The sequence below is a fragment of the Salvelinus alpinus genome, chromosome 15 (assembly GCF_045679555.1).
Source record: "Salvelinus alpinus chromosome 15, SLU_Salpinus.1, whole genome shotgun sequence".
NCBI classification, from domain to species: Eukaryota; Metazoa; Chordata; class Actinopteri; order Salmoniformes; family Salmonidae; genus Salvelinus; species Salvelinus alpinus.
In genome coordinates this window covers 26,733,705-27,022,062 of record NC_092100.1, presented here as the reverse complement: position 1 = coordinate 27,022,062, position 288,358 = coordinate 26,733,705, and the positions used below count along the sequence as shown (strand labels likewise).

The 288,358-nt window shown below is 42.8% G+C and overlaps 3 protein-coding genes, 2 long non-coding RNA genes and 1 pseudogene across 5 annotated transcripts; 2 read left to right on the top strand and 4 right to left on the bottom strand.

Annotated features, from left to right (window-relative positions):
* Positions 1-233: 233 nt before the first annotated feature.
* Positions 234-7,251, bottom strand: LOC139539269 (uncharacterized). Its single transcript, XR_011667904.1, has 3 exons — positions 7,175-7,251; positions 2,486-2,588; positions 234-991 (listed from the first exon to the last, which is right to left on the bottom strand). It is a non-coding gene; the product is annotated as an uncharacterized lncRNA (long non-coding RNA).
* An 18,571-nt stretch (positions 7,252-25,822) lies between these two features.
* Positions 25,823-26,221, bottom strand: LOC139539844 (uncharacterized). The gene is made up of 2 exons (XR_011668021.1): positions 26,097-26,221; positions 25,823-25,991 (listed from the first exon to the last, which is right to left on the bottom strand). It is a non-coding gene; the product is annotated as an uncharacterized lncRNA (long non-coding RNA).
* Positions 26,222-46,722: 20,501 nt separating this feature from the next.
* Positions 46,723-61,574, bottom strand: LOC139539843 (malonyl-CoA decarboxylase, mitochondrial-like). The gene is made up of 5 exons (XM_071343181.1): positions 60,878-61,574; positions 55,057-55,169; positions 54,812-54,968; positions 54,499-54,651; positions 46,723-47,658 (listed from the first exon to the last, which is right to left on the bottom strand). The coding sequence occupies exons 1-5, from the start codon at positions 61,424-61,426 to the stop codon at positions 47,116-47,118; spliced, it is 1,515 nt and encodes a 504-aa protein (XP_071199282.1). The 5' UTR covers positions 61,427-61,574; the 3' UTR covers positions 46,723-47,115.
* A 35,710-nt stretch (positions 61,575-97,284) lies between these two features.
* Positions 97,285-155,422, top strand: LOC139539304 (DNA topoisomerase 1-like; annotated as a pseudogene).
* A 397-nt stretch (positions 155,423-155,819) lies between these two features.
* LOC139539842 (heat shock factor-binding protein 1-like) lies at positions 155,820-170,686 on the bottom strand. The gene is made up of 4 exons (XM_071343180.1): positions 170,315-170,686; positions 169,169-169,235; positions 168,576-168,702; positions 155,820-156,135 (listed from the first exon to the last, which is right to left on the bottom strand). The coding sequence occupies exons 1-3, from the start codon at positions 170,357-170,359 to the stop codon at positions 168,578-168,580; spliced, it is 237 nt and encodes a 78-aa protein (XP_071199281.1). The 5' UTR covers positions 170,360-170,686; the 3' UTR covers positions 155,820-156,135; positions 168,576-168,577.
* A 637-nt stretch (positions 170,687-171,323) lies between these two features.
* On the top strand, positions 171,324-279,067 carry LOC139539841 (solute carrier family 66 member 2-like). The gene is made up of 5 exons (XM_071343179.1): positions 171,324-171,402; positions 174,271-174,566; positions 174,868-175,001; positions 200,284-200,500; positions 275,988-279,067. Exons 2-5 carry the CDS (start codon positions 174,358-174,360, stop codon positions 276,160-276,162), a joined length of 735 nt encoding a protein of 244 aa, XP_071199280.1. The 5' UTR covers positions 171,324-171,402; positions 174,271-174,357; the 3' UTR covers positions 276,163-279,067.
* The last annotated feature ends 9,291 nt before the right edge of the window (positions 279,068-288,358 follow it).

Below are 288,358 nucleotides of genomic sequence, written 5' to 3'. Positions count from 1 at the left end.
ATGGCCTAATATAAGAACAAGGCAGAGTATGCTATTCTGTTCTTCTGAAATGGACTACATTGTCTTCATATCATATTTCTTTAGACCTATCTAAAATAAAATAAAGGATTTATTGTGATGGTGTAGGCTATATTACATGAATTTATTAGAATCTTTTAAATGTAGATGTCTGCATCAGTAGCTTATTGTAACGGCAGATTTGTGTAGCAGGGATCGGAACAAAACGCAGCGTGTTAAGTGTCCATGTTTTAATAGAATCAACGGAACATGAAACAATACAAAATAACAAAGTGAATCTAACCGAAAACAGTCCCGTGTGGCACAAACACTGACACAGGAAACAAACACCCACAAACCAACAGTGAAAACAGGCTACCTAAATATGGTTCCCAATCAGAGACAATGAAAAACACCTGCCTCTGATTTAGAACCTTATCAGGCCAAATGACAAAAGACAAAACAAAGGAAAATAAAGGAAATAAGGTCAGAAACGTGACACTTATAGGCTATGCGTGGAAGACAGGACATTCTAAATGTGTTTATGTTAATTAACGCTCAATTACCGTGAGAACTGCAGTTATTTGCTTGACAATCACCGGCTGGCAAAAATGTATGACCGCCACAGCCCTAGGTTTGCCCAATATAACTGATGTTTCCATGTGGGTTTAAGAGGCTAAAAGCCCAGATAATCCACAGATAATTAACTTCCAACAGAACCCAGCTAAACCTCAGTCTGATAAAGAGAGACTCAGTCTTTCACTGCTCTCACTCCTCATCTGATCACCTGACAGAGACGTGTCTGTATATAAATCACTCAGATCAATCCACTGTTGTGCACACACACACTTCCCTGGATTACATCTTCATTAGGCCAAGGTAGATGCTCAATCCTTCTGGGTACTTCATCTTCATTGAGTTCTGTCCACCACATACCACAAGACAACCTGTGGTATGAGTCAGTATCTAGACACCTGTTGACTCAGTAGTCAGTCTGACAGAGTGAGAGAAAGAAAGAGTCAGACTGTCAACATCTAACAGATTTATAGATTATTCACCACTCTCACTGCATATGCAGCAATGGTATAGATCAGTGGAGCCTGGTGGGAGGAGCTATAGGAGGACGGGCTCATTGTAATGGCTGGAATGGAATAAATGGAACAGAGTTAAATGCGGTTTCCATATGTTTGATACCTTTCCATTAATTCCATTCCAGCCATTACAATGAGCCCATCCTCCTATAGCTCCTCCCACCAGCCTCCTCTGGTATAAATAGATCACTTTCAATGTGTAATATGCTAAATAGCATCACTCCCTAAAACAAGACTATCAGAGGTGCTGTGATGTAACGTTATAGGACACAGAATCGTAATCTCATAATGTATTATCTCTGTAGAGTGGACATTGTTGATAACACTATGGTGCAAAGCTCTGTAAAGGACAGAAACCTTTGGCAGGTAAATAATAACGGAAACAGAATCACCTCCCCGCTGCTGATTGTTAAATATTCAGGAGCGTTTGTTTCCTTGTCACATCAGTGTCAGAGAATGAATTCTAGATGAGGCCTTGGAGAGGAGAGGTTGATGTGGCAGGCAGAGCAACGAGAGAGAGCTGAGACAATGGAAAGGCAAAAGCGCCAGGGCCTTCTACTACAAAGATTGGTCTCACTGGGGCTCTGCCCTCTTATTTTAAAGACAGGGCCCTCTCCCTCTTCTGGAGAGACAGACAGATACAGAGAGAGGGACAGATCAAGGTGGAAAGAAATAAGAGGAAGCAAGAAAGGGAGCAAGGCTAAAGTGCAAGAAAAAGATAAATGGTATCTAAGGGAGAAGCGATGCAAAACATGGCATTATTACCAAAGAAGTGCCTTATTTTCAGTGCTTGACTGTCAAGCCAAGATTCTTCCAATGAGGAGGAAGGGTGTAATAAAGCTCTCAAAGATATGTCACCGCTCTCCCTCTCAGTCTCCTTTATTTCATCACCCTGAGTAGTTTTCCATCCCTGTTTCTCTTTCTCTTCCTGTCTTCTCCCTGGGGATAGAGAGGGAGCAGAATGACAGGGCCCTGGTTGCGTGTGATAATGATCTAGTTGTGAAGTCCTGTGGAGAGGGGACATTACACTGGGGCCAGCGGATGCACACAGCTCTAATCTCTCTGATGCTAGGAGGGAAGCCTCCTGTGGAATAGACTGGCCCTTGGGCCCCTGCTCTGCTCCACACACAGGGTCACACAGACAAGAGGTCTATGAATTATTTGGACAAGACCACCTGAGGGTTTGTGGTCCATCTAGGTGACTTTATAACTCAGCAACGGTGCTGTTAGCTCTGATAATGTCTATTCAGACAGCCAACCAACTCTTAAGGCTCACTGCACTATTGGCATTGCCAGCCAGCATGGCCCTCAAGGTATTTGCCATCGCAGGAACAATTTCCTGTAATTTATAACCAGGGTAACTATTAGCATATATTGAACTCAGCTGTGAACATTACCTTGCAGGTTGAGCTGTGTTGTTATTGAAGGATTATGTGTCGTGTCAATGCCCTTTATAGGCCCGGTGTTCATTTCTCCACAGAGACCCAGGTCTGATCCTGCCTATTGAGACGGAGAAAAAGGGGGAGGAGGGCGGGGTGCCTTGTAAGAATTCGCCGACGAGTAGGTAAACCACCACTGCCCTCGGTATTATTGGCCAACGTGAAATCATTGTAAAATCTACAATTAAGACTATCCTAACAAAGGGACATTAAAAACTGTAATACCTTATTTTTCACCAAGACTTTGCTGAACAACGACACAGATAATATAGAGCTGGCTGGCTTCTCTGTGTTTCAGCAGGACAGAGCAGCTACGTCTGGTAAGACGAGGGGCGGGGGTGTGTGTCTATTTGTCAACAACTGCTGGTGCGCGGTCTAATATTAAAGAAGCCTTGAGGTATTGCTCGCCTGAGGTAGAATACCTCATGATAAGCTGTAGACCACACTATCTACCAAGAGAGCTCTCATCTATATTATTCATAGCCATCTATTTACTACCACAAACTGTTGCTGACAGTAAGACCGCTGTCAACCAACTCTATAAGGCCATAAGCAAACAAGAAAATGCCCATCCAGACGAGGCACTCCTAGTGGCCGGCAAACTTAAATCCGTTTTACCTAATTTCTATCAGCATGTCACATGTACAACCAAAGGAAAAACAACTCTAGACCACCTTTACATCCCCACAGTGACTGTACGTACATTACCATACCAGAAGCCAAGGATTACAGACAACATCCGCACCGAGCTAAAGGCTATTGCTCCCAATTTCAAGGAGCGGGACACTAATTCGAACGCTTAAAAGAAATCCCTCTATACCCTCAGACGGACCATCAAACAGGCAAAGCGTCAATACAGGACTAAGATTGAATCCTACTACACCGGCTCTGATGCTCGTCGGATATGGCAGGGCTTGAAAACTATTATGGACTACAAAGGGAAACCCAGCCTCGAGCTGCCCAGTGACGTTAGCCTACGAGACGAGCTAAATGCAAGCAAAACTGAAGCAAGCAAAAATGAGACCACCAGCTGTTCCGGACGACTGTGTTATCACGCTCTCCATAGCCGATGTGAGCAAGATCTTTAAACACAATCTGAATCGCACTCCACACTGTCCTTTTGCTCCTGGACAAAAGGAACACCAACAGTACCAGTCAAAAGTTTGTACACACCTACTCATTCAAGGGTTTTTCTTTATTTTTACTATGTTCTACATTGTAGAATAATAGCGAAGACATCACAACTATGAAATAACACATTTAGAATCATATAGTAACCAAAAAAGTGTTAAGCAAATCAAAATATATTTTATAATTGAAATTCTTCAAAGTAGCCAACCTTTGCCTTGATGACAGCTTTGCACACTCCTGGCATTCTCTCAACCAGCTTAATGAGGTAGTCACCTGGAATACATTTCAATTATCAGGTGTGCTTGTTCAAAGTCAAATTGTGGAATTTCTTTCCTTCTCAACGTGTTTGAGCCAATCAGTTGTGTTGTGACAAGGTAGGGGGGTATACAGAAGATATTTGGTAAAATACCAATTCCATATTATGACAAGAACAGCTCAAATAAGCAAAGAGAAATGACAGTCCATCATTACTTTGAGATATGAAGGTCAGCCAATTTGAAAAATGTCAAGAACTTTTAAAGTTTCTTCAAGTGCAGTTGCACAAACCATCAAGCGCTATGATAAAACTGGCTCTCATGAGGACCACCACAGGAAAGGAAGACCCAGAGTAACCCTTGCTGCAGAGGATAAGTTCATTAGAGTTACCAGCCTTAAAAATTGCAGCCCAATTAAATGCTTCACAGAGTTCAAGTTACAGACACATATCAACATCAACTGTGCAGAGGAGACTGCGTCAATCAGGCTTTCATGGTCGAATTGCTGCAAAGAAACCACTACTAAATGACACCAATAATGAGAAGAGACTTGCTTGGGCCAAAAAACACGAGCAATGAGTCCAATGAGTCCAAATTTGAGATTTTTGGTTCCAACCGCCGTGTCTTTGTGATACGCAGAGTTGGTGAACGGAAAGCACACTTAACCAGCATGGCTATCACAGCATTTTGCAGCGAAAAGCCATCCCTTCTGGTTTGCGCTTAGTGGTACTATCATTTGTTTTTCAACAGGACAATGAACCAACACACCTCCAGGCTGTGTAAGGGCTATTTGACCAAAAAGGAGAGTGATGGAGTGCTGCATCAGATGACCTGGCCTCCACAATCAGCCGACCTCAACCCAATTGTGGTGGTGGTTTGGGATGATTTGGACCGCAGAGCAGTGGCGACCCGTCATTCAGGGCAGGTGGGGCAGAGCTTGAGCTTGCCTGTTTTGCATGTTATTTTGGCATTAATACGTGTCACATATCAGTTTGCAAACAATGTAAAAAAATATATATATCATTGAGTAAATAAGGCCGCATACAAACATTATCTAATTTTTGTTTTCTTCAGTTAGGCTGCTCCAAAATGCAGGTGTTTAAGCTTCGCTCAGTACTTTCTGCTGTGGTGGGGCAAGCCAGCAGAAAATACAGAGCGTTGCGCCATGATTGGCTCAATGTTCTATCACTCATGGGAACACTACGTCACTGCCAAGTCTAAAGGTAGAGCTAGAAAATTCTAGTCCCTTGGGTGCTGTCATAGAGTTACATTAGAAGTGCCTATCCAAGAAGGCTCAAGGTCCTTGACCACAGATAAAATTACGTCAAGTCACGTTATATGTACATTAGCTTTGATTGGACTGATCATGTCAACGTCATACTTTCAAAATCTTAGCTAGCAGTCATCATAAATTTGAAAAAACAATCTACTGGCAAATCCGTTTTAATCCTTGTCATATGAAGAGAAATTACAGATAAAACGTGTCATTGCTCAGCGGCTATTGGACATAAACATTACACAACAAGTTGGAAATGGCAAATTCAGCAATAAGTGGTTTGGAAGGAATCAGTGACAGTGAATAACTGCAAGCATTGCAAAGCAATCACTAGCCTGCTATTCAGTGGAGTGGCTGTGTGGTCCCAAATCTGTGATTAAGGGGCTCTTTTCCAAGTTTAAAATTATAAACATTCAACATTGGCCATGCTGTCAATGAAGCGTGATTTGTGCTGTGCTCAAAACAACTGTTAACTCGGAACTGCGAAAGCTTGACTTGAGTTCAAGACAACTGGGAAGTCGGGAATAAACGAGCTCCGACTGGGAAAATAAGTTTTGAACGGTCATCCAACTCGGAATTCTAAATCCGGCCTCTTTCTAGAGCTACGACCTGAAGATCAGTGATGTCATCCTGATTCGACCTTGTTTCTTTCCGAGTTCCCAGTTGTTTTGAAAGCACCATAAATTCATATAATGCCAGACTTTGATTACAAAATTTGCCCACAAGGGACCGCCGCGCCACCTTCCTATTCAAGTGAGCTCAGCACAACAACGTGAGTCCAAAAAGGTATTGTATGCTCCTGCATAAATTATGTAAAATGCCCGGGTTATATGTATACTGTAGCTACGAAAGTAATACTAAGTGTATGTTGTGTAGTAAGATTTTAGTAGCCCATGTGCCTCACCCTAATAATTTGGTCTATTTACCCCTCTTAGTTTCACCTACTGTTCTGACTTGGTGGTGCACATGTAATCATTGAATATTGTAAGAGCTTTCATTGTCTGCTTTTTATGCCCCCTTTATTTATCTTACAGTTCTGACTTGATGTACAGGGAGAACACTGTAAGAACGGCCCATGTTCTGAATTCTGTCACTGTACATTAGGAAAAGGAGGGCTGAACAGGAGTAGAGTGGGTTGAGAGTTTCAAGTTTCTTGGTGCCCATATCACCAACAAACTATTATGGTCCAAACGCACCAAGACAGTCGTGAAGAGGGCACGACAACACATTTTTCCCCTCAGGAGACTGAAAAGATTTGGCATGGGTCCCCAGATCCTCAAAGTTCTACAGCTGCACCATCGAGAGCATCCTGCCCGGTTGCATCACCGCCTGGTATGGCAACTGCTCAGCATCTGCTACCGCACGGCAAGTGGAACCGGAGCGCCAAGTCTAGGACCAAAAGGCTCCTTAATAGCTTCTACCCCCAAGCCATAAGACTGCTGAAGAACTAATCAAATGGCCAACCAGACTATTTACATTGACCCCCCTTGTTTTTACACTGCTGCTACTGTTTATTATCTATGTATAGTCACTGTCAAGTTGTCTAGGTGTTCTAATTATTTCAGCTCTGCCCAAACTTGAAAACGGCTTGCTCAACCCGTGAAGGATGCAAAGGGACAACTCAATTCCTTTCCAGTGTTTTATTATGGTTTTGATGCCATTTGTTGAATATGTTGAAACAGTTGATTTGTTGAATAGAGTAGTTGAATGACAGAGGAATAAGGAATAGGGAATAGGAGTAGGTTGATAACCTTAAACAGAGAATAAACATGCATTATTTTACACTAAACAATGCATGACATAGCAACAAAGCATGGCTCTGAATAAAGTAAACGTTTAAACAATTTAATCTAGCACTTCTAGCAATTACTTCTGCAGTCAGAAAATATCCGCAACAAAAGAAGTCACCATTCCTACTAGAGTTAAACATGTAAATTGTGCTAAGCACTGGATGCAACATAATAAATAATTCCAAACATTACATACCAGTTGCGTCTTTAGGGTTGAACAATGAGCTGTGTGTATGTTGAGGACCAAACATTTTATACCCATGCTTATCTGCCAGGTGCGCATGTAAAAGTAGTCCCTCCAGAAATCGTGGCTCAATTTTTTAGTTCCGCCCGTGTTTTTGGGTTATCTGCCCTCTTGAGGCCTGGAGTTCTTTAAAGGAAGAGCTGCCATTGTGCTCATGTTTTGAGTGTTCTGTTTTTTGACGCAACAGTCACTTTACAAATTTCCTCAACTAACCTGTACCGGCACCCCCTGTATATACTGTAGCCTCGTTATTGTTATGTACATTTCTTGCGTTACTTTTTGAGTAATTAGATTTTTTTTACTTTAGTTTATTTAGTAAATATTTTATTAACTCCATTTCTTGAACTGCGTTGTTGGTTAAGGGCTTGTAAGCATTTCACGGTAAGGTGAACTAAAGCTAGCTTAGGTAGAAGTAGGATTGCAAAGGGAGGGTATATTACTGGAAACGTTTGAAGTTTACCAGTAAACTACCAGAATTTGAGTAACTTTCAAGTTTTATTTTATCACATTAAATCTAGTGGTCTTTTTTGGTACTTCCGATTACCACATGTCTGTAATTATCTCTGGCCCTCTGTGTGGCCTGATCACATGTAAAATATATAAAATAATCAAATAACAATATTTAAAAAATTATAATTTGAATGACAAAGCTGGAAAACATTATCATACATATAAATCATTAACTAAGTGAATACCATTGGTGTTTAATATGAGGGTTTCCGCATGAAATATCCTTTATATTTGCTTTTACAAACTTTTATTTATTTTACTAGGTAAATTTGTCTGTAAATGCTTTAGTGGAAGTTGTGAAAAAATAAATAGTTGGAAGAGTTGTAGCGGTCATTGAAAATAATGACATTGTTGTGTCGTGTCTGGACTATCAAACTTCTTGAGGCTAGGCATTCCGCTAGCGGGATAACTTCCGGTGAAACTGAAGGGCGCGCAATTCAAATAAATAATCATAAAAATTATGGATATTAAACATTTATGTACATACAAGTGTCTTATATCGGTTAAAAGCTTAAAGTCTTGTTAATCTAACTGCACTGTCCGATTTACAGTAGGCTTTACAGCGAAAGCACCCCAAATCAAAATATTTTTCCACCAGCAAAGGTTTCATAAATTCACAAATAGCGATTAAATATTCACTTACTTTTTGAAAATCTTCCTCTGATTTGTCATCCAAAGGGTCCCAGCTACAACATGTAGTGTCATTTTGTTAGATAAAATCCTTCTTTATATCCCAAAAAGTCAGTTTAGTTGGCGCCATCGATTTGAGTAATCCACTCGTTCAACTTGCAGAGAAAGGAATCCAAAAATCTACCCCTAAACTTTGTTTCAACAAGTCAAAATAAGTTTCTATTTACTCCGCAGCTACCCTAAAATGTATTCAAACTATAATATTTATTTTGGAAAGAAGTATGTTCAAAAGGAAACCGATTTTAGCAGGTGCGTAGTGTCTTCACGGCACGCGCAACACGAATTTCCAAGACTGTGTCCCTCTACTAAAACTGTTATTTGTTATTCGTTTTTGAAGTTACAAGACTGAAACCTTGAACATATACTGCTGACCCCATGTGGAAGCCATAGGAATTGCATCCAGGGAGCTACTTTTCAATATGACCTTTCTCTTGTCTTTCTAAGAGGATGGTCTCTCTCTCAAACAAAATTCTGGTTTGGTTTTTCTTTGGATTTTCTAATATCTATCTATTGTTTTATATTCTCCTATATTATCTTAACATTTCTACAAACTACAACGTGTTTTCTTTCCAATGGTACCAATTATATGCATATCGTGGCTTCAAGGCCTGAGCTTCAGGCAATTTACTTTGGGCACATCATTCAGGCAGGAAGTGGAGAAAAAAGCAGCCTGCTTTAAGTTTGGTGTAAGCAATGCATTATACTTTGTGATTTATGTGACCATTTTTTTAAACATTTGTTTGGTAAAAACAGTAGGATAAATAAACATGTAGGTAGAGTCCATTCCATACTTTTTCTCTTTCTTTTAAGAGCTTTCTCACAATTGAATACAGCTTTGTGGTGAATTCCCATGAATAAAACAAATACAAAACTGAACAGCCTCAACAGCCAATTATTACAGGATATCCAAGGATATGCAGTAACAATTAGAGTTGGGTAGGAGTCACACAGGGCACAGGGTAGGGAGGCACTGCACGCAGACGTTCAGGTGCTTACTGGCGTCTGGTACTGAGGCGGAAGATTCAGCAATAAATAGATAGCTCATTATCTGAACCACAGAAGCAAAAGAGAGCAGGAAAGGCCAGCGCTCCACTGAGTTAATTGACTTTGCTGTGGCAGTTAATAAGGTAAGAGGGAAATGTAGACGATAGGGCTATTAACGGGACTGCTATCAATAATTAGAGTTATGTAAAGAGTCCTGACTCAATAAAGAACACACAGCGGTCTCTGTATTATCTAGACTTCTGAGGAAGCCATGCTGAGTAAATGCGACCTTCTGAAGAAAATTGTTCAGTTCAAAACGCTGGGTGTGGAATGGGTTCGCTGTGGTGATACAGTGTTTAAATGCTGTGCTTCCTACTGCTGGATTTAAGGTTAATGGAAGTCTCCTCTTATTTCTCTGATGCTCTATGAAGAAACAAAATGGTATAGACAAATGGTCTCATTCTACAGAGTTCCATAATTCTAAAGCAAATTTAGTTAATCCCAATGCTAATTTGCTGAATTCATGTAGGACATTTCACTCAATATCTGGTAAATGGCACTAATTCTGTGATAAATTTGCTTAGCTACCTCAGCAAATTTGCAGTGCCTGGCCAAGTTCGTTTTTCTATACACTCTACTTCCTACATTATCTATCAGATACCTATTCCCTCATGTCAGGACAACTCTTCCACATCACTATAGTCTGTTGTCATTTTATGACCTTAAACTGTTGTTGTAACTTAGGTTTGTGGGAAGATAGTGTTTATTTACTCTTGGACATGGAATAATTCTATATTTTGCTCAAAAGGACAATGATGAGACGCATAAATCACTAAACAGAAAAATAGCCAAAACATAACACCAAAAATGCCTGGTAGTCCATGAAGCCCTGTGAGAGAGAGTCTCTGATGTGGGCATGGTGATAGTGGGACTCCTGTGGTGGAGCCCTGGGTAGGATCTCCTAGTCGGGTGGGGAAAAAAGTAAAAAGCAGCCAGCAGTGAAAACAAATTGATACTCTAGGCTAGAGAATGCTTTGCTTACCCATTTTCAAATTGTGTTCCACTATGTTGGAGATAGTATACTATGGTGTGTCCCTGGGGTCTGGGTAGGGATGCTGGTAGGATGGGACCGCCACGTGTCCATTCTGAGGCCCAGTGAGATCCCGCCACACTCAATTATCACACAGACGTGGTGCGAAACACTCAAAGGTCAAGCAGAACTAGTTTATTTACATGTGAACAGTCACAATGTTTGTAATTTTACATTTACATTTAAGTCATTTAGCAGACGCTCTTATCCAGAGCGACTTACAAATTGATAAGCACAGTATGTTGTTGTAATGGGGATTGCAATAGGTTTTCCTTGCAATCAGATGCTTGTTCATACAATATCTATCCATTGCAGTCTGGTTTGAATGGCAAGGTTCTCTCTGTTCTCAGTCATGTGTTAGAATGGATATGTATGTGCTCTGTCTGGATGTAACATATTGTAACTATGGTCTCTGTACACAACAGCATTTCAGTGACCCTAATTAGAGAGCTATCTGCTTCTGTTGTCTACAGATGCAGCTGGTCTTTGATCAGGCCTCTTGATCTCTGTGGGTAGGAGCAGAGGCCAGTGGACACTGGAAATGGAGCCTCTCTGCTGGTTGTATTTGTTCTGCTCTTGCATCACGCCCCTTTGCAAAGCTATGGAAGCTATTTACTGCTCCAAGGCGTAGATTACTTCATAGTCTTTATTGGCAGTTTTGTTACATAATGTTATTTATATTTGTTGTTTTCACTGTATATGTACATTCAGACAACTCCAATTACTTTCTGGAAAGAATTAAGGGTTTACATCCAATGCTAAACAAAGTGGTTGTCATAGTAACAACGTCTGACACAATGAAAGCTTTTTACATATTCTCAGAAAAAGCCTTGTATTCCATTTTGCAATCAGGAATGGTTAGAATAGAGCCTGATGGCGCCGGAGTGTAGGGCTGCCGTCTGATCGGGTCTCAACCAACCATGCTATTTTTTTTTTTTTTTTTGCGTTGTTCGTAACTTATTTTGTACATAATGTTGCTGCTACCGTCTCTTACGACCGAAAAGAGCTTCTGGACATCAGAACTGGGATTAATCTCCTCAAATCGGACGAGGAGTTCTTCTTCAATGAATCGGTCGCGAGGGATATACTATGGACACCTGACCAGGCCCAGATCCCTGTGATTTGCTGGAAAAGGAAATGTAGGTTTTGCGGAAAGAGATCAGGATGCCTTGTGAGGATCAAGCGACGAGTGGCTAATCTTCCCTTGCTTTCCGTTCTGCTAGCTAACGTTAAATCGCTGGAAAATAAATGGGACGGACTGAAAGCACGTATATCCTACCAACGGGATATTAAAAACTGTAATATCTTATGTTTCACTGAGTCGTGACTGAACGACGACATTAAGAACATACAGCTGGTAGGTTATACACTCTATCGGCAGGACAGAACAGCAGCCTCTGGTAAGACACGGGGCGGGGGCTTATGCATATTTGTAAACAATAGCTGGTGCACAATATCTAAGGAAGTCTCAAGGTAGAGTTTCACCTGAGGTAGAGTATCTCATGATAAGCTGCAGACCACACTATCTACGTAGAGAGTTTTCATCTGTATTTTTCGTAGCTGTCTACATACCACCACAGACCGAGGCTGGCACTAAAACCGCACCCAACAAGCTGTATTCCGCCAAAAGCAAAGAGGAAAACGGTCATCCAGAGGCGGCACTCCTAGTGGCCGGGGACTTTAATGCAAGGAAACTTAAATCTGTTTTACCTAATTTCTATCAGCATGTTAAATGTGCAACCAGAGGGGGAAAAAATCTAGACCACCTTTACTCCACACAGAGACGCGTACAAAGGTCTCCCTCGCCCTCCATTTGGCAAATTTGACCATAACTCTATCCTTCTGATTCCCGCTTACAAGCAAAAATGAATTACGTTATTAAATGAATCAGGTAATTATTAACTCATTAACCTACGGCACCATAGGAAAGTTTGGTTTTATTGAGTTTCTATTTCCCAAATTAACTCAAAGAATATCAGAATATCGATTTTACAACAGTCTCTAATTAATCCATTTCATCTACAGCCTCATTCTGAACTTCTCATAATCCGGGAATCTGCACAAACCCGAGTCCCACCAATGAGTCCGTACCACACCAATTGAGTTGATTATTTATTTAATAACAAGCTAAATTGATCATATAAGATACACAAACACACAGTCTAGGCTATTGATTAGAACTTAATACAACGAAACAGCTCCCTAGCGGGCCAACACAATATGACACGTGTTACACAAAATGGGGATTTCAAAAGAGAGAGAGTACACGAGAGAAAAATACATTTGTCAGCTATGCTTATTTTAACCCTAACCTTGCCCCGAACTTCCGCTCTTATGGGTCTCCGATGGGGGTCTCTGCGTGGACCGTTTCGGCTTCTCGGTTGGCGCACTTCTCTGGTTACAGGGTGTAACTCTCTGGCTGTCCTCATGATGTCAGTGTCCTTTGTCTTAGTGGTCTGTTTCCTCACCCTTGTTCTGAAAGGGGTCTTTTGAGAACAGCCAGCCCTGTAGCTCAGGACTCACAGCGTAGGAATGAAAGCAGTGTAGACACACGATTCGATGGAGAGTGGTGACTGGGTGGTCCTGCTTGAATTCACCCTCTTAGACGCAGCGACTCATCCGTAGCATAGGTAGATAAAAGGTTCCTTTGTCTTCAACCTCGTGTTGCGTTTTGGGGTTGCTGACTACTCAGACCTTGGCTGCAGCTCAGGACACTTAGTCTGATATGTTAATTCTTAACTCACATGTTTTATACCCTCGGGTCAGAAATGGGCGTTTCCCTGTTTATGGCAATTCTCTGGGGGTACCAAGTTACGAGGCAAGGTCTGGATTTTACTCAGATTCAATTTAGACAACTAACTTCACACTTCATCTTCACAAAAACATTCTCTTTGATCTGGACATTTTCCACACAACGTACAATATGCAAACATCAAACATATACTAGGAAAACTGTTAAATATACAATGTTTTTGTTATAACGTCGTCTTTTAACTTTTAATAACATAACAAAAACCACGATAATTTTCACATTCCATCTATTGTCATTAAAACCATTGTGGCTGACGAATTGTCCCAAAGTCCATTTATTAAATGTTAATCTCCATAGTGAGAGGACAAAGACATTTTGTCTGCTGCCTTAGATTTACAATGGGCGTGAGGTGTCATAAAACCCCCCCATCTCCATACCTCTCGATTTCTTCCCCTCTGGTGGGTGTGAGAGATCTCTCTGTAGGATTGTGGTGCACTGTAACCTGACCCGAGCAGGCCACTCATGACACTGGCTTTATCAAAAAGTGCATCGAGGATGTTGTCCCCACAATGACTGTACGTACATACCCCAACCAGAAGACATGGATTACAGGCAACATTCGTATTGAGGTAAAGGGTAGAGCTGCCGCTTTCAAGGAGCGGGACTCTAACCCGGAAGCTTATAAGAATTCCCGTTATGCCTTCCTACGAACCATCAAACTAGCAGAGCATCAATACAGGACTAAGATCGAATCATACTACACCGGCTCTGACGCTCGTCGATGTGGCAGGGCTTGCAAACTATTACAGACTACAAAGGGAAGCACTGCCGAGAGCTGCCCAGTGACACTAGCCTACCAGACGAGCTAAATAACTTATATGCTCGCTTTGAGGCAAGCAACACTGAAAAATGCATGAGATCATCAGCTGTTCCCGACGACTGTGTGATCACGCTCTCCGCAGCCGTTGTAGGCAAGACCTTTAAATAGGTCAACATTCACAATCCCGCTGGGCCAGACGGATTACCAGGACGTGTATTCCAAGCATGCACTGACCAACTGGCAAGTGTCTTCACTGACATTTTCAACCTCTCCCTGTCTGAGTCTGTAATACCAACATGTTTCAAGCAGACCACCATAGTCCCTGTGCCCAAGAACACTAAGGTAACCTGCCTAAATGACAACCGACACGTAGCACTCACGTCTGTAGCCATGAAATGCTTTGAAAGGCTGGTCATGGCTCACATCAACACCATTACCCCAGAAACACTAGACCCACTCCAATTTGCATACCGCACCAACAGATTCACAGATGATGCAAACTCTATTGCACTCCACACTGCCCTTTCCCACCTGGACAAAAGCAACACCTATGTGAGAATGCAATTCATTGACTACAGCTCAATGTTCAAAACCATAGTGCCCTCAAAGCTCATCACTAAGCTAAGGACCCTGGGACGAAACACCTCCTTTTGCAACTGGATCCTGGACTTCCTGACGGGCCGCCCCCAGGTGGTAACTGTTGGTAATAACATATCCGCCACGCTGATCCTCAACACGGGGACCCCTCAGGGGTGCGTGCCCAGTCCCCTTCTGTACTCCTTGTTCACTCATGACTGCACGGCCAAGCACGACTCCAACACCATCATTAAGTTTTCTGAAGACTCAACAGTGGTAGGCCTGATCACCGACAACGATGAGACAGCCTATAGGGAGGAGGTCAGAGACCTGACCGTGTGGTGCAAGGACAACAACCACTCCCTCAATGTGATCAAGACAAAGGAGTTGATTGTGGACTACAGGAAAAGGAGGACTGAGCATGCCCCCATTCTCATCGACGGGGCTGTAGTGGAGCAGGTTGAGATCTTCAAGTTCCTTGGTGTCCACATCACCAACAAACTATCATGGTCCAAGCACACCAAGACAGTCGTGAAGAGGGCACGACAAAACCTATTCCCCCTCAGGAGACTGAAAAGATTTGGCATGGGTCCTCAGATCCTCAAAAGGTTTTACAGCTGCGCCATCAAGAGCATCCTGACTGGTTGCATCACTGCCTGGTATGGCAACTGCTCAGCCTCCGACCGCAAGATACTACAGAGGGTGGTGTGTATGGCCCAGTACATTACTGGGGCCAAGCTTCCTGCCATCCAGGACCTCTATACCAGGCGGTGTCAGAGGAAGGCCCTAAAAATTGTCAAAGACTCCAGCCACCCTAGTCATAGACTGTTCTCTTTGCAACCGGTACCGGAGTGCCAAGTCTAGGTCCAAGAGGCTTCTAAACAGCTTCTACCCCCAAGCAATAAGAATCCTGAACAGCTAATCAAATGGCTACCCAGACTATTTGCGTTGCCCCCCCCCCCCCCCCCCCCCACCGCCGCTCCTGCTACTCTCTGTTATCATCTATGTGTAGCCACTTTAAAAACTCTACCTACATGTACATAATTATCTCAATTACCTTGACATAGGTGCCCCCCGCATTGACTCTGTCCCAGTACCCTCTGTATATAGTCCCGCTATTGTCATTTTCTGCTGCGCTTTAATTATTTGTTATTCTTATCTCTTACTTTTTTAGGGATTTTCTTAAAATTGCATTGTTGGTTAAGGGCTTGTAAGTAAGCATTTCACTGTAAGGTATACACCTGTTGTATTCGGCGCATGTGACAAATACATTTTGATTTGATGCTCATCATCCACTTGTGGTATGCTTCTCAGAATTAGACAAAGGAAAGGACCTTGAGGGTTTAAAAGAGAATTTCGGTAGAGGGACGAGGGAGAGAGGGAGAAAGTATACAAACCACACATCAAAGACAAGGTGAATGAAAAAGACGATCATGCAGGGAGCTAAAGAGCAAGGCTAATCCACTTCAACAGACATGGCCTCTGTTAGCTTTGGAGTGCATAATAACCTGGTGCTCATCTCTTCACATATGGGCCTAAATGACTGTTGACAGAAGAGGCTGGTTTCTGTGACAGTTGAAAGTAAGGAGGCTAAGAATTTAACCAAATTTTCCTGTGTGTGCTTATTATCCTTTGTGCTGTCCAAATGGGTCACTGAATAGCCATCCTGAAAAGAAGATCATATGTTTGCTCTTTCTATTCATCACGGGGTACTATTAATTTATAAAAGGAGGCACAGCAAACCTGAGTGATGCTCCTGGATCCTCTCTCTGCACGAATCAAGGTCACCCCAGTGAGCAAGTGTATCTACCTTTTTTTCTTCTCTCCATTGCAGGGATGTCAAACATATGGCCAGATCCGGCCTGCAAGGGGTCCAATCTGGCAGCAGGTGGTTCGAGTTTAGAACAATTTTTTGGGAGAGGAATAAACTCTATATATTTTAAAATGACTAAAACCAAATTGAAACTATGTAGAAATGATAATGAACCTACTGTACATTCATACAGTTTCTTGACTGTGCAGCTCGCTACTAATGACTGAAATAAAAGACAAATAGGGAGCATAGAAAATTCCCAAAATGATGAATAGAGGACTGTTTTTAGCACATTTTAGCACTTTCAGCACGGCCCTCCGGAGTTCGTTGAAGACCAAATGTGGCCACTAGGACAAAATGAGTTTGACACCCCTTCTCTATTGTCTACCAATAATACTACATGCTTTGCTGGAGCCATACAGATTGGTCCTTGACGTAGGGGCTTAGTTGTTCCTCTGTATTAGCTCAGACAGCTTAAACAGGGATGTCTGCAACCAGCCACTGACTGACTAAGTGTGTGAATAGTCTGAGACTTCTGTGTCCACCACAGACCATCCTTTCCTGTTCCACCATAGAGAAGGATGTAGACAGACAACGGAGCAGATAACATTGTTTGAGGGAGGACACAGCATTGGGCTGATATTCACCAAATAACAGCTGATGAATAGTAGAAGGGAGACGACGGATCCTCTGGGCTGGCATAACACACGTTAATTACCACAGCTATTGCCCATTCAATGATCCTTCTTGCATCAGAGCGTTACTTAACCTTGCTAAGTGTACATAGAATGAGACTGAAAATGATAATTGAGTGGTCATTACAAATTGAGATCCTGTGTTAATTGGTATTAAATGTTTGTCTACAAACCGAGTGGTAGAATGAGAGAATAAGAGATGATTGGAACCCATCATTATGGGTGGGTGTAGTAGGCCATAGGCTATGTCTCTGGAGACAAACGCTTAGAGGGAATTGTTGAGGAGGAGTGCTCCTGGTTGCCAGATTCTATTCTAATTAGAACAGGGATGATATAAAAGTAATGTGCATAGAATTACTTTATTTTAAAGGATGAGATTGTCTTACTCACCTTACCGTTTTCATTGTGTTTTGAGATTCTGGTAAATTAATCCAAACTCATCGATACCATTTTTATGTCTGCGTGCAATTTAAAGGAAGTTGGGATTACACTGAACAAAAATATAGACAATTTCAAAGATTTTACTGAGTTACAGTTCATATAAGGAAATCGGTCATTTGAAATGAATTCATTAGGCCCTAATCTATGGATTTCATGTCTGAGAATACAGATATGCATCTGTTGGTCACAGATACCTTAAAAAAAAGTAGGGTAGAGGCATTGATCAGAAAACCAGTCAGTATCTGGTGTGAACACCACTTTCCTTATGCAGCGCGACACATTGAGTTGATCAGGCAGTTGATTGTGGCCTGTGGAATGTTGTCTCAATCCTCTTCAATGACAAAGTTGCTGGATATTGTCGGGAACTGGAATACGCTGTCGTACACGTTGATCCAAGTAATCCCGAACATGCTGAATGGGTGACATGTCTGGTGAGTATACAGGCCATGGAAGAACTGGGACATTTTCAGCTTCCAGGAATTGTGTACAGATCCTTGCGACATGGGGCCGTGCATTATCATGCTGAAACATGAGGTTATGAAGGCAGATTAATGGCATGACAATGTGCCTCACGATCTCGTCACGGTATCTCTCTGCATTAAAATTGCCATTGATTAAATTAAACTGTGTACTTTGTCCGTAGCTTATGATTGCCCATATCATAACCCCACCGCCACCATGGGGCACTCTGTTCACAACGTTGACATTGGCAAACCACTTGCCCACACAACATATGTCTGCCATCTGCCCAGTATAGTGGAAACTGGGATTAATCCGTGAGAAGCGTGCCAGTGGCAATTGAAGGTGAGCGTTTGCCCACTGAAGTCAGTTACTATAGCGAATTGCAGTCAGGTCAAGACCTTGGTGAGGACGATGAGCAACCAGATGAGCTTACTGAGAAGGTTTCTGACAGTTTGTGCAGAAATTCTTTGGTTGTGCAAACCCACAGTTTCATCAGCTGTCTGGGTGGCTGGTCTCAGACGAATCCCGCAGGTGAAGAAGCCCAATGTGGAGGTCCTGGGCTGGCGTGGTTAGACATGGTCTGCGGTTGTGAGGCCGGTTGCACATACTGCCAAATTCTCTAAAATGATGCTGGAGGCGGTTTATGGTAGAGAAATTAACATTCAGTTCTATGGCAACAGTTCTGGTGGACATTCCTGCAGTCAGCATGCCAATTGCACACTCCCTCAAAACTTGAGACATCTGTGGCATTGTGTTGTGTGACAAAACTGCACATTTTAGAGTGGCCTCTTATTGTCCCCAAGTAAAGGTGCACTGGTGTAATGATCATGCTGTTTAATCATCTTCTTGATATGACATCGCTGTCAGGTGGATGGATTATCTTGGCAAAGAAGAAATACTCACTAACAGGGATGTAAACAAATTTGTGCAATTTTTTTTGAAAAAAGCTTTTTTTGTGTGTATGGAAAATTTCTGGGATCTTTTATATGAAACATGGTACCAACAATTGCGTTTATATTTTTGTTCAGTGTAGTTTTGTGAGCCAATACTAACTAGCATTAGCGCAATCTACAAGTACCGCTAGCATGCTAGTTTTATCTGTAGTCATTGTGCTAATGCTAGTTAACATTGGCTTGCATCCTACAGTTTGTTTATGACAAACTCAAATCAAATTAAATTAAATTGTATTTGTCACAAGCATTTCCCGGTAAGGTCTACTACACCTGTTGTATTCGGCTCATGTGACAATGTTGACATAAAGTGTAGTCAACTTTGTTTTAATGGCAGAAAGTATCTGATTGGTTTAGGGCAGAATTAATCTGATGTAGTTTCTAAAAGGTCATTGGGTGGAGTTTAAAAGGTACACAACTTTTGAAAACATGGCAGAGTTTTGAACTGAGAATCTTGTAAATAAAAATGTGCCTTACAAGTTGGAATATTTTGAAAACATTATTGTGTTACAGTAGTCAGACAAATATGACTGTCAGGCCCTGACCTTAGATATTTCTGTTTTTCTATATATTTTGTTTAGGTCAGGGTGTGACTAGGGTGGGTACGCTAGATTTGGTATGTCTAGGGTTTTTGTATGTCTATGTTTGCCTGATATGGTTCCCAATCAGAGACAGCTGTTATCGTTAGGCAGCCATTTTTCCCACTTTCTGGTGTGGGATCTTGACTATGTGTAGTTGCCTGTCAGCACTATATTGTATAGCTTCACGTTTCGTTTGTTAGTTTGTTCGGTGTTCATTATTTTAATAAAGAGAATGTATGCATACCATGCTGCGCCTTTGTCTCCTTCATACGACGAACGTGACAATCAGTCAGGATGTGGCCCAGAAGTTAATTAACAGCATGCCAGGGCGGATTGCAGAGGTCTTGAAAAGGAAGGGTCAACAATGCAAATTTTGACTCTTTGCATCAACTTCATGTAATTGTCAATAGAAGCCTTTGACCCATAAGAAAGGCTTGTAATTGTACTTCAGTGTTCCATAGTAACATCTGACAAAAATATCTAAAGACACTGAAGCGGCAAACTTTGTGGAAATTAATATTTGTGTCATTCTCAAAACTTTTGGCCACGACTGTACAGTTGAAGTCGGAAGATTACATACACCTTAGCCAAATACATTTAAACTCAGTTTTTCACAATTCCTGATATTTAATCCTAGTAAAAAATCCCTGTCTTAGGTCAGTTAGGATCACCACATTATTTTAAGAATATAAAATGTCAGAATAATAGAGAGAATTATTTCTTTCTTTCATCACATTCCCAGTGGGTCAGAACTTTACATACACTCAATTGGTATTTGGTAGCATTGCCTATAAATTGTTGAACTTGGGTCAAATTTTTCGGGTAGCCTTCCACAAGCTTCCCACAATTAGTTGGGTGAATTTTGGCCCATTCCTCCTGACAGAGCTGGTGTAACTGAGTCAGGTTTGTAGGCCTCCTTGCTCGTACATGCTTTTTCAGTTCTACCCACACATTTTCTATGGGATTGAGGTCTGGGCTTTGTGATGGCCACTCCAATACCTTGACTTTGTTGTCCTTAAGCCATTTTGCCACAACTTTGGAAGTATGCTTGGTGTCATTGTCCATTTGGAAGACCCATTTGCGACCAAGCTTTAACTTCCTGACTGATGTCTTAAGATGTTGCTTCAATATATCCACATCATTTTCCTGCCTCATGATGCAATCTATTTTGTGAAGTGCACCAGTCCCTCCTGCAGCAAAGCACCCCCACAACATGATGCTGCCACCCACATGCTTCACGGTTGGGATGGCGTTCTTCGGCTTGCAAGCCTCCCTGTCACGATCTTTCAAGATCGAACCCAGAAGCAGACCAGGACAAGGAGCGTAGGAAGAAGGTGAGTATTTATTTACAGTGAAATGTGAAAAGGTAGATATATCCAGATGGCGTAACGGGCAGCGGTGGTGAGTAGATGAGAGGAAATAGGTGAATCCAATGTAGTAGCAGAATCCTCTGTCAACCAGGCGGGAATGGAGTGAATGATCCAGGTGAGTAACTGAAGACAAAACAAACGGAGGTAAGTTCAAGGCAAGCAATACGTAAATGAAAACAACAAAACAAATTCTATCCAACTGGAGTCTGGTACTCAGGCACAACATACTATTCATGGCTAACGATCCGGCAGGGAATGGAAGTCAGGTCAGAGCTTTTGAAGGGTAGAGATGATGATCAGGACAGGTGTGCAGATTACTGACGGGAAACAGGTGCGGGTGAAACCAATCTCCCAATGAGCTAATTCGCCCGGCAACCAGACAGGGTGCGTTCCAGGACACCTGAAACACACTCCAGGACAGACACACAGGCAAACCCAGACTCAGGAAGCGGGATTCGTGACAGTACCCCCCCTCCGACGAACGCCACCGGGCGGACTACCTGGAGCGCCAGGATGGAGGCGGTAGAAGTCACGAATCAGGTCGTCATCCAGAATCTGTCGCCGAGGAATCCAACTCCTCTCCTCTGGACCATATCCTTCCCAGTCCACTAGAAACTGGTACCCTCGACCCCGCCGTCTGGAGTCCATGATGCGGCGCACCGTGTAGACAGGACCACCTCCGATCATCCGAGGAGGAGGAGGACGAGGAGGAGGAGGCAACAGAGGACTGAGGTGAACCGGCTTGAGACAGGAGACATGAAAAGTGGGATGCACTCTAAGTGTTGCAGGCAACTTGAGTCGAACCACCACAGGATTTATGATTCTCTCCACTACAAACGGACCAATGAACTTAGGTGACAACTTCCTTGACTCCGTCCGTAGAGGAAGATCCCGTGTAGCCAACCAAACCTTATCTCCAACCGTATAAGCTGGGGCAGGAATACGGCGACGGTTCGCCTGTATCTGATACCGGTCAGAAACTCTAAGGAGAGCCTTCCTGGCCCGATGCCAGGTCCGGTGGCAACGACGAATATGGGTCTGGACAGAAGGAACCGAGAGATCCCTCTCCTGAGAAGGAAACAAAGGAGGTTGGTATCCGTAAAGGCATTGGAAGGGGGACATCCCAGTGGCAGATGAAGGAAGGGTATTATGGGCATACTCAACCCAGGGTAATTGAGATGACCAAGAGGTGGGATCAGAGGAGACAAGACAACGCAGCGTGGACTCCATCTTCTGGTTGGCTCTCTCCGCTTGACCATTAGATTGTGGGTGAAATCCAGAAGTGAGACTGACTGTAGCTCCAATGGCCAAACAGAAGGATTTCCAGACAGCAGAGGTAAACTGAGGACCACGGTCAGACACAATGTCACTGGGCAATCCGTGAACCCTGAAAACCTCCCTGACCAGGATCTCGGACGTCTCCGTAGCCGATGGAAGCTTGGAGAGAGGAACAAAATGAGCAAACTTGCTGAATCTGTCCACAATGGTCAGAATGACCGTGTTCCCAACAGAAGGGGGCAATCCCGTGACAAAATCCAGGGCCAGATGCGACCAAGGTCGCCGAGGAATAGGTAGGGGATGAAGAAGCCCAGAGCTGGGCCGATTGGTACTCTTGTTCTGGGCACAAACAGGACATGCGGCAACAAACCTCCGGGTATCTTCTCCCATGGCAGGCCACCAAAAACGTCTGCGCAGTAGTGCCATAGTCCGAGCAACGCCAGGGTGACAAGCTATCTTGCTGGCGTGGGACCACTGAAGGACAGCAGAACGGACCGACTCGGGTACGAACAACCGACCGGGTGGACCGTTACCGGGGCCGGGCTGCGTCCGAAGGGCCGCCATCACATCCTCCTCTATCCTCCATGTAACGGCTCCCACGACAACATTCTGGGGAAGAATCGTCTCAGTCTTGACCCCACTCTCCTCCGTCTTAGAGAACATCCGGGACAGGGCGTCCGCCTTCCCGTTCTTAGACCCAGGTCGGAATGTCAGGGAAAAATTGAAACGTCCAAAAAACAAGGCCCACCTAGCCTGACGGGCGTTGAGACGTTTAGCCGATTGTACGTAAGCCAGATTCTTGTGGTCAGTCCAGACCACAAACGGTTGCTCCGCTCCCTCCAACCAGTGCCGCCACTCCTCCAAGGCAAGCTTCACAGCGAGAAGCTCCCGGTTACCCACATCGTAGTTTCTTTCAGCTGGAGAAAGACGACCAGAGTAGAAAGCGCAGGGATGGAGTTTACCGTCAGTGGAGCTACGCTGGGACAGGATGGCGCCCACACCCACATCAGAAGCATCCACTTCCACAACGAACTGACGGGAAGTGTCAGGTTGAGAGAGAATCGGGGCGTTGGTGAATCGGCTCTTCAAGTCCAGAAATGCTCGGTCTGCCTCAGGAGTCCAACAGAACTTTCTGGTGCAAGACGTCAGGGCAGTTAAAGGTGCAGCCACCCGGCTGTAGTCACGGATAAACCTCCGATAAAAATTCGCAAACCCCAGGAATCTCTGGAGCTGCAATCTTGTACCGGGCTGGACCCAATCCCGAACCGCCCGAACCTTCTCTTGGTCCATCTTGATCTCTCCCCTGGATATGATGTACCCGAGGAAGGACGTTGTATGGGCGTGAAAATCACACTTCTCCGCCTTCACGAACAGACGGTTCTCCAATAACCGCTGCAGGACCTGCTTGACATGCAGAACGTGGCTAGAAAGCTCCTTTGAGAAGATGAGGATATCATCCAGGTAAACGAACACAAAAATCCCAATCATATCTCTCAAAACGTCATTCACCATACTTTGGAACACCGCCGGAGCGTTGGTCAGTCCAAACGGCATCACCTGGTACTCAAAATGTCCCATCGGAGTATTGAACCCAGTCAACCACTCGTCCCCCTCCTTGATCCGAACCAAATGATAAGCATTACGTAAATCAAGCTTCGTAAAAACCGTAGCACCCTGTAAGGAATCGAAAGCCGAGCTCATCAAGGGCAGGGGATACTTGTTCTTAACCGTAATCTCATTCAAACCCCGATAATCAATACACGGTCGAAGAGAACCATCCTTCTTGCTCACAAAAAAAAATCCTGCTCCCAAAGGTGATGACGATGGCCGAATGAGACCTGTAGCTAGAGACTCCTTGATGTAGGTCTCCAAGGCCTCACGTTCCGGTCGAGAGATACTGTATAACCGTCCCTTGGGAAAGGCAGATCCAGGAAACAGATTAATCGCACAATCATAAGGTCGGTGGGGAGGAAGAGACAGAGCCTTCTGTTTACTGAATACCTCACCCAACTCGTGATATGTTTCTGGAACCAGGGACAAATCAGGAGGAGCAGAGTCACTGACCTGACTGGAAACAGCAGGAGAACAGGCAGTCCTAAGGCAGTTAGCATGACACTCAATGCTCCAACTAGTTACCTTCCCTGTCACCCAATCAAACGAGGGATTGTGTTCCTTCAGCCAGGAGTAACCAAGAACCAGAGGAACATGGGGCGAGGACAAAATGAAGAAAGAGATAAACTCTGAATGATTTCCCGACACCAACATCTTAACCGGTTCAGTCCTCATAGTGATCCGTGCCAGACTACTGCCGTTCAGAGTGGTTGCTTCAATGGCTTCCGGCAATTGCTCCTTGGAAAGCCCCAGCTGTTCCACCAAGTCGGCATCCATAAAGTTGCCATCGGCACCTGAATCGATAAAAGCGTTCAGGTCAAAACTCTGATCCTTATTCATAAGGGTCGCAGGAAAACGGGGTCTGACAAGATCCTTGAGAGATTGAAACTGGCTCGCTAAAATTCCTCCCAAATTTAGCGAGCCGGGCAGTTTAACGGGCGCTGTGGACAAGCGGAGTTGTAATGTCCCGATCTACCACAGTAGAAAGAGCTATTGGTCTCACGTCTACTTTGGCGCTCCTCCTTAGTTAGCCCGTGTCGCCCCACTTGCATTGGTTCAGAATCTGGTGGCAAGACTCCTCCACTAATCCCTTGTGGAGAATAACGATCAATACGTCCTGGTTCACCTCCTGAACCGAATGGTAACCGAGTTACAGATTGATTGGATAGACCCCACTGCTTCTCCCTCCTTCTCTCTCGGACTCTATTATCAACCCGAATAGATAAAGCGACCAAGCTGTCTAAGTCACTAGGCTCTGGATAAGAAATCAGCTCATCCTTAAGTTCATCTGACAACCCCTTGTAAAAAACCGCTTGTAGTGACTCCTCATTCCAACCACTCTCCACAGCCAATGTCCTGAACTCAATCATAAAATCTGCCACACTGCGATCTCCTTGGCGAAGAGAGAACAAACGTTTAGCTGCGTCCTTACCTCGGACTGGATGATCAAAAAGCTTCCTCATCTCTCCCGTGAACTCCTGATATGAAGCCGTGCAGGTTCCCTGTCGTTCCCAAACGGCTGAAGCCCATTCCAGAGCTCTTCAACGCAACAGTTCAATAACAAAGGCTATCCTAGCCTTGTCAGTGGCGTAAGAATGGGGCTGTAGATCAAACACTAACCCACACTGCATAAGAAACGAACGGCATTTTCCCAAATCCCCTTCATATTTATCAGGCGTCGGTACCTTGGGTTCACGAAATGGAACCGCTTCAGACACGGCAGGTGAGATGGGTGAAACCGGTAGTGAATGAATCACCTGCAAACTGAGCTGATCCTGGACTTGTGTCAAGCTAGCAGATAAATTCTGGATCGAACTCGCTATCTCCTGTAGCGCCGTATTGTGTTGTCCCAATTTCTTCTCCTGCAGGGTAATGGCATGGCAAACGGAGTCCAGGTCCGCTGGGTTCATTACTGGCCGGATCGTTCTGTCACGATCTTTCAAGATCGAACCCAGAAGCAGACCAGGACAAGGAGCGTAGGAAGAAGGTGAGTATTTATTTACAGTGAAATGTGAAAAGGTAGATATATCCAGATGGCGTAACGGGCAGCGGTGGTGAGTAGATGAGAGGAAATAGGTGAATCCAATGTAGTAGCAGAATCCTCTGTCAACCAGGCGGGAATGGAGTGAATGATCCAGGTGAGTAACTGAAGACAAAACAAACGGAGGTAAGTTCAAGGCAAGCAATACGTAAATGAAAACAACAAAACAAATTCTATCCAACTGGAGTCTGGTACTCAGGCACAACATACTATTCATGGCTAACGATCCGGCAGGGAATGGAAGTCAGGTCAGAGCTTTTGAAGGGTAGAGATGATGATCAGGACAGGTGTGCAGATTACTGACGGGAAACAGGTGCGGGTGAAACCAATCTCCCAATGAGCTAATTCGCCCGGCAACCAGACAGGGTGCGTTCCAGGACACCTGAAACACACTCCAGGACAGACACACAGGCAAACCCAGACTCAGGAAGCGGGATTCGTGACACTCCCCCTTTTTCCTCCAAACATAACGATGGTCATTATAGCCAAACAGTTCTATTTTTGTTGCATCAGACCAGAGGACATTTCTCCAAAAAGTACGATCTTTGTCCCCATGTGCAGTTCCAAACCGTAGTCTGGCTTTTTTATTACGGTTTTGGAGCAGTGGCTTCTTCATTGCAGTGCAGCCTTTCAGGTTATTTCGATATAGGACATAGATACTATTGTACCTGTTTCCTCCAGCATCTTCACAAGGTTCTTTGATGTTGTTCTGGGATTGATTTGCACTTCTCGCACCAAAGTACATTCATCTCTAGGAGACAGAACGTGTCTCCTTCCTGAGCGGTATGACGGCTGAGTGGTCCCATGGTGTTTATACTTGTGTACTATTGTTTGTACAGATGAACGTGGTACCTTCAGGCGTTTGGAAATTGCTCCCAAGGATGAACTAGACATGTGGAGGTCTACAATTCTTTTCTGAGGTCTTGGCTGATTTTTTTTTATTTTCCCATGATGTCAAGCAAAGAGGCACTGAGTTTGAAGGTAGGCCTTGAAATACATCCACAGATACACCTCAAATGATGTCAATTAGCCTAGCAGAAGCTTCTAAAGCCATGACATCATTTTCTGGAATTTTCCAAGCTGTTTAAAGGCACAGTCAACTTAGTGTATGTAAACTTCTTACTCACTGGAATTGTGATACAGTGAATTATAAGTGAAATAATCTGTCTGTAAACAATTGTTGGGAAAATTACTTGTGTCATGTACAAAGTAGATGACCTAACCGACTTGCCAAAACTATCATTTGTTAACAAGAAATTTGTGGAGTGGTTGAAAAACGAGTATTAATGACTCCAACCTAAGTGTATGTAAACTTCCGACTTCAACCGTATTTACCAACCTCTTAGCTACTTGTGTTTAATAATGAAATAGAGCTTGCTAGCTCGCTAGGTAGGTGTCAAATATACAAGTAAGTCAGCTAACATTTGCTTTGAATTTTTCTATATAAACAAAAACAAATGGGGTATTTAGTGATCTGTGACACACACACACCCATTTCAAATCCAGCGTGACGCAACAGGAACTGGGATTCATCGTACCAGGCAATGTTTTTCTATTCCTTAATTGTCCAGAGTTGGTTAATGCGTGCCCACTGGAGCTGCTTCTTCTTGTTTTTAGTTGATAGGAGTGGAACCCAGTGTGGTCCTCTGCTGCAATAGCCCATCCTTGACAAGGACCAACAAGTTTTGCCTTCTGAGATGCCATTCTGCACACCACTGTTGTACTGCTCCGTTATTTGCCTGTATGTGGCCCGCTTTTCAGCTTGCACGATTCTTGCCATTCTCCTCTGACTTCTCTCATCAACGAGCTGTTTTCGCTCACAGGACTTCTCCTGACTGGATTTTTTTTTTGTCGCACCATTCTTGGTGTACCCTAGACACTGTCGTGCTTGAAAAGCCCAGGAGGTCGGCCGTTTATGAGATTCTGAAACCGGCGCTCCTGTCACAGACGATCTTACCACACTCAAAGTTGCTTAGGTCACTTGCTTTGCCCATTCTAACGTTCAATTGAACAGTAACTGAATGCCTCGATGCATGTCTGCCTGCTATATGAAGCAAGCCACAGCCACATGACTAACGGTCTGTAGGCACAAACCATTTTCGGGAATGGGGTGGGGTACCGAATAAACCGGCCACTGACTGTATTGTACCACTAGAGGAGGGCAGTATGAAGCTATGAACTCATCATAAAACCCACACGGACTGATAACAGCTGGCTGTAGAAAAGCAGAAAACACTCAGCTTTTAAGGTTGTGTAAACCTGGGAATGAAAAGATTGAAAATAGTTCACCTTGTGTAGACTATAGATGTATCTTTGTAACAGAATGGAAAATCATGTGAAAAGAGATTGTCCTGAAAATTCCTCAGAGAGTGAATACATACACGTGAATTATTTTACTGCAGCAGTGTAGCATATGAGAGAAACCTCTTTATAACACGGTTTGCCTTTGATATTCTATCAATCGTATAGCCTCGTGAGACTGTGGGGTTAGTAGACGGCTGCAGCATTCATCCAGCCCCACTCAGAGGGTTGTGCAGGCTACTGGAGAGAGGAATTGGTAGGTTAGACTGAGTGCAATCAAGTTCACTGATTGGGGGAGTGGCATGGGAAATTCATCAAAGTGAAAATTATGCACATCTCTTGGAGGACAATGATGGGCGTTGAATTTTGTATCCTAACGGGCATTCATTGTGCTGCGATACATCATGATTTGAACCCAGCCTCTGACTGGAATAGCTTTCAATGGCTGTGTGGATTGGCTACATGAGGCTACCTGTGGTGCTATCTCTCTCCTGCCTGGTAGAAGGTTATCAGATCTCTTACTCCACTGCATACAGATGTATCGCTGTGTGTTTTAGATCCCTCAACAGTCCTCATGGCTTTGGCAAAGCTGTAGCACAGACCTCCTGCGGTGCTGACAACCCTATCAGGGGATCGTGAACACGGAATCAAAGGTGATGCAAATGTATTCTTTTGCATGAGGGGTTTTACATTTTGGAAAAGTTGAGTCTCTCACGTGGGTTGGACCCAGCCACAGCCTCCATGTGTCATTTAGATAGACCTCATACAGAGTTGGTGAAAATGACTGTGCTCGCTGGTGTTTCTATGGTGACGTGGGAGCAGACATGAAAGGCTGTGTGAGAGGTGATGCCCCACAGATGGAGAGGATTCTAGCTGTTCTATTCATCTACCTCTTCATTGGTATGTTTACCACTACCATACTGTTTCTTTACATCCTCCTCCGATAGTTTCATCTGCCCTCTCTCTCCCCTGCACTCATCCTTCCATCCTCTACTAGTTTTCTTTGAATGTTCTCCTCCCCTCTTTCCAAAACCTCTCTCCCTGTCTCATTCTCTGTCCCTCTCTATCTCAATTCAATTTCAATTCAATTTAAGGGCTTTATTCGCATGGGAAACGTGTTAACATTGCCAAAGCAAGTGAAGTAGATAATAAACAAAAGTGAAATAAACAATTAAAATGTACATTAAACATTACAATCACAAAAGTTCCAAAAGAATAAAGACATTTCAAATGTCATATTATGTGCAAATAGTTAAAGTACAAAAGGGAAAATAAATAAACATAAATGTGGATTGTATTTACAATGGTGTTTGTTCCTCACTGGTTGCCCTCTCTCTTTCTATCACTCCCCACTTTGTGTTAACTTTAAGGCAGTATGGGCTGGGGGGTCTCCTCTGTGTAACTAATTACTGATATCTTAGGGGCTGCGGCTCACCCACAGTAACCTTGGGCATTGGGGAAAGGTCTAATTAAATTCACTAATTCCACCGGCCAACGTGTGTGAGGACGGTGTGCAATTTGAAAGAGCAGTAAGCGGTCACGCTTTGTGGAGCGTCTTCTTTGTCTTCAGGCATATAAGGTGAAGCCCCAGATGAGCACATTAGCCATATTTAAAAAGGCGTTTAATCCATCTTGTGGGGGGGGTTGCGGTCATATGTCTAAAGAGGACACCGTGAAAGTGCCTATAATGGAACCTTCTCTGATTCTGATCTGTCAGAGGGAACAGTGTAGCTACAGCAATATTGCGTTCAATATTGTGTTGCACCTTTAACTAATAGCCTAACAAATTAACAACTCTTAAAAAAATACAAAGATTTTGATTTTTATTTAATAAGACATCCTCTATATCACATTTCAGACAGCCCGAGCCACCTGCACGCCCACCCCCCACCAATCTAGTACATAACTCAACTCTCTCACAACACAATGTCCTTCCCATCTTCTCAAGGGAAAGATTTGGAAACAAATCCCAGGCCGACCCATGGCTGCACCACTGCCCAGTCATGTGAAATCCATAGATTAGGGCCTAGTGAATTTATTTAAATTGACGTATTTCCTTTTATGAACTGAAACTCAGCAACATCTTTAACATTTTTGAGTTTACAGTTTTGTTCAGTATAGTCCAGTTTTGTTCAGTACATTCCTGCAGTGCCTCAACAAAACACACCTTTAGGATCTTACTAAAACATTCATTATTGGTTTGGGGTGTGTTAGGCCAAGGCCAGAGTGACAATCCACATGATTGTATGGTTTTATTTAACTAGGCAAGTCATTTATGAATTTTTTTATTTTTACAATGACAGCCTACCCCGGCCAAACCCGGACAGCGCTGGGCCAATTGTGAGCCGCACTATGGAACTCCCAATCAGGGCCGGTTGTGATACAGCCTGGAATCGAACAAGGGTCTGTAGTGACACCTCTAGCACTGAGAAACAGTGCCTTAGACCTCTGCACCAGCGGCCCCAGGGCAAACCCCAGGGCCAGGAATGAGCAGCCCAGCAGCTAGGGATTGCCTAAATAGATTTCTCCCCTTACATGGGCATGTTTTCAATGCAGACTCCTTTTGTCATACTGTATTCCATGTAAGGCATCCAGACCTTATGAAGGGTGCCCAGTATACTTTTAATCTGCTAATAAATGAAATCAAGTGATACATAACTTGACATTTCTACCATCCATTGTGACTTTGTGGGAGGATAACCAACCTTCCAATTAATGGCAATGCATTTCTTAACCGCTATAAATGCTTTGTTACACAGTTTCTTCTGATAACAGTCTCCAAAATCAACATTTCCAAGCAAAAAAAAAACAGGGAGAAGGTAGAATCTGTAGACATACTGAGATAAAATAACATACTCTTTTCCAGAATTCAGCCAGCCTTCACAAGACCATAGCATATGCAAATATGTCCCCTTCTGTGTTTTACACCTGCAGCAGAGGAATTACATTTCTGAGTGCATGATATTCAGTTTCACTGGCATATAGTACATTCTATGGATGGTCTTAAACTGCAGTAATTTGTCTGAGATTACAACTGGCTTGTCCAGTGTTTGCTGCACAGAGAGAATAAAGTGTTGTAGCTGCAAAAATTATCCTCAGCTCCGTCACAGACTGGTCTTCCCTGGCTGCCTGACCCTGCTGAGACCCCTGTCACCATCTGATCCTCCTAAGATGAGGCATGACAAAGAATTACCTTGGTGTACATTTATATATTATGTTATCCAAGAATAGAATCAATGGTTCAATAATTGAAATGACCATTATTCCCAGATCCCAGACTATAGCTTTAAGCTGCCGTCATGTAGCTACTGTAGGTCTACCCATCAACTTAAGATGGAACTTTGTATCATTCACTGATATACTGCAGAATTCACCTGAGCTGCGTAGACTGGTCTTCACTGGCTGTCTGACCCTGCTAAGACATGATGAGCATAGTGTTGTGTACTGACTGTGCACCATGACAGTGAAGCCTGTAGAGCTGTTTATTAATGTATGTGTGTGAAAAGTAGGGAAACTGACAGATCAATACTGTTACATTGCTACACTTCCTAATAAAAACTCACACTGAAAAAAATTCAGAATTTTGGTCTTCAACCGTTTGGCCGCTGGTTTCATCGTTTCATTCAGGTCTAGTGTGATTGAGGCAAAAATAATAGCTAACGTTAGCCAACTTTTGGCCAGCTCTTTCTCTAACGGTACATCAACTGGCGAAAGCTTGCCAAGTTTATTTACTTCTGTTGAAACGGGACAAAACAAAGGCTACAAAACATTTCCATTCAAACAACAGCTGTTAGCCACTCCCAAGTGGCGCAGCGGTCTAAGGCACTGCATTGCTAAAGGTGTCACTACAGACCCTGGTTCGAGCCAGGCTGTATCACAACCAGCTGTGATCGGGAGTCCCATAAGGCGGCACCCAATTGGCCCAGCGTTGTACGGGTTAGGGGAGGGTTTGGCCGGTGTAGGCCGTCACTGTAAATAAGAATTTGTTCTTAACTGACTTTCCTAGTTAAATAAAAAGAGATATAATTTCTTTTTGCGATAATAGCCACGTCATATCGCTATCTGACAGATAGCTAGAGGCTAGAGCTCAACTGGCTGTGGTAAGTTAGCTACTAGCTAGCTAATTCATTCACCTCAGTTGAAAGGGGATGAAACATTAGCTAATTAGCAAATAGCTCAGCACTGGGAAATATACACTTGTTTCGTTTTTTTCATTTTAGGTTAAACAGCAGTTACCTTGTCAGCTACATCAGTCAACTTAACAGTAGCCAGTTTCTGCTCTGCTTGCTTTTACAACTCAGAGAAAGACCGCAACACACTGACAGCAGCTGCCTCTGGTCAACTCTCCCGTGCTGGTCCAGCCTGTCTTCCAGAAGCTTTGCTTTTCACACAGCCTGTCTGCCCGGTCTGTGGTGTAAACATGGTGCTAAATCCAACCAGCTGAAAACTCGAAACAGCCTACCCGACCGCTCTGAAGCGTCCGCATGGTCCTAAAGCACACCGTTACCTTTTTTTGTATCACATTTCAATGATAAAACTGGGGGGGACAAAAGTACAATTTCAGAATGTGAGGGGGGGGACACTTCCTTGCATTCAACGAACATAATGCAAGGTTGAGTTGAGTCCCAGTGAAAGTTGCGCTCCTGTTTTCACTAATCTTAATTTATTGAGATTGATTTCTTTGATTTGTCATCAACTCCCTTCTCTTTAATGTAGACTCAACTCAACCTTGCATTACGTTTGTTGAATGCAAGGAAGTGGAGTTCACAACAGAAATGTTCACTCTTGGATTTTACCCACCGAGTAAACCTCTTCATTGCTTGTTTCACCCATTCCATTATGAATAAAATCTCCCTCAATCTTTAAATTGGACAGGAGTGAAGGAAATTTCTGTCAGATTGTTTACGTTTCAATTTGTAAAAGTTTAATTGAAATGTGTTTTTAACTCATGTCGCTTGAGTAGGGTTACAAAACTACCTTTCATTTACCAGAGATACTGGAATTTTCAGTGATTTTGGTAATTAACAGGTGATCTATGGTAACTTTGGTAATTTATAACTTGCAAAAATGTATTAATATATATATATATATATATATATATATATATATAGTGCTCATTATTCATATATGTGTCCATATTGTCCATGAGTTTCTAGTAGATAGACTATGGTTGAAGAGAAAATAGCCTAATTAATGAAAAAAGCATCAACAATGGCATTATTTTCAATTAACTCTGCTGCAACTCTTCCAACTATTTACTTTTTTTCTCAACTGTCACCAGTTTGGCACCAAAACATTTACAAAAAATATATATTGACATATTAAAATAAATAAGTGTGTAAAAATAAATATTTATGCTGAAACCATCATATTAAACACCAGTGGTATTTACTAAGTTAATGGATTATATTTAGGATAGTGTTTTACAGCTTTGTCCTTATATATTTGTTTTGAAATAATCTTACTTGATCATTTTATATACGTTACACATCATAAGGACACACAGAGGGCCAGAGCTAATTAGACACATGTGAATATCTGAAGTACCAAAAAAGGCCACTAGATGTCATGTGATAAAATTCCCCCCCAAAATTGAAAAGTTCTGATAGTTTACTGGTAAACTTCAAAAGGTATGTGGTTTAATCTAAACAACTGTGTGTGTGTGCCCTTGTTTTTATTAAATAGTTTAAATAGTTTAGGTCTCATGAAGTGATTGTGTGCACATTTGTAATTGTACTGTGTACAATGGATTGCCTTTATTTATTGAGGTGCATTGTAATGTGTTTATTCTAATGCATACTAACAACGGGTCTCTTTAATACCCCTAGGCTAGGGAAACCCACTTACATTGAATTACAAAGGGTGAGCACATTTTTACAGGTAATGATATTACCCCCGGAGTTGTACCAAGCTCGCTGTTATTAAAGTGTGCCTGCGCATGCTCTTGATACTGGTAGCACTGGAGACGGTCGGGATAGAATGAAATTGAATTTGAATATGAGAACTAGACAGAGATAGACAGGGGTCAGACAGGGAGAGGCGCTCTATGTCTAATGCTCTTAAGCCTTGTTCACACTATAGGCCTTAATGCTCAGTTTTTATTTCAAAACGTTTTGGTTACAAGTGACCAGACAGCAGTCATTTGCTGACATGGCTACATTAGTTGTCATATTAATGACGGATGTGCACGCAGTGGTGTAGGCTGATTGGTGGTGCTCATGCTTCCTATCATTCAGAATTGAAGCTGACAACAATGCCTGCCATGGGCATTTCCCAGTTGCTTTGAATGTTCAAAGTGTAAGAATGCTTTTAACCGACCCACCCTCCCGGATCCGGGATCCTCCTCATCAGAAACGCTGACTAGCATAGCCTAGCCTAGCGCCACAGGGAATATCATATAATATAATTTCATGAAATTACAAGTCCAATACAGCAAATGAAAGATAAACATCTTGTGAATCCAGCCAACATGTCCGATTTTTAAAATGTTTTACAGCGAAAACACAACATATATTTATGTTAGCTCACCACAATAGCTCAAAACACAACGCCATTTTTTCACCGCAAAGATAGCTTTCACAAAACCCACAAATAGAGATAAAAATAATCACTAACCTTTGAACAACTTCATCAGATGACAGTCTTATAACATCATGTTATACAATACATTTATGTTTTGTTCGAAAATGTGCATATTTATAGCTACAAATCCTGGTTTTACATTGTGAACATGGCGCAAAAATGCTCCAAATTGTCCGGAGAAATTTTGGAGAGTCACGTAATCTAACAGAAAAACTCATCATAAACTTTGCTGAAAAATACATGTTGGACATATAATTAAAGATACACTGGTTCTTAATGCAACCGCTGTGTTAGATTAAAAAAAATAACTTTAGTAAAAAGCACAGCATACAATAATCTGAGACAGCGCTCAGCCATTCTCCGCCATGTTGGAGTCAACATATTCAACAAAAATACGAAATAACATCATAAATATTCTCTTACCTTTGATGAACTTTCATCAGAATGCAGTGCCAGGAGTCCTAGTTCCACAATAAATCGTTGTTTTGTTTTAGAATGTCCATTTCTTCTGTCGAATTATCAACTTTGGCTAGCATAGTGGTGCTCACGTGTCCATGAAAGTTTGGCGCATGGAACGAAAAATTCCAAAAGTCATAATAAAAGTCGAATAAACTGGTCAAACTCAGTTGAAAATCCATCTTTAGGATGTTTTTCTCGTATGTATCCAATAACGTCCCAGACGGAGCATTTCTTCGTGTCTACCTAACGCATTGCAGAAAACGATATGGTGCTCCCAGGTGCGCAGCAAAATACTGCCAATATGGCTGACCTGTCACTCCAAAAGCTCTCATTCGGTCCCACATCAGGCTAGACACCTCATTCAACGTTCTACTGCCTGTTGACATCTAGTGGAAGGCGTATGAAGTGCATACATATCCATAAATACAAGGCAATTGAATAGGAGCAGCCCTTCACAGAGACCCATTTCAGAATTTTCACTTCCTGTTTGGAAGTTTGCCTGCCAAATGAGTTCTGTTTTACTCACAGATATAATTCAAACAGTTTTAGAAACGTCAGAGTGTTTTCTATCCAATAGTAATAACAATATGCATATCATATGATCTAGAACAGAGTACGAGGCCGTTTAATTTGGGCACTATTTTTTCCCAAAGTGGAAATGGCGCCCCCTATTAAGAAGAAGTTTTAAAGCCTCAAGGAATAAGATGATCCAACTTTCAAAACAAGTCATTTGTATCTAGCCACAGCAGTCAAGTAGCTAGCTAGGTAGCTGTTTAGCATTCTAGCACATTCACTAAATTGTTTGTAAACAATTAACAAGCTAGTTTAGCAGACTGGTCTCATTGACTAGACGTAACATAGTAGATTTAAATCCAGGACACTCAAGTTTTTATGATATGTTATGTTTGGTATGGGTAAATAAGATGGATTTCTTCAGGCAAAAACAAAAGGAGGATGGTCATATAACATGAACATCTTGCAACCCAAAGGTTGCGTGTTAGAATCTCATCACAGACAACTTTAGCATTTTAGCAAATGAGCAACTTGCAACTACTTACTACTTTTTAGCTAATTTCCGACTACTTAGAATGCTAGCTATTCCTTCCCCTAACCCAAAGTTTGATCTAACTCCTAATCTTAACCCTTAACCCTAACCCCAGAGTTAGGTAAAGTTAGCAATAACATATCCACCGAGCTAACGTTAGTCACAAGAAATTGGAATTCGCAATGCATCATACATTTAGCAAATTTGTAACATATTGTATGTTTTACAAATGCGTAACATCATATGAATTGTAATTCGTAACATATCATATGAAATGGATGATTGACATCAACAAATTAATACATACCATACAAAACGTAACATATCATACATAATGGAGTGATTTTACTTTGAGAATATTATAAAATGCTCTGAGACCACTTAGAGTTTAACAACAGAACCACATGTTCTTTACAAAACTGTCCACCGAGTAGATAGCAAGCAACGAGATATGCCAAATAGCGGTTTAAAAACCGCTTGAGGGCATATCGCTCACATTTGACCATTCAGACAAGTCGCATGGCTAGGAATGAGATATGTATCCGATTTCAAACCACCTATGAACATGATTTGAAATGTGGCTTGAAATATACTCCATAACTAAATGTATGTGGACACCTGCTCGTCAAAGATCTCATTACAAAATCCTGGGCATTAATATGGAGTTGGTCCCCCCTTTGGTGTTATAACAGCCTCCACTCTTCTGGGAAGGCTTTCCACTACATTTACATTTACATTTAAGTCATTTAGCAGACGCTCTTATCCAGAGCGACTTAAGTTGGAACATTGCTGCGGAGACTTGCTTCCATTCAGCCACAAGAGCATTAGTGAGGTTGAGATCTGATGTTGGACAATTAGGCCTGGTTCGCAGTCGGCGTTCCAATTCATCCCGAAGGTGTTCTATGGGGTTGAGGTCAGGGCTCTGTGCAGCCCAGTCAATTTCTTCCACACTGATCTCCTCAAAACATTTCTGTATGGACCTCGCTTTGTGCACGCTTTCCCATGCTGAAACGGGAAAGGGCCTTCCCCAAACTATTGCCAAAAAGTTGGAAGCACAGAATCGTCAAGAATGTCATTGTATGCTGTATTACTAAGATTTCTCTTCACTGGAACTAAGGACCTGGAACTAGCCGGAACCATGAAAAACGGTGAGGTGTGATTCATCACTCCAGAGAATGCATGTCCACTGCTCCAGAGTCCAATGGGGGCGAACTTTACACAACTCCAGCTGACACTTGGCATTGCACTTGGTGATCTTAGGCTTGTGTGTGGCTGCTCGGCCATGGAAACCCATTTCATGAAGATACCGACTAACAGTTATTGTGCTGATGTTGCTTCCAGAGGCAGTTTGGAACTTGGTAGTGAGTGTTGCAACCAAGGACAGACAGCCTACGTGCTTTACGGCTTACGTGCTTCAGCACTTGGCAGTCCCGTTCTGTGAGCTTGTGTGGCCTACCACTTTGCGGCTGAGCCGTTGTTGTTCCTAGATGTTTCCATTTCACAATAACAGCACTTACAGTTGACCGGGGCAACTCTAGCAGGGTAGAAATTTGACAAACTGAATTGTTGGAAAGGTGGCATGCTATGATGGGGCCATGTTGAAAGTCACTGAGCTCTTCAGTAAGGCCATTCTACTGCCAATATTTGTCTTTGGAGAATGCATGGCTGTGTGCTCAATTTTATACACCTGTCAGCAACGGGTGTGGCTGAAATGCCGAATCGACTAATCTGAAGGGGTGTACACATACTTTTCTTCATATACTCTATCTTATTCCATGTGCTTTTTGGCTGTTCGGACTGCAGGGAAAATAACAGATTTGAATCAGATATGCATTGGATTTGAGTCACTTCAAACTGCCAATGTGAACAAGGCTTTACAGACCGGCTCCTTTCACTGGTGGCTGATGAAATTCAGCGCTGACGCGGAGAGCTGTGCTCTTTGACACTGCATGGTGTAATTGCAGAGATCAGCCTTTTGTGTAGCAGAGAGCAGCAATCACAGCGACCAATTATAGCGCAGAGAGTGGAGATCCCACAGAGAGATGCATGTACCAGAACTCACCGGTAGAAGTACATCACAGGGTGTATACAGTAGCTGGGTCCGGCCAGGTCTCTCAGTCTAGTGGATAGGTAGTCTCAATCAGTTGCTGTATAATTCCAAATCGAATCCCAGCCCAGCAGCCCCTACCCCAAGGCCCTTGATGTACGTAAATCTGAAAGCATTGGTTTGGAATCTAGCAATCCGTTTCCCACTCTGGTCACGACACCCCATTTATTATGGACTCGCATGAGACTGGTAGACTTAATTTATTTGACTGTTCATTTGTCAATTAGCTTGTTCATTCATTTACCTGTAATTTTTCCCCAGGCTGGCTCTTGCTGTACATTATCACTTGAATTTGACGGGATAACAGAGTGTTAAATGTGTGTGCCTTAAATTCCCAATGAACCATGGCTTAGAGTGACCACCATTGAAGTCTATCAAACTAAACATAATTGAAGAGGAGGAGCAAAACAGTTTTGAAGTTATAGCTCTCCCAGGAGAAGCTGGCAGAGCAGTGACTTTAAAACTTCGGGGTGAAAGTTAAGTGTTTAGATCACATAGATACGTGTCTTCCGGAAACAGAACACTATCAAATCACTTTCATCCCAGCTAGCACATTTGGTTCCTTGGAAGTGGTGGGAATGTATGTTTTTGGTTTCTCATTTGTTCTGGGAATGAAGCCATATGTTTCCTGACCGATAAAACAAAGTTATTTAAATGTTCTGAGTGCGGAAGTGAAAATGTTGCATGTTCTGGGAATGTTTTTTAGGTTGAAGGGAGGTACTAATCACATTTAACTATGGTTTCCTGGAAGTTTTGTCATTCTGAGAACAGAAATAGGTTATTTGGAGGTTTTTGAATAACTTCCTAAAAACTGTCACTGACTAGGTTATCTGTTTTGAAGACAAGGAAATTCATTTGTTTAGGCATTAACACATGTATTTTGTGCGGTAAGTTATTAGTGAGAATTGAACCTGTTCTGTGTCCATTGAATTAGTCCACTGCACCACCAGGATGGAGCTACTGAAGTCCAAGAATGGAACAAAAAGGGCAAAACATTTTGTGGAAAATAAGTCTGATGAATATTTGTTTATTGGAGTATGTTTTTTGAATAAGGATGTTCATTTGGGAAACCCTTTCGAAGTCACGAGGATAGTGAAGGCGTAGGGAAGTGGATGCAGTCAAAGTAACCAGGAGTGGTATGGTGTTGATATCTTTTGTATCCAAAGAGCAAAAGGAGCATGCATTGTGGCTCATGAAATGATCAACTCATGGACAGCTTTGATTTTCAGAGCAGGGCACCGGTAAAAAGTGATATCTGGCATCCCGTTGGACACTGATAGTCAATATCTTAGGCTAAAAAGTCCAGGAGTGTAATGAGTGCACAGAGAGTCGGGAAGCAAGTTCAGGGAGTGAGTTTTAATAAATAAAACAATGCACCGCCATGAAAACACAGTCAATAACACCTGAGGAAAGAACCAAGGGGAGTGACAGATATAGGGAAGATAATCAAGGAGGTGATGGAGTCCAGGTGAGTGTCATGAGGCGCAGGTGCGTGAGACGATGGTGACAGGTGTGCGGGATAATCAGCAGCCTGATGACCAAGAGGCCGGAGAGGGAGAGGGAGTATACGTGACAAGGAGTAGTTAATGAACATCGCTTGACCTGTATGGAGAATGGGAAAAATAAGAAAAGTTTATTTGTATAATTGATGTTTGATGTAAAGCCTGTAAAGCTGGGATATATAATATATGCCGTAAGAGCGTTCGTGCAAAACCCGATGCAAATTAAGAAGTGTAAAAAGTTTTGTTAAGTCTTTGCAGACGGAAGGAATATGTTATCTAAGAGACTGTGAATGTAAAATGTTACAACTGTGGTGGGGATCATATTATTGAATTCCCTGAGTGCCCTGTTAGGGTGAAAGAGGTTGAGGTGTCAAGGATCAAGGCTGTACAGCAGATCTCCTAGGTGGAGGCGGTGAAGAGCATTTGAAGGGGCAAGAGGCCACAGTTCTGATGAAGATATGGTGGTGGATGCACCGCACCAGTTAATGTTATACATCAATCAAGTGATCTGGATACACTTGTTGTGAAGAAGGAGGATTTTGTAGCATTTATAGCCACAGTTATTAATTGCACTGCACAAAGTGTCCAAGAAGCTGGACATCATATCTGCAGCCAATACGTTTTTATGCCTCTAAGACTTAACGGTAGACGTATTGCAAGGACTACTGTTGCCAGAAAATCTCCCGCCCTCACAGGATCCTTCTGAGCCTGTGTAGGGACCTGATTAGAACAGAAAAGCAGGCTGATTTAGTTTAATTTACATTTAGTTTGTATGGAAGTTTATATATACAGTACCAGTCAAAAATTTGGGCACACCAGCTCATTCAATGGTTTTTCTTTATTTTTACTATTTTCCACAATGTCAAGAGTGTGCAAAAATGTCATCAAGGCAAAGGCTGGCTACTTTGAAGAATCTCAAATATAAAATATATTTTGTATAACACTTTGTATATTTTAACACTTTTTTTCATTACTGCATGATTTCATGTGTGTTATTTCATAGTTTTGATGTCTTCACTAATATTCTACAATGTAGAAAATAGTAAAAATAAAGAAAAAGTAGGTGTGTCCAAACTTTTGACTGGTACTGTATATGTATTCTTTTTTTACCCTGCATTATTTTTTCTCAATTTGAGGATCTTTATTATCCACCCGTACAGTAAGTGGCGGAATGCAAATATAATTGTTGCGAACGTCATTATACCGAAGAAGAAGTCTTGTTGACGTGAGAACAGAATGTATATGTTTTTAAAGAGCATTCTTAGAACATTCTTAGAACGTTCTTTGAACATGAATAATGTTTTCTTGTGTTTTTTATGGAAGGTTTTCTTAATGTTCTGAGAAAAAAACCATGAGGAAACCTGTTGGAAACCTTTGCTGCAGTATTGAAATTCCCACAGAAGAATGTTGTTTCTTATCATTCTCTGAACTATTTGAGAACATTTCCAATGTCAAACCAGTTGGAGAACATTCTTAGAAGATTACCAAAAATGTAATTAAATGTAACCATGTTTGAACTTTTAAGGAAACGTTCTGTTAAGTAATGAAATGCCAAGAAAATAACGTTAATTTGTCAAGTTCCTTAAATGTGCTGAGAATGTTCCAAAACCAAGCAACTAGGAGGCACCATTCCCAGAATGTTGCGGGAAAATTGTATGCAAAATAACCATGGCACAACCACGATCTCACCAAGAAACATTATATGTTCTCAGAATGTCATAGTTCAGCTGGGATATGACAGAATGTGTGATGCTATGGGTTCTATCTCATCCTTTCAGCTTCCGCATAATGTTCTGCTGCTGCTACGTCTCCTGGAGATAGTACACCTCATCCGAAAGTCATTCTATCCGACAGTAATGAGGAGCTGAGGCAGGGATGGAGACGTACGTCTCTCAGAACGTTGACCATGGTGCTTGTCGGAGGTCTGTCTGACGTACGTACCCAGGGAACGCTAGCTAATTAGCAGTGAGCAGAGACCTTAATCCCCATCTAAGTCATTAGGCAGAGAAACAAACAGGGCCCTCTGCTCTGAATGGCTGTAATTAAGAAAGATCTCTGACACCCAGCTACATGTTGCAGTCGTCTAAACTCCACTCCTCTGTCAAAACAAACTTCCCCACTCCCTACAACCTGCCCGTACCCCTCACTCCCCCATCTACCCCCTATGTCCCTCTACTCCCTAAATCCTGGCTGGGACTGATACGCTGAGTAATGAATCCCCTTAGGACTGCTGTAATGGGGTCCTGAATATGAATGTAATGATAGCTAGCGCTTTTTCACTCCCATAATCCCTTCTTTGCTTTCATTCATTCCCCTTTCTTTCCTTGATTTGAGTCATCCATGGCATTATTTGCCAGTAATTCAAACTGCCTGGATATTAGAGTGAGCTCTGGGCAGGCAGGCATGTACCTTTTAATTTATCCCTTTATCCCCTGGTGGGCTGGAGCAACATGCCCTATTTATAGCTGACAATCAAATGCAGTGACGGATGCGCTTCTTGCTGACATTGTTTAGGTCTTATTGTGATTGTACTGGATATTTCAGATCAATCTGTCCTGAGATCCATAATTACTGCATGTAAACATCAACCGTGCCCTGCAGTCAGTCATGTTCCCACACCAACACAATTGCAAAATCACTGACGCAGACAATCACACTGAATTACACACTTAGAAGCTAGTTACACATTCACATGCTGCCAGAAAGACACGCTTACAGAGTCGGCGAATGACGTGGTTTTGTGATGGGTTTGTCCACAAGAAATAGAGTTCAATGCCTAAGGTGAGATCAAGGCTGTAAACATTGCTTTTTTATTATTCAACATTGAGAGATGGAATATTGAACTTTGACCTTGTCAGTGTTTACATGTCACTCTTGTGGAGGAATGGTTTGGGGCACTGAGAAAAGTGTTGTGGTTAGAAAATATTTTGTTAAGCAATTAACGTCTCACCTCATCCATCCAGGCACATTCATAAGGCTGCATGCATCTGATACAGTATGTATACATTTCATGTGATGTGGAACATAATGACATGCATTGGGGTTAGGTTGGGTTGGAAGTTCATGTAGGATCGACTGTAGGCTAGGTAGGCGCATTGATTGAGTCTTAAAGTTACCAAAGCATATTCAATCTGGAAGATGGCAGCTCTTTTCAACTGGACCTAATAGCTGGTGCACAGTCACCTTAATCCGCCTCTGGAATGAATAAATTAACAAAGCATTTTCCGACATTCCCTTATGCAGATTAGGGTGAGTGTTGACACCTGGCCCACACTTGTGAAGCAGCTGTTGGTGATGGGAACAATCCAGGCTTGTTTAGATCCAAAATACCCCAGGTGGCCTGCCGCCACTCACTCCCACCCTCTCTAGTAGACCACAGAGACGCGCAGTCAAACCCTAGCTCTTACCCTTTCACCTTTGAAACTATTGATGATTTCTGAGTTCACGTTGGAGCTCAGTTAGGTAAATAACCTAAATTAACCTCTGATTACAGTGAGGACTAATGTAGCCACAAGCAGGCAGCAGCATCAATTAATTTCAGTTCAAGTTGTACTAATGCATTCTGACCACCATTTCATGTATTACTCTACTTACAAAATGAAACATGGTGCAGAACCCAGTGCAAACATTCCATACAGCTTTTATTCGTAAAGTCAGTGTTTATGCTCATAGCTGCACATTTCTATTTTCCATAAACAGGATTAACAGAACTTCAAGACAGCAGTTTGATCATGTCCAAAATCTCCCAATAATTATGCTAATTGTTGGGATGACTATTTTCAAAGCTTACAATTTCCACACAGTATGATGGAATTCTCTTTTACTATTTTCCTTTTGAATAAAAAGAGGAAAAGAAAGGCAAACAATGAGGCTTTTTTCCCTTGTTGAATTCTTTGACTTAATTACTTCCGTAGCATGGCCTAACCCTCAGGAGACCCTGTGGATTTAGGTTTGTGATTAGAGACAGAACGGCGGGCACATAGAACCTAACCAAATGAAAACACCAACTTCAATGTGCCAACTTCAGTTAGGGGGAGAATAAAATGATCATGCTTAGCATTTTAATTAAACGATCTCTTTCTGAAATACCACAATTTATTTAAATTCTACAGTATTTCCTTTTCACAAATCACTATGCTCATTTCAATATCTTGTTTCCTTTCCATTGAGTAAAGAGTGAAAGATGGCAACATCATCAGTATGTAAACATAACATATTGTAATCAGGAGGGTTGTATTAATTGACTATTTGTCTTATTTGGCCTTTTCCAAATTCACGTTGCTACTGCATTGTGAAAATGAAAAAACAACATTAAGAACTCAGTACTGGCACCCCTTTGCACTCCATTTCAATGGTAGTCAGCAATCAGACTGTACACACACCCCACTGGGCACGCACTGGTTGAATCAACGTTGTTTCACATTTACAGTTTAGTTAGCAGACGCTCTTATCCAGAGTGACTTACATGGGAAATGAAGGTTAAGTGCCTTGCTCAAGGGCACATTGACAGATTGTTCACCTAGTCCACGTCAGTTCAATGAAACTATGTTGAACCAACGTGGAATATATGTTGAATTGACGTCTTTGCCTAGTGGGACAGGCCTGGAGACAAAATATGGATTAAACTCCTATTATCTGCATAGAGTATTATGGCTCTGATTCATTTGTAGAGAACATCATTTAATTCTCTGGTCTGTTAGCATTTAATTAATAGAAGATAATGTCATGATCATAGATTTAGGAGAATGATACCTGTAACCTAAGAATTTACTTTGTTTTTATGCTATGCTATTTACTTAGATGCAAAAGGAATATTAACTTTTGATATCCATATTCATCAGGTCCTCAACATGCATCAGGTTTAGAAAGATTACATTACTTACCGGTGCTTTGGATTAGACAGGCTGTCCACTTGACATTAGACTGGACCAGGCTGTATGAATATGGTCAGCTCATTCTCATATTCACTATATTTCATGTTAGACACACGATATTCATATCAAGAGCAGGAACATGAGGGTTGATGCATGTGCTGTGATATGGGAAAATAACTTTGTAGTGTATGTGCCCTACCTAAGTGTAGTGGCAAATCCAAACCATTAAAAAGGCTGTAAAGTGGCAACTAATCCATTCTGGCTATAATTGCTTATTAACAAATGGCCCCTTAAATGATAATGTGGATTTGGCAGGCGGCTGGAGTCGTGTTGATTAGAATGTTGTGACATATCTCCAGGTCGTCAGTGTGGCCAGCAGTGCCTCATATTTCACAACACATCTGCATCTTCATGCCAACACATTCACCTTGTACAACAGTTTGCATTTTCTTTGGAAAATTACAAAGTAGCAAAACGAAAGCCTTACACCCTAATATTGACAAAAACACAAGCTGTATGTTTCCATTCCATACAGGTTTACCATAGCTGTCATAGTCAGTAATCACCTTTTGAGTACTGTTGAAGAAAGCTCTGTGTGTGTGTGTGTGGGTGTGTGTGCGTGTGGCAGCATCAAGTGCCACATGAGATGGATTCTGAATGAGATGGGTCTACAGGACTTCAATACTAATGTAATGCTGTGACTGACAGATCTAGTAATCCTTTGAGAGGTACCTAGAATAAATCAGCTTTTCTATGGGATTCTCAAGTGCTTCTAAGATTATCCCCCATCATGCAGTACTCTCAAATTAAATGTATCAGCCTATAATGGATGGCAATAACATGACCACGCTCTCTCGCATCCCTCACACTAATTATACATTTACACCATTGACATATTCATTCATACATCAAATCAATTAAAGCATTATGTACATGTTCTATAGTTATTTTCTCTTGTCTGACGGGTTGTGATACAGCCTGGAATCTAACCAGGGTTTGTAGTGACACCTCTAGCGCTGAGATGCAGTGCTTTAGACCGCTGAGCCACTCGGGAGCCCTATAGCCTCATATTGTTATGTAATTCTACTGTTACTTTAAGTAAATATTTTCTATTTCTTGAACTACACTGTATGTTAAGGGCTTGTAAGTAAGCGTTTCACCTGTTGTATTCGGCACATGTGACAAATGACATTTTATTTTATTTGGATGTTACCATTTCCATGGAAACTCCTGTCCATGGTGGTGGAACGGTGTGACATCCTTGGACTTTGCATTCCTCACAAGTGTTCACTCTTCCTGTCTGTTTCACGAGAGGAATGCTTTCTCAAGGGCATCCTTTAAACACTGTCCTTTTATGCTCACTGATTCCCTCCCCTGATTTAAAGTGAATTCCATAAATCTATCAATTTATTTAAACTTTATTTCTCACTTCATTAGTTTCAGGGACACTGTGTGGTTGGCTCGGAAAAAAAGTTAGGCTCCTTTGAGAGAAAATGTAATTTCACAGTCAACTTGCTGTGATATATTATTTCGCAACAATGGAGTGGGGCAGATAGGAATCCCACTTAGTTTCAGTATTTTGATGTAGCAGTACATCAGAGATTGGTTTCTAGGGAGGCTTGAGTGTTAGCAGGTGGCAAACATAGCAAGGACTATGGTCTCAACTACAGAGACCAGACCCTACACATTGTGGTTTGAATGACTTTTGCCAAAAATTACATATAGAGATAAATTAAAAATGTTAAAATCTCTTGAGAGCACAGCTCATTAAGGAATAGCTTGATTGAGCTTCAGTAAATAACTGATTTGTAGAGATTGTCAGGTGACAATCGGGGCCAAGAGACAATGAGATGATAATATGGTACTGTTTTGTTCTACATAATTCTATACAATGTGGCTGTCAGTGTATTTTTCACTCGCACGGCTTTGCACATGCACACACGCCCATACAGATCAGCCAAATGAAAAAAATCAAAGACATAATTTATTCCAATTGCTCTGCAGCCTATTTTCTGTGCTACAGCATCACACATTGTCAAGCAGAAACATGGCACGACCTGATAAATGTCTCTCGCTTCATTAGCTGCAGTCTCTCACACCATAAAACACTGGGAGTCTCTATCGGCGATGATAACACTACATACCCACCTCAGGAAGGAAGGGAGAGGAAAATCCATGCACTACATGGGCTAGATTGCAAAAAGAATAGAACAACTGATATCATGCCACAAATTGTCCTTGCGCTTTTCAACGTGTTTTGTTTTGGCAAATTAGATCAGAGCCACCATGAAGCCAGCAAGTCCTGGACCTAGAGGCATCTTTAATACCAAGTGTGGGTGTACATATGTGTCCATGGAGCTCAGAGTTTGCTGTTCTTCTGAAACTGTGAGACCAAGCCCAGCACCTGCTCTGTGGCTGTGATGATTTTGTTGTGCATGTAGGCAGCGCTGTTGGACGGGGTCTCCTGCAGGAAGTATCTGTAGTTCACCATGATGCCACAGGAGTTGGCCACTCCACGCGGGCTGGTGTCTGCATGCCAGTTCAGTCTCCACATGGTGGCGCCGTTCTGCAGGTGGAAATTGGCCACAGGATTTAGGGCATAGCCGCGCCTCTTCTCTCCATAGAGGTACCAGGCACAGAGGCGCATCAGGGCGGGCTCCAGGACGTGGACCAGGTGTTCAGAACGGGTCCAGTCACCGGTGCTGATCAGCTTACGCAGGGCATCCAGGGCGTTGGTATCAGGGGTTGTGTTTGTGACATCTGCCACCTTCCTCCACTCGCAGTCAGTTAGCAGCTCCATGCGGCCCTCCTTCCGGTGCTGGCTGAGCAGGCCCTGTAGCCAGGAGGAGAAGCCCGGGATGGGAGACAGGCTGGAGAACTGGGACATGTGGGGAAACTCACTCTGCAAAGATAGAGAAAGATAGGAGAGTTGGTCTGAGTTAAACCTCCGTAGTATGAAACAACTTTGTCTACACCAGTTAATAAACAATACCAATGTGGTATTATAGAGAGAATAGAATCTTATTAAGATACATTACTTGTATTAAGCTTTTTGGTAAAAATAAGCTAAATTATCTGTCAGTGACATTAGATAATTTAGCTTGGTAAGAAGATAAATACAAGAAGTGAATTATCACTCAATTAAGATGTTTAGGCTCACTTTTTACAGTGTGTACCCTACCCTCCCTCTCTCTCACTTTAAATACCTTCCAAGCTCTTGACTCTGGTCCCTATTCCCTAGTGCCTCTCTGCCATCATTACATGATGCCTGCCTGCCGCCTACGTTCCACACTCTCTTCTATCTTACCCTTCTTTACAAGCTCTCTTCCTTGCCCTCTCTCTTCTAATCCCTGGCCTTTCTCTCCCTCTCTGTTATGTTGGCTCTTGCTTGTCAAGGCTGTTAAGGTACAGAGCTGTGTGGAGTGTTGATTCACAGGAGGCAGCAGGAGGCAACGTGTGTCAGACAACCCCTGGAAGCAGATGTTGGAGTGTGCCTTTCCTTCTCCCACTCTCTCTCCCTCTCAGCCTCTTTCTCATTCATTCCCCTGTACTTCAATCACACGAGTTAGTGGATCTGAGGATACCCATGTCAAGAGGTCACTTTCCAATCATTTCATCAGTTTAATTTACTGTAAAACCTTGGTCAGCAGGCTTAGAGCAGGTGTGCAATCCACAGAGACCTGAGAGATAGCCAGAATGAGGGAGACAGTAAAGGGCCCGATGGTGTAATGCTGAAAGACAACGGGATCCTCCTCCCTTCTTCCTAAATCACAGAAAGACCTTTTCTTTTCCTTCCTCTCATCCATCCATTATTATAGTGGTCTCCCAGCAGCTGTGGAGCTTTTCTATTCCCCTTAATGTGGGACATAACACTGCCATGGCACTGCACACAGTCACAGTTCTGAGCCAGCCCAGAAGCTCAACGTTCTTAGTTTTTTCCCCCCAACTGATATGAGGGCCATGGGATAAATCCAGAACGCATAGGCCACAAGAAAAGGCTTTGTAAAACAAAATCAAGTTTCTGCTTCAATTCGATATCCTTAGAGTTCAGACGGAACTACAGATAAGAGGTTCAAGCCCTACAGAACAATGTACATCCCTCGATAATTTTAACCAATGTTAGGAGTGCTGACAGAACAATGGAAAGGCTAGAACACTTAGGCCAGGACTAATAGTTGCGGTAAAGAGGTCAATCGAACTTGACCAAAACAATGGAATTGCCATGGAAACGCATGGGGGAAAGGGCCGTGGGGGAAAGATCCCAAGTCTCCTCATTGCCCCCCAGCAAAATCAGCCTAGATTTAGCCTACATCCTTTTTCACACTGTTGAGGTAAAAATCTGAGTACAATACTTGTATGGATGCCAACCCCAACACGTTCAGGTCATCGTCACCAATCAACTGCATTACAGTTAAAAACGACTTGACTACCACCAACAATTTTTGTATGCTAGCTATGCTAACCATCTCATACGAACAGGAGTTAGCATTTAGCAGTCACTTCTTATAAACCCAAATATATCCAAATCGGACTTAAGTAACCACATTGTGGGCCTGTTACAATACATGAATCATGACCGTGATTGAATATCCACTTTGTTAGATTAGATTTGTTGAACGTGCGCCAATCTGGTCAATAGAACGGTCAGCGTAACATTGACTCCTTTACCGTGTCGATGCTACTGAATGTAAATAGGGCTACTGTACAAATCAACAAGACACACAACTGCACAGACCACCTACTCTAAGCATACAAGCCTATACTCTATCAGACTATCAACTACCCTCACATCAAAACCAGCTGAAATGTCATTATTTCGCTCTCGGTCTTGACTGATGTGTGGAGATGGATATTTAATCATGCTGCTATCCACTCTTTACCCTGAAAAACACATCTCAGATGCAGGTAGAACTGCAAGATTGTGAGAGAGTATTTGGCTTAATTGAGAAACTCAAACGACTAAGAGCAATCAAAACTAAACATGGCGAAACTAAACATGGCGGTGTTCGCCTTAGCAATCTCACTAGGATAAAGACCTCCTCCATTCCTGCCATTATTGAAAGAGATCGTGATACCTCACATCTCAAAATAGGGCTACTTAATGTTAGATCCCTCACTTCAAAGGCAGTTATAGTCAATGAACTAATCACTGATCATAATCTTGATGTGATTGGCCTGACTGAAACCTGGCTTAAGCCTGATGAATTTACTGTGTTAAATGAGGCCTCACCTCCTGGTTACACTAGTGACCATATCCCCCGTGCATCCCGCAAAGGCAGAGGTGTTGCTAACATTTACGATAGCAAATTTCAATTTACAAAAAAAAGAAAAGACGTTTTCGTCTTTTGAGCTTCTAGTCATGAAATCTATACAGCCTACTCAATCACTTTTTATAGCTACTGTTTACAGGCCTCCTGGGCCATATACAGCGTTCCTCACTGAGTTCCCTGAATTCTTATCGGACCTTGTAGTCATAGCAGATAATATTCACATGGAAAAGTCCACAGACCCACTCCAAAAGGCTTTCGGAGCCATCATCGACTCAGTGGGTTTTGTCCAACATGTCTCTGGACCTACTCACTGCCACAGTCATACTCTGGACCTAGTTTTGTCCCATGGAATAAATGTTGTAGATCTTAATGTTTTTCCTCATAATCCTGGACTATCGGACCACCATTTTATTACGTTTGCAATTGCAACAAATAATCTGCTCAGACCCCAACCAAGGAGCATCAAAAGTCGTGCTATAAATTCTCAGACAACACAAAGATTCCTTGATGCCCTTCCAGACTCCTTCTTCCTACCCAAGGACGTCAGAGGACAAAAATCAGTTAACCACTAACTGAGGAACTCAATTTAACCTTGCGCAATACCCTAGATGCAGTCGCACCCATAAAAACTACAAATCTTTGTCATAAGAAACTAAGAAACACAATTTGTAAGTCGCTCTGGATAAGAGCGTCTGCTAAATGACTTAAATGAAACTAGCTCCCTGGTATACAGAAAATACCCGAGCTCTGAAGCAAGCTTCCAGAAAATTGGAACGGAAATGGCGCCACACCAAACTGGAAGTCTTCCGACTAGCTTGGAAAGACAGTACCGTGCAGTATCGAAGAGCCCTCACTGCTGCTCGATCATCCTATTTTTCCAACTTAATTGAGGAAAATAAGAACAATCCAAAATGTATTTTTGATACTGTCGCAAAGCTAACTAAAAAGCAGCATTCCCCAAGTGAGGATGGCTTTCACTTCAGCAGTAATAAATTCATGAACTTCTTTGAGGAAAAGATCATGATCATTAGAAAGCAAATTAGGGACTCCTCTTTAAATCTGCGTATTCCTCCAAAGCTCAGCTGTCCTGAGTCTGCACAACTCTGCCAGGACCAAGGATCAAGAGAGACACTTAAGTGTTTTAGTACTATATCTCTTGACACAATGATGAAAATAATCATGGCCTCTAAACCTTCAAGCTGCAAACTGGACCCTATTCCAACTAAACTACTGAAAGAGCTGCTTCTTGTGCTCGGCCCTCCTATGTTGAACATAATAGTTCATCCACCTCTGGCCTGCTCGCCTCCCTACCTCTGAGGAAGTACAGTTCCCGCTCAGCCCAGTCAAAACTGTTCGCTGCTCTGGCACCCCAATGGTGGAACAAACTCCCTCACGACGCCAGGTCAGCGGAGTCAATCACCACCTTCCGGAGACACCTGAAACCCCACCTCTTTAAGGAATACCTAGGAGAGGAGAAAGTAATCCTTCTAACCCCCCCCCCCCCCCCTTAAAAGAGTTAGATGCACTATTGTAAAGTGGTTGTTCCACTGGATATCATAAGGTGAATGCACCAATTTGTAAGTCGCTCTGGATAAGAGCGTCTGCTAAATGACTTAAATGTAAATGTAAATAATAAACAGCTCTCTATCCACCGGATGTGTACCAAACTCATTAAAAGTGGCAGTAATAAAGCCTCTCTTGAAAAAGCCAAACCTTGACCCAGAAAATATAAAAAACTATCAGCCTATATCGAATCTTCCATTCCTCTCAAAAAAAAATGAAAAAGCTGTTGCGCAGCAACTCACTGCCTTCCTGAAGACAAATAATGTATACGAAATGCTTCAGTCTGGTTTTAGACCCCATCATAGCACTGAGACTGCACTTGTGAAGGTGGTAAATGACCTTTTAATGGCGTCAGACCGAGGCTCTACATCTGTCCTCGTGCTACTAGACCTTAGTGCTGCCTTTGATACCATCGAACACCACATTCTTTTGGAGAGATTGGAAACCCAAATTGGTATACACGGACAAGTTCTGGCCTGGTTTAGATCTTACCTGTTGGAAAGATATCAGTTTGTCTCTGTGAATGGTTTGTCCTCTGACAAATCAACTGTACATTTCGGTGTTCCTCAAGGTTCCGTTTTAGGACCACTATTGTTTTCACTATATATTTTACCTCTTGGGGATGTCATTCGAAAACATAATGTTAACTTTCACTGCTATGCGGATGACACACAGCTGTACATTTCAATGAAACATGGTGAAGCCCCAAAATTGCCCTCGCTAGAAGCCAGTGTTTCAGACATAAGAAAGTGGATGGCTGAAAACGTTCTACTTTTAAACTCAGGACAAAACAGAGATGCTTGTTCTATGTTCCAAGAAACAAAGAGATCTTCTGTTGAATCTGACAATTAATCTTAATGGTTGTAAAGTCGTCTCAAATAAAACTGTGAAGGACCTCGGCGTTACTCTGGACCCTGATCTCTCTTTTGACGAACATATCAAGACTGTTTCAAGGACAGCTTTTTTCCATCTACGTAACATTGCAAAAATCTGAAATGTTCTGTCCAAAAATGATGCAGAAAAATTTATCCATGCTTTTGTTACTTCTAGGTTAGACTACTGCAATGCTCTACTTTCCGGCTACCCGGATAAAGCACTAAATAAACTTCAGTTAGTGCTAAATACGGCTGCTAGAACCCTGACTAGAAGCCCAAAATTTGATCATATTACTCCATATTACCCATCTTTCCGAGTTGGTCCTGCCGTACATACCTACACGTACGCTACGGTCACAAGACGCATGCCTCCTAATTGTCCCAAGAATTTCTAAGCAAACAGCTGGAGGCAGGGCTTTCTCCTATAGATCTCCATTTTTATGGAATGGTCTGCCTACCCATGTGAGAGACGCAGACTCGGTCTCAACCTTTAAGTCTTTACTGAAGACTCATCTCTTCAGTAGGTCATATGATTGACTGTAGTCTGGCCCAGGAGTGTGAAGGTGAACGGAAAGGCTCTGGAGCAACGAACCGCCCTTGCTGTCTCTGCCTGGCCGGTTCCCCTCTCTCCACTGGGATTCTCTGCCTCTAACCCTATTACAGGGGCTGAGTCACTGGCTTACTGGTGCTCTTTCATGCCGTCCCTAGGAGGGGTGCGTCACTTGAGTGGGTTGAGTCACTGACGTGATCTTCCTGTCTGGGTTGGCGCCCCCCCTTGGTTTGTGCCGTGGCGGAGATCTTTGTGGGCTATACTCGGCCTTGTCTCAGGATGGTAAGTTGGTGTTTGAAGATTTCCCTCTAGTGGTGTGGGGGCTGTGCTTTGGCAAAGTGGGTGGGGTTATATCCTTCCTGTTTGGCCCTGTCCGGGGGTATCATCGGATGGGGCCACAGTGTCTCCTGACCCCTCCTGTCTCAGCCTCCAGTATTTATGCTGCAGTAGTTAATGTGTCGGGGGGCTAGGGTCAGTTTGTTATATCTGGAGTACTTTTCCTCTCTTATCCGGTGTCCTGTGTGAATTTAAGTATGCTCTCTCTAATTCTCTCCTTCTCTCTCTCTTTCTTTCTTTCTCTCTCTCGGAGGACCTGAGCCCTAGGAGCATGCGTCAGGACTACCTGGCATGATGACTCCTTGCTGTCCCCAGTCCACCTGGCCTTGCTGCTGCTCCAGTTTCAACTGTTCTGCCTGCGGCTATGGAACCCTGACCTGTTCACCGGAGGTGCTAAAAAAGCCAACTGACATTTACTCCTGAGGTGCTGACTTGCTGCACCCTCGTTAACTACTGTGATTATTATTATTTGACCATGCTGGTCATTTATGAACATTTGAACATCTTGGCCATGTTCTGTTATAATCTCCACCCGGCACAGCCAGAAGAGGACTGGCCACCCCTCATAGCCTGGTTCCTCTCTAGGTTTCTTCCTAGGTTTTGGCCTTTCTAGGGAGTTTTTCCTAGCCACCGTGCTTCTACACCTGCATTGCTTGCTGTTTGGGGTTTTAGGCTGGGTTTCTGTACAGCACTTTGAGATATCAGCTGATGTACGAAGGGCTATATAAATACATTTGATTTGATTTGATCAAAAATATCTTGTCTAGGTTATATAACATGCTTTGGCTATCTAATCATAATAACCACTCCTTTCACACTGAAATGACCTCCAGCTAATGTTGAACTACTGCTGTGATTGACTGCCATCTGTTTACTGGCCATGGCCAGAAATGCTTGGTGACGTGAGTGGTTCTCTGGAACTTTTCTGGAAGAGTGAATGGAAATTATCAGGTGACATTGAAGCAAGTGACTAACAGAGAGTAAAGGACCCTGGAGCTGACTAATAAATCAACAAATTACGATGCAGCGGAGCAGCTGGTTTTCCTAAGAAACGTTCCACAGTGTTCAGCTAGTCACAGGAGAAGGGCAGTCCCAGTCTTTCTGTCTGCCTGCTCATTTAGACAGTGGTGATGTCATTCTCCACCCACCTGTAGCTCCCGCACCACTCTCTTGATGAGGACGTTCCCTAGCTCCACCCCCTGCAGGCCAGCCTGGGTGGAGGAGATGGAGTAGAACACTGCTGTATTGACTTTGTTCACATCCTCCTCCGAGTCCAGGGTAGCAAACTCTCTCACGATACTCTATTGGACAAGGGAAACAACATTGTAGGAGTCAGACACACAGTCAATTATCAAAATGTGGTTCATGACCTGAAAAGAGGAAAAGTAATACGAATCCACATGACAGCTAAATAAACTTATCAATTTATGCATTCTTTCATATTCCATATAAACCTCTCACCTGTATGTTATCAGAGATGTCCTCTGTGAGTGCCACATGCAGGACAACCAGTGGCTCTCCTGGCATGGCAGCGTGGGTGAAGGCATAGCAGCGACGGTACGGCCCAACTCTACGCTTTATATCTGTCCAGTTTCTCACAGGGTGCACAGCTTCGTACCTGGCAGATCATAGTGATGGTTAGATATGGGTTTAGGGTGTGTGTGCATACTGTAGAGGTTTGTGTGTTTACTACAGGGGCTTCTTACTGGCTGATCTTTTGCAGTATCTCACAGGGGGACTGCCAGGTGATCCTCTCCAGACGCAGCAGACCCACAGAGAACCACTCAGACAGCAGACTCTTCAGAGTGCCATTCAGATCCTGCAGGTAAAGGGGGGGGGGGATTGGGTAAAAATATCAGAATCCAGAAGTAAAGTATCTGTGCGCTCTGGCCAGCTACTCTTGTTAGTCTGACAGGAGGGAGACTAATCAAAACCACACAGGATGTATACTGTAGATGCTATAGTGTGGCTGACACTAAAAACACATAGCTTGTTATATTTAATTCTGAACAAAAACATCTGCTTACTGATTAAAGTGATAATTAAACACGTAACCTCAGAGCCCCACACTTCCAGTCCCAGCACCTGACTAATGTCATCCAAACAGGATAACACTCACAATGAGCTGCCATAGTGCTTACTAATGTTTTTGGTATTTTTTCCCCTCAATCTGTTCTAGTGTAACCCTTATAAAAACGCAGTGAATGGCTCATCACGCTATCTAGTGACTGACGGCAGCAGAAATAATATTCAGCTAGTTTCCCTTACAGCCTGGTATCAAAGGCATGGCTGTCAGTAATTGTTGTTTGCTTGCTTTTATGGATATTTCATTAGTGGTAGTGACGATTTAACAGGTTGTTCTGGAGCCTACAGTATTGTATTTGAATGTTTTACCTTTTATTTATTTAGAGGAACACATTGAGACCATTGTCTCATTTCCAATGGTATCCTGAACGCAACAAATCCATTAAATATTTTCCAATAATAACAAACAAATAAAACTACAATTTATGCACCATTTTCTCAACAATACACATGTTTTAAATACTCAATCAAAACAATTACAGCTCTCACTCATGTTTTAATACCTTAAACGTGAGGTGAGGTATGCTGGGGACACATAGACCCAGGCCTAGCACTTCAATAAACACATCGCCATATGAGCAGGGTATAGTCCTCTTCCAAATATCTGACTTTATTATAGCAGAGAAAGGCTCTCTCAAAAAACAAACAGTACACGCATTGAGGGATACACAAATCCACACCATTACACCTGGCTGCATGAACTCAAATGTACTCCATCTGACTTGCCTAATAAAAGGTTACATTTTTTTTAAATAATTAAAAAATATATACACACACACACATATATATATATATATATTATACATACATACATGCATACATATAAATAAAATGTACAGAAGCCCCTGGGCAAGTCGACAGCCAAACATGCCTACGTTCACTATGAATTACTGTACCTGCCAATCATAGTATGCACTAAAATAGCTCACCCAACAAAAAACCTTGATCATTTTCAGGCCTCAATATGAAAGTTTAGGCCTACCCCTTCCAAAGTAGCTGAAAGTACTTGAATTCTACACCTAGCCAAAGCAACTGACAATACTTAGAATTCTTCACGAAACACTCATTATTTACATATTTACTTATCTAGATGAATTTCTCCCTGGAAAGACACTACTTTAGAGGTACCACATCCACATAACCCACAGGACCAAAAACTCCAAAACCGCACTTTTTTTTTTAAATGTGTGCGTGCGCATTTGTGTGTGTGTGTGTGTGTGATCGCTCACACCAAAAAAGCCAAACTTAGAATCTGATAACTGGCACAAATACATAAATCTGAGATTGATAAACCCTGAAAAAGCATTGATATCATGCTGTGTGAACATAAAAACGCACCTGCCGCCTTGTCTCTGGGTGGAAGGAGCTCACAATTCTTAGTCACACAAAAGAAAAGAAACTCTGGGAAAAATCTGTATTTCATTCGCATTCGTCAAGTTTAGTGACATGGAAGTAGAGGAGAGAGCGAAAGAAGAGGAATCAAACAAATACAATTGTTTAACCCACCTTCTCTAGCCTTAATGGCTGTGACAATAATGTGAGCCTTTGAAAAAAGCTTGAGATTCAAATCTTTAAGAGAAAATGTCTTTCATACCAGTAAAATTAGGAATTTGTGTTGCATGCCACAGTTACTACAGTTGCTAGATTGCATGCACAAAGAGAACAAGAAGGAAACTGTGATGCATATAAAACAGGAACCAAAGCCAAAGTTATTCAGTTGTGCAGCCAAAGTTTCCATGGTGCAGCAGGACAGCCCCTCAGCCCCCACTTCACTACGTGCCTTTTGCTCCAGTAGGCCTAGATGACGTGACAGACTTAGGCTAAAATTGCTTCTGTGACAAACCACAACTAACGTACTTGTCAAATGTGAGGGACCACTACACTAAATTCACAGTAAAAGTATTTTATGAATCCCAGTTATTTTCCTCACCTCTCACCTCCAAGGTCATTTTGTGCACAGGTGAAGATGAATAAAAACGGTGAGAAAATAAAATCGATAGACCAACAGCAGGAAACAAATCTACTGTGGAATTCAAAGTGACACTTCTAAAGAACCTTAGTAATTGCAGTCCTGACCAATGTTCCCTCTAAGCTACGCGTGTGGCGCAGAAATATCAGCCCACAGAGAGAAGCACGAGATTGAACTTCACTCAACTTTCTAGAGCAGTGATCACCGACTGGTCGATCTCCAAACATTTCTGTAAATGGGTAGACAAACTGTTGCCATTTTGAACCATTTCATGTGTCTGAAGGTACAAACTCTACTGCACTCTTCCTCAGCTGAGACTGACCATCAGATGTAGGCAACATCAGCCCAGTAAATGAAAAAATATAAAGCTAATTATTTAAAATGTATGCTCACTCAGCTGTGCTTAACAAGTAATACAACAATGGACAATATGCGGTGATAATGTATTGGGCCTATAGCTTACTGCACAAACCTCATTGCTATAGTACTGTTTATAATAGGTTAATGTTGTATAGGTTAACTAAGTCATCTTGCATTTAGACTCAAAAGTGATCTTGATTCAGAAAAGTTTGGTGACCATTGTTCTAGAGTTTTCCCTGTTAACACTTTCAACGTTTCCCTTTACTGTGGCAATTGTGATCAAATCAACGCAATATTACTCACTTTCAATTCAAAATACCGAAACAAAACAAACTATGCAAGAGATTTTGTTGTAGGCAGAACACACTACTCAGCCCGTACTCTACACAGACCAGTGAGGCATAAACAATCAGAGCTGCAGTAGGCCTATACGCAAATAGACCATTGCCATATATGGATCTGTGCCATTTACTTTGAACTGGACCGCATTTACAGCATGAGCGGTCATGAGTAGATGCGCTTGTTTTGAGATCAAAGCGAGAAGTGCATGTAGCCAAGTGTGCACATTTTGTTGATATCCTTTGCTAATTAGTGAGTTATTAGCCTAGTTATAGATAATTTTTACTCAGCAATAGGGGAGTGATTGCATTCTACAAGAGCACAAAACGTATACATTTCTAGACATCTTTGAAAAGTGAGTCAGGTAAAGAGCTTTTTTTCTGTCTTAAAGGGGTAGTGTTGCATTTTAAGACACACTTAAATAAGCTTAGTAGCCAATAGGCAGAGGGCAATATAATGTGTCTGATTTTCTGTAATAAATGGTATGGGAATGCATTTTATTTTGACCATTTCAAACTTATTAGGCTTATTTGATAGTTCAGAGTTTTAAAGGGATATTTTAAACCTCCAAATTCAAGGTTTACTTTTGTTCCACTAGGTCTGTAAAGTGTAGAGTCCCAATATCGCATGATACATCCTTGACTATTAAGTAGCGTTATATCGCATGCAACTAAGTCCACGATTTGAATTGTCTGATGCACATTGAGACAGAGGTCCAAGTTAAATTTAAACTTCTAATGTTGCAGTGTATGGAGGCCACATTGCTTTCCCAAAAGTAAGGGAGACATTGTATACAGTACAGCTATTTTTGCCTACTGCATTGACAGTGCCACCCTTGTTAAAGTAACTCCACTCGTTATCATGGCAGATTTCTCAAACACAGGTAAAGGGGAAAAGAGCTGGTCCAGCAGAACATAAACAAATCCCTGTGAGACTTAACTAATCTATAAAGGGGCCAAATAATAACTGGAGGGGAGATGCTGGAAAACTAAACAAAGCATGTCCTAATTGATGACCAATTAGATGTTCCAGTTAAGCAATTTCATCTCTGCTCTTTCACCTCCATGTCCCACAGCACCCAAGGGGAAGCAAGGGGAACAATACTTGTATCTATTAAAGGTCTTTGTCAGACACACTGATGTGGGTACAAGATGGTAAATTGCCTCAGAAAGGGTTGGAGGGAGTGATGGGAGTAAGACTATAATGTCTGATTGGACTGATCAGGGGCGGACTGGGACCAGAAATCAGGTCTGGCATTTGACAAACCAGACATTTTTTTTTTTTTTTACTTGAGACCCCAACAGGGCCCATTTGTTTTATCCCTCAAGGCACACTGGCCCATTATTTGCCAGATAATGATAATTTGTGAAGAAACAAAAACAAGTTAGACAAGCTAAAATTGGACCATCCCATCTAGCATTTTCCCTAAATGCCAGACCGCCCCTGGGACTGATATTTAAACAGCTGGCACATCCATACAGTATTAACTTTGCATGGAACATGTCTGAGGTGATAGCCAAACAGACCAGTCACTTCTGACCTGGCAAAGCGGGTAAAAGTTTAAAGAAGGGAGATCGCCTACGCCAGGGTCTAGGCAACCCAGGTCCTGTTTTTAATTTAACCAACCTGGAAGACCAGCTGTGTGTTGAATTTGACTGAATTCAAATGACTGAACTGATCAATTAGCTCAGTTGGTTAGGTGTGGTGCCTAGTTGGAACAACATTTTGCAGTATCTGCGGCACTCCAGGAACAGGGTTGCCTACCCTGGGCCAATGCTGTAGTGGGGTTATTCTTACAAAACTGACCAAACAAACAAAAAATTCTCAAGTGTAATTTTTCATGAAGATTAGAATCTGTACATAATCTATTTCATCATTATTATTATGTTTTTGTTTATCAGATTATGCATTTTACAAACATTAACAAAATTCTCATTACCGCAACAGTTTTCATAGTCCAAAAAAGTTATAAATAAATCAATATGAAAATTTGCTAAATTCAAGCAAAAATGCACAATGTATTTAAAATAAGACACTTCCCCAAAAACTCAATATCTTAGTCCTTAGAATGGTAGTTTTTTTGCAGATACATCATGGTTTTGTAACTCATTTTGCTACAGACATTTTAAAACGGGTTTAATGACAATCACCCAGGAGGTATGCTATGCTAACAGTAAATATAATTGGTTAGATTGTCAGATGGTCATGACATTTTAAAGCCAACGTACGTTTCTTCACTAGGGCAAAAGTCAACTGAGCTGAACTGTTCTACCAGTCGGTTGAAATGGGACACCAATATTAATGTAAGTCAAGGGGGGCTTCCACGTCATACCGTGTCAATAGGCCTATTCAAAATGCCAACACTTTATTTAGTCCGTACATTCATATGCCTGCATCTGATTTAACTTTGACACACACATTTTCAATGTACCCATTCATTGGGTACATTATATTTGGTACCTATTTCGTCTATTTTGTTTCTTGGCAATCTGTCATATATTAGCTTGTTTGTAAGCAAATCACGTGTATTATGTTAGTGTTTCCAATGGAAATATAGCTAACATGTTCTATCACACCTGTCTGGTTATAGTGAAAGTTACTATTTTGGCAGGTGCAGTCAGACAATTCTGTTATTCTCTTTTGCTTAGCAATTCCCCAAATGCTTTTGTATAGAATTCCTGACTGCACGCTAGGAACAGGCTGTACCTGTCAAATATTTCCAAAATGCGAACGGAATTTACATTAACGGGCCAAGTTGTAAACAATGCCTTTACCCGAATATGAGGACTGTCACTTGCTTTAGAAGATATTATTTCAAGCAGATCGGCACGTAGGTCCACCAGAAACTTCACTCCCAATTCCACCCTACTTATGTGATTAAGCAATTGTTTATAGCGAGGAGTCAGACTGTATCGTAACCTGTCCTCTACTTGCAGTATTGTAGCCAAGTCCCTTTGTTGAGTGTCGAGCAGCTTCCCTGCTAGCTCTGAAACTCCTTTGTGGTCAACACCAAAATCGTGTGACAACTTTGCCAGTAATTGTGACTTCTCTTCCTTTTCAAGGCTTCTGTAGAAATGCATAAATTCCACACTGTTCGATTCAGGGAGAGGCGGGGACTTCTCTCTCGTCTCGTATGTAGGTAATGGTACCACAACCCTCGTCAGTATTTCCTCCATGGATCTGACAGGGCCAGCCGAGGTAGACCGACAGCGCACGCTTCGAAATTCCAAGGCCTCTACCTGTAAAACCGTTCCCAAAACACTTCGATGTTGCCAGCACCTCACAACACTACGCAATGTACAAATTATGTGCTGGGGTATCATCGCAGTCTGGAAGTTCTCTCTTTACAGTTGTAAATCGTAACACACGGAACACAACACAATCAGTTCCGGTGTCTTATTAAAGTGACAGTACTTTCACAACCGACCTAAAAACCTGTTCCTCCAATGACACTCTCCCCCACCTTAAAATGCTAGGTTAAGTTGTGGAATCTTTTTATTCCACGTGGTCGACTTTTGCCTTTTGTGTATGGTAGAGCAATTATGTAACAAAAATATACATGTTGAGTTGGAAAAGAGTGGACAGGTTCCACCCAGACTACTAAAATTAAAACGATGTCTATGAACCTAAAATATGACTTTATTAAATACATATTTAATTCAATGGTTCCCTCCCAAATAAAAAATACTGAAACATTCAAAAAGTTAGACTTTTTAGATAAAACTATACTAAATATATTCACATTGACAAATAGTTTATTAAAACACACAGTTTTGCAATGAAGGTCTACAGTAGCCTCAGCAGCACTCTGTAGGGTAGCACCATGTTATAGCTAGAGGAAAGATAGCTTCTGTCCTCCTCTGGTACATTGACTTCAATACAAAACCTAGGAGGCTCATCCCAGGTAGCAACATTTATCTGGGCTGGACCTGGCCCACATCGGCCACTTTTGTGTCGCCCACATGTGGTTTGGAATTAGGGCCCTGCAGTGGCCCAGCCATAACTCAGCCAGAATTGACCCACCTTGTAACTCAATTTCAAATAAAATAAAATGTTATTAGTCACATGCGTCGAATACAACAGCCCTTACAGTGAAATATTTACTTACGAGCCCCTAAACAACAATACAGTTGAAAAAAATGCAGATAAGAATAAGAAATAAAAGTAATAAGTAATTAAAGAGAAGCAGTAAAATAACAATAGCGAGACAATATAAGGGGGGCACCGGTTAGTTGAGGTAATATGTACATGTAGGTAGAGTTATTAAAGTGACTATACATAGATGATAACAACAGAGAGTAGCAGCGGTGTAAAAGAGGGGGAGGGTGGGGGCAATGCAAAAAGTATGGGTAGCCATTTGATTAGATGTTCAGGAGTCTTATGGCTTGGGGGTAGAAGCTGTTTAAAAGCATCTTGGACCTAGACTTGGCGCTCCGGTACCGCTTGCCGTGTGGTAGCAGAGACTAGGGTGGCTGGAGTCTCACTTTTTAGGGCCTTCCTCTGACACCGCCTGGTAAAACATCCTGAATGGCAGGACACTGCCTGGTAAAACATCCTGGATGGCAGGAAGCTAGGCCCTAGTGATATACTGAGCAATTCGCACTACCCTCTGTGGTGCCTCACTGTCGGAGGCCGAGCAGTTGCCATACCAGGCAGTGATGTAACCAGTCAGGATGCTCTCGATGGTGCAGCTGTAGAACGTTTTGAGGATCTGAGGACCCATGCCAAATCTTTTCAGTCTCCTGAGGGGGAATAGGCGTTGTCGTGCCCTCTTCAAAACTGTCTTGGTGTGCTTGGACCATGTTAGTTTGTTGGTGATGTGGACACCAAGGAACTTGAAGCTCTCAACCTGTTCCACTACAGTGCCGACGATGAGAATGGGAGCGTGCTCGGTCCTCTTTTTCCTGTAGTCCACAATCAACTCCTTTGTCTTGATCACATTGAGGGAGAGGTTGTTGTCCTGGCACCACACGGCCAGGTCTCTGATCTCCCTATAGGCTGTCTCGTCGTTGTCGGTGATCAGGCCTACCACTGTTGTGTCATCGGCAAACTTAATGATGGTGTTGGAGGCGTGCCTGGCCATGCAGTCATGAGTGAACAGGGAGTACAGGAGGGGACTGAGCACGCACCCCTGAGGGGCCTCTGTGTTGAGGATCAGCGTGGTGGATGTGTTGTTACCTACCCTCACCACCTGGGGGTGGCCCGTCAGGAAGTCCAAGATCCAGTTGCAGAGGGAGGTGTTTAGTCCCAGGGTCCTTAGCTTATTGATGAGCTTTGAGTGCACTATGGTGTTGAACGCTGAGCTGTAGTCAACAAATAGCATTCTTACATAGGTGTTCCTTTTGTCCAGGTGGGAAAGGGCAGTGTGGAGTGCAATAGAGATTGTATCATCTGTGGATTTGTTGGGGCGGTATGCAAATTGTAGTGGGTCTAGGGTTTCTGGGATAATGGTGTTGATGTGAGCCATAACCAGCCTTTCAAAGCACTTCATGGATACAGACGTGAGTGCTACGGGTCGGTAGTCATTTCGGCAGGTTACCTTAGTGTTCTTGGGCACAGGGACTATGGTGGTCCACTTAAAACATGTTGGTATTACAGACTGCGACAGGGAGAGGTTGAAAATGTCAGTGAATACACTTGCGAGTTGGTCAGCGTATGCTCGCAGTACACCTCCTGGTAATCCATCTGGCCTTGCGACCTTGTGAATGTTGACCTGTTTAAAGGTCTTACTCACAACGGCAGTGGAGAGCGTGATCACACAGTCTTCCGGAACAGCTGATGCTTTCATGCATGTTTCAGTGTTATTTGCCTCAAAGCGAGCATAGAAGTTACTTAGCTCGTCTGGTAGGTTCGTGTCACTGGGCAGCTCTTAGCTGTGCTTCCCTTTGTAGTCCGTAATGGTTAGCAAGCTCTGCCATATCCGACGAGCGTCAGAGTCGGTGTAGTACGATTCAATCTTAGTCCTGTATTGATGCTTCGCCTGTTTGATGGTTCATCGGAGGGCATAGCGAGATTTCTTATAAGCTTCTGGGTTTGAGTCCCGCTCCTTGAAAGCGGCAGCTCTAGCTGTTAGCTCAGTGCGGATGTTGCCTGTAATCTATGGCTTCTGGTTGGGGTATGTACATACAGTCACTGTGGGGACGACGTCATCGATGCACTTATTGATGAAGCCAATGACTGATGTGGTGTACTCCTCAATGCCATCTGTGGAACCCCAGAACATATTCCAGTCTGTGCTAGCAAAACAGTCCTGTAGCTTAGCATCTACTTCATCTGACCACTTTATTATTTATCGAGACACTGGTGCTTCCTGCTTTAATTGTTGCTTGTAAGCAGGAATCAGGAGGATAGAATTATGGTCAGATTTGCCAAATGGAGGGCGAGGGAGAGCTTTGTATGCGTCTCTGTGTGTGGAGTAAAGGTGGTCCTGAGTTTTTTTCCCTCTGTTTGCACATTTAACATGCTGATCGAAATTTGGTAAAACGGATTTAAGTTTCCCTGCATTAAAGTCCTCGGCTACTAGGAGCCCCGCCTCTGGGTGAGCGTTTTCTTGTTTGCTTATGGGTAATATAGCTCCTTCAATGCGATCTTAGTGCCAGCCTCAGTCTGTGGTGGTATGTAAACAGCTATGAAAAATACAGATGAAAACTCTAGGTAGATAGTGTGGTCCAGAGAACAACATTTCTAAAACATTAAAGACAGAGTTGGACTGTGATTGGTACATTTTATTCACCAGCAAAAGATAATACATACAATGATAAAACTACAATGTGGCTCTTCTTGAGCTACAACCCCACATTTGGTTTGTCCGGACAGGACCAAGTAACAATCTGATTCACAAGTTGCGAAATCAAATTACAGCAGTTGAAGGACAATTTCAGTATTTAGGACACCGTCGTAGCATTTGCTGTCATTAAATGTGAAGACTCTATATTATCAAATCAATTCGCTATGTGTAATTATTCAACGAATCACGGAATAGTAATTAACTAGGAAGTCGGGGCAACAAGGAAAAATTTAGTTTATAGAGTTCCAATTGTCATATCTTATCGATTACAGTCACTTATTAATATATTGTTACCTCATCAGTCATATTCTGAATGTTGCAAACCCTTGGATATCTGCACGAACCCTAGCATAGATCATGAATCAGCGATATACAAATTGGGTTAATTATTCATTTACTAACTAACTTAATCAATCACAGAATTAAATAAGCACACACAATTAGGTCATACATTGGTTATTGACATGATAGAAAAGTACCTAGTAGGCTAAGCCGATATGACGGCTTTTTTTTTTTTTTTTTTTTAAGTCATTTAGCAGACGCTCTTATCCAGAGCGACTTACATTTAACTTTTTTTTTTTTAACTAGGCAAGTCAGTTAAGAACAAACTCTTATTTTCAATGACAGCCTAGGAACAGTGGGTTAACTGCCTTGTTCAGGGGCAGAACGACAGATTTGTACCTTGTCAGCTCGGGGATTTGAACTTGCAACCTTTCGGTTACTAGCCCAACGCTCTAACCACTAGGCTACCCTGCCGGCTTGGTAGACAAAGGAAAGGGGTGGGGACAGTTCAAGAGCGGGAAAATCAGAATGATTTCCCTACATACATACAGTTGAATACTTCATCGGAAGTATGGACATTTAGCACCCTAACAACCTCATTTGGATTTTAGAAATTTCCAGATTTACAAGTGTATGCCTTTGTTGTCCCTCTGCAATCGCCGGTCCGTCTGCTGGTTAGTCAGTCGACAGAAAGCCTCTGGTTTGTCCACCAGAGATCAAAGTCCGTCGGAGTTGTAGGTTGTTATAATGGGTACTTCAGAGTACAATTCGGAAATGTTCTTAGGACGGATGCGTTTACCAGACTAAAGTAGCCTGAATAATTGTTCTTTAGTTTGTAGACTTCTTAGCCATTTCAACATGGGAATGATCTCCACGTTCTCTGGTCTTATCCTTTGGTAGAGTTGCCAACCATTTCAACATGTAGCGACAGCTTCCATGTTTTCTGGTCTCTAGAGTGATAGCCATTCCAACGTGGGGACCTCGTTCTGGCGTTATCTTGACTCTAGTTTGAATTAACAACCATTTCAACATGTAGCGACAGCTCCATATTTTCTGGTCTAATGTCAATTTTGTTGGAAGTGGCTTTTATACTAGAGTAGAAAAGGGGGCGTTCCATGACGCCGATGTAAATGTCTGTACTCACAGGGTGTGGTCACTGACTAGTTAAAACTTTATATGAAAACCCATAATATCATTTAGAAGGCTAACATCACATTTCATCTTTTCTAAAGCATTCCTATACTCAATAATTTATTGTATACAACATTCAGATGCAAATCCCATAATTGAGAAGTGTATACAAACAAAGAAACAGTAATGTGTGTCTCCTGTCCTTCATGAGGTCACCAAATAAAACAAACTCGACATGACTGTTCCTTAAGTGTCCACGGACCACTCCAACTGGTTGGAATACAGAAATACTGTTCAATTATTCAATCTTTGACGTTACCGTACTGCAAAGTCTTTCTCTATGGTAACAAAGGGATTCACAACCTTCATTTTCGCAGAGTGGGGAAAGGAGTTTCGTTATTTACGACCGTCAAAAACCTGTGGTGGAGGAGTGCTATGATCCTCACCCAAAAAGGTCAAGTCGTGACAACACTAATCTGTATTTATTATATAAATGCCATGTTATAGAAGGGTGAAGGCACTTTTTTTTATATCACTTGGTTGAGTAACTTACCTGAAGCAGCATTCATCTTCTGGAAATTTGGTGCAAGTTGGCAACACCAATAAAGGTTAAAAGAAACATACATCCTTTTACAAGCTGCAAATATCTTGTTATCATGGTGCAGGTCTGTAATGTTGTAGAAACAAAAATGGTGTCATTTGAAACTTTTGCACGTTCATGCGCAAACATGGGACGTTTACGTATGTATCACAGATAGTCTCAAGACAGCAAAACTTATCGCTACAGATCATGTAGAATGACAAAATGTTCATTTCTAAAACATCTACAAACCTGCACCATGATAACGAGAACTTTGCAGCTTGTAAAAGTATGTATTTATGTGTTTTTGGAGCCTTTGTTACTATTTCCATCTCAGGAAGACAACTGCTGCTGCGGGTAAGTCACTCAAAACCTAATGATATTTTTTTTTTTTTTTTTTTTTACAAAGTGTCTTCACCCTTCTTTAACATGCCATTTTTGTGATTAGGGTCCTATATACAAATATTGTCTTAAGTTGTATAGTACAGTACAGTTAGAACAATAAAGCATATTAAATTAGAATACAGTAATGTATACTGTACTCCATTGTGCTCTACTGTAATGCACTAACGTCTAGTTTGTGCATGCTAGCTTAAGCATACACCATAATATACAAGTGCATTGATAGTTACCATTAATGTTCTGCATTGGCAACACAGCTAACACTGTTACACATATTGTTTTAAAACAAGCTCACATCTCAAATGATTGTTGCCCAAATGAGCTTTGTAAAGACAAAATAGACACATGACTTGCAGATTACAACAAGCCCTATAAACAGCATACCCCCCACTGTCACGATCGTTATATGGTGGAAGAGAGGAGGACCAAGGCGCAGCGTGATAACAATACATTCTTCTTTTAATTAAGCGAAACGAAGAACACTATACAAACTATACAAAACAACAAAATGACGAACGTGACGCTATAAACAAATAGTGCTGACACAAACACTACACATAGACATAGACCATAACCCACGAAATACCCAATGAATATGGCTGCCTAAATATGGTTCCCAATCAGAGACAATGCTCAACAGCTGCCTCTAATTGAGAACCAATCTAGGCAGCCATAGACATACAAACACCTAGACTAGACACTGCCCCATAAACATACAAAACCCCTAGACAATGAAAAACACATACTGTACATCCCCCATGTCACACCCTGACCTAACTAAAATAATAACGAAAACAAAGATAACTAAGGCCAGGGCGTGACAGTACCCCCCCCCCCCCCCCCCCAAAGGTGCGGACTCCGGCCGCAAAACCTGACACTGAAGGGGAGGGTCCGGGTGGGCCTTCTTACGGCGGCGGCTCGGGTGCGGGACGTGGACCCCACTCCACCATAGTCATTACCCGCTTTGGTGGCGCCTCTGGAGCGGGGACCCTTGCAGCGAGGCCCGGACTGAAGACCCTCGTAAAGGGCGTCACTGGACAGAGGGGCAGTTCCGGACTGAGTGGTAGCTCCGGACTGAGGGGCGGCTCCGGACCGACGGGCGGCTCCGGACTGACGGGCGGCTCTGGCAGCTCCTGACTGGCGGGCGGCTCTGGCAGCTCCTGACTGGAGGGCGGCTCTGGCAGCTCCTGACTGGCGGGCGGCTCTGGCAGCTCCTGACTGGCGAGCGGCTCTGGCGGCTCCTGACTGACGGACGGCTCTAACGGCTCCTGACTGACGGACGGCTCTAGCGGCTCAGGACAGACGGGCGGCTTTGACGGCTCAGGACAGACGGGCGGCTCTGACGGCTCAGGACAGACGGGCGGCTCAGACGGCGCTGGGCAGACAGGCAGCGCAGGCGGCGCTGGGCTGAAGGGCAGCGCAGGCGGCGCTGGGCAGACGGCAGACTCTGGCCGGCTGAGGCGCACAGTAGGCCTGGTGCGTGGTGCCGGAACTGGTGGTACCGGGCTAAGGACACGCACCTCAAGGCTAATGTGGGGAGCAGCAACAGGGCGTACAGGGCTCTGGAGACGCACAGGAGGCTTGGTGCGTGGTGTTGGCACTGGTGGTACTGGGCTGGTGCGAGGAGGTGACACCGGATATACCGGACCGTGAAGGCGTACTGGAGCTCTTGAGCACCGAGCCTGCCCAACCTTACCTGGTTGAACACTCCCCTTATCCCGGCCAGTGCGGCGAGGTGGAATAACCCGCACTGGGCTGTGCTGGCGAACCGGGGACACCATGCATAAGGCTGGTGCCATGTACACCGGCCCGAGGAGACGCACTGGAGACCAAATGCGTTGAGCCGGCTTCATGGCACGTGGCTCGATGCCCACTCTAGCCCGGCCGATACGAGGAGCTGGGATGTACCGCACCGGGCTATGCACACGTACAGGAGACACCGTGCGCTCTTCCGCATAACACGGTGTCTGCCCGTACTCTCGCTCTCCACGGTAAGCACGGGGAGTTGGCGCAGGTCTCCTACCTGATTTCGCCACACTCCCCGAGAGCCCCCCCCAAGAAATTTTTGGGGCTGCCTCTCTGGCTTCCAGCCGCGCTTCCGTGCTGCCTCCTCATACCACCACCTCTCGGCTTTAGCTGCCTCCAGCTCTTCACGAGGGCGGCGATATTCTCCAGCTTGAACCCAGGGTCCCTTACCGTCCAGAATTTCTTCCCATGTCGGGGAGTCCTGTGTATTTTGCCGCTGCTGCTGCTGTCCTTTACCACGCTGCTTGGTCCTTGGTTGGTGGGTTATTCTGTCACGATCGTTATATGGTGGAAGAGAGGAGGACCAAGGCGCAGCGTGATAACAATACATTCTTCTTTTAATTAAGAGAAACGAAGAACACTATACAAACTATACAAAACAACAAAACGACGAACGTGACGCTATAAACAAATAGTGCTGACACAAACACTGCACATAGACATAGACAATAACCCACGAAATACCCAATGAATATGGCTGCCTAAATATGGTTCCCAATCAGAGACAATGCTCAACAGCTGCCTCTAATTGAGAACCAATCTAGGCAGCCATAGACATACAAACACCTAGACTAGACACTGCCTCATAAACATACAAAACCCCTAGACAATACAAAACACATACATCCCCCATGTCACACCCTGACCTAACTAAAATAATAAAGAAAACAAAGATAACTAAGGCCAGGGCGTGACACCCACGGTTAGAAATGTAGGGTTTATGGTGTAGTATTGGAACAAACATTTGTGAAACATTTTTTAATCCTCTGGTGGTTATCATCAGAACCCCACCAAGAGTATCTACATATTGTCCAACCTCTCACCTCTTTGTCTTCCTTCCTTGCAACCACCATTTCGATCCCCTGACAGACGGAACCATCTTTTGACGCTTTTTTCCACTTCTTTGTCAGTTGCATCGGACTCATCGCAGCTTTAAATGAAAATTAGGGAATAAAGAATCATTGGTTTACTTCTAGTATTCATGAAGGACTTTGGCAACAGTAGAACGTTAACTTACAATTAACTATATTTTTTAGCTGCAGTTGGCAGGGCTCCTTTCCATTGATTCACCTCCAGTTCATGGTCTTTGAACGATCATGGGAGATTATGTGTACCACGATCCTCCACACACTCTCTTTCACATCACAGCCATCGTTCATTCCCAAATAGTTAATCTGTAAGCACAGAAAGTGACCATAACATATGGATATTGTATGTCAATATTAAGTAATTCACCTAATTTGAATAGCCTATTGGCTGCTGAAAAACAAGTAACAGTTTTTTTTCTTCCAAATAGTGTTAGCTATAGTTAGCTAGCTACAGTACTCACCCTTCAATACTTAACATCCTCGTCCTGACCCCTTAACCGCTAACTTACACAACTTAAAAGAAAAATTAGAACTAGCTAGTGAGTAGCTAGCTACTGTTAGTAAACCAGCTACTTTAACTTGGGCAACTAAGTAAATTTAAGATAGCTAGCTAGTGACATGTTCTTTTAAGATAGCTAGCTAGTGGTCACAAAGAACAAGCTCCTCGATTTATCTCACAAATGTTTGTCAAATAACCGGACAGCAAATAATTTCAGTTGACAGCCTACTTGCTCCGATATAATTATTGCAAGCTTTTAAGGCTGCTTGACAAGCTAGCTAGCTGATGTTTTTGGCTAGCTAATGTTAGCTCGTTGCCAGAAATTCCTAGCTAGCTAACCTAGCCAGGTTTCCTTGTCTCCACTACATTTTTCACAGTCCAATTGCAGTTTCATAAGGAAAATACATTATTGACAGCTAGCTAGTTAAGCTATATAAAGGTCAGGTAGGGAAAAATAGCTAATTTACCGATGTTCATGAAGGAAGTTAGCTAGCTGTTGGATTAAGTTGACCAGATTTCTGAAATGAAAACAGGGGACATTTCCAGTTCGGCGGTGAATATAATTAAAATATCCAATGGTATTATTTATGAAATAAAAAAGGGGGACAATTCCGGTTTCATGTATTTAGTCTAACAGGCACACTGTGATAGACAGAGAAAACAACTGTATTACAGAAGCACTACAGACACGACAGAACTGTCCAATCTGAACAGCCATTCAGTGGTCCTAGTAGTCTGGGTAGAATAAGAGCAGAAGAGAACATGAGCAAAATTGAAGAAAAAAAAACAGAGACAATAGTATATGTGAAATACTTAACAACATAATAAAGAAAAAATATGATGAGATTGGTGTCATAATATACTTATACCAACCTAATTTATACCAACCTAATTTGTATATTTCTCAGAAGAATGTATTTTCTTCAGGATTGCTCTGTCTTTGGCCAGCTTCTCCATGAACTCCTGGCAAGGGAGGTTGAAGTGTGTCTTCACAAGAAGCATGGCCTTGATGGTAGGAACAGTAAACCTATTTCTTTCTGCTGTCCATGTTTCATTCATTTGGGAGAACACTCTCTCGACTGGTGCATTACTTCCAGGTAAACACATGACAACAGACGCTAATCTAGCCAGGTAAGTGTGTGGGATGTCATTCTCTTTGAAGTGGGTAACCACCGTGCTCCATCTCTGACTAAGTGGTGTCTCAGATGTTTTCCATTCTTCAAGCGATCCCCCCTTTAGGAACTCACATCTTGCAGTCAATTTTGCCTTAATGTTTCTCAGAATTGCAGCTGACTCCACAGCACAGCGGTCCTGGCCTTCAAACATCTTTATCGTGTCACTGAATACGGTCAGGTTTCATGGACAAAGGCCAGCCAAAGTTCAGTCAGTGGATCTTCAAACATTGTTCACAGAACAACAGGGTATTTGTCTTCAGGAAGAAAAAAGGATTTCAGTGGCACATACATTTTAAGCACTTTTCTAGAGCAGGGAGCATGGACAGCCAGCGAACATTGTTGTGTCCTAAAATTATATGGTACTCCTGGCCAACAAACTCACAAAAGCTCTTCAGTCTTTCTACTCTGAATGGGGAAAATATCTTTGTGAGCAGCTAATCAATATAAAGGGGAATCATATCCAAAGCTGTTCTGGCCGTGTTATGAATGATGTGGGCAGGACAACCTAAGCCAATCACCTCCCGCTGAGGAGCATTTTTAACTTTGGTATGGACATTGACCCTCCCCAGCCTATTCAGTCCTCCAAAGTTGGTATTTGCGTGCCACAACTTTGTTTTCCAGGTTACATTTTTAGATGACCACCAGGACCTCAGCTGCAATTTCCTCTGCTGTTTCACCTTTCAATTCAACAAATTCAAGAAGTTTTGTTTCCACAGATGTGCTGCCATCATATATCTTACAATATCTGACTACTATTGGCAGCAGCTTTTACATGTCCATGATTGGACGAATCAATGGACAGGGACACAAATTCAACCTGGTCTAGGTCCTGTGTCACCAAAGTAGTTGTCCATGGTTGTAACACGTTACTCACTATGGCGTCACATTTTGTCCTAGCACATGTAAAATTTGGTTCAAAGCTTCTGTGTCAGTTGTGCTATGCAGTCCATAGATCTGTAACTAAACTCAGCAAAAAAAGAAATGTCCCTTTTTCAGGACCCTGTCTTTCAAAGATAATTCGTAAAAATCCAAATAACTTCACAGATCTTCATTGTAAAGGGTTTAAACACTGTTTCCCATGCTTGTTTTATGAACCATAAACAATTAATGAACATGCACCTGTGGAACGTAACCTTTCAGTGATACCCATCCCGGATCCAGGAGCATCCTCATCAAAAAAGCTGACTAGCATAGCCTAGCCTAGCCTAGCCTAGCCTAGCCTAACGGGACAGGGATATCATATAATATAATTTTCATGAAATCACAAGTCCAATACAGCAAATGAAAGATAAACATCTTGTGAATCCAGCCATCATTTCCGATGTTTAAAATGTTTTACAGCCAAAACACAATATGTATTTCTATTAGCTAACCACAATAGCAAAAGACTCAACCGGATATTTTGACCATGTTTCTACCGCATAGGTAGCTATCACAAAACCGACCAAATAGAGATATAATTAGTCACTAACCAAGAAACAACTTCATCAGATGACAGTCTTATAACATGTTATACAATACATTTATGTTTTGTTCGAAAATGTGCATATTTGAGGTATAAATCATAGTTTTACATTGCAGCTACCATCACAAATAGCACCGAAGCAGCCAGAATAATTACAGAGAGCAACGTGAAATACCTAAATACTCATCATAAAACATTTATGAAAAATACATGGTGTACAGCAAATGAAAGATAAACATCTTGTGAATCCAGCCAATATTTCCGATTTTTTAAGTGTTTTACAGCGAAAACACAATATATATTTCTATTAGCTCACTACAGTAGCCAAACACACAACGCAATTTACTCCCCGCAAAAATAGCTTGCACAAAACCGACAAAATAGAGATAAAATTAATCACTAACCTTGAACAAATTCATCAGATAACAGTCTTATAACATCAGGTTATACAATACACTTATGTTTTGTTCGAAAATGTGCATATTTAGAGCTACAAATCCTGATTATACATTGTGAATACGTAGCATCGATTCACCAGAATCTCCAGAGATATTTTGGACACTCACCTAATCTGACCAAAGAACTCATCATAAACTTTACATAAAAATACTTGTTGCATGGCAAATGAAAGATACACTGGTTCTTAATGCAACCGCCGTGTTAGATTTTTAAAAATAACTTTAGCATAACAAACAGCTTGCGTTATTGCGAGACAGCGCTCGCCAAAACGGCAGAGAATAGGAATCAACATTTTCCACAGAAATACGAAATAACACCATAAATTGTTCTTACTTTTGCTGAGCTTCCATCAGAATCTTGTACAAGGAGTCCTTGGTCCAGAATAAATCGTTGTTTGGTTTTAGAATGTCCTTTTCTTCTGTCGAATTCGCGCCAACAATGCTAGCCAAGGTTGATAACGTTCCCACCCTCTCTGGGAATGGAAAACTGGGAATGGAAAACTCCAAAAGTCCCAATAAACATTGAATAAACTGATAAAACTCGGTTGAAAAAACCTACTTTACGATTATATTATCACATGTATCAAATAAAATCAGAGCCGGAGATATTCGCAGTGTAAACCGAAAGCTTTTTCAGAAGCTAATGTCGAGCTCCGCCTCGCGCCTTGGTAGAGAAAGGAAATTCCTGACCTGCCACTCCAAAAGCTCTTGTTCGACCTCAGATCAAGCTAGACACCCCATTCCACCTTCCACTGCCTGTTGACATCTAGTGGAAGGCGTATGAAGTGCATGCATATCGATAAATATAAGGCAATTGAATAGACAGGCCCTGAAACAGAGCCCCATTTTCAGAATTTTCACTTCCTGTCTGGAAGTTTGCTGCCAAATGAGTTCTGTTTTACTCACAGATATAATTCAAACAGTTTTAGAAACTTGAGAGTGTTTTCTATCCAATAGTAATAATAATATGCATATTGTATGATCTAGAATAGAGTACGAGGCCGTTTAAATTGGGCACGATTTTTTCCAAAGTGAAAATAGCGCCCCCTATTGACAAGAAGTTTTAAGACACTAACAGCTTACAGATGGTAGGCAATTAAGGTCACAGTTATGAAAACTTAGGACACTAAAGAGGCCTTTCTACTGACTCTGAAAAACACCAAACGAAAGATGCCCAGGGTCCCTGCTCATCTGCGTGAATGTGCCTTAGGCATGTTGCAAGGAGACATGAGGACTGCAGATGTGGCCAGGGCAATAAATTGCAATGTCTGTACTGTGACACACCTAAGACAACGCTACAGGGAGACAGGACGGACAGCTGATCGTCCTCGCAGTGGCAGACCACGTGTAGCAAAACCTGCACAGGATCAGTACATCTGACAGGTACAGGGTGATAACAACAGCTGCCCGAGTTACACCAGGAACGCATAATCCCTCCATCAGTGCTCAGACTGTCCGCAATAGGCTGAGAGAGGCTGGTCTGAGGGCTTGTAGGCCTGTTGTAAGGCAGGTCCTCATCAGACATCACCGGCAACAACGTAGCCTATGGACACAAACCCACCGTCACTGGACCAGACAGGACTGGCAAAAAGTGCTCTTCACTGAGTGAATGAAACTGCTATAGCCAGCAGCCCCCTCTGTTGGTCAAAACAAGCACAACGCGATTAGCATGTCAACCGGTAGGCTCTGCTGCCCAGTCTTTCTTGCCACGTAAAATATTATTTCACTTTGCGGTCTGTTTTTAACTCACTGTTAAAAACGGGCACAGCTCCAGCCAGGGACAGGCCACCAAAAACGGGGACTGTCCCCAGAAAACGGGGGATGCCTGGTCACCCTATATTGGATGCAACCGATCCAACAACAGTGTTATTGTCGCATGTAGCTAGCTAGCAATGCTGCAAGTTGGTAAACTGATCCCGGGGGTCTCCTCTTGAAATAGCAGGGGTCGTGTAGTTTAATTGGTTGTTCATATCATATGACTAGGGGTTGGAGGTATTCACTTTGATTAACCTAACAGAGTAAAACATTTGGTACACCCCAAAAAAAGAAAAATGGTTTTAAATAGTGAAAGTTCTTTGTTAAACCCTATTTGATGCTTTTAAAACGTATATTAAAACCATGCTTAAGGTTATGAATGGAACCTGTATGGCTATATAAAGAACCCTTTCCTTAAGTTCTAAAGAACCATTAAATAGGTTAAACTTTGTATAGCACCAAAAAGGGGGGTTGATTGCAATCCATTGTCAAGGCGAGTACGTTTATTGTCATATGCAAGAACTAGAGTAATACCTTAATATGAAATGCTTACTTGCATGTAGGTCAACAACAGAAAGTACAAAATATAATAATACACAATCTAAAATATTAATAACAATCTAAAAGGTTTATTGAAATGGATCAAAGTTTACAGAAAATGTGCAAACAGGGAGTAAATATAAATTAAATATAACTGTGAAATTGATATGTAAATATGAGAGGGCTCAAATTTTGAGTGCATAATTAAAACTTCTTCTTAATAGGGGGCGCTGTTTCCACTTTGGGAAAATATCGAGCCCAAATTAAACGGCCTCGTACTCTGTTCTAGATCATACAATATGCATATTATTATTACTATTGTATAGAAAACACTCTGAAGTTTCTAAAACTGTTTGAATTATATCTGTGAGTAAAACAGAACTCATTTGGCAGCAAACTTCCAAATAGGAAGTGAAAATTCTGAAAATGGGGCTCTGTGTCAGGGCCTGCCTATTCAACTGGCTTATATTTATGGATCTGTATGCACTTCATACGCCTTCCACTAGATGTCAACAGGCAGTAGAATGTTAAATGGGGTGTCTAGCTTGATGTGAGACCGAATGAGAGCTTTTGGAGTGACAGGTCCGCTCTTTTGTCAGTATTCAACTGCGCACCAGGAAACCTCACATTGTCTTCTGAAATGCGTTACGTATACACGACGAAATGCTCCGGCTCTGATTTTATTGGATACATATGAGAAAAACATCATAAAGTAGGATTTTCAACCGAGTTTGACCAGTTTATTCAACGTTTATTGGGAATTTTGGTATGTTTCGTTCCATGCGCAAAGATTTATTGGACATGTGCCCTCCACATGGCTAGCCAAAGTTGCTAAATCGACAGAAGAAATGGACATTCTAAAACAAAACAATGATTTATTCTGGAACTAGGACTCCTTGCACAACATTCTGATGGAAGATCATCAAAAGTAAGAGAATATTTATGATGTTATTTCGTATTTTTGTGGAATATGTTGGCTCCAACAAGGCGGAGAATAGGTGAGCGCTGTCTCACAATATTGCATGCTGTATGTTGTACTAAAGTTATTTTTTTAAATCTAACACAGCGGTTGCATTAAGAACCAGTGTATCTTTCATTTGCTGCACAACATGTATTTTTTAGTAAAGTTTATGATGAGTTTTTTGGTTAGATTACGTGACTGTCCAAAATTGCTCCGGACAATTTGGTGCATCATGGCTACTTATTCACAATGTAAAACCAGGATTTGTAGCTCTAAATATGCACATTTTCGAACAAAACATAAATGTATTGTATAACATGATGTTATAAGACTGTCATCTGATGAAGTTGTTCAAAGGTTAGTGATTAATTTTATCTCTATTTGTGGGTTTTGTGAAAGCTACCTTTACGGTGAATAAATGGCGTTGTGTGTTTGGCTATTGTGGTGAGCTAATAGAAATATATATTGTGTTTTCGCTGTAAAACACTTAAAAAATCGGAAATATTGGCTGGATTCACAAGATGTTTATAAATGTTTTATGATGAGTATTTATGTATTTCACGTTGCTCTCTGTAATTATTCTGGCTGTTTTGGTGCTATTTGTGATGGTGGCTGCAATGTAAAACTACGATTTGTAGCTCTAAATATGCACATTTTCGAACAAAACATAAATGTATTGTATAACATGATGTTATAAGACTGTCATCTGATGAAGTTTTTCAAAGGATAGTGATTCATTTTATCTCTATTTGTGGGTTTTGTGAAAGCTACCTTTGCGGTGGAAACATGGTGAAAACATGGCGTTGTGTGTTTGGCTATTGTGGTGAGCTAATATAAATATATATTGTGTTTTCGCTGTAAAACATTTTAAAAATCGGAAATGATGGCTGGATTCACAAGATGTTTATCTTTCATTTGCTGTATTGGACTTGTGATTTCATGAAATTATATTATATGATATCCCTGTCGCGTTAGGCTAGGCTATGCTAGTCAGCTTTTTTGATGAGGAGGATTCCGGATCCGGGAGGGTGACTCGTTAGAGGTTAATAAAACAATTATATGAAATATTTGTTGGCATTATATCGCCCGCCACAATCGGCCCAAATTTGGCCTGTCATAATAAATACAGAATCGTTTGCCATATTTGGCCCACTGTTGGCCCACATAAGACTGGCCGCTGCCGAGGCAAAGCCAGCAGTGCCAAACAGGAGGATGTCCTTCAACCTATCAGAGCTCTTTCAGCATGAATTTACGTTGTCCACTCATTCCAAGGATCAGAGAATTAATCTAGTACTGAAATCATAAACTACAGCTAGCTAGCACTGCATAAAATGTGGTGAGTATTTGACTCAAAGACAGAGAAAGACAATAGTTGAACAGTTTTGAACAAATTAATGTCTGTATTTTTTTTTTTACTCTCACTTTCACTTAGCTAGCAAATGCAGCTAGCTAGTTTATCCTACTCGAACACCCGGCTCAAACAGAGAGGGATGCTATGTTTAGCTAGCTGGCTATGGCTTTCAATTCTGAAATTCTAGTCTCTTTCAAGTCAAGGTAAGCTTCTGGTTTTATTTATTTATTGCCACCGGGGCCCGGCAGTGTAAAGGCTGAACTGCATTCTGACTGTATACTGCACTGCATGATTGTAGCAGTTTTACTATTGCGTTAGTTCTAGTAGTTCAAGTTGACTATGACATGACAACGATGTAGGCTGTGTGTAGTGATTAGCTGTCATGAGATAAAGGTTTGGCTTGAAAAGTTATTTTTGCCTGTTCAAAGACAGCTGATGTGTTGTGCACTGAAGTCCACAAGCCAAGGGAAAAGGTGAGAGGAGGAGACCGTGTAGATTGTTGTGAGAAATAATTATATATGTGTGTATATATATATACACATATACACAACATGAGAAAAGTGATTATGCTGTTTTTATGTGGGTGCTATGAAAGTTAACTGTTTCCGTGTGATCAGGGTTGTATTCATTCTACCACGTCTGTTGAAAAACATTTCTTAAACAGACCTCAACAGGGATAAATATAACTGCATTTGTCTAATATAAACTTTGTTGCAACTGTTGGACTAATGATTACAACCTAGATTTTTATTTTTATTTAGATCAGCTAATTGCAGGCAAAAGTGTGCAAGGCGGTAGTGAATGTGTCACTGTCTGTGACCTTTATTAGTCAAAATTCTCTCGACCTGTGCACCTACCTTGTAAACTTTCATTAATAGGTTAGGGTGTAGCAACCTCATGAGGGGTACATGGAATATATAAGTATCAGGTCGTAGCCTAAACCTATCTATGTTACATTGAGCTGGGTGAATGGAATATGAATGACAGACATCCAATATGCTGTATAGAAATAAGGCCATACTCAAAAAAATTCTAATCCTCCCTCATCTTAAATGGCACTGACTGCCACTGGTTTGCTGGTATGCCGATAGCTGCTTTATTGAGCAAAGTTTTTACTTGCTATGATACAGTATGTGGTTGTTTTGTGTAAAATGCTACATCAACAGAGATAGGAAGGAATAATGCATTTAAGACTTTATAGCATGTTCTTTAAGAGTATTAGAATAGGGCCTTCCATGAGTCAAATAGAGCTCCACAGTGGATGTGTGGACTTCTAGTCCGACTCGGGAGGCGTGCACACCATCCACCACTTCTGAGTACTCGCTAATGTTCAGTCACTGCACAGTGAAGTAGACGAGCTCAGGGCGAGGATTTCCTTCCAGAGAGACATCAGGGACTGTAAGATACTATTTTTTGGAATCATGGCTCTCTCCGGATATACTAGCCCCGTCCATCGAGCCAGCTGGGTTCTCAGTACATTGTGCAGACAGGAATAAAGAGCCCTCCGGGAAGAAGAAAGGCGGAGGTGTATGTTTCATGATCAACTACTCATGGTGTGAGTGTGGAAACGTACAGGAACTCAAGTCCTTTTGTTCACCTAACCTAGAATACCTCCCAATCAAATGCCGACTGTATTACCTCCCAAGAAAATTCTTTGATTATATTAACAGCCATGTATATTCCCACTCAAGCTGATACCATGAGGCCGCATTTATTGTAGCTGGGGACTTTAACAAATCAAATCTGAGGAAAACGCTACCGATGTTCTATCAACACATTGCCTGTAATACTTGTGCTTAAAAAACTCTGGAACATTTTTTACTCTCCCTTCAAGGATTGCTACAAGGCCCTCCCCGCACTCCCTTAGGGAAATCAGATCAAAACTCCATTCTGCTTCTCCCTTCTTATATGTAAAAACTCAAACAGGAAGATCCCGTGTTAAGGTCTATTCAACGCTGGTCTGACCCATTTCAATCCATGCTTCAAGATTGTTTTCGATCACGTGGACTGGGATTTGTTCCCGGGTTGCCTCTGAGAATAACATTAATGTATATACTGACACAGTAACTGACTTAAAACTTCTCTAGGATAGGGGGCAGCATTTTCACGTTTGGATGAAAAGCATACCCAAATTCAACTGCCAGCTACTCATCCCCAGAAGATCAGATATGCATATTATTAGTAGATTTGGATAGAAACCACTTTGAAGTTTATAAAACTGTTTGAATCATGTCTGTGAGTATAACAGAACTTATTTAGCAGGCGAAACCCCGAGGACAAACCATTCAGAATTTTTTTTTTTTTTGAGGTCACTCTCTTTTCAATGTGTTTTCATTGGGAATACAGATTTCTAATTGACCTTCTTGCAGTTCCTACCGCTTCCACTGGATGTCAACAGTCTTTAGAAATTGGTTGAGGTTTTTTCCTTTCCTTTTTTCCTTTGTGTAACGGCCATCTTGAACAAGGGTCACTGGAAGTGTCCTGTTAGTTAGAGGCGCGTGACCAGAAAACTAGCTACAGTTTGTTTTAATCCTGTATTGAACACAGATCATCCCGTCTTCAATTTTATTGATTATTTACGTTAAAAAATACCTAAATTTGTATTACAAAAGTAGTTTGAAATGTTTTGGCAAAGTTTACAGGTAACTTTTGAGATATTTTGTAGTCACGTTTCACAAGTTGGAACCTGTGTTTTTCTGGATCAAACGCGCCAAATAAATGGACATTTTGGATATATCGACGGAATTAATCTAACAAAAGGACCATTTGTGATGTTTATGGGACATATTGGAGTGCCAACAACAGAAGCTCGTCAAAGGTAAGGCATGAATGATATTTTTATTTCTGCGTTTTGTGTCGCGCCTGCAGGGTTGAAATATGCTTCTCTCTCTTTGTTTACTATGGTGCTAACTCAGATAATAGCATCGTTTGCTTTCGCCGAAAAGCCTATTTGAATTCAGACATGTTGGCTGGATTCACAACCAGTGTAGCTTTAATTTGATATCTTTCATGTGTGATTTAATGAAAGTTTGATTTTTATAGTAATTTATTTCAATTTGGCGCTGTGCATTTTCTCTGGCTTTTGGCCAAGTGAGACAGTAGCGTCCTACCTAAACTCCGATTTTTGGATATAAATATGAATTTTACCGAACAAAACATACATGTATTGTGTAACATGTATAAATCCTTTTTAAAATCAGACATGTTGGCTGGATTCACAACAAGTGTAGCTTTAATTTGGTGTCTTTCATGTGTGATTTCATGAAAGTTTGATTTTTATAGTAATTTATTTGAATTTGGCGCTCTGCATTTTTACTGGCTTTTGGCCAAGTGGGACGTTAGCGTCCCACATATCCCAGAGAAGTTAATCAGGAAGTGTATAGGGGATGTTGTTCCCAATGTTACTATTAAAACCTATCCAGACCAAAAACCATGGATAAATGGCAGCATTCACGCAAAACTGAAAGCGAGAACCACCGCATTTAACCACGGCAAGGTGACTGGGAATATGGTTAAATACAAACAATGCAGGTATGTCCTCTAAGTCAATCAAACAGGCAAAACATCAGTACAGAGCCAAAGTGGAGTCGTAAATCAATGGCTCAGACACAAGACGTATGTGGTAGGGACTCCAGACAATCACAGATTAGTAAGGGATAAACAGCTACGTTGCGAACACAGACGTCTTGCTCCCGGACAAGCTAAACACCTTCTTCGTCCACTTTGAGGATAACACAGTGCCACTGATGTGGGCTGCTCCTGAGGACTGTGGGCTCTTGTTCGTCATGGCCAACGTAAGTAAGACATTTTAAGCGTGTTTAACCTCACAAGGCTGCTGGTCCAGTTGGCATCCCTAGCTGCGTCCTCAGTGCATGTGCAGACCAGCTGGCTGGAGTGTTTACGAACATATTCAATCTCTCCCTATCCCAGTCTGCTGTCCCCACTTGCTTCAAGATGTCCACCATTGTTCCTGTACCCTAGAAAGCAAAGGTAACTGAACCAAATGACTATCGCCCCGTAGCACTCACTTCTGTCATTAAGTGCTTTGAGAGGCTAGTTAAGGATTACATCACCTTCACCTTAGCTGACACCCTAGACCCACTTCAATTTGCATACCGTCCAAATAGATCCACAGACGATGCAATCGCCATAGCACTGCACACTGCCCAATCCCATCTGGACAAGAGAAATACCTATTTAAGAATGCTGTTCATTGACTACAGCTAAGCCTTCAACACTATAGTACCCTCCAAGCTCATCATTAAGCCGGTGCCCTGGTTCTGAACCCCGCCCTGTGCAACTGGGTCCTTGACTTCCTGACGGGCCGCCCCCAGGTGCTGAAGGTAGGAAACAACACCTCCAGTTCGCTGATCCTCAACACAGGGGCCCAACAAGGGTGCGTGCTCAGCACCCTCCTGTACTCCCTGTTCACCCATGACTGTTTGGCCACGCACGCCTCCAACCCAATCATCAAGTTTGTAGACGACACAACAGTAGTAGGCCTGATTACCAGCAATGACGAGACAGCCTACAGGGAGGAGGTGAGGGCACTGGCAGAGTGGTGCCAGGAAAATAACATCTCCCTCAACATCAACAAAACAAAGGAGCTGATCATGGACTTCAGGAGACAGCAGAGGGAGCACATCTCCATCCACATCGACTGGGAAGTGGTGAAAAGCTTCAAGTTCTACATCACTGACAATCTGAAATGGTTCATCCACACAGACAGTGTGGTGAATAAGGCCTCTTCAACCTCAGGAGGCTGAGGAAATTCGGCTTGGCCCCTAAGACACTCAAACTTTTACAGATGAACCATTGAGAGCATCCTGTCGGGCTGTATCACAGCCTGGTACAGCAACTGTACCGTCTGCAAATGCAGGGCTCTCCAGAGGGTGGTGCGGTTTGCCCAACACATCACAGGAAGGCCAAGAATGGCATCAACCACCAGAGCCAGTTCACCCCGCTATAATCAAGAAGGTGAGGTCAGTACAGGTGCATCAAAGCTAGGACTGAGAAGCTGCTTTTCAGTCTCTTTCTCATGGCCATCAGACTGTTAAATAGCCATCACTAGCCAGCTTCCACCCAGTACCCTGCCCTGAACTTAGTCACTGTTACTAGCCGGCTACCACCTGGTTACTCAACCCTGCACCTTAGAGGCTCCTTCCCTATGCACATAGGCATGGAGTCACTGGTCACTTTAATGAGTAAACACTGAGCACTTGAATAATGTTTACATACTGTTTTACTAATTTCATATGTATATACTGTATTCTAGTCAATGCCATCCTATTCAACTATTCTTGTGTATATACATATACACTATTCTTTCCTACATATTCTACAGATATACTAAATATTATATCCACATAATGTTCATAATGTCTATATATCCCATCACACACACATACAGTACCAGTCAAAAGTTTGGAAACACCTACTCATTCCAGGTTTTTCTTACATTTTTGTATTTTCTACATTGTAGAATAATAGTAAATACATCAACACTATGAAATAACACATATGGAATCATGTAGTAACCAAAAAAAGTGTTAAACAAATCCAAATATATTTTTAAATTTGAGATTCTTCAAAGTAGCCACCCATTGCCTTGATGACATCTTTGCACACTCTTGGCATTCTCTCAACCAGCTTCATGAGGCAGTCACCTGGAATGCATTTCAATTAACAGGTGTGCCTTGTTAAAAGTTAATTGATTTCCTTCTTAATGTGTTTGAGCCAATCAGTTGTGTTGTGACAAGATAGGGGTGGTGTACAGAAGATAGCCCTATTTGGTTAAAAAAAATAAGCAAAGAGAAATGACAGTCCATCATTACTTTAAGATATGAAGGTCAGTCAATCCGGAAAATTTCAAGAACTTTGAAAGTTTCTTCAAGTGCAGTCGCAAAAACCATCAAGCGCTAGGATGAAACTGGCTCTCATAAGCACTGCCACAGGAAAGGGTTATCTCTGCTGCAGAGGATAAGTTCATTAGAGTTACCAGCCTCAGAAATTGCAACCCAAATAAATGCTTCACAGAGTAACAGACACATCTCAACATCAACTGTTCAGAGGAGACTGTGTGAATCAGGCCTTTATGGTCGAATTGCTGCAAAGAAACCATTACTAAAGGACACAAATAATAAGAAGAGACTTGCTTGGGCCAAGAAACACAAACAATGGACATTAGCCCGATGAAAATCTGTCCTTTTGGTCTGATGAGTCCAAATTAGAGATTTTTTGTTTCCAACCGGCATGTCTTTGTGAGATGCAGTGTAGGTGAACGGATGATCTTTGTATGTGTGGTTTCCACCGTGAAGCACGGAGGAGGAGGTGTGATTGTGTGGGGGTGCTTTGCAGGTGACAGTTGTGATTTATTTAGAATTCAAGGCACACTCCTTCAAGACTGTTGGAAAAGCATTCCAGATTAAGCTGGTTGAGAGAATGCCAAGAGTGTGTAAAGCTTTCACCAAGGCAAAGGGAGGCTACTTCGAAAAATGTCAAATATAAAATATATACGTTTTTCGTATATACACTTTTTTTCGAATATACACTTTTTTTATATATACACTTTTTTCGTTATTACATGATTCCATATGTGTTATTTATATGTGCCTTTCTCAGCCTATTGCGGACAGTCTGAGCACTGATGGAGGGATTGTGCGTTCCTGGTGTAACTCGGGCAGTTGTTGTTGCCATCCTGTACCTGTCCCGCAGGTGTGATGTTTGGATGTACCGATCCTGTGCAGGTGTCATTACACATGGTCTGCCACTGCGAGGATGATCAGCTGTCCATCCTGTCTCCCTGTAGCATTAAATTAGGCGTCTCACAGTACAGACATTGCAATTCTTTGCCCTGGCCACATCTGCAGTCCTCATGCCTCCTTGCAGCATGCCTAAGGCACGTTCACGCAGATGAGCAGGGACACTGGGCATCTTTCTTTTGGTGTTTTTCAGAGACAGTAGAAACCCCTATTACGTATTCCTGCGCTTGTCTCCTATCATTATACAGCGTGATAGAGTAACCGACCCACTAAATGGAGACAGCAGGAAAGACCGAGCTGTCGACCATCATAGAGACAGTCCAGCATCAAGAGGGCTGTCTCTCCAAACTCGGCAGTTCCATGGACAGCGTGCTGGCAACCATCTTGTATTTGGAGGGGAATGTGCAGTCCCTCCAGTCTCCAGCACCGGTTCCGGCACCAGCCCCCACACCACTACCTGCCTCTGTCCCATCTGAGCCGGTCCGCGGAATAACCCTGTCCCTCCCGGAGCGCTTTGAACCTCGCTCGCTATGCCGAGGCTGTCTCCGGGAAAGACGGTTGCCACCGTCATCTTGGCACTGACTGGATGGGCGCCGCGGTCTGGGAAACGGGTGGACCCGAGGTCGAGTCCTACTAGTGCTTCACTCTCCTCTTCTGCTCTGTGTTTGATGATCCTGTGTAGAGCCGAGAGGACGGTGAGCAGCCTACTCCAACTACGCCAGGGATCTAGGACCGCCTCGGAGTTCACTCTGGAGTTCCGTACCATCGCAACCTCCACCGAATGGAATGAGTTGGCTCTGGTCACCAAGTTCCGCAGCGGACTGCGGGAGGAGGTACAGATGGAGTTAGCCTGCCGTGATGACACCTGTCTCTCGACCAGCTCATCAGCATGGAGATTCATTTGGACAACCTCCTGCGGTCTCGAAGACCTGCTCGGAATCCGGAGCCCATGGCTACTTCTGCTCTGTGGCCAGAGTCGATGGAGGTAGGCTCTGCATGTTTGCCCGAGTCAGAGTGTAGGAGAAGGAGGAATCTGGGCATCAGCTTCTTTTGTAAAGAAATTGATCATTTCTCCCCGAGCTGCCTCTATCCACTAATAGGCGAGGAGGTGACAAGCCAGGGAATTCTCCTGCTCCAACCCAGGTAGGATGCAAGATCGACCCTCCTTTTATGTCAACTCAACCAGTGTGTTTTTCCCCATTAAATTAGCTGAATACCCTGGCCCCTCACTCCCTTTAGCTCTGATTGATTCCGGAGCTGCTGGGATTCCGGAGCTGCACTGGCCACTGCATTACGCATTGCTTTGGTTTCCCTACAGTCACCCATTCCGGTTCGAGCCCTGGATAATCATCCAATAGGGACAGGGCTCGTACATCACATCACCGTTTCCGTTTCTCTGCTGACCCATGGCACTCGTTTAGAACAGATTACCTTTTTGATTATAGACACCCGCATGCACCCCGTTGTTTTATGTCTCCCCTGGTTGAGTTGGCATAACCCTGTTATTTCCTGGTCTGAGGGGAGACTGCTGAGTTGGTCGCAGGAGTGTCAGGGGAGGAGTCTTGCAGTGTCTGTCAACACCACTACGGTGGAAAGTCCGGACCACGCCCCTCAAGTCGAATTACCGGAGGAATACCAGGATCTGCACCGGGTTTTCTCTAAGACCCAGGCTACACGCTTTCCTCCTCATCGCACCTGGGACTGTGCCATTGACCTGCTGTCTGACGCAGCCCTCCCGAGAGGACATGTCTATCCCCGCTCCTATTCAGAGACCGAGGCCATGGAGACCTACATACAGGAGAGCCTCCAGCATGGTTTTATCAGACCCTCTATGTCACCAGCCTCCTCAAGTTTATTTTTTGTTAAAAAGAAAGATGGGGGATTGCGCCCCTGTGTTGATTATCGAACTCTGAATAAAGCCACCATTAAGTTCAGCTATCGTTTACCCCTCATCCCAACATCATTGAACAAATGCATGGGGCTCAGTATTTCACGAAACTGGACTTGAGGAGCGCCTACAATCTGGTACGCATTCATGCAGGCGACGAATGGAAAACATACTTTTCCACGACCACGGGCCATTACAAGTATCCCGTAATGCCTTTTGGCCTGTCTAATGCCCCTTCAGTTTTCCAGGCCTTTATTAGCAAAGTGTTTCAGGGCATGCTGAGATGGGGCATAGCTGTTTATATAGACAACATGTTTGTCTATTTTGCTGACCGTGACTAGCATGTCTTGTTAGTCAGGTCATGGCCCATCCCCAACTCCGTGAAAGCAGTCCAGCGATTCCTGGGTTTCGCCAACTATTTCCGGAGGTTCATCCGGGGTTTCAGCACGGTGGTCGCGCCTCTTCCTTCCCTGCTGAGAGGAGGTTCCCAGCAGCTTCATTGGACGGCAGAAGCAGAGAGGGCGTTCGAGACACTGAAGGCATGCTTCACCACTGCTCCCGTGCTGGCACAACCCGACCCCTCATTTCCCTTCATCGTCGAGGTGGATGCCTCCGAAGTAGGAGTTGTGGCAGTGCTGTCCCACCGCACCGGAACCCCTCCAAAGCTGCAGCCCTGCACCTTTTACTCCAAGCAGCTGAGCCCTGCCCAGAGGAACAATGACATAAGGGACCGGGAACTCTTGGCGGTCATGAAGGCTCTCAAGGCTTAGAGGCACTGGCTGGAGGGGTCCAAACAACCTTTCCTGGTGTGGACGGGTCACCTCAACCTGGAGTACTTCAGGGCAGCGAAGTGGCTAAACCTGATTCAGGCCAGGTGGACTCTATTCTTCGCCAGGTTCCAATTCACACTTTCTTATAGGCCAGGTTCGAAGAATGTGAAGGCGGACACCCTGTCTCGCCACTATGACGCAAAGGAGAGGGAGGGAAAGGAGACCACCATCATACCTCTGTCCTGTATCATCACGCCAGTGGTGTGGGACGTGGACGCCGACATACGGCAGGCCTTGCGCACGGAACCCGCACCTGCACAGTGCCCGGAGAACCACGCCTACGTTCCCACGGGTGTGCGGGACCGCCTCCTTACTCACACTGCACCTGTGTCGGGTCATCCTGGGATTAACCGTATCATGTACTGCTGGCCCACCTTGGTTAGGGACGTCCGAGTTTACGTCTCTCCCTGTTCCATCTGTGCCCGATCAAAGACACCCAGGCACCTCTCTTATGGAAAGCTCCTTCCCCTGCCGGTTCCACAACGACCCTGGTCTCAGCTCTCGGTGGACTTTGTCACTGACTTTCCCCCCTCCCAGGGGAACATCACCGTTCTCGTAGTTGTGGACCAGGTTTCCAAAGCTTGTCGCCTCCTTCCTCTGCCTGGGCTCCCGTCGGCCATGCAAACCGGTGAGGCTCTTTTTACGCATGTCTTCCGGCACTACAGGATCCCGGAGCACATTGTGTCAGATCGTGGCCCTTAGTTCACCTCAAGCGTATGGAAAGCGTTCATGGAACACCTGGGGTCACGGTCAGTCTCACCTCCGGGTACCGTCCTCAAGCTAATGGGCAGGTGGAGAGGCTCAATAAGGAAGTGGGCAGGTTCCTGAGGTGTTACTTACAGGACCGGGCCGGGGGAGTGGGCGGGTTTTCTACCTTGGGCTGAGTACGTGCAGAATTCCCTCCTCCACTAACCTCACTCCTTTAACCTTTACTTAATACCCATCCTGGATCCGGGAGCATCCTCATCAAAAAAGCTGACTAGCATAGCCTAGCCTAACGGGACAGGGATATCATATAATATAATTTTCATGAAATCACAAGTCCAATACAGCAAATGAAAGATAAACATCTTGTGAATCCAGCCATCATTTCCGATGTTTAAAATGTTTTACAGCCAAAACACAATATGTATTTCTATTAGCTAACCACAATAGCCAAAGACTCAACCGCATATTTTCACCATGTTTCTACCGCATAGGTAGCTATCACAAAACCGACCAAATAGAGATATAATTAGTCACTAACCAAGAAACAACTTCATCAGATGACAGTCTTATAACATGTTATACAATACATTTATGTTTTGTTCGAAAATGTGCATATTTGAGGTATAAATCATAGTTTTACATTGCAGCTACCATTCAAAAATATCACCAAAGCAGCCAGAATAATTACAGAGAGCAACGTGAAATACCTAAATACTCATCATAAAACATTTATGAAAAATACATGGTGTACAGCAAATTAAAGATAAACATCTTCTGAATCCAGCCAATATTTCCGATTTTTTAAGTGTTTTACAGCGAAAACACAATATAGCATTATATTAGCTTACCACCATAGCCAAACACACAAACGCATTTATTCACCGCATAGATAGCATTCGCAAAAACCAGCAAAAGATATAAAATTAATCACTAACCTTGAACAACTTCATCAGATGACAGTCTTATAACATCAGGTTATACAATACACTTATGTTTTGTTCGAAAATGTGCATATTTAGAGCTGCAAACTGTGGTTATACATTGTGAAAATGTAGCAACATTTCCCCAGAATGTCAGGAGCTATTTTGGACACTCACCTAATCTGACCAAAGAACTCATCATAAACTTTACTAAAAAATACATGTTGTACAGCAAATGAAAGATACACTGGTTCTTAATGCAACCGGCGTGTTAGATTTTTAAAAATAACTTTACCGTAACAAACAGCTTGCGTTATTGCGAGACAGCGCCCGCCAAAACAGCGGAGAATAGAAATAACATTTTCCACAGAAATACGAAATAACATCATAAATTGTTCTTACTTTTGCTGAGCTTCCATCAGAATCTTGTACAAGGAGTCCTTGGTCCAGAATAAATCGTTGTTTGGTTTTAGAATGTCCTTTTCTCCTGTCAAATTAGCAACCTTAGCTAGCCATGTGGCGCGAACATGCCCATCTTCTCTTGACGCAAAGAACGGAAAATTCCAAAAGTCCCAATAAACGTTGAATAAACTGATAAAACTCGGTTGAATAAAACTACTTTATGATGTTATTATCACATGTATCAAATAAAATCAGAGCCGGAGATATCCGCCGTGTATACCGAACGCTTATCAGAAGACAATGTCGACGTACTTCGCGCGCCAGAGAAGACAAAGAAATTTCCAGACCTGTCACTCCAAAAGCTCTTGTTCGGCCTCAGATCAAGCTAGACACCCCATTCTACTTTCCACTGCCTGTTGGCATCTAGTGGAAGGCGTATGAAGTGAATGCAAATCGATAAATATAAGGCAATTGACAAGGCAGGCCCTGGAACAGAGCATCGTTTTCAGATTTTTCACTTCCTATATTGAAGTTTGCTGCAAAATGAGTTCTGTTTTACTCACAGATATAATTCAAACAGTTTTAGAAACCTGAGAGTGTTTTCTATCCAATAGTAATAATAATATGCATATTGTATGATCTAGAATAGAGTACGAGGCAGTTTAATTTGGGCACGATTTTTTCCAAAGTGAAAACAGCGCCCCCCTATTGACAATAATTTTTAACCTCACTCCACTAACTCAGTTTAGCTGGCGCGCTTCAGTCAATAATGCACCCAGTTTCCCTCCATCAAAATGCATACAAAATGAATCCCAAACGTTACTAATAAACTTTTCCAAACAAGTCAAACCCTAATTCGTAAATAAACGATAAAATGTAAGACGGAGAATCGTTATTGTCTTTACCAGAGAAAAATCCCAAAGAACTCGCTCTCTTCCATGCGCTTGGAAACATTACAGCCAAAATGGGAGCCACCTAGAAAAACTACAATTTCTGGCTCATTTTTCAAAACACCAGCCTGAAACTCTTTCTAAAGACTGATGATATCTAGTGGAAGCCCTAGGAACTGCAATCTGGGAGGACTTGGCCTTATAATAAAAGTGATGGCCATTGAAAATAGTGGTAGGCTGAATTTTATTTTGGGGGTGGTTTGTCCTCTGGGTTTTGCCTGCCATATCAGTTCTGTTATACTCACAGACATAATTTTAACAGTTTTAGAAACTTTAGAGTGTTTTCTATCCAAATCTACCATTTATTATATGCAGATCCTAGCTTCTGGGCCTAAGTAACAGGCAGTTTAATTTGGGCACGCTTTTCATCCGGACGTCAAAATCCCCCTACCCAAGAGAGGTTAAACTCAGTTTTTCACAATTCCTGACATTACATTCTAGTAAATATGTCCTGTCTTAGGTCAGTTAGGATCACCACTATTCTTTTAAGAATGTGAAATGTCAGAATAATAGTAGAGAGGGATTTATTTAAGCTTTTATTTCTTTCATCACATTCCCAGTGGGTCAGAAGTTTGCATACACTCAATTCGTATTTGGTAGCACTGCCTTTAAATTGTTTAACTTGCGTCAAACGTTTTGGGAAGCCTTCCATAAGCTTCCCACAATAAGTTTGGTGAATTCTGGACCATTCCTCCTGACAGAGCTGGTGTAACTGAATCAGGTTTGTAGGCCTCCTTGCTCGCACACGCTTTTTCAGTTCTGCCCACAAATTTTCTATAGGATTGAGGTCAGGGCTTTGTGATGTGTGAATACCTTGACTTTGTCGTCCTTAAGCCGTTTTGCCACAACTTTGGAAGTATGCTTGGGGTCATTGTCCATTAGGAAGACCCATTTGCGACCAAGCTTTAACTTCCTGACTGATGTCTTGATGTTGCTTCAATATATCCACATAATTTTCCTTCCACATGAAGCCATCTATTTTGTGAAGGGCAACAGTCCCTCCTGCAGCAAAGCCCTCCCACAACATGATACTGCCACCCCCATGCTTCACGGTTGTGATGGTGTTCTTTGGCTTGCAAGCCTCCCCATTTTTCCTCCAAACATAACGATGGCCATTATGGCCAAACAGTTCTATTTTTGTTTCATCAGACCAGTGGACATTTCTTCAAAAAGTACTATCTTTGTCCCAATGTGCAGTTGCAAACCGTAGTCTGGCTATTTTATGGCTGTTTTGGAGCAGTGGCTTCTTCCTTGCAGAGCTGCCTTTCAGGTTATGTCGATATAGGACTCGTTTTACTGTGGATATAGATACTTTTGTACCTGTTTCCTCCAGTATCTTCACAAGGTCCTTTGCTGTTGTTCTGGGATTGATTTGCACTTTTTGCAGAACGCGTCTCCTTCCTGAGCAGTATGACGGCTGCGTGGTTCCATTGTGTTTATACTTGCGTACTATTGTTTGTACAGATGAACGTGGTACCTTCAAGCGTTTGGAAATTGCTCCCAAGGATGAACCAAACATTTGGAGGTCTACAATTGTTTTCTGAGTTCTTTGCTGATTTCTTTTGATTTTCCCATGATGTCAAGCAAAGAGGCACTGAGTTTGAAGGTAGGCCTTGAAATACATCCACAGGTATACCTCCAATTGACTCAAATGATGACAATGAGCCTTAATGACATTTTCTGGAATTTTCCAAGCTGATTAAAGGCACAGTCAACTTAGTGTATGTAAACTTCTGACCCACTGGAATTGTGATACAGTTAAATAATCTGTCTGTAAACAATTGTTGGAAAAATTACTCTTCATGCACAAAGTAGATGTCTTAACCAACTTGCCAAAACTATAGTTTGTTAACAAGAAATTTGTGGAGTGGTTGTAAATGAGTTTTAATGACTCCAACCTAAGTGTATGTAAACCTCTGACTTCAACTGTATCAGCCGGCACTGGCACCTTGGCATCCGAGCTTGACAGAGGCCCCTGCTGTTGACGAGTGGTTTCGGCTAGCTGAGGAGAACTGGAAAGCTGATCACACTCGTCTCCAGCGGGCCATGCATCGGCACAAGGAACAGGCCGACCGCCACCGCAGTGAGGAGCCTGTCTTCTCTCCAGGTGACCAGGTCTGGCTCTCCACCCGGAACTTACCCCTCTGCCTGCCCTGCCGGAAGCTGAACCCGTGGTTTGTGGGGACGTTTAATGTCCTGAGGAGGGTTAATGAGGTTACGTACTGTTTGCAACTCCCTGCTGATTACGGCATTAACCCGACTTTTCATGTTTCTCTCTCTCCTTCTCTCGCTGAGGCTGGAGCCTGTGACGGCCCGACTCCTCCTCTGGACATCTAGGGAGGTCCGGCATACTTGGTCCGTGAAATGAAGTCCTGGTGCGAGGCGTCAGACGGGACGTCTCCAGTACCTCATCGTTTGGGAGGGGTACTGCCCAGAGGAGCGGTGCTGGGTTCCTACGGTGGACATTCTGGACGCTTCGCTGACCAGGGATTTTCACTGTCGGTGCCCTGACCTACCCGCACCGCGTCCCTGTTGTCGTCCCCGAGGCCGGTGTCGTCCCCTTGCAGCGCGTCAGTGGTGACTGTCACGGATCCCCCCAGTACTGCTGCTTATGCCGTTCACCAGCTCCAGAGGTCTACGTCACCGGCCTTCTAGGCGTCACTGATCTGGATTCATTACCACCAACCCTGGACTGTCTTGTCTCATTACGCACACCTGGTTCCCATTCCCCCCGATTAGTATGTGTATATATGTGCCCTCTGTTCCCCATTGTCCTTGTCGGTTATTGTTACCATGTCCGTTGGTCTTGTGAGCACCTGTGCTGTTGTATCGGCTTCCATGCTACGTGTTATTGTGCACTTGTTTTATGGGTCTCGTCCCATGTATTATTTAGAGGTTTACACCTCGCTCCTTTGTTTGGAGAAAATAAAACCCCCTATTACATTTTCCTGTGCTTGTCTCCTACCATTATTCAGCGTGAAACGTATAGAAATGTAAGCAAGGTTTGAAATAATGTTTTAGTTGAATATTAAATCAGTTTGGGCTTTTTGCGGTCAATTTGCAGTCTACAAATTATTTGTAATTGTCTTCTGGCCCCGCGACCATCCGCTCAAGAAAATAATCTGCCCGCGGCTGAATCTAGTCGATGATCTCTGTTTTATAGGCTAATATGTGCAATGTCAATCTCAGTAACACATCAGCCAAAGGCATCCATAAATTTGACTTCCTCACTATCTCCATGACCCAAATTAATAGTACACATACTGTATATTGCACTAGCTAGGTCTAATCTGAAACATGTTCACTTAATATTCACTCTTTTTTTTTTAAAATCTCATTATGAATAGATGGTCTTTGCATGCAGGTAGTCAGTCTCACTATCTTTTCCGCCCACTGCATCCAACCTTTCTTCATGGCTTCTATCCTTCTGTACTACAGTTAACTGCAACATCACAATCAACATCTGGCTATTGTTATACACATCACAACTCTGCAGTGTAGACACGCCTTTCATGCTGCAAAATTCTTTAGACAAATTAAGCCTCTAACCAAACGAGACTCACCAGCAATTGTAAATCTAGCAACGTGCTAGAGTGAGTGAGTGGGTGGGCGACTGCATTCATTACCCAGAGTAGGGTACTCCATCTTTATATGAATAAATTAATTCACCTTGATATCTGATGCATTATATGAGCAGACAAATGAATCCAGAGTCATCCGTCACTGGTGAGTGTAATTAAGGGGACGAAAGAAAAGAAAAACACCTGTAAGCATGACTGGCAGCAGCCTTCTGTGACAGGCTATGATAACATTTCATAGCAGACTGGAGTTAAGTTGGAGGTTACCAACTCTGGGGGAGAGAAATATGACACAGCTGGGGAGTCAAATAACCTATATATTTCTCCCTATCCCTCTGCTTTGTATGACAGTACAAAACCCAAGAAGGAAGGAACTAAAGCCACAGAGGAGTCTCAGTGGGAAGGAAAAGGTCAATTACTTTGTCTAAAAGCATACACTACATATTGTAACAGTTTGTTTGTGTTTGTATTAGCCTAATAGTGATGTAAGTAGTGCTATCAGCAGGAGCAGCTACAGAAGCAGCAGTATTTTGGCCTAAATCGCCACTGCTACAGTTTATGTAATTTACATTTGACATTTGTAATGCTCAATAGTTTTTCCTGAAAAATGTGACCCCCAGTTGCATCTTCTCAGTCTGTGCTGCCAGCTTGTCCCTGTGTGAACCCCATGTTGGTTGATTTCAGAAACTCCCCAAACCAACTAGATTGGAATGGATTTCCTGATACTGTACTTGTACTGGTGCCCAAGGTCCATTACCCTCATACTGCATTTGTAAATATAGGGAAAGGGGTTTTCACCTCCATCCTACGAGTTATTTTGGTGTTTTTGATTGAAATGTTACATTAGTCATGGTCCTTGGCAGGCCTTTGTTAGTTGATGTGTGTGGCAATTTACTTAGTAAATTATTTAGTTCTTCATTATGTAGCCTAATTATGTAGTAGTTAAAAATACCACTGAGTACCACTTTGCAGTTTCTGTTCAGTGGGAGTATAATATAGTATATGCTGAGATCCAACATGTTTTTTGTTTGTTTTCCCTCTATATTTTTATTTTATTTAACTAGGCAAGTCAGTTACGAACAAATTCTTATTTTCAATGACGGCCTAGGAACAGTGGGTTAACTGCCTTGTTCAGGGGCAGAATGACAGATTTTTACCTTGTCAGCTCGGGGATGCGATCTTGCAACCTTTCGGTTACTAGTCCAATCACCTAAAACACTCTAAAACACTCAAAACTCACCACTAGGCTACCTGCCGCCCTATTGGGGCAAGGCTGTCAAAACAGAGAGCACGGAGAGTTTTGATGACTACAGTATGTGAGATTGGCATTTTCCTCTGAGTCTGCGTCTTATTAACAATATTAGTGATGAGAGGGTCAGCTAACTGTCATGGACCTACTCACGTAGCATTTCTGTTGCAGTTGACTGGCTTGATGTCGCTCAGAACGTGTCACATCAGCACCTTACTGCTGCCATTGGAAATTAGTTTTAATCCATTAACGTTTCAAATTGAATGACTTTTTCCCCCTTTTCTTCCACAGGTGATGGAAATTAATTATTGTGATTTGGATGATCCATTCCCATTTTTCAGGGAGCGTTGGCTGTCTCTCAGGAAATTGATTTATTGCTGTATTGAAGAAAAATATCTGTGACTTGTCAGAAAAGCAATAAATGAGGATCCGTCATTTTCTGAGTGGATCAACGGTGGGGAGAGACTAGGATGGGTTTCAAAGGTGTGGTTTGGTCCTGGGCCTGTAGCATACAATCTACTACAGCTAACAGGGGTGGCAGATTGTATCGATTTTGCTATGTGTTTTTCTGATTTACAGTCACACTGACAAAGTGAATGACATAATATGTTAATCCACTGTTTTTTGACTTACTCGGGCTGGTTCTGCCTTACAGACAAACCTATCGGCATCATGTGACATTTTCCTAATCCTCATTCCCTTCCATCCAACCATGTGAAATTAAGTACTACTGTAATTTAGTGGCAGTGGTGGTTGTAATGTTATCTATTAATTTTGTGCATTTCCTTACCACTTCGAAGCCACACTGCAGGGAAATTCAAGCTTGCCATCCTGTAATGATTATTATTTCCAATTGCCATAATTATACCATCATCATCAGACCCTTCTCTATAATGTTGTTTAATCACTGTAATTATGTCATTACATGTGGTCACTGAATCATCATTGTGTACTTTTGGATTGAGTTATTACTCTAAGGATAGCCAGGTCTTAATGGAAAATAAAAGGGGACCTCAGCAGGTTGTGGGTCTGCTTTCCAACCAGCTTGCTATGTGAGTGAAAGTGACAGATTAAGGGCTGTCATTGTTCAGAGTGTCTCTGCTCGCTCATCAGGTTTCATTTGGCTATGAAAGCAGATGGAGACTTGTGCCAGAGAAGAGGGGGGACAAGAGGAAAAGACAGGAGGAGGATGAACCCATGGAGGGTCCCTCATGTTCCACTACCACCCCAATGTGAGTGGGTCTCCTTATTATATGTTAGCCCTCACTCGCTCATTCAATACCCCTAAGTTCTAACTTCCACACCATTACCTGTTGGAGGTGAGCAAATAGTGTGCATTTTTTTTGTACAGAGACTATATTTGCTGTCCTCAGGTTAAAGAAGAACTTGACAGAGGAGGATGAGGGTGGCCGGAGGACAGAGAAGGTGGGGATAAAGAAAGAGAATGTAGACATCCTCCCTGAGCAGGGGAGCAGGCAGATGTTCTAGTCCTCAGCTGGTTGTGTAGTTCCATCATTTTTCCCACTTTACTCACATCAACAAGAATTTGAGCTAAGTATTATATTTTATTGTATTCACAAACATTACCATGGTAAGATGTTAGGGCTTGGAGCATATGACTCAGATTGGTACAGCTGAAATTACAAACAAGCTTCCTTTTGTATGAAATGCTGTGAACATTTTGGGAAAGTTTACAATGGGCTTACTGATTGTCTAAATCATCTACTGTGTAAGTTGTCTTGTTTCTGTGGTGCTGTCTTAGTCACCCAGAAGCCAAAGAAAGAGGAGGGGGAGCATCCAGTCACTACAAAGAAGAATAAGTCAAAGGAAGAGATTGAGGCGGCAAACAGTGCTGGAGATTGGGGTTTGTTTTTTACATTATATGCTGAATATGTGGGAGGTGGATGTATGCACAGCATATTAAAAAAGGTCTCATTCTGAAACACACTCTTGTCCCTCAGGTGTGAAGAGGAGAAGTACATTATGAGGACGGAGTCAATTGGAATTTTCTGGAGCACAAGAATGCCTTTTTCACCCCGGTGTGCCAGCCTCTCCCAGATGACATCCCCTTCTACTACAATGGTCAGTACAGCTGCTAGGAATTTTGTGAATAATAACTAAAACAATTTCTAGATTTAGATAAAACTATAACTAATTGAACTCTGCACGCCTAGTGAAAGAGATTTGTGCTGTCGGTTATAAAGTAAGCAAAAAGGGTCGTTAAACTATGGTTGAACTGACTCAACTTAGCCCTGAGATGTTTAGATAAGGCAGTGAGTAATTTTTTAGGTCTTCCATTATCTTGAGTTGTCTGCTAAAGTGGTAATAAATTATAGTGAGCCTTCAGGAGAATAAACCAATGGTGTGTCATGTGTGTGCGCTGGGGAGTTGGAATGAACTTTTGAACCTGTTTTATATTGGTCAAGAGGAGGAGATTTATTCTGTAAACCAATGACGTCATATCTTGTATAAAAACTGTTGTTTATGGTTGAATGGGAGCGTGCTCCGAGAATTAATACTATTATCTAATTTTAATAAGACTGTATCCTGTCTATTTTATGTTAATAAGTATCTTACAAATTCTTATAAATAGACAGATTGATTTTAATTAATGAGTACATAGAGGAATCATTTAATTCCCTCAACAACAGCCCTGGTGGTTTGAAGGCCTTATACTCACCCCCTCAGATCATCAACAATTTAGAAGTAAACACACAGCACGTATCAAAGACAGGCCATGCACTCAAAAGATCTAAGTAGCTTTCCTACTGCATGAGAGTTGAGTTATGAAGCCACCTTTAGACTCTCCACACATTCTGTCTGGGTGAGATTAAAAGTTGAATGTTGTTGACCCTTTCTCTTCTACCTACGACACTGGGGAGGACCCTCCCTTTCATCATTCACCCCAGAAGGTTGTTCCTGAACTCTGTATTGATTTGCATGGATCAACAGCGGCCCAGAAAGGATCAGCCTCTTTATTTAGGGCATACAGCCCGGGGATGTGTCTGGCTGACTGGATCAAACATTTTGATTGAGAACCATAGTTTTTACATTTACTCCCCATAGTGCAGCCCCGACAACTTCCATTTAAAATAATATGTTTAATTCCTGTGTGTGTAGTGAAATCCCTCCCTGGGTCCAGGCCTCCATAACTGACTCCATCGGATTGGTCTAAAATGTAAATCTACAGCCGCTCACTGCAGGCCTCAGCCTCTCTCTCTAGGCATCGATTTGCCAGCTGAGCCTGCTCCTAGGGGACCTATGGGGATGAAATGGCACATTTGGTTATACAGATGAGTGACCAAATCAGCTAAATCTGTTTGACTGTGATCCTGGCTCAGTTGACTGTGATCCTGGCTCAGTTTACATTGTTTTTAATGAGTGACTTTGATGATATCAGAGGTCACAGCGCCTCTTGTCCCTTCAGCTACACATAAAGTGGCGCCGCTCCGCCCTCCAACTATAAGAAAATGACAAGGGCAAGATTTACAGAGTGTTTGCACCTTTTTGTTTCAGACGGTAATAAAAGACAAAGAAGAGTACAAAGCTGAGTACAAAATTATTCTACAGTGCCTTAAGAAAGTATTAACACCCTTTCCACATTTTGTTGTTACAGCCTGAATTAAAATATTTATTAAAACCTGTTGGGGATGAGGGCGCTGTTGTGGCTATTTATGCTAATCGTGTAATTTTTTGAAACGGCTTCCCACAAAGTTCTTGATCGTACAATATGCATATTATTATTATTATTGGATAGAAAACAGTCTATAGTTTCTATAGGAGTTGAAATTTTGTCTCTAAGTGGAACAGAGCCCATTCTACAGCAATTTCCCTGACATGGAGTCAGATTCCAGAAATTTTGGCCACTGTTCTGGAGTCAGTTAAAAGGGCACTGTTATTGCTATGACTATACGGACACTGCTTACGTCTTCCCCTGGATGTCTTTACGTGATGACGATTTGAATTGGGTCGATTGCGCGTTCACAGGCACTATAAATTAAAAAACCCTGAGGCTAGTCACTCTTTTGGAGCTGCATCATGCGCCTAGAGGACACCGACCCGCACCTGTTCCAAGCATTAGTGGAGGGAGTAATATTACTCGGGTCATGTTTCTACTCGTTATGGGAGTTAAAAACATCATAAGGTAGTTAATTTAAAGCGTTTTATAGCAATTTATATCCGTTTAGTGCGATTTTGGGACATTTATTTCTTAAACGCTGTGAATTGCTGGGCACGCTTCCAGTTCATCCCGAACGCAGTTGGCATTTCCACATGGCAAGAGGACAGCTTTCCACCAAAAGACGATTGGACCCAAGAAAGGATCCTTTGCCCAAGATACCGATGGAAGAACAGCTCAAAGTAGGACATTTTTATTATGATAAATCGTGTTTCTGTCGAAAAGTGTTAGTGGCTTCGGACGCCATGTTTTTTGACGTAGCTTCGCTTGGCGCAAGCTGTATTGAAAAGTAAGGATAATTTAAAAAATGTAATTCCGCGATTGTATTAAGAATTAAATTGTCTATCAATCCCTGTCCACCCTATATTTTTTAGTCACGTTTATGAGTATTTATGTATAAGAGTAGATCACTGTCTAAGTGGCGCACAGACTTTTTCTGACCAGCTGAGCTACATTTCACATTGTCTAACCATGATTTTGGTGGCTAAATATAAACATTTTCGATCAAACTCTATATGGATTGTGTAATATGATGTTACAGGAGTGTCATCTGAAGAATTCTGAGAAGGTTAGTGAAAAAATTAATATATTTTGGCGATGTTTACTTTTATCGCTCACTTTGGCTAGAATCAATGCTGGGCTGCTATGTGCTATGTGCTATGCTAATATAACGATTTATTGTGTTTTCGCTGTAAGACACTTAGAAAATCTGAAATATTGTCTGTATTCACAGGATCTGTGTCTTTCGATTCGTGTATGCTGTGTATTTTTACGAAATGTTTGATGATTAGTAAGTAGGTAAACACGTTGCTCTAAGTAGTTTTTCTATTCCATTTGTGACGGTGGGTGCAATTGTAACCTATGCCATCTACCTGAAATATGCACTTTTTTCTAACAAAACCTATCCCATACCATAAATATGTTATCAGACTGTCATCTGATGAGTTTTTTTATTGGTTAGGGGCTATAAATATCTTAGTTTAGCCGAATTGGTGATAGCTACTGGTGTTGGTGGACAAATAAAAGATGGTGGATTATGCTAATGTGTTTTTAGGTAATAGATGTACATCTTTACATATTGTGTCTTCCCTGTAAAACATTTTAAAAATCGGACATGTTGACTGGATTCACAAGATCTGTGTCTTTCATTAGCTGTATTGGACTTTAATGTGTGAAAGTTAAATATTTAAAAAAAATTTTTTTTTGAATTTCGCGGCACTGGTTTTTCAGTGGGGGTGGGGGGGGAGTGCCGCTAGCGCCACTCTCATCCTAGAGAGGTTAATTAAATTGAGATTTTGTGTCAATGTCAAAGGGGAATGATGTTTTTAGACATGTTTACAAATTAATTAGAAATGAAAAGCTGTGTCATGATGTTGCCTGCTTGGGTACTGCAAACCCCATCCCCCTCTCCCTGCCTCTCCCTTTCCACCACAACCCATGCGGTGATCACAGAGAGATGTCGTAAATTCCTGAGAATCTCCCCACCACAAACAGTATTAAGAGAGAGGGTAAACTTTTAGGACAAAGGAATTCTCTTCCACCTCACAGAACTTGAGGTACGAACACATTTCATATTCCTGCAAAAGTATGAAAGATCGGTGGACAGTCCAGCTATGAACCGGTCCATTTGTCACCACGTGGGAAACTCATGTGAGACTGTGGGACCACATTACCATACCGCTGTTTATATAATAACCTCAGATATGAGGTTTACATCTGTGTGTTGTATAAAATGAATGAGTGAGTATGATACTGTTTGTATAATTGTGTAATATGATTTTGAACTGTTTAATGAAGGAAAATACAACTCCCTGTTGTATTTGAACTAAATCCAAGGACCGCCCCTGAGCCAGTTGGGTCAGAGACCATGGGACCACCCCTCTCTGCTATCTGAATAAAAGCCAACTTTAAGAAATGACCATTTAGACCATGTTTATCCTCCAAGGAGGAGAACGAAGGTTGAGTAGAATTACTTTCTATACCACGTGGTTAAAACTCTTATACCAATAATAACAAGCTTTGATATTGACTACTAGTCTGCAGCTAGGAATTCGGTATCATTGAACGCGAAGAAAGACAACCGCCGAAACAATCATTCTATAAAGAATGTCACTCTGAACTATCCACAATAGCCAAGACAGAGACCGACGAATCTCCAACAGAAACTAACTTCTCTCCAACGATCAAGACAACACACCGAGCGTAACTATATATATATTGATTGCAATTGTTCCCGAATGAGTGAGCGTTCATGTGTAAAGGATTAGCATGTCAATTGTTATAATTATGGACTCTGTAGTGAATTCTTAGTCGAACGCCATTTTCCCTTTGTCTAACAGCCGCCATCCCGGTTCAGCCCACTAGGGCATATTGCTCCCATCATTTCATGTAACTATTTTAAGTTTGTTTGTTTGATAATGCATTTCTGTGAATTAATTAGTTAGTAATAAATAAATGATTTAAGACAATTGATGTATGGATGACTCATAGTGAAGACTGGGTTCGTGCAGATAATCAACGATTTACGACGTTTGGAATGAGACTGACGTGAGGTAGAATAAATAAATCATTAATTAGAAGACTATTGATCAGATATGAAAATATCTGAAAGGTTATATTGGGAAATTATAACTTTGTAATCTAATAACTTTCCCTGGTGCCCTCGAATTCATAGTTAATTAATTACGTTATTACTCAAGTGATCGCGTAATCCCTAATTACAGGAATCTATGATAAAAACTATAAGTCTTCAATTTAACGATAGCAAAGACACGACAGCTGAAATGTCTTGAGTCAAAAAGTATTCAACCCTTTTGTTATGGCAAGCCTTGTCACGTTCTGACCTTAGTTCCTTTGTTTTGTCTTTTGTTTTAGTTGGTCAGGGCGTGAGTTGGGTGGGTAATCTATGTTTTCTATTTCTGTGTTGGTTTTCTGTGTTTGGCTTGATATGGTTCTCAATCAGAGGCAGCTGTCAATTGTTGTCCCTGATTGGTAACCATATTTAGGTAGCCTGTTTTCTGTTGGGTTTTGTGGGTGGTTGTTTTCAGTCTTTGTGTGTCTGCACCAGATAGAACTGTTTCGGTTTTCACTTTGTTGTTTTGTATTTTGAGTTGTTCACTTTCATTAAATAAGATGAACAATTACCACGCTGCGCATTGGTCCTCCGATCCTTCAAACTTCTCCTCCTCAGACGAGGAGGAAGACGACAGCCGTTACAAGCCTAAATAAGTTCAAAAGTAAAAATGTGCTTAATAATTCACGTAATAAGTTGCATGGACTCGCTTTGTGTGCAATAATAAACATATTTTTTCACGAGTACCTCATCTTTGTACCCCAGGTCCCTCAGTTGAGCAGTGAATTTTAAACAGATTCAACCGCAAAGACAAGGGAGGTTTTCCAATGCCTCTGAAAGAAGGGTACCTATTGGTAGATGGGTAAAGAAAAAGGCAGACATTAAATATCCCTTTGAGCATGGTGAAGGTATTAATTACACTTTGGATGGTGTACCCAGTCACTACAAAGATACAAGCGTCCTTCCTAACTAAGTTGCCGGAGAGGAAGGAAGTCGCTCAGGCATTTCACAATGAGGCTAATGGGGATTTAAAACAGATGGCTGTGATGGAAGAAACTGAGGATGGATCAACAACATTATAGTTACTCCACAATACTAACCTAAATGACAGTGAAAATAAAAAATATTTCAAAACGTGCACCCTATTTGCAATAAGGCACTAAACTAAAACTGCAAAGAAATTTGGCCCCCCAAAAATAACTATGTCCTGAATACAAAGTGTTGTGTTGTGTTGGATTTGCCCCAAACATATCACTGAGTACCACTCTTCATATTGTCAAGCATGGTGATGGCTGCATCCTGTTATGGGTATGCTTGTCATCGGCAAGGACTTGAGAGTTTTTGGGGGGATAAAAAGGAACGTAATAGAGCTAAGCACAGGCAAAATCCTAGAGGAAAATGGTGCCTGCTTTCCAACAGGTTCATCTTTCAGCAGGACAATCACCTAAAACACAAGGCCAAATATACACTGGAGTTGCAAACAAATCATAAAAATCATCATCACTTAAATCATCTTGAAAATCTATGGCAAGACTTGAAAATTGGTGTCTAGCACTGATCAAGAACCAACTTAACAAAGCTTGAAGATGTTTTTTAAGAATGGGCAAATATTGAACAATCCAGGTGTGCAAAGCTCTTAGGGACTTTCCCAGAAGAACTCACAGCTATAATCCCTATGAAAGGTGATTCTAACATGTATTGACTCAGGGGTGTGAATACTTATGTAAATGAGATATTTCTGTATTTCATTTTCAAAGCATTTGCAAACATTTCTAAAAACATGTTTTCACTTTGTCGTTGTAGGGTATTGTGTGTAGATGGGTGAGAAAAAAAAAATGTAACACAACAAAATGTGGAATAAGTTGGGGGTATGAATACTTTCTAAAGGCACTGTATATCGTTTTTCCCTTTAGCACATGCGAGGTGCTTATCGAAAATATAGCCCAACTAAGATCAACATTTTATTGATCTTATTGAACTGTGTGTGCTTGTTCTCCAGGTAAAGCTGTGAAGCTGAGCCTTGCTGCCATGGAAGTGACCCTGTTCTTTGCTCAAATGCTTGACCATGAATATGCCACCAAAGACGTGTTCCGAAACAACAAGGACTGGAGGAAGATGAGAAGGGAAGGAGGGAGAAATAGCCTAGAGAGACTAGCCCTTGAAAAATTTGTTTGCAAGTTTACAAAACTTATTGGTATGGCAGATTTTAAGCCAAAAATCAAAACTATTTTGGATTTGAAGTCTTACAGGGAAACAAATAAGTAGGAGAACTGGTGGAGAGAGTGAAGGTGGTCATCAGGACAATACTCTTAAACTAGAAAGAGATGTTGAATGTAACAAGATGTAGTGTGACAGACAGGGGTGTGGAGATGGGTGTATGGAGGGGTGTCCTCTGTACACACTCCACCAGGCCCAAAGGCGTATCATGCAGAATTAATTTCGTGCTGCTTAGTGCTCAATGCTCTTGAAAATTTGATTTGTGTAAAGGCATTGATATGCTAATCCAGACAAGTCGCTCCCCGCATATGAACAAATCCAATTAAACTGTTTTATTATAACAGGAAAACTCTCCTCGCCTGACTGCCTTCAGTCCCCGCCCCCGCCGCCTGTCAATCGTGCTTAGAGGTTGAGTCAGTGACTCCAAGTGTCCATACTATCGCTAGAGTGTCTGCTCTGGTCCCATCACACACACTGTCTGCACTGAAACTGTATTAGGGAAACTATCACCAGTCTACTAGTGCCATTGACAATGCGAATTTGGAGTGCTAATACAATGTAGTGTTGTTCAAGCTATTAGAGTCCTGAAATGTCAGATGTGTGTGTTCCTGTTTCTGTATGTTTTTTTTATTCTTTAGACTGTTTTGCAGTGGCGTGTAGTTATGGATACGAAGGGAAGCCAGGTTTCCCAAAACGTTTTACTAACATAGAGTACCAGTCAAAAGTTTGGACACACCTACTTATTCAAGGGTTTTTCTTTATTTTTTAAACTATTTTCTACATTGTAGAATAATAGTGAAGCCATCAAATCTATGAAATAACATATGGAATCATGTAGTAAACAAAAAAGTGTTAAACAAATAAAAATATATTTTAGGTTTTAGATTCTTCACTGGAGCTACCCTTTGCCTTGATGACAGCTTTGCACACTCTTGGCATTCTCTCAACCAGTTTTACCTGGAATGCTTTTCCAACATTCTTGAAGGAGTTCCCATGCATGCTGAGCACTTGTTGGCTGCTTTTCCTTCACTCTGTGGTCCAACTTATCCCAAACAATCTCAATTGGGTTGAGTTTGTGTGATTGTGGAGGCCAGGTCATCTGATGCAGCACTCCATCACTCTCCTAATTGGTCAAATAGTCCTAACACAGCCTGGAGGTGTGTTGGGTCATTGTCCTGTTGAAAAACAAATGATAGTCCCGCTAAGCGCAAACAAGATGGGATGGCGTATCGCTGCAGAATTCTGTGGTAGCCATGCTGGTTAAGTGTGCCTTGAATTCTAAATAAATCACAGAGTGTCACCAGCAAAGCACTCCCACACCATCACACCTCCTTCTCCATGCTTCACTGTGGGAACCAACATGCAGAAATCATCCGTTCACCTACTCTGCGTCTCACAAAGACACGGCGGTTGGAACCAAAAATCTCAAATTTGGACTTGTCAGACCTTAGGACAGATTTCCACTGGTCTAATGTCCAATGCTCATGTTTCTTGGCCCAAGCAAGTCTCTTCTTATTTTTGGTGTCCTTTAGTAGTTTTTTTTAAGCAATTCGACCATTTGGCATGTCTCCCCAGATCCTCAAAAAGTTCTACAGCTGTACCATCGAGAGCATCACCGCCTGGTATGGCAACCGCTCGGTATCTGAACGCAAGGCGCTACAGAGAGTAATGCGTATGGCCCAGTACATCCCTGGGGCCAAGCTTCCTGCCATCCTGGACCTCTATACCAGGCAGTGTCAGAGGAAGGCCCACAAAATTGTCAGAGACTCCAGTCACCCACGTCAAAGACCGTTTTCTCTGCTACCGCACGGCAAGCGGTACCGGAGCGCCAAGTATAGGACCAAAAGGGTCCTTAACAGCTTCTACCTCCAAGCCATAAGACTGTTGAATAAATAATCAAATGGCCACCGGACAATTTACATTTAACCCCCCAATTGTTTTGTACACTGCTGCTACTCGCTGTTTATTATCTATGCATAGTTACTTCACCCCTACCTACATGTACAAATTACCTCGACTAACCTGTACGCCTGCACATTGACTCTGTACCGGTACCCCCTGTATTGTTCATTTATTGTGTTGCTTATTATTATTATTTTACTTTACTTTACTTGGTAAATATTTTGTTAACTCTTCTTGAACTGCACTGTTGGTTAAACTTCTTACGGCTGAGATCCCGTTAACGGGATTGACTTGACAACAGCCAGTGAAAGTGCAGGGCGCCAAATTCAAACAACAGAAATCTCATAATTAAAATTCCTCAAACATATAAGTATTTTACACCATTTTAAAGATAAACTTGTTGTTAATCCCACCTCAGTGTCCGATTTCAAAAAGGCTTTACGACGAAAGCACACCATCTGATTATGTTAGGTCAGTACCTAGTCACAGAAAAACATAGCCATTTTTCCAGCCAAAGAGAGGAGTCACAAAAAGCAGAAATAGAGATAAAATTAATCACTAACCTTTGATGATCTTCATCAAATGACACTCATAGGATTTCATGTTACACAATACATGTATGTTTTGTTCGATAAAGTTCATATTTATATCCAAAAATCTTAGTTTACATTGGCGCGTTATCTTCAGTAATGTTTTGCCTCCAAAACATCCAGTGATTTTGCAGAGAGCCACATCAATTTACAGAAATACTCATAATAAACATTGATAAAAGATACAAGTCTTTTACATGGAACTTTAGATAAACTTCTCCTTAATGCAACCGCTGTGTCAGATTTCTAAAAAACTTTATGGAAAACGCACATCATGCAATAATCTGAGTACGGCGCTCAGACACAAAAACAAGCCATACAGGTACCCGCCATGTTGTGGAGTCAACAGAAGTCAGAAATAGCATTATAAATATTCACTTACCTTTGATGATCTTCATCAGAATGCACTCACAGGAATCCCAGTTCCACAATAAATGTTTGTTTTGTTCAATAAAGTCCATAATTTATGTCCAAATACCTCCTTTTTGTTCGCCCGTTTAGTTCCAAAATCCAAATTCATGATGCGCAGGCCAGACGAAAGTCAAAAAATTCCATTACAGTTCGTAGAAACATGTCAAACGATGTATAGAATCCATCTTTAGGATGTTTTTAACATAAATCTTCAATAATGTTTCAACCGGAGAATTCCTTTGTCTGTAGAAATGCAATGTGGCACTCTACCAGTCCCTGACTCAATCAGCTCTTATTCCATCATCCTTCACAGTAGAAGCATAAAACAAGGTTCTAAAGACTGTTGACATCTAGTGGAAGCCTTAGGAAGTGCAATATGACCCCATAGACACTGTATATTGGATAGGCAACCTACAAACCTCAGATTTCCCACTTCCTGGTTGGATTTTTCACAGGTTTTTGCCTGCCATATGAGTTCTGTTATACTCACAGACATCATTCAAACAGTTTTAGAAACTTAAGAGTGTTTTCTATCCAAATCTACTAATAATATGCATATCTTCGCTTCTGGGCCTGAGTAGCAGGCAGTTTACTCTGGGCACCTTATTCATCCAAGCTACTCAATACTGCCCCCAGCCTTAAGAAGTTAAGGGCTTGTAAGTAAGCATTTCACGGTAAGGTCTAGACTTGTTGTATTCGGCGCATGTAACAAATAATGTTTGACTGAATTTGAAGGCCTGATTCACACAGTCTCCTCTGAACAGTTGATGTTAAGATGTGTCTGTTAATTGAACTCTGTGAAGTATCTTTTTGGGCTTCAATTTCTGAGGCTGGTAACTGTAATGAACTTATCCTCTGCAGCAGAGGTAACTCTGGGTCTTCCTTTCGTGGGGCGGTCCTCATGAGATTCAGTTTCATCATAGCGCTTGATGGTTTTTGCAACTGCACTTGAAGAAACTTTAAAGTTGTTGAAATTTTCCAAATTGTCTGACCTTCACATCTTATGTCTTATGACTGTTGTTTCTCTTTGCTTATTTGAGCTGTTCTTGCCATAATATGGACTTTATATTTTACCAAATAGAGCTATCTTCTGTATACCTTGACACAACACAACTGATTGGCTCAAACGCATTAAGGAAAGAAATTACACAAATTAACTCTTAACAAGGCACACCTGTTAATTGAAATGTATTCCAGGTGACTACCTCATGAAGCTGGTTGAGAGAATGCCAAGAGTGCGCAAAGCTGTCATCAAGGCAAAGGGTGGCTACTTTGAAGAATCTAAAATATATTTTGATTTGTTTAACACTTGTTTGGTTACTACATGATTCCATAGGTGTTATTTCATAGTGTTGATGTCATCATTATTATTCTACAATTTAGAAAATAGTAAAAATAAAAATAAACCTTGAATGAGTAGGTGTGTCCAAACTTTTGACTGGTACTGTATATATATATATATTTTTAATCATTTATCTGTCGTCTCTCTGTGTTTCAGAATTGTCCTTCAATTCGCAAGATAAGGAATGTATCTCACCGGAGAAAGTATCAGAGCGAGCGAAACAGTGCCCCTCTGTCTCTGTATGTGTAGGCTTTCTATCTGATGCTGTCTGGTCAAAAAGAGTATGACATTGTTACCACCTGTAGCATTGAATGCAAGGGAAACAAGTGAGCATTTGGTTTCCCTTGATAAAAATGAAATAATAGCCAATCAGCCAAAACTGAATGAGCTCAACTGTGAAGGGTCCTGGTGCATCAAAAAAAAATGTTAAGGAAAGCCAGTTTGGATTTGGCTTCACACCAATCACAAGCCAAACGTCATTTACATAGTTTTTTATTTTGAATTGTTGCATCTCGTTGTGTCGTTGTCCTCTGGTGGCTAGCTAGCTAGCTAAAATCATCCCTTTCCTAAATTCGCCATGGATGGAGATAGGGATTTGGATTTGTGGTTTTGCTTAATGCTCCATACTAGCCAATGATTATAACAGAGATTCTGATCTAACCATAAATGAATACATTGTGCCCCTAGCCTGAGAGGACGGCCTACGTGTAGCTAGATGTAGTAGGCTAATGTTAACTAGTGTCATATATACATATATTCATATACTGGCCTAGGGCCCTTCGGCTGCTTGTAGAGCCTGTTTGTAACCATAGGATTAAAAGCTTGCACAACACACCCCATGACTAAAACACAAGACTACTATTGCACAGAACAAGGTTCCTCATTGACACAATGCTACCCCATTGTGACAAGGATGCTGACCGCACAAAACAGTTATAGAAGCGCCAAACTAAACCGCCTGTCTTAAGTAATTGCTCACATCCCTCTAACTTAGGAAACCCATAGCCCCAGACAGTAACTGCCAGTTACAGTTCCCCTTATCACATGACTCCGGACACACAAACATTACATCGCATGAACACACACACTTCTCTCCCCTCTCTACTGGTCGGGTGCCAAGAGCAGAGGACACTGCTGTGCACCAATGGGGCTACTGTTCTGGCTAGAGCAGGCCCGCCTCCAACTCTTCACCGACCAGTCAGAAGAGCAGAACTACCAGAATCAACCAACATCATATTATGTATAAAACTTAATGCACGCTATGTTTAGGGGCTCTCTTCTGCTAGTTCCCTCTGAGCTAAATGAACGAGTCCGTGCACGCTTTGCAAGATATCTTTACCTCTGAATAAACTGCCTTTACTATATACCGATCCACCCTGTCCAGCGTCTTGACTTGGTCTCCCTTCTCTAGTAACGAGTCATCAACAAAACTTGGTAGCAGAGGATGGTTTCATACCTTTGAATTCGATCCATAGAAAGTTGATGAGAGAAAAGACAAGTCCGAGGCCAATTCCAGAAGGACGAGTGACCTGATCCCAGGAGCCATCGGTGATTCGACTCGCCTCAGGAAACTGATCTAAGACGTCGACACAAAAAGGTAAGCAGAGCCTGTTAAATCAAAATCTGCATATTAAAGTATAGTCATTATCCAAATTAAGATCAGTAGTACTGGGCGTGAGTATGAATCACTGTTAAAATTTATGGAAAACTGTTAATAATTTTAAGGCATTGTGTAAAGGTATCTATGAAATATGATCAAGTCGTATTAGTAATCTGAAGCTAGTTGAAGTGTTGTTCAACTAGGAGTATCAGTGATAAATCTAAGCTTGATATAGATGAATGAAATATGATCAAGTCGTATTAGTAATCTGAAGCTAGTTGAAGTGTTGTTCAACTAGGAGTATCAGTGAGAAATCTAAGCTTGATAAGTGTTTTTGATTCAAGTCGTATTAGTAATCTGGGGCTGGTTGGGGTGGCATCCAACCAGGAGTATCAGTAGTAAATCTAAGCTTGAACTAGGGGCATCGGTATTAAACCTGAAGTCCGGTACTGAAGATTAAATGTGAATGATTGAACGTTCCACGAGTCCAATTGTTACAAATTACTAGTATTTTGCATCTAAGGCTGTGTTGAAAGTGACCGCCGAGTCAAAAAAGTTTGTGCCGTGTTCCAGCCGCCGTGCTGGGTGATGACTTGATTTCTTCCCCATTTATGTGCTGTTGGTATTCCCTAAAGGACTAGAATTCATTTGATAATTAATATAACAACGTTTAAATACGCTAACATATTGTTCCAAACAAACATATTTGTAACACTTTGGGAAAATATTTAATTAATTCATTAATTATGGGCTAATAAAAACTTTTTGGGAAAATACGTTTTAGAATTAATTAAATAATTATTCTAGAAGCGCTTGAAGTCACTAATATATTGTTCCAAAAGGATATAACTGAAATACTTTGGGAAGGTATTTAAATAATTCATTAATTATGGACAAATAAAACTTATTGAGAAAAATAAGTCCCATAATTAATTCAATAATTATCTCAGAAGCGCTCGAATTTATTAACATATTGTTCCAAAAGGATATTGCCGAAATACTTTGGGAAAGTATTTAATTAATTCGCCAAACATAAAGTAATAACAGTCTTTGTGTACGAGGGTGGGACACAAGAGATAAGTCTGTGTCGGCACCAAGAATACATCGCTGGTTTCGACCAGGGACGGGCTAAGTGCACTAAGATAGTGGGATAGTCCCAGACGTAACCTAGATAAAATGGCCACAACCACCGTCCCCAAACTTAAATTCAATGAATACTTAGATCAAAGGATGCAGGATAGAGCAGGGGGAAAGGAACAATATAAATCAATAAAGAAGGTGTGGGAGGGAGTGAGACTGAAATGGACACAGGCAGGTTACTTTAGTGGAGGTGCCCCATCGAAAGGGCAACTCACAACTATGGAGAAAGAACTGGAGGAGGCTGTAAAAGAGGGAGTGGAAAGTGAGGTGGAGAGAAATAAGTTACACTTATTTAAGAAAGAAGGGACAAAGCACAGGGAAAGAGCGGAGGCTGAGTTAAGAATAGGGACTTGGGCGATTGAAGAAACAAGAAGGGCACTCCCATATAAAAAACCGGACATGATGGGGGTAGTCACTGCTTCCCTACCTGAAGCAGTTAAGAGCACTACCGACAACAAGGACGCTCAAGCTGCCATCACTGTCACTCCGTCGGCCCCAACCCAACTATACCCGGAACTGCCAAGGGAAGTGAGTCCAACGCCACCTCCCTATTCCCAACAGGGGGGTCCATCTCAGAATCCATTCACTCACCTCCCTCAAAACCCTTTTTCGGCCTCTCCTGTATTACAGGCGCCTGTATTCGTGGTGCAAGGGGGACACATCAAGGGGAACATGACTTTGGGTATCTCTGAAGGACAAATTGTGTGCGAAGAAAGGGTTTTGAACAATCCACAAAGGGAAGAGAGGGACACCTCAGGACATGGAGGTGGGTCCCAACCAGCTTCCCTTACAGACAAAGACACAGGGGTGGTGCAGTTCACTTCTACTCCAAACCCAGAATGGTGGGTACGACGAGATAGCCAGGTGGCAACTGGAGGATCATGGTCACAACCCCCGAGCACATCCAGAAGTCAACCCAGTGAGGACGATGAAGGAAGGGCCAGAAGCCAACCAACCAGTCTGGAAATGGAGCAGAAGATAGAGCGACTAGAGGCAGAACTCAAGGAATCTGTGGTACTGGCGAAAACAATGTTGGAAGATGCGGAAAAAGGGGGAGGCTCTTTCCACATTGAAGGGGTAATGATGGGAAGGTGAGAGATCTAGTCGAGCCTATCAGACAATCCGAACGTATAAGAGATCTACGAAATAAAGGAGTCTCTTCCAAAGAACACTGGGCCCAGGGAGCGTGTGGAGGACCCGAGTTGCAGTTGCCACTGCGACCCTGTCCCGACGGTAGGCATGAGGAGTATCAACCATGGAAAATGACTGACCTAACCACGCTGATGGACCAACTACCTAGCCTACATGGAGGAGCCTCTGCATGGCTACTGCAACTCCAGACTCTAACCTCTGGCTTGCGCCTCTGTTTAGGTGACATGAGAGCTCTCCTAGCTAGGGCCACAGACCATAGCACCATGACGTCTCTCGTAAGAGAAGCAGACTTGAATACGGCCCCAGCCACCATGAGCCTGGGAGACTTCCGTCAGCAGTTGTGGGAGGTGCTAAGAAGGGCATATCCCACTGAACGAAACCATTCAACCCTGTCGTCATTTACCATCAACCCAGGGGAACAGCCAGCAGCCTACCTGGACCGGGCAAAGACCACGTGGAGGACAGTCCATGAAGAACCGTACGACCATACGGACACCACGACCAGCATGTGGAAGGAGATGGTGGTGAGCGGTGCCCCAAATGAGGTCCGTACAAAACTTAGGAGCACAGTGGGGTTAATGGCGCTTCCCCAGGCCCAGTTCAACTCACATGTACATCACCATATCACCCAATTCAACAAAGACAAGGGAGGAGCTGACACTCAAGTCCAGTCTCTACAAGTGCAGCTACTGAAACTACAACTGAAAGAGGCTCAGAAGGGGGAGAAGCCAAAGAAACAGATGGTGGCGAAAGATCCCGATATTACAACAATCATTGAAAAAACTGTTGCAAAAATGGTACAGCAACACCCATCACCCGTCCCATCACCCATGACTACCCCACAGGGAGCTCTCGTCCCGTCACAACTCCTGAATCAACCGCTGCCCATGGTCGCCCCACCATACTACCAACCACCACAACAAGGCTATCCATCAACATGGGGACAACAACCACGCTACCCATCACCCTGGGGAGCAGGACAACCACGACCCATGGACTGCTACAATTGTAAACAAACTGGACACCTGGCACGCCAGTGCCCATATCCACTGACACCGACCCAACAACACTGGATGGCCACAAGGGCAAGACACCCCACCCCGAGAGGACGCGGAGGTGTCCGCCCACAGATGTACCAACCACGTGCAGGCCCTCAACCTGCATACAACCACCCAATCCCAGACCCTAATCCGCAACTACCTACTCCGTTTCAGGGCATGTTCGACGAATATGCCCCATGGCCCTGAAGTTGCCCACCACCACCGAGCGGGAGAGGTGGGCAACACTTTCCACTCCATACGGAACCAACCGTCCAGTGTGAGGTGGAGGGAGTGACCCACCAATTTCTGGTAGACACTGGATGCACATACTCTGCTATCAGATCCCGTCAGCAACTCTCTTCGGAATCCATTCAGGTGGTGGGGGTATCAGGCACACCCGAAGCACAAAAGAAAACCATACCGTTACTCTTCTCGTGGGGCCCATCCAATTTGAAACATCAGTTCCTATATTGCCCTAACTGTCCCATCAACCTCCTGGGAAGGGATCTATTGTGTAAACTGCAGTGTTCAATTTACCTAACTGACAACGGTGTGGAGGTCTCCATAGATCCTATCCCATCAACACCAGACCATCCCGTTAAGGTACTAATGTTACCAATCATCCCGACCCCTGTTCTGTCGGCAACGCAAGAGATCTATTGGCTGAAATGCATAGAAACAGGGCATGGAACCCCAGAAATCCAGTTTAAGTTCAATCAACTCAAATCACAGATCTATACGTTGCACCCATACAAAACCCCACAGGCTGAAATCCACTGCACACTCAATGTGACAGACAATGACGATAACCCATACACAGATGACTGGGATGAGAACATGATGCATCTAACCCCATCCATCAGATGTTGCACCATTGTATGTGGGCATGAGGGGGTGGCTGCACCAGTCATTCTGCCGCCTCACCTCAAGTCCTGGTACCTGCTGGGGAAGGAATCGGCTCCCCATGTCACCCTAGCGGTGGGTAATGGTTTCGAAGCAAGGAGCCTGGGGCCAATGATCAGACGGGCATCCAAACTCCAATGGGAACCCACCCAAACACTTGGCATACACAAAGCAACTACTGAAAACATGTGGAGGTTCCTGGCCATAGACACAGAAGAGCACTGTCTCCCTGAACGCCTGACCTTACCAAGGCACCATGGTAAACCATACACTGACCACCCATCTATGAAAGCACTGATCTCCACGATCGATGATAAGATATGGACCACCACCCCATTCGACGTAGGCCAGCTCCAAGTTGCCCCTGTCACCATCACCCTGCTGAACCCGGATCAACCGCCTGTTTACCGAACACAATATCGTTTGAAACCTGAACAAACCATGGGGATAAAAACTACCATAGATGGGCTACTGGGAGCGCTAGTTATATATCGGACGGTCTCTCCATGGAATACGCCGATTTTACCAGTCTTGAAAGCTGGAGGTGAAACATACCGGATGGTTCAAGACTTCCGAGCAGTGAATGACGTCACTGCACCGATAGACCTACCTGTCCCTGACCCACACATCACACTGAGTAATCTTTCGCCAAAACACCAATACTTCACGGTGGTGGACCTGGCCAATGCTTTTTTCAGCATCCCACTTGATGAAGCATCTCAACCACTCTTTGCGTTCACCTATGAACATCAACAATACACTTACTCGGTTCTCCCACAGGGTTACAGGTGTTCCCCGGAAATCTTCAACCATATCTTAAAAACGCACCTGGCAGAGTTGACAATCCCGGAAGGTGTCCTGCTTATCCAATACGTCGATGACCTATTGCTTGGAGCTCCCACTTCCGACCTCTGCCTTCAGATGACCAAGACTCTCCTGGACTTCCTTGCCATCAAAGGATACAAGGTGAAGATGAGCAAAGTCCAGGCCTGTTGCAGAACTGTTCTTTTCCTAGGGACAGAAATCTCAGGAGACGGAGCTGGACTCTCCAAAACACACAGAGACTCTATACTCCATCACCCACGCCCAATCACTGTCTCGGGAATGCTGTCATTTCTGGGCTTGACAGGTTACAGTAGAACGCACATCCCTGACTACACCGCCAGAACTGAGCCACTGAGAGAAATAGTGCGTGAGGCGGGACCAAGGAACCTGCACTCATCATTGACCTGGACAACCGAAGCTTCAACGGCTTTTGCACTCCTGAAGACGGATCTCTCAGTGGCAGCAGCACTAACCGCACCAGACTACAAGAACAAGTTCCATCTGGATGTTTCTGAAAAGGAAGGATTCACATCATCCATCCTATTCCAGAAACAAGAGGGGGAGAGAAGAGTGTTAATGTACCACTCCTCCAAACTTGACCACATTGAGGTAGGACAAACAACATGTTCCCGATATGTGGCCGCAGTGGCAAAAGCCATTGAAAAAACAGCTCATCTCGTAATGTGCCACCCATTGGAAATACACACCCACCATGGGGTTGCAGCATATCTGATGAGCAAAGAATTCACGTTCAGTGCCGAAACAAAAATAAAAATCCAGAATAAATGCACTCAATCACACATTACATTTGTCAACACCGATAAAAACATGGCAGACGCACTCAATGCCGAGGAAGGTCTACCCCACTCATGTGCAGAAAGAGCAGCACAAGAACTGAAACTGAGACCTGACCTGGGAAATGAACCACACACCAACCCTGACCTATGGCTATACACAGATGGATGCTGCTATAGAGGAGAAGAAGGGAACGTAGCAGCATACGCAGTGGTGCAGCAGCTTCCGGATGGATCACACGTTACCTTGGAATCTGCCATCAGTCCACAACCGGCATCAGCCCAATTGGCTGAAATCATAGGTTTGACACAAGCACTGGAAAGGGCTGAAGGGAAGACTGTGAACATTTACACCGACTCAGCCTATGCTCATGGAGCTGTCCACACGGATGGACCACAATGGTTGAGGCGAAACTTCACCACTACAGGGAACCTCCCTATCAAACACAAGGCACAAATGGAAAAACTGATCAAGGCAGTTTCACTGTCTGAAAAGGTGGCCATCATGAAGTGCAAAGGACATCAACAATTAAAGAACCGTGTCAGCGAGGGAAATGATGCAGCTGTCAAAGCAGCTAAGAAAGCTGGCGGATATACTCCAAGACAGATGATATTGCAAACCCAACCAGCTCGGACTGAGCTCACAACTCAACACATAAGAGAGCTCCAACACTCTGCAGGACTTTATGAACACTCAGTATGGGGACAGAAAGGGGCCAACAAAGGACCTGATGAATTGTGGAGGTGCCATGATGGCAGACTAGTGGCCCCTGCGAACCTCTGTCCAGAACTAATACGAGAAGCTCATGGGCCCACACACGAAGGGAAACTTAACTTCTTGGAACTATAGGGGGTGCTGTTCCGCATTAGCATATTTTGGTCTCCAAATTAAACTGCCTCGTGCTAAATTCTTGATCGTACAATATGCATATTATTGTTATTATTGGATAGAAAACACTTTCTAGTTTCTATAGTCGTTGGAATTTTGTCTCTGAGTGGTACAGAACTATATCTACAGCACTTTTCATCAGATTTCAGAATTTTTTACCCCTGATCTGGAGTCTGTTTTTAAGGTGACAGTGAATGCTATGAAGAAACCGACACTGCCTACGTCTTCCTCTGGGTGTCTGTACGTCATCACGTTTTGAATGGAGTCGATTGCACAATCACAGCCACTATAAAAGAAGAAAACGTGGAGTTACCTCCCTTTCTCGTCGCGCGCCTGAAGCGTGAAGGACATCGGACTTGCCTCATTCCAAATCGTTGTTTAGCCAGCAATATTTCTCTGGTCATGTTTTTACTCGTTATAGTTGTTAAAAACATCATAATGTAGTTAATTTGAACCGTTTTATAGCAATTTATATCCGTTTAGTGCGATTCTGAGGAATTTCTTTGTCGTGCACTTTCTAGCTTTGGGAACGTTTCGGGGTCTCGGTCGTTGTTAGTGGACATTTCAAAGGACAGAGGACATCTATCGACCAAAAGAAGATTACAACATAAAAAGGATACATTGCCCAAGAATCTGATGGAAGAACAGCTCAAAGTAAGCAATATTTAATATGATAAATCGTTGTTCTGTCGAAATATTTTAAACGCATATTTCGCCATTTTGTTTGTTATCGCGTCACTTGGCGAACCCTGTATTGAAAAGTAAGGATAATTTTAAAAATGTAAGTCAGCGGTTGCATTAACTTCTTGCAACTATAGGGGGTGCTGTTCCGCATTAGCATATTTGGGTCTCCAAATTAAACTGCCTCGTGCTAAATTCTTGATCGTACAATATGCATATTATTGTTATTATTGGATAGAAAACACCTTCTAGTTTCTATAGAAGTTGGAATTTTGTCTCTGAGTGGTACAGAACAATATCTACAGCACTTTTCATGACAGGGGTCAGATTTCAGAAATTTTTACCCCTGATCTGGAGTCTGTTTTTAAGGCGACAGTGAATGCTATGAAGAAACCGACACTGCCTACGTCTTCCTCTGGGTGTCTGTACGTCATCACGTTTTGAATGGAGTCTATTGCACAATCCCAGCCATTATAAAACCACAAAATGTATAGGGACCGCCCTTTCTCGTCGCGCGCCTGAAGCGTGAAGGACATCGGACTTGCCTCATTCCAAATCCTTGTCTAACCAGCAATATTTCTCCGGTCATGTTTTCAGTCGTTATAGTTGTTAAAAACATCATAATGTAGTTAATTTGAACCGTTTTATAGCAATTTATATCCGTTTAGTGCGATTTTGAGGAATTTCTTTGTTGTGCACTCTGAAACTTTGGACACGTTTTGGGGTCCCGTTCGATCGTTAGTGGATATTTCGAAGGACAGAGGACATCTATCGACCAAAAGACGTTTATAACATAGAAAGGATACATTGCCCAAGAATCTGATGGAAGAACAGCTCAAAGTAAACAATATTTAATATGATAAATCGTTGTTCTGTCGAAATATTTTAAACGCATATTTCGCCATTTTGTTTGGTATAGCTTCACTTGGCGAACCCTGTATTGAAAAGTAAGGATAATTTTAAAAATGTAAATCAGCGGTTGCATTAAGAACTAATTTGTCTTTCGATTCCTGTCAACCCTGTATTTTTTAGTCAAGTATATGATTAGCTTTCGATTAAACTAGATCACTCTGAAAGCTGACGTTCCTCATTTTGAGGCTTGAGTTGTGACTATTTCCATTGTATAACCACGGTTTTGTATGGCTAAATATGCACCTTTTCGAACAAACTGTATATGTATGTTGTAAAATGATGTTACAGGAGTGTCATCGGAAGAATTCTGAGAAGGTTAGTGAAAAAATTAATATATTTTGGCGGTGATTACGTTATAGCGCTCTTTGGCTGGAATCGATGCTCTGGTAACGTTTGCACATGTGGTATGCTAACTTATCGATTTATTGTGTTTTCGCTGAAAAACGCTTAGAAAATCTGAAATATGGTCTGAAATCACAAGAACTGGGTCTTTCCATTGCTATGCTTTGTCTATTTTTATGAAATGTTTTATGATGAGTAAATTGGTCATACACGTTGCTCTATCTAGTAATTCTAGTCGATTTGTGATGGTCGGTGCAATTGTAAACTGTGATTTCTACCTGAAATATGCACTTTTTTCTAACAAAAACTATCCTATACCATGAATATGTTATCAGACTGTCATCTGATGTTTTTTTTTATAGGTTATTGGCTATCAATATCTTAGTTGAGCCGAATTGGTGATAGCACCTGAAGGAGTAAGAAACTGATGGAGTTAGAATAGTGGTGTATTTTGCTAACGTGTTTAGCTAATAGATTTACATATTTTGTCTTCCCTGTAAAACATTTTAAAAATCTGAAATGGTGGCTTTATTCACAAGATCTGTATCTTTCATCTGGTGTCTTGGACTTGTGATTTAATGATATTTAGATGCTACTATCTACTTGTGAAGCTATGCTAGCTATGCTAATCAGTGTGTGGGGGGGTGGGGGGTGCTCCCGGACCCGGGGTAGAGGCTCGTTAGAGGTTAAGAACTAATTTGTCTTTCGATTCCTGTCAACCCTGTATTTTTTAGTCAAGTATATGATTAGCTTTCAATTAAACTAGATCACTCTGAAAGATGACGTCAGACATTTTGAGGCTTGATTTCCTAGTATTTTCATTGTGTAACCACGGTTTTGTATGGCTAAATATGCACATTTTCGAACAAACTGTATATGTATGTTGTAAAATGATGTTACAGGAGTGTCATCGGAAGAATTCTGAGAAGGTTAGTGAAAAAATTAATATATTTTGGCGGTGATTACGTTATAGCGCTCTTTGGCTGGAATCGATGCTCTGGTAACGTTTTCACATGTGGTATGCTAACTTATCGATTTATTGTGTTTTCGCTGTAAAACGCTTAGAAAATCTGAAATATTGTCTGGAATCACAAGATCTGGGTCTTTCCATTGCTATGCTTTGTCTATTCTTATGAAATGTTTTATTAAGAGTAAATTGGTCATACACGTTGCTCTCTATAGTAATTCTAGTCGTCTTGTGATGGTCGGTGCAATTGTAAACTGTGATTTCTACCTGAAATATGCACTTTTTTCTAACAAAACCTATCCTATACCATAAATATGTTATCAGACTGTCATCTGAAGAGGTTTTTTCTTGGTTAGTGGCTATCAATATCTTAGTTTAGCCGAATTGGTGATAGCACCTGAAGTAGTAAGAAACTGATGGAGTTAGAAAAGTGGTGTATTTTGCTAACGTGTTTAGCTAATAGATTTACATATTTTGTCTTCCCTGTAAAACATTTTAAAAATCTGAAATGGTGGCTTTATTCACAAGATCTGTATCTTTCATCTGGTGTCTTGGACTTGTGATTTAATGATATTTAGATGCTACTATCTACTTGTGAAGCTATGCTAGCTATGCTAATCAGTGTGTGGGGGGGTGGGGGGTGATCCCGGACCCGGGGTAGAGGCTCGTTAGAGGTTAAGACTTTACAGAAGGTGTCCCACATCTGGTGGCACCCTCATTTAAAAGACATGACAGATTTATTTAGTGACGAATGTGGCATTTGTGGCAGCCATAACCCCAAGAAACCATATCAGACACCCATGGGCTCTTACCCAGTCCCTAACGCTTGTTTCCAGGATATTAGCATAGATTATACTGACATGGGGCCAGATAATGTAACTAATGGAAAGAGGTACCTTTTGGTAATGGTAGACAGATTTTCTAAATGGGTTGAGGCAATACCAACTGCACGGGAGGATGCTAAGTCAGTCATTAAGTGGCTACAGACCGAACTCATACCAAGGTATGGAGTTCCAAGACAAATCCGATCCGACAACGGGTCTCACTTCAGCAACAAACACCTACGACAGGTGGAGGAAAGGTTTGGCATTGTTCACAAATTCGGTTCTGTGTACAGGCCCCAATCTCAAGGTCTCGTGGAACGCTCCAATCAAACCCTTAAGGCTAAGATAGCTAAGGTATGTGCAGGTTCGAAGTTGACATGGGTCGAAGCCCTGCCCCTGGCGTTGATGGCCATGAGAGCCTCACCAGGTGCAGGCACCCATCTCTCTCCTCATGAGATAATGACTGGAAGAGTCATGCCTGGTCCACCAAGGGAGGGAGGTCATATGCCCGCCCTTGATGTACAACAAATTGTAATGTCTGACTATGTGAGAAAACTGACGGAACTTTCTGCAGCTCTCTCCACACAGATTCGCAAGGTCCAAGAGGGGGAGCTGCCGAGAGACACGCCACCACTGAAGGTAAAAGTTGGTGACTGGGTGAGGGTTAAAGTCCACAAGAGAATGTGGCTGGAACCCAGGTGGACTGGACCGTACGAAGTGAAGGAGGTTACTTCACACTCAGTCCAGGTCAAAGGTAAATCAGGCGCACCTTGGCACCACCTTACACATTGCACTCCAGCCCCAATCCCTTCTAGAACACTGACAGAAGTCAGAGCTGATTTAAACAGCCTAAATTCGATTCCAAATGAAGACACTCCTGACTCAGGTGATGCGGCATCAAACTCCGCCTCCCCTGAAAAAGGAACCTCGCCCAGTTAGAGGGACATTTCTCCCTCCCTGGGCAAGGGATATCTGGCCCCTTATTTGTGATATTCCTACTAATATTAGGGGTGTCCATGGGCACTTTCACATGGTTAATAGAACAATTATCACACCCTACCACATCACGCACACATACCCCTACCCATATCCCAACCACCGTCCCTGACATCACTCCCTCCAATTACTCCCGTCCCAAACGAAGTATTGCACGTAGAACTGCACCCACAGACCAACAATGCACTCCAACAAAGGTCAGAAGCACCACCTTATGTGTACCCTCTAATGCGACTACCACCATTACACTGTCTTGGGGGGTATTGGGAAAAGCTAGGAATGGCCTGGGAGGGCATAGTCTGGAGTACACCAGATTTAACTGGTACATGACAAAAGGGGGGTTTCAGGAGTGGTCATGGAAGAACCTGGTCGCTGAGACTGGTCCTGACTGGTCCAGTTATTCATCAGGGCAAGCAGTTCTTATCTGGCGACAAAGATTGTCGCTGACTAGGACTGGATTGCATAATTGGGGACTATCACTAATTATCCGACCAGGTACTGGGACGGGTTGTCAGGATTTCATACTAGCACCACATGTAGATTCTAGCAAGGCTCTACTCTACTGGCCATTAAAAATCTGCATTACACAACAGGCTCAGCCCTCTGCTATTTCTGACCGGTTTACTGTTTTAACATCTAAGGGGAAGGGTGATTGGGGTCCTATTATTATGGTCACCACTCCTACCACCCCTGATGATACCATTCTTACTGCCACCGGAATCTCAGGTTTCTCTAACAATTGGCTCTTATTGACCGAACAAGCAGCTAACACGACCCTGCAAAGCTGCGTCGTTTGCATGGGAGCTAGACCATTGCTCCGCATAGTCCCAGCCACCATAACCGGAGACTGTCTAATGCCCCTTATGGACAAAGACAACCCACCTGAGAAGTGTTCACAGTGGGACGCTGTTTATCCGGTAGTCACCACTGTGGTCAAGAAACCGATATTCTCCTCTAGCGTGGCTAGAGCTAACTTTACATGCATAAACATGACAGGAGGAGGGACATTGTTGGGTAAGCTCCCTGCCAGATGGTGCTTGTACACTCACATGCTCACGGCCATCTTTAAACCAGTGTCTAGAGCTGATGTGTGGTGGTGGTGTGGGGGTACTCGTTTGTTTGACAAACTTCCCAGTAATGCCACTGGTACCTGTGCACTCATAACTCTTCTGCTGCCCATCTCTGTTTACCCCATAGGTGTCCAAGATCTGAATACCCGTATTCAAGCACTTGGCCCTGAGTATTGGCCTGGAAGGACCAAGCGCGCAGTAGGCTCTTCAGCTGGGGACCCAACTTATATGGATGCAATTGGAGTCCCCAGGGGGGTACCAGATGAGTATAAATTGGTAGACCAAGTAGCCGCGGGTTTTGAATCATCATTTTGCTGGTGGTGTACAGTTAATAAAAATGTGGATAGAATTAATTACATTCATTTTAATGTCCAGAAACTGGGCAACTGGACTCAACAAGGCTTCGAGGCGGTCCATGGCCAATTGGCAGCTACATCCCTGATGGCATTTCAAAATAGAATCGCGGTAGATATGTTGTTGGCTGAACGCGGAGGTGTTTGTGCCATGTTCAGGGAGCAATGTTGTACTTTCATTCCCAATAATACAGCGAATGATGGTAGTCTTACCGTCGCCCTAGAGGGTCTTCGCACGCTTAATGGGAAGATGAAGCAACACTCCGGAGTTGACACTACTATGTGGGACTCCTGGATGGATGCGTTTGGTAAATATAAGACCCTGATCTCCTCTGTCCTAGTGTCCGTTGCTGTTTTTGTGGCTATCCTAACCTTGTGCGGTTGTTGCTGTATTCCTTGCGCTCGCACATTAGCCACTAGATTGATTACCACTGCCATTACCCCTATGCCCAGCGACCAAACCCATATGTACCCGCTTTTGGCGGTTGATGACCCTGATGAGGCGTTTCCACCTTTTCAGGAACCCCTCCCTCCTGACTTCTCCTCTTGGCCACTCCAGGTGTAGTTCTTGGAGTGGTCTCCTTTTTGTCCTTGCTCATTTACCTCGCTTCGCTGCTTACTAGAGGGGGCTTCTTGTTTTCGTTATATCCTTATTTTTGTCTCTGCTATAGTTTTCTTAAAAGACGTGAAGAGGGGGACTCAAAAATTTGGTCTCTACCAAATTGTTTGGTTGCTTATATTTTTCACGTCTAATAGACGTGAAGAGGGGGATTTGTCATATATACATATATTCATATACTGGCCTAGGGCCCTTCGGCTGCTTGTAGAGCCTGTTTGTAACCATAGGATTAAAAGCTTGCACAACACACCCCATGACTAAAACACAAGACTACTATTGCACAGAACAAGGTTCCTCATTGACACAATGCTACCCCATTGTGACAAGGATGCTGACCGCACAAAACAGTTATAGAAGCGCCAAACTAAACCGCCTGTCTTAAGTAATTGCTCACATCCCTCTAACTTAGGAAACCCATAGCCCCAGACAGTAACTGCCAGTTACAGTTCCCCTTATCACATGACTCCGGACACACAAACATTACATCGCATGAACACACACACTTCTCTCCCCTCTCTACTGGTCGGGTGCCAAGAGCAGAGGACACTGCTGTGCACCAATGGGGCTACTGTTCTGGCTAGAGCAGGCCCGCCTCCAACTCTTCACCGACCAGTCAGAAGAGCAGAACTACCAGAATCAACCAACATCATATTATGTATAAAACTTAATGCACGCTATGTTTAGGGGCTCTCTTCTGCTAGTTCCCTCTGAGCTAAATGAACGACCCCGTGCACGCTTTGCAAGATATCTTTACCTCTGAATAAACTGCCTTTACTATATACCAATCCACCCTGTCCAGCGTCTTGACTTGGTCTCCCTTCTCTAGTAACGAGTCATCAACACTAGCTGGCCTGGCGCATCGTTGCCCATGACAGGAAGTTAGGCTGGCGAGCAAGCATTTTAGCCAGGTAGGCTAGGACAACTAGACCTAAAGGCGTGTACTGTATGACAGTCATGAAAGAGAGGAGGATGACATTGATGTTACTGGGTGAGTCAACATATTGTATTATACTTGGGCGGTCACACAGAAATCAGTACCATGGGCAGCCATATCATATTTAGTTTACGTAGATTGGACTGAATCATTTTTGTTATCTTAGTTGTCACTGTACTAAGCATAGGTGATTTTATGATGTCGAAATATTGAAGTTGAAATGGTGTTAGAATAGTGGAGGCAGCTCCTGTTTTCTTTGCGACTTGCTGTAAATCTCTATGGTTCTACATCGGGCGTTCCCAAACTCTTTTGGCCTACGACTCAATTTTGACATCTCAAAATTCTCACGCCCCCAAATATGTGAAAGAAAAATGGAATTAACAACCAATGTTTACTTTTTTAATTGGTGTAATGGCTGTCAATTGCAAAACATTCTAACAGTATTTCTGATTGTATTATCAACTCACCATCATATACTTTTAATGTGGGGCTATGACAGTCAATTGCAAATTAGTTTAACAAAATTTCTCACCACCACTAATGAGATGGGTGTGCTTGATGCATGTCACGTCGGAGATTCTCGCGGTCGAGAATGGTTGACCCTGCGCACCTCATCACTCCTGTCACGTCCAACCCGGATCAATATTTGTTTTTAATGCTGACGAGATGTCGTCTGCATTAAAAACAATGTCAACTGAGCCAGGATCACAGTCAAACAGATTTTGCTGATTTGGTCACTCATCTGTGTAATTTTTTGTATTTCCCCTGCATGCTTGTGTTCAGTTCGTTCAGCTTCCCAAATGTGTCTGTTACATAGACAAGGAGACACATTTTATTTGAATTACCTAGAAAGTATACAAATACTGTTTTATACATTCATTGCGAATGACAACAGTTTCTCTCTTTCTCTCTCTTAATTAAAACAATATTTCTAACACTCCCCCTCGATAACCACCAAGACTCGGTGTGAATTAGAACATTGTCATGCTCTGATACCATATCTCCACATAGTTTTGCGAACAGGCGTACGCAATGTAGTTTACAATCAAAGTTACCTGCTGCATATCTCAGAGATCTGCGCTCAGCTCTTTTGCCACCAGTTGCTCTCGGTTTATCCATTATAGCTCAGTGGTTGTATCATATAATGAGTCCATATGGCAGAGGGAGACACATTCATAAATCTTCTTAAAGTTAGGCGTCACGCTAGCGGGACAACCTCCGGGGGAACTGAAGGGCGCGCAATTCAAATAAATAATCATAAAAATTATGGATATTAAACATTTAGGAACATACAAGTGTCATCAGTTAAAAGCTTAAACTCTTGTTAATCTAACTGCACTGTCCGATTTACAATAGGCTTTACAGCGAAAGCATGCCATGCGATTGTTTGAGGATGGCGCCCCACATCAAAATATTTTTCCACCGGCACAGGTTTCATAAATTCACAAATAGCGATTAAATATTCACTTACTTTTTGAAAATCTTCCCCTGATTTGTCATCCAAAGGGTCCCAGCTATAACATGTAGTGTCGTTTTGTTAGATAAAATCCTTCTTTATATCCCAAAAAGTCAGTTTAGTTGGCGCCATCGATTTGAGTAATCCACTCATTCAACTTGCCAAGATAGGAATCCAAAAATCTTCCCCTAATCTTTGTTTCAACAAGTCAAAATACGTTTCTATAAAATCATCAGATACCCTAAAATGTAATTAAACTATAATATTTCATACGGAAATAAGTATGTTCAATTGGAAAACGATATTAGCAGGTGCGTGTCCTCTTCCTCAAGCGCGCATACACAAATTTCCAAGTTTGTATCCCTGTGGTAAAACGTATTATTCTTCCTCGTTTTGGAAGAAACAAGCCTGAAACCTTGAAGTGCTTACACCCAGTGGAAGCCATAGGAATTGCATCCTGAGAGCTACATTTCAAAATGCCCCTATACTTTCCATTGTAAGAGCATGGGCTCTCAAAAAAAGAAACTGGTACTTTTTCTTTGGATATTCTCCTACCAGCTTATTTGAACATTTCTACAAACTTCAAAGTGTCAGCTTTCCATTGGTACCAAGTATATGCATATCCTGGCTTCAGGGCCTGAGCAACAGGCAGTTTACTTTGGGCACGTCAGTCAGGCGGAAATGAAGAAAAATAGACCCTGTCTTGAAGAAGATCAAGAGTGTAGAGGCCTGCCCACTGTCCCGTGATCGATGGAGCCCATTCTGTGCAAAAGCCCACCATTCGATCCCATGGAATCGTTTTTCATCAAAATAGCCACGCAGCACACTGAACTGTGCAGTTTCATGCTCGGGAATCGTGTGACAGAACAATATGTCCTCTTGAATAGCATCCCCAGAACAAAAGTCAAAGCATGGGCATCTCGGCCCTTACAGCTAACGTCCATTTGGAGCGCATAAGGTGGGGAGTTTTTGAGTCGTATGTTCTGGGGCTGTTTTTTATGGTTTGGGCTAGAACCCTTAGTTCCAGTGAAGGGAAATCTAAACGCTACAGCATACAACGACATTCCAGACGATTCTGTGCTTCAAACTTTGTGACAACAGTTTAGGGAAGGCCCTTTCCTGTTTCAGCATGACAATGCCCCCGTGCACAAAGCGAGGTCCATAAAGAAATGTATGTCGAGATCGGTGTGAAAGAACTTGACTGGCCTGCACAGAGTCCTGACCTCAACTCCATCGAACACCTTTGAGATTAATTCTAATGCCGACTGCGAGCCAGGCCTAATCGCCCAACATCAGTTCCCGACCTCACTAATGAGCTTGTGGCTAAATGGAAGGAAGTCCCCGCCGCAATGTTCCAACATCTAGTGGAAAGCCTTCCCAGAAAAGTGGAAGCTGTTAAAGCAGCAAGGGGGGGACCAACTTCATATTAATGCCCATGATTTTGGAATGATATGTTCGACAAGCAGACAAGCAGGTGTGTGTGTGTGTGTGTGTGTGTGTGTGTGTGTGTGTGTGTGTGTGTGTGTGTGTGTGTGTGTGTGTGTGTGTGTGTGTGTGTGTATATATTTATGTATATGTAGAAAATAGTAAGAAAAAATGAAAACCCTGGTCCTCCCCTTCATCCTCTGAGGAGCCTCCACTGATGTGAATGTGTGTGGGTTTTGTATGGGACTCTCAGTGTAGTGTGTGTGAGTGTGTATATGGTTTGTATGTCTAGTCTAGTCTGGATGGTGAGATACTTCTTTCTCTCTCCACCCCAGGGACTCTTGGGGCATGGCCTTTCAGGCTATGACTTTGCTCTCTCTCTCTCCCTCTGATCATGCTTAGAATAATTCCTTGTAATGCTTGTTAATGCCTTGTAACTTAAGTGTATTCCATTTGGATGTGAATCCATTCATTTTTTTCATCCCACCCTCACCACCCCCTCCTCCGCCCCATGGGCTCTTGTTGTGGATATACTGTAGCTGTGCACAAAACAAAACATCATGGATAACTCATCTTGTTTTTGTAAAAATTTTGTGGAACAAGTCACACACGGATAGAATCAGCCTGCATACATTGATATTAGATACAGATATTCTAAATACAATTAATGAATTCAAACATAAATACATTACATTAACTGCTCTTGTAAATGTATCTAATGTTGTTTCCTTGGCGCCATTCATATGAGCTATAGAGAGCTCTAGTGAAAGGACGCCACAGAAGTTTTGTAGCCATTGAGTTATGCTGAGCTTATGTGGATGTTTCCATCTGGTCACCAACATTCTTTTTGCCTTGGTCAGTCCAGACAACCATACTCTGGAACTGTGAGATTCTGTGAAGAGTCCTCGTTCAACAATAGTATATTAGGAAGTTAAGGAATGACAGCACCAACTATCATCGACACAGACCTGGCAACCTGTGACCAGAAGGTCTTCAAACTGGGGCAGTTACACGTCATGTGTATGTAAAATATGTCCCAATATTTATTTGAGAACAGAACAGACAATTTGGATGAGGAGCAAGTTTAAATTGACAGCATTTCCACGTAGTCAAATAAAATCTGTGAATTAATTTGTAGTGTAGTAGTTGATGATTCAAATTTTGGGAGGATATTGAGATATTGTTCCAGATTCTTTTCCAATCTGTATTCTGTTGGTAGTCTTTAAAATATACAGTTTATATTCCCATTGGTTTATGGAGGGCTTCTAGTAGTTATTTTTTTATATATAGATTGGATACAAAACCTTTGTTCTGACTACCTAACAACTCAGCAAGTGGATGGAGTGAGAGTGGTTGACACCATGAACTCCATAGGTGCGCATAGCCGTTCTTAACTCAAGAAGAAGAAAAAAGACGAACCAGGTAAATTATACATGTTTTTTAGGTCATGAAAGGATAATAAATCTTCGTCATTCATTATGTCCAAAAGTCTCTGAATTCCTTGTTTGGACCATTCTTGAAAAGAATTAATTATAATTCCCTCTCAAAGGTAAGAAATAAGGAGGTATTTCTAAATATTGATGTTTGGATATGCCATCGGACTTCCCAATTACCAAGTTTTTACATTTGATGACAGGTCTGTATTGAGTGAGCAAAGATTGGTCCAAACAGAGTACAACAGAACTTAGGAGATAAGGCAGAAAATAATTTCTTAAGTGGGCGGATCACTAAAGACAAAGCATATAACTTGAAGTTGGGTAAACCTAGACCCCCCAAAACCTTTAGGTTGCTGGAGTATAGTCATCTTAACTCTGGGACGTTTCCCTTTCCATTTAATATTTGAGATTGAACTTTAAAAAAATTCCCAGTACCCTAATGGCGTGGGCAAAGGAAGCATGCTAACAAAAAAATGTAGTCTAGGCAAGACATTAATTTTGACTATTGAAATTCGACCTGATAAAGTTACTGTTAGAATAAACCATCTGTCGAGATCTGCTGTAATTGCAGCTGTAACTTGTTTGTAGTTCTTTAAAACAATTGTATCTAGAGAGGGAAAATGTTCAATATCCAGGTATTTAAAATGGATCACAATTGGTATATAATATTGCTTTGTTAAATGGAAGCATAGATTATTTAGAGAGGTTGATATTGTGGCTTGATGTACTGCTGAATTGTCTGAATATACTTACTACATTAGGGAGGGATTGAGGTATATTGTCAAGGTACAATAATATGTTATATACAAATAATGAGATTTGGTGATACGTTTCCTTAATAACTGATATTTGCCTTATATCTTGGGATTTATGTATTATTTTTAGCTAAAGGCTCCAGTGATAGGGAATATAGGAGGCATAACATATAGGCATAACAGATAGGGCATAACATAGTCATAAACATTTAGCCAAATCCCATGCGTTCCATAGTATACCAGAGGTAGGACCATTTCAGACGGTCAAAGGCCTTCTCTTCATCAATTGATAGGACTGCACAGGAGGATGGTATACAGTTCCTTCCGAAAGTATTCAGACCCCTTAACTTTCTCAGTGTTGTTACGTTAGTCTTAATCTAAAATTGGTTAAATTAAACAATTTCCTCAGCAATCTACACACAATACCCCATAATGACAAAGCAAAAACAGGTTTAGACATTTTTGCACATTTATTAAAAACAAAAAATAAATACCTTACTTACATAAGTATTCAGACCCTTTGCTATGAGACTCGAAATTGAGCTCAGGTGCATTCTGTTTACATTGATCCTCCTTGAGATGTTTCTACAACTTGATTGGAGTCCACCTGTGGTAAATTCAATTGATTGGACATGATTTGGAAAGGCACACACCTGTCTGTATAAGGTCCCACAGTTGACAGTGCACCAGTGCAAGCCATGGTGTCGAAAGGAATTGTCCGTAGAGCTCTGAGACATGATTGTGTCGAGGCACAGATCTGGGGAAGTGTACCAAAACATTTCTGCAGCATTGAAGGTCCCCAAGAACACAGTGGCCTCCATCATTCTTAAATGGAAGAAGTTTGGAACCACCAAGACTCTTCCTAGAGCTGGCCACCCGGCCAAACAGCAATTGGGGGAGAAGGGCCTTAGTCAGGGAGGTGACCAAGAACAAATACAATTGTCAAATTACGAGACTCGTTGGTTTAGTCACAGAAAAAGATAGGAACCTTACCGCTAACCATGATTGGCTGAGATAATGGATGGGCTGGACATGCCGAGAGATGATTTCAGATTGTTCTGCCATGTAGCACGCTTCTGTCTATAACATGAGCTGGTCAGTATGTGTAGGTAATGCTTTCTAACACAGCTTTTTTTAAAGAGATGGGGGGGGCTAAGGCTTAAGAGGGTGTGAACAATGCTGAATGGGTGTAGACAAAGAAGAGCTCTCCAGTAGGTTTACCAAAACATTCACAGGGCCATTTTCTCAAAAGTGGGGTTACAAGTTTATCAACTTTCAAAGCAGAATATTAATTTCCCGTTGTTCCTCAACTGTAGTGTATGATATACCATTTTCTAGCTCTGAGTCTCTACTTTTACCCGATATAAAAACAACTTTCAAATTTTGCTACCTTAAGCGAATCGATCCGGTCACATTTGATGATTAATCATTCTCTCTCCTTCTCGGCTAAGAAACTGTTCTTCTGTTGACGAGTTAGTAAATATAAAGTGGACTCCAGTTCGGTTATATTTTTTAGTTGAGATTTGTTCAAACCAGAAGCAAATACTTTTGTATTGTTTCTAAATAACCATTTAATGGCATCCTACAATAATCTATTGTCATTCACAGACCCTTTGTTGAGAAGGATAAATCTATGTAAATCAGACCTGAATTGATTACAGAAATCCACGTTTTTAAAGGAAGTGAGATTAAATCTCCACCTTGTGGCACGATTTGGGGCATTAGTTATTGAACATTTGCATGATGAACCGGCCTGACATATGTACAATTTCCACCTTCCATACTGGATGCACTAACTGTGATGAAAGTAATATATAATCTATCCTTGAAAGTTATTGGTGCCTAGCGGAGTAAAAGGTATATTCTTTCAGCTGTGGATTATGCACTCTCCATATATCTGCTAGTGCAAAATCAGAGACCATATTTCGCAACGCTATGGTGGCTGGTGGTGCACTTCCCAATTTGTTAGATTTATCCATTGTCGGTGTAACGTCTGCTTTCAACTCACACTCTCAAACACGTAGATCCCCTGAACGCAGCTCACTTTCCAGCCCACTTTCCAGCTCACACTCTCAAACACATAGATCCCCTGAACGCAGCTCACCCTCCAGATCCCAATCAGCTGAATTCTGATCACCTGTGCACACACCTGTATTTCATTATCACATACCATTATTGTGAGGTATTGTTTGTTTTGTGACACACTTCTATTTGGAGCACTGTTTTTCCCGTAATTATCCTCCCGTGTATTTTAAGAAATTCACGGAAAAAATTATTTCACATAGGCAAGGATTGCCTATGTGAAATATTTTTTTTTGTGAATTTCTTAAAAACATTTATTTATGCATATGCCCCAAATACGATTGTTTTTTGTTTTGTATCCTTATCCAAAGTGCTTTCTGGAATATCTGATTTCCGTGTGGTTTTAGGTGGTGACATGAAACAACACTCAACCCGACTGATCATTCCCTTGGTCTAATATATGGCGAAACACGATTACGGCGAAACACATAATTACCCCTTTTTGTTTTATTAGTAGCAGAAGAAAACAACAGCCACTACGAAGTTGTTGTTTTCTATTTTGCTTAAATCATCCTCATTATATGAGTTTCCTGGAGCATGGCAATATCTACTCCTTTCCTATTCATAATATCAGGACAACTACTATGCTTTTTTTCCATTTATGCCCTGTAAATTCCAAGAAATTACACATAACTTAACATTTTTGAAAATACTTTGTTGCAAATGTAATAATGAGTACATTCCCATTTGAAAGTAATTAAATGACTAATCAAATCAGCATAGAATACTGTATGTAAAAAAAAAAGAAAATCCCATAAACCCTCCCAAATCGCAAATCTTTCCCTAATCTCCCACCTAAAAGGGAAAAACGTGTGATTATATTGCAGTTGTATTATACTCGTAATATCTACAGGATCTGTTTCTCATAGACTCCAACAGCTCTGTATCCAGTTGGAAGACAATAACAAATCGCCCATCCACAGGGCTCCTTCTATTTATTTATTTAGTCCCATAATCTAAGTATCAAATCAATTCTACTGGACTAGAAGAAAAAGATCATGAACAAAATGAAACCATTTATGGTGAAATAAAAATAAATAAATGTAAAACCAAATAATGTTTGTCCAGTTGCGGTTTGATAGGGACACAGTATAAGCCATTCAACAGATCATGAATTGGTCACTACTGCTCAGTTCCCTCTGGGATATTCTATTAGTGGGTCCCATCTTGGCGGGTCAAATAAAAAAAACGAAGTGAATGGAACACCCGGCCACAGAAAGATAGGGGTTGAATATAAATAATTAATTCAGTCAAGAAAGCAGCCGTGCGCTATAACATGACAGTAAATCATATTTTGGAGTGAAATAATGTCTTACTTTGTTCTGTTTATATCCGTATTGATTTGTCTATATGAGGACTGACAATACTCAATCAGAAAGATGCGATTATGTCCAACGAGTTAGTTTTGATAGAAGCAAATCAATAATGAATTGCAAAGTCTGTGGCAGATCGTACAAATCTTATTCTGTCATACCTGGGATATTTGTGGGTGTTACATGCTGACCACACCGGCCCGCATTGCATGCGCGAGTGTTGCAAAATAAATGTACACATTCATGTTATTCAATCATTACACCCACACTGCTCGCGCACGTCAACGAGCATCTGCGTAGCCAGGCGCTAAAATAGAACTTGGTGCGTAGCAAGTCCCACCTCCCTCATCTCCTCATTGGTTTTTAGGAGCATATACCCACGTGGGTGATTGAAAGATTAACTTTTTTATTTGTATTTTTTATTACCTTTATAATATATATTACATATTATATTTACCTCTAGGCATGTCAGTTAAGAACAAATTCTTATTTACAATGACGGCCTAGGAACCGTGGGTTAACTGCCTTGTTCAGGGGCAGAATGAAAGATCTTTACCTTGTCAGCTCGGGGATTTGATCTAGCAACCTTTCGCTTACTGGCCCAACGCTAGGCTACCTGCCGCCTCAACTGAGTTCCACACTCCAGACCAGTTGGTGGTGGTAATGCAGCTTAAAACTTCTTATGGCTGCAGTCCCGTTAACGGGATCGATATGACAACAGCCAGTCGAAGTGCAGGGCGCCAAATTCAAAAAACAGAAATGTCATAATTAAAATTCCTCAGACATTCATTTGTCTTATATCATTTTAAAGGTAATCTTGTTGTTAATCCCACCAAAGTGTCCGATTTCAAATAGGCTTTTCAGCGAAAGCACTACAAACGATTATGTTAGGTCACCACAAAACCACAAAACCACAGCCATTTTTTCCAGCTAAAGATAGCTTCACAAAAACCAGAATAGAGATTAAATTAATCACTAACCTTCGATTATTTTCATCAGATGACACTCATAGGACTTCATGTTACACAATACATGCATGTTTTGTTTGATTAAGTTCATATTTATATAAAAAAATCTGAGTTTACATTGAGGCGTTAGATTCACTAGTTGCATAAACATCAAGTGACTTTGCACAGCCACATCGTTTCAACAGAAATACTCAACATAAATATAAATGATAATACAAGTAATACACATAGAATTATAGATATACCTCTCCTTAATGCAACCGCTGTGTCAGATTTCAAAAAAACTTTATGGAAATATAAACCATGCAATAATCTGAGACTGAACTCAGATGATTAGCCAAATTAGCCACCATGTTGGACTCAACAGAAACCAGAAAATACATGATAAATGTTTCCTTACCTTTGATGAATTCATCAGAATGCAGTCCTAGGAATCCCAGGTCCACAATAAATGCTTGATTTGTTCGTTCATGTCCGTTATTTATGTCAAATTAGCTACTTTCGAATTGTTTACCAAATACCCTAACCAAAGTCTCAAAGTGCGACCACTATAACGTGACGAAATGTCCCAACGTTCCGTTACAGTCAGTAGAAACATGGCAAACGATGTACTGAATCAATCTTTAGAATGTTGTTAACATACATCTTGAATAACGTTCCAACCGGAGAATTAAATCGACTTCAATTGAGAGATGGAACAGAGCTGCCTCTCACGTGAACGCTCGTGTTGAATGCATGGTCACCTCATGGCACCTCATACTAAATTCTGTCTCCTTCGACCCCCCTTCACATTAGAGTCATCAGACTTAGTTCTATTGACTGCTGACATCTAGTGGAAGCCGTAGGAAGTGAAAACCCATCCATATCTCTCTGTATTTTGAATAAGAGCTTGGTTGAAAATATGGCACCCCCAGAAAAAATCCAAACAGGAAGTGGAACTTCTCAGGTTTTTGCCTGCCATATGAGTTCTGTTAATCTCACATATTTAATTCAAACAGTTTTAGAAACTTTAGAGTGTTTTATATCCAATACGAATAATAATATGCATATATTAGCAACTGAGACTGAGGAGCTGGCCGTTTACAATGGGCACCTTTCATCCAAGCTACTCAATACTGCCCCTTCAGCCATAAGAAGTTAAAGTTGGTTGCCAACCACCGTATAAAGTCCAAAGAAGAAGAAGAAGCCTGAAGGAGGAGAGATTATTAGAAATCAACTCAGTTTACCCTTTTGTCAAATTAGCTACCAACAGGAAGCTAGCAAGCTAAATTGCCATAAATGTTTAATGCTTTTCGACCTGTCCCCAAATTAATATAGTTGGTTCAGAGTTTGTTTTTATATTTCAACCTGCATGTCCAGATCGCGTCTGGTGTGGGTGGACAAAATCAACATGCGCTAGAGAGCGGTGTGGTCAGCATGCTAGACCATATTATGCGCCTGTTCATGGGCCCGTGCCCACATGATCAAAAATGATGTGCGGCCTACAGGACCTTGGTCGGGGGAGTTGAATCAAGCATTGGCTTGACTTGCCTCTCGTAGAAAGAAGTCCATTGCTTCCGAGGCTTCCGTGAAGTTCTTGTTGTTGAAGGTGATCAGCAGCTTTGCCGGGTGAACCACGCCGTACTCAAGTTGTTTTTGCACAGTAGTCGTCTCAACTCATTGTAGGTAGCTTACTGTTTCCGTAGCTCTGCAGGTAGATGCTGATCGTCTGTACCTGGTACTTCAGTCTCCTCATCTCTCGCGCCACGCAAAGAATCATTTGTTTTGCTTTGAAGCTATGTAGCCGTGTTATCATACACCGGTTGCCATTTGTCATAGGTCAGTGTGATGAGCAATGTTCACAAAAGGAGGGGGGACCAAGCTTCTCTTGACCAAAAAGTTAATAGAATTTTCTTTTTTACATTTGACATGTTTACCAATTCCATGATCGAGTCCAATTATTCTCAAATAGATTTTTTTTGCTGTGGTTTTCTAACACCTGTATATTTTCCTCCAACAACGTATTTGCCATTAGCAATTTATCATAGTTCTTCTCCACCGTTTACAGCCGAGAGTGTAATGCGGTAGCTGAAACCTCGAGATATTTTTTTTTTGAGACACAGTTAGTTACCGTGGTTTGAAGTTTCTCCCAGAGTGTCATGGATTGGACTCAATTTGGTGTCAAGAGATGGAGGATATTTCCTCGCGGACAATATCTCTGATCATCTTTGCAAGTGCGTCGGGATCTATTGGAGTGCTACGTGTTTTACACAGCATCCGCGTGTAGTTTAAGGTTTGCACCAAACACAAGTAAAAAAAATAAGTAAAAAAAAATAAAAAACATTAAGTGAAGCAATACTGTTTCAATTCGTAATCTTGAAAAATAACGATAGATCTGTCGTGGATAAAGTCTTAATTTGAGTGTAACGATCGTCTGTGGTGGTAGAAGGATCGGACCAAAGCGCAGCGTGGTAAGTGTTCATGATGATTTTTAATTCAAACTCAGAACACTAAACAAAACAATAAACGATGAACAAACGAAACAGTACCGTGTGGCGACAAACACTGACACGGAAACAAACACCCACAAACCAAAAGTGAAACCCAGGCTACCTAAGTATGATTCTCAATCAGGGACAACGATTGACAGCTGCCTCTGATTGAGAATCATACCAGGCCGAACACAAAACCCCAACATAGAAAAACACACATAGACTGCCCACCCCAACTTACGCCCTGACCATACTAAATAAAGACAAAACAAAGGAAATAAAGGTCAGAATGTGACATTGAGGGAATTCTGGAATCTGTTGGTATCATCAGAAATATTAGTGGTTTGGTTCATCAGGCTTGCTTCCTAACACTATACTATAGCTTAATTTACACATATCTCATTTACTGTAATATTGTCTGGGCCAGGAAATATGCCTCCTACCTACACAAATGACTCATCATACAAAATACATTTGCAAGACAAGCCACCTCCTCTAATTACCTGGCTCCATCTGCAACTTTGTTTAATTAAGAAACTCAATAACTTGTCTATTTACGACATGAATGTACGCCAATTATGCACTTTCATCTACACATACTCGTACTTCGCAGATAGTTTACCTAAACCCTTCAATGGATGCTTCCAGGTTAATTCTGAAATCCATCTACAGTTGAAGTCAGAAGTTTACATACCTGACTCAGTAACACCAGCTCTGTCAGGAGGAATGGGCCAAAATTAACCGAACTTATTGTGGGAAGCTTGTGGAAGGCTACCCAAAATGTTTGATCCAAGTTAAACAATTTAAAGGCAATGCTACCAAATACGAATGGAGTGTATGTAAACGTCTGACCCACTGGGAATGTGATGAAAGAAATAAAAGCTGAAATAAATCATTCTCTCTACTATTATTCTGACATTTCACATTCTTAAATAAAGTGGTGATCCTAACTGACCTAAAACAGGGATTTTTTACTGGGATTAAATGTCAGGAATTGTGAAAAACTCAGTTTATATGTATTTGGTTAAGGTGTATGTAAACTTCCGACTTCAACTGTGTATAACACAAGACACTGCGATAACCTTCACCCTCCCTACCGCCGCACCTCACATGGTCAATTCTCTATCAGATACAGAGGAACCATACTCTGGAATTCTTATCTTCACATTGCAAAAACCTCATCATCCCTCAATAACTTCAAGCAAAAACTGTGAGTCAGCCTGATGAATCAAACTACACAATAATCCCCTCCATGTAGCCTAACTCTAGCCTAACACACAAACATGCACACACACGTAGTCAAACATGTTTTTTCTTGTATACTGAGTATATAATGTACACTTATAATGAATATGCTTTGTTTAACTGATTGAACAAACTTTTGTTTTGGTACTTATATTTGTGGTGTGGTTTTCATATTAGCCTTTTTGTGCTTCCAACCTCACCTGCACACCGTTTTTACCAGTTTTTATTATCTGTACTCTTATGTCTTTCACTTATTTCCTTTGGTGCAAATAACTAAAACCGAAAAACATTTCTTGACCTTACAGTTCCTGTAACTCAACTGCAGTAAATCATTTTTGCGTAGTTAGATAATTCATTTAAAAGACTTTGTTAACATATTAATTGCATAGTCTTATTATGCGCCCACTACAGGCTGACCCCTTCAGGGGCTCCCTAGAGCAGAGCAGTATTACAGGAACACAAAGGGCTCTGCTACTGCTGCTGGAACCCAGGCTGGCCTGCTTTATGGTTGTCACTGGCTCTCAGGTGTGAGATGTGAGGACTGATATGGTCTGTCTTGTCTTGATCAAGTGATTGAAGCGAAGGCTACAGGTTTTAATTATTCAGATAATGACAGATCTTAGATCTGTTAGTAATTGAGTTAGGTTATGAAGTTGAAGATGTGCGGAATGGAAGAATATTCTACATTCTTTGATTTATTAGGTAGGCCTACTCCGCAGATACCTGTTTGACTGTGTCAAGGACAATTCAGTAGTGAATCTGTTTCTCATCTATTGTCCCTGTGTTTGTCTGGGCAGGAGATGACCATGGAGGAGAGGATGCTGATTAGTGACCTGAGTAAGTGTGACTTTGGGGAGCTCCACCCCATGCACAAGGAGAAGGCGGAGGCTAGGGCCATTACTCAAGCAAGAGATAAATGACTACTCCAATACATTGGATTGAGTGTAATTGCTATGGATTGACAATATTGTGAGAGCAAACGGGGTTAATATTAAAACTGGTTGAGATCAAGCAGGCTTTATTGTCATGATAAGGTATTTTCTGATAAATATTTAATTCCAGGTAATGAAAGAGGCCAACCAGAAAATAGTGGAGGAGTATGTCTTCTGTATGCATGACCACCACCGGGTGCACGTCGGCAACATTAAGATTGAGCCCACTGGTCTGTTCCGAGTGCAGGGGGAGCACCATAAACAAGGCATGTTGAAGAAGAGGATCCAGGATGTCATCATCACCTATGCAAAGTGAGACTGGCTCGGCACAGAACATTGACTGGATGGTAAAGGAGAGTTTACAGGAGTAGAAATGGTTAATGAAAGAGACGGTTTGCTGGCCAGAGAAACACTATGGAGCAGTCAACTGATGGAACAGTCCCACAACGGGTTTTAATGTTCCAATAGTCATCGCTCAATAAGGTTCAGTAGTTGTATCTAGAGGAAGACCACAAGTTAGTTTTCCAAACTACTCCACTACTCTAAGACATCTTGTCTGTGTGTCTTGTCATATGATGGTGCAATAATTTGGTGTATTTTTTATTTACATTTTTGTACTTAATTGTGATTTATCAGGGGGTGCTGCAGCACCCTCAGCACCCCTGCTCCCCGTGGCTATGGGTTTTACTATATAATTTCTTCAATTTTAGCCACATTTCCTAATCTGCTTGCATGTGCCTCCCCAAGGTGTTTTGGTTCTCAATGTTTTTCCGCTCCCTAACTTTTATTATAAACTTGGTGGTTCAAGCCCTGAATGCTGAATGAATGACAGCCATGGTATATTTAAGCAATAAGGCATGTGGGGGTGTGCTATATGTCCACGATGCACTGCTGAGTGCTTGGACACAGCCCTTATATATACCACAGCCCCGTGGTATATTGGCCATATATCACAACCCCCCGAGGTGCCTTATTGCTATTATAAACTGGTTACCAACGTAATTAGAGCACTACAAATAAATATTTTGTCATACCTGTGATATACGGTCTGATGTACCACGGCTGTCAGCCAATCAGCATTCAGGGCTCGAACCACCCAGTTTATAAGAGAACGTATACTATGGGTATAACAAAACATTTATTTTTCTGCTCTAATTACGTTGCATTGTGCATAAGAACAGCCGATAGCCATGGTATATTGGCCATATACCACACCCCCCCCATGCCTTATTGTTTAACTATACCACAGGTCAATATAGTCCGCCATCCTAACTGTACATCCTGCCCTCTATCTACCATTCATAGTGACAATAGTGTTAGGTGGATCGTTTTTCTAGATCTGCAATAGGCTAACTAGCAATCATACCACACATAAAAGCATTCAAAGCTACATCAATTTTCAATAGGGATCCACAAGAATCAATAGGAATCGCTGATAGGCAGCAGCGAGGCCAATTGCATTATTATTGCGCATGAAAGAACAGTGAAGGCCTGATCACCAACAACGACGAGACAGCCTATAGGGAGGTCAGAGACCTGGCCATGTGGTGCCAGGACAACAACCTCTCCCTCAACGTGATCAAGACAAAGGAGATGATTGTGGACTACAGGAAAAGGAGGACCGAGCACACCCCCATTCTCATTGACGGGCTGTAGTGGAGCAGGTTGAGAGCTTCAAGTTCCTTGGTGTCCACATCACCAACAAACTAACATGGTCCAAGCACAACAAGACAGTCGTGAAGAGGGCACAACAAAGCCTATTTCCCCATTAGGAGACTGAAAAGATTTGTCATGGGTCCTAAAAATTGTCAAAAGACTCCAGCCACCCTAGTCATAGACTGTTCTCTCTGCTACCGCATGGTAAGGGGTACCGGAGCGCCAAGTCTAGGTCCAAGATGCTTCTTAACAGCTTCTACCCCCAAGCCATAAGACTCCTGAACATCTAATCAAGTGGCTACCCAGACTATTTGCATTGCCCCCTCCCCCCTCATTTACACTGCTGCTTCTCTCTGTTATTATCTATGCATAGTCATTTTAATAATTTTAATAACACTTTAATGTACATATTACCTCAATTACCTTGACTAACCCCCGCACATTGACTGCACATTGACTCTGTACCGGTACCCCCTGTATATAGCCTCACTATTGTTATTTTACTGCTGCTCTTTAATTATTTGTAACTTTTATTTCTTGTTCTTATTTTTTTTTTTTTGGTTACTGCATTGTTGGTTAGGGCTTGTAAGTAAGCATTTCACAGTAAGGTCTACACCTGTTGTATTCTGCGCATGTGACAAATACAATTTGATATGATATTTGAAGACATTTGAAGACGCAGCTCAAAAACCTTCCCTATTGATCTTGTTTGGGGACAATACCCCTATCTTACCTAGACTAGCCTACAACACCACAATGCAATGAATAATTGCATTATCGTTCTCAAGTGAGTACAACATTCTACTCTAGGCTGCAGTGAAAATGTCATTTCAATAACCATGCAAAAGCCCTGTGATTTGAATGTTTCATTCTATTAGCAAAAGGGTTTTCTAATGATCAATTAGCCTTTTAAAATGATAAACTTGGATTTGCTAACACAACGTGCCATTGGAACACAGGAGTGATGGTTGCGTATAATGGGCTTCTGTGTGCCTATGTAGATATTCCATTAAAAACCTGCCGTTTCCAACTACAATAGTCATTTACAACATTAACAATGTCTACACTGTATTTCTGATCAATTTGATGTTATTTTAATGGACAAAAAATGTGCTTTTCTTTCAAAAACAAGGACATTTCTAAGTGACCCCAAACTTTTGTGTACTTTTTGTGTAACGGTAGTGTATGTATTTTTCTTCTATTGATAAATAAAGTAATCAGCAGCCATTTGATGAATGGAAAGAGACCTCCGCAAAAAAATAAAAAGTTCAATGACATTCGGAGATTGTCAAGCCAATGCTTTGATACTGGGTAGGCCTTCAAGTTAGGGAGGGAATGTATTTTCTGTTTGTCCAGATTGACAGTTTATTTATTGTGGTGTTGAAAACTCAAACCATGATATTGAAGCACCCGCAGTCAGTATGCTTGGTTTATTGGTTGTGTGGTGCATTGGCACAGAAACTTGTTGGTGGAAAATTTATTTCATATTTATTTTTATTTTTATTTAACCTTTATTTAATTAGGCAAGGTAGTTAAGAACAATTTCTTATTTACAATGACGGCCTACCAAAAGGCAAAGGCATCCTGCGGGGACGGGGGCTGGGATTAAAAAATATACTAAAAAATATATACATATATAGGACAAAACACACATCCCGACAAGAGAGACAACACTACAGTACATAAAGACAACAACATAGCATGGCAGCAACACATGACAACACAGCATGGTAGCAACACAACATGACAACAACATGGTAGCAACACAACATAGCACCAGCACAACATGGTAGCAGCACAAAATGTGTTACAAACATTATTGGGCACAGAAAACAGCACAAAGGGCAAGAAGGTACAGACAACGATACATCACGCAAAGCAGCCACAACTGTCAGTAAGAGTGTCCATGATTGAGTCTTTAAATTAAGATATTTTACATAATTATAAATATGGCATCAAAATGTTGAAAAACTGATTGTTGTCTGCAGCTAGCTCTGATTTTAGTGTAGGCTTACTGACAATTTGGGGGGTGCTTAGTCCTATAGTTGTCTTGCATATCCCAACCCCCCCTGAAACATCCGTAGGGAGTGGGGTCATGGCCAGGGTCACCATTGTCCAGCATCCCTGGAGCAATTGGGCTTAAGTGCCTCGCTCAATAGCACAGGGACAGATTTTTTTTTCACCTTGTCAGCTCTGGGATTCAAACCAGGCGACATATTGGTTACAGGCCCAACGCTCTAACCTTGAGACTAACTGCCGCCCCTAATGAAGTGGGCAGGGAGAGTGAGCTAGTCCATGATGGTCGGGGAACCCTCAGCCTTCTGTCCCGTAGCCCTGTGTGGCATCGACTCTGCCATAAAAGCATGCTGACGTGGCAAAGTCGATATCCACGTTTATAAACACAGGGTGGCTAAAGTAATTGTTATTTGTGGTCGTAAACATTATTTGGAGTTAAATCTATGAGGGGGCGCAATTTTTTTACAATACAAGGGGAGGGTCATGTGAAAATATTTTTTACGTTGGGGAGGGGGGTGCAATTTTTTGTGACACCTTGAGTTGGACCAGCCCCTCCCACGTAGTAGCCTACATTTCAAAATGTTCCCAGCCTTGTGGCATTTTCATGGGTAAAAAAGCTGTATCAGAAACTCAAGGCTACTGTAGTTGTTAGTCTCCTTTTTTCCTGAACATGACATGACCCATGACCCTCCATTCATTCAAACACACACGACCCAGACTGCAGGCTTCATACAGTCAGGAAAATTATTACATTCAATCCCAAAATTGCTTCAGTTATTTACGTTGGTTTTGTTTTGAACATTGCGTGGCCATTATGGTTGGGTTCTGCATCTGTAGGTGTTTATTTTATTTTGTTGTAGAACAGTTGAGTGTGTTGTAGGAGTTGTATTCTATTTTACCACAACATATTGAATAGAGGAAACCATGTGAGTTTATGTTGCGGGTGTGATCGGTGCTTCTGAATAGTTGTTGATTAGGCCTAGAAGTCGCACTGTGAACTTCTGAAGCTTTGACTGTTCTGAACAGTTGTTTTGATTTTTAAGCAGAGGTCTGTGGGGAGCACGTCAGTATCGGCGAGTTTAGAAGCTATTGTCTTTTGTGTTGCGTGAGAGGAACATGTGATTTGGTGCAATTTGTCACCTTTGTCGTGTTAAGTGGTTTGTATGATGTAATGAATCAGAGGTGTTTTGCATGCATATGGGCATGTATGGTGTGCCTGTGATTCATATTGCCATCTCCCCGCCACTGCTTCGTGAGAGAAGCGTGCACTATGACTGTTTGGGTAAACGTAGTGCTGCTGGTACTGCTGCTGCTGCTACTGAGAGATCAGAGGTAGATGAACTGGACTTTGACCATGGTGTGTACAGAACATGTAAAGCCACTCAGTATCCAGCCTTCTATCTCCACTGTGGCGATAGTCTGCTCTGCTCCATCTCCCTGGTGAGTCTTTTAGAGATTAACAACAAGGTTAAACATAGGCTTACAGTAGAATACACAGTCCACTCTCCTCCATCGCTATCCTACCCATTCAACTCCTATTTTCATAGTCTTTTACTCTACTTTACTTAAACATTTCTGAAGGATTCCTGACACCGGGTGTTAGCAAAGATGGTTTAGTATGAAGATATTTAGAAACTGCTTCACCAATAGAAATCCCCGATCACGCTTGCAGGCGATGTCATGGAGACGTTGGCTAGCTAAGCTCATGCGCAGAAACGTGTCATCGGGTCTAACAGTTGTCTCGTGCCGAACTGCGCCTGTGCAGACCGTCAAATCAAAGGCACTGCTGAAAATGAAAAAGTGTCAGTTTGTCACTTTCATGAGGTTGGAGTTATAACATGTTCAGCTACTTAAGACATTGGCTCAAATCTAGGTTGTACCTTTAGATTTCGAGAAATTTAACAACTAAGGAAGAATTTTCACTTCTCTCATTGACTCAAACTCCGTTCTGGTCTGCCGAGTCTGAATCGAAAATGTTCCCGCTAGTCTTGTGATGTTGGGCCTCTGTATTTAGAAATTCTGTGGTGTTAGAGCATTCTGCCATTGGACAGACAGAGAGGGAAATTAACCAGTACTAGTTTCAGGTGATTCTCTGGTTCTTCATCCCCCAGCTTCCTCAGCTTCCTCATCTCTCTCTCTCTCTCTCTCTCTCTCTCTCTCTCTCTCTCTCTCTCTCTCTCTCTCTCTCTCTCTCTCTCTCTCTCTCTCTCTCTCTCTCTCTCTCTCTCTCTCTCTCTCTCTCTCTCTCTCTCTCTCTCTTCTCTCTCTCTCTCTCTCTCCCTCTCTCTCTCGCTCACTCACTCACTCACACTCACTCACTCACTCACTCACTCACTCACTCACTCACTCACTCACTCACTCACTCACTCACTCACTCACTCACTCACTCACTCATAATCCAACCAGGATGGAATATCATGAATGCCTCCATTGTGTGTTTGTGGCCATTACAATCAACATAGCTAGTTCCTGAGCTCCCAGCCTCCTGGTACTCTCACAACTCCTTCTCTCTTCCCTTCCTCCTTCCACCATTCCTCCTCCATCCTCTTATCACCCAGTTCTTTATTTTGAAGGTTAAGTTATTCCACAGTTTGTCGCCATGACGATGTGGCCTTGGCAACAGTGAGATTGTGTGGGGATAGCTAATTAATCAGCCGCTGGCTAGCGCTACGCTACTATGCAAACATAATGTCACCCTTTTTGACTGCCTCTCTCCACTAGACATTTAACAAATCAAATCAAATGTTATTGGTCACAAACACATATTTAGCAGATGTTATTGCGGGTGTAGTGAAATACTTGTGTTCTTAGCTCTAACAGTAGACTAGTATCTAACAGTTCATAACAATACACACAAATCTAAAAGTAAAATAATGGAATATATAAATATTAGGATGAGCCATGTCAGAGTGGCATTGACTAAAATACAGTAAAATAGAATACAGTATATACATATCAAATGAGTAAAACATTATGTAAACATTATTAAAGTGAGTAGTGTTCCATTATTAAGTCAACAGTGATTCCATGTCTATGTATATGGGGCAGCAGCCTCTAAGGTGCAGGGTTGAATAACCGGGTGGTAGCCAGCTAGTGATGGCTATTTAACAATGGCCTTGAGATAGAAGCTATTTTTCAGTCTCTCTGTCCCAGCTTTGATGCACCTGTATGGTAGCGGAATGAACAGACCATGGCTCGGGTGGTTGATGTCCTTGATGATCTTTTTGGCCTTCCTGTGACATCGGGTGCTGTAGGTGTCCTGGAGGGCAGGTAGTGTGCCCCCGGTGATGCGTTGGACAGACCACACCAGGCGATGCATCGCCCTGCAGTTGCGGGCGATGCAGTTGCCGTACCAGGAGGTGATACAGCCTTACAGGATGCTCTCAATTGTGCATCTGTAAAAGTTTGTGAGGATCTTAGTGGCCAAGCCAATTTTCTTCAGCCTTCATGTTAGACACTTGTGGAAGAAGTGGACTACTAAACACATAACTATGAATACATTGTTTTAACCACAATCTCATGAAATACTGAAAGGGGTTATGATTGAATGTTGGCCCTCGGTTGTAGCAAATGCAAGGCTTCTGAATGGAATAAGAAAGCACTGCCTGGAAGCTCTCCAGGAAGCTCTGGAAGCTCTCCATGGTCTCTTTACAAGAGACCATGTAAAGACAATGATGTGACCGTAGTGTTCCTTAGTCTCTGTGTTGTTGTGGTTCCTCAGGGTGAGAAGGACTGGGAGAAGTATGAGGTGGACCTCAGGTTGAAGAGCTGTGTGGATGCGATCCGCCAGCAGGACCTTCAAGTTCAAACAGATGGGGACCCGCCAGAGACACTCCTCTGTCATACACAGGTTGATGGGTATTAGACCACATCGAAGAGAAAATCAGTCTGCCAGACCGTATCCCCTGTCTCACCCTACTGCTGTTTCCTCCAGCTGAGAGCAGGTAACGAGAAGGAGAAGGGCGAGACGGCTAACACGGTGGGCTGCTGCTCCCTGAGGGTGGAGCACATCACCCTCCACGACACGCTGGAGGACAAGGACAGTGTGGTGGAGTTTGACTTCCTGGGTAAAGACTTTATCTGCTACTACAATAAGGTTCCCGTCACCGAGGGTAAGTAGCCAACAGCCTCCGCACCACTAGCTGTTACAAGGGATGCGTCTGAAATGGCACTCGATTCCCTTTCCTTATATACACTAGTTTTGGCCAGGCACTGCCATTTCAGAATCAGCCAAGGCCAGCAGCACCCTCAGACTGAGTTGTCTGCTCAGAGTCGGTGCCCTGGGGTGGAGGACAGGGAGAGAGCCCCAGGGAGAGAGACATGCCTGGAGGGCATCATTTTAGATTGAATTTGTGTCGCTGCCAGCGTTTACATTTCTCTGATTTAACCACTAGTGTTTGCTCCTATTGGAACAGGCTCACTTCAAACTTCTAAAGTCAAGAGTTCAAATGAAAAGTTATTAGTTTAATAATAATTTTTAGAGAAATAATTGACAGATCAATTTGATGGGGATTATGCAAAAGGAGTTTAACTTCTAGGGTTGTTCTTCATAACAAAATGTTGCAGTAATTCCTCCAATACTTTTCAATTGAGGAATATGCCAACACTCAAACCCAAATGACTGCTTTACATGTTCAAGATAAACTATTGGGGAAGGAAAAATGTATCCAAACAATTGTCTATTCACACTTTAATTGATGATGCACTATTGTAAAGTGGTTGTTCCACTGGATATCATAAGGTGAATGCACCAATTTGTAAGTCGCTCTGGATAAGAGCGTCTGCTAAATGACTTAAATGTAAATGTAAATGTAAATTATCCCATCAGGCCCAATATTGAATCTGTCAGTCAAAGTAATTCTGACACAAAAAACAAAATGAAGGGCGATTTTTATTTTAAAATGTTTGCCTGATTTCATTCTGTTCTGCCAAGCAGCTGTCTGTCAGTGTGAAAATGAGGCTAAACAACATTAGCTGGGGGGTGTCAGGACTCTATGTTTCAGCCATGCTATCTCCAAGAGGAATAGGAAACATTGCCTCTGACAGCCAACGTTTTTTGTTTTCTGGCAGAAGGTGTAATTATTGAAATGAGTATTTAAAAGCAACACATTAGGAACAATGAATTAGTATTAGTGTCCTGAATATTTTTGTTTGTTTATTCCGAGGGAAAGGGATAGCTGTTAAATGTCAGATTGAATAGAATGAATTCTCATTCCAGCTCCATGGGAGAGCGTGATGAATTGCAATGCAAAGTGTTGGATAGCCAGATCACATGATTATCTATTTACCAATCTACACTTGCCAGCATCTGCATTTGGAAGTGTATGTCTGTGTCCGGTCACTTTGCGTATCATCTAAACAGCATTTTGAATGTTGAACCAGCATACTGCTGTGTCTTAGACATCTGTTCATGCATAAACAGCCTGTGATGAGTGCAGATTGTTGCAATGTTTTCAGGTCCTTCCTGATGACTCCAACACATTGGTTGATCAATCAGCTGTCAGCTCTCTGTTGCGCCACTCCAGACACTGAGTCTGGAATAAATCTTTCTAAATCCTCACACATTCATCAAAGTCTCTTATTTCTCAATTTAGTTATTTAGTATTGGCTCAAGGATAAATTGTCATTCAAATCGGTCTGTTTTAAAAAGCAACACATCTGTTACCATTTAATTAGTTCCTTGCATATTTTAGCTGGTTTATTTAGAGCAGGAAGAAAACTGGACTTCTTGAAAAATATAATTGATGCAGATCTTTTTTCCTCCATCACTCTCTGTCTCCCCTGTGAGCTGAAGGAGCAGGTTAGACAGCCCTGGGCTCTCCTATCATGATCAGTGTGTAGACTAGATGTAAGCATCTGTGTGTCTGGGCTGGAGGTCTAGGACAGGGTAGGATTGAAAACCTGTCTCTCTCTCGGTCTTGACCTTATTTGGTTTATTCAGGTGTTCAAGAACCTCAAGCTCTTCATGGAGAATAAGGAGGCTGGAGATGACCTGTTTGATCGCCTCAACGTGAGTCACACGGGAACCAGTCTGGCTTGTTTATCTCAACAAGTAAACAAACATCCCTCACAGCATGTTGTCTGTGTTGCTGTGCTGTAGATGTCTGTAGCCTAAAGATACAGTAAAGGCCAGTGAGTGACCATAACAGCCACAGGTGTGAATTTAGCCTCAGAGAACCATCTCCATCTGTCTATGTTTTTGCCTGTAGCCTCAGTCTACTCTAGCCTGATGTTCCCAGCCTATCCTGTGCCTGATAGGGAGAGAGGGAAGGCTAAGAGGCAGATCTAGGGGTGGGTGGATTATACATAAATCCTCTGTCCTTTCACCCCTCCCTCAGGCAGAAGTAAGGCGGTGTCGCCAGGCAGTGAGGCAGGTTATTGCTATGATTGGTGCGAAATTACATGCTTGTGATCCACTCCTGAGAGGCGAGAGGCGGAGGAGTTGACGGACAGAGAAGGGGGTGTCTCCTTCGTGACCTATGGCACATCAGGAAATGGAGGGGCATGTTGGAGGGGGGAATGTTAATCGCTGCTCCGAGTCGGGCTGATTAACACTTTGAAAGGCCAGGTCAGAAGTTGGGAGAGGGTCTAAGCACCAGCCACAGGAGGAAATTGGTGCAAGCTCTAATGAATGCTTTCCCTCTGCCATGTTTAGCTGGGCCGGGCTTGAGACCTTATTTATCCACCTGTTGTGGACAGTACAAGGGTCTGTGTGAGTGTGTGTGTGACTGTCAGTGTGCATATACAGTAGCCTATATAAAGGAACAGGCTGTGTGTAATGTGGAGATTCTCTTAGCATCCCACCACCAACTTCTCAAACCCTTGTGACAGTAGCTGACCACCAGGCCAGGCTGAGGTACAGAGGGGTCCGGAATTATTGGATCCTTTGATAAAGATGAGAAAAAAAGACTTTATAAAATAAATAATACAAATACTGAGCTAAGTTTTATCTACATTTTTTTTTACGATTGTAATATTTGATACTAATACAATTGCTCAGAGCAAGATATTTTATTTAAAGGTCCAATGCAGCCGTTTTTTATGTCAATATAAAATTATTTATTGGTAACAATTAAGTACCTTACTGTGATTATTTTATTTAAAATGGTAAAAAGGAACAAAAATAGCTTCTTAGCAAAGAGCATTATCTCAAGCAACAAATGGTCCGAGTGGAGAGGGGAAAACTGAAAATTAGCTGTAATTGGCAGAGAGTTCTGCAACTCTCTTTTTTATTGGTCTTTTAACTAATTTACCACCTGGTGATGTCACCAGGCAGGCCAAAACTCCATCCCACCAAAACGGGCTGAAATTTCAGGCGGTCTTTTCAAAAAGCTCTTCCACTAAAAGGGCATTATCATAATTTTCACAATATTATTCTGCCCTCATCTTGTGGAAATATATGTAAAACACAGGAAAATCAAGTTGACTGCACTGGGCCTTTAATACAGCAAATCTGAGAAAAGAGGGGTCAAAATGATTGGATCCCTTGTTTTCATAGCTCCAGCACCTTCACCTTGTGAGGATAAGTACACTGAGCCTTTAAAAAAAATGAGATTGGAAAACACATTGGAAGAGATCTTAGACCATTCCTCCATACAGAAGCTTTCCAGATCCTTGATATCCTTCATCTACGCTTACTGACTGCCCTATTGAAGTCCAGAGAGACGGAGCTGGCCATTGCAAAATGTTGATTTTGCGGTCAATTAACAATTTTTTTGTGGAATTGCATGTGTGCTTGGGGTTATTGTCTTGCTGGATGATTCACTTGCGGCCACGTTTCTGCCTCATGGCAGAGGCAACAAGGTTTTGGCTAAAATGTTCTGATACTTGGTAAAATTCATGATGCCATTGACCTTAACAAGGGGCCCCAGGACCACTGGAAGAAAAATTAGCCCCATAACATCAAAGATCCAACATCATATTTTACAGTAGGGATGAGGTATTTTTTGCATATGCATTATTCTTTCAAAGGCCTAACCCACCATTGGTGTGCATGGCCAAAGAGCTCTGTTTTCATGTCATCTGACCATAGCACCGCCTGGAGTTTGCTAAAAGGGCATTGGCCCTTGGATTGGAACCGGTGCTATGGTCGCCATGTTAGCTCCCCATTAACATTACATGGGGAATATTTAAACAATGCTATGTAGGCTAACTGAATGTCTATAATTAGAACAACATTCTAAATTCTAGAAGTTGGCCTACTCTAAAAATATGGGCTCACCCATCTTGAGAATGAGCCATCTAATGCACAATTGCGTTGACTCCACGCCATTCGTTCATTTGGGTACAGCTGATTATCTTCTGTTGTCAAAGAAATGTGAGTCTGGAAAGACTATTCTCTTCATAAGAAGGGTGCAGCCGAATTCTACTAGATGACAAGCTGAAATGAATATAACATCCTGGCATTTAAAGCATTCTCGAAATATCACATACTATAAAACTTTATATTTCCGCATACATAAAATGCCTATTTAGAATGCAAGTATGGGGACATGGCCAGAGATTCATAAAGAATGCATATATATCCTAGGATTAATGGGCTCCCCTAGTGGGTGTGGAACGGAGGGGGTAAGGAGTTGAAGGGGAGGAAGGTCTTTCTCACCACCCAGCAGCCTCCCTGTATGAGGGGGAGGGAGGGTGTGTCCTGATTGTCCCAGGTCTGTCTGATGAGATTTTAGATTGTCATTATACCAGCATCACCTTTACTCTTCCTCCACAACACTGTAGTGTAGGATCTCACTGGGATTGCTTTGGTTAATTAATTATCTATACACGCCAATGTGACGCCCATGCAATTATGTTGGGGTATGTGTCATTACAGCTGTAGACCCCTGCTCTTAACCTCCAAGCATATCTTGTTATTGGAGAGGAGAGTCCTTGCTGTGTGGTGGTGCAGTTAATGGAAATGTAATTCTTGTCTTTGGCAGATTAGACCTACACTGATACTTTTAGAATTGCATTTAAGTCAGCAGAAAGTAATAAGATGGACTTTTTTAATCTACTCCTTACTTTTAATGATGATGGCAGTATTTTCTATTTTCATTTTTTGTTGACTGCAGTTCAAAAACCTCAGGACTATACTGCCATCTAGTGTTTCAGGACATACCTTTTCACACCTGTCTCGTTCCAGTCCTCGTGTCACGCGTACGTGTGTTTGCCTCTCCTCCCTCCAGGCGGGCTTGTTGAAGACGCAGCTGTCGTCCCTCTCTGCTGCCTGGCCTGACTGCTAAGGTATCCATACTGTGCAGGAGCAGATTCGACAGCTGTCCAACACTATGTCCCCCAAACACCGCATATACATTTACATGCCATCCTTACAGGTGCACCTGTTTTATACCATTATTTTACCACATGTCCCTCAACCTATTCAAACGTCTGTGAATGAAAATACTGTGTTTAGAACTCCTGGAAGATCCCACTATGGATCTGTGTCTGATGCCCTGTCTCTTAATGTTAGCAGTCATTCATTCCTACAGAACACTTGTGATTTTCAGTCCCAGCATGTTCTGTGTTCAGTCATTATGCTCGCCGATTTCTTCTCAGCGTGTTAGTCCCTCTGTGTTGCTGGGGCCCAGTATCCCTCTCCCTCCATCCTCATAGTGGGATGTTTCTGTTGATAGAGGTGGCACTCGCTGGATTGCCACTGAGATTAAATCTGTTTACAGTGTGGATAGCAACCTGTAATTAAATCATATGTGTGCATGTGCTCAAAAGGCAAGCAGGTGCACGTGCAGATGATCTGGATGGGGGAGGAGAAGGGCCGGGGGAGGTACAGAAGAGCGCTCCCTGGGGGTCTGGTCAAACATTATCCCACCCCTTTACATATTTGAGGTAACAACCAAGGACAAGAGGGCTTCCTGTAACCTCACACTCAACGTCAACAAAAACAAAGGAGATGATTGTGGACTTCAGGAAACAGCAGAGGGAGCACCCCCCTATCCACATCGACGGGACAGTAGTGGAGAGGGTAGTAAGTTTTAAGTTCCTCGGCATACACATCACGGACAAACTGAATTGGTCCACCCACACAGACAGCGTTGTGAAGAAGGCACAGCAGCGCCTCTTCAACCTCAGGAGGCTGAAGAAATTTGGCTTGTCATCAAAAGCACTCACAAACTTCTACAGATGCACAATCGAGAGCATCCTGTCGGGCTGTATCACCGCCTGGTACGGCAACTGCTCCGCCCACAACCGTAAGGCTCTCCAGAGGGTAGTGAGGTCTGCACAACGCATGACCGGGGGCAAACTACCTGCCCTCCAGGACACCTACACCACCCGATGTCACAGGAAGGCCATAAAGATCATCAAGGACAACAACCACCCGAGCCACTGCCTGTTCACCCCGCTATCATCCAGAAGGCGAGGTCAGTACAGGTGCATCAAAGCAGGGACCGAGAGACTGAAAAACAGCTTCTATCTCAAGGCCATCGGACTGTTAAACAGCCACCACTAACATTTAGTTGCTGCTGCCAACATACTGACTCAACTCCAGCCACTTTAATAATGAGAATTGATGGAAATTTATGTAAAAATGTATCACTAGCCACTTTAAACAATGCCACTTAATATAATGGTTACATACCCTACATTACTCATCTCATATGTATATGTATATACTGTACTCTATATCATCTACTGCATCTTGCCATCTTTATGTAATACATGTATCACTAGCCACTTTAAACTATGCCACTTTATGTTTACATACCCTACATTACTCATCTCATATGTATATACTGTACTCTATACCATCTACTGCATCTTGCCTATGCCGTTCTGTACCATCACTCATTCATATATCTTTATGTACAGATTTTTTATCCCTTTACACTTGTGTGTATAAGGTAGTAGTTGTGGAATTGTTAGGTTAGATTACTCGTTAGTTATTACTGCATTGTCGGAACTAGAAGCACAAGCATTTCGCTACACTCGCATTGACATCTGCTAACCATGTGTATGTGACAAATAAAATTTGATTTGAATTAAAACCATCCACTCGATCTTGTAATGACCAGTGAGCTCATGTATTACCGGGTAAGGTCAAATTGTCAAAGACTCCAGAGACCCTAGTCATAGACTGTTCTCTCTGCTACCGCACGGCAAGCGGTACCGGAGCGCCAAGTCTAGGTCCAAGAGGCTTCTAAACAGTTTCTACTCCCAAGCCATAAGACTCCTGAACACCTAATTAAATGGCTACCAAGACTATTTGTATTGCCCCCCCGCCCCTCTTTTACACAGCTGCTACTGTCTGTTGTCATCTATGCATTGTCACTTTAATAACTCTACCTACATGTACACATTACCTCAACTAACCAGTGCCCTTGCACATTGACTCTGTACCGGTACCCCCTTTATAGTCTCGCTATTGTTATTTTACTGCTGCTCTTTAGTTACTTTTATTTATTATTCTTATCCATATATTTTTTAAACTGCATTGTTGGTTAGGGGCTCGTAAGTAAGCATTTCACTGTAAGGTTTACACCTGTTGTATTCAGTGCATATGACTAATATAATTTGATTTGTTTACATATCTGTATTAACACCATTCATATTCCTTTATTCCCATGTTGCTCCACAGTGACAGAACCCGGCAGAGAAGCTGCTCTCCTACAACAAGGCCAACCGAGCGGTTGCAGTTCTGTGTAACCACCAGCAGGCACCGCCAAAGACCTTTGATCAGGCCAACCTCCAGTCCAAGGTGAAGGGATCAACAGATATTTGATAGAGACAAAAAGTGGTGATACATTGTCATGTCCTATTTTAGCTCAACATTTACTTCAGTCTGTCTTCGCTCTTCATTTAATACTTCCAGATTGACGGCAGGAGGGAGCAGTTGGCCCTGGCCAAGAGTAAGCTGAAGCTGTCCAAGGAGGTCAAAGCTCACAGTTCAGACGACAAGCTGCAGGCATGAGTGGCCCTTACTGGTAGCAGACAGACGGAATATTATTGCTCATAAAGAGAAGACGATATCCTGACTGAACACTCCTTTCTGTGTGTGTGTTAAGGGTGGTGGAGTGTAAGAAGGCTGTGTAGCGTTGTGAGAAGAAGCTTATGAAGATGGAGGATCAGGCCCCAGACAGGAGAACAAGCAGATTTCCCTGGGCACCTCCAAACTCAACTTACCTGGACCCATGAATCAGCATTGCCTGGTGAGGGCGCACACAGGTCTGATATGACACTATGTGCATCAAACACTGACACCTCAATGTCTTCACATGCAATTGAATTTCATATATTATTGTGCATAATTTTTCACATTGTTTTGCCCTCCTCATAGGTGTAAGAACATGGAGGTGCCTCTGGACAAAATATAACAAATCTCAGAGGGATAAGTTTGGCTGCGCTATTGACATGACTGAGGCAGATTTGACATTCGAAGTCAGCCTCTACCTTCTAGTTCTACCTAAATGTAAAGACTAGGAGGCAGGTTTAATCCTATGCTCTATCAGGCTTTACCTGCCCATATATTGAACTACAGAACTCTTTCTTTCTTCACTCCGCTTCACATAACGTTTCTCCAAGTTTAATTGTTTTAATGCTGTTGGCACTTAATTCTTTTGATATTTTTTTTACCATTGTTATATGGTAAACCAAGATGATCTTATAGAAAGTATGGAGAATATGTCCTTTTATGAGTCTTTTTATAAGCATTTGAATAAAGAGTCCTAGGAAAATTATTATTATCATCCCAATTATAGAGTAGGCCAACATCCCCATGTGGATGTAGTGAGATATCAGGTGGGACATGGTGTTAGGGTCTGATTGTGCTGGCCGCCTCTGTTGTAGCTGAGAGTTCTTCAGTCAAGATCTCCTCAAGGGCAGGGTTATTCAACTCCTACGAGGTCTGGAGCCTGTTGCTTTTCTCTTCTTCTCTATCTGATCATTAATTGCACACACCTGGTTTCTCAGGTCTAAATTAGTCCCTGATTAGAGGGGAACAATGAAAAAATGGCTTCGAGGTCCAGAGTTGAGTTTGATGGGCTCTAGGGCAACACTATCCTGATACACACATTAAAGGAGGCACATTTGCAAGAGCCCCATAGGATAGGTTCAGGGCATTCAGGCTGATTTTAAAACAAAGCAACTTCCAAGTAAAACCAATATGTTGATTGATGTTTTGTCTAAGAATGAGACTAAGATTGGTTTGTATTAAATAACTTTAATAGAAGAAAATCAGTTGAATTTTGAATGCATTCCACTTGGCACAGTGCTGCTAATATCACTGGCTTCTACTGTATACTTCAAATCAACCATTACTAATAGGGCTGAAAAGTTCTGAGGGAAATACTCATTTACAAATAACACATCTTCAAGTCACTACATTAGAACTGTTACTTTTATTACAATAGTCAATATAAAAAAGCATTTCACAACACACTAAATCAAAATAGTTAATGGTTATAGTGGAAGAGTATGCTGCTCCTGAAGAAAGTCCTTGACAGCTTGTCGTCTTGGCAACCTGTAATTGAAATGTGTTTTATAGTTGGTTTAGCATACACTTAGGGAGACATTAACTTTCCTGATGGAATTGTTTACGGTTTCCAACTGCAATCATAATCTACCTATAGACCTACAGAGAACTTTCCATCAATTCAAGTTTTAAAAAAAATCTGAATTATTAATTTTGATCAAATGTGTCATTGATGGACAACTAATGTTATTTCAACTTCAAATTGGTATGTGGCATCAAAAAGGTAGGCCATAAACTATAATTTGAGTAAAGGATGTGAATGCTAGCCATGTGACACTTTCTGAATGGGATTTGTCAAAGATGTTCACCAGTGAGGTTATTATGCAGCTTAAATTAGAACTTTTCTTTCGCCTGAAATGTTTGTATATGCAGGACTACTACCAACTTGGATACAAGGATGAGTGCCAGAAGGTCAGTACTAGGAATGTGAATCTTTCACGTTCAAGACGATACAATAAGTCTCTACACTGAACAAAAATATAAATGCAACATGTAAAGTGTTGGTCCCATGTTTCATGAGCTGAAATAAAAAAAGAAATGTTCCCAGAAATGTTCCATATGCACAAAAAGCTTATTTCTAAATAATGTTGTACACAAATGTGTTTACATCCCTGTTAGTGAGCATTCCTCCTTTGCCAAGATAATCCATCCACCTGACAGGTGTAGCATATCAAGAAGCTGATTAAACGGCATGATCATTACACAGGTGCACCTTGTGCTGGGGACAATAAAAGGCCACTTTAAAATGTGCAGTTGTCACAACACAATGCCACAGATGTCTCAAGTTGAGGGAGAGTGCAATTGGCATGCTGGCTGCTGAAAATTCCACCAGAGAATTTAATGTTATTTTCTCTACCATACACAATGTCATTAGAGAATTCGTCTGAGACCAGCCACCCGAACAGCTGATGAAACTGGGTATGCACAAGTGAAGAATATCTGCACAAACTGTCAAAAACCATCTCAGGGAGGCTCATCTGCGTGCTCGTCGACCTCACCAGGTCTTGACCTGACTCCAGTTCAGTGTTGTAACTTATTTCAGTGGACAAATGCTCACCTCGTTAGCCACTGGCATGCTGGAGAAGTGTGCTCTTCACACATGAATCCCTGTTGTTTCAACGGTACAGGGCAGTATGGCGTCATGTGGGCAAGCGGTTTGCTGATGTCAATGTTGTGAACAGAGTTCCCCATGGTGGCGGTGTAGTTATGATATGTGCAGGCATAACATACGGGCAATGAACACAATTGCATTTTATCGATGGGAGTTTGAATGCTCAGAGATACCGTGACAAGATCCTGAGGCCCAATGTTGTGCCATTCATCCAATGCCCTCACCTCATGTGTCAGCATGATAATGCAGAGCCCATGTTGCAAGGATCAGTTCACAATTCCTGGAAGCTGAAAATGTCCCAGTTCTTCCATGGCCTGCATACTCAGACATAACATGCATTGAGCATGTTTGGGATGCTCTGGATTGACAGCGCGTTCCAGTTCCCGCCAATATCCAGCAACTTCACGCAGTAATTGAAGAGGAGTGGGACAACATTTCACAGCCCACAATAAACCGCCTTTTGGCCAACTCCAAGCGGGCTGTCATGTGCCTTTTACTGAGGAGTGGATTCCGTCTGGCCACTCTGCCATAAAGGCCTGATTGGTGGAGTGCTGCAGAGATGATAGAACCTTCCAGAAGGACAACCATCTCCACAGAGGAACTCTGGGCTCTGTCAGAGCGACTGTCGGGTTCTCTGTCAGAGCGACCAATGCCCTTCTCCCCCGATGGCTCAGTTTGGCCGGGCGGCCAGCTCTAGGAAGAGTCTTGGTGGTTCCAAACTTCTTCCATTTAAGTATGATGGAGGCCACTGTGTTCTTGGGGACCTTCAATGGTGCAGACATGTTTTGGTACCCTTCCCCAGATCTGTGCCACGATACAATCCTGTCTCAGAGCTCTACAGACAATTCCTTTGACCTCACGGCTTGATTTTTGCTCTGACATGCACTGTAAACTGTGGGACCTTATATAAGATAGGTATGTGCCTTTCCAAATCATGTCCAATCAATTGAATTTACCACAGGTGGACTCCAATTAAGTTGTAGAAACATCAAGGATGATCAATGGAAACAGGATGCACCTGAGCTCAACTTCAGTCTCATAGCAAAGGGTCTGAATATTATGCAAATAACGTATGCTTTTTATTTTTAATACATTTGCTAACATTTCTAAAAACCTGATTTTGCGTCGCCATTATGGGGTATTGTGTGTAGATTGGAGAGGGGAAAAAAAGTTTCATCCATTTTAGAATAAGGCTATAATGTAATAAAATGTGGAAAAAGTAAAGGGGTCTGAATACTTTCCGAACACTGTATCTGTATTCCCATTCATGTGAAATCCATAGATTAAGGCCTAATGAATTTATTTAAAATTGACTGATTCCCTTATATGAACTGTAACTCAGTAAAATCTTAGAAAATGTTGCATGTTGTGTTTATTTTTGTTCAGTGTAGATACATGGGCTCCAATATGATACAATTCAGTTTGAAACAATTTGGTTTGATTAGAGTAACGAATCGATGTGATTTGGGTCAATGCACTAACATTTGTTGCATAAACTAATTTTCCATTCTAAATGAAAATCTGAGCTGGATCTGTCTGAGCTGAGACAGTACAGTCTGTCTCAGCTCAAGAGTTTCTTTATTTTAAATATTTCCTACATTGTAGACTAATAGTGAAGACATCAAAACTATGAAATCAAAACTATCAAAACTATGAAATAACACATATGGAATCATGTAGTAACCCAAAAAAGTGTTAAACAAATCAAAATATATTTGAGATTCTTCAAAGTAGCCACTTTGATGACAGCTTTGCACATTATTGGCATTCTCTCAACCAGCTTCATGAGGTAGTCACCTGGAATGCATTTCAATTAACAGGTGTGCCTTGATAAAACTTTCCTTAATGCGTTTGAGCCAATCAGTTGTGTTGTGACAAGGTAGGGGTGGTATACAGAAGATAGCCCTATTTGGTAAAAGACCAAGTCCATATAAATGGCAAGAACAGCTCAAATAAGAAAAGAGAAACGACAGTCCATCATTATTTTAAGAAATGAAGGTCAGTCAATACAGAACATTTCAAGAACTTTGAAAGTTTCTTCAAGTGCAGTCGCAAAAACTATCAAGCGCTATGATGAAGCTGGCTCTCATGAGGAATGCCTCAGGAAAGGAAGACCCAGAGTTACCTCTGCTGCAGAGGACATATACTCTTCCTGGAACTACGAGGAGTAACAGCGTAACCTACGTTGCTAGCTACCATGACATAGACGGAGGACAGTGGTGTCTATCACACATGAAGGATCTTTTAAATGAACAAAGAGTTCTACAAGCAGTTGTTACAACAAGAAAATAGCTTCAAGTGTTTTGTCCAAATACTGGTGGATTCAACTACTAAAATAATTGACGAGGTCCAGGACCTGAAGAACAGTTTGTGGTTGTCCCAGAGTCAGCTCAATGAGTTGAAACAGGAGAACGGCAAGATGACATTGAGAGGACATCAGTTCTATATGTGAATCAACGATAACAATGACAGATAAATCATTGAGGGACAATCAAGGTGGAACCACATGGTTGTGAACGTAATTGTAGAATCTCCACATGAGACCTGGATGGAGTTTGAGGACAAAGTGAGGGAAATGATCTCTGAGAAATTGAAGATTGAGGTGAAATTATATCCTCCTCAATGAGGACTATCCTGAAGCTGTGCGCCAGAAGAGGAAAGAACTGATCCCAGCCATGAAAGCTGGCAGAGCGTGTGGGGACATTGCTTACAGTCTCATTGTCCACCCTCCCTCCCAGAAGCCTGGAGGGGATGACAGCCAAGCCTATGGGTTAATAGCTTCAACCCCACCTCAAACACACACACCAATTGATTAATGGACTGATAAAATGTATATATTTTTCTCTTGCTTTGTTTGCTCTTTTCCACATTATGTGTATCTCTGATAAGCTACCCAGGAAAGGACTGAAAATAGCTCATATTAATATATGTAGCCTTAGAAATAAGGTTCATGAAATCAATAACTTGCTAACATTCATATATTATCAATTTCTGAGACTCACTTAGATAATTCAGCAGTAGCAATACTATAGAAGACAAAATGCTTATGGGGGAGGTGTTGCTGTATGTATACACAGAGCCATATCCCTGTAATGCTTAGAGAAGATCTTATGTCAGGTGTTATTGAACTGTTGTGGTTGCAGGTTCACTTGGCACATCTAAAGCCTTTTTTTGGGGTGTTGCTAGAGGTCATCAAGTTCAAACAGTCAGTATATAAATAATATGTGTGACATGCTTGATAGTGTATGTGATGTAAACAGAAAGGTCTACTTTCTTGGGGACCTGAATATTGACTGGTTTTCATCAAGCTGTCCGCTCAAGAGGAAGCTTCTTACCGCAACCAGTGCCTGTAATCTGGTTCAGGTTATTAATCAACCTACCTACTGGGGCTCCCGAGTGGCGCATCGGTCTGAGGCGTTACTACAGACCCGGGTTCGATTCCATGCTGTATCACAACTGGCTGTGATTGGGAGTGTCACGCCCTGGCCTTAGTTATCTTTGTTTTCTTTATTATTTTAGTTAGGTCAGGGTGTGACATGGGGGATGTATGTGTTTTGTATTGTCTAGGGGTTTTGTATGTTTATGGGGCAGTGTGTAGTCTAGGTGTATGTATGTCTATGGTTGCCTAGATTGGTTCTCAATCAGAGACAGCTGTCTATCGTTGTCTCTGATTGAGAACCATATTTAGGCAGCCATATTCATTAGGTAGTTCGTGGGTGATTGTCTGTCTAAGTTGCCTGTGTCTGCACTTATTGTTTATATAGCTTCACGTTCGTCGGTTTGTTGTTTTGTTTAGTTTGTAAAGTGTTCTTCGTCTTCGTTAATTAAATATGTATTCATTTCACACTGCGCCTTGGTCCTCCTCTCTTCAATGTTACGACGATCGTGACAGGGAGTCCCATAGGGCGGCGCACAATTGGCCCAGCGTCGTCCAGTTTAGGGTTTGGCCAGGGTAGGCCGTCATTGTTAATAACAATTTGTTCTTAACTGACAAGCCTAGTTAAATAAAGGTTAAATAAAAAATATTTACAAACACTACAGGAACAAGATCATCCACATGTATCGATCACATTTTTACTAATACTGTAGAAGTTTGTTCTAAAGCTGTATCCATACCCATTGGATACAGTGATCACAATATCCAGGAAAGCCAAAGTTCCAACAGCTGGGCCTAAAATAGTGTATAAGAGCTCATACAAAATAATTCGCTGCGACTTATGTGGATGATGTTAAAAATATGTTGGTCTGATGTGATTAAACTTGTACTTTAAATGCAATTATGGGCAGAAAGGCATTCAACGCATCAGATGGCTTATTCATCACAAAACCATTTAATGTTGCCAATTATTTTTATGATTACTTCATTGGCAAAGTGGGCAAACTTAGGCAGGAAATGCCAACAACGAACAGTGATTCATCGTATTCATGCATACAAAAAACTAATAATGAAAGAAAAGCATTGCAAGTTTGAATTATGTAAAGTTAGTGTGGGAGAGGTGGGGAAAATTGTAATCGATCAATAATGACAAACCTCCTGGCATTGACAACTTAGATGGAAAGCTACTGAGGATGGTAGCTGACTCTATAGCCACTCCTATCTGTCATATCTTTAATCTAAGCCTAGAGGAAAGTTTTTGTCTTCAGACCTGGAGGGAAGCCAAAGTAATTCCGCTACCCAAGAGTGGTAAAGCGGCCTTCACTGGTTCTAACAGCAGACCTATAAGCTTGCTGCCAGCTCTTAGCAAACTGTTAGAAAAAATTGTGTTTGACCAAATACAATGCTATTTCTCTGTAAACAAATTAACAGACTTTCAGCATGCTTATAGTGAAGGGCACTCAACATGTACTGCACTGACACAAATGACTGATGATTGTTTGAAAGAAATGTATAATAGGAAGATTGTGGGAGCTGTACTGCTTGATTTCAGTGCAGCCTTTGATATTATTGACCATAACCCGTTTTTGAAAAAAAATGTGTGTTATGGCTGTAACCTCAGCTCCGAATCCACGATATAGCAATTTAATAGAACTCAAAGGGTGTTCTTTAATGGAAGCTTCTCTAATGTCAAACATGTAAAGTGTGGTGTACCGCAGGGCAGCTCTCTAGGCTCTCTACTCTTTTCTATTTTTACCAATAACCTGCCACTGGCATTAAACAAAGCATGTGTGTCCATGTATGCTGATGATTCAGCCATATACACATCAGCAACCACAGCTAATGAAGTCACTGAAACCCTTAAAGAGTTGCAATCTGTTTTGGAATGGGTGGCCAGGAAAAAAAACTGGTCCTGAACATCTCTAAAACTAAGAGCATTGTATTTGGTACAAATCATTCCCTAAGATCTAGCCCTCAGCTGAATCTGGTAATGAATGGTGTGGCTGTTGAACAAGTTAAGGAGACTAAATTACTTGGCATTACCTTAGAATGTAAACTGTCATGGTCAAAACATATAGATTCAATGGTTGTGAAGACGGGGAGAGTTCTGTCTGTAATAAAGAGATGCTGAATTGACACAACACTCCATAAAGCAAAGTCCTGCAGGCTCTAGTTTTGTCTAATCGTTATTATTGTCCAGTCGTGTGGTCCAGTGCTGCAAGGAAAGACCTAGTTAAACTGCAGCTGGCCCAGAACAGAGCGGCACGTCATGCTCTTCATTGTAATCAGAGGGCTGATATAAATACTATTCATGCTAGTCTCTCTTGGCTAAGAGTTGAGGAGAGACTGACTGCATCACTTCTGTTTATAAGAAACATTGTGTTGGAAATTCCAAATTGTTTGCAAAGTCAACTTACACACAGCTCTGACACACACACATTCCACCAGATATGCCACCAGGGGTCTTTTCACAGTCCCCAAATCCAGAACAATTTCAAGAACGCGTACAGTATTATATAGAGCCATTATTGCATGGAACTCACTTCCATCTCATATTGCGCAAATACACAGCAAACCTGGTTAAAACAGATAAAGCAACACCTCATGGCACAACGTCTCACCCCTATTTGACCTAGTATGTATGTATGTATGTATGTATGTATTGATTGATATGTAGGCTACGTGTGCCTTTACAAAAAGTGCATGTAGTTCTGTCCTTAGCTGTTCTTGTCTATTAATGTTCTGTATTAAGTCATGTTTCATGTTTTGTGTGGACCCCAGGAAGAGTAGCTACTGCTTTTGCAACAGCTAATGGGGATCCTAATAAAATACCAAAATAAAATGAGCTACCAGCCTCAGAAATTTCTGCCCAAATATATGCTTCATAGAGTTCAAGTAACAGACACACATCTCAACATCAACTGTTCAGAGGAGACTGTGTGAAATCAGGCCTTCATGGTCAAATTGCTACTAAGAAACCACTACTAAAGGACACCAATAAGAGATTTGCTTGGACCAAGACACACGAGCAATGGATAATAGAACGGTGGAAATCTGTCCTTTGCTCTGATGAGTCCAAATGTGAGATTTTTGGTTCCAACTGCTGTGTCTTTGTGAGATGCAGAGTAGGTGAACGGATGATCTCTGCATGTGTGGTTCCCACCATGGAGGAGGTGTGATGGTGTAGGGTTACTTTGCTGGTGACACAGTCTGTGGTTAATTTAGAATTCAAGGCACACTTAACCAGAATGGCAACTACAGCATTCTGCAGCGATACACCATCCCATCTGGTTTGAGCTTATTGGGACGATCATTTAAAAAAATATATATATATATTTCACAAGCCTTCCCAGAAGAGTGGAGGCTGTGTATGCATTTCCTAATGAAGCCGATGACTGATGTGGTTAGCTCGTCGATGTTATCAGCGGAGTCACGAAACATATTCCAATCAACGCTAGCAAAGCAGTCCTGTAGCATAAACTCTGATTATGGATACCATTTCTCAACAGAGCGAGTCACAGGTAATTCTTGACTAGGTTTGCACACACTGCAGCAGGGATTTTGGCCCACTCCTCCATACAGACCTTCTCCAGATCCTTCAGGTTGCGGGGCTGTCGCTGGGCAATACGGACTTTCAGCTCCCTCCAAAGATTTTCTATTGGGTTCAGGTCTGGAGACTGGCTAGGCCACTCCAGGACCTTGAGATGCTTCTTACGGGGCCACTCCTTAGTTGCCCTGGCTGTGTGTTTCGGGTTGTTGTCATGCTGGAAGACCCAGCCACGACCCATCTTCAATGCTCTTACTGAGGGAAGGAGGTTGTTGGCCAAGACCTCGCGATACATGGCCCCATCCATCCTCCCCTAAATACGGTGCAGTCGTCCTGTCCCCTTTGCAGAAAAGCATCCCCAAAGAATTATGTTTCCACCTCCATGCTTCACGGTTGGGATGGTGTTCTTGGGGTTGTACTCATCCTTCTTCTTCCTCCAAACACGGCGAGTGGAGTTTAGACCAAAAAGCTCTATTTTTGTCTCATCAGACTACATGACCTTCTCCCATTCCTCCTCTGGATCATCCAGATGGTCATTGGCAAACTTCAGACGGGCCTGGACATGCGCTGGCTTGAGCAGGGGGACCTTGCGTGCGCTGCAGGATTTTAATCCATGACGGCGTAGTGTGTTACTAATGGTTTTCTTTGAGACTGTGGTCCCAGCTCTCTTCAGGTCATTGACCAGGTCCTGCCGTGTAGTTCTGGGCTGATCCCTCACCTTCCTCATGATCATTGATGCCCCACGAGGTGAGATCTTGCATGGAGCCCCAGACCGAGGGTGATTGACTGTCATCTTGAACTTCTTCCATTTTCTAATAATTGCACCAACAGTTGTTGCCTTCTCACCAAGCTGCTTGCCTATTGTCCTGTAGTCCATCCCAGCCTTGTGCAGGTCTACATTTTTATCCCTGATGTCCTTACACAGCTCTCTGGTCTTGGCCATTGTGGAGAGGTTGGAGTCTGTTTGATTGAGTGTGTGGACAGGTGTCTTTTATACAGGTAACGAGTTCAAACAGGTGCAGTTAATACAGGTAATGAGTGGAGAACAGGAGGGCTTCTTAAAAAAAAACGAACAGGTCTGTGAGAGCCGGAATTCTTACTGGCAGGTGATCAAATACTTATGTCATGCAATAAAATGCAAATTAATTACTTAAAAATCATACAATGTGATTTTCTGGATTTTTGTTTTAGATTCTGTCTCTCACAGTTGAAGTGTACCTATGATAAAAATTACAGACCTCTACATGCTTTGTAAGTAGGAAAACCTGCAAAATCGGCAGTGTATCAAATACTTGTTCTCCCCACTGTATACTTGCTTGTGACTAGAATAACAGTGGTCTAGGACTTATCACCCCTACTGGCGAGGGAGACGTGTTGATGGAAGTTAGGCATCACGTGTCTTAATGACGTGGAATTAAAATCGCTGGCAACCAGAAAAGCAGCCTTTGGATGTACGTTTTTCTGCTTGGTTATAGCCTTGTACAGTTTAAGTGCCAGTTGTTATTTTTCTTGTCCTGAGGTGAAATGTATACAACAGTCACGATAACAGCTGAAATCTCCCTCAGGAGGTAAAAGGGTAGGCATTTGACCATGAGGTGTTCCAAGACACGTAAACAATGGGGTCGATACTTCCATAGGCTTTGAGTCAGCACACCAGTTGTTGTTGACGAAGAGGCAAACCCCTCCCCCCTCGATTTCCCCAACTCCACTGGGGCACAGTGAATGGAGAATCCATCGAGTTGGATAGCAATGGCAGGTATCTTGTCTGAGAGCCATGTTTCTGAAAAGCAGAAAATATTGCAATTTCGAGAGTCCCTTTGGTAGAAAGGTAGACTTGGCAGTGTGGGACCGGAACAACAACCTCTCCCTAATCCACATTGGCCAGTAGAATGGAGGGAAGAGGTGGCCGGTTCTCCCTTTACTTTAATCTCACCAGGATCCCCCTCTCTTGCCTCTAACGTTTGCATTTCCTCTTGTGTAGCCCGAAAATTGGGTCGGAATTACAGAAAGAGCCAAGGGCAGATGAGTCGAAGCCGGAATTGAGGTAAGTAACTTCCGATCTGATGGTCAAAAGTTCTTGTCGGTTGTAAGAAATTGATAGCAGCTACATTGAAAAAATAAAAGTAAAAACAAACTCAGCAAAAAAAGAAACGTAAAAATCCAAATAACTTCACAGATGTTCATTGTAAAGGGTTTAAACACTGTTTCCCATGCTTGTTCAATGAACCATAAACAATTAATGAAGATCCACCTGTGGAACGGTCGTTAAGATACTAACATCTTACAGACGGTAGGCAATTAAGGTCACAGTTATGAAAACTTAGGACACTAAAGAGGCCTTTCTACTGTCTCTGAAAAACACCAAAAGAAAGATGCCCAGTGGCCCTGCTCATCTGCGTAAACGTGCCTTAGGCATGCTGCAAGGAGGCATGAGGACTGCAGATGTGGCCAGGGCAATAAATTACAATGTCCGTACTGTGAGACGCCTAAGACAGCGCTACTGGGAGACATGACAGACAGCTGATTGTCCTCGCAGCAGCAGTCCATGTGTAACAACACCTGCACAGGATCGGTACATCGGAATATAACACCTGCGGGACAGGTACAGGATGGCAACAACAACTGCCCGAGTTACACCAGGAACGCACAATCCCTCCATCAGTGCTCAGACTGTCCGCATAGGCTGAGAGAGGCTGGACTGAGGGCTTGTAGGCCTGTTGTAAGGGCAGGTCCTCACCAGACATCACCGGTTTTGTCTCACCAGAGGTGATGGTCGGATTCACGTTTTTCGTCGAAGGAATGAGCGTTACACTAAGGCCTGTACTCTGGAGCGGGATCGATTTGGAGGTGGAGGATCCGTCATGGTCTGGGGCGGTGTGTCACAGCATCAACGGACTGAGCTTGTTGTCATTGCAGGCAATCTCAACGCTGTGCGTTAACAGGGAAGACATCCTCCTCCCTCATGTGGTACCCTTCCTGCAGGCTCCTCCTGACATGACCCTTCAGCATGACAATGCCACCAGCCATACTGCTCGTTCTGTGCGTGTTCTGCCATGGCCAACGAAGAGCCCGGATCTCAATCCCATTGAAAACGTCTGGGACCTGTTGGATCGGAGGGTGAGGGCTAGAGCCATTTCCCCCAGAAATGTCCGGGAACTGCCCCCACTTGCAGGTGCCTTGGTGGAAGAGTGGGATAACATCTCACAGCAAGAACTGACAAATCTGGTGCAGTCCATGAGGAGGAGATGCACTGTAGTACTTAATGCAGCTGGTGGCCACACCAGATACTGACTGTTACTTTTGATTTTGACCCCACCTCGGTTCAGGGACACATTATTCCATTTCTGTTAGTCACATCTGTGGAACTTGTTCAGTTTATGTCTCAGTTATTGACTCTTGTTATGTTCATACAAATATTTACACATGTTAAGTTTGCTGAAAATAAACACAGTTGACAGTGACAGTCTTTTTTTGCTGAGTTTAAATCACAAAGGAATCACAAAATAGTACATTTGGGTCAGAGCTTGCAAAACAGCGGCTGTATGGCGCTCAGATTGGGGGAAGCAATGGTATAGTAAGCTACGTTTTGGCCACACTTTTGATCTGAAATCACCATCACCCACTAATTAACTAGTCATTTTTATTTTCCTTGCTTCGACCATGCAGTGCGGTTTACAAAAGTGATTGCTGTCCTCGTTATGAAATTATCAACCAACCCTGCATATCTAAACTTGACCATATACACTGATTGCTTAAAGCAAAACTACCAAAACTATTGCTGATGGTGAACCTGAACAATCGAAATAAAATCTAATGTAGGCTATGCCCCGATCAGCAGGTAAGCTATTAGCCAGATTAGTTGTGTCTCCGGTAGCTTACTTTTAATCTGGTAAAACACTATTTTCAACAGTACATTTGATAACAATAAACTAGCAATTACATTGGTTGTCACTCAACTAATAATGCCAAATATTTCTTTTTTTTTTTTACTCTGAAGGCACACAGATGTGCAAGATAAGGGGCCTACCTCGGTGGTCAACACGTGAAGCTGCGCACATTGCGCAGTTTGACTAGGCTACTGATATTGCCTGGGGTTGTTCGGCATGCAAAATTACTTGTAGATCAATGACTGTCAACACAGTTACATGCTTAGTTTAACAGTGAAGGAGAGGACACATCATTTGTCACAAAAGATAAGGTAGAAAGTAATATGAGAATGTTTTCAGTGAACCAGCAATTCGTAATATTTGAATAGATTTTCTGACCAATGCATGCCTCATTTTGATCTTTTTGGGGTCCGCAGACCGATGCACTCATATCTTAAACATTTGAACCGGGGACTGATGAGTATCATACAGATATAGAAAACATTTAGTAAAGTGCCGTTAGAGTACCTTCATGACCCTTGTCCTTCTTTGACTTGCGGTTCTTTGACCCCCTCGATCTCCTCCACGCCTGCCTGGGTCATGAGGTCAGCAATGTTCTTCTCCAGGTCATCGATGCGGGTGCTCATCTCATCAAGTGAACATGTTTAAGGAAGACAATGGGCTAGCCCAAAATGGACTTGTGGATAACGCTGACGGATGGGATGTGCTGGCTGGAATACCTCTCCCAGTATAACATTAATGATGATCACTAACAGACACTCCCCAGCCAAGATTCTGATTCCAACTGGTAAGACATATTGTAAGTCGCTCTGGATAAGAGCGTCTGCTAAATGACTTAAATGTAAATGTAAATGTATTCCTATGCACTACTATACTATAACAAATTATTACTGCTTCTTTCTGTGCTGTAATATAAAGTGCTATCAGAAATCTTTGACAAATTAGCTAATGTAGAATAAACATCAAATTGGACTAAAGACCATTATGTTTGGAAATGAACTAATGGGGGTGTGACTGTATGACACCCCCATTTATAAAAGATGTATAATGACTTGAAAGATCTAGGCCCATACCAAGTTACCTAAAAATGTTGAGGATATTTCTTCCGATGATCTGGTCTGACATGGTCTGGAACTTATCCTGCATCTGTTGCAGCAGCGTCTGGACCTTTTAGAGAGCAGTAACAGGTGTATCATTACACAGGCTGATATGATCTATTGTGTTCAATTACCAAATGTGACCCATCTTGCAAGCAATTTATGAAAATCCAAAAGGCAAACTGGAAGATAGAAATAAAGAAAGGGGTGGGTGGGGGGAGAAAGTAGAGAAAAAAATACAGCAAATATAGTTTGTGGTCAATTCAGAATAATTTTGTAAACTTTAATTTAGCAGGATTCAAACCACATCAAAATGTATTGGCCTTTTTAATATAATGTTTGTTTATTTATTTATATAAGCAAGCTATACAGAGCATGATCAAGGATAAAAAGAGAAGGCGTTCCCTTTTCAGTCAGTGAAGTCTAGATTATGGGAGACGTAGCTACAGAACTACCACAGATAGAACAATGAGCCAGATGTTTCACTGGATGTATAAATCTGAAACATCCGGTTGGCATTTCCACCCCACCAAATATGGTGATGAGAGGGAGCCCAGTGGCCAGCAATGGGAGAAGATGGCGCGAGATGGATTTGGCCGACATTCTGCAAATTGTATCATCAATTAAACATTTGATCTCAATACAGATTTGTTACCAACTACAATATGTTACGAATATAGTAGATTATGTTTTGTAGACTTTACCCTTTGCATAAGTTTTTAAAAATTGCGGTGTTTAGTAAGAGTGCAAGAGCGAATGTAATTATTGCCAACCCGCACTTCACAGGGTATTCTTTCCCCAATGACGTATGCAAATACGTGCTAGAACGCGCCAATAGGATCTCGCTAAATCGTGCTTGGGTCTGCCCACCTCTTTGCTTGTTCTGCCAACAGACTGTGGTCTATCTTGGGTTAGTTATAAAAAAACATCTTTGGCACTAAAGAAATTGGAGCCATGATATTTTCTTACCGTTATAGAGTTTGATACTCTACATTTACAGTCATTTCGTACGATCCAATTTCTTAGCTAACTAGTTACATAGGCTATTGAAATGATCGGCTAATGTAAATCGAAACATATCCATTCACCAGGCCTGGGTGAATGTTGGCTGGCTAGCTAATGTAGCTAGCTTCAATGTCATATACTCACCACATTGGTAAGGTCCTGAACTGACTTTGGATCAGTTTCTGCCATATTTTCCCTCTGCACGACACGTGTGTTATGAAGTGGTGTAAAATGAACTCTAGCTAAATTAGCTACCTTGGGCTAAAATAAATACAGGATCCCTAGCTCTACCCCGTAAATCCAGATATGTCAGTCAGCTGTTTTTTGAAAAACACTTATCGCGAGAATACTGAAGCAGGAACCCAACGGAATGTGGAACGTTTAGTTTTTGGTATGCAGAGCCTCGATTTGGCTATATTCGATGATTTTAATCCCGCGGTTTTCATAGTCTCGTAAACCCGACCATATGCAAAGTGACTAGCATTGATACATTGTGGGAGGCAGCAAATCTGCACATGGACAGTGGTGGAAAAAGTACCCAATTGTCATACTTGAGTAAAAGTAAAGATGCATTAATATAAAAAGTGAAAGTCACCCAGTAAAATACTAATTGAGTAAAATTCTAAAATAATTTGATTTTAAATATACTTAATTATAAAAGTAAATGTAATTGCAAAAATATACTTAAGTATCAAAAGTAAAAAAATTACTTCAAACGATTTCTATTACGGCTAGTCAAGGGTACACTCCAACACAGACATAATTTACAAATTAAGCATGTGTTTAGTGTCAGCCAGATCAGAGGCAGTAGGGATGACCAGGGATGTTCTCTTGGTAAGTGTGTGAATTGGACCATTTTCTTGTCCTGTTAAACATTCAAAATGTAACGAGTACTTTTGGGTGGCAGGGAAAATGTATGGAGTTGTAAGTACTTTACACCACTTTCTAGGGAGACTATGACTTCCAGGAGTGTCCAAATTAAAACAATTAGGGGAAAAAAACTCAGAATTGTTAATAACTACACCGTAATGTGACAATAACAAATACACCATATTTGAGAAACTAATCATTGTGTGTGTGTCATCATGCATGTCATGCGGTGACCTCCCATATATTTTCCCCCCATAGCCAATAGTAGTTGCACTGGTTGAAGAGTAGATAGATCTCGTCTATTAATAAATTGGAGCGCGTTCTTGGGGAGTAGTCAATGAATTTGCGCGTAAATGGAAGAGGTAAATTCAAATCACCAGTGGGAACACCGCAACCGCAATATAAGTGCATGTTTACTCACTTTCCAGGATACTGTTGTTCAGGATATTCGAAGACCATACGCGTGACCGACCATGGTAACGTTGGTAGTGTATATAGATCCCTCTGCCTGTCCCAGGGTTTCCCAAACACGGTGCACGTTTTGGTTTTTGCCCTAGAGCTACACAGCTGATTCAAATAATCAACTTAGTATCAAGCAACGTTAGGGCAAAAACCAAAAAGTGCACCCGTTGGGCTCCTGATGCTGTCGGTGCGCACTCTGCAATGTTTTTGTTTTGTTTCCAATACTCTAGTATTCTTCGTTAAATTTTTATTTCACCTTTTTACACGTTTATTACCCTGTCTATTTACAGTTTAGCCTACTCTATCGCCCCGGGAATATTATCTCAAGGACAGTTTCTGCCAGGTGGTTAGTCCATGTACCAAAGGGATTTGAAATTGAGATACTATTCTTAGATGGGGGGGATCCATTGCTGGGAGAAGTTCTTTACTTCTCAATACACAATCTGGGTTCTTTACTTTATATACAACCAACAAAAAGTACAGATTTTTGGAGTAGTTGTACTTTTTCACGCAACTAGACATAGTTAAAATAACCTACTCTATGTTGGGGCATGTTATAGCCCAACCCCTTCATGCTTTGTTTACATAAGTGTTTATTTTTTCTTCTGTTTTCCCCATGTCATCCAAATACAGTTAGCCTAGTATAATACAGACATTGAATGACAGGCCACCTAAACTCTTTAGCCTAAAGCATATTGTGAAGAAAACAAGGGAACATTTTCTGTTGGGTATTATTGGATAGGCTATCCAAGTTATTCACTGTAGCTTAATGTTCAGCTGAAAAAGTCATTAAAAAAACGTTCAACTTCTAGTGACCTTTAGTTTTAATGTGATGGATTGTTTTTCAAAGGACACTCTAGGCCAGGGTTCTTTAACTGTCACATTTCACATGCTGCTCTATGCAGTCTAATTAACTATTATATACTAGAAATGACAACACGTGTATGTTCACTGACCGACTTTGAATGTCACCAAAGTATCTATTTCCTGTGAAATGTCACCCACTCTTTCTGCATTCCCAGTTTTGTCTTTCTTTACTGTCCTCCTACTAAAAGTTTAATTGAGAGGAATCCTGTGGTGGTAGAAACTGTGTCATCCTGAATGACAATTAGAGCCCAGTTATGCAGAGCAAAAAATATGTCAAGGTAATTAAGTATCTATGTTTATTGAGGAAGTGTTACTAAGCCAACTGTGAACATTCCTCCAATATGAGCCTGTGGTCTGTAGTGCTTGAACATTTCCACAGCCTTAAGTTTACCCAACACTTTTATATATTAGCAGTCACAGCAACATATTGTTTAGAAAATACTTCTTGGTCAAGTAATTTTACTTGTAAAACATAATTTTGAATTGACAGCCTTCAGCTGACTACACAAATTCCTTCAACACACACACACACACACACACACACACACACACACACACACACACACACACACACACACACACACACTCTGTTCATAGAGTGTCTTGCATACCAACCTTCCAGTTTCCAGACAGGAAACAATGCCCTGAAGTAACTCCTATAGGTGTGTACAGTGTTGAAGTGCCTCACTGGTAATGCACGAAGGACATATTTTATTCAGCACACCCTAAAGAGCTCTTTTTACAGAAGGAGCAGTGTTACATTTCGTTGTTTCAATATTCTTCCCCTGGCTGTCTAGGGGGTAAAAGTGAGCCTCTGTTTTACTGTACCGCTAAAGAGTCATTTTTGAGATTGGGCCAAAGAGAGGGAAAACTGGAAAAAGAAGAATGTTTCCCCCTATGTAAATACTGGCAGTTCTGTATGGACTATATTTAGAAGCACTCAATATTTGGCAAAGCTTCTACAAATATTAAGACGTGTTGCATTTTATGTAACAGAGTAGAGTGGAGACTAGTAAGAGAAAGAGCATTATATCAACTTCATGTCTATGTTATGTCTTCCTGAATTTTCCTACCCTCCATGGAGAAAGGCAAGAACTTTAGTGTAGTGGTATGTATAGTAGTAATGTTCACATAGGCTAGAATAGAATACACCAGAGCAATGTATTCAGAAAGTTGGGCCATTGCGGTTTCTGCATTCTGATGCATTTGTATGACACTACAACATTTTATGGCAGCCTTGTTAGCGTCCATTAACATTACAATGGGTATATAAAGTCTAGAATGAGCATTATGGTGCATTTCCATGACACTACAACATTTTATGGCAGCAGTTGCAGCCCCCCATTAACATTGCAGGGGGAATATTTAAATAATGCTATATAACAGAAGGAATTGGAACAATATTCACAATTCTAAAAGTTGGCCCACTCTAAATGCATGTCTCTGTTAACAGCTCATAGACAGTTCCAAAACTATTTGCATTCTCAAAGCTCTTTTGCATCAATTCTGAATTCCAGTAAAGAGAGACAGAGACCATATTTTGTAAGTGTGTGAGAGGGTCTGTCTTGTGGGTTATGGTAGAGCTATAACCCATAAGAAGAAAACCTTGGGGTCTCTTGCAGGTTTGAAGCGTTGGCATATTACTGGAGGCCTATTGTGGATATCCTTAATTCAGATAGGGGTGTGAGAGAATGGGCGTGGGTGGCAAGGTGACTCATGCTTTACGAGTTGTTGTTGCGTTACGGTGATAACTGATAGTTAGTTTTAGTATTTTTCTGTAGTGGGAGATGGTTTATGTGTTGATATCTTTAGTTTTGTAAGTATGACAGGGTGAGTTCTCTAAGAAAGCATGAGAGAGGGAGCGGCAGTTAGAGTTCATTATTTGTTTTCTATGCTTCCAGTCATGATCAGGAGTGTCTGTTTGTCTACTCCATGGTGCTGGGTGTGACTGTGAGACCAGGCTGCCATCTGTGAGGCCCTAGCTAGAGATGGACATTGAGGTGGGCATCCAGGAGGAGGGCATGGAGGGCTCGTTGACCCTGCTGTCGTGGCTGGCGTCCTGTGTGATGGTGTTTGGAGGGACCCTGCCCTACGTGCCTCAGTACCAGGAGATCCAGAAGAGCAGCATCACTGAGGGATTCTCCACCCGCGTCTGTCTGCTTCTGCTCATCGCCAACATCCTACGCATCTTCTTCTGGTGAGGCCAGGATAGAGAGGGTTCACTGGGGACAGATTACATTGGGTATATGCACAGTGCACACATCCAGTGAAACTGCCAGGTGCTGTGTAGAGATAACAGTTAAAAGTAAACTATAAATTATTGTACAGTATGCTCACATGGTGACCTAATGAAACAATTCACTTGTGAGCATACAAGAGTGCATGTTTGTTTTGTTTCCTTGAAACATGGATAGAGAAGTGGCTTTAGAGGAAGTGAGAAGCATTGTCTGCGCTGACATTGTGATTTGATTAACCACTGTAATGTTGTCTACCTACAGGATAGGGAAGCAGTTTGAACTGACTCTGCTCCTCCAGAGTGTAGTGATGATCATTACCATGCTGGCTATGCTCCATCTCTGCTGCAACATCCAGCACACCAACCGCGTCAGCACCAAACAGCGCCACTTCACAGGTAAGCCAACCAAACCATAAATACGTCAGGCAAATAGCCCTATTTCATTTGTATTATGCATGTATTATTATTACAGCTAGTGCTAAACAACAATAAATTAGGTCCCAACACCAAAAAACACCACCTCACAGGCAAATTGGTCTATTGCTGGGAAAAATATATTCTATTGCTAGGTAAATAAATATAATGCATGTACTTAACTTGACCACTCATCATATTTGAAAAATGAACACACAATTATAGTACAGTTGTGGCCAAAAGTTTTGAGAATGACACAAATAAGTTTGGTGCTTCAGTGTCTAGATATTTTTGTCAGATGTTACTATGGAATACTGAAGTATAATTACAAGCATTTCATAAGTCTCAAAGGCTTTTATTGACAATTACATGAAGTTGATGCAAAGAGTCAATATTTGCAGTGTTGACTCTTCTTTTTCAAGACCTCTGCAATCCGCCCTGGCATGCTGTCAATTAACTTCTGGGCCACATCCTGACTGATGGCAGGTCTTTCTTGCATAATCAATGCTTGGAGTTTGTCAGAATCTGTGGGTTTTTGTTTGTCGACCCGCCTCTTGAGGATTGACCACAAGTTCTCAATGGGATTAAGGTCTGGGGAGTTTCCTGGCCATGGACCCAAAATATCGATATTTTGTTCCCCGGGCCACTTATCACTTTTGCCTTATGGCAAGGTGCTCCATCATGCTGGAAAAGGCATTGTTCGTCACCAAACTGTTCCTGGATGGTTGGGAGAAGTTGCTCTCAGATGATGTGTTGGTACCATTCTTTATTCACGGCTGTGTTCTTAGGCAAGATTGTGAATGAGCCCACTCCCTTGGCTGAGAAGCAACCCCACACATGAATGGTCTCAGGATGCTTTACTATTGGCATGACACAGGACTGATGGTAGCGCTCACCTTGTCTTCTCCGGACAAGCTTTTTTCCGGATGCCCCAAACAATCAGAAAGGGGATTCATCAGAGAAAATGACTTTACCCCAGTCCTCAGCAGTCCAATCCCTGTACCTTTTGCAGAATATCAGTCTGTCCCTGATGTTTTTCCTGGCTTCTTTGCTGCCCTTCTTGACACCAGGCCATCCTCCAAAAGTCTTTGCCTCACTGTGCGTTCAGATGCACTCACACCTGCCTGCTGCCATTCCTGAGCAAGCTCTTTACTGGTGGTGCCCCGATCCCGCAGCTGAATCAATTTTAGGAGACAGTCCAGGCGCTTGCTGGACTTTCTTGGGCGCCCTGAAGCCTTCTTCACAACAATTGAACAACTCTCCATGAAGTTCTTGATGACCGAAAAATGGTTGATTTAGGTGCAATCTTACTGGCAGCAATATCCTTGCCTGTGAAGCCCTTTTGCAAAGAGTCAAAGCAATGATGACAGCACATGTTTCCTTGCAGGTAACCATGGTTGACAGAGGAAGAACAATGATTCCACGCATCACCCTCCTTTTGAAGCTTCCAGTCTGTTATTTGAACTCAATCAGCATGACAGAGTGATCTCCAGCCTTGTCCTTGTCAACACTCACACCTGTGTTAACGAGAGAATCACTGACATGGTGTCAGCTGGTCCTTTTGTGGCAGGGCTGAAATGCAGTGGAAATGTTTTTTGGGGATTCAGTTAATTTGCATGGCAAAGAGGGACTTTGAAATTAATTGCAATTCATCTGATCACTCTTCATAACATTCTGGACTACATGCAAATTGCCATCATGCAAACTGAGGCACCAGACTTTGTGAAAATTAATATTTGTGTCATTCTCAAAACTTTTGGCCACCACTGTACACATGGCGTTCAGTTTCAACTCTAAGCTCTTGCCAAAAGAGGGGGCCATAGGAGAAGGAATAATCACTCTAGAATCTTGCTCCCTCTCCCTCTCTCTGTCTTTTTCGCTCTCTCACTCACTCTCTCGCTCTCTATCGGTCTTATGTCATTTGTAGTTTTGATTGGTAGATTTTATAGGCCAGATGGTAAACTATGTTTACGCCTGAGGTCCTTTGAGTTGAATGATGATCTTGTGGATGTAATTATGGGGATTGGTGTGTGTGAGAATAACAGGGAAATGGTGGATGGCTATAGTCACTGGGCTTTCACATAGAATAGATTATTTCAGCTCTGGGGGTGAGAGTGTGTGTGGCCAGTGACAGGGGGTCTGCTCTATGTGAGTGTGAGAGAGAGAGAGAAATAGAGTGTGTGAGAGAGAGAGAGAGAATTTATGGATAATTGTGTTTTCACAGAACTACAGGTTGATTAAATCTCTTTCATTACATTTACATAGCCAATCTTAGGTCAGCTTTTTATTAATCTGACTGGGAACAAAATGAAATCTTGTAATATTACGATAATTCAAAGAGTGTGTTGTGTGTTATTAGATCCCTAACTCCTCGGCCCTAATAATGTATCTGTCATGTTGATTGATTAGTGAATAGATGCTAAGTTATTCATGCTGTACATATCGGTGAGTTATTGTGGGTTTGTGCGTATGTGTGTGTGTGTGCTGTGTATCCATGCATGAGTCTGAGTTTGTGTTATACTGTAGATAATCCTTGTTTGGGTATAGGATATGTATAAGAGACACTGTGGTCTTGTAGTCTGCTGAGACACTGAGTTCCAGACTGATTCTGTTGTCCCCTGGTGGGAGCTGGAGAGTCCTCAGTCCATCTTTACTCACATCGATTGTCAGTACTGTATCATAGGAGCTCAGCAACCAAACCATTAGAGAACTCTGAACTGTTTTGAGTGCCCTTAATCACCCTGCCACAGACACTACAGGACAACAGATCGTCACTCCAGGCCTCTTCTTTCCGCTGAAGGGCAGGTCAGCTGTCTGATTTCAGAGGGGATGGAGGGGTGTGATGGTCCAGGCTCAGAATAGCCCTAACTTCCTCCCCAATCATTACTTTACTGTCCTTACCTCAGGAACATCCTGCTCTATGACAGCCGGGACAGCAGCACCTGTCCCCATCTAACCCGACCACATACTTACACAACACAACCACACACACATGCACGCACAGCAATAAACGTTCACAACCACACACACACATGCACAAACAACAATAAACGTTCACAACCACACACACATGCACAAACAACAATAAACGTTCACAACCACACACACATGCACAAACAACAATAAACGTTCACAACCACACACACATGCACAAACAACAATAAACGTTCACAACCACACACACATGCACAAACAACAATAAACGTTCACAACCACACACACACATGCACAAACAACAATAAACTTTCACAACCGCACACACACATGCACAAACAACAATAAACGTTCACAACCACACACACACATGCACAAACAACAATAAACGTTCACAACCACACATATATGCACAAACAATAATAACCATTCACATCCATAAACACACATGCCGACAAGTACCAGCTTTCGGATAACATTTAGCTTCCTTTAGTAGAGGTTGTCTTAGGTCAGTAGGTAGTATATGGGGAGGGATTAAAATACATAGATATGCTATTGTGACCTTTTACCAACTTATTTTTTTCATGCTGCATGCTGCATAGAGCACAGAAGATGCATAGAGGATGTTTCAGGAATGACAAACTAGGAAGTGTGAGGCTCACTGTTCTGATGGAGTGGGGAGTAGATGGAATGAAATTAGCATTTCTCCTCGCCCTAAAGAAAGGTTGATGTGGTCTATTGTCATTGAAAGTCAACATCATGTCTAGAGTGGCAAAAGGTGATTCACATTCTCTCCACAGTTTACCTCAGAAAGCTTATGGGCCTCATAATGTTTCCCGTTATAAATCAGACTTCTTAAAACTGTGCACACGTGAACGAGCATTATAACTCTGCCTGAAAAACACCCATCATTCACCTTTTATAGTGATAATAACGCCCTTATTTGCTGTATACATTGGAAGTATTGGAATTAGGCCAAGACAGTATCAAAAGGAAATAGCAATGCTTGGCAAACTTGATCAGATGTCTTTGGAGGTGTTGGCAGAATGTTTCCTTTTGCAGTGACATTTGCTGTATCTGACAGTTTCGGAAAGACCAAAATACATAGATCAAAATATTTGAAATAGCTTTTCTAATTATTACTGTTTAACAATAGGGGGAGCTGTTAGCATTTTTTCTTTTTTTACATTTCCAAATTAAACTGCCTCGTACTCAATTCTTGCTCGTACAATATGCATATTATTATTACTATTGGATAGAAAACAATCTCTAGTTTCTAAAACCGTTTGAATTATGTCTGTGGGTGAACCAGAACTCTTTCTACAGCGAAACTCATGACAGGACATGCGAAGCTCTGAAAAATAGTCTCTGATCTCGGATCAGTTTAAAACTCTGTGTGTGCCCTATGGCTTGACATGAACTGCACCCGCCTTCCCCTGGATGTCAGTAACCAATGAGAAGTGGAATGGTGTCTCTACGTGTTTGTCAGAGTTTTTAAAAGGGAATGGAGTGAGATGTCCCTTCTTTTCGACGCTTGCCAGGACGCAAGGGAGGACATCAGAATCGCATGCTCAAAAGCTCTCGTTATTGATCAAAGATATATCCGTCTGTGATTTAATTCGATATAGGTGTTAGAAACATCATAACGAAGTTATTTGAAACCGATTTATATCAGTTTATGCGAGTATATTGCTATTTTTCTGAATTTCCTTAGTATTGCGTTTGAGGATTTGGGCATGTGTGTGCCGTGTAGCTATCGTTAGCTGCTAGTTTCGAAGTTGAGGAGGTCGTTTTACAACAAAGCAACGATTCTTTTGGACAAAGGACACATTGCCCAAGATACTGATGGAAGCTCGTCCAAAAGTAAAAGTTATTTATGATTTTATTCCGTATTTATGTGGAAAAATGTAAACGCAGTTGTCAGCCATTTTTTGCGGCACTAGTCTGGCTGTAACTCACAATGTATGTCTAGTAACGTAAATTTTAAAAATCTAAATCAGCGGTTGCATTAATAACCAATGCATCTTTCATTAGCTGTCCAACCTGTATTTTTTTTGTCAATCTAATCGATAAATAATCGTAAACATAGGTGCCTTTCCAAGATGGCGCCGGCCCGAATGCATGCCATGTTTTGACAGATTACATTGCATAACCACGATTTGTGATGCTAAATATGCACATTTTCGAACAAACTCTATATGCATTGTGTAATATGATGTTACAGGACTGTCATCTGAAGAATTCTGAGAAGGTTAGTGAAAAAATGTATATATTTTGGTGGCGATAACGTTATCGCCCCCTTTGCCTTGATTTAATGCTGGTGTGATGTTAGCTCATGTGGTATGCTAATATAACGATATATTGTGTTTTCGCTGTAAAACACTTAGAAAATCTGAAATATTGTCTGGATTCACAAGATCTGTGTCTTTCGATTGCTGTAGGCTGTGTATTTTTCAGAAATGTTTTAGGATGAGTATTTTGGTAATTGACGTCGGTCTCTGTAATTATTCCGGCTGCTTCCAACGCTATTTCAGATTGCAGCTGCAATGTACAACTGTGATTTATACCTGAAAAATGCACATTTTTCTAAAAGAACATATCCTATACCATAAATATGTTATCAGACTGTCATCTTATGAAGTTGTTTCTTGGTTAGTGGCTATATATATCTTTATTTAGTCGAATTAGTGATAGCTACTGATGCAGGAAAAAAATGGTGGAGAAAAAAAGTTGTGTCTTTTGCTATCGTGGTTAGCTAATAGATTTACATATTGTGTCTTCCCTGTAAAACACTTAGAAAATCTGAAATATTGTCTGGATTCACAAGATCTTTGTCTTTCAATTGCTGTAGGCTGTGTATTTTTCAGAAATGTTTTAGGATGAGTATTTTGGTAATTGACGTCGGTCTCTGTAATTATTCCGGCTGCTTCCAACGCTATTTCAGATTGCAGCTGCAATGTACAACTGAGATTTATACCTGAAAAATGCACATTTTTCTAAAAAAACATATCCTATACCATAAATATGTTATCAGACTGTCATCTTATGAAGTTGTTTCTTGGTTAGTGGCTATATATATCTTTATTTAGTCAAATTAGTGATAGCTACTGATGGAGTAAAAAACTGGTGGAGTAAAAAAAGTGGTGTCTTTTGCTAACGTGGTTAGCTAATAGATTTACATATTGTGTCTTCCCTGTAAAACATTTTAAAAATCAGAAATGATGGCTGGATACACAAGATCTGTATCTTTCATCTGGTGTCTTGGACTTGTGATTTAATGATATTTAGATGCTTGTATTTACTTGTGACGCTATGCTAGGCTATGCTAGTCAGCTTTTTTACTGTGGGGGGTGCTCCCGGATCTGGGATGAGTACCAAGTAAAAGTTAATGGGTCCATTTAAATGAGAGATGGAACAAATGGTATTATAGGCTAACTTGTTGTCGGCCTGTAGGCTATTTCGCGACACAAGTAGCCTATGAAACCATCCCAGTCAGAAAAGGTGAGAGATTTATTCTGCAATGATCATGGAAATGAAATAAATAATAGGAAATATGCGTATTTTTATTTTAGAATGCAAAGATAAGAAACATTTATTTCCCCGCTCTTATCATTAATGGCAAATGTTTGCATATTGTTATTATATTTACACAGTGGCTCCGTGGGCCTGGGGCCTGGGCCTTCAGTGAGGTACTACACAGTCCCACCCAAATTAATCCACCTCTTATTACCATCATTATGATGCCATGGCTCTAGACACTATACATTTAGACAGAAACGCAGTATAACCAGGCGTTGCGTCACCTTGAAATTGACAAATTCACATTTTTGGGTAAACAGTGTTTACCCAAAAACATGACACAATCAATGAGTCTTTTCAATATTTCCCTTCACTTTTTCATTGTGCAGCTCCGTTGCCCTGCGCGCTTGTTCGTTGAGCTGTAGATCCACTCCGGTGTCCCCAAAAGTTTTCAAAAGCACCATTGCTTGTAAGTGCCCAGCCGTACTTTGGTGTCTCGTTGCTGCCTTGGTTAGACAACTCAAGTTTGCAAAGCCAGTGTGGCTCCAAACACCAAAATCGATCACTTGCAAATAATAGGCATTACCAGCAGTACAGTTTGCAGTGCTTCTCGGAGCCTGTGAGCCATTGATAGCGCTCGTAGTTGAAACTTTGAAAGTGGCGGGCGACTTCTCCTTACAATGTCTAACTTTTCTTGAAAGTTCGTCTTGAGAATGGCGTTATAATTATATCCTCGACCAAATCGATATCTTCTCCTCCTTCCGCCATTGTGGGTTGAAAAAACAGCTTAGTAGTACGCGAATTAATTCGTTTATCAAATTCAGTTTCCTAGATCTGCATAGACCTGCCCATAGGACCTGCCTCTCAATATTGGTAATCCAATCAAAAGACGTGCACGCACTACGCCTGCTAGCTGACTCCTGTGTAACACTGGAGCCAGCCAGCAGGCGTACAATAGCCAACTCTAAAGCTGATTGGTTGACACTAAATTTTCATTTCCATTCACTATAAGCTACAAGCGCCCGCACTGTTGATTCTGAAGGCCTGAGGGCAGATTTTAGACCCCTGGCAACACATGATGGCTGAATATGATTGGATAAAAGATCTAACATAAAGACCAGCCCTCCAAATCTCAACCTGGGGCTGGAAGCAGTGCAACCAAGAGGAAAGCTATGAAATGAAGAGTATAACTCTTACTCTGGGGAATAATTTAATACATATTTGTGGGAAAATATATTTAAAAAATATATATATTCTGATGATGTTTAGGCCAGCAGAGAAGGCCTTGCTGGCCCTGACGGCCCACCACTGTATTTACACTATCGGTCAAATGTCTTGATGACATCTTTGCACACTCTTGGCATTCTCTCAACCAGCTTCACTTGGAATGATTTTCCAAAAGTCTTGAAGGAGTTCCCACATATGCTGAGCACTTGTTGGCTGCTTTTCCTTCACTCTGCAGTCCGACTCATCCCAAACCATCTCAAGTTGGTTGAGATCGGGGGATTGTGGAGGCCAGGTCATTTGATGCAGCACTCCATCACTCTCCTTCTTGGTAAAATAGCCCTTACACAGCCTGAAGGTGTGTTGGGTCATTGTCCAGTTGAAAAACATGTCCCACTAAGCCCAAACCAGATGGGAAGGCGTATCACTGCAGAATGCTGTGGTAGCCATGCTGGTTAAGTGTGCCTTGAATTCTAAATAAATCACAGTCAGTGTCACCAGCAAAGCACCCCTACACCATAACACCTCCTCCTCCATGCTTTAAGGTGGGAAAAACACATGCGGAGATCATCCGTTCACCCACACCGCATCTCACAAAGACACGGCTGTAAGGAACCAAAAATCTCAAATTTGGACTCCAGACCAAAGGACACATTTCCACCGTCTAATGTCCATTGCTCGTGTTTCTTGGCCCAAGCAAACCTTTTCTTCTTATTGAGGTCCTTTAGTAGTGGTTTCTTTGCAGCAATTCGACTATGAAAACCTGAATCACACAGTCTCCTCTGAACAGTTGATGTTGAGATGTGTCTGTTACTTGAACTCTGTGCAGCATTTATTAGGGCTGCAATTTCTGAGGCTGGAAATTCTAATGAACTTATCCTCTGCAGCAAAGGTAACTCTGGGTCTTTCTTTCCTGTGGCGGTCCTCATGAGAGCCAGTTTGATCATAGCGCTTGATGTTTTTTGCAACTGCACTTGAAGAAACTTTCAAAGTTCTTGAAATGTTCTGTATTGACTGACCTTCATGTCATAAAGTAATGATGGACTGTCATTTCGCTTTGCTTATTTTAGCTGTTCTTGCCATAATATTGACTTGGTCTTTTACCAAATAGGGCTATCTTCTGTATAGCCCCCTACCTTGTCACAACACAACTGATTGGCTCAAACACATTAAGTTTGCCTGCATTAAAGTCCCCGGCCACTAGAAGCGCCGCTTCTGGATGAGCATTTTCTTGTTTGCTTATGGCCTTATAGAGTTGGTTGAGTGTGGTCTTAGTGCCAGCATCAGTCTGTGGTGGTAAATCGATGGCTACGAATAATATGGATGAGAACTCTCTTGGTAGATAGTGTGGTCTACAGATTATCATAAGGTACTCTACCTCAGGCGAGCAATACCTCAAGACTTTTTTAATATTAGACATCGCGCACCAGCTGTTATTGACAAATAGACACACACCCCCACCCCTCGTCTTACCTTCTCTGTTCTGCCGGTGCATGGAAAATCCCGCCAGCTCTATATTATCAGTGTCGCCGTTCAGCCACGACTCTGTGAAACATAAGATATTACAGTTTTTAATGTCCCGTTTGTAGGATAATCGTAGGTCATCAATTTTATTTTCCAATGATTGCACGTTAGACAGTAGGACGGATGGCAGTGAGAGTCCAATCTGCGCCCCCTTTTCCTCCGCCTTTTCTTCACGCAAATGTTGGGGATTTGGGCCTGTTCCCGGGAAAGCAGTATATCCTACTCGCCAGACTCGTTAAAGGAAAAATCTTCTTCCAGTTCGCGGTGAGTAGTCGCTTTTCTGATGTCCAGAAGTTATTTTTGGTCGTAATAGACGGTAGCAGCAACATTATGTACAAAATAAGTTGCAAAAAAACGAACAAAATTGCGCAGTTGGTTAGGACCATCTTACATGATTCCATATGTGTTATTTCATAGTTTTTATGTCTTCACTATTATTCTTAAATGTAGAAAATGGTAAAAATAAATAAAAACCCTTGAATGAGTAGGTGTTCTAAAACTTTTGACCGGTAGTGTAGCTAGGCTATCTGTTTTTGTGTTATAAATAAGAGTGTCATATATTCCCCATTTTCACAAGGCTACTACTTTTGTCTTTCTGCAATGCAATACTTCAACTTCTAGAAGCTGTGCTTATGCATGGTCTAAAGTTTGTTGGATGATAAGAACATTCTCACGTCAAGTTTTTATAAAGGCCAACTGTTCCGTGAAAACTGGTGCACGCATAATTTGGCGCATGTTTTTGTGCGTACACACATTTACATTTACATTTAAGTCATTTAGCTGACGCTCTTATCCAGAGCGACTTACAAATTGGAAAGTTCATACATATTCATCCTAGTCCCCCCGTGGGGGATGAACCCACAACCCTGGCGTTGCAAGCGCCATGCTCTACCAACTGAGCCACACGGGACTACACGTTTGTAAATGAGGCCCCAGGTATGTTCCTCGGGTGACGACCTTGTGGCTCAGAGTTCCTGTACGGCTTAGCAGAGGATGGATACTGTATTGCTCTATACTGCTGTTAAAGCCAGTGTTGGCCTTGGCTAAGCTACAGTGACAACTCTTTTGAACAATGTGTTGTATGTTAACCTCACCCATCCTAAGCTTTTTATTTGCTTAATTGTTAGTGCATACGTTGTGTCTCTGTCCTGGTGTAGCATTAAATAACATTTACATTTTTTAACATTTAAGTCATTTAGCAGACGCTCTTATCCAGAGCGACTTACAAATTGGAAATAAGAGCCTCCCTTCCAACCTCAAGAAAATAGAAACAATGTGCACCAATGATGATGCCTTGTATCTGCTATAGTAGTTCAACAGCACATATCACACCTGATTACAAATACTTCTGCAACACTCAAATGTGGGTGGTCATGTGTAATTGTTTAATAATTGAGTCTCATGTATAGTATGTTGTTCTAATGAAACAACAGAGCCCTCTACTGGTCATAACTGACCCTGTCTGTTCATATCGCTTTATCATACACTACCTGTGTTGAAAGTGAAGGAAATGGACTGATGTGTTGTTGACACAGAGGTAGACTTCCTTGTGTAGTGATGTGACTGTACAGAGAGGACCTATGCCAGGTGCCTTAGTAGAGTGGTCTGTGTGTGTTTTTTGGGGGTGGGTTTCATTGTGCTGAGTCAGTGTAGGGTCTCTACTGCAATGTGGAATGTGACTGCCAGTCTGTCTGCTGCTCAGGCAGTGTTATCTGCAGCGTGCAGCGTGCAGCATTGCAGCGAGGCGAATCAGGTGTGACCGCTCTCAGCACAGACAGAGTTTATTACTCCCCTGCATTTACATAAAGAGGTGTACACTTTAATTGAAGCCTAGATAACAGACATCCACTTAACAAGTCAAATGAAGCTAGGCAGGTGTATATGATTGAGTAGAGTACAGTTGGTGACATAAGTAAAATGTACACAGTAGCCAACACTTCAGTTTTCCTTAGTTTTGCTGAAGTTAGTTTTGCTGAAGATAACTTAATTGATATGTTTTGTGTTTGTCCATGTCTCTGATTTTGTGCTTGTTTTAGAATCATCCCCATGGGAAAGTTTGCATAAGCTCTGTCTCTGGTTAAGTGTTGGCCCTCTTAAACAAGAAGAGTGCTCAGTCCTTTTCTAGGAAAGGTTGAGTCAGACTACCGACAGTGGCTACTCCCACGGGGTCATATGAATTATTAAAATTCCAAGAAATACAGCAGATACCCAGCAGACTGACCTGTGAGTTAGAGAGTGGAAAAAGTGTGCCTGTGTTTGCATTATATTGTATGAATTTGCGGGGATGTTTTTAATGGACATTTTTGTGGCACCCTTTAAAAATGTCAAATTGACATTGTGCAGAGTAGAATTCCAAATTATGGTGGCTCCTGTCCCCACTACACATTGACAGTTGCTGCACTGTGGGCCTGCCTGAATACCATTGGTTATTTGTAGATAGGTCAAAGATGAACTCATGAATATATAAATCTAAGTGCTCTGGTTCTGTCCATCTTCCCCCCTGGTCACATCAGTGTAAGATGAGAAAAGATGACCTATTCCACCAACACCATTGATCACTAGTTCTCTCATCACTCCAACAGTAGTGTCAATCCAGAGCAGACAGACATAGGGTTTATATGTGTTGTGCTTTCTCCCAGACTATTGATAGGCTACAAGGCTAGAGATCATCTCCCTGTTAACAACAGTATATCTCAATCCCCTCTTTGCAGCCATGTTTGTCTTTCCACCACTGTCCCATTAATTTCCCCCTGCCTTCCCTTGTCTCCAGTATTTTGTCTCCCCCCTCCGTCATTCCCTCTCTCTCCATCCTGTGAGTGAGAGGATGACAAGTTAATGGTGTGGCAGACAGACGGTTGCTGATGATGGCTCCCGAAAGACATATTCCTCTACCATCTGAATCAGTGAACGAGGCAAAGCATGGCTGACATTAGTTTACCCAGGGTCAGTGTTGAGCCAAACTTCACGGTCTATCAAAGAATGTAGAATATAATGTGGTGTTCAGAGGCCAAGACTGCCAAACCACAGGTTCTGATCGGTTCTTGAAGTATTTTCTAGTGTTTCCCTGGTCTGTTCTGATCCTAGTGTATGTCTACAGGCTGAACCTTCACCTCTCTGGCTGCCTCATTAAAGTAACCTCATCACACATCACACACAGGGAGCCCCTGGACACCTGCCGAGACCTATCCTGCAGCACCACACTGCTCTCTCCTCCTCTCCGCTCCCCTGCTCTCCACTCCTCTCCTCCACTTCTCTCCGCTGCTCTCCTATCCCTTCTGCCCCCTTCCTCCTCTTCTCCCCTCCCCTCCTCTCACTCCCATTTTCCACAGATCTGAGACTGGAAATAGACACATCTCCAACTTGAAGACAGAGAGAGATACACACGCACATACACACACACACACACACACACACACACACACACACACACACACACACACACACACACACACACACACACACACACACACACACACACACACACACACACACACACACACACACACACACACACAGTGTCAGACTCCTTGCACTATGAACCGCTTCTCTCACCCTATGGACCCATTAAAGACTATACCAGCACCTATCAAAAGCAAATTCAAATATCTCCCCTAATTTCATTAGATTACACATAAAAACCTGTGTAGTGTTATTCTGTGCTGTAGAACAGCTGTGATATGTCCAACAAAAGAGCTGTGACACAGTGAAGGGGTGTGTGTGCGCACATTTGTGTGTGTGCATGCAAGATGTCTGGTGACTGTTTTTGTGTGTTTGTTGTTGAGTGTACTCTTAGCCTCCAGAGTTCTGGTTGTGACGCAAACATGGGCTGCAGATTTTCCGGCCCTGTTTGTGCCCAGGGCTCTCCCAGAGGCAGGCTCCAGTCTCCTCCACCTCGTCTCACACTGTTCTCATAGCCCCAAACCCTGCCTTCCAAACACAGCACCAGTTTATGTCACACCAAGAGAAACCAGCTCTGGTTTAGTGTAACGCCAGTCTTCCATTAAAAAGTGTGCTGCTGCTCTAACCTTGGGGCTGATTCCCCGTTGGCGCTGATACCCCTCATTGATTGTGTGGTTGCATGCTGTGCTACCCAGTAAGGGTGTGATTAGACAGAGTAGTCTGGTGCCTCCAGCCCTTTGACCCTGACAAGATCTTATTAATTAGCTATATTGACAATAATGATCCAACGCATACAGTCTCTCTCTCTCAATGCATGAATTGGCTTAACTCTGACCCCTGTGTTGCAACAATGGATTTTTTGCTCTCTCAGAATGTTGTTTCAGATCAAAGGAAGAATAATATATGCCAAAGCTGACAAAGACTGAACGGAGAATGCACAGAACTTCACAAACCTATTCAGACATGAAAGGAAGCACCTATTGTCTATCCTGTTCAACCCCTAGAGGAGGGCAAATGCCAGAGGACAGGCGAGCAAATAAGTGAAAAGGGGACACTAAAGGAGTGAAAAAGATACATTTTGGTGGACTTATTATTAATATACATATTTTCTATTTTGCCCACTTTTTATCCCCAATTTTGTGATATCCAATTACGATCTTGTCTCATTGCTGCAACTCCCCAACGGGCTCGGGACAGATGAAGGTTGAGTCATGCGTCCTCCGAAACATGACCCGCCAAACTGAGCTTCTTAACACCCGCCCAATTAACCTGGAAGCCAGCTCCACCAATGTGTCGGAGGAAACACTGTTCAACTGACGACCAAAGTCATCCTGCAGGCGCCCGGCCCTCCACAAGGAGTCACTAGAGCACGATGAGCCAAGTAAAGCCCCCCCGGCCAAACCCTCCCCTAACCCAGACGATGCTGGGCCAATTGTGCATCGCACTATGGAACTCCCGGTCACGGCCAGTTGTGACACAGCCTGGGATCAAACCCGGGTCTGTAGTGACGCCTCTCGCACTGCGATGCAGTGCCTTATACCACTGCGCCTCTCGGGAGGCTCCATTTCGGTGGACTTAAAGAGAGATTCAGACAGCAAGGCTGACGAGGTTGAGGAAGTTACTTAGGATTTGTCTTGCTACAAAGGGGAATAGTAAAAAGAACATGGCCATGATGCCCTCCACATTTACCAGAATACACTGACCCCACTGTCCTCAATATGCAGGGGCGCAACTTTCACTGGGGACAGGAGGGACATGTCCTCCCCACGTTCTGAAATTGTGTTTCTGTCCCCCAGTTTTATCATTGGAATGTGATACAAAACAAGGCAACGGTGTGCTTTAGGACCATGCGGACACCCCCGAGCGGTCCGGTAGGCTGTTTGGAGTGTTTATCCGACTGGAAAAAAAACCTAAAAAAAACAAGTTCTATAACCAAAGTTGTCCCCCTATCAATATGTCTTGGTGATGTGGTCTTCCCAAGTCGTTGTCAGAAAACGCTCCCCTTCTTTGTCATCCAGCTTGCCCTTGTTGTCTCATTGCTCCATGGTAGCCCTGGGAGGGAGGTCTAACCACTGTGACCCCCACTGTCCCACACTGGGCTCTCTGATAGGAAGATAAATGCACTGGGCAACTTTATTTCCTCTTTATTTATTTTATTGTTCATTTTAGACTGACTTTGAAGTAGGTTCAAAGTAGTTGGCATATACTGTTTTCTCTCTCCTTGTCTAATGTAATGTCTATTATACTTCATTTCTGTCCTATCCTGTCATTGTTCTCTCCTTTAATCTTTCATTTTTCACTCATTCCCCAACCCTCTCTATCCCTCCCTCTGTCCCAAATCAACTAGCCATTTAGCATTGCTACTGCAGTATATTTGAGACATAAATGAGTTAGTCAGTTAGTTAGTTGGTCCTAAATGGATCCCAGTCAGGTGTGTTGCTTGGCATTGTGTAGAGTAGAGCCTGGAGACTGGCATCATCAGCATGCTGCTGTGGGGAACCCTGCTGAAACCCTGCTGTAGTGCGTGTGTTACTGTCACTCTGCCCTTGACCCCATGCCACTCTTTCTCTCTCCCTCTCTCTGGCTTGCATGGTTGGTTCTTATGTAACTTTTATCAGAGCTGCTTTGTTTTATTTATTCAATCTCTCTGTGTCTCTCTCTTTCTCTCTCTCTCACACACTATCGTTATCCTGTCCTGCAGTCTTAATCCCACTGTGTAACTTCCATTTAGCTCAGAGAACGAGAGATAAAATGCAGCCCTTTATTGGCTCTGTCCTTGTCTTGTCCTGATTCTACCTATATTAAAGGAATATTCCACCCCAAAACTATCTTTCGGTATTTGTTTCATTGGGTCATTGTTGATATAGTCCCACAATGTTTTGCATGTCAACAATCAAGTTTTTTAGATATACAGTGCATTCGGAAAGTATTTCAGACCCCTTGACTTTTTCCATATTTTGTTACGTTACAGCCTAATTCTAAAATTGATTAAATTGTTTTTTTCCCCTCATCAATCTAACTGAAGTATTACATTTACATAAGTATTCAGACCCTTTACTTAGTACTCCAATTTGTAAGTCGCTCTGGATAAGAGCGTCTGCTAAATGACTTAAATGTAAATGTAAATGTACTTTGTTGAAGCACCTTTGGCAGTGATTACAGCCTTGAGTCTTCTTGGGTATGATGCTACAAGCTTGGCACACCTGTATTTGGGGAGTTTCTCCCATTTTTCTCTGCAGATCCTCTCAAGCTCTGTCAGGTTGGATGGAGAGCGTTGCTGCACAGCTATTTTTAGGTCTCTCCAGAGATAATCAATCAGGTTAAAGTCCGGGATCTGGCTGGGCCACTCAAGGACATTCAGAGACTTGTCCCGAAGCCACTCCTGCGTTGTCTTGGCTGTGTGCTTAGGGTTGTTGTCCTGTTGGAAGGTGAACCTTCACCCCAGTCTGAGGTCCTGAGTGCTCTGGAGCAGGTTTTCATCAAGGATTTCTATGTACTTTGCTCAGTTCATCTTTCCCTCTATCCTGAATAGTGTCCCAGTCCCTGCCACTGAATAACATCCCCACAGAATGATGTTGCTGCTTCACCGTAGTGATGGTGCCATGTTTCCTCCAGACGTGACGCTTGGCATTCAGGCCAAAGAGTTCAATCTTGGTTTCATCAGAACAGAGAATCTTGTTTCTCATGGTCCGAGAGTCCTTTAGCTGCCGTTTGGCAAACTCCATGCGGGCTATCATGTGCCTTTTACTGAGAAGTGGCTTCCGTCTGGGGACTCTACCATAAAGTTCTAATTGGTGGAGTGCTGCAGAGATGGTTGTCCTTCTTGAAGGTTCTCACATCTCCACAGAGGAACTCTAGAGAACTCTAGAGAAAATCTCTTTCCATTTATTTAGCAACCTGTATGGCACAGCTGTCCACATTTTTGTCCTCAAATGAAACTGGTACATTTTTATATTTATGCCAATCCTTTTCATACAATTTGTATCTTTAATATATGGCAAACAAACAAGTTCCCTCCCTTCCTCCTCTTCCACTTGCCTCCTGCATTTTCTACGGTAATGCTGCAATCAGTTGGTTGTAACATTGAATTGAGCAGACATTGCCATATGTTTTCGATAGCTACATATGTGACATAACTACATTCTCTATTCATAATATAATTAATACATACAGCACCAGTCAAAAGTTTGGACACACCTACTCATTCAAGGGTTTTTCTTTATTTTTACTATTCTACATTGTAGAATAATAGTGAAGACATCAAAACTATGAAAGAACACATTTGGAATCATGTAGTAATCAAAAAGTGTTAAACAAATCAAAATATATTTTATATTTGAGATTATTCAAAGTAGCCACCCTTTGCCTTGATGACAGCTTTGCACACTCTTGACATTCTCTCAACCAGCTTCACCTTGAATGCTTTTCAAACAGTCTTGAAGGAGTTCCCACAAATGCTGAGCACTTGTTGGCTGCTTTTTCATCATTCTGCAGTCCAACTCATCCCAAACCATATTAATTGGGTTGAGGTTGGGTGATTGTGGAGGCCAGTTCATCTCATGCATCACTCATCACTCTCCATCTTGGTCAAATAGCCCTTACACAGCCTGGATGTGTGTTAGGTCATTGTCCTCTTGAAAAACAAATGATAGTCCCACTAAGCGCAAACCAGATGGGATGGCGTATCGCTGCAGAATGCTGTGGTAGCCATGCAGTTTAAGTGTGCTTTGAATTCTAAATAAATCACTGACAGTGTCACCAGAAAAGCACCCCCACACCATCACACCTCCTCCTCCATCCTTCACGGTGGGAACCACACATGCTGAGATCTTCCATTCACCTATTCTGCATCTCACAAAGACATCTCACAAAGACACAAAAATCTCACAATTTGGACTCCACCGGTCTAATGTCCATTGCTTGTGTTTCTTGGTCCAAGCAAGTCTGTTCTTCTTATTGGTGTCCTTTAGTAGTGGTTTCTTTGCAGCAATTCACGCAGTCTCCTCTGAACAGTTGATGTTGAGATGTGTCTGTTACTTGAACTCTGTGAAGCATTTATTTGGGCTGCAATCTGAAGTGCAGTGAACTCTAATAAACATATCCTTTGCAGCAGAGGTAACTTCTTCCTTTCCTGTGGCAGTCATGAGAGCCAATTTAATCATAGTGCTTGATGGTTTTTGAGACTGCACTTGAAGAAACTTACAAAGATCTTGACATTTTCCAGATTGACTGACCTTCATGTCTTAAAGTAATGGTGGACTGTCGTTTCTCTTTGCCCCCACTCGGTGCTCCCGAGTGACGCAGCAGTCTAAGGCACTGCATCTCAGTGGAAGTCTCCCAAACAGATATAAAAATGGACTTAAACATAATAATTTCAAACCTTGCTTACATTTGTATACGATCACCTGTCTCTCTATAATGCATGGGAATACTTGGGAAAATATTTGCAAAATTAAAATAACTTGGAGCAGATTTCCTTGGTGTTTTTAGTCTTCTGTCCAACAATGACAAATAAAACCATCCCGCAGACTGCTAGTTGGGGAACCCTGTCTTAGATTATTATGGAAAGTACCTTGAAAAGGCTTACCTACCTATGCCCACCTGCTTTAGTGAGCATTCAGGGATGTGATTGCCTTGGTTTGTGCTGCCTATGAAATCATCTTCCAGGATAAACTAGCGTGATACTACTATGCATCGGAATATTATAATGGTGTGTACAGTATATGCAAATCAGTCCTCATCATTTATTTGAATGCATTAAACACAGAGGTGGGGGTTGATGAAGGGTCAACCTATAAGACAGAACACTGCAGCAGAACCACAAGACAATAGAATAGTACTGCAGTCATCTACTATATATAGCTAAATGAAAATATGGACATGCCTGAATGGCTAAATGACTTAGAAATTATATTTTATTTCAATTTAATTTGTGAACTTAGAGCTGCCTCATTGAATATGAACTTAATGACATAGCTATATCGGCACAGTCTTTGTCCTTGTTCAAAATATTGAGGGGTACAGTACATTTTCTTTCTAGTGTAGAGTTTGAATGGATCCACTTCCAGACCCACATTATTGCTCCCTGATCAGCAGTCATGTCCAGGTCAGTCTGTCTGGTACCCAGTCAGTCTCAGATGCTGTAAAACAGCTGTAATCGAAACCCATTATCAAGTTCATTTAAATTTGACTTGATAAATTACAAATCCTACTTCTTGACCTGGGGCAAGATTTTAATGACACTTTTGCTCTGCTGTGTTCCTATGTAAACTGTGACATGACAGAGAGGTGATGCTTGAAGGTGGAACATGTGTCCATGCTTATGTGTGTGTGCATGTGCACACGTGTATGTTTTCTTTCCATGTGAGTATGTGCACTTACATGCCTACTTGTGCAATATGAGAAAGGACAGTGGTCTAGTGTTTTTTAATGAGAGGCCAATCAGCCCACTATTTCTGAAGCTCTTGCATTATTCAAATGAGACCCACTGCTGACTGAGGGAGTACAGAAACCAGGCCCTCTGTGTCTGCTGCCTTCATTAAAACGTGTACACAAACCACAAACCTCCTCCTGCCCTGCCAGATGCCCTCTCACACAGCAGGCTCTCTGCCCATAGGCCATGCCACCTGGGCATAGGTGCCATGTTGTTAGGACTGCTAATGGTGAGGTACTGTAGGAGTCCCCTCACCAGTCAGTCTGAGTGATGTTGAGTAAAATATGTGCAGACCACACTGACCGTATGTAGGCCTAGCCAACTTCCTGTTTTTCTATTGGTTTGTCAGGCAGGTCTGATTTAATGGTTTATTATTCTGGATCCAACCTAGCTTGTGTTATATGTTCCCTTTGAACAATCAATACTCATGGGCGTACTGTTAGCTGAAAGGGCAGCATCTCTGTGCCCATGGTTGACCTATCCCAGAGTTATTGGCTCAGCTGACAGACAGAGACAGGATGGCTGGTTTGGCCATGGTGACCCTGCAGGTGAAAGGACAATGGGTCTAGTTGTCCTCGGGTCAGTTTGGAACGGGTCGCTATATTAAAAACATTTATTTATGTATATCGGGTCCGGATGGAAAATCCCAAGGTCCATTTCGTAACGGACCCGTGAAGACCTCTATTGCTAACACTAGCAGCTGTTAGTGCTGCTGAGCTGACTGTCTTACAGATGACTGGCAGAATGTATACCCTCTGGCATTCTAGATGTGGTTGAGCTGGACTCCGCTGTAGACCTACTGGCCCTGGGCTACCGACACTGTCACATGGATGTGTGAAGAATTTCCATTGAGTGCTTTGAGTTTTTCTACTGTTTTAGTAATTAAAATGTTTGATCTGAAGAGCTGGGGGGAAAAATAAGTGCACCTCACCTCCCCACTCCTCCTCCTTGATGTGGTGCCTCTTGTGTGGGTCTTTTGAAGTGCGGCTCGTCAACAAGTCTGCTCTGTAGTGATGTGCGGGATGACTCATAACCTACAGTCCCCGCAGTTATATCCGCAGGGCGGGCGGGCACGCGGGTTTAAGGTAATACAATATTGTGTGGATGAAGGCTGGGTGAGTGCGGTCTTGTTAAATAAAGATTTTTAAAAATCGGTAAATGTATCATTCTTGTTCAATAAAGATCTATAGGCTACATTGAGGTTTTTCTTTCATTATTGTTATCTGAGGTTGGTGTGTAAGCCTAAGTTTTAACTGTACGCGTGCCAAATTCACGGCAATTGCCAAATGCTTTTGGGAACTTAGGCAGAAAAATGTAACATCGATCCACTGAGGCAAAAAGGACAATGTCGGAGTGGGTTTAAAAGTTTAAAATAAAGAGAAGGGAGGGCCAAAACAGTAGCCTAATGTTTGGGAGAGATGTTATGTGTGATGACTGTGAGGCACTGACCTCTTCATGACTGTCTTGGTGTGCTTGGACCATGTTAGTTTGTTGGTGATGTGGACACCAAGGAACTTGAAGCTCTCAACCTGCTCCACTGCAGCCCTGCCTATGAGAATGGGGGCGTGCTCGGTCCTCTTTTTCCTGTAGTCCACAATCATCTCCATTGTTGTTGTTGTGGCACCACATGGCCAGGTCTCTGACCTCCTCCCTATAGGCTGTCTCATTGTTGTCGGTGATCAGGCCTACCACTGTTGTGTCATCCGCAAACTTAATGATGGTGTTGGAGTCTTGCCTGGCCGTGGAGTCATGAGTGAACAGGGAGTACAGGAGGGGACTGAGCACGCACCCCTGAGGGGCCCCTGTGTTGAAGATCAGCGTGGCGGATGTGTTGTTACCTACCCTTACCGCATGGGGGACGGCTCGTCAGGAAGTTCAGGATCCAGTTGCAGAGTTAGGTGTTTAGTCCCAGGGTCCTTAGCTTATTGATGAACTTTGAGGGCACTATGATGTTGAATGCTGAGTTGTAGTCAATGAATAGCATTCTCATGTAGGTGTTCCTTTTGTCCAGGTGGGAAAGGGCGGTGTGGTGCAATAGAGATTGCATCATCTGTGGAGCTGTTGGGGCGGTATGCAAATTGGAGTGGGTCTAGGGTTTCTTGGATAATGGTGTTGATGTGAGTCATGGCCAGCCTTTCAAAGAACTTCATGGCTACAGATGTGAGTGCTACAGGTCGGTAGTCATTTAGGCAGGTTACCTTAGTGTACTTGTGCACAGGGACTATGTTGTTCTACTTAAAACATGTTGGTATTACAGACTCGGACAGGGAGAGGTTGAAGATGTCAGTGAAGACACTTGCCAGTTGGTCAGCGCATGCTCGCAGTACCTGTCCTGGTAATCCTTCTGGCCCTGCGGCCTTGACCTGTTGACCTGTTTAATGGTCTTGCTCACATTGGCTGCGGAGAGCGTGATCACACAGTCTTCTGGAACAGCTGGTGCTCTCATGCATGTTTCAGTGTTATTTGCCTCGAAGCGAGTTTAGCTCGTCTGGTAGGCTCGTGTCACTGGGCAGCTCTCGGCTGAGCTTCCCTTTGTAGTCTGTAATGGTTTGCAAGCCCTGCCACATCCGATGAGCGTCAGAGCCGGTGTAGTACCATTTGATCTTTGTCCTGTATTGATGCTTTGCCTGTTTGATGGTTCGTCGGAGGGCATAGCGGGATTTCTTATAAGCTTTCGGGTTAGAGTCACGCTCCTTGAAAGCGGCAGCTCTAGCCGTTAGCTCAGTGCGGATGTTGCCTGTAATCCATGGCTTCTGGTTGGGGTGTGTACGTGCAGTCACTGTGGGGACGAAGTCATCAATGTACTTATTGATGACGCCAATGACTGATGTGGTGTACTCCTCAATGCCATCGGAGGAATCCCGGAACATATTCCAGTCTGTGCTAGCAAAACAGTCCTGTAGCTTAGCATCTGCTTCATCTGACCACATTGATCGAGTCACTGGTGCTTCCTGCTTTAATTTTTGCTTGTAAGCAGGAATCAGGAGGATATAATTATTGTCAGATTTGCCAAATGGAGGGTGAGGGAGAGCTTTGTATGCATCTCTGTGTGTGGAGTAAAGGTGGTCGTGACGTTTTTCCCTCTGTTTGCACATTAAACATACTGATAGAAATTTGGTAAAACGGATGTAATTTTCCCTGCATTAAAGTCCCCGGCTACTCGGAGAGCCACCTCTGGGTCAGCGTTTTCTTGTTTGCTTATGGCGTAATACAGCTCATTCAATGCAGTCTTAGTGCCAGGTGGTATGTAAACAGCTACGAAAAATACAGATGAAAACTCTCTAGGTAGATAGTGTGGTCTACCTGATCATGAGATACTCTACCTCAGGTGAGCAATAGCTCGAGACTTCCTTAGATATCGTGCACCAGCTGTTATTTACAAAATACATAGTCTGCCGCCCCTTGTCTTACCAGACGCTGCTGTTCTATCGTGCCGGTACAGCGTATAACCAGCCAGCCTTATGTTAATAGTGTCATCATTCAGCCATAACTCCATGAAGCATAGGATATTACAGTTTTGAATGTCCCGTTGGTAATTTAATCTTCCGCGTAGGTCATCTATTTTATTTTCCAAAGATTGCACGTTTGCTAGCAGAATGGAAGGAAGTGGGGGTTTATTCGATCGCCTACGAATTCTCAGAAGGCAGCCCGCCCTTTGGCCCCTTTTTCCTTGCCTTCTCTTCACGCAAATCATGGGTATCTGGGCCTGTTCCCGGGAGAGCAGTATATCATTCACGTCGGGGTTGTCAGACTCGTTAAAGGAAAAAAAGGATTCTGTCAGTCCGTGGTGAGTAATCGCAGTCCTGATGTCCAGAAGTTATTTTCAGTCATAAGAGACGGTAGCGGCAACATTATGTACAAAATAAATTAAAAAATAAGTTAGAAACAAACAAAAAACAAAATTGGTTGGGAACATGTAAAACGTCACCCTTCGTCTCCGGCGCCATCCGAGTTCTCCGGCGCCATCCTAGATGGGTTGCTAGCAATTGCGGGCGGTGCGGTGATTAAACAGCTGACCTGCACATCACTACTGCTCTGCTCTCCAGACTAGCTAAGGTAAGCACAACACTGAAAGGGATCTCACTGGTAAGGCCAGCCTGCCTCAGATGGTGCAGCAGCCTGGATGACAGCGAGAGAACGATGACAAGGGAGGGAGAGAGTGGCAGAGATGAGAGAGGGGTAGATTTACGGATTTGTTTCTTTTGGATGTGATGCAGATCCATTGGTTATGTTTCTTCATTATGTTTTACTTAACAATTTGAGGTAGGTGTTTTTATGATTGTGCAAATAAAACTACCAGACTTTATTAAAAGGAGGGGGGGAGTGGATGGAGAGAAGGATGGGTGAATAGAGAGAGGGAACTACAATATACTGTATTTGGACGAAACAGACCGCAGTTTGGAAAACAGGTCAAGCTTTAGGAGTGCCAGTAGTACTGCTGCTCTCAGCAGCGTTCCTGCCTTATTTAAAGGAGAGAAGAGCTTTCATGTTCCTGACAAATGGCAGAGCTTGCCCCTGCAGCTGCCAGCACACTAGAATAAGGGGGTGGGGGGGTAAAATCAATCCGATTTTATTCACAGGTGAAAAATGAAGTCCTCAGAGGATTCTTTGAATAAGGCCTCTCTGCCAGGCACTGTTCAGAAGCTATCAGTGTAAGCGTCTGAATCTACAGACATTATTCATGTGCTGAGACAGCCTGGGCACCGCACCGGCCCTCACTACAAGGACGGACGCGACTGTGTGTGTGTGTGCGCGCGTGTTTCAGCGCTCGTGCCTGTGTCCTGTCCCCCTCAGATCCTATCTCCTGTTCTATCTCTGTATTGGATCTGTAGGTGTCCCATGATAAGGACATTAATCATGCATTCTTCTCGCTATGAGACGTCTCACTCTGCCTCTCCCACAATTCCGTGACCCCAGCGGTGGCGTGTAGCGTGCTGTGTTCCTGACGGGGGTGTACCATCGTCATCACGGTTCCCCCTGACAGGTGTTGCCAAGTGTTCTTTGCAGAAGCTCAGAACGCATAATCTATTGACAATACGCGGAACACGGCCACTTCCTACATGGAACATCACAGTCCAGTCGGTTCACTTACAAATAGGCTCTTATTTAGCTATCAATTCCATTCAGCTGATGTCAGCTCGTTCAATTCCCCCTCTCTAGTAATTTCAAAGGAATACGAGGCCATTGATCATGTGGGATTACTGTCTTGTGAGGAGCTGACTGGTCCTATACATACCACTACCAAACCGAGAACCTCTGGCGCTCAATATGCATGGTTGTGTCTGGATTTTAGGTATCAGACTCAGCTAGACCCTTATCTCAGCTTGTGACCCCCAGGGCTCTCTTTAGTACTCAGGGTTGGGTTAAATGCATTAAATGCGGAAGACACATTTCAGTTGAATGCATTCAGTTGTACAACTGACTAGGTATTTCCCTTTCTATTTCTGATTTCTCTTAGCTTTGATGTCACGCTGCCTTCCTCCTCTCTCCTTTTAGGTTTTTATATCCATATATCCATATATCCATTAGACTATAATGCGATGAACAATGGCAATAAAAGCCAGTGAACCAGATCTGGAACTGTATATTTACATGCCTCTCTGTGAACTGTTTGTCTCCACTCCTGGGTTCTGCTACTATATACAGTAGGCCTACCCTATTGGGCTGCCAGTGCAAACATGGAAAATAATGGATGGAATTTGAAATAGTCTTAAAATATCTGAATAATTAATATTTGTTAGTGAGAGAGGAGCTCTGTCTGACCACATTTTATTTTAGCTGCCACATTGCATCTCTCTTTCTCATTGGTCAGAGTGTAGGCTTAGTCTCTGTACTTTTAATCAAATGTTTTATTTTATTTTTAAATCTGGTTGACTGAGTTATTAGAATAGCTCTATGTACTGTAGCTCTGTATTGGCACTATGTGGTGGAATGGGCTCAGTGGTGACGCTTGCAGGATCCAGAGCCAGATATTATGTAAATGTGAAAAGCTTTAAAAAAAAGTCTCTCCAGTGTTTCATTCACTTACCTGCCCTCTATTGATTTATGTGCTGTGTTCAATGAATGTCTGCATTTTCTAATGAAGGAATCTCTCTCCACATCTTTCCCTCTCTTATCTATCTCCCTCTCTTTCTCTCCTGTCTTTCCCTCCTCCACCCCCACCCCCCTCATCTTTCCTCCCCATCTCTCTCCCCCTCTCTCCTTCCTCTCTCCCTCCCTCCCCCCTCTCAGATCTGAACCTGCGCTACTTCTGGAGCTGGAGTGCGTTTGAGGACTACCTGCTGTTCTGCTTTGCCTTCACGGTGCTGTGTGCCTTCCTCACCCTGCTCCTGCTGGACTCTGTGCTGTTCGTGGAGGGCCTAGGCTCCCTGGCTATGCTGTTCGATGCCATCCTGGGGGTGCCACAGCTGCTGCAGAACTTCCACAACCACTCCACCCACGGCATGAGGTGAGTGAGTGGCCTGGCTGTAACACACTCCATGAACCCTGTGTGGTGTATACTGTATGTCAATAGGCAGTTGGTCGACAGAGTTTTTTTTCTTGACCGGTCGCAAATTTATTTAGATTTTTTAATGGCACACAAGACACCTGTCTGATTCACACCTGTCTGATTCGCGCCTTCTCAGTGGACTAATCATTGCGGAGGCCGCTGAGATGGCACAGTCCATCACTCTAAGACATTGTACATTGTATATATTGTATATGGTTTAGGGCTGTCCGTTGGCCGACCGAAAGTAATCTGTTCTTTCAACCAATCGATTGGTCGAAATTTTACAACTTGCATTTTTCCATATATAGACAAACCCTATGTGTTATAATTAAATCAACTACAGTGGGGAGAACAAGTATTTGATACACTGCCGATTTTTGAGGTTTTCCTACTTACAAAGCATGTAGAGGTCTGTCATTGTTATCATAGGTACACTTCAACTGTGAGAAACGGAATTTAAAACAAAAATCCAGAAAATCACATTGTATGATTTTTAAGTAATTAATTTGCATTTTATTGCATGACATAATAATTAATTTGCATTTTATTGCATGACATAAGTATTTGATCACCTACCAACCAGTAAGAATTCCGTCTCTCACAGACCTGTTAGTTTTTCTTTAAGAAGCCCTCCTGTTCTCCACTCATTACCTGTATTAACTGCACCTGTTTGAACTCATTACCTGTATAAAAGACACCTGTCCACACACTCAATCAAACAGACTCCAACCTCTCCACAATGGCCAAGACCAAAGAGCTGTGTAAGGACATCAGGGATAAAATTGTAGACCTGCACAAGGCTGGGATGGGCTACAGGACAATAGGCAAGCACACAACCGCATATTTTCACCATGTTTCCACCGCATAGGTAGCTTTCACAAAACCGACAAAATAGAGATATAATTAGTCACTAACCAAGAAACAACTTCATCAGATGACAGTCTTATAACATGTTATACAATACATTTATGTTTTGTTCGAAAAATTTGCATATTTGAGGTATAAATCATAGTTTTACATTGCAGCTACCATCACAAATAGCACCGAAGCAGCCAGAATAATTACAGAGAGCAACGTGAAATACATAAATACTCATCATAAAACATTTATGAAAAATACATGGTGTACAGCAAATGAAAGATCCAGTCAATAGATCCAGTCAATCCAGTCAATATTTCGGATTTTTTAAGTGTTTTACAGCGAAAACCCAATGTAGAATTATATTAGCTTACCACAATAGCCAAACACACAAACGCATTTATTCACCGCAAAGGTAGCTTTCGCAAAAACCAGCAAAAGATAAAAAATTAATCACTAACCTTTGGACAACTTCATCAGATGACAGTCTTATAACATCATGTTATACAATACACTTATGTTTTGTTCGAAAATTTGCATATTTAGCGCTGCAATCGTGGTTATACATTGTGAATATGTAGCAACATTTTCCCAGAATGTCCGGAGATATTTTGGACACTCACCTAATCTGACCAAATCTAATCTGACTCATCATAAACTTTACATAAAAATACTTGTGGTATGGCAAATGAAAGATACACTGGTTCTTAATGCAACCGCTGTGTTCGATTTTTTTAAATAACTTTACCATAACATACAGCTTGCGTTATTGTGAGACAGCACTCACCAACACGGCGGAGAATAGGAGTCAATATTTTACACAGAAATACGAAATAACATCATACATTTTTTCTTACTTTTTCTGAGCTTCCATCAGAATGTTGTACAAGGAGTCCTTGGTCCAGAATAAATCGTTGTTTGGTTTTAGAATGTCCATTTCTTCTGTCGAATTCGCGCCACAATGCTAGCCAAGGTTATTAACATTCCCATCCTCTCTTGGCGCAAAGAACGGAAAACTCAAAGTCCCAATAAACGTTGAATAAACTGATAAAACTCGGTTGAAAAAACCTACTTTATGATGTTATTATCAAATGTATCAAATAAAATCAGAGCCGGAGATATTCGCCGTGTATACCGACCGCTTTTCAGAAGACAATGTGGAGCTCCTTCGCGCACCTTGGAAAACTGACAAAATGGCTGACCTGTCACTCCAAAAGCTCTTGTTCGACCTCAGATCAAGCTAGACACCCCATTCCACCTTCCACTGCCTGTTGACATCTAGTGGAAGGCGTATGAAGTGCATGCATATCGATAAATATAAGGCAATTGAATAGGCAGGCCCTGAAACAGAGCCTCGTTTTCAGATTTTTCACTTCCTATATGGAAGTTTGCTGCAAAATGAGTTCTGTTTTTCTCACAGATATAATTCAAACAGTTTTAGAAACTTGAGAGTGTTTTCTATCCAATAGTAATAATAATATGCATATTGTATGATCTAGAATAGAGTACGAGGCCGTTTAAATTGGGCACGATTTTTTCCAAAGTGAAAACAGCGCCCCCCTATTGACAAGAAGTTATTAAGGTGTAAGAAAGAGAAAAAAAAACGGTGTCCAAAAACACAGATTTCCGATTCTTATGAAAACTTGAAATCGGCCCTAATTAATTGGCCATTCCGATTAATCGGTCGACCTCTAGACACTACAGGACTGTTATTGTTGCTGCATCATCTTTCAAATGACCAAGAACAGCCAAACATACAGATAGGATGCTGTGGATGATTTGAATGAAGAACATTAGATGGCAACAATAGCTGAGCAAAGTTTTAGACAGATAACTTCAAAAATGAGCGAGCTACATGACATTGAGCATGAAGTCATCCAGGTGTCCCACACAAATGTACCCAAATGTACCCAAGTGGCCGAATTGGTACAGTGATACATTTTGAAGGAAATAACTATATACAAAATACATAAATGCTATTCGAACACACACCCCAAAAAGAATATATATATATATGAAAAAATATATAATAATAATAATAAACAAACAAATAACAAGGGTAACTATTTACACATTTTCTATTTACAATATTGTATATTTTATAAATAAATAAATAGATAAATATTGTGAAGACCCTCAGCCCTCAGTCCTGGTGCCATGGCCCATAGCAGTTTCTTTCTGCTGTAAAGCAGAGGCTTACTGAACAGGTGGTGCAGGTGATGGGGCATTTCCTGTGACAAAGGGCACAACGTCGCCTCCCCACTGTGCCCTTTTTGCCCTGAGGCACATTCATGCCTGCAGAGATGAATCTGGGCAGGTGAACACCACTGGTTGACGGAGCAGAAGGTGCTGCAATGGACTTGCTGTAGCTAGCAAGCTCCTGGATGAGCAGCTCCCTGAAGGCTAGCTGTGAGATGTCTCTATCAATTTCCTCTATAATTTGGGTTAAATCTGTATACCTAGACTTTGTTTTAGCTTTTCCTGATTTATTCGCCAAAATTTAAATATATAAACTTGTTGAAAATGCTATTGAATATGTACTGCTATGCGTAAAACTCGTGGCTCCGTCAAGGAGGATTTGCAATGGCGAATGAACCTCTTTTACGCCAGAGTTTACGACAAAGGCTGGTCTTCAAATGTATAACCATTACATATTGCCGTTTACCACAGCTCATTGGCTATCTTCCAAGCTAGATTTCAAGATGATCAGTGGTCATTGGGCCAAAATACAGTCAATCAACGATAGACCGTTCCTACCATTGGTGCGCAATGAAGTCATTGATTGGTGTCTTCAAATCGGTTTGTTTCGGTCAATACGTCCCGGGAAAAGAGCCATCATGTATGGTTGTGTTAGTAACAACCAGAGGATTGCAATGAAACCAACCATGACTGGATAAACGTTTGTTTAGTGTGTGTAATTACCACGAACGTTTCGTCCAAAGTTGAATGAGACGGAAATCACGACGCAACCGCTTTACAAATGTTTTGTGTTAGGCTATAAAAAATTATTTTATCAAACAAAACGAACATTCACTGTGTAGTTAGGACACTTGGCTTTGCCACCAGAGGAAGATCTTCAATGGTAAGTGATTTATTTTATTGTTATTTCTGACTTTCGTGACGCTAATGCTTGGTTGGAAAATGCTAGTAATACTTGTGTGTGTGTGGCGCCGTCCTCAGAAAATCGCATGTTTGCTTTTGCAGTAAACCTTTTTGAAATCTGACACAGCGGCTGGATTAATAAGATGTTCATCTTTTAAATGATGTAAGATACATGTATTTACAAGAATGTTTAATACAACGAATGGTGTATTTAAAATGTTAGCTCTCTGTAGTTTCACCGGATGTTGGCCTGGTGGGACGTTAGCGTCTCACCTACCCTAGAGAAGTTAAATTACATTTTCATAGAACCGCTTGTTGCAATTTCGACGAGGCTCTCTTGTTCAGATATCGGTAAGTGGACTGGAGGCAGGAATTAAAGGGATAATGAATCCAGTTGTTTGTGTTGTCCGTTTCAGGAAAGTACCTTCGAATCCAAGATGGCGTAGCAGTCGGACGTGTCTTTGTCTTGTCTTGTCCCGTGTAAATAGTCTTCGTATTTTTCGTATACATTTCGTATATATTTTAATTTCACTTTCCATCTAGGAACTGAATATACATTCCTACATTCCGCCTCACCCAATGTGGTACGGACCTGCTATTTTTTTATACTTTAGAACCGTAACCCCAATCAGAAGCTAGCCAGATAACTAGCTACTAGCTAGTAGTCAGTTAGCCACTGCTGCGGTCTTCACCCTCAACTCGGACACAGCCAGCTTCAATACCGGGCCAATACCTGCCAGTCTGCAAGCGCGATATCAACCCAGAGCATATAGGACTGCTTTTTCTCTACCACATCACCGGATTCCTGACGCAAGCTCTGGACAATTACACCGTATCATCACAGCTAGCTAGCTGCAACCGAGTGGCTACTACTGGCTAACACCTCTGTCCCGAAGCAAGCACCAGTTAGCCTTGAGCTAGCCTCGAGCTAGGCCCATCTGCCGGCTAGCCGAAGAGGTCTACCAGCGAATTCTTGGGCTACAATACCTCTTTTGCCAATTGGACTGGACCTTTTTTTTTTTTTGCCGACACAGAGCCCTGCCAATCCATCACAACTGGTCTAAATCAGCTACAAGCTAATTTAGCCATTTTTTTGCCGCTGCTAGTAGCTTTTACCTTCTGCACAGACACCAGCCCTGTTATTAGCCTGGATATTACTCACCAATTTACCAGCATCGGACTGTCTCTCGACAACAACGCCGGATTCCTGCCGTAATCCCTGAGCCACTACTTCTGATCCTCACAGCTAGCTTGCAGCTAGCGCAGCTAGCGCCACTGCCACGAAGCTAGCACCAGTTAGCAAACACAATTCTACAATTCACAACCTCTCTTTCGCCATCCGGCTTGGATTCTCTGTCGACACGACCACATCTGAGCAGACCCCCTCCGTCTGAGCAGACCACCCCCCGGGCTACTAACTTTAAACGCCGCGTGCTAGCTTAGTGGAGGCCTCCCTGCTCCATCTACGGCTGCCCCCTGGACACTATGATCACTTGGCTACATAGCTGATGCATGCTTGACTGTCCATTAATTCACGGTACTCCATTCTGTTTATTTGTGTTTTATCTGTCGGCTCTGTGCTTTAACTCAGGATCTGTGTGTAGTTAATCCGACCCTCTCTGCCTAGTCGTCGCCATTTTTACCTGTTGTTGCTGTGTTAGACTAGCACCCTGTTATTGCTGCTGTTATCTAACCTGTTGTTTTAGCTAGCTCTCCCAATCAAGACCTGCAATCACTTTATGCCTTATTGTATGTCTCTCTCAAATATCAATATGCCTTGCATACTGTTGTTCAGGCTAGTTATCATTATCATTGTTTTGGTTTGCAATGGACCCTGTAGTTCCACTCTCCGTACCTCTGATACCTCCTTTGTCCCACCCCCCACACATGCGGTGACCTCACCCATTGAGACCAGCATGTCCAGAGATACAACCTCTCTTATCATCACCCAGTGCCTGGGCTTGCCTCCGCTGTACCCGCGCCCCACCATACCCCTGTCTGCACATTATGCCCAGAATCTATTCTACCACGCCCATAAATCTGCTCCTTTTATTCTTTGTCCCCAACGCTCTAGGCGACCAGTTTTGATAGCCTTTAGCCGCACCCTCATCCTACTACTCCTCTGTTCCTCGGGTGATGTGGAGGTAAACCCAGGCCCTGCATGTCCCCAGTCACCCTCATTTGTTGACTTCTGTGATCGAAAAAGCCTTGGCCTCATGCATGTCAACATCAGAAGCCTCCTCCCTAAGTTTGCCTTACTCACCGCTTTAGCACACTCTGCCAACCCTGATGTCCTTGCCGTGTCCGAATCCTGGCTAAGGCCACCAAAAATTCTGAGATTTCCATACCCAACTATAACACTTTCCGTCAAGATAGAACTGCCAAAGGGGGAGGAGTTGCAATCTACTGCAGAGATAGCCTGCAAAGTTCTGTCATACTTTCCAGGTCTATGCCCAAACAGTTCGAACTTCTAATTTTAAAAATGAATCTCTCCAGAAATAAGTCTCTCACTGTTGCCGCCTGCTACCGACCCCCCTCAGCTCCCAGCTGTGCCCTGGACACCATCTGTGAATTGATCGCTCCCCATCTAGCTTCAGAGTTTGTTCTGTTAGGTGACCTAAACTGGGATATGCTTAACACCCCGGCAGTCCTACAATCCAAGCTTGATGCCCTCAATCTCACACAAATCATCAAGGAACCCACCAGGTACAACCCTAAATCCGTAAACATGGGCACCCTAATAGACATTATCCTGACCAACCTGCCCTCCAAATACACCTCTGCTGTCTTCAATCAAGATCTCAGCGATCACTGCCTCATTGCCTGTATCCGCCACGGGTCTGCGGTCAAACGACCACCCCTCATCACTGTCAAACGCTCCCTAAAACACTTCTGCGAGCAGGCCTTTCTAATCGACCTGGCCCGGGTACCCTGGAAGGATATTGACCTCATCCCGTCAGTTGAGGATGCCTGGTCATTCTTTAAATGTTACTTCCTCACCATATTAGACAAGCATGCTCCGTTCAAAAAATGCAGAACCAAGAACAGATATAGCCCTTGGTTCACTCCAGACCTGACTGCCCTCGACCAGCACAAAAACATCCTGTGGCGAACTGCAATAGCATCGAAGAGCCCCCGCGATATGCAACTGTTCAGGGAAGTCAGGAACCAATACACGCAGTCAGTCAGGAAAGCAAAGGCCAGCTTTTTCAAGCAGAAATTTGCATCCTGTAGCTCTAACTCCAAAAAGTTCTGGGATACTGTAAAGTCCATGGAGAACAAGAGCACCTCCTCCCAGCTGCCCACTGCACTGAGGCTAGGTAACACGGTCACCACCGATAAATCCGTGATAATCGAAGACTTCAACAAGCATTTCTCAATGGCTGGCCATGCCTTCCTCCTGGCGACTCCAACCTTGGCCAACAGCCCAGCCCCCCCCCCCGCTGCTACTCGCCCAAGCCTCCCCAGCTTCTCCTTTACCCAAATCCAGATAGCAGATGTTCTGAAAGAGCTGGAAAACCTGGACCCATACAAATCAGCTGGGCTTGACAATCTGGACCCCCTATTTCTGAAACTGTCCGCCGCCATTGTCGCACCCCCTATCACCAGCCTGTTCAACCTCTCCTTCGTATCATCTGAGATCCCCAAGGATTGGAAAGCTGCCGCGGTCATCCCCCTCTTCAAAGGGGGAGACACCCTGGACCCAAACTGTTACAGACCTATATCCATCCTGCCCTGCCTATCTAAGGTCTTCGAAAGCCAAGTCAACAAACAGATCACTGACCATCTCGAATCCCACCGTACCTTCTCCGCTGTGCAATCCGGTTTCCGAGCCGATCATGGGTGCACCTCAGCCACGCTCAAGGTACTAAACGATATCATAACCGCCATCGATAAAAGACATTACTGTGCAGCCGTCTTCATCGACCTGGCCAAGGCTTTCGACTCTGTCAATCACCATATTCTTATCGGCAGACTCAGTAGCCTCGGTTTTTCTAATGACTGCCTTGCCTGGTTCACCAACTACTTTGCAGACAGAGTTCAGTGTGTCAAATCGGAGGGCATGTTGTCCGGTCCTCTGGCAGTCTCTATGGGGGTACCACAGGGTTCAATTCTCGGGCCGACTCTTTTCTCTGTATACATCAATGATGTTGCTCTTGCTGCGGGCGATTCCCTGATCCACCTCTACGCAGACGACACCATTCTATATACTTCCGGCCCTTCCTTGGACACTGTGCTATCTAACCTCCAAACGAGCTTCAATGCCATACAACACTCCTTCCGCGGCCTCCAACTGCTCTTAAACGCTAGTAAAACCAAATGCATGCTTTTCAACCGTTCGCTGCCTGCACCCGCACGCCCGACTAGCATCACCACCCTGGACGGTTCCGACCTAGAATATGTGGACATCTATAAGTACCTAGGTGTCTGGCTAGACTGCAAACTCTCCTTCCAGACTCATATCAAACATCTCCAATCCAAAATCAAATCAAGAATCGGCTTTCTATTCCGCAACAAAGCCTCCTTCACTCACGCCGCCAAACTTACCCTAGTAAAACTGACTATCCTACCGATCCTCGACTTCGGCGATGTCATCTACAAAATAGCTTCCAATACTCTACTCAGCAAACTGGATGCAGTTTATCACAGTGCCATTCGTTTTGTTACTAAAGCACCTTATACGACCCACCACTGCGACCTGTATGCCCTAGTCGGCTGGCCCTCGCTACATGTTCGTCGTCAGACCCACTGGCTCCAGGTCATCTACAAGGCTATGCTAGGTAAAGTGCCGCCTTATCTCAGTTCACTGGTCACGATGGCTACACCCACCCGCAACACGCGCTCCAGCAGGTGTATCTCACTGATCATCCCTAAAGCCAAAACCTCATTTGGACGCCTTTCCTTCCAGTTCTCTGCTGCCTGCGACTGGAACGAATTGCAAAAATCTCTGAAGTTGGAGACTTTTATCTCCCTCAACAACTTTAAAAATCTGCTATCCGAGCAGCTAACCGATCGCTGCAGCTGTACATAGTCCATCTGTAAACTACCCACCCAATTTACCTACCTCACCCCCCATACTGCTTTTATTTATTTACTTTTCTGCTCTTTTGCACACCAGTATCTCTTCTTGCACATGATCATCTGATGATTTATCACTCCAGTGTTAATCTGCTAAATTGTAATTATTCGATTTATTGCCTACCTCATGCCTTTTGCACACATTGTATATAGATTCTCTTTTTTTCTACCATGTTATTGACTTGTTTATTGTTTACTCCATGTGTAACTCTGTGTTGTCTGTTCACACTGCTATGCTTTATCTTGGCCAGGTCGCAGTTGCAAATGAGAACTTGTTCTCAACTAGCCTACCTGGTTAAATAAAGGTGAAATAAAAAAAATATATATATATAAATTATATAAAACTCACTCCGGTACTTCGCTATATCACATTTGAGATTGTCCGTAAGCTTGAGTTCATTTGCACACAAAAAATCATACAATGATGGAAAGACCTGTGTGTTGTCCTTGTTAATGCAGACAGAGAAGAGCTCCAACTTCTTAATCATAGCCTCAATTATGTCCTGCACATTGCATATTGTTGCAGAGAGTCCCTGTAATCATAGATTCAGATAATTCAGGTGAAAAAAACCATCACCCAGTGAAGTGAAGATTACGGTCAGTAAAGAAAACTTTAAGCTCGTCTCTCAATTTAAAAAATCGTGTCAATACTTTTCCCCTTGATAACCAGCGCACTTCTGTATGTTGTAAAAGCGTTACATGGTCGCTGCCCATATCATTGCATAGTGCAGAAAATACAAGAGAGTTCAGGGGCCTTGCTTTAACAAAGTTAACCATTTTCACTGTAGTGTTCAAAACGTCTTTCAAGCTGTCAGGCATTCCTTTGGCAGCAAGAGCCTCTTGGTGGATGCTGCATTGTACCCAAGTTGCGTCAGGACCAACTGCTTGCGTTTCCACTCCACTACGTCTCCCTGTCATAGCTTTTGTGGCATCAGTACAGATACCAACACATCTTGACAACCAAAGTCCATTTGATGTCACAAAGCTGTCCAGTACTTTAAAAATATCCTCTCCTGTTGTCCTGGTTTCCAGTGGTTTGCAGAAGAGGATGTGTTCCTTAATTGACCCCCCATAAACGTAACGGACATATACCAGGAGCTGTGCCAAGCCCGCCACGTCTGTTGACTCATCCAGCTGTAACGCATAGAATTCACTGGCTTGTATGCGAAGAAGTAATTGTTTCAAAACATCTCCTGCCATATCACTGATGCGTCGTGAAACAGTGTTGTTTGAAGAAGTCATTGTCTATATAGTTTTTTTGTCCTTGTATTTTTGCACATATAACACACTGCGGCTGAGGAAAGGCACTACACCCAATGTAGTTCTCATCATATTTGCACCTCTTCGATGGTCCAACGTCCCTGTCTGTTGTTCGGTGCGTTCCCGTGTAAGGGGGCAGTAGGTCTTCGGCTGCATCAGATTCACAACTATCAGTGTCCATGGTAGCTGGGCTAGCAACAAATGTAGAACTACTGATGCTAGCATTGGATGTGCTCGTGAAAGCAGAACAACTTGTGTTGTCAACAGGTGCAGGTGTAGTACTGCTGGTAGTAGCAGTACTACCAGTAGAGCTGGTATGTGTCTCTATGGATGCGGGCCTTACTTTTTTAACCATTTTTACATTTTCGAGCAAACGGAATGAGCAACAGCTACATTTGTCTACAATGTTAGTGGAATTCCCACGAGAGAATAATGGTTAATGGGATTGGATGTTAATTATTTGACGAGGCTACCTGTATTTGACATTGTGTTGTTATTTCGCTGAACACTAGATGGTTTGGCAGTGAAACGAGGCTACTCAGGCGAGAAAAAAACATCTCCCAAATGGTTATCCCCGTTGGGAAATATAAATGGACTGTTTGAAAATGTGAAGAATAAAACAAATTAAAATCACATTTATATTTGGCGTACCTCCGACGGCATTGCGCGTACCCCAGTTTGGGAATACCTGGTCTACAGCTTATCATTAATTATTCTAACTCGGGCGAGCAAAACCTCAAGACTTTCTTAGTACTAGAGATCAAGCACCAGCTGTTGTTAATAAAGAGACACACCACCACCCCTGATCTCACCAGACTGTCGTTCTGTCCTGCCAGATAGATGTAAATTATCCATGTCCTTGTTCAGCCATGACTCCAAGAAGCGTAGTATATTACAGTTCTTAATGTCCCGTTGATAGGATAGTCTAGAACGGAGCTCGTCCAGTTTATTTTCCATCGATTGCACATTCGTCAATAGAAAAGAGGGTAGAGGCAATTTATTCATTCGCCGCCGTAGTCTCACCAGGGTGCTCACGCGCCGGCCTCTATAGCGCCGTCTTCAGCTTCTACGAGTGTCGGTGATTAGGGCCTGGTCCGGGATAATCAATATGTCTTTTGTCTCTGACTTATTGAAATAGAAGTCCTCGTCCAAATCGAGGTTAGTGATAGCTGTTCTGATCTCCAGAAGCTTTTTTCGGTGACAGGAAACGATTGCGGAAACATTATGTACTAATAAAAAGCATGAGCTGGCACACATCCAGATAATTTGTTTTAGTTTAGAGGTGCTGACTGACAGTGAATAAAGTGTAAGCCATGTAAATAAATAAAGAGCGTTGCACACTCTATAAACATATAAACTCACAGTAATGTATTGGGTAAAACACCAACGTTTCGGCATCACTGTGCCTTCTTCAGGGTAATGTCATGAACGCTTAAACCAGGTTATGTAGATAAACAGTGCAATTAGTGCAACCAATGACAATAGTGAGGGGTGTGTCATAAATATTAGGTTGATTTAGAATGAATTGAGTGAAACTGTTAAAAGACAATAGTTTACAGCATATAAAATATATTAGGCTATTGTTATCATATGGAAACATAATAAGATATTATACATAATATTAGCATCAATATACATTATTGTTTAATTTTATTTCACATATATATGTAATTGTTTCCAATTTCATTACATTTTTGTTACATGTAATCTTTTGGTTCAACCAGAATGCATAATAAGCATCATCAACAGTGGAAACATATCGGGTGTACGCTGATTAGCTGTAGAAAGAATATATTCATTTATGAGACTTGTTCATAAAAAAGAGAGAAGAAAGAAGAATTGTTCGTTAGAAGGGCCTGAGATCAAAGTCAATATTTAGACCACTAGGGGTCAATGTTTTTAGAAAGGATATCCAGTAGGCCTCCCTCTGTAGTAGTAGGATCTCGATGTTACCTCTTCTCCTTGGTAGAGTAACATGCTCAATGCCTATGTATTTTAGGGAGGAGATAGGATGGTTAGCTTCAACAAAGTGAGCTGCTACTGGATAGTCATTGTTCTTACACCTGATTTTGCTGCAGTGTTCAGCTATGTGTTGTTTTAATTGTCTTTTTGTTTGTCCTACGTAGGATTTCCCACATGAACAGGTGATGAGATAGATTACTCCCTTTGTTTTGCATGAGATGATACCCCTAACAGGGATTTTTCGATCTGTGTCTGAAGAAGGATGTTTTTGTAGTGGTATTGTAATGTACGCGTTGTGCACGTTGGTGTTTCACCTAATCAATTACTGGTAGTTTATATATATGTATATATATATATACAAAAAAAGTTAAGATCAGCAAAAAACAATACACAAAATAGAACAATTTGTCAGGAGCCCGTAAAACAGCCGCCATTCCTTTCGGCGCCATTCTGTCTGTGTCCTGGGTGTCTGGGATGATGGTGTTGATGTGAGCCATGACCAGCCTTTCAAAGCATTTCATGGTTGAAATGCGGGTAGGAGCTTTGGGCCAGTAACTGAAAGGTTGCTGGATCGAATCCCCGAGCTGACAAGGTAAAAATCAGTCGTTCAGCTCCTTAGCAAGGCAGTTAACCCACTGTTCCCTGGGTGCTGAAGACGTGGATGTCGATTAAGCCAGCCCTCCGCACCTCTCTGATTGAGGGGTTGGGTTAAATGTGGAAGACACATTTCAGTTGAATGCATTCAGTTGTACAACTGACTAGGTACAGTGGGGAGAACAAGTATTTGATACACTGCCGATTTTGCAGGTTTTCCTACTTACAAAGCATGTAGAGGTCTGTAATTTTTATCATAGGTACACTTCAACTGTGAGAGACGGAATCTAAAACAAAAATCCAGAAAATCACATTGTATGATTTTTAAGTAATTCATTTGCATTTTATTGCATGACATAAGTATTTGATCACCTACCAACCAGTAAGAATTCCGGCTCTCACAGACCTGTTAGTTTTTCTTTAAGAAGCCCTCCTGTTCTCCACTCATTACCTGTATTAACTGCACCTGTTTGAACTCGTTACCTGTATAAAAGACACCTGTCCACACACTCAATCAAACAGACTCCAACCTCTCCACAATGGCCAAGACCAGAGAGCTGTGTAAGGACATCAGGGATAAAATTGTAGACCTGCACAAGGCTGGGATGGGCTACAGGACAATAGGCAAGCAGCTTGGTGAGAAGGCAACAACTGTTGGCGCAATTATTAGAAAATAGAAGAAAATAGAAGAAGTTCAAGATGATGGTCAATCACCCTCGGTCTGGGGCTCCATGCAAGATCTCACCTCGTGGGGCATCAATGATCATGAGGAAGGTGAGGGATCAGCCCAGAACTACACGGCAGGACCTGGTCAATGACCTGAAGAGAGCTGGGACCACAGTCTCAAAGAAAACCATTAGTAACACACTACGCCGTCATGGATTAAAATCCTGCAGCGCACACAAGGTCCCCCTGCTCAAGCAGGCGCATGTCCAGGCCCGTCTGAAGTTTGCCAATGACCATCTGGATGATCCAGAGGAGGAATGGGAGAAGGTCATGTGGTCTGATGATTCAAAAATAGAGCTTTTTGGTCTAAACTCCACTCGCCGTGTTTGGAGGAAGAAGAAGGATGAGTACAACCCCAAGAACACCATCCCAACCGTGAAGCATGGAGGTGGAAACATCATTCTTTGGGGATGCTTTTCTGCAAAGGGGACAGGACGACTGCACCGTATTGAGGGGAGGATGGATGGGGCCATGTATTGCGAGATCTTAGCCAACAACCTCCTTCCCTCAGTAAGAGCATTGATGATGGGTCGTGGCTGGGTCTTCCAGCATGACAACGACCCGAAACACACAGCCAGGGCAACTAAGGAGTGGCTCCGTAAGAAGTATCTCAAGGTCCTGGAGTGGCCTAGCCAGTCTCCAGACCTGAACCCAATAGAAAATCTTTGGAGGGAGCTGAAAGTCCGTATTGCCCAGCGACAGCCCCGAAACCTGAAGGATCTGGAGAAGGTCTGTATGGAGGAGTGGGCCAAAATCCCTGCTGCAGTGTGTGCAAACCTGGTCAAGAACTACAGGAAACGTATGATCTCTGTAATTGCAAACAAAGGATTCTGTACCAAATATTAAGTTCTGCTTTTCTGATGTATCAAATACTTATGTCATGCAATAAAATGCTAATTAATTACTTAAAAATCATACAATGTGATTTTTGGGATTTTTGTTTTAGATTCCGTCTCTCACAGTTGAAGTGTACCTATGATAAAAATTACAGACCTCTACATGCTTTTTAAGTAGGAAAATCTGCAAAATCGGCAGTGTATCAAATACTTGTTCTCCCCACTGTACCTAGTCAGTTGTACAACTGAATGCATTCAACTGAAATGTGTCTTCCACATTTAACCCAACCCCTCTGTATCTCCCTTTCCCTTCTTGGGCATGACGACTATTATGGTCTGCTTGAAAAAGTTGGTATTACAGACCGAGTCAGGAGCTATCACAACAAGGACATTACAGACTAGCACCAGCGCTGTGACATTGTATTATAAAAATATGAATTACAGAGGGAGAAACGTTGTTTAAATGAACCCTCGTTCCTCCGTTGCATGTTTAAACCGTGCTCATGATGGGTGATTTGGCTCATAAAGGGCTGTGCTGCCTGGAGCATTTTGCCACTCTGACTTACACTTGAAGTCGGATGTTTACATACACTTAGGTTGGAGTCATTAACTTGTTTTTCAACCACTTCAATCACTTCATTGAACCCTGTGGTACCCCCATAGAGACTGCCAGAGGTCTGGACAACAGGCTCTCTGATTTGACACACTGAACTCTGACTGAGAACTAGTTGGTGAACCAGGCGAGTCAGTCATTTGAGAAACCAAGGCTGTTGAGTCTGCCGATAAGAATATGGTGATTGACAGAGTCGAAAGCCTTGGCCAGAACAATGAAGACGGCTGCACAGTATTGTCTTTTAACGATGGCGGTTATATCGTTTAGCACCTTGAGCGTGGCTGAGGTTCCCCCGTGACCAGCTCGGACACCGGAATGCACAGCGGAGAAGGTACGGTGGGATTCGAAATGGTCAGGGATCTGTTTATTGACTTTAGAAAGGCAGGACAGGATGGTTATAGGTCTGTAACAGTTTGAGTCTAGAGTGTCACCCCCTTTGAAGAGGGGAATGACCGCGGCAGCTTTCCAATCTTTGGGGATCTCGGACGATACGAAAGAGAGGTTGAACAGACTGGTAATAGGGGTTGCAACAAAGGCGGCGGATAATTTTTGAAAGAGAAGGTCCAGATTGTCTAGCCCAGCTGATTTGTACGGGTCCAGGTTTTGCAGCTCTTTCAGAACATCAGCTATCTGGGTTTGGGTGAAGGAGAAGCTGGGGATGCTTGGGAAAGTTGCTGTGGGGGGTGCAGAGCAGTTGGCCGGGGTTGGGGTAGCCAGGAGGAAAGCATGGCCAGCTGTAGAGAAATGTTTATTGAAATTCTCGATTATCGTGGATTTATTGGTGGTGACAGTGTTTCCTAGCCTCAGTGCAGTTGGCAGCTGGGAGGAGGTGCTCTCATTCTCCATGGACTTTACAGTGTCCCAAAACGTTTTGGAGTTAGAGCTACAGGATGCAAATTTCAGTTTGAAAAAGCTAGCCTTTGCTTTTCCTGACTGACTGCGTATATTGGTTCCTGGCTTCCCTGAAAAGTTGCATATCGTGGGAACTATTCGATGCTAGTGCAGTTAAGCAGTTAAAGTTAAACAATTTATAGGCAATGCTACCAAATACTAATTGAGTGTATGTAAACTTCTGACCACTGGGAATGTGATGAAAGAAATAAAATCTGAAATAATATTTATTTCTACTATTATTCTGACATTTCACATTCTTAAAATAAAGTGGTGATCCTAACTGACCCAAGACAGGGAAGGAATTTTTACTAGGATTAAATGTCAGGAATTGTGAAAAACTGAGTTTAAATGTATTTGGCAAAGGTCTATGTAAACTTCTGACTTCAACTGTATCTGCATGGAACTGAGGACAGAACAAGAAGGATTGCTTCTGTTACTGTACTGAGCTGTCTCATAGTGTGGTTATTCTGTCCTGAGGACAAATGGAGGTGATTGTATTTACTGTACTGTACTCAGACCCAAGGTCAAGTCAGAGCTCAATAATGTCTCTGTGGTCACGATATTATAAAAAGGCTTTTTAATATAGAGGCTGTAACATCAATTATCCAAGTAATTATATTCAGGCTAATACTAATTATGATCATTTCCTCATTAGTTGTCATGTCCCTGGGGTGGTCAGTGCCCAAACTGCAGCGCTGGGTAGTAGTTTGACCTTCCCATGCTGTGATAACCTCATAGCATCATTGAGGAACTCCCTAGGGGATCAGCATTCCGCATCATTCCCCACAGTTGTCCTATAGAGATACAGGTCTCTGGTTATAAAACTAGGGATGTTCCGTACTTGCATGTGTGGAACTGGTGAGACATTCTGGTTCGACAGACAGACATACATTCTGGTTAGACAGACAGACAGACATTCTGGTTAGACAGACAGACAGACATTCTGGTTAGACAGACAGACGGACAGACAGACATTCTGGTTAGACGGACAGACAGACAGACAGACATTCTGGTTAGACAGACAGACAGACAGACATTCTGGTTAGACAGACAGACAGACAGACATTCTGGTTAGACAGACAGACAGACAGACAGACATTCTGGTTAGACAGACAGACAGACAGACAGACATTCTGGTTAGACAGACAGACAGACAGACAGACAGACAGACAGACAGACAGACAGACAGACAGACAGACAGACATTCTGGTTAGACAGACAGACAGACAGACAGACAGACAGACAGACAGACAGACAGACAGACAGATAGACAGACAGACAGACAGACAGAGACAGACAGACAGACAGACAGACAGACAGACAGACAGACAGACAGACAGACAGACAGACAGACATTCTGGTTAGACAGACAGACAGACAGACAGACAGACAGACAGACAGACAGACAGACAGACAGACAGACAGACAGACAGACAGACAGACATTCTGGTTAGACAGACAGACAGACAGACAGACAGACAGACAGACAGACAGACAGACAGACAGACAGACAGACATACCGACCGACCGACCGACAGACATTCTGGTTAGACAGACATTCTGGTTAGACAGACATTCTGGTTAGACAGACATTCTGGTTAGACAGACAGACAGACAGACAGACAGACAGACAGACAGACAGACAGACAGACAGACAGACAGACAGTGTTTTCTATTAGACTGTGTCCGTCCTCCAATATTTCATTCAATCCACTGTGTTAGGCTACATCCCCAAAGCATAAAAACAAATGGTACAATGGAAACACAAAACACTCCCAGAGAGGGAGGAAGGTATAAATATACCAGTGTGTCATGTGTAGTATTTTCCTGTGCCATTCTGTCCAACCTGGACTCAAGGGTAGACGTAACATAGTAAAGTAAAATCTGGAACACGCAATTTAGTATGATATGTTACATTTGGTATGGTATTAATTTGTGGATGTCCATCATCCATTTAGTATGATAAGTTACAAATTTAAATTCCTACAATATGTTACAAATTCCAATTTGTTGTGGCTAACTTCAGCTAGGTTAGGGGTTAAGGTTAGAGTTAAGATTATGAGTTATCCAATTGTATTGGTCACATACACATGGTTAGTAGATGTTATTGCGAGTGTAGCGAAATGCTTGTGCTTCTAGTTTTGACAGTGCAATAATATCTAACAAGTAATCTAACAATTCCACAACAACTACCTAATACACACACTTCTAAGTAAAGGGATGGAATAAGAATATATACATATATGGATGAGTGATGACCGAGCAGCATAGGCAAGAAGCAATAGATGGTATAAAAATACAGTACAGTATATACATATGGGATGAGTAATGCAAGATATGTAAACATTATTAAAGTGACTAGTGATCTATTTATTAAAGTGGCCAATGATTTCAAGTCTGTATGTAGGCAGCAGCCTCTCTGTTTTAGTAACGGCTGTTTAACGGTCTGATGGCCTTGAGATAGAAGAAGCTATTTTTCAGCTTTGATGCGGTCCCAGCTTTGATGCAAATCAAATCAAATTTATTTATATAGCCCTTCTTACATCAGCTGATATCTCAAAGTGCTCTACAGAAACCCAGCCTAAAACCCCAAACAGCAAGCAATGCAGGTGTAGAAAGGCCATGCACCCGTACTGACCTCGCCTTCTGGATGGTAGCGGGGTGAACAGGCAGTGGCTCGGGTGGTTGTTGTCTTTGATTATGTTTTTGGCCATCCTGTGACAACCGGTGCTGTAGGTGTCCTGGAGGACAGGTAGTTTGCCCCTGGTGATGTGTTGTGCAGACCGCACCACCTTCTGGAGAGCCCTGCGGTTGTGGGCGATCCAGATGTTCTCAATTGTGCACCTGTAAAAGTTTTGGTGACAAGCCACATTTCTTCAGCCTTCTGAGGTTGAACAGGCGCTGTTATGCGTTCTTCGCCACATTGTCTGTGTGGGTGGACCATTTCAGTTTGTCTGTGATGTGTACGCAGCGGATCTTAAAACTTTCCACCTTCTCCACTGCTGTCCCATCAATGTGGATAGGGGGCTGCTCCCTCTGCTGTTTCCTCCACGATCACCTCCTTTGTTTTGTTGACGATGAGTGAGAGGTTGTTTTCCTGACACCATACTCCGAGTGCCCTCACCTCCTCCCTTAGGTTAAAGGGTTAAGGTTAGGGGAAGGGTTAGCTAACATGCTAAGTAGTTGCAAAGTAACTAAAAAGTTGCAAGTAGTTGCTAATTAGATAAAACAATTATATTTGTGTTAGTTTATCATACTACTGTCATCAAAAATTCATGAATTGTAACCACTTTTAAAATGGACATTCTGTACGTCCATAATTTCAAAGCTCACTACATTGAATCACACAATTTAAAAGCCCATTTCATAGAGAATTTTACAAACTGGACTATGTATGTATATGTATATGTATACTATACTATATGGTGTTTGGTAGTTTAAATTTAGTGTTTTTAACTGCCATTTCCCGAAAGTCAGACTCTTCCTCCACCCCACCTAATTTTTCTCATGGTCAGAAGCATCTGCATTCCACACATTTTGTATGGTTATCCCTAGATGTATTATCGAGACTTAAACATAGGTCATTGTTGATTTGTTGTGAATTTTCCATTCTAGATTACATTTTCTTCTGAAAAATTTGCAAAAAATGAATTTTACGTACCTTTCTTTAGTATTTTACAGATAGAAAGATAACAAAACATATTTATCCACAATATGCTATGTATACGTCCAGTCCTGGAGTCTCTTAACAAAATGAAACGAACATATTTAGGCTGACTCCATCCAGTCTCCAGATAAATGTATTTGTGTGATATGTAAATATGCACATATATTTGCACGTTTTATTACCAAATTTCATGGGGAAATTATGAAAAAACTATTATCTGTGTCCACATTAAACCTGTAAAAGTTGATTGTGATATGATTAAGAGAAAACATTTACCCTATCAGGGTGTGGTGCCTGGCCTTCTGTCTTATGTAACCATACCAAAAGTAACATCATACTAATTTGAGTGTCCCGGATTTTAATTTGCTATGTTACATCTAGTCTACGAGACCAGGCTATTGTGTCCCATTCCCTGAGACAGTGACAGGCAGCAATGCACTGAGCTCCCAGCACCTCACAGTCACAGTACGATCATTCCAACCCCAGGAGGATCCACTGCTTTTCTATGGCAAGCTGGTCTGCTAAGTTTGAGGCCAACCCCCTTTTTCATTTCTCTTGAAATTGATTTTTGCAAGTGTTTGAAGTGTTTCCCATCTTTCCAGATAGGCTTCCACCCCTGGGATTTTGTAGTGTGATTATAGCATTTTCCTCTCGTACAATTAGAGTCTCATAGCTGTAATCTTACAGTATCCTAGAGTAAAAACATATATTTTGAATTTACATTTATGAATATATATACAGTATATATTACATTTGTGAATATAGACTGATTATCAGAATAACCATATCCTAATAATATGTCTATATTCACAAAAGTGGACTCCCTATATCATTTTTACCTTGGTTTAAGGCCATGTACTAAAAAGGCTTTTTATGTTCTTGCATAATAACCTACAGTGCATTATCTGCGTTGCATTGAATTAATATGATTGTCTTTAGTTTGTGTAAATCTGACTAGACTGAAATGTATTCCTGTGGTCAGTGGTACATAGTGTATACAGTCCGTCAGACAGTGTCTCTGTCACAGCAGCAGGTGACTAGTGGAGAGAGATACTCTCAGGTCTCAGCTGGAGCTGCTGGTGGGGTGTCTCTGAGCTGCTGGTGGTGTGTTTGAGAGCTGCTGGTGGGGTGTTTGTGAGCTGCTGGGGGTGTGTTTGTGAGCTGCTGGTGGTGTGTTTGTGAGCTGCTGGTGGGGTGTTTGTGTGCTGGTGGTGGGGCTGGTGGTGGAGTGTTTGTGTCCTGGTGGTGGGGCTGCTGGTGGGGTGTTTGTGTCCTGGTGGTGAGGCTGGTGGTGGAGTGTTTGTGTGCTGGTGGTGAGGCTGGTGGTGGAGTGTTTGTGTCCTGGTGGTGGGGCTGGTGGTGGAGTGTTTGTGTGCTGGTGGTGGGGCTGGTGTTGGAGTGTTTGTGGCCTGGTGGTGGGGCTGTTGTTGGAGTGTTTGTGTGCTGGTTGTGGGGCTGTTGTTGGATTATTTGTGTGCTCGTGGTGGAGTGTTTGTGTGCTGGTGGTGGAGTGTTTGTGTCCTGGTGGTGGGGCTGGTGGTGGAGTGTTTGTGTCCTGGTGGTGGGGCTGGTGGTGGAGTGTTTGTGTCCTGGTGGTGGAGTGTTTGTGTGCTGGTGTTGGATTGTTTGTGTGCTGGTGTTGGAGTGTTTGTGTGCTGGTGTTGGAGTGTTTGTGTGCTGGTGTTGGAGTGTTTGTGTGCTGGTGTTGGAGTGTTTGTGTGCTGGTGTTGGAGTGTTTGTGTGCTGGTAGTGAGGCTGGTAATGGAGTGTTTGTGTGCTGGTGTTGGAGTGTTTGTGTGCTGGTTGTGGAGTGTTTGTGTGCTGGTTGTGGGGCTGGTGTTGGAGTGTTTGTGTGCTGGTGGTGGAGTGTTTGTGTGCTGGTGTTGGAGTGTTTGTGTGCTGGTGGTGAGGCTGGTAATGGAGTGTTTGTGTGCTGGTGGTGGGGCTGGTGGTGGAGTGTTTATGTGCTGGTGGTGGGGCTGGTGTTGTAGTGTTTGTGTGCTGGTAATGGAGTGTTTGTGTGCTTGTGGTGGAGTGTTTGTGTCCTGGTGGTGGAGTGTTTGTGTCCTGGTGTTGGGGCTGGTGATGGAGTGTTTGTGGCCTGGTGGTGGGGCTGTTGTTGGAGTTTTTGTGTGCTGGTTGTGGAGTGTTTGTGTGCTGGTGGTGGGGCTGGTGGTGGAGTGTTTGTGTCCCGGTGGTGGGGCCGGTGGTGGAGTGTTTGTGTCTTGGTGGTGGGGCTGGTGATGGAGTGTTTGTGTCCTGGTGGTGGGGCTGGTGTTGGAGTGTTTGTGTGCTGGTGTTGGAGTGTTTGTGTGCTGGTGGTGGGGCTGGTGGTGGAGTGTTTGTGTCCCAGTGGTGGGGCTGGTGGTGGAGTGTTTGTGTGCTGGTGGTGGGGCTGGTGATGGAGTGTTTGTGTCCTGGTGGTGGGGCCGGTGGTGGAGTGTTTGTGTCCTGGTGGTGGAGTGTTTGTGTGCTGGTGGTGGGGCTGTTGTTGGAGTGTTTGTGTCCTGGTGTTGGAGTGTTTGTGTGCTGGTGGTGGGGCTGGTGGTGGAGTGTTTGTGTCCTGGTGTTGTAGTGTTTGTGTGCTGGTGTTGTAGTGTTTGTGGCCTGGTGGTGGGGCTGTTGTTGGAGTGTTTGTGTGCTGGTGTTGGAGTGTTTGTGTGCTGGTTGTGGAGTGTTTGTGTGCTAGTGGTGGGGCTGGTGATGGAGTGTTTGTGGCCTGGTGGTGGGGCTGTTGTTGGAGTGTTTGTGTGCTGGTTGTGGGGCTGTTGTTGGAGTGTTTGTGTGCTGGTGTTGGAGTGTTTGTGTGCTGGTTGTGGGGCTGTTGTTGGAGTGTTTGTGTGCTGGTGTTGGAGTGTTTGTGTGCTGGTTGTGGGGCTGTTGTTGGAGTGTTTGTGTGCTGGTGTTGGAGTGTTTGTGTGCTGGTTGTGGAGTGTTTGTGTCCTGGTGGTGGAGTGTCTGTGTGCTAGTGGTGGAGTGTTTGTGTCCTGGTGGTGGAGTGTTTGTGTGCTGGTGTTGTAGTGTTTGTGTCCTGGTGTTGGAGTGTTTTTGTGCTGGTGGTGTAGTGTTTGTGTGCTGGTGGTGAGGCTGTTGTTGGAGTGTTTGTGTCCTGGTGTTGTAGTGTTTGTGTCCTGGTGGTGAAGTGTTTGTGTGCTCGTGATGGATTGTTTGTGTGCTGGTGGTGGGGCTGTTGTTGGAGTGTTTGTGTGCTGGTGTTGGAGTGTTTGTGTGCTAGTGGTGGGGCTGGTGATGGAGTATTTGTGGCCTGGTTGTGGGGCTGTTGTTGGAGTGTTTGTGTGCTGGTGATGGATTGTTTGTGTGCTGGTGGTGGGGCTGATGTTGGTGTGTTTGTGTGCTGGTGGTAGAGTGTTTGTGTCCTGGTGGTGGGGCTGGTGATGGAGTATTTGTGGCCTGGTGGTGAGGCTGGTGATGGAGTATTTGTGTGCTGGTTGTGGGGCTGTTGTTGGAGTGTGTGTGTGCTGCTGCTGGGGCTGGTGATGGAGTGTTTGTGTGCTGCTACTGGGGCTGGCTGTGGAGTGTTTGTGTGCTGGTGGTGGACTGTTTATGTGCTGGTGATGGATTGTTTGTGTGCTGGTGTTGGAGTGTTTGTGTGCTGGTGTTGGAGTGTTTGTGTGCTGGTGTTGGAGTGTTTGTGTGCTGGTGTTGGAGTGTTTGTGTGCTGGTGGTGAGGCTGGTAATGGAGTGTTTGTGTGCTGGTGTTGGAGTGTTTGTGTGCTGGTTGTGGAGTGTTTGTGTGCTGGTTGTGGGGCTGGTGTTGGAGTGTTTGTGTGCTGGTGGTGGAGTGTTTGTGTGCTGGTGGTGGAGTGTTTGTGTGCTGGTGGTGAGGCTGGTAATGGAGTGTTTGTGTGCTGGTGGTGGAGTGTTTATGTGCTGGTGGTGGGGCTGGTGTTGTAGTGTTTGTGTGCTGGTAATGGAGTGTTTGTGTGCTTGTGGTGGAGTGTTTGTGTCCTGGTGGTGGAGTGTTTGTGTCCTGGTGTTGGGGCTGGTGATGGAGTGTTTGTGGCCTGGTGGTGGGGCTGTTGTTGGAGTTTTTGTGTGCTGGTTGTGGAGTGTTTGTGTGCTGGTGGTGGGGCTGGTGGTGGAGTGTTTGTGTCCCGGTGGTGGGGCCGGTGGTGGAGTGTTTGTGTCTTGGTGGTGGGGCTGGTGATGGAGTGTTTGTGTCCTGGTGGTGGGGCTGGTGTTGGAGTGTTTGTGTGCTGGTGTTGGAGTGTTTGTGTGCTGGTGGTGGGGCTGGTGGTGGAGTGTTTGTGTCCCAGTGGTGGGGCTGGTGGTGGGGTGTTTGTGTCCCAGTGGTGGGGCTGGTGGTGGAGTGTTTGTGTGCTGGTGGTGGGGCTGGTGATGGAGTGTTTGTGTCCTGGTGGTGGGGCCGGTGGTGGAGTGTTTGTGTCCTGGTGGTGGAGTGTTTGTGTGCTGGTGGTGGGGCTGTTGTTGGAGTGTTTGTGTCCTGGTGTTGGAGTGTTTGTGTGCTGGTGGTGGGGCTGGTGGTGGAGTGTTTGTGTCCTGGTGTTGTAGTGTTTGTGTGCTGGTGTTGTAGTGTTTGTGGCCTGGTGGTGGGGCTGTTGTTGGAGTGTTTGTGTGCTGGTTGTGGGGCTGTTGTTGGAGTGTTTGTGTGCTGGTGTTGGAGTGTTTGTGTGCTGGTTGTGGAGTGTTTGTGTGCTAGTGGTGGGGCTGGTGATGGAGTGTTTGTGGCCTGGTGGTGGGGCTGTTGTTGGAGTGTTTGTGTGCTGGTTGTGGGGCTGTTGTTGGAGTGTTTGTGTGCTGGTGTTGGAGTGTTTGTGTGCTGGTTGTGGGGCTGTTGTTGGAGTGTTTGTGTGCTGGTGTTGGAGTGTTTGTGTGCTGGTTGTGGGGCTGTTGTTGGAGTGTTTGTGTGCTGGTGTTGGAGTGTTTGTGTGCTGGTTGTGGAGTGTTTGTGTCCTGGTGGTGGAGTGTCTGTGTGCTAGTGGTGGAGTGTTTGTGTCCTGGTGGTGGAGTGTTTGTGTGCTGGTGTTGTAGTGTTTGTGTCCTGGTGTTGGAGTGTTTTTGTGCTGGTGGTGTAGTGTTTGTGTGCTGGTGGTGAGGCTGTTGTTGGGGTGTTTGTGTCCTGGTGTTGTAGTGTTTGTGTCCTGGTGGTGAAGTGTTTGTGTGCTCGTGATGGATTGTTTGTGTGCTGGTGGTGGGGCTGTTGTTGGAGTGTTTGTGTGCTGGTGTTGGAGTGTTTGTGTGCTAGTGGTGGGGCTGGTGATGGAGTATTTGTGGCCTGGTTGTGGGGCTGTTGTTGGAGTGTTTGTGTGCTGGTGATGGATTGTTTGTGTGCTGGTGGTGGGGCTGATGTTGGTGTGTTTGTGTGCTGGTGGTAGAGTGTTTGTGTCCTGGTGGTGGGGCTGGTGATGGAGTATTTGTGGCCTGGTGGTGAGGCTGGTGATGGAGTATTTGTGTGCTGGTTGTGGGGCTGTTGTTGGAGTGTGTGTGTGCTGCTGCTGGGGCTGGTGATGGAGTGTTTGTGTGCTGCTACTGGGGCTGGCTGTGGAGTGTTTGTGTGCTGGTGGTGGACTGTTTATGTGCTGGTGATGGATTGTTTGTGTGCTGGTGTTGGAGTGTTTGTGTGCTGGTGTTGGAGTGTTTGTGTGCTGGTGTTGGAGTGTTTGTGTGCTGGTGTTGGAGTGTTTGTGTGCTGGTGTTGGAGTGTTTGTGTGCTGGTGGTGAGGCTGGTAATGGAGTGTTTGTGTGCTGGTGTTGGAGTGTTTGTGTGCTGGTTGTGGAGTGTTTGTGTGCTGGTTGTGGGGCTGGTGTTGGAGTGTTTGTGTGCTGGTGGTGGAGTGTTTGTGTGCTGGTGTTGGAGTGTTTGTGTGCTGGTGGTGAGGCTGGTAATGGAGTGTTTGTGTGCTGGTGGTGGGGCTGGTGGTGGAGTGTTTATGTGCTGGTGGTGGGGCTGGTGTTGTAGTGTTTGTGTGCTGGTAATGGAGTGTTTGTGTGCTTGTGGTGGAGTGTTTGTGTCCTGGTGGTGGAGTGTTTGTGTCCTGTTGTTGGGGCTGGTGATGGAGTGTTTGTGGCCTGGTGGTGGGGCTGTTGTTGGAGTTTTTGTGTCCTGGTGGTGGGGCTGGTGTTGGAGTGTTTGTGTGCTGGTGTTGGAGTGTTTGTGTGCTGGTGGTGGGGCTGGTGGTGGAGTGTTTGTGTCCCAGTGGTGGGGCTGGTGGTGGAGTGTTTGTGTGCTGGTGGTGGGGCTGGTGATGGAGTGTTTGTGTCCTGGTGGTGGGGCCGGTGGTGGAGTGTTTGTGTCCTGGTGGTGGAGTGTTTGTGTGCTGGTGGTGGGGCTGTTGTTGGAGTGTTTGTGTCCTGGTGTTGGAGTGTTTGTGTGCTGGTGGTGGGGCTGGTGGTGGAGTGTTTGTGTCCTGGTGTTGTAGTGTTTGTGTGCTGGTGTTGTAGTGTTTGTGGCCTGGTGGTGGGGCTGTTGTTGGAGTGTTTGTGTGCTGGTTGTGGGGCTGTTGTTGGAGTGTTTGTGTGCTGGTGTTGGAGTGTTTGTGTGCTGGTTGTGGAGTGTTTGTGTGCTAGTGGTGGGGCTGGTGATGGAGTGTTTGTGGCCTGGTGGTGGGGCTGTTGTTGGAGTGTTTGTGTGCTGGTTGTGGGGCTGTTGTTGGAGTGTTTGTGTGCTGGTGTTGGAGTGTTTGTGTGCTGGTTGTGGGGCTGTTGTTGGAGTGTTTGTGTGCTGGTGTTGGAGTGTTTGTGTGCTGGTTGTTGGGCTGTTGTTGGAGTGTTTGTGTGCTGGTGTTGGAGTGTTTGTGTGCTGGTTGTGGAGTGTTTGTGTCCTGGTGGTGGAGTGTTTGTGTCCTGGTGGTGGAGTGTTTGTGTGCTGGTGTTGTAGTGTTTGTGTCCTGGTGTTGGAGTGTTTTTGTGCTGGTGGTGTAGTGTTTGTGTGCTGGTGGTGAGGCTGTTGTTGGAGTGTTTGTGTCCTGGTGTTGTAGTGTTTGTGTCCTGGTGGTGAAGTGTTTGTGTGCTCGTGATGGATTGTTTGTGTGCTGGTGGTGGGGCTGTTGTTGGAGTGTTTGTGTGCTGGTGTTGGAGTGTTTGTGTGCTAGTGGTGGGGCTGGTGATGGAGTATTTGTGGCCTGGTTGTGGGGCTGTTGTTGGAGTGTTTGTGTGCTGGTGATGGATTGTTTGTGTGCTGGTGGTGGGGCTGGTGTTGGTGTGTTTGTGTGCTGGTGGTAGAGTGTTTGTGTCCTGGTGGTGGGGCTGGTGATGGAGTATTTGTGGCCTGGTGGTGAGGCTGGTGATGGAGTATTTGTGTGCTGGTTGTGGGGCTGTTGTTGGAGTGTGTGTGTGCTGCTGCTGGGGCTGGTGATGGAGTGTTTGTGTGCTGCTACTGGGGCTGGCTGTGGAGTGTTTGTGTGCTGGTGGTGGACTGTTTATGTGCTGGTGATGGATTGTTTGTGTGCTGGTGTTGGAGTGTTTGTGTGCTGGTGTTGGAGTGTTTGTGTGCTGGTGTTGGAGTGTTTGTGTGCTGGTGTTGGAGTGTTTGTGTGCTGGTGTTGGAGTGTTTGTGTGCTGGTGGTGAGGCTGGTAATGGAGTGTTTGTGTGCTGGTGTTGGAGTGTTTGTGTGCTGGTTGTGGAGTGTTTGTGTGCTGGTTGTGGGGCTGGTGTTGGAGTGTTTGTGTGCTGGTGGTGGAGTGTTTGTGTGCTGGTGTTGGAGTGTTTGTGTGCTGGTGGTGAGGCTGGTAATGGAGTGTTTGTGTGCTGGTGGTGGGGCTGGTGGTGGAGTGTTTATGTGCTGGTGGTGGGGCTGGTGTTGTAGTGTTTGTGTGCTGGTAATGGAGTGTTTGTGTGCTTGTGGTGGAGTGTTTGTGTCCTGGTGGTGGAGTGTTTGTGTCCTGGTGTTGGGGCTGGTGATGGAGTGTTTGTGGCCTGGTGGTGGGGCTGTTGTTGGAGTTTTTGTGTGCTGGTTGTGGAGTGTTTGTGTGCTGGTGGTGGGGCTGGTGGTGGAGTGTTTGTGTCCCGGTGGTGGGGCCGGTGGTGGAGTGTTTGTGTCTTGGTGGTGGGGCTGGTGATGGAGTGTTTGTGTGCTGGTGTTGGAGTGTTTGTGTGCTGGTGGTGGGGCTGGTGGTGGAGTGTTTGTGTCCTGGTGGTGGGGCCGGTGGTGGAGTGTTTGTGTCCTGGTGGTGGAGTGTTTGTGTGCTGGTGGTGGGGCTGTTGTTGGAGTGTTTGTGTCCTGGTGTTGGAGTGTTTGTGTGCTGGTGGTGGGGCTGGTGGTTGAGTGTTTATGTGCTGGTGGTGGGGCTGGTGTTGTAGTGTTTGTGTGCTGGTAATGGAGTGTTTGTGTGCTTGTGGTGGAGTGTTTGTGTCCTGGTGGTGGAGTGTTTGTGTCCTGGTGTTGGGGCTGGTGATGGAGTGTTTGTGGCCTGGTGGTGGGGCTGTTGTTGGAGTTTTTGTGTGCTGGTTGTGGGGCTGTTGTTGGAGTATTTGTGTGCTGGTGTTGGAGTGTTTGTGTCCTGGTGGTGGGGCTGGTGTTGGAGTGTTTGTGTGCTGGTGTTGGAGTGTTTGTGTGCTGGTGGTGGGGCTGGTGGTGGAGTGTTTGTGTCCCAGTGGTGGGGCTGGTGTTGGAGTGTTTGTGTGCTGGTGTTGGAGTGTTTGTGTGCTGGTGGTGGGGCCGGTGGTGGAGTGTTTGTGTCCTGGTGGTGGGGCTGGTGATGGAGTGTTTGTGTCCTGGTGGTGGGGCTGGTGTTGGAGTGTTTGTGTGCTGGTGTTGGAGTGTTTGTGTGCTGGTGGTGGGGCTGGTGGTGGAGTGTTTGTGTCCCAGTGGTGGGGCCGGTGGTGGAGTGTTTGTGTCTTGGTGGTGGGGCTGGTGATGGAGTGTTTGTGTCCTGGTGGTGGGGCTGGTGTTGGAGTGTTTGTGTGCTGGTGTTGGAGTGTTTGTGTGCTGGTGGTGGGGCTGGTGGTGGAGTGTTTGTGTCCCAGTGGTGGGGCTGGTGGTGGAGTGTTTGTGTGCTGGTGGTGGGGCTGGTGATGGAGTGTTTGTGTCCTGGTGGTGGAGTGTTTGTGTCCTGGTGGTGGAGTGTTTGTGTGCTGGTGGTGTAGTGTTTGTGTGCTGGTGGTGGAGTGTTTGTGTGCTGGTGGTGGAGTGTTTGTGTGCTGGTGGTGTAGTGTTTGTGTGCTGGTGTTGGAGTGTTTGTGTGCTGGTGGTGGAGTGTTTGTGTGCTAGTGGTGGGGCTGGTGATGAGGTGTTTGTGGCCTGGTGGTGGGGCTGTTGTTGGAGTGTTTGTGTGCTGGTTGTGGGGCTGTTGTTGGAGTGTTTGTGTGCTGGTGTTGGAGTGTTTGTGTGCTGGTTGTGGGGCTGTTGTTGGAGTGTTTGTGTGCTGGTGTTGGAGTGTTTGTGTGCTGGTTGTGGAGTGTTTGTGTGCTGGTGGTGGAGTGTTTGTGTGCTGGTGGTGGAGTGTTTGTGTGCTGGTGGTGGGGCTGGTGGTGGAGTGTTTGTGTCCTGGTGGTGGGGCTGATGTTGGTGTGTTTGTGTGCTGGTGGTGGAGTGTTTGTGTCCTGGTGGTGGGGCTGGTGTTGGAGTGTTTGTGTGCTGGTGGTGGGGCTGGTGGTGGAGTGTTTGTGTCCTGGTGGTGGAGTGTTTGTGTCCTGGTGGTGGAGTGTTTGTGTCCTGGTGGTGGAATGTTTGTGTGCTGGTGTTGGAGTGTTTGTGTCCTGGTGGTGGAATGTTTGTGTGCTGGTGTTGGAGTGTTTGTGTGCTGGTGTTGGAGTGTTTGTGTCCTGGTGGTGGAATGTTTGTGTGCTGGTGTTGGAGTGTTTGTGTCCTGGTGGTGGAATGTTTGTGTCCTGGTGTTGGAGTGTTTGTGTGCTGGTGTTGGAGTGTTTGTGTCCTGGTGGTGGAATGTTTGTGTGCTGGTGTTGGAGTGTTTGTGTGCTGGTGTTGGAGTGTTTGTGTCCTGGTGGTGGAATGTTTGTGTGCTGGTGTTGGAGTGTTTGTGTCCTGGTGGTGGAATGTTTGTGTCCTGGTGTTGGAGTGTTTGTGTGCTGGTGTTGGAGTGTTTGTGTCCTGGTGGTGGAATGTTTCTGTGCTGGTGTTGGAGTGTTTGTGTCCTGGTGGTGGAATGTTTGTGTCCTGGTGTTGTAGTGTTTGTGTGCTGGTGTTGGAGTGTTTGTGTCCTGGTGGTGGAATGTTTGTGTCCTGGTGTTGGAGTGTTTTTGTGCTGGTGGTGTAGTGTTTGTGTGCTGGTGGTGAGGCTGGTGGTGAAGTGTTTGTGTGCTCGTGATGGATTGTTTGTGTGCTGGTGGTGGGGCTGTTGTTGGAGTGTTTGTGTGCTGGTGGTGGAGTGTTTGTGTGCTAGTGGTGGGGCTGGTGATGGAGTATTTGTGGCCTGGTGGTGGGGCTGTTGTTGGAGTGTTTGTGTGCTGGTTGTGGGGCTGTTGTTGGAGTGTTTGTGTGCTGGTGATGGATTGTTTGTGTGCTGGTGGTGGGGCTGATGTTGGTGTGTTTGTGTGCTGGTGGTAGAGTGTTTGTGTCCTGGTGGTGGGGCTGGTGATGGAGTATTTGTGGCCTGGTGGTGGGGCTGTTGTTGGAGTGTTTGTGTGCTGGTTGTGGGGCTGTTGTTGGAGTATTTGTGTGCTGGTGGTGGAGTGTTTGTGTGCTGGGGCTGGTGTTGGAGTGTTTGTGTGCTGGTTGTGGGGCTGTTGTTGGAGTGTGTGTGTGCTGCTGCTGGGGCTGGTGATGGAGTGTTTGTGTGCTGCTACTGGGGCTGGCTGTGGAGTGTTTGTGTGCTGGTGGTGGACTGTTTATGTGCTGGTGATGGATTGTTTGTGTGCTGGTGGTGGGGCTGTTGTTGGAGTGTTTGTGTGCTGGTGGTGGAGTGTTTGTGTGCTGATGGTGGGGCTGATGTTGGTGTGTTTGTGTGCTGGTGGAGGGGCTGGTGATGGAGTGTTTGTGGCCTGGTGGTGGGGCTGTTGTTGGAGTGTTTGTGTGCTGGTTGTGGGGCTGTTGTTGGAGTATTTGTGTCCTGGTGGTGGGGCTGGTAATGGAGTGTTTGTGTCCTGGTGGTGGGGCTGGTGTTGGAGTATTTGTGGCCTGGTGGTGGGGCTGGTGATGGAGTATTTGTGGCCTGGTGGTGGGGCTGTTGTTGGAGTGTTTGTGTGCTGGTTGTGGGGCTGTTGTTGGAGTATTTGTGTGCTGGTGGTGGAGTGTTTGTGTGCTGGGGCTGGTGTTGGAGTGTTTGTGTGCTGGTTGTGGGGCTGTTGTTGGAGTGTGTGTGTGCTGCTGCTGGGGCTGGTGATGGAGTGTTTGTGTGCTGCTGCTGGGGCTGGTGGTGGAGTGTTTGTGTGCTGGTGGTGGACTGTTTATGTGCTGGTGATGGATTGTTTGTGTGCTGGTGGTGGAGTGTTTGTGTGCTGGTGGTGGGGCTGATGTTGGTTTGTTTGTGTGCTGGTGGTGGGGCTGATGTTGGTTTGTTTGTGTGCTGGTGGTGGGGCTGATGTTGGTTTGTTTGTGTGCTGGTGGTGGGGCTGATGTTGGTTTGTTTGTGTGCTGGTGGTGGGGCTGATGTTGGAGTGTTTGTGTGCTGGTGGTGGGGCTGTTGTTGGAGTGTTTGTGTGCTGGTGGTGGAGTGTTTGTGTGCTGGTGGTGGGGCTGATGTTGGTGTGTTTGTGTGCTGGTGGTGGGGCTGGTGGTGGAGTGTTTGTGGCCTGGTGGTGGGGCTGTTGTTGGAGTGTTTGTGTGCTGGTTGTGGGGCTGTTGTTGGAGTATTTGTGTGCTGGTGGTGGAGTGTTTGTGTCCTGGTGGTGGGGCTGGTAATGGAGTGTTTGTGTCCTGGTGGTGGGGCCGGTGGAGGAGTGTTTGTGTCCTGGTGGTGGGGCTGGTGGTGGAGTGTTTGTGTCCTGGTGGTGGAGTGTTTGTGTGCTGGTGGTGGAGTGTTTGTGTCCTGGTGGTGGGGCTGGTAATGGAGTGTTTGTGTCCTGGTGGTGGGGCTGGTGTTGGAGTGTTTGTGTGCTGGTGGTGGGGCTGGTGGTGGAGTGTTTGTGTCCTGGTGGTGGAGTGTTTGTGTCCTGGTGGTGGGGCTGGTGTTGGAGTGTTTGTGTGCTGGTGGTGGGGCTGGTGGTGGAGTGTTTGTGTCCTGGTGGTGGAGTGTTTGTGTGCTGGTGGTGGAGTGTTTGTGTCCTGGTGGTGGAATGTTTGTGTCCTGGTGGTGAGGCTGGTGGTGAAGTGTTTGTGTGCTGGTGGTGGGGCTGGTGTTGGAGTGTTTGTGTGCTGGTGGTGGAGTGTTTGTGTCCTGGTGGTGGAATGTTTGTGTCCTGGTGGTGAAGTGTTTGTGTGCTGGTGGTGGGGCTGGTGTTGGAGTGTTTTTGTGCTGGTGGTGTAGTGTTTGTGTGCTGGTGGTGAGGCTGGTGGTGAAGTGTTTGTGTCCTGGTGGTGGAGTGTTTGTGTCCTGGTGGTGGAGTGTTTGTGTGCTGGTGGTGAAGTATTTGTGTGCTGGTAATGGATTGTTTGTGTGCTGGTGGTGGGGCTGGTGATGGAGTATTTGTGGCCTGGTGGTGGGGCTGTTGTTGGAGTGTTTGTGTGCTGGTGGTGGAGTGTTTGTGGCCTGGTGGTGGGGCTGGTGATGGAGTATTTGTGGCCTGGTGGTGGGGCTGTTGTTGGAGTGTTTGTGTGCTGGTGGTGGAGTGTTTGTGGCCTGGTGGTGGGGCTGGTGATGGAGTATTTGTGGCCTGGTGGTGGGGCTGTTGTTGGAGTGTTTGTGTGCTGCTGCTGGTGCTGGTGGTGGAGTGTTTGTGTCCTGGTGGTGGAGTGTTTGTGTGCTGGTGATGGATTGTTTGTGTGCTGGTGATGGGGCTGATGGTGGAGTGTTTGTGTGCTGCTGCTGGGGCTGGTGGTGGAGTGTTTGTGTGCTGGTGGTGGACTGTTTGTGTGCTGAATGCCAGGAGTGTGCAAAGCTGTCATCATGGCAAAGAGTGGCTACTTTGAAGAATCTCAAATGTGGCCCAATTCAGGAATCTAGGCATATGTCACAAGTCACGACTTCACAGGAGAGAGCCGTTTGACCGTAAAAAAATATGTTTTTATCAAAATGCGTTTTTTTGGCAGAAATGCCTTCTCGAACATGTAAACTTTCATGTGCCTTAATATAAAACTGTAAATATGAATAAAGTTGTGAAATTACGAGCCTAGTTGGTTTAGCCACATAAAAAGTGAGCAACCTTCCCGCTAGTCATGATTTGCTGAGATAATGAGTGGGCTGGACATGCCGAGAGATGAGTTTGGATTGGTCTGCCATACAGCACGCATCTGTCTATTGGAGCTGGTCAGTATGTCTAGGTAATCGTGTCGAACGTGGATTTTTTTTAAATGTATTGCGTAGTAAAACTGCATAAACCTAATGTCAAGTTAAAGTGTACTGTTAGCTAGCTAACGTTAGCTGGCTGGCTCGCTAGCTAACGTTAGGTGTATGCGCGCCCCTTTCTGGAGGACCGAGTTTTAAAATCAGTGGAATTTGAGTATGATAGCTAAGGAGATGGATTACATCTTCAAACTAAGGGCAACCATGATGCATCCAACCATGATATATACGGGTAAGATAGACTAGCTAGCTACATTTTCAGATATTACATGTTTGTAATTTTTACAGAAATGAGTTTCAATTCAATTGTAATGTTAGCTAGCTAACGTTAGCTGGCTGACGTTATGTGTATGATCTTATTCTTCGTATATCAGACACATTTGCTTGACTAGTTATAGCCATAGAACCTGGTTGGTTAGCTACCTGCGGATTCATGCAGGGTAGTAACGTCATGAGTTGTGATTATGGTCCATTGTTTAGCTAGCTAGCTAGCTACATATCTTAACAAAAGACTCCACTATGCAAGTATCCATTTCAATAGAATGTCACTGCAACTGTTGATAAGACGTATTAGCTGGTAAATTCGCTCTGGCTATCTACTCCGATTTCAGACCACGGGTAAGATAGTCTAGCTAGCTACATTTTCAGATATTACGCGTTTCTAATTCGTTGTTTACCTAGCTAGCTATCTAGCTTCATTTTTTAACAAAACACTCTCATTTTAGTGTGCCAGAGCGCAGAATAACTGATAATAAAAAAATACGCTCAACAGCCGTTGAATATGTCCTGTGTCAGTAAACGTCGGCAATAAAGTGTAATTCAATTGTTGACAGCAGCACAGTTACAGTCACTAACGCTCCAGATAAAATGAAAACAGCCAAACCAGCTCTGCTAGGGTGAGTAAAATGGTCAGAGTGGGGTGTTCTCACATTATGTATCTGGAAGTAGCTAGCCGATGTTAGCCAGTTATCTTGGGTGCTTGACTGTCATTGTGAGGTCAGAGCTTTCGGATCAACCCTACTTATTGGCCAAAGCGCCCAGTGTTCGATCTGAAAGCGAAACACTCTGCATTTACAAACGGACAATCTGACAGCACAGTTGCAGTCATTTTTACTCTGCTAGGGCGAGTAATGTTCAGTGAGCTGTTCTCTCTCTCTCTCTCTTAAATGTCTGGAAGTAGCTGGCAAGTTAGTACAGAACGCTCAGATCAACACTTAAAGAAATGGGTGTGGCTAAGGCTTAAGAGGGTGTGAACAATGCTGAATGGGTGTAGACAAAGAAGTGCTCTTCAATAGTACTACCAACACAATACTACCAATACGGTTTTCTCAAAAGTGAGTTTACAAGTTGATCATCTTTCAAAGCAGAATTACTTTCCCACTGTTTCCTCAATGCAGTGTATGATATACCATTTTGTAGCTCTGAGTCTCTACTTTTATCCAATGTAAAAAACAGAAATTCAAATGTTGCTACATAAGACGGAATCCAGGTGGTGAGTCACATATCTAACATATATTTGGTTTGTTTAACACTTTTTTGGTTGCTACATCATTCCATATGTGTTATTTCATAGTTTTAATGTCTTCATTATTATCCTACAATGTAGAAAATAGTAAAAATAAAGAAAAACCCTTGAATGAGTCGGTGTGTCCAAACTTTTGATTGGTACTGTAGCTCATGTAATGTGGTGCAGTATACAGCAGTGGAGGCTCCTCAGAGGACGAAGGGGAGGACCATTCTACTCAGTGAATTTAAAACATTAAGAAGTTACTTTTTAGATAAAAGTATACTAAATATATTCATGTCACTAAGTAACTGATTTAAAAACTGTTTTGCAAGGAAGGTCTATAGTAGCCTCAACAGCATTCTATGGGGAAGCAACATGGTGTAGCCGGAGGACAGTTATTTTCCACCCTCCTCCGGTGTACATTAACTTCAATACAAAACCGAGGAGGCTCATGGTTCTCACCCCCATACATAGACTTACACAGTAATTATGACAACTTCTGGAGGACGTCCTCCAACCTGTCAGAGCTCTTGCAGCATGAACTGACATATTGCCCATCCTATCAAATGATCAGAGAATAAATCTAGTACTGAAAGCGTAAGCTACAGCCAAATAGCATTGCAGTGCATAAAATGTGGTGAGTAGTTGACTCAGAGAAGGAAACTAATTGAACAGTTTTGAACAAATTAATTTCTTAAAGAATTATGGAGCAGCAGCAGAGAGAGAGAGCTAGTTATATTTCATTGTATTTTTTAAAACTTTCACTTAGTTAATGCAGCTAGCTAATTTAATCTACTCAAACACCCGGCTCAAACAGAGAGGAATGCTATTTATACTGAACAGAAATATATACTCAACATGTAAAGTGTTCGTCCCATGTTTAATGAGCTGAAATATCCCTGCATTTTTCCATTCACACAAGAAGCTTATTTCTCTCAAATGTTGTGCACAAATTTGTTTACATCCCTGTTAGTGAACCTTTCTCCTTTGACAAGATAATCCATCCACCTGGCAGGTGTGGCATATCAAGAAGCTGATTAAACAGCATGATCATTACACAGGTGCACCTTATGCTGGGAGACAACAAAAGGCCACTCTAAAATGTGCAGTTTTGTCACACAACACAATGCCACAGATGTCTCAAATTTTGAGGGAGTGTTCAATTGGCATGCTGACTGCAGGAATGTCCACTAGAGCTGTTGCCAGAGAATTGAATGTTATTTTCTCTACCTTAAGCCGCCTTAACGTCATTTTAGAGAATTTGGCAGTACATCCATCCAGCCTCACAACCGCAGACCACGTGTAACCACACCAGCCCAGGACCTCCACATCCGGCTTCTTCCCCTGTAGGATCGTCTGAGACCAGCCACCAGGACAGCTGATGAAACTGAGGAGTATTGCTCTCTGTAATAAAGCCCTTTTGTGGGGAAAAACTAATTCTGATTGGCTGGGCCTTGTTCCCCAGTGGGTGGGCCTGGCTCCCAAGTGGGTGGGCCTATGCCCTCCCAAGCCCACACATGGCTGCACCCTTACTCAGTCATGTGAAATCCATAGATATATTTAAACTGACTGATTTCCTTTTATGAACTTTAACTCAGTAAAATCGTTGAAATTGTGGCATTTATATATTTTTTTGTATATGCTAGCTAGCTTGCTAAGGCTATCCAACACTGGGACTCTTCCAAGTCAAGGTAAGCTTTCAGTTGTATTAATTTATTGCCTGTAACGCTCATCGTTAGGTGGAAGAGAGGAGGACCAAAGCGCAGCGTGGTATGTTTCCATATTTATTGGAAACACTTAACAACACGAACAAAACAATAAACAGAAAATGCAACTAACGACGCTACAGACCTGAACATGTGAACATACAGACAACGAAGAACGCAATGAACAGGAACAATCACCCACAAACAAACAGTGAAAACAGTCAACCTTAATATGGTTCCCAATCAGAGACAATGACAAACACCTGCCCCTGATTGAGAACCATATTAGGCCAAACAATAAACCCAACATAGAAACACATAACATAGAATGTCCACCCAGCTCACGTCCTGACCAACTAAACAAGACTGAACAAAGGAAATAAGGTCAGGAACGTGACATTGCCACTGGGGCCTGCCGGTGTAACTGCTAAACTGCTTGCTGTACACTATACTGCGTGATTGTAGCGGGTTTATTAACAAATTGGTTATAATAGCTATGTTGACTATGACGTTAGCTAATATGGTGACGACGACGTAGGCTGTGTGTAGCGGTTATGTTTGTTACCTACCCTATATTTGTCAGTTCCCCATCTCTGTTTCCCGCTGCTGCATTGATTGTCGAATGTCGTTGTTTTGCCCGTGTACTGACTCTGTGCATATCTTGTTTCATGTCTGTTCCTTATTAAATGTTGACTCCCCGTACCTGCTTCTCATTTCCGGTGTCAGTCCTTACAATTAGGCTTGTTGGTCACGGTATGGATATAGTTAGTATGCCAAAGTTCCTGGATGTCGTAGTAAATTGGCCAAAATATGGAGTATACATGCGGTGGACACTCTTTCCATGCATTTAGGGCTCATAATCTAATTCTTCAGAAAATGGGCGTGGCTTCACAACTTTTCAGATTGGAAGAAAATGGCAGAAAATATGCAGCCGAAGTCCGACTAGAGCGGACACAAATTCATTGCTTTAACTAATTATGACAAATGTTAAGAAAATATTGAGTAATATAATAAGTTACGTTAGCTGACAATTTGTTAGCTGCACTATCCTTACGAAACGCATAGCATTACAGCAGGATGTACCGGTATTTTAGCTAGTTACCTAACGTTAGTTGGCTACTAATACATCGAACTTCCCAGGCAGTATATTAACTATCTGCTTTCTAACTAACTACCAAAAGTTTATTAACTTGATTATTCACATCATTCTTAGCTAAATGGTATTGTCGTTGTGTGTTTCAAGGGACATTGTTAATTCTGGTTATCTACTCCGATTTCAGAGCACTCTTGCGCAGAATAACTGATGAATTTACAGTTGGCCGGTGTCAGTAAACGTCAGCAAAAAAGCGTTAGTCAGTTACAGTCACCAACGCTCTGGATAACATGTAAACAGCCTAACCAGCTCTGCTAGGGAGAGTAAAATGCTCAGTGAGGTGTTCTCTCATTTGTGTCTTGAAGTAGCTAGCCAACGTTAGCCAGTTAGCTTGGGTTCTTGACTGCCGTTGAACCCTCGGATCAACCCTACAGGCTACTCCTCGGCCAGAACCCAGAGCGTCAAGTGTGCACTCTAAATGCTCTGTAGGCAAAATGCTATGAATTTACGAACGGACAATCTGACAATGAGCTGGATTTACAAAGCCCAGAGCACACTCTGGCATTCCAGATAGAATTTTGGAACACACCCGAAATCGTAAAATGGTTAGCTAGTCATTTGTTATGCTAGCAAGAGGTTGCATAGCAACAGCATCAACATCCGGTAGACAGGCGAAGCTCTAGTACGCTCAACTGAAACGATACCGTTCGTTTACAGTATACTAAAATTAACTAATAGTATGTAGTATATACTCATTAAGTATATAGTATACAGTATACTAGTATGGGTATTCGAACACAGCTTAGGTCTTCCACGGGATGTCTTCCTAAACAAAATGGTGGTTGTCTCCTGACAATGAACTTTCCACTCCTGACCCTATATCCTCGTAAGAGAAATCATAGGAAAACAACTTGGCAGTCGCTTGTTCATCTGTCATAGGCCTTTTCTTGTTGTCTGTTTTCTCTGTTGCTTTTTTTGGAGCCATGTTTTCACAATAAATATACTTCTGTCCTGCAGCAGATACTCAGTCCATTATTCAATGATGAGACGCCTGCGCCGACTTCTGAAGAGGAACGGCGAATGAAAAATAGGAAAGAAACTGGCGAAAAACAAGTTTATGTCACGAAAGACTGGGCTATCGACTCACTTTTAAACGAGATTGGTCAATCCATCAAACAATGATAGAAGCGCTATTGGTTTATTCCCGAAGTGACACTGGGATGACTACCGCACGCGTTTGTCAGTGGTCAACCCTCCATGGCGGGAGCAAGAATCTATGCTCCCCTTCCGTAAACAAGCCAAACGGGTTAGGAATGAACGGCAGTGGAGTATAGGGCAGTGTTGAGAATTGATGGGACTATCAGATCACAGATTTTCAGCGCAATTGGTGAGGCTTTCATACATTTATTAATATAAGAATCACTAAATACGGGCCTGTGATATCGTGGGATCCATAGAGTTAAGTCAATTAGATAGTTAGTGGCTGGTTCCTGCTGTGCAGCGGAGCTGAGAAAACAAATCTGTCTTTGAAACAAGCAGGGACACGTAGACACCTCCCTCCCATGGGGCCACCTGGGGAGGTTGCTTCTCCATGGGCCATCGCTAGAGACACCCAGCCCGTACCCTAGCTGATTACCCAAGGGAGGCCCAGGCAGAAAGAAAAGTTTCCTGATTTATAAAAATAACCAAGTGCTGCGTGGCCGTGTGGAGATTACTCACCGTAGAGGACCTGGGGAATCTACCTCATCGAGACACGAGACTAGCTACCACCAGAGATAGATTTCTTATTAGGTTGTTTTGTTTTATCATGGAGCCGTGTGTGTGTGTGTGTGTGTGTGTGTGTGTGTGTGTGTGTGTGTGTGTGTGTGTGTGTGTGTGTGTGTGTGTGTGTGTGTGTGTGTGTGTGTGTGTGTGTGTGTGTGTGTGTGTGTGTGTGTGTGTGTGTGTGTGTGTGTGTGTGTGTGTGTGTGTGCGTGCCAGCTGTGACCTGTGAATCCATCCGGTCTGTCCCATAGGTGCTCCCAGTCCTCTGTATGACCTGAAAGAGGAATCACACACACATCATGAAATTCTCATCTGCTCACAGGTGTTTACTGAGAAAAATCCTAGCCCAGAGCAACTGCCTTAAACTGAGTGAATAATGACAGGAAGAAACTGCGTGTGTGTGTGGTAATTTATTTTTCTCTAACATACACACACATCGATACTTTCCTTTCAATTATTGTCCATGAAATAAAGGAGAAGCTTAGCAAGGTCATTGAATTTCTTTAAAGATGTGAGTGTTCTGGTCAAACTAAGTTGTCTTTATATTGTGTAGGTCACACTGGAGTGTGCAATTTGAACATTCTTGCCCCTGCCTCTGTGAGTTTATATCTGTTTTCAGTTCCAGGTGAATTAGTGTATTTGCACCTGTTGGAGAACTGCTTGCAGAGTGTCATGGTCAGCTTCCGACTGGTGATGGGAGTTTTGAGGGAGTGAACCAGGGGAGAATACTAGAATGTGAGTTTTAACCAGGGGAGAGAGGCTGAGAGGCTGGTGCTGCAGCTGCTGAAGATCCATTGATCAAACCAAGCTGCATGATTGAATTAGAGGCCCTGCCTGCCGTTGCACAGCTCCTGTACTGGGAAACCAGCCGAAATTATTCATATCCCTTCCAGGCCAGCACAGGAGAGGAGGAGAAGGAGAGGGAGAATGAAAAAGCAGGGGAGAGCTCATCAGGTTAGCAGAGAACCTGTTCATGGAGTTAAGAGAGTCTTCTCCAGCCATTTCCCTGACTGACAGCTGCTTGTGAAGTATCGAAATGGCTACAATCTCCACCTGTATGGTGTGACAGTTTGTGACAGTTTGCCCATGCACTTTTTAAAAACTTTTTGCTTGGTGGGTCATTCTTGAATTGTGGTGGCATTTGCGCCCCTTGACTTCGCATCCATGAAAAACACTTTAAAATGAAAAATTGTTACATGTTTTTGTTAATATTGAACTTTTTATTAAGGATAAAACAATGCAAGTCCTTTATACTGAAAAAGTATATTAATGCTTTGTTTAAGATCTATTATTTTGAAAGCTAGAAAATGAACAAAAGTATATAATATATTGTATAAATCAATAAAAACAAAGGCGGCTTTTGAAATACCTATTTTTTATAGTATAACATCTGTCCCTCAGTTTTATGTCCATAGTTAGGTTTCCATCCAATTGGCGACAGATTTTCATGTGAATATTCTAAAATCCGCATAAAGAAAATATACACATTTTCCCACCAGTGGTGTGTTTCCACCAAACTGACTTGTTACGGGAATAAAATCGGTGCATGATGACGTAGTGCACACAATGTACTTTTCCTCTTAAGTAAAAATCTAAACTTCAATATGTTTCCATCGCATTTTCAACTATACCTATAGTTTTGTCACAAAAACTGTTACATTAAATAGCAATGGTCTTGGCACGTGCGCTCTAGCCAACAGCTCGCAGATAGAGTGCGGGTAGGCTAGTCTACATGATGAGATTATTTTGGATAAGAGGGAGAATATTTGTATTTGTCAAACAAGCATCGATCATCATGTCACCAGAATAAGACCCTCAATATTTATTTGAAAGGATCACTGTGCACTTTCATGACCCTGTGAAGTTCATAACTTATTTCATCTGTAGCCTATTGAACTGCATGGTTTCCTGAGTTGTAGTGGGACGACCACACACAATATCATCGCGTGACTCCAAGTTTCTTTTCATATTATATCAATATTTGCTCATGAAAGGTGTTTCCACTACCATTTCTCACATAATTAATTTTACAGACACAAAAAGATCCCACCGTGTTAAACAAACAAATTATCTGCCGGCATTTATAAAATTGTACCAAAACTTCCTGTTTCCATCACCGCTGTCTGCATTTGTTTTTACTAGCATAAAAACTGTGACTGGAAACACGATTATTGGTGTTAAAGCTTTGAAAATCACACATTACATAGATACAGTATACAAGGACCTTGAGCATCCCCTACAGTGGCAATCTGTTATCAGGGAGGGGTCAATATTAAATAAAATGATTAGCTAATCACACCTGCTTTTCTAGACCAAACTGCCTCAACTTCATCAGCAAGCCAACTGAGACTTTCAATCTCCATCATGAACAGTTTTTTTGTCGTTTTAATTTTTATGTGCTTTAAGATTCTTTGAAAAGTGCTATACATGTTCAAATATGTATGTTTGTAGTATGTCATCAATTTGAGAACTTTTTTGAACAAATCTAAAGTGTCACTTGGTGTTATTCAATTTAAATTAAGGGATATAACATTACGTGCAAAAGTAAGCTATTTTTGTTTATTTTTGACCATTTCAATTGAAAACAATCACAGCAGGGTACTTAGTTGTTACCCAGATGTTATTTGTTATTGACATAAAAATGGCTGCCTTGGACCTTTAAGAAAATCCTTAATAACCTAAAATGTCTCATAGGTGTTACCTGTTACTACTCCTACTGGAGGCACAATGTCATGTGGCGTACCGCAGACAAGCCACCAGGGAGAGACTCATTGAGGCCTGGTGACAGACGGCGTCTACATCAAGCGGTGGTGGCTACCTCTGCTGGACGTGCCAGGTCTCGACTGGTCCTCCGGCCAGGAATAATTGGGTCTGATTGAGGCTGGTGAGTAATCAAGGGGCTGATTGCTCACCAGCCATACGGGGCCCATAAAGCTTCTAGGAGGGCAGCACACGGGAGGTTTGGAAGGAGTGAGAGGTTGCTACTGGATTGACGTCCTCACGGTCTGCTAGAACCGAGGGGCTCTGTGTTCTACCCCAGAGGAGACAACATTCCCAGAATGCGGTAACCCGGAAGAGGTCTCATGGAGAAGACCAGTTTCTTTTCTTTTTCTTTATTGTTTTAAATAAACACCCTTGAAACTGAGGTATCATATTTGTGTCTGATCTGTGTAAAAATCTTGATCAAACCCCCTGGTCTGCCACAAGTGGTGGAGAATGCGGGCAAGTCTGACAACATGGTCAGACCAGCGTTGACGTTTATGCAGTATCAGCATGGATGAGTTGATAGCTCAGTTTGTTCGGGCCCAACAAGCGCAACAGGACATTCAGGAACCAACGCTGGAAGAACAGCGTCTATAGAATGTCTGCCTGCTTGAGGAAGTCAGGAGCTGCGAGGAGAAATGCAGCCCAAATCACATCCCAATCAGTTTTTAAGTAAGCTGACGCAGGATGACGTCATCGAGATCAACCTCTGCACGTTCAAACGGACAGCTAACTACGACTGTCTCAAGAAGGAGGTACTCGGCCGCTATGGTTACAGCCTGGCCCGTTGGGCTCAACTGGTCCACGACTATAGGTTTGTGGCCGAAGGTTCCCACTGAGCCCAGATGAGCAACCTACCTGATCATCACCAGGGCATGGCTCCTAAACGATGTAGCCACCCTCCCCGTTATCGACAAAGTGGTCATGGATTGCTTCTTACGGGCGCTACCTCATGATATGAAGAGAGCGGGCCTACGCATGCCCCAGACCTTGGAGGACCTCTTGGGAACCGTGGAGGTCAGGGGCGAAGCATGGGAACGTGGATGCCCTATCAAGAATGGAGACGTACATCGCACTGACGACCACCACCTCCCCGACAGTACTAAGTGTTCTACCCCAGAGGAGACAGCATTCCCCGGAGCCCAGAAGGCGGTAACCCGGAAGAGGTCCCCTGGAGGAGAGCAGTTTCTTTTCTTTTTCTTTATTGTTTTAAATAAACACTCTTGAAACTGAGGTATCACACTTGTGTCTGATCTGTGTAACGTCTTGATCAAACCCCCTGGTCTGCCACAGTTATCATAAGGGTAAAAATTATTTAAAGTCATTAAGCTGACATATTAGTTGATTTAGAATGTGAAGATCAGTGGAGGCTGGTGACTTGAAACATCTAGGAGGATGGGAGACTCACGATATAGGCGCAGAACGCACGGAGACCACAAAGTGTGTTTCAAAAATCCTCAAAGACAAATTATTTTAACCTAAAGCATTTACTAAAGACATTTATAGTACAATATTATGGGAAAGGGGAATGAGAGCGCTACTTAGTGTTGGAAAGGGATCACAACAGTGATTGAATGAGGGTATTAGGCATGAGTTGAGGTGTTCAGAGGCTTGACCAGTGCAGGAAAGGATTTTACTGGGAAGACAAAAAACAATAACACAAGTCACTACAGTACACAGTTAGACAAAAGAGCTAAGATTGACTTAGTCCAAGCAAGGAGTAAAATCGTTGATGTGTAATAATGTGATTGTGTATGTGATTGACTCTACATACAGTAATGAGAGAAAATTGATAGGGGTACTCAAAGTGCTTGGAAGGGAAACATTCAATGTGCCAGGGAATGAGTGGGCACATGAGATGTCGTGGCTTCAGTTAATGTCAGGAGAAAGTTGACAATGGTAGTGGAGTGGAGTAGTCATCGCCTCTTAATCAGGGAACATGAGGGGACTTAGCTGTAACTACAAATAGCAGAAACATTCCTTTACAGCTGCGCCATCGTAGGTTTGGACAACGAGTTTCTCTATAAAGTTAAACTCAGACATCTCAAAATTCATAAAGTCAAACACAGACTGCGCATCTCGCCCACTTGACACATCAAAGTAGCCCAATAAACGTTCCTGAATAAAGCCCTGATCATCCACATACCTGACGATAACTGACAACTGCAAGCAGACTGGTGGCAACATAGGTCCCAGAGCGGTGGGGCAAATGTTGCCCCCTTTTCCTTATATGTTAACTAAACTAGGAAACTCTGTACCCTATAAGGTGATTAATCATTTCTAAAAAGGTTTTATATGGGCTATGATGGGACCAGTTTTTCATAATCAAGTCACATGGTTTTAAAAAACTGGCTCTGGGGAGGATGAAAACCCCCTCAAACTGCAGCTACCTTATATTTGTTCACATACGTTATATTTAAACAAGATTAGGAGGGGGATTTCCTCTACCCAGACACATAGACAACAACTGATAGACAATAGAACTCACAGGTCTGAGCTTGCTTAATGCGTGTTTGCATCATGCAGGCCTATGCAACTATGCCTTGTAAAAAAATTAAAAAATTAAAAATGACACATCTGCCATCACTATTATGTTGATTGATTCACTCATTCCAGTTAATAATTTTGGATTAAAAACATATAGGCAGCCTAGACAGCCCAATGTTGAATATAATCTGAATGTGATCACATTCACATTTTCTCCTGAAAATAAATACAGTGGGCTCCAAAATTACTGGCACCCCTGACTGGCAATGCACAAACAACATAATTATAGAGATAAACTCAAAACACCAACATGTGAGAAATATTGTACTTTATTCAATGGAACCAACCAAAATCATGCAATTATTTAATACAAAATACATTTCACCAAAATCAAGGTTTCATAATTAATGGCACCCTTAAAGATTATTGTAAATAATATCTACCAAAATTAAACCAGGAATTAAATTACACTTATTTAAGTTTATCTAAGTCTAATGGAACTATATTGAGCCTTTACATCACTGTACACAGCCAATTAGTTTACCCTGACCGGATGGACAGGCTGTATGCAGCTGCTCTTATTAGTAGCCTACAGTTGATCAGACGGAAAAATAGTCTTGTTTTCATCCCATACAGCATGTCAGAGTTTTAATGTTTAGGTGTAGCCTAGGCTGCTGCAACATTTATTTAAGGAGTTTTTGCTTGTGTCTGTCCGGAGTGATTATGTGTTATCATCTTTGCTAAATAAATACCGGAGGAAAGTGCAAAGCCTACTTGAGCGCACGCAAAAAAATGTGCTACATCAACCTCTCTAATCTAACTTTTAATGGATGTTGCGATGGAAGCTATCAAATCATTCGGAATTGCTTTCAACATCCCAGAAAAGATGTTCAGCATGTAAAGCATCGTAATGTGCAATTACAGATGATAGGCTCCCTGTTAACCAGCTATACATTTGATACCAGTTGGTATTGAATGCCCTCACCTTTTCATCTTTCTTCATGAAACTGATCTCAGGCAGAGGTCGACCCTCGCTTTTAATTTGCACCTTTTCCGTGTACCCCAGAGAATGAAAGGGGTTCTTCAACAAAAAGTCCACAACATTTTCGGCAGCATTGGCCATTCTACCATTTGGGCGGATACAACTGCACACTCGCGCTGGTAGCTAGCTAGCTACTTAAGTTAGCAAGGCAAATGTAAATACATTGCACTAACTGGACACAAAAATAAAGTTCTAAACCCAAGAAAACAATGTATAATATACCTCCTCCATCTCCTGTAATATAAAAAACGAATTTGAATTGAATAATGTACCAAAAATGCTCAACAATCACTCTTCACTCTTAATCTCTATCCAACCACACAGAAAACCCATAAGGTGGCACAATCCCAATACAACACACTAGGTTCATTCTCTGATCCTATATCAATGATTGGATGGACAACATGTCAGTTCATAATGCAAAAGTTTTGATTGGTTGGAGGACGTCCTCTGGAAGTGGTCATAATTACCATGTATGTCTATGGAAGGGGGTGAGGCCTACCAGCCTCCTAGGTTTTGTATTGAAGTCAATGTAGCCAGAGGAGGACGGAAGCTAGCTGTCTTCCGGCTAAACCTTGGTGCTATCCCAGACAGTGCTGTTGAAGTTACTGTTGACCTTCATTGCAAACAGTGTATTTTATCCAATTATTTGGTGACATATGAATATATTTAGTATAGTATTATCTAAAAAGCATAACTTTATTTAATGTTTCACCATTTTTATTTTTATGAAATTTCATTGAGAAGGATTGTCCTCTCCTTCCTCCTCTGAGGAGCCTCCACTGGTGAAGATGTACCCAAATACATTAAATTTAAAAAGAATGCCATTGTCATATAACTATAATGCCATGCCCAAATGCCACCGCAATTCAAGAACAACCCTGCTGTTCACTTTTTGCATTGTGAATTTAATCATTGAGGTAATTCTATTTTCATGGTTATATGTTTAATGTGAAACAACTTGAACAGTTTTTATTCCGCTCGTGTTACCTGTAATCTGTACATCTCCTGTATCAGTATTCATTCTCCTCGTCCCCGTCTTCCAGTTTGACCCATGGTTCTCACGGGGGCCTTTGGAAACAGAAGTTACATTAAAGCTGGGAATTAGAAAGCGTCAGAGCCTACATGCATATGCAAGTGTTTCCCCTAGTCTGGCCCGGGAAGAAAAATGACTGCAGTTTTATATAAATCTGGGCTTTTTATGGATGAACCTTTGCACAGTCGAGGGTCCCTTTTTGGCTGTCTCACTTGAATGAGGACTTATTTACTTTCTTGTAAACAATGTGAAATGTCTGTAGGCAAACTCTCCCCTCTCCTTCGTTTGGGAAAGCAGATCCATCTTTCTCTGGCAGTTTGCCAGATAAAGTGTTTGCTTCTTTGAATTCAATCGCTATGCATATTTCATCCTTTGGGTTATGAGCAGCCTTTTTATTTCTCCTCTATCACCCCACTGGGAAAACGGTGTGGATGTGTACGATCCCATTGTGAAATCACCCCACCAAGTAGAGATGTAACACTGTCTCAACTGAAGGCCTCTCTCTCTGGGTTTTCACACCAGAATCTAGTGCTGAGCCTAGTCTGACTCAGAGAAACAGCAGTGTAGTAAGTTAGCTAGCTAGCATTATTAATATGACCCAATTTACAGAAACATTCTAGACTCACTCAGGGGGAGTCTTTGTGTCCACAGAAGCAGCAGTTGTGTTAGTTATTGAATTCCATTTTTTTTAAGTGTCTGAATTCTCAATGGCAACACTACAGACAGCATTAAAGCAGTAGCCTACTGTTTGTTGTCTATTATCTACCACAGCACAGATTACAGTGGGGCTAGACAAGGTGAGTGGGAGCAGACGAGCATGGAGTCAGGGACACATGACATGTAAACCACTGTCTGCACTGCCAGTGACCTCTGCCCTAAGAGTGACCAGTGTGAGTGGGAGTGTTATGAGTTTCCAGACTGAGTCTCACTGGGTAGACCTCCCTGAGGCAGCACTGTATATCTCTGCCCACATTAGACTGCTGTATGTCAGTCATGTCTTCATGAGCAGCACACTCCGTCAGAGGGGCACAGAGAGAGGGTAAAGGAAAGAGAGAGGGAGAGCAGGGGAATGAGGTACGCGTCTCAATGTGACCGCAATGGGTTGGGCAGAGCTACTCTAAAGCTTATCTTATGCATCCCAGTTGAAACAGTTCGCACATATATTATGCCGACATTTTGTGATGTTTTTTTCAGCTGTTCGAGCACACCAAATGTTTTCTTGAGGCAAGCTGAGGTAGGTGGTGGGCCAATGCCGAAAACAGTGAAGTTGATCGATCTACATCGAGAGAGGAGCTGTTTTTGGTATATTCTTATGATTACTGTAAAATTGGTTGGCACCTTCAATTCTTGCACATTTTCTCAGAAAAAAAGTATATTTCAACACTGGCAAACTTACAAGTGCTGTGATAAGGCATAATTTTTATGGAGTGGCTTCCGTCTGTGTACTCTGCCATAAAGGCCTGATTGGTGGAGTGCTGCAGAGATGGTTGTCCTTCTGGAAGGTTCCCCCAACTCCACAGAGGAACTCTGGAGGACTGTCAGAGTGACCATCGGGTTTTGGTAACCTCCCTGACCAAGGCCCTTCTCTCCAGATTGCTCAGTTTGGCCGGGCGACGAGCTCTATGGAGAGTCTTGGTGGTTCCAAACTTCTTCCATTTAAGAATGATGAAGGCCACTGTGTTTTTCGGGACCTTCAATGCTGCAGAAATGTTTTGGTAACGTCCCCAGATCTCTGCCTCGACACAATCTTGTCTCTGAGCTCAACGCACAATTTCTTTAACCTCATGGCTTGGTTTTTGCTCTGACTTGCACTGTCTACCGTGGGACCTTATATAGACAGGTGTGTTCCTTTCCAAATCATGTCCAATCAATTGAATTAATGGGACTCCAATCAAGTTGTAGAAACATCTCAAGGATAATCAATGGAAACAGGATCCACCTGAGCGCAATCCGAATCTCATTGCAAAAAATGATTTAATAAATTTTAGAAAAAGACTGTACCTTAACAAAATGTGGAAAAAGTCAAGGTGTCTGAATACTTTCCAAATGCACTGTATACAAAGAAATGTCAATTGAAAGAAGGTAAAACTAAACGAAGTCCAGGTAGTTTTCAGTCTTTCCAGCATCAGTTTGAAGTGATAGTATTAGCTGTGTTGTTGGCTAGATCCTCTGTCACAACATCGTCCTGACAAGTGAGCACATTTTCTATGCCAGGCGGAATTGCGCCTCGTTACCTCATTATTATGGATGTATCCAAATAATTGTAACTAGAAAACAGCTTAAACAAATGCAAATGCGGCTACTTTACTGTTATTCTAGCTGCACTTTTTGGCTTGACTGTAAGTTAGCCGTAGTTGGCTAGCTAGCAAGCAGGCAAGGGATAAGAACGTTGCCAGCCAGTATGGCAATGGACCATTTAGAGCGAACGACTGGGTCACGTCAATAGATACAGAACCCAAAGACTGAACGACTGGGTCACGTCCATAGATACAGAACCCAAAGACTGAACGACTGAGTTACGTCTCTAGCAACCAAACCAATAGAATGAACGACAAGCCGGCTTGGGTAGCAACCCTAGATTTGTGTCGTAACTATATCTTGTGGAAGGATGAAATAGTATGATGTTTTTAATTAAAATATGTCAATCATTATTTGAATATGTTGGTAACCTGTTGATAACTTGACTTCGTCTCGGGCCTAACAACACCCGTGCCAATATATCCTCCAAACACCAGCTTCTCAGGCATTATCACTTAAATCGAAAAATCTGTTGGCAATGGATATTTGACTTTCAAATACAAAATGTTCAGTGAATGTGAGTATATTTTGGTGGTTTAAATGATTAACTTTCCTACTAACTTTCTAAAAGTTGACGGTGCCAAAATCTTGCATCCTATGACTGACTGTGAGACGTGTTTTCTATGCATATACATTCGAACAAAGAACAACATCACAAAGTGTTTCACCATTTATTGAGCACAGAGACAAATAGCAAAGGTGTCTCAGGCAGTTTCTGAAGTATCTAAATATAGTGTAACCTACCAATCAATGTATATCAAGTGTTGTGGAGGGCACAATCTTTACAATGTTGCATTCCAGAAATGAGAGCTTTACCATCTATGCCAAAAGCACCGGCCTCTGATGGAGACTAGAACTGTCATCAACGTATGCTTCAGTATCCCTCCTTCTCTCTAGAAGCATTTGGGTGCCCAGGCCCCATAGGCATATCGGAAAGATCCCACCCTGGTCATCAATGTAGATGACCAATGTAGAGAGAGACATTTGCTTAAGCAGAATGTAATCCAAAGCTTGTGTGGCCCAGAGGCAAGAACTCTAACATCTATGGAAAAAGCCTGAGCCCCTGATGGGGAAAATATAATTCTCACCACTGCATGTTACAATAGTCAAATAATCTGTTTGTCACCTGTCAAACTGATTGTACATTGAATTTAGTCTTCGAGATGCTCAAACAGGCGCGTGTATCTGTAGTTGGTGGTCTTCAACTCTAAAATGCACTAGACTATGTAAGACAAAACCCACAAAACAAAAGACAACAGGCAAATGCGTCAGAGCTAGTTCAAACTGCAGGACTTGGTGAATAGATCATGGGAGACAAAAGTGAGAGACAATAATGAATAAAGATGTTCAAACAAGCGCGTGTATCTGTTTATTTATTTTCATTTAAACTTTATTTATCCAGGTTAGTCTCATTTAGATAAAATATATTTTTCAAGAGGACCTAGTCCAATCAAGATAACAGCAGGGTGGAAAAATGTTTGAGACAAATATCAGACATACTGTAACAACTTAGACATAGACACCATAAAAAATGTTTTGACGTAGACACACATTTCAATTACAGAAACATGCTAGTGTCTTAGATAAACAAAATCTATCATATGTACCTAATGACAATCACATTACTCAGTAACATGTGAGTCAACCAAACGTTTAAGCTCCTTCAAGGAAACAAGATCCTGGAGTTAAGCTGGTTTGGAGAGAATTCCAAGACCACGGAGCTGAGTAATTGAAACACTTTGTTCCCTGATCCGTTCTAATTTTAGGAACAATTAAAATTAAGTAGGAGTAAGACCGTAACTGGTATTTATTTAATTACCTTATCAAAAAAGAACAGAGATAAAGTGGCGGTTTTCTAAAAATAGCCTTATACAGTGCCTTCAGAAAGTATTCAGACCTCTTGACTTTTTCCACATTTTGTTACATTACAGCCTTATTCTAAAATGTATTACGTCTTTTCTCCTCATCAAGCTACACACAATACCCCATAATGACAAAGCAAAAACAGGTTTTTAGAATTTTTTGCTAATTTATTAAAGAAATAAAAATAGAAATATTAAATGTATGTATGTATTCAGACCCTTTACTCAGTACTTTGTTGAATGGTCTTTGGCAGCGATTACAACACTGAGTCTTCTTGGGTTTGATGCTACAAGCTTGGCACACCTGTATTTAGGGAGTTTCTCCCATTCTTCTCTGCAGATCCTTAGGTTAGATGGGGAGAGTTGCTGCACAGCTATTTTCAGGTCTCTCCGGAAATGTTCGATCGGGTTCAAGTCCGGGATCTGGCTGGGCCAGTCAAGGATATTTTTTCATGACACTAGGCGAGACCCAAATGACACAGGCGAGACCCAAATGACACAGGAGGCAGATGGTTGGAGTTTAAGATGTTTAATAAATCCAAAGGGAATAGGCAAGAGAATGGTTGTGGACAGGCAAAAGGTCATAACCAGATCAGAGTCCAAGAGGTACAGAGTGGCAGGCAGGCTCAAGGTCAGGGCATTCAGAATGGTCAGGAAGGCGGTCCAGAACAGGCAAGGGTCAAAACCGGGAGGACTAGAAAAAGGAGAAAAGACAAAGCAGGAAAATGGGAAAATGCTAGTAGGCTTGGACATAGAAGACGAACTGGCACAGAGAGACAGGAAACACAGGGATAAATACACTGGGGAAAACAAGCGACACCTGGAGGGGGTGGAGACAATAACGAGGACAGGTAAAACAGATCAGGGTGTGACTTATTCAAAGAATAGTCCCAAAGCCACTCCTGCGTTGTCTTGGCTGTGTGGTTAGGGTCGTAACCTTCGCCCCAGTCTGAGGTCCAGAACGCTCTGGAGCAAGTTTTCATCAAGGATCTCTCTGTACTTTGCTCAGTTCATCTCTGCCTCAATCCTGACTAGTCTCCCAATCCCTGAAGAAAACCCACACAGCATGATGCTGCCACCACCATGCTTCACCGTAGGGATAGTGGCAGGTTTCCTCCAGACGTGACACTTGGCATTCAGGCCAAAGAGTTCAATCTTGGTTTCATCAGACCAGAGAATCTTGTTTCTCATGGTCTGAGAGTCTTTAGGTGCCGTTTTGGCTGTCATGTGACTTTTACTGAGGAGTGGCTTCCGTCTGGCCACTCTGCCATAATGGCCTGATTGGTGGAGTGCTGCAGAGATGGTTGTCCTTTTGGAAGTCTCTTCCATCTCCACAGACAAACTCTGGAGGTCTGTCAGAGTGACCATCAGGTTCTTGGTAACCTCCCTGACCAAGCCCCTTCTCCCCTAATTGCTCAGTTTGGCTGTGCGTCCAGCTCTAGGACGAGTCTTGGTTGTTCCTAACTTCTTCCATTTAAGAATGATGGAGGCCACTGTGGGGACCTTCTTGGGGACCTTCAAAGCTGCAGAAATGTTTTGGTACACTTCCCCAGATCTCTGCCTCAACACAATCCTGTTGGACAATTTCTTCAACCTCATGGCTTGGTTTTTGCCCTGACATGCACTGTCAACTGTGGGACCTTATATAGACAGCTGTGTGCCCAATCAACTGAATTTCTCACAGGTGGACTCCAATCAAGTTGTAGAAACATCAAGGATGATCAATGGAAGCAGGATGCACCTGACCTCAATTGCGAGTCTCATAGCAAAGGGTCTGAATACTTATGCAAATAAGGTATTTTTGTTTTTTCACTTTGTCATTATGGGGTATTGTGTTTAGATTGCTGATGATTTTTTTTTTATATCCATTTTAGAACGTAACAAAATGTGGAAAAAGTCAAGGGGTGATAGTATACCTATGTTTAAGCCTATGTAGTCAAAAGACCTGCCAACAGCACTATAGAGATCACAGTGGTGTGTCAGACGTATTTGGTTGGTATAAACCTATAAATTAAATTACTGTAGTCCAAGACAGACAGGAATGTACACCGTACCAGCTCTTTTATGGCCTCCAAATAAAAACAAGCCTTATGCCGGTAAATAAAACCTATTCTCAACTTGATCTTCTTTACCAGGTTGTCAACATGATTAGTGAAGCTCAGCTTCTCATCCACCCAAACTCCCAGATACAGTGGGGAGAACAAGTATTTGATACACTGACAATTTTGCAGGTTTTCCTACTTACAAAGCATGTAGAGGTCTGTAATTTTTATCATAGGTACACTTCAACTGTGAGAGACGGAATCTAAAACAAAAATCCAGAAAATCACATTGTATGATTTTTAAGTAATTAATTTGCATTTTATTGCATGACATAAGTATTTGATACATCAGAAAAGCAGAACTGAATATTTGGTACAGAAACCTTAGTTTGCAATTACAGAGATCATACGTTTCCTGTAGTTCTTGACCAGGTTTGCACACACTGCAGCAGGGATTTTGGCCCACTCCTCCATACAGACCTTCTCCAGATCCTTCAGGTTTCGGGGCTGTCGCTGGGCAATACGGACTTTCGGCTCCCTCCAAAGATTTTCTATTGGGTTCAGGTCTGGAGACTGGCTAGGCCACTCCAGGACCTTGAGATGCTTCTTACGGAGCCACTCCTTAGTTGCCCTGGCTGTGTGTTTCGGGTCGTTGTCATGCTGGAAGACCCAGCCACGACCCATCTTCAATGCTCTTACTGAGGGAAGGAGGTTGCTGGTCAAGATCTCGCGATACATGGCCCCATCCATCCTCCCCTCAATACGGTGCAGTCGTCCTGTCCCCTTTGCAGAAAAGCATCCCCAAAGAATGATGTTTCCACCTCCATGCTTCACGGTTGGGATGGTGTTCTTGGGGTTGTACTCATCCTTCTATTCCTCCAAACACGGCGAGTGGAGTTTAGAGCAAAAAGCTCTATTTTTGTCTCATCAGACCACATGACCTTCTCCCATTCCTCCTCTGGATCATCCAGATGGTCATTGGCAAACTTCAGACGGGCCTGGACATGCGCTGGCTTGAGCAGGGGGACCTTGCGTGCGCTGCAGGATTTTAATCCATGACGGCGTAGTGTGTTACTAATGGTTTTCTTTGAGACTGTGGTCCCAGCTCTCTTCAGGTCATTGACCAGGTCCTGCCGTGTAGTTCTGGGCTGATCCCTCACATTCCTCATGATCATTGATGCCCCACGAGGTGAGATCTTGCATGGAGCCCCAGACCGAGGGTGATTGACCGTCATCTTGAACTTCTTCCATTTTCTAATAATTGTGCCAACAGTTGTTGCCTTCTCACCAAGCTGCTTGGCTATTGTCCTGTAGCCCATCCCAGCCTTGTACAGGTCTACAATTTATCCCTGATGTCCTTACACAGCTCTCTGGTCTTGGCCATTGTGGAGAGGTTGGAGTCTGTTTGATTGAGTGTGTGGACAGGTGTCTTTTATACAGGTAACGAGTTCAAACAGTTGCAGTTAATACAGGTAATGAGTGGAGAACAGGAGGGCTTCTTAAAGAAAAACTAACAGGTCTGTGAGAGCCGGAATTCTTACTGGTTGGTAGGTGATCAAATACTTATGTCATGCAATAAAATGCAAATTAATTACTTAAAAATCATACAATGTGATTTTCTGGATTTTTGTTTTAGATTCCGTCTCTCACAGTTGAAGTGTACCTATGATAAAAATGACAGACCTCTACATGCTTTGTAAGTAGGAAAACCTGCAAAATCGGCAGTGTATCTAATACTTGTTCTCCCCACTGTATGTGTATGTCTTGACTTGCTTTATGGATTTCCTACAAAAGTAGTAATGACATGGTTTTCAGAGTGCTTATTATTTTAAAATGCAATGTATTTTGTGTTAGAGGAATTCAGAACAAGCTTCAAATCGTACAGATTCTGTTGAATGATGTTAAAAGCTGGTCAAGCTTTTTCAAAAGCCAAAGTCAAACTGTTGCCACTTGAATAGAAAAGTGTCATCCGCATAAAAAAAGACATTAGCTGTCTCAAAATGTCTCCCAATGGTGGTGACATAGATAATAAACAACAGTGGAACTCAAATGGATCCTTGAGGCACACCTGAGTGCATCTATCTCTATGATGTCAGACTTACAGTGCAACCATCTGCCTTAACACACTGGGTTCTATTTGACAGGTAGTTCACAAACCACTCTAGAGCATGCCCAGTAATCCCAAAACACTTCAGTCTCTGCATCAATACAGTATGGTCCACAGTGTCAAATACCTTTGAGAAATCTACAGTTGAAGTTGGAGGTTTACATACACCTAAGCGAAATACATTTAAACTCAGTTTCACAATTTCTGATATTTAATCCTAGTAAAAAGTCCCTGTCTTAGGTCAGTTAGGATCACCAATTTATTTTAAGAATGTGAAATGTCAGAATAATAATATAAATAATTATTTATTTCAGCTTTTATTTATTTCATCACATTCCCAGTGGTCAGAAGTTTACATACACTCAATTAGTAGCATTGCCTTTAAATTGTTTAACTTGGGTAAAACATTTTGGGTAACCTTCCACAAGCTTCCCACAATAAGTTGGGTGAATTTTGGCCCATTCCTCCTGCCAGAGCTGTTGTAACTGAGTCAGGTTTGTAGGCCTCCTTGCACGCACATGCTTTTTCAGTTCTGCCCACACATTTTCTATAGGATTGAGGTCAGGGCTTTGATAGCTACTCCAATACCTTTCCTTTGTCCTTAAGCCATTTTGCCACAACTTTGGAAGTATGCTTGGGGTCATTGTCCATTTGGAAGACCCATTTGCGACCAAGCTTTAACTTCCTGACTGATGCCTTGAGATGTTGCTTCAATATATCCACATAATTTTCCATCCTCATGATGCCATCTATTTTGTGAAGTGCACCAGTCCCTCCTGCAGCAAAGCACCCCCACAACATGATGCTGCCACCCCCGTGCTTCACGGTTGGGATGGTATTCTTCGGCTTGCAAGCCTCCCCCTTTTTCCTCGAAACATAATGATGGTCATTATGGCCAAACAGTTCTATTTTTGTTTCATCAGACCAAAGGACATTTCTCCAGTACGGTATTTGTCTCCATGTGCAGTTGCAAACCGTAGTCTGGCTTTTTTATGGCGGTTTTGGAGCAGTGGCTTCTTCCTTGCTGAGCAAATTTCAGGTTATGTCGACATAGGACTAATTTTACTGTGGATCTAGATATTTTTGTACCTGTTTCCTCAAGCATCTCACAAGGTCCTTTGCTGTTGTTCTGGGATTGATTTGCACTTTTCGCACCAAAGTACGTTCATCTCTAGGAGACAGAACGTGTCTCCTTCTTGAGCGGTATGACGGCTGCGTGGTCCCATGGTGTTTATACTATACTTTGTACAGATGAACGTGCTACCTTCAGGCATTTGGAAATTGCTCCCAAGGATGAACCAGACTTATGGAGGTCTACAATTTTTTTCTGTCTTGGGGGATTTATTTTCATTTCCCATGATGTCAAGCAAAGAGGCACTGAGTTTGAAGGTAAGCATTGAAATACATCCACAGGTACACCTCCAATTGACTCAAATGATGTCAATTAGCCTATCAGAAGCTTCTAAAGCCATGACAATTTTCTGGAATTTTCCAAGCTGTTTAAAGGCACAGTCAACTCAGTGTATGTAAACTTCTGACCCACTGGAATTGTGATACAGTGATTTATAAGTGAAATAATCTGTAAACAATTGTCTGAAACACGACTTGTGTCATGCACAAAGTAGATGTCCTTACCGACTTGCCAAAGCTATAGTTTGTTAACAAGAAATTTGTGGAGTGGTGTATGTAATCTTCCGACTTCAACTGTATGAACAGAGATACACAATGCAACTTCTGATCCAGAGCACAGTGAATATCATCCAAAACCTTCAATGTTGCTGTAACAGTCCTGTGGCTGTTAAAACCTGATTGCATACCACTCAAAATATTGTTTTCCTAGAGGTAGGCCTGGAGGTAGGCTGCTTATTGACTAGGGACTCCAATACTTTTGACAATTTTCACCAATAGTTTTTTAGTAGAGTGAGCTCACCTCCTTTCAAAAGAGGTAGGACAAATGCTGATTTTCACAACTTGGGGATTTGATTACATTTTAGGGTGAGGTTAAAAATGCATGTTAAAGGGGAGCAGCTAATTGTAATAGGTTGGGGGTCTAGACCATCAGGATCAGGGGATTTTTTAAATCAATTGCTTACAGGGCTCTGCACACCTCTTAGACAGAGAATGGTGAGAAGGAGAACCTGGAGAAGGAGTGGACAAGGGTATCAGGTTACAGTCACTAGACTCTAACTACACACTCACACATACTACACTGATACTCCAACACACGCACACACACACACACACACACACACACACACACACACACACACACACACACGCATATTGATGCCACACACACACATACATTCACACTCTTCACAGGGGAAACCGCTGGTAGGCTTGACGAAACAAAAAAAACTGGCAACAGAGAAAACAGGTATAAATACACGTGGGATATACACGCGACACCTGAAGGGGGGTGGAGACAATCACAAAGACAGGTGAATCAGATCAGGGTGTGACACTATACATAGTCACTTTACCCCTACCTACATGTACATAATACCTCCATTATCTCGACTAACCTGTACTCCTGCACATTGACTCGGTACTGGAAACGCTTGTATATAGCTTTGTTATTATTTCTTCTTTAGGTTATTTAGCACATTTTGCTTACTATTTTATAACTCTGCATTGTTGGTTAAGGGCTCGTAAGTAAGCATTTTACAGTAAGGTCAACACCTGTGAGAAATAAAATTTGCATGTGGCAAATAACATTTGATTTGATTTCACATGGGGCTCATTTTGACCTTTAACCCTATCAAATAATTAGCATCCAAGAAAATGCTAATTAAAAGGGTTCAGAATAGAGGTTTTCTCAGTTACCACCTGTGAGTCTACCGGCAATTGTTTAGGAAGCTGTGCATGTTTTTTTACACTCTAAACCTTTCACTACTTGCCAAAATTTGGAAGGATTATTCAGATTGTCAGCTGTATATTTGAGGTAGTGGTCTGCTTTTGGCTTTCGGGTCATAGCCACACCCTGATTCCGAAGGCGTTTAAAAGCCATCCAATCATCAGCCAAATCAGACCTTCTTGTTTTAGCCCACACAGCGTTCCGTTTCCTCATGATTTCATCTAGTTCATCTGAGAACCAAGGGTTGTCTCTGCCCTTAATTCTGTATTGTTTGAAAGGGACTGCTTGTTGCATATATCCTGGAGTGCTTTGTGGAAGTAAGAAAAGGCTAATTCAACATCAGGGATGAATTCAACTCTATTCCGGGCAATGTTAAAAACAATGTAAAAAACCCTGAATCTTTTCATGGTGATACGTGGAGGTAATTTAGGAAATGTACAAATAAAATACAAATGTTATTTGTCACGTGCCGAATACAACAGACAACCTTACAGTGAAATGCTTACTTAAAGGCTCATAACCAACAATGCAGTTTTAAGAAAATAGGTGTTAGGTAAATAATAGATCAATAAGAAATAATTAAAGAGCAGCAGTAAAATAACAGTAACGAGGCTATATACAGGGTGTACCAGTACAGAGTCAATGTACAGGGGCACAGGTTAGTCGAGGTAATTGAGGTAATATTTACATGAAGGTAAAGTGACTGTGCATAGATAATAACCAGAGAGTAGCAGCAGCGTAAAAGAGGAGGTGGGGACAATGCAAATAGTCTGGGTAGCCATTTGATTATCTGTTCAGGGGTCTTGTGGCTTGGGGGTAGGAGCCTTTTGGACCTAGATTTGGCGCTCCGGTACCGCTTGCTGTGCGCTAGCAGAGAGAACAGTCTCTGACTATGGTGGCTGGAGTTCTTGCCAATTTTTTGGGCCTTCCTCTGACACCGCCTTCTATAGAGGTCCTGGATGGCAGGAAGCTTGGCCCCTGTGATGTACTGGGCCATACGCTCCAACCTCTGTAGTGCCTTGCTGTCAGAGGCCGAGCAGTTGCCATACCAGGCAGTGAAGCAACCGGTCAGGATGCTCTCGATGGTGCAGCTCTAGAACTTTTTGAAGATCTGAGGACCCATGCCAAATCTTTTCAGTCTCCTGAGAGGGAATAGGCTTTGTCATGCCCTCTTCACGACTGTCTTGGCATGTTTGGACCATGATAGTTTGTTGGTGATGTGGACATCAACGAACTTGAAGCTCTCAACCTGCTCCACTACAGCCCCGTCGATGAGAATGGGGGAGTGCTCGGTCCTCTCCTTTGTCTTGATCACGTTGAGGGAGAGGTTGTTATCCTTGCACCACATGGCCAGGTCTCTGACCTCCTCCCTATAGGCTGTCTCATCGTTGTCGGTGATCAGGCCTACCACTGTTGTGTTGTCGGCAAACTTAATGATGGTGTTGGAGTTATGGCTGGCCATGCAGTCATGGTTGAACAGGGAGTACAGGAGGGGACTGAGCACGCACCCCTGAGGGGCCCCCGTGTTGAGGATCAGCGTGGCAGATGTGATGTTACCTACACTTACCACCTGGGGGCGGCCATCAGGAAGTCTAGGATCCAGTTGCAGAGGGAGGTGTTTAGTTCCAGGGGTCCTTAGCTTAGTGATGAGCTTTGAGGGCACTATGGTGCTGAACGCTGAGGTGTAGTCAATGAATAGCATTCTCACGTAGGTGTTCCTTTTGTCCAGGTGGGAAAGGGCAGTGCGGAGTGCAATAGAGAGTGCATCATCTGTGGATCCACTGGGGCGGGAGGCAAACCAGAGCAGGCCCAGGGTTTCTGGGATAATGGTGTTGATTTGAGCCATGACCAACCTCTCAAAGCACTTCATGGCTACAGATGTGAGTGCTACAGGTTGGTAGTCATTTAGGCAGATTACCATATTGTTCTTGGGCACAGGGACTATGGTGGTTCTGCTTGAAACATGTTGGTATTACAGACTCAGTCAGGGACAGGTTGAAAATGTCAGTGAAGACACTTGCCAGTCGGTCAGCTCATGCTCAGAGTACACGTCCTGGTAATCGGCCTTGTGAATGTTGACCTGTTTAAAGGTCTTACTCATCAGCTACGGAGAGCGTGATCACACAGTCGTCCGGAACATCTGATGCTTTCATGCATGCTTCAGTGTTGCTTGCCTCGAAGCGAGCATAGAAGTAATTTAGCTTGTCTGGTAGGCTCGTGTCACTGGGCAGCTCGCTGCTGTGCTTCCCTTTGTAGTCTGTAATAGTTCGCAAGCCCTGCCACATGCGACGAGCGTCGGAGCCAGTGTAGTAAGATTCAATCTTAGTCCTGTATTGAGGCTTTGCCTGTTTGATGGTTCTTCTGAGGGCATAGCAGGATTTCTGTTAAGCATCCGGGTTGGAGTCCCGCTCCTTGAAAGTGGCAGCTCTACACTTTAGCTCAGTGCGGATGTTGCCTGCTATCCATGGCCCCTGGTCGGGTTATGCACGCATGGCCACCCCCGGGACGATGTCATTGATGCACCCATTGATGAAGCCAGTCAAATACACAGTGATAACTTATATAATTTGTATAAACACCAGAAGCATTACAATTATGTGTAGTGTTAGTTAAATTAAGATCAAAGAGGATTTGAGGACACTTTGCATGCAACCTTGTTACACTGTTGACAATCTGAGTAAGATTATAGGTGTTACATAGATTATTGAGTAGATCAGAGTTGGATGTCAACCAGTCTAGGTTCAAGTCACACATAAGCATGAATTCAGATTTGACATTGGATTATATTTTTGAATTGTTATCACAGAGAGCCGGCAATAGCAGATGGGGGTCTATAACAATAGGAAACAACCAGATTCAACGATGCACAAAGATTTATATTCAAAGACAGATCTACTGTCAAATTGGGCTTTGGTAACAGAAGTCAGAATGGTCACCAAGAACTTGTCTTTTATGTATATAGCAACACCACCACCCTTAGATTTGCGATCTGTCTGAAAAACATTGTAACCATCAATGCCAATGACTTTGTCAGTGATAGATTTTTTTGCCAAATTTCAGAAAGCATAAATACATTTGGGTATGTGGTTTTTATCCAAATATTACCAAAATCAAGATTCTGTAGAAGACTTCTTACATTTAAATGCAGAAACTTCAGACCATTTTGACATTTCAATTCAGATGAGGTAGAAATATCAGGACCTTGGTTAGATTGCCCATTTCCTGTTAGCAAAATAGATCGGATTTTACAGCATTTGGATTTACAAACATTTGGATTCACAAACAATACTAGAACCATAGTCCAGGGGAACCAGAGTCTTTAACACAATATATTTCAGAAGGTGCGTACAGTCCAGAGACAAATACCGAAAGAACAATCGACACATGTAAACAATCGAGACATGCCTGCGGTTTCTCCCATGTCGAATATGGAAAACTCGTAGAGTTCTCCAGTGCAATAGCGGGGCAAGGGTCGTTTTTCTTCCAGGACATGGGAAAAGCACTTAAAGTTCTCCGCATTTAAGAGGTATTGGGCCTTAAATGCATCATCCTAAGTGTAAAGGTATTCAATAGCAACAGCAATATGTTTGTTTATAATAGGCCTATGAGGATGCACACTAATCACAAATAGGCCTAAACTACAGTACATAATCTACAATAAAATAACAAGGTCGAAAGTTCCTCATACAAGTTCCAGAATAAAGGTCCACATGATCAATAATGACAAACCAATAATGATAAACCTGGCGTTGACAACTTAGATGGAAAGCTACTGAAGATGGAAGCTGACTCTATATCCACTCCTACCTGTCATATCTTTAATCTGTGCCTAGAGGAAAGTCTTTGTCCTCAGGCCTGGAGGGAAGCCAAAGTCATTCCGCAAGCAGACCTATCAGCTTGCTGCCAGCTCTTAGCAAACTGTTGGAAAAAAGTATGTTTGTGACCAAATACAATGCTATTTCTCTTTAAACAAATTAACAACAGACTTTCAGCATGCTTATAAAGAAGGCATGTACTGCACTGACACAAATTACTGATTATTGGTTGAAAGAAATTCATAATAAGAAGATTGTGGGAGCTGTAGCTGTTCAGTGCAGCCTGTACTGTTGTTGAGAAAACTTATGTTATGGCTTTTTAACCTCTGTCATATTGTGGATTCAGAGCTATCTATCTAATTTAATTCAGAGGGTTTTCTTTAATGGAAGCTTCTCTAATGTCCAACACGTAAAGTGTGGTGTACTGCAGGGCAGCTCTCTAGGCCCTTTACTCTCTTTTATCAATTACCTGCCACTGGCATTAAACAAAGCATGTATGTCCATGTACAGTGGTTCCTTCTGTAAAAGTTGTGTCATACTGCGGCAAACCTTGTGGGCTGCTGCAGCATTCTGTGGCACGTTATCTATGTCAGCCATTTTTTCTGTTAATGCACGTTATTGCTAGTTTGACCACCAGATGGCATCTTTGAGAAGCATTTGATAGTATTCCATATTGTCATTACCAGAGAATTTAAAACCTTTTTTATAATAACATAGTATATGGGATTGATTTTAAGAAATTTGGCTTAATTAATTTGATTAATGTTATTGTTTTTCTATTCAGAGAAAAACTAAAAAAGAAACCCTCAAGGGTTTCCGTAAGGATGGAATGGAAAATATGGCACTGTACAACGTGACGGTCGGGAGTAGGCTACAGGATTGGAGGATTCTAAATTGTTTGCCTTCATTAGACAACTTTGTTCCAATATCTGCAAATCAGTGATATTTATTCCCATAATAATTCGTTATGGATCTATTGCTAAATCCAAATCTGCATTTTGAAAGAGTATTTTTATCATTATTTTATTAACCAAATGTTAATAAAATGTTAATACTACATGCTGTAGTAAACATGGGAAAGTGTCTAATTCCTTACCAGGGAGAGCAGGCCATGTCTGTACTACAGAATGCGGAGCACGCGGGAGACTGGTGTTATTTCATAGTTGTGATGTCTTCACTATTATTCTACAATGTAGAAAATAGTAAAAATAAAGAAAAATCCTGGAAATGGTAGGTGTGTCCAAACTTTTGACTGGTACTAGCTTAATTAATTTGACTAATATTATGGCGTTTCTATTCCAAGAAAAACGAAAAACCCTCTGGGTTTCCATTAGGATGGAACGGAAAATATGGAGCTGTAGAACGTGACGGTCGGCAGTACATTATTGGGCTATTTAGCTAAAGAGTCCCTTTGTCGTGCGGAAGGGAGACCGGTTACAATTGTAAGTAGGCCTAATTTAAAAAATCCTACTTTTATTAGGCTGTTAAGCCTCATAGCCTACCTCAGCCAGTTAAGTTATATAGGTCTAGGCTCCAAAGAAATAGACTCCAAATAAGCCCTCTTGTTGTTTGTAAAGTCAAATTAAAATGAAGATTATTGTTGAAATGAATTGCTTGACTGGTGTAGGTTTTCTCCATATGTTGGTGTGCAATACTTGCATAACAAGTTAGCTATATTTTCAGCACCAGCCACTGTTCAACTCCTATTCAATGCGCTGTGGTTGCCACCAGTTTTTTTTATTTTATTTAACCTTTATTTAACTAGGCAAGTCAGGTAAGAACAAATTCTTATTTACAATGATGGCCTTTCCCCCGGCCAAACCCGGATGATGCTGGCCCAATTGTGCGCCGCCCTATGGCACTCCCTATCACGGTCAGATGTGATACAGCCTGAATTTGAACCAGGGACTGTAGTAAAGCCTCTTGCACCAAGATGCAGTGCCTTAGACCGCTGCGCCACTCGGGAGCCATGACCAATATATATATATAGATTTTTTTTTTTTCAGAACATTAACCATGTGTAGGTAGATACGTGTGTAGGTAGATGTGGAAAGATTTGTTGCAAGTTGGGGAAGGTGGTGGGGTTCACACCTAGCTTGGCTATTAGACAAGTCTTTAGTAAAGGTTGAATAGTTTATTGTTCAGCTAATAGCCCATCTTGCTACGCTTGTGAAAAACTAGTAATAATACTTTTTACCCTTTCCACATATTAAAGATTCCAATTGATAAAGTGTTTTTAGCCACAATCGGCCCCAACCCCAATTAAAACATTTGGGCACAGTCGATAGCGTGCTGGACTTCGGGCTAGAATGTTGAGGGTTCGAAACCTGCTGCCTCCTTGTTTCATTACATTATTATGCCTGTCTCAGAGCAAATAGCCTGGATTGTTACTCCCATCTCGTTCTTGCTCTCTTCCACGTGTCATTCTCCGCCTGAGTGGCTCGCTTGTGGGCATGCTGGCAGGATGTTCTGTTTTTTTATTCTGTATATATGAATTACAAATCAGCCTTTACTTAAATCATGTTTCTAGTCTATTGCATAGTTACAATGTGTAATCATTGATGTCCCAGGAGTGGTAAACACTGTTGAAGTGTATAATTGTAATACATACATGCAGACACATCATTCAAAGAATGGAGTTTGATACACCTGGTATTGAATATGACTGAAAAACTTGCTAAATAGCGATTTTTGTATGTCTCTACATTAACTAACATATTCCTCTCAACTGTAAATGTTTTCCTTGACTCGTTATGACGTTATAATTACTTAAATTAGCTTCCACTGTAATGTTTTGTCAGCCATCTGTGCTGAAGAAAGTCACCAGGGACGGGTGGCTCGTGACAAATTCATCATTGGAACCACTCGATATGACTGGTCATATAAAAACCGTGGGACCCAAATGCATAATGAGTGCTCAAACTCCCCCTTGCGGTGGTCTGGAGCAATGAAGCCGTGACGCTGGGTACCTCTAAGTCCCACAGTGTAAGCTCGCAACTTTAAAAGAGGAACCACTGTATGCTGATGATTCAACCATATATATGCATCAGCAACCACAGTTAATGAAGTCACTGAAACCCTTAACAAAGTGTCTGTTTTGGAATGAGTGACCAGTAATTAACTGGTCCTGAACATCTCTAAAACCAAGAGCATTGTATTTGGTTCAAATCATTCCTTTACTTCTATCCCTCAGCTGAATCTGGTAATGAATGGTGTGGCTATTGAACAAGTTGAGGATACTAAATTACTTTGTGTTACCTTAGATTGTAAACGGTCATGGTCAAAACATATAGATCCAATGGTTGTAAAGATGGGGAGATGTCTGTCAGTAATAAAGAGATGCTCTGATTTTGACACCTGTCACGTTGTTCATAATAATGATGGTCGGACCAAGGCGCAGCATACGTAGAGTTCCACATAATTTTAATGAATAAAGTGAAACTTAAGCGAAGACAACAAAAAAAAAGAATAAACGAACCGTGACGACAATGCAGTGCTAACAGGCAACTAAACATAAACAATATCCCATAACCCACAGGTGGAAAAAATTATACTTAAGTATGATCCCCAATTAGAGACAACGATAACCAGCTGCCTCTAATTGGGAATCATACAAATCACCAACATAGAAAATCAAACATAGAATCCCACATAGAAAATATAAACTAGAACAACCACCCAGTCACCCTCTGACCTACTCTACCATAGAAAATAAAAGCTTTCTATGGTCAGGACGTGACAACACCACACTCCACAAAGCAAGTCCTGCAGGCTGTAGTTTTATCTTATATTGATTATTGTCCAGTCATATGGTCCAGTGCTGCAAAGAAAGAAATAGTTAAGCTGCAGCTGGACCAAAACAGAGTGGCACATCTTGCTCTTCATTGTAATCAGAGGGCTGATATAAATACTATGCATGCCAGTCTCTCTTGGCTGAGAGTTAAGGAGAGACTGACTGCATCACTTCTTGTTTTTATAAGAACATTGTGTTGGAAATTCCAAATTGTTTGCATAGTCAACTTACACACAGCTCTGACACACACACATTCCACCAGATATGCCACCAGGGTCTTTTCACAGTCCCCAAATCCAGAACAAATTCAAAGAAATGTACAGTATTATCCAGAGCCATGAGTACATGGAACTCCCTATCTCCCTATCTTATATAGCACAAGTGAAGAAAAAAAACTAATAAAGCAGCACCTCACTGCACAATGCCTCTCCCTCATGTGACCTACTTGTGTGTATGTACTGACATGTATGTGTAACTGATGGATGCACACACACACACACTCACTCCATGTTATTGTTTTTAAATATATAAATTGTTGTCTTTTGTCTCTAATGTATTTTTCGTTATGTGTTGGATCCCAGTAAGACTAGCTGTTACCATTGGCATTGGCTAATGGGGATCCTAATAAATATATATTTTTAACAATCCACAGGCTAAAGATCAAATTTGCATCAGATACCGTGGTGTGTGTGTGTGTGTGTGTGTGTGTGTGTGTGTGTGTGTGTGTGTGTGTGTGTGTGTGTGTGTGTGTAAATGTGTGCTGGAGTTGTGCGAAGCTCGGGATGAAGGGGGCAATTGGCAGTGGTACATGTACCAGACAGGGGTGAGCAGGCCTGGGTAGTCAGTAGCAGAGGCAACAGACTGAAAGGTGAGGGCCAACCAGTGCAGCATGCCATGGGAGTAACCTCGTTATCACACCCACTTGGGAGAAGCTTGTGTGGGGAGGCTTGGTATGAGAGGAGGCTTTCAACCAGATGGACAATATTTTATATAGCCAAGTATCTTGTTGACTATATTTATTTAAATTACCGTTGTATTTGGAATGATAATAACAAAAAAAACACTTGCAAACATACAAACCGAAGTGCATGAGACACACGGGTTCAGCTGCCGTCTTGGTAGGAATGTTTGGATATTGGGACGATTGTAAGTGGTTCTTCAACTCTAAAATGCACTAGACTGTGTAAGACAAAATCCACAAAGAAAAGACAACAGGCAAATGCATATGTGTTCCCAATGTCTAAATAGTGATGGCAGGGCTAGTTCAAAGTGCAGTAGGATGTTTCTCCTCACAGGTGAGTGAATCAGCCCATGCGTGGTGAATAGCATTAGGTTGATCTATGTGTGCAGGACACAGGAGACCTGAATAGATCATGTGAGACAAAAGTGACAAGAACGAATGAAAGAAATCATCACAACAAAGGAATGTAGTTTGTGAGCTGGAAAATGAACATCCTGACAGTCTGAGGCAAGGTGCTCTCCAATCATCCTAGTCCATCTATTGACAGGGATAATGTGCCATTTCTTATTTGTCAGTATGAATAAAATTAGTGGGTCCTGCCTTGATGACTGTATTAGATTTACACTACTTATCCTATAGATTTTTGTAGTCTTAAATTATTACTTGGAATAAACTGATAGCTAAAATGTTTTTTGTCCCGGAATGACATGCTAGCTAGTGATAAAGCTATCTTCTCCTGCTAGCTAGCAACAGATCTACATGTTGTTAGCTAGCTAACTAGCAAGCTAGCTACATGTACATTACTAAGGTTGCTGCGTTCTAAGTTGGGAGTAATTTTACAGCTTTCTTTATGGTATCAGCTTTCTATTACTAAATAAAAAAGACTACCTGATAGCAGTTTGTCGGACTGAGATCTCTCCGTCAAGCTGTCACCAGCTATCTACTACCTTAGGTATGGATAACGTGACGTGATCAACAGAAATAGTACCATGGATTGTACATGAGTTTTGATCGGTTTACAGTTTAGTACTCAGAAGTGTTTGCCTGTCCATAACAGTTCAAAACAAAAAGCAATAGTTGACATTGCCAACAAACTTAAAAGTGTTCAGAATAAATAAATATACACAATGTGTTAAAACTAACTCCTCCCTCAACAATCATTTCCAAGATGGCGTAGCAGTCAGACGTCTTTGTCTTCGTCTTGTCGTGTCCCGTGTATATATCTTTTAATATTTTTTTTCTTCACATATGTTTAAAAAAATGCTTTTCTTAACCTCAACTTTAACATAGTGGTATGAATCTGCTATTTTCTTTAGTTTTGAACTGGAACGCCCAACAGCAGCTAGCAACTGCTAGCGGTCATCAGCTAACCTTTAGCCCAGACAACTCTTGCCAGTCTGCACAGTGCGATTCAAACCAGAGCTAACCGGACTATTTTTCTCCATAACTCCGGATTCCTAACGCAACATCTGAACCGTTTCACTGAGATCATCGCAGCTAGCTGTTTTGGTTAGTGATTATTGTCTTATTTCAGTGTAGAGCCTCTAGCCCTGCTCAATATGCCTTAGCTAACCCTTTAGTTCCACCTCCCACACATGCGGTGACCTCACCTGGTTTACATTATGTTTCTAGAGACAAAATCTCTCCAATTGTCACTCAATGCATAGGTTTACCTTCACTGCATTCACAAACTACCATTATGGCTTGAATCTATTCTACCGTGCCCAGAAACCTGCTCCTTTTACTCTCCGTTCCGAACGTACTAGACGACCAGTTCTTATAGCCTTTAGCTGTACCCTTATCCTACTCCTCCTCTGTTCCTCTGGTGATGTAGAGGTTAATCCAGGCCCTGCAGTGCCTAGCTCCATCCCATTCCCCAGGCGATCTCATTTGTTGACTTCTGTAACCGTAAAAGCCTTGGTTTCATGCATGATAACATTAGAAGCCTCCTCCCTAAGTTTGTTTTATTCACTGCTTTAACACACTCTGCCAACTGAATCTAAATCCTGGCTGAATCCTGGTTTAGGAAGACCAACAAAACCCCTGAAATGTCCATCCCTAACTATAACATTTTCCGACAAGATAGAACTGCCAAAGGGGGCGGAGTTGCAATCTACTGCAGACATAGCCTTAGTATCCAGGTCTGTGCCCAATCAATTTGATCTTTTACTTTAAAAAATCCACTTATCCAGAAACAAGTCTCTCACCGTTGCCGCTTGCTATAGACCACCTTCTGCCCCCAACTGTGCCCTGGACACCATATGTGAATTGATTGCCCCCATCTATCTTCAGAGCTCATGCTGTTAGGTGACCTAAACTGGGACATGCTTAACACCCCGGCCATCCTACAATATAAGCTTGATGCCCTCAATCTCAAATAAATGATCAATGAACCTACCAGGTACAACCCTAAATCCATAAACACGGGCACCCTCATAGATATCATCCTAACCAACCTGCCCTCCAAATACACCTCTGCTGTCTTCAACCAGGATCTCAGCGATCACTGCCTCTTTGCCTGCGCTCGTAATGGGTCTGCGGTCAAACGACCACCCCTCATCACTGTCAAACGCTTCCTAAAACACTTCAGCGAGCAGGCCTTTCTAATTGACCTGGCCCGGGTATCCTGGAAGGATATTGACCTCATTCTGTCAGTAGAGGATGCCTGGTTATTCTTTAAAAGTGCTTTCCTCACCATCTTAAATATGCATGCTCCATCCAAAAAATGTAGAACCAGGAACAGATATAGCCCTTGGTTCACTCCAGACCTGACTGCCCTTGACCAGCACAAAAAACATCCTGTGGCGTACTGCATTAGCATCAAATAGCCCCCGCGATATGCAACTTTTCAGGGAAGTCAGGAACCAATATACACAGGCAGCTAGGAAAGCAAAGACTAGCTTTTTCAAACAGAAATGTGCATCCTGTAGCACACACTCCAAAAAGTTCTGGGACACTGTAAAGTCCAGGGAGAATAAGAGCACCTCCTCCCAGCTGCCCACTGCACTGAGGTTATGGAAACACTGTCACCACCGATAAATCCAAGATAATTGAGAATTTCAATAAGCATTTTTCTACGGCTGGCCAAGCTTTAAACCTGGCTACCCCTACCCCGGTCAACAGCCCTGCACCCCCCACAGCAACTTGCCCAAGCCTACCCCATTTCTCCTTCACCCAAATCCAGACAGCTGGTGTTCTGAAAGAGCTGCAAAATCTGGACCCCTACAAATCAACCGGGCTAGACAATCTGGACCCTCTCTTTTTAAAATTATCTGCAGAAATTGTTGCAACCCCTATTACTAGCCTGTTCAACCTCTCTTTCGTATTGTCTGAGATCCCCAAAGGTTGGAAAGCTGCCGCGGTCATCCCCCTCTTCAAAGGGGGAAACACTCTAGACCCAAACTGCTACAGACCTATATCTACCCTGCCCTGCCTTTCTAAGGTCTTCGAAAGCCAAGTTAACAAACAGATCACCCACCATTTCGAATCCCACAATACCTTCTGCGCTATGCAATCTGGTTTCCGAGCTGGTCATGGGTGCACCTCAGCCACGCTCAAGGTCCTAAACTATATAATAACCGCCATCGATAAGAGACAATACTGTGCAGCTGTATTCATCAACCTGGCCAAGGCTTTCGACTCTGTCAATCACCACATTCTTATCGGCAGACTCAACAGCCTTGGTTTCTCAAATGACTGCCTCGCCTGGTTCACCAACTACTTCTCAGATAGAGTTCAGTGTGTCAAATCGGAGGGCCTGTTGTCCGGACCTCTGGCAGTCTCTAGACTCAACAGCCTTGGTTTCTCAAATGACTGCCTCGCCTGGTTCACCAACTACTTCTCAGATAGAGTTCAGTGTGTCAAATCGGAGGGCCTGTTGTCCGGACCTCTGGCAGTCTCTATGGGGGTGCCATAGGGTTAAATTCTCGGGCCGACTCTTTTCTCTGTATCCATCAATGATGTTGCTCTTGCTGCTGGTGATTCTCTGATCCACCTCTACGCAGACGACACCATTCTGTATACTTCTGGCCCTTATTTGGACACTGTGTTAACTAACCTCCAGACGAGCTTCAGTGCCATACAACTCTCCTTCCATGGCCTCCAACTGCTCTTAAATGCAAGTCAAACTAAATGCATGCTCTTCAACCGATCACTGCCCACACCTGCCCGCCTGTCCAGCATCACTACTCTGGACGATTCTGACTTAGAATATATGGACAACTACAAATACATCGGTGTCTGGTTAGACTGTAAACTCTCCTTCCAGACTCACATTAACCATCTCCAATCCAAAACTAAATCAAGAATTGGCTTCCTATTTCACAGAAAGCGTCCTTCACTCATGCTGCCAAACATACCCTCGTAAAACTGACTATCCCACCGATCCTTGACTTCGGCGATGTCATTTACAAAATAGCCTCCAACACTCTACTCAGCAAATTGGATGCAGTCTATCACAGTGCCATCCGTTTTTTCACCAAAGCCCCATATACTACCCACCACTGCGACCTGTATGCTCTCGTTGGCTGGCCCTCGATTCATATTCATCGCCAAACCCACTGGCTCCAGGTCATCTATAAGTCTCTGCTAGGTAAAGCCCTGCCTTATCTCAGCTCACTGGTCACCATAGCAGCACCCACCCGTAGCACGCGCTCCAGCAGGTATATTTCACTGGTCACCCCCAAAGCCAATTCCTCCTTTGGCTGCCTTTCCTTCCAGTTCTCTGCTGCCAATGACTGGAACGAATTACAAAAATCACTGAAGCTGGAGACTCATATCTCCCTCACTAACTTTAAGCACCAGCTGTCAGAGCAGCTCACAGATCACTGCACCTGTACATAGCCCATCTGTAAATAGCCCATCCAACTACCTCATCCCCATACTGTTATTTTCTTCATGTATTTTGCTCCTCTGCACCCCAGTATCTCTACGTACGCACTCATCTTCTGCACATCTATCATTCCAGTGTTTAATTGCTATATTGCTATTTTTCGCCACTAAGGCCTATTTAGTGCCTTACCTCCCTTATCCTACCTCATTTGCACACCCTCTATATAGACTTTTTCTATTGTATTATTGACTGCATGTTTGTTTATTCCATGTATAACTCTGTGTTGTTGTTTGTGTCGCACAGCTTTGCTTTATCTTGTCCAGGTCGCAGTTGTAAATGAGAACTTGATCTCAACTGGCCTACCTGGTTAAAAAAACGTGAAATAAATATAAAGAAAGAAAGAAACAGATCAATCATCAATTAAACTAAATCAGATAGCTCGCTACGGCCCACTGCCTAAAGTTCGGTAGCCGAAGTCTACGCCCCTTCGTCTGTGATTGGTCAACAGTATGGATTCTTTAATGAAGTGTTTGTCGTCATTCAATGGCAAACGACTTGTTTTCATGCACATTTTTTCACTTGAGAAATACTGCATCAAACATCATAGACTAAGACGTCAACATTAATGACAGAATTCTTGATTATGCAAGGCAATGAAGTTCACTTCGCCTAGCCGAGTTCTGCTAGGAGCAAACCGAAACTAGTATGCAGATGCCTTAATAGTATCCCACCCAGAATACTCCACATGGGGTCCCTTAGGTGAGGAGTGTTAATGTCTCATCCTCTCCCTTTCCCTCTCGCCTTCTCTCCTCGCCCTCTCCTCTCCTCCCCTGTTCTTCCCTTTCCCTCCTGTCCTTCCTTTCCTTTCTTCCACTCTCCTCCTCCACCTCTCATCCTCTCTCATCTGCTTTCCTCTCCTCTTCCCCTGTCAGTACAGTAATTAGCTCAGAGACTCAGAAAGGAGGGAACAGATGAGCCCTCATGCAGGGCGGGAGAGAAGAAGAGAAGAAGGGAGGAGAGTAGTGATGAAGGGGAGGAGCTGAGGGGAATAATGTTCAGGTGGTCTAACTCCTCTGATGGTTCAGGAGGAGTTCACTGTAAATGTCACTTTCTGCACTCTTAGTGCCGCCGCAGTCAGCAACCTTTCAGATGCTCCATCTGTGTTCCAAGCCTCTGTAAGAAAAGCCAAATGGAGGCCTGACAGCTCTCGCTCAATACAGCGCACAATCACTGCCGGAGCCAGATACCTATCAGTACACCCATCCTCACCTCATTCACACTCTCCCTCCAACTGGCTCTCTGTCACTTTTTATTCTGCAACTATCCTCCCCGGCATCTGCACCACTACAGTATATCCTCCTGTTCCCTCTGCATCTGGTGAAGTGGTGTATAGGGTGATTTGGTGTCTAATAAGAGATAATCTCACTCTCTCTCACACACATTTTCTCTCTGTTCGTCCTTCCTTCACTCTCTGTTCCCTCTGCTATGCTCTGCGACTTAGGGTAGATGAAGGTGTCAGGTTAGATGGGATCAATGGGGGAATTGTCCGGACTCACGTTGGACAGCGTTAGTGGGGGGCCCAGGTTGAGAAACAGCGTGTCAGTTTTCTAATCGATGCCATAATTACTTCTCCTCCCTACAAAGGCCACCCAAGACCCCGCTCAATTGTTTACTCAGTATTTCCTTCATCTGCTGTTGATTCACCGAACAAATGACATGTGTAAGAGTGTGTGTGTGTGCATGTGAGAGAGAGGGGGGGAGAAAGGTAGAGTCATGAGTAAGAAGGATGGAGACCAGAAGTGCGTTCAGTTTGCTTGAATGTTTGCTATGTTGTGGAATTTGTTGTACTGAATGACACGTTTCCCCCAAACTTTCTTTTACGTTCTTGAACAGACTTTGAGGTATGTTTACTCCCGTTTGGTGGGTGTGGAAAGGTGTGGCTTGAAGCAATGAGTGACTTATTTAAAGGGCTGTGGCCATGCTGACAGCATTCCCCAACTCACAACCCAACCCCTCCCTTTTTTCAATTAAATGTTCCAGAATGTAAAAACGTACTGAACGCAGCCCAGAAGTTGAATGGTGTGGCTAGTGTATGACAGCATGAGTTTAAGTGGAGGTGTGTTCTGTGCATGAGATTAACGACCTTTAAAGTGCCATTTTGTCTCTATTCTGATGCGCTGCTGTTGGGGCTGCTCTTGTACAGATGACCTGCCCCTGTTAATTACCTCGTTAATGATGTTTGCAGTCTCTGGAGCAATGAAATTAGCAGAGGACTTGGGGCAGGCAGGAGAAAAAAAAGAGGGGGAAATGGTAAAAAGCTAACATTAAAGTGCTTGGGATTAGTGGGAGGGGTTCTGCTGGAGAACTCTCTTGTGCGGTAGAGGACACATTCTAAAAATGAATTCAAACAGGAATGTTTTAGTCAATCAAAAGGACTGGATTTCCCTGTGGAATAGCAGCTCAGAGAGAGAGATCATGTCCATCATTGAGCATAGCTCCCATTCCGTCTTTGTTCAAAAGCACATGTACATTCTTTAAAAAAAAAAGGTTATATCTGGAACCTAAAAGGTTTTTTTGGCTGTCCCCATAGGAGAACCCTTTGAAGAACCCTTGTTAGTTCAAAGTATAATTGTTTTGGGTTCCATGTAGAACCCTTTCCACAGAGGGTTCTACATGGAACCCAAAATGGTTCTACCTGGAACCAAAAAGTGTTTTACCTGGAACCAAAATGAGGGCAGTCGCATTTTGGAACCCTTTTTTCCAAGAGTGTACTGTAGCCTATTCACATATACTGTATGTCAGTAAAATGTGACTTGAATTGGTTAAGGAGGACATTCGAGTCATCCTTTGTCCATTGATGTAGCAAGATATGAGTTTCTCCTCACACTCATACAACTACCTCTAAAGTGAAGACTGACGTATGCTGACCTACTGTACACCTTATTACGCAGTGAAATTTTTCTTCCTGGTCTGTATACAAACTCACATCATATGTGTATGCTATAGATGTGTACACATACACATGCACTCATCCTTATTTCACCCCATACACACCTCATGTGAACATACACATGTTCTCACCCTATACAGCTCTATAACAACCCAGTGATTGGCCAGTCGAAGCTGCAACCTCACCTTGTCCTCATTGTACCCCAATCATAATAATGTGTTTGTATCATGTCACCGGGCTGTACCAATTGCCAACGTAGTATTGTTCAGTGATAATGGATCATTCGTTACACTCGGGCTCATGGGAAGAGAGATGAGTTGACATGGGCAAGGAGAGCTCAAGGAGAGCTCAAGGATAGAGCTCAAGGATAGGCAGCCATTCCCTGTGTTCATTAGAGTTGTTCTGTCCTGTGATAGACTCATTGGCCACTCTGAACTTAATGACGTGCTGAAGTTGTTCTCTGTGTTATCCTCAGAACTGACAGTTGACTGATAGTCCCACACCCATTCCCAGGCCTCTCCTGTTCTACTCTCCTCTACTCTGCCCAGCTCAAATGAAATGAATAAACTAATTTTTGCATGAATACCGGTGGGATGGAAATGGCCTGAGGAAAGGGAGAGAGAGAGAGAGGAGGAGGAGGTGGAGGGGGGAAAGCTGTTCAGCAGTCTGTCTTCAGTTCAACCCTGTCACATTCTCTGTTACGATGGTAATCATTCTCACTCAAAACGTTCTTTAAAAAGTTTTACTCTAACTTTAGGGAAGTTAGACTATTGGCTGAGCTCTAAACTCATATGGAGATGGCTACTGTGCTCCTCTTGAGGGTATTAACCTGCATTGCAGATGTCTAGGCAGCGCTCTGCCTGATCAATCATTGTTATGCTGGCCGATTTACTCTGTTTATTGATTGTTTATCTTCTGTTCTATTTTCCTACTCTCAGACATTGTTGTATACTGATTTCAGACTGTACTTATGAAACAGTGATACTGTTGAGTCCTGGTATCAGCTTGTTGCTGTGCCTGTCTGTACGTGTATACAACAGATGTGGTTTTCCCAAATGTGGATCTTGGAAAATAAAATGTCTCTCTTGCATACCTTGCTACATATTTCCTATTTGGGTAAATCCATTTGAATTCAGTCACTTTTTGACAGCACCCCTTTTGATTTGAATGAAACCTTCCATACATATTTGCCCATTGTAGAAGGGCTCAGAGAGTGACTTTTTGGACCTGAATGCCAAAACAAGAGATGAAGGTGCTCAAAGTTGACCTATTTTGCATACTCACCATACCATGAGACATCCATGTCTTCATCACTGGAAAAGATAAACGGTTGACATTGATCTAGTTAAAAAGCTTACAAACAGTGTTGTTGAACTATCTTTTGTATTGAAAATAATTTTTTTAACCTTAAACGTCAATGATCAAATGTTTTAAATATTTGCATATGTTGTAGCTTAAACCCTATTTTATATAATCTGAAGTTGTTGTGTTGTGCCCGCCATCGGTTGAGACAACATGCTCTTGAATACAGGGTTTTTAAATCAAAAGGAGGGATGCTGTCAAAAAGATTGAATTCATATGTATTTACCTCTTTCTCGCTCCTTATCTCTCTTTTATTAGTGTGAAGATGGTGCTGCTGTGGACTGCTGGAGACATCTTCAAGACGGCATACTTTGTAATGAATGACAGCCCGTTTCAGTTCTGGGTGTGTGGGGCCGTCCAGATCCTTATCGACGTAGCCATCCTGCTGCAGGTGCTTTACTATGGACAGGACATCGGAGTCAAACTGGGCTGAACCCTCATAACCTTCTCATACACACATGCTCTTAATCAAAACTTGTGCCTTACATGTCTATTTTTTTTATTAGATAGAGAATACCAGAGAGTGTGTGTTTTTCTCTTTGAGGCTATTTATTTGTTTTCATGGGTCATTTTTTGTGGTAGTTACTGATCGGTAGCAGAGCAGCCATGCACTGTGTGTTTGTGTGCGTGTAAATGTGTATTTGCTTTTACTATCCTTGTAGGGACCAGAAGTCCTAACAAGGATAGTAAAACAAAGACAAAATTTGGACAAGTGGGGACATTTTGTGTGTGTGGGTGACTCCATTGTGTTTTTAAGATTAAATATAGACATATGTATGTGTTTGTCAGTGTGTGTCGCCATGGGCATTCGTGACACTTAGGAGCAGGGAAACGCCACAGAATGTACACATTACAGTATATCTACAGGAAGCATGGGCCACATTCATCTCTCTAAAACAGCTATTTCTGGACAGTTTATATATGCTTTGTCTTACCATCACAGACGGGAGGTTTCTACTCACCAGGAAGAACTGCCTTTGACTCAGAGGGAAAGGAGAATGAACTGTATTGCAAAATTGGATACTTGGTATCACAGCTATCTAAATCAACAATTCTCCATTCTGTCTTATCACCCACATACAGCACAATTATATAAGGATCCATTAAAACATACTGTTAGTCTTGGATTTTTCCTTTAAGCTTTGCTAACGAGTACTCCTGCCATACTGAAGACGTTTCAATGGTCAGTTGTGAGGGAACATTGTAGAATAAGTTGTTATGGTATTCTGAGTCTGGTCATTTAGAGAGAAAATAATGGAGACTTCCCGGCTCATTTAGTCTGTGGTCACATCAGTGTCGGTCGTCAATTTCATGCTGTTTAGTTTTACTGAGAGCTATCTGAGATGACTGAGCTGTGTCTTTTGGTTGGGAACAGCTTTATTGTCATCAGAGGGACATTTAGTTTTCTCTCATTTGACACCAGTCATGACCATCACAGTCCTCCTAAATGGTTTATCGCTATAGAGACCATGCTGGAATGAAGAAAGAGATAGATGGATGATCAGCTGAATGAACGTCTGTGCCTGCCTGCCTGTCTTCCTCAGATGTGACCTTTATGCATGGCCAGTCTATATGTGGCTGTGGCCTCCCAGGGCTGAGACTGTGACAATAATTTGCGTGGCTAATGTTTGCACAGCATGCAGAAAGACCCCCGCCCCGTTAGGTTTCCCATCAGTAGCTGACAGCCCTTCCTGCCTCTGCTTGGCAGTGTGAAGCTGAAATCCAGGGCAGATACAGGTAATAAAGGAAACACCTCCAAAAAGTGTTTTAATATGGCGTTGGGACACCACGAGCCAGAACAGCTTCAATGCACCTTGGCATAGATTCAACAAGTGTCTTGAACTCTATTCGAGGGATGCGACACCATTCTTCCTCGAGAAATTACATAATTTGGTGTTTTGATGGTGGTGGAAAATGCTGTCTCAGGCACTGCTCCAGAATCTCCCATAAGTGTTAAATTGGGTTGAGATCTGGGGACTAAGATGTCCATGGCATATGGTTTACATCGTTTTCATGCTCATCAAACCATTCAGTGACCACTTGTGCACTGTGGATGGGTGCATTGTCATCCTAAGGGAGAATAGCCATGGTAGCCAAAATAATGGCCTGCCCAGCATTTCTATACAGGACCCACACCTGTGTTTAGGCACCTGCTTTCAATATGCTTTGTATCCCTCATTTACTCAAGTGTTTCCATTATTTTGGCAGTTACCTGTAGATTGCCTGTAAAAAGTGTGTGATGCCATCCTCCAGATAAAGAAAATAAATGTAGGCTTGGCTTGAATTCTATTCATTTCAAGAGGTGTTCATTTAGGTAGCTTAAAGGACCATACTCAAATCTAACGAATGGGCGTGTTCCTCTGCCAAGGTGTTGCTGACGCCGCCAGGTCTTACAACGCCTGGAAAGGTATTATATGTATCAGCTAACCACATCATATATTATAGCAATCTGTCAGTCGATGACACAGTCAATGACTTGGCATGAAAACACTGGTTGATGCATGCAATATCTAAGCAGGGGAACACGACCAAAACCTACCCCCAATCCCCAAATGATTTGATTCTACATTTTTATGACCTCTATGTTCACATGGTTTTATTGTTTATAAGTATACTTGGCAAAAACAATGACATTATTTATCATCATTCGTATATTGCCATATTATAGTCAGTTAGTACAAGAAGGCTTCTTGTGTTGTTTTCTTATTGCGTCTGTATCCTATCAGTTGCTTTCTTGTGATGTTTTCCCATAAGCTCAGATTGTCTGTGTGTTAATGTGTTCCTCCCTATGTTTAATATACTGGGTCCGGCTAGCCAGCCTTGTATTCCCCAGAAAATGAGGATAACCCTTCCAATGACAATCTATCAAACAACTCTTTATAGAGTATATGTTTTTGCCTTTAAACTTCAAACATACTGAAAGTATATTCATTGTTTTTAGATATGTTTTGTGATATGTCCACATAGATATAAACTATGTGCTTTGTGTGGATGTCAGCTACTGTCAAAATGTTCCCAAAAAAGACACATCTCAAGACTTTTATCAAACGGTGCTGTAATTACAGTTTGGTTGTAAAAAATGTTTTACAGATGAGATATCTGCATGGATAAACACTGTTTTAAGTTTTAACATCAAAAGATGTACTTTCAAAATCGTGAGCTATGCCAAAGCTAAAACTACATAGGAAATAATATATAAATGTGTTTTGTTGTAAGATCAGTTACTGTCCAAGTGGTCAAATTTACCAAAGTCTGTTGTAGGAAATAAAATTAAAGTGTGTATCTAGGAAATGCTTGTATTTACCCAAACATTCGTTCTTATAAACCATTCATAGCAACACCTGGTCATTTGTCAGATTTCTGTAAGGTGATGTGTGTACAGAGTGAGGCGACGGCCAAGTATTTATTTGTGTCGGTTTGATGAGAGTAGGAATACCTGCCTGTGAAACACTGTTCAAATCCTATATTCCAAGCCTCTTCTCCCTGTCATGGTGCAGATGAACTGGGAGATGAATATTCATTAAGAAGCTTCTTCTCCACTCCTGGGTAATGTATTACCATAGCTCCCTATAGGTCTATGTAGAGGAGGTCCAGGGGGACCGTATGTCCAGGAGGAGATTGGTAGAACATGAAATATTAAAACCTGAGGGAGGGAGAGTCTCTAGATTACAGATGAGATATGTCTCTCCTTTCTAATATTCTACATGTTCCGCACTTCTAGACAGGCTCAGCCATTAATGATGCTGTGTCACATTGTCAATGCTGGGTAATCATCCTTGACTCTGGGCCGAGGTGTGCAGGGTGGGATAGGGGTATTTGATATTTTATTAGGATCCCCATTACCTTTGCAAAAGCAGCAGTTACTCTTCCTGGGGTCCACATAAAACATGAAACATGACATAATACAGAACATTAATAGACAAGAACAGCTCAAGAACAGAACTATATAAATTTTAAAAAGGCACACGTAGCCTACATATCAATACATACACACAAACTATGAAGGTCAAATAGGGGGTGTTGCTTTATCTGTTTTTTAAACCAGGTTTGCTGCTCATTTGAGCAATATGCAATAATGTCTCTATATAATACTGTACACTTTCTTGAATTTGTTCTGGATTTGGGGATTGTGAAAAGACCCCTGGTAGCATGTCTGATGGTGTAAATGTGTGTGTGTCAGAGCTGTGTGCATGTTGATTATGCAAACAATTTGGAATTTTCAACACATGTAAAAAGAAGAAGTGATGCAGTCAGTCTCTCCTCAACTCTTAGCCAAGAGAGACTGGCATGCATAGTATTTATATCAGCCCTCTGATTACAATGAAGAGCAAAATGTGCCGCTCTGTTCTGGGCCAGCTGAAGCTTAACTAGGTCTTTCCTTGCTGCACTGGACCACACGACTGGACAATAATCAAGAATAGACAAAACTAGAGCCTGCAGAACTTGCTTTTTGGAGTGTGGTGTCATCTTTACAACCATTGAATCAATATGTTTTGACCATGACAGTTTACAATCTAAGGTAAGGCCAAGTAATTTAGTCTCCTCAACTTGTTCAACAGCCACACCTTGTTTACCAGATTCAGCTGAGGTCTAGAACTTAAGGAATGATTTGTCCCAAATACAATGCTTTTAGTTTTAGAGATGTTCAGGACCAGTTTATTTCTGGCCACCCATTCACTACTATTTTTCCCGTCTGAGATTAAGTTTTGGAGTGGAAAAATAATCTTCTGTGTAGAGATTTATGTTTGTATTAACTGGCTGTTACAGGTGGTGTCCCACAGAAAACGTAGGCTCCCAGAGTGCAGTGTGTATTTATCACAGAAAAAGGCTAGATGTGTCATATTTCAAGAGGACATTGCTGTTGTGTCCGAGTCAGTAAGCAAGATGGAAGTAAACAGCTAAGCAAAACAAGACTTAGTGACGGGTGGATGTGGTTTTTTGATTGGAGAGATGTGGCTTGGGGCTAAGATACTGCTCTTTCTACTCTGAAAGGAAATCAAGGACTTAGAGATTACCTCAACACTAGATATGGGAAGCGAAATGTAGTAGTTGCCTGGCTACTCAGACTCCTTGCTCAGGCCAAACGCTCCGCCACGCCCACAACATTAGTTTCCTCTCCAGAATGAGTCTGGATTTGAGTACCTACCCGAACCTTCACCGAATGTAAACACATTCGGGGACGTCTGATTGGTACAGAAACTGATGAGTTGGGCCAGAACCAGAACACACGTTGGTAAAGTGGCGATTTGACCATGTGTCATTGGCTTTGATACTCTGATTGGTTAGAGATTAATTTGTTTCGTATAATGACCCTTGTGCACCTCATCATAACAAACTACTTCAATGATGGCAGTCTCAGACTAAAGTATGTAGCGAACAACAGAGCAGTGGAACAATTTAGTTTGAGTCATCAGGATAATGCAGAAGTATTTTGTCATGCAACACATTCTGCAGGCGACTCTTCTCCAGGCCATCAACTCAAATCAAATTGTCTATGAAGTTATGTGACGAACAAGGCTGTCTTCTCCATCGCCGTTCCCCATTTCATGTTCACTCCTCCAGGCATTAACTCTGTAATAACCTGAAGATCCCACCATCTACCATTTATTTACCAGGCCAACCACCCCTTAATAACCCATTACTGCCTGGCCCTGGGTAATGAATGACGTGGGCAGACACAGTGGATGTGGGGAGGTAGAAAAGCACAGGAGTCATACATTTAAACCTTCCTAAGTGCCCCTCTCTCTGGGCCCGGGCTAAATGACTCAATATGTTAGTGTAATGAGAAGGGCCATGCGAGAGGCTGGGAGAGAGAGGGTGAAATATCTGCCCTGTCACTGGACTGCAGCTGCTCGCCTGACTGGAACGTTGGGGTTGTTTCCCATAAGTTTCCAGGATTCAAGGGGAGGTGGAAGCCATGCATTATTCTCCTTATTACTTTAGCTTTCGCTGCTCTTTTTTCCTCGTTGGTATGAAAGGTCACGCGTCGATCCACGCACACCAGCTGTTTCTCCCTGCAAAGACAAAGTAGAGCAGCAATCTTAGCAGACAGGGAAGTTGCTCTTGCTGAAACCCTCACACTGTGCTCCACTCCTTCATCTGCTCAGTAGAGATTTTCCCTGAAGAGGAGAGACCACCAAGGCTTTTCTCCTTCATACGCCATGTCAACGCCTCATAAATGCATCCCCTAAGCAATTAGCCCTGAATTAGATTGAGGTCAATTTCAGTGATTCCCAGTAGACTCCATTCCATTGTGTTTCAGTTTTTGTGTAACATTTTAATCAATTCCAATTTCTCTCCCACAGATTCCAATTATTTTTCATAAATTCAAATTCAAATTGAACAACCTCTAATCGGGTGGTTAAACATACCACTGTGACTCCATTGTGATGTGCGGAATATTAATCTGGTACAGGACCTATTTCTGCTCTCAGGTAATTATAACTCCCATTCATGCACTTTATAAGTTTATGATGCAGCACAGGCCTCCCTCTGCTGCACAATTCTCCCCCTGTAATAAAAAAAGAGCAGTTTAGGAATTTGAGCATGGTGGTGATGCATATATCAATGTAACTGATATGGGTCATAACCATCACCAGGCTGTGAGTATTTCACTCAAACGGGAAGCAGGGAAATTCCTGAGAGTCATGGCTGTCACAGTCAATAGGATCCAAACACCCTTACTGTGGGACCAGGGAGGTAAAGGAACAGAGGGGTTGGCTGTGAATATTTGTCTGATAATTTACCGCTGTGTATTTTGGGTTTGATCAGTAGGATTCTGCCAGTGCCAGGAATCATGTGATGCACAAATGTTGGTGATGCTCTTGAGATGTCCTCTCTTCTATAGCCCTGAGAAACTGGCATGGGACGGTGTCAAGGGCTTGCTGGGAAAACTCCTGAACTCTTCACGTGCCCAATGCCAAAGTGGTCTTTTTACCCCCTTATACACCTCTCGCTAATGGAGAATAATTGCACATGCTACCTATCTAACACACACACACACACACACACAAACACTGCCTTGCTTTAACCTCTGTAACAATGACGTGTCAATAATTATGGCATACTGTGTGTCATTTGTATTGAAAAGGCAGTTCCCCCTTCACTCTTCCCTCTGATGTTTCTGGTCCCAAGAGGAAACATACTAAGATGTAGTTAACATGATTTGGTTCTTTAGAGCAGGTCCTTTGTAGTTAATGCATTGGGAGCATGTTTGTTAGTAACGATGGATAGGCAATTTCATTTCTGTGCTCTTAACTTACATCAAGTTAATGGTATATTGAAATAGAATATTAATTGAATACTACTGACAGGCTTCCAATCAAATCATATTTGAGTGTGTCCTCTGTGACAATGTGACAGGTCTGTGACAGTTCAGTTCAGTGTTGGACTTTGTGTACAGTATATTGTGGCTATGTATGAATAGCCATATTAACATATAACATTAACATATTAACATAACATTTTTTACATCAATAATTTTATTTTTTATTTTAAAAGTGTCATTTTTTATATAAAAAAATATATGATAATGACCTTCATGGGGGCGGGATTACATGCTCCTACATACAGTCGCTAGTGAAAGTCTACACACCCCTTGCAGTCTTCACATTTAGCTGCCTTAAAATGTCATCAAAATAATATTGATAAAAAAATGTCTCACACGTACTCTTTTAGAAAAGATAATGTCTCTGAAGTCTACCCTGACACTAACTTTGTCATCTGAACACACTCTCTCCATCCACAGACTTAATCATTCAGTGTCTTCGCACTGTGGCTCAAAGTCACAGTAACAGCCAATCAGTGAGAAGAGGGATGTCTAGGTTGCCCCTCTCCCACCACTGCATTATTTTACTAAGCATACAGTCGCTAGTGAAAGTCTACACACCCCTTGCAGTCTTCACATTTTGCTGCCTTAAAATGTAATCTAAAAAGGAATTACATTTTTTCTGTAGATCTACACAATTTACTCCTCTTTTCCAAAGTGAAATAAAAATTCTAGATATTTTCACATTTAAAAAAAAGTATTTATCGATAACAACAATTCACATTTTTTATATTGATAATTGGATTATTTATATTAAAAGAATAATATGGAAATTACCTTCATGGGGGCGGGATTACAATTGCATGCTCCTACATAAGGTCGCTAGTGAAAGTCTTCACACTTCTTCACCTTTTCCTATAGATCTACACAACTCCTCTTTTTCAAAGTGAAAGAAATTAAAATAGACTCAAAACATTTAATTATCGCAATAAACAATTCTGTTTTATATAAATAGTGTTTTGATATATTAAAAAAATAGTACTCCTTTAGAAAAGATAATGTCTCAGAAGTCTTCCCTGACACTAACTTTGTCATCTGAACACACTCTCTCCATCCACAGACTTAATCATCCAGTGTCTTCGCACTGTGGCTCAAAGTCACAGTAACAGCCAATCAGTGAGAAGAGGGATGTCTAGGTTGCCCCTCTCCCACCACTGCATTATTTTACTAAGCATGTTTGGTGTGACTGCTGTCACAAAGCACCTCACCTCACCCTAAACCCAAACTATACAGTAGGACTGCAGTGCATCAATTTTAGATTGAATCCCAACCACAACACTGTAGGGCTGACAGGCACAGCTGGCATGTAGGATAAAATAGTCTGCTATTGTAAGTAGGGTTTTATTCTCCTCTGTTTGCAGGATGCCACTGAAGGGCCCTGCCCTGCTTTAGGGAGCAGGTCGCCTGTCATCTCGGTGGCCACCTGCTCCCTAACACCTGCGGAACACAGCGGGCCAGACAGGGGCTTTAGCCCAGGAATTTTACACCACTCCCCATCCCTGCCTACCCCACCTAACCTCCCGCTAGCTACGATATCAGACATGCCTGATGTCCATCTATGCAGTACTCTCTCTTTAAACGGTCAGACTCTCTTTTTCCACTATCTCATCCCGTGTGACTTTTCTCCTTTTTTGATAGGCTAGAATGACTGCAACACACATACATTTTAGGGAATGCACGTGGGCATGCAACACACACACACTCACACACACACACACACACACTAGACAGAAGGTGGGAGGAGATTTTCCTCCCCTCACCTGGGTTTTGCTAAAAAGAGACATATTTTCTCCAGTATTACTCACCCTTTATGGCCCTTTTATCCCAAGTGTGAATAATTAACCACTCTGATACACACAGGAAAGAGGGAATCAATGCTGCTCCGATGGTGCAACTCTCTTCAGTTTTTGAGGAAACTTTATTTGTTGTTTTAATGTGACAGAAGTCCATCTATATATGTATTTTGTAGATGGTTAAGTTTTTTGGGCCTACAGTGCCTTCAGAAAGTATTCACACCCCTTGACTTTTTCCACATTTTGTTGTGTTACAGCCTGAATTAGAAAATGGATTAAATTTAGTTTCTGTGTAATTGGCCTACACACAATACCCCATAATGTCAAAGTGGAATTATGTTTTTTGATACAATTTAAAAAATGAATTAAACATGAAAAGCTGAAATGTCTTGAGTCAGTAAGTATTCAATCCCTTTGTTATGGAAAGCCTAAATATGTTCAGGAGTACAAATGTGCTTAGCAAGTCACATAATAACTTTCATGGACTCACTCTGTGTGAAATAAGAGTGCTCAACATGATTTTTGAATGACTACCTCATCTCTGTACCCTCAGAGGTCCCTCTGTCAAGCAGTGAATTTAAAACACAAAGTCAAACACAAAGACCAATGAGGTTTTCCAATGCCTCGCAAAGAAGGGCACCTATTGGTAGATGGGTAAAAAATTAAAAAACAGACATTGAATATCCCTTTACACATGGTGACGTTATAAATTACACTTTGGATGGTGTATCAATACTCTAAGGCACTACAAAGATACAGGCATCCTTCCTAACTCAGTTGCCGGAGAGGAAAGAAACTGCTCAGGGATTTCCCTCAGAGGCCAATGATGACGTTAAAACAGTTACAGAGTTTAATGGCTGTGATAGGGGTAAACTGAGGATGGATCAACAACATTGTAGTTATTCCACAATACTAACCTAATTGACAGAGTCAAAAGAAGTAAGCCTGTACGGAACACAAATATTTCAAAACATGCATCCTGTTTGCAACAAGTCACTAAAGTAATACTGCAAAAAATGTGGAAAGGTAATTCACTTTTTGTCCTGAATACAAAGTGTTATGTTAGGGGCAAATCCGATACAACACATTACTGAGTACCACTCTCCATATTTTCAAGCATAGCGTTGGCTGCATCATGTTATGGGTATGCTTGTAATTGTTAAGGACTGGGAGATTTTCAATATAAAAAATAAACAGAATGGAACTAAGCGCAAGCAAAATCTTAGCGGAAAACATGGTTTAATCTCCTTTTCACCAGATACTGGGAGATTAATTCACCTTTCAGCAGGACAATAACCTAAAACACAAGGCCCCTTTCCCTTTCCTTTCCAAATATACAATGGAGCAGCAGGTAAATTCACTGGGGAAGCCAAGCCAGGAAAAAAAAAATCACATTACAACTATGTGTTGCTGTTTGTTTTATAACCTGTTTATTCATATGCCTTGCCGCTATGATATATAGGCCTAAGCCCGAGACAATAAGAAGACAGTGGCAGAATAAATTCACCTTTGTTTCATCACAAAACCAAAGAGCAACATGTGTCCGGTGAAGTCATGTTTCCTACATTTTCGGACTAATAAACAACTATTGCTTTAGAACCACGAAGTTACCGCAAATCGAAATGAAAGCAGGAACTGCCTCAACTATTACAGCACCATTTCAACTTTAACATTTCAACATCATCAAATCACCTATGCTTAGTTTAATAGTGACAACTAAAAGATACCAAAAACGATTTAGTCCAATCAATGTAATATAGATATGATGTGGCTGTCCATGGTACTGATTTGTTTGTGTGTGTGTGTGTGTGTGTGTGTGTGTGTGTGTGTGTGTGTGTGTGTGTGTGTGTGTGTGTGTGTGTGTGTGTGTGTGTGTGTGTGTGTGTGTGTGTGTGTGTGTGTGTGTGTGTGTGTGTGTGTGTGTGTGTGTGTGTGTGTGTGCGCAAGTAGAAAAAACATGTTGACGCACACAACTTGTAGAAAAACCCAATGCCACCCTCCTCTCTTTCATGTTGCCGAAATGGTCTATGACTCTGTCATACATTACACACTTTTAGGTTTTGTTGTCCTAGGCTACCTGTCTAAAATGCTTGCTCACTAGCCTAACTCATGGGCAATGATGCGCCAGGCCAGCTAGTTAAAATGTGTTACTACACTGAACAAAAATATAAATGCAACATGTTAAGTGTTGATCCCATGTTTCAAGACCTGAAATAAAAGATCCCAGAAACTTTCCAGACGCACAGAAAGCGTATTTGTGTAATGATTCTCGTTAGTGGAAGGAGAGGAGGGCCAAAATGCAGCGTGGTAAGTGTTCGTCATATTTTAATAATAACCGAACACGACAAAATACAAAAATAACAAAGTGAAATATAACGAAAACCGAAACAGTCCTGAATGGTGACACAAACACAAAAACAGGAAACATACAAAGCAATCTATGGTCAGAGCGTGACAGTACCCCCCCCCCCCCACAAAGGAGCGGACTCCGGCCGCAAAACCTGAACCTATAGGGGAGGGTCTGGGTGGGCCGCCGACCCCGGACTGGGAACCCTATTTTTTATTTTATTTTATTTCACCTTTATTTAACCAGGTAGGCTAGTTGAGAACAAGTTCTCATTTGCAACTGCGACCTGGCCAAGATAAAGCATAGCAGTGTGAACAGACAACACAGAGTTACACATGGAGTAAACAATAAACAAGTCAATAACATGGTAGAAAAAAGAGAATCTATATACAATGTGTGCAAAAGGCATGAGGTAGGCAATAAATCGAATAATTACAATTTAGCAGATTAACACTGGAGTGATAAATCATCAGATGATCATGTGCAAGAAGAGATATTGGTACTGGTGTGCAAAAGAGCAGAAAAGTAAATAAATAAAAGCAGTATGGGGGGTGAGGTAGGTAAATTGGGTGGGTAGTTTACAGATGGACTATGTACAGCTGCAGCGATCGGTTAGCTGCTCGGATAGCAGATTTTTAAAGTTGTTGAGGGAGATAAAAGTCTCCAACTTCAGAGATTTTTGCAATTCGTTCCAGTCGCAGGCAGCAGAGAACTGGAAGGAAAGGCGTCCAAATGAGGTTTTAGCTTTAGGGATGATCAGTGAGATACACCTGCTGGAGCGCGTGCTGCGGGTGGGTGTAGCCATCGTGACCAGTGAACTGAGATAAGGCGGCACTTTACCTAGCATAGCCTTGTAGATGACCTGGAGCCAGTGGGTCTGACGACGAACATGTAGCGAGGGCCAGCCGACTAGGGCATACAGGTCGCAGTGGTGGGTCGTATAAGGTGCTTTAGTAACAAAACGAATGGCACTGTGATAAACTGCATCCAGTTTGCTGAGTAGAGTGTTGGAAGCTATTTTGTAGATGACATCGCCGAAGTCGAGGATCGGCAGGATAGTCAGTTTTACTAGGGTAAGTTTGGCGGCGTGAGTGAAGGAGGCTTTGTTGCGGAATAGAAAGCCGATTCTTGATTTGATTTTGGATTGGAGATGTTTGATATG

What these genes read in the sequence shown, in the direction of transcription:
- LOC139539843 (XM_071343181.1), bottom strand. Translation starts at nt 61,426, where the DNA reads ATGATACCCCAGCACATAATTTGTACATTGCGTAGTGTTGTGAGGTGC. An exon ending in GTGACAGTCCTCATATTCGG is followed by an intron (nt 55,170 to 60,877) that starts GTAAAGGCATTG and finishes CTTTACCTGCAG; the next exon opens with GATCTGAATGGCACTCTGAA. An exon ending in GAGTGGTGCGGGAGCTACAG is followed by an intron (nt 47,659 to 54,498) that starts GTGGGTGGAGAA and finishes CTATCTTTGCAG; the next exon opens with AGTGAGTTTCCCCACATGTC.
- LOC139539842 (XM_071343180.1), bottom strand. Translation starts at nt 170,359, where the DNA reads ATGGCAGAAACTGATCCAAAGTCAGTTCAGGACCTTACCAATGTG. An exon ending in TTCAGGACCTTACCAATGTG is followed by an intron (nt 169,236 to 170,314) that starts GTGAGTATATGA and finishes GCTCTCTAAAAG; the next exon opens with GTCCAGACGCTGCTGCAACA. An exon ending in AGACCAGATCATCGGAAGAA is followed by an intron (nt 168,703 to 169,168) that starts ATATCCTCAACA and finishes AAACATGTTCAC; the next exon opens with TTGATGAGATGAGCACCCGC.
- LOC139539841 (XM_071343179.1), top strand. Translation starts at nt 174,358, where the DNA reads ATGGACATTGAGGTGGGCATCCAGGAGGAGGGCATGGAGGGCTCGTTG. An exon ending in CAAACAGCGCCACTTCACAG is followed by an intron (nt 175,002 to 200,283) that starts GTAAGCCAACCA and finishes CCCCCCTCTCAG; the next exon opens with ATCTGAACCTGCGCTACTTC. An exon ending in CACTCCACCCACGGCATGAG is followed by an intron (nt 200,501 to 275,987) that starts GTGAGTGAGTGG and finishes CTCTTTTATTAG; the next exon opens with TGTGAAGATGGTGCTGCTGT.